At 41.2% G+C, this 224,504-nt stretch overlaps 2 protein-coding genes across 3 annotated transcripts; one reads left to right on the top strand and one right to left on the bottom strand.

Annotated features, from left to right (window-relative positions):
* Positions 1–20,251: 20,251 nt before the first annotated feature.
* GREM2 (gremlin 2, DAN family BMP antagonist) lies at positions 20,252–58,791 on the top strand. Its single transcript, XM_033144345.1, has 3 exons — positions 20,252–20,542; positions 54,258–54,333; positions 56,294–58,791. The coding sequence occupies exons 2-3, from the start codon at positions 54,299–54,301 to the stop codon at positions 56,805–56,807; spliced, it is 549 nt and encodes a 182-aa protein (XP_033000236.1). The 5' UTR covers positions 20,252–20,542; positions 54,258–54,298; the 3' UTR covers positions 56,808–58,791.
* A 7,878-nt stretch (positions 58,792–66,669) lies between these two features.
* FMN2 (formin 2) lies at positions 66,670–221,421 on the bottom strand. 2 transcript variants are annotated; one of them, XM_033144343.1, is made up of 20 exons: positions 221,267–221,421; positions 216,817–218,780; positions 192,944–193,110; positions 183,172–183,319; positions 181,035–181,046; positions 178,154–178,215; positions 160,691–162,201; positions 158,205–158,349; positions 138,049–138,136; positions 121,463–121,524; positions 112,689–112,780; positions 112,436–112,565; positions 111,239–111,385; positions 108,476–108,535; positions 107,298–107,418; positions 98,263–98,355; positions 91,966–92,017; positions 80,615–80,764; positions 67,987–68,068; positions 66,670–66,765 (listed from the first exon to the last, which is right to left on the bottom strand). In XM_033144343.1, the coding sequence occupies exons 2-20, from the start codon at positions 218,738–218,740 to the stop codon at positions 66,739–66,741; spliced, it is 5,073 nt and encodes a 1,690-aa protein (XP_033000234.1). In that variant the 5' UTR covers positions 218,741–218,780; positions 221,267–221,421; the 3' UTR covers positions 66,670–66,738. The 2 variants fall into 2 exon arrangements, with proteins under 2 accessions (XP_033000234.1, XP_033000235.1); XM_033144344.1 differs by lacking the exon at positions 181,035–181,046.
* Between the last annotated feature and the right edge of the window lie 3,083 nt (positions 221,422–224,504).

Below are 224,504 nucleotides of genomic sequence, written 5' to 3'. Positions count from 1 at the left end.
AACATTTCAAGATTTGGGCATCTGCCACTGGTCCTTAAACTCTAAGTTATGATTTGCAGCTTGGAAGTTTAGACAGCCAATCATGTTGGGAGTGGGAGTGGCCCAGGCCTTCAGAAATGTATATAAGCAGTTGCTTTGCCCCTGTTGTCTAGTTCTGCTAATTCGATAAAGGTTCTTGCTGTTATCACTATGTCTAGCCTCGTGGGAACCCACCTACACTTCAGGAGCCTTGGTTTGCAGTTGCACACCACCTTGTTGTCGTTCAGTCGTTCAGTTGTGTCCGACTCTTCGTGACCCCAGAGCACGCCAGGCACGCCTATCTTTCACTGCCTCCCGCAGTTTGGCCAAACTCATGTTAGTAGCTTCGAGAACACTGTCCAACCATCTCTGCATACCACCTACTTGAATTCAATAACTTCCAGTAGTGACTGGCATTTGGGGATCAGCCATTACACATATTAATTCCAGAGAGAGAGAGAGAGAGAACATGCATATTGCTTGCCACTTTCTGAGGCACACCCTCTTCAATGGCATCAGCTGACACATTCGGCTGAGAGGCGCATGCCGTGCAAACTAATGTAAGAGCTCTCTTCTCTGTTAGTCTCTTTCCTTCTAAGTGGAATAGGCTAAGCTCTCTCAAAGGCTTAGTAAGATAAACCCTGTATCTTAATAAGACAATTGCCCATGGTCACTTTTGTTCTTCTTTGCATAAAAAGTCATCCCCCTGAAACAAGAAGCTTTTCTAAGGTATGGCACCAGTTCTCAGTCCTCTTAAAGGCATTTTTTGTAGTGTGTGACTAGTTGCCGTCTGGCTGCTTTGCAAGTACATTTTCATTAATATTGCTGTATATTACTACTGCTGCTATTATTTCGATTTGTTAGTTTTTAAAACGTTTTAAACCATTAATACATTATATCAGTGATTCTCAAAGGGTGTGGCACACCAAAGAGGCGTGATAGGACAGGATGGCAAGTTAAATGGTTATTATACATTTTTATTTTTATTTTTGTATCTACAACCAGAAACAGTATCCACACCTTTCTTCAGGAGGCTATTCTTCTACAGTTCTCCACGACATATTGTTGCGAACAGGGGTTATCACCTCTGACAAATATGAAAGATCAGAAAAGAGGAAGGCTTCTTTGTGTTGGATGAGGAGATGAGAGTTTGTTTGTCTCAAATTAGACCTAATATACATGAGATCCCTTAGCAAAAGCAAGCTCACGCCTCTCATTGAGTTTGTATGCATACTTAAGGTACATATGTAAGAAGCTTGTTTATAATTATATTTTGGAAAAGATTCATGTTCTTATTGTAGCTACATTGATTTATACTTTCTGGATGTTGCACGATCATATTATAAAGTAGCTGTGTTCTATGTTATAATTCAAGCACCGCTAGGGGTTGTTTCTTTTTGTTTTCCAGTGTATTTCTTATCAATAAAAAATTTGGTGTGGCGTGAGCAAATTTTTATTCTTAAAGTGTGGCCCAGGGAAAAAAAGTTTTAAGAACCACTGCATTATACCATAAAACGAAAACAATCCCCATAACAGCTACAGGGAAACTTTGTTGTTGTTGTTCAGTCATTCAGTCGTGTCCGACTCTTTGTGACCCCATGGACCAGAGCACGCCAGGCACACCTATCCTTCACTGCCTCTCGTAGTTTGGCCAAATTCATGTTAGTAGCTTCGAGAACCCTATCCAACCATCTCATCCTCTGTCGTCCCCTTCTCCTTGTGCCCTCCATCTTTCCCAACATCAGGGTCTTTTCTAGGGAGTCTTCTCTTCTCATGAGGTGGCCAAAGTACTGGCGCCTCAACTTCAGGATCTGTCCTTCTAGTGAGCACTCAGGGCTGATTTCTTTGAGAATGGATAGGTTTGATCTTCTTGCAGTCCATGGGACTCTCAAGAGTCTCCTCCAGCACCATAATTCAAAAAGGGAAACTTTAGCAGCACACTAATAACACATCTGGAGAAAAAGGTAAGCCTTTAGCTGGTGCCAAAAAGATGTCCATTGAGGCACCAGGTGGACCCTGCTTGGAAGAGCATTTCACAAATGTGGAGCCACAACTCAAAAGGCCCTTCTCCTGTCAGCACCTTCTGAGCTGCCCACAGAGGGTGGGGGGCCTGGGGAAGATCTAAGGATCCAGCAGCTTCACACTGGAAGAGGCATTCCAGAAGATATTGGGTTCCTGAGCTGTAGACAGCTTAATTAGTCAAAACCAGAACTTTGCATTGGGCTCAGACACATATAGGCAGCCACTATAGTTGTAACAAAATTGGTTTCATCTGATCTGTTTGCCTGGAATCTGTCAAAAGGCAGGCACATTCTGCACTAATTGAAGCTTCTGAACCATTTTCAAAGGCAGCTCCATGGAAAGCACATTGCAACTGTCCAACCTTGAAGTTACCAGAGCATAGATTACTGTAGTCAAGTTATCCCTGTCCAGATAGGGTTGTAGTTGGGCCACTGAAATTTAGGCTGCCCTGCATATTATGTTCCCTGGGTGGAATCAGGTCTGTTCTGTCACTTCCTGCCAGCTTCTATCTCTGCCACCTCCCTTTTGTGTATTTGTTTCTCTTCACTGGCACCTAGCCGGCTTCCAGGGGAGAGGCAGGTCACTCTCGCCAGATGTTTTAACTGTTCAATTGTGGAGGGCTTTTGAAATCAGGCTTGGAGCTGTATGTGGGGCATGCAAGTTGACCACCCTTGTCCTTCAGGATATTTCCCCTGGTATGGGCCAGTTAAGTTTCTGATTCGCAGAAGAATGATTTCTGACCAACACAGCAGCACTACACAAAACAGAAAGTCCTTTCGGAGGTAGATAGCCGGCACTAGTTTCTACTGATGCAAAAATTAGCAAATGATACTATGTTTTCATTGGTTTTAAATCAGAGATGTCTTGCGGAAATGAAATTCTTCCTTTATACAATCCTTTATACAATCAATCTTCTAATGACGTCACATTTGAAGATTGCAGCCAACACTCTGCATTTCTCATATTTCAGGTCAAAGAACTGTGTAAACATTTTCACAATCAAAGTGAATTGAAGAAGGAAAAATTGGCTTGTTCTTAAACCAGTCTGCTTTTAATTTTACCTTAAATATTTACAGATTTCACAACCCTGAACCTGTTTTTTCCCCCCAGAATATCCATAGCGCTGAAATCTGAACATCAATTCAAAGATATAAATAGAAACAAGTAATATTCCAAAAGGGAGGTAGACCTTTGTGTTGGAGGTCAAGGAATTCTATAGACGGGGAATGTCATGTGTCGTGTCATGTCAGAAATAAACATGGTCTCAACACAAAGTGGAGATTTGCCTGGTACGGAACAAACTGTGGTTCAGAGTTAGCTTACTATACAAAGTTTCTGCAACACACAAACATATTTATTTGTAAAGATTATAGCATAAGGCCCGGATTCAACTAACTCAGTGAACTAGCAGAAGCCAATGCTCCCACTAGTCCAATGGGGCTTGCCCCCCCCCCAATCCATTGTGTTGGATCACCAAACCCCCAGAACAGTGTGCAGGGGGAGAAGAGGGGGGGATTGTTCTGTTTGGTGAGCAGAAATGCTTGCACTGATGGAACGATCAGAAGAACATGACACTGAATTCCTCCCAATGAGTAGAAAATATCCTATCATAATTTGTCTAGTAGAGCATTTAATACATACAGATTTCCCCAGCTGATACAGCGTGCTTGTGGTTATATAGGAACAGTATTCTGCTGTCTGAAGGAATGCTAGTGTCTGGGGTTTACCAGCCAGTAATGATCCTTGACCTCCTATAAAGCAATATTTTTAGTGGACCACAGTTTTCGATTCTGACAGCCTGACAGCCATTTGCCTGGCTTCTGCAGCCCCAGTTTAGAAATTACTGACCACCGACACTCTTAAGGGTGTTGAGAGGTATTAGGAGACCCCAGTCCCCCAATTCCCAGACTTGAGTTCCCTGGGGAAAGGATTTGATTGTTCATCCACTATGGGAATTGTAGTCATGAGGCAAAAAGACAGGCTTGAGTTGATTGGCAAGCGGTTTATGTGCTGGGAGTCTTGTGGGTGTTTAAAATTGAATTATTCCATCGTTGTTTCACAATTATATATGTAGCCCTGATGCAGCCCTTTAGAGGCCATAGGTAAGAACAAAGCAAGAGCCAATGGCCCGTCTAGTCCTGCATCTTGTCCTTGCTGTGGCCAACCAGATGCCTGTGGGGAACCCATAGGCAGGATTCAAGCACAAAAGCCGTCTTCCCTCCTGTAGTTTCCAGCAACTGATATTCAGAAGCATTGCTGCCTCCAGCTGTGTAGGCAGAGCGCAGCCATCATGACTAGTAGCCGTCAGTCATTAGCTGATGCCCATGGCAAACACAACTGCTCTCTCTGACTCATCATAGGATTTCCCCCCCCCCCCCATTTTTTGTCCATTTATTAATTTCCTGTAGAACACATTTTGTTTCAAAAAGGACAAAAACGGATAATATACAAACAATTTTTGAAAAACCAAAGCTATTTGAATATATTCAAAACTTCCATAGCCTCACCTTTAAGCTATTAGAATCATAGAATCATCGAGTTGGAAGAGACCACAAGGGCCATCCAGTCCAACCCCCTGCCAAGCAGGAAACAATTATTATTATTATTATTATTATTATTATTATTATTATTATTAACTATTATTATTATTATTATTAGGAGGAGGAGGAGGAGGAGGAGGAGGAGGTGGCGGCTGTAAAGTGGCCTATATGTCCATTTAATAAAGTAAACAAATACCCAGGGAAATAAAACAGTCTCAACTTTCTGAGAGTTAAAACAGAATGATGAGTAGAGCAACAACTTTTTAAAGAACGCAGTTGCGACCATTAATTTGTATGCTCTCGTTTTTTATTTTTGTTTTAATTTTGGATGAATGTTCTGAACAGGGATTGTTATGGTTATTGCAAACATGTCAAGTGTGTAAATACAACCAAACGGGCAACAGTTTTTCAGCATCATACAGTGAAACATTTGACCACTTACACTGGAGACAAATTCTGTGCATTACAGAAAACATCATAGTGATTGGATCGGTCGCTGATTGGCAAGTGGTTACATCATTTGCTATCATATGCTAGAACTCAGCTATGTCAGACCAGCTAGCTATCCACAGAAATAAACATGGTCCCTATACTGTACCTATACTGTATTCCTTGAGAGAAAACTATTTATACCTTAGTTATTCTAACACAGCCATCACCAACCTGGTGCTCTCAAGCAAGCTGTACTGGCTGAAGCTGCTGAGGAGCTGCTGTCCAGGGGTGTAGCATAGGGGGTGCTGGGATGGGCACACAATTTTTGAGGGGGCATAAACCAGGCTCCCCCCCACAGGTGACCCCAGTGAGGCCCGCCTCAATTCTTCTCTCCACCCGCCAAGGACAATGTCAACTGACCCAGCTGCTCCCTGAATGGGTGGGCAGGTGGTTCAGCATGGCTTTGCTTTTCTCTGGCGGGGGTGGGGTCAATGGCACCCCCCTGGCATGCATGCACCCCTCCTCTTTTATGAGTAGCAGGAGAGTCCAACCCACATGAACATTTCCTATCAGAAGAAGATAGTACTCCAATGGGACACAGTACACCCACCCACCACAGTTCCCTTAATCCCAATTTTATTTTATCATGTGGTAGATTTACACACACCAATAAATTTTTTTAGGAGGAGGCAATATTAGATGCAGATGCACAAAGCATTATTTTTAAACAGGACTTCTTGTGCTCTGCTCTGCTCCTCCTTTCTTGCCACCCAGGGTGGCCCTGCCTTCTGCCTGCCCCTCAGTGCCAGAGCATCACACAGAGCTGGGCCTCTGTGGTAACAGCCAATCTTCCTCCTCCCGGCCTGCTCTCCAGTGGCTGCTATGAGCTGCCCAAGGCAGGAGGCTGGCAGCAGCATGGGATGCTACCTCATAGCTGCAGCTGCCGTTTGGGTTTGGGACAAGCTTGGTGGTGGTGGTGGGGAAATAGGGATGTTCTGGGATCAAATCAGAAGCCAGGGTGGCTTTCATAATTCCGGGGCTATCCTCGGAAATCGGGACACTTGGAAGGTATGGAGCCCTTGTGCAGGGTTTCCTTCTGCCCAAGCCCCCAGAACCCACTTGTATCCAAGCACAACAAAATGTTCAGATATTACCAGGGAGGTTATTTTGACTGATACGTTCTTTCTATTTAAAGTTTATTCTGTTGTACTATCATTGTGTCTTTTTTTAATGAGACTTCATGCGATGCTTCATGATTTGGGGTGGTGGTCTAATGAGGACCAGCTCTGTGGTGAGACGCATCAAAGACAATTTGCTGGCTTCTTTTCACTTCACTAACTCTGAACATCCCCTCTCCCCCCTGCTAAATATATCAGAGACCAATATTGGTGGATGAGAGCCCTCTGTCTCGTGTGTGTGTGTGTGTGTGTGTGTGTGTTGAAGAAACCATTTAGTGTAACCACTAGATGGCAATAAGCAGGAACAGATCTCATAGTATGACAGTGGTCTATTTTTATCCGCAACCTGTATATATTTTCTGGCACAGTCGGTGTGGATCTTCCTCTGCTTCTTCCTTCAGAGACATGGTTGTTTAAGTCAATCTACTGGTTGCTGATTAAGTCTGAAACACTGGAGAGCTTCTGCCAGGCAATGTAGACAATACTGAGCAAGATGAGCCAGTGGCCTGACTCAGTATAAGGCATGCTGGCTACTAACTCACTAAACTCTAATCTTCATAAGGCCAGCAAAACAAAAACATTAAAAAGACTTGAACTGAGGAGGCTCCAGTGTCATTGGTATGAAATGGTGTTTACATATAGCCCAACGCCCTGCAAGGCAGGAATAGGCAGGGATCAAACCTGAAACCTTGGAGTTATCAGCACCATACTCTATCTAACCAGCTGAGCTATCCATGAATCTTCAGGTGATCAATGCCAAATTTGTTTTCCTGATAAAAAAAAAATCATTTTAAAATTTACAATGAAGGTATTTAGATGCTCCATTGGGTGCATATTCTGCCAGCAGCAGGTGACTTTTAGATGATTTAATTCAATTTTACTTTTCAGTTTGAATATAAGTTGTGTCAAATGGTAGTGAATTCACAGCGCAATTGGAGCACTGCAACTATACAGTACAAATTAACCAATGGTTTAAATGTAAATTTATTTTTAACAAAATCATTTTATCCCACAACTGGTTCTATGGCTCCCCCCCCCCCCCGAGTTCATCTCTTCACTTCTATCAATTCAGAAAGAAAACATATGGACCTCAGGGTTTCTAATTAAATTCTGAATGCACACAGACATAACAATATAATGTGATAAACATGTGCTTTGGTTCCAAGAGACTGTAAAGACTGTGCTCTAATGGAACTCTGGAAAAAAAATTAATGCTCACGTTTCATATGGTTTTATCACAATTCCAAAGCCTTGGAATAATAAGTATGAACTGTATGCATACTGTATGTCAGCCATCCACCCCCAACCTGGTGCCTTCCTGATGTTTTGGACTACAGCTCCCATCAACCTCAGCCACCCCTTTCCTTTTTTTAAAATAATAATTTTTATTGAGTAATTTTGTTTAACAAAAAAGAACATCTTAATCCAGCTGTTATTGTATAATGTTACAAAATGAAATTAAAATTTACATACAGAATTATCTTGTCTGTGTTTTGTTTTTACTATCTTGAATGGTCCCATATAAAAAAAATCCACATATATATGTAAAAGCTTAATTTATATTTCCACAAAAATAATTCCACAAATCCGACTTCCTGTCAAATCCCCTTGCATCTACCTTTCTTAATACAGAATGTGGTCCAAACAATAAACCTTCATACCATATATATTTTCCAGTACATTCTTAAAACATTATACATCTGTAAATTTCCAACTCATTATCGTTCATTTGGCACTCAAATGCTGGCATGGAAGCAAAGCTGTTATTATATTTTTGCACATATCTCATGTATATATCCCATTTCCGCACAAATTTCTGCTTGGAATTTCCTCTAAGATTATTAGTTAATAGGGCCTTCTCAGCGAATTCTCAGCCACCCCTTTCCTGTGAAGGTGGAATTTGCATTTGGATGATATTCCACACTGCAACAATGGATTATCTATCTCCTAAATATTAGCTTTGTATGAAGGAATTTCCTCAGGACTGCAGCAGGGTAGGAAAGGGTTAAATCCCCCTGCTGACCGGCTGCAATTTCAATCAATAGCGGCACCTAAGCTGCTACTAATTGCATTTTTAAAAACCCGAACATTTAATGAAAAGGTGCATTTAACATCACATATTATGTCATGTTAGTGGGTATTTTGACATGACCTATTAGTAAACTGCGAGAGGCAGTGAAGGATAGGCGTGCCTGGCGTGCTCTGGTCCATGGGATCACGAAGAGTCGGACATGACTGAATGACTGAACAACAACAATTAGTAAGCTACATGCCTGGTTTAATGTTTACATATGTTGAATGGACAAGTAATTGTTGATTATTAATTTTTTAGTGTTAAGTTTAGTTATATTATATGTATTCTTATGTACGGTCATTGTATCACCTCACTGAGAATTTGATTTTTCAGTGAACTGCTTCGAGCCCAGATTTACTATGGAAAATATGGTACATAAATAAAATGCCAACAACAATGCCAACATGTTCATGGTTTTAAATTAGTATTTCTGAGTGGGGTTCTAATGGCTAGTAGCTAAGACCCAAAGAGCTGCACCAACTACTGCTGCATGGTCAAGAGGACTTTGGTTTTCTGCTTTTCCAAGAGCAGATTATCTCCATGCCATATGGCTCTTGGACAGCAGGGGCTTTTGAAAGCGATCTGTGATATAGTAGAAGGCTCTGCTATGGAAAAAAGGAAAGTTCAAAACCATGCCAAGTCCTGTCTTTGAAATAAGAGCAGTTCACATGTGGCATGAATGCTGATCATTGTATGAGCGCCCAGTACTTATTATTCACCAAGCACTTGATTGTTTTAGGTGTGAACCTAAAACACCAAACTAAATATAGCTGGTCAGGAATCTGGTTAGCATAGTGTAAGTAACCATAAGAATGTAAGAACCTGCTGGATCAAGCCAGTGGTCATCTAGTATCACCACTAGCCATGACGGCTATTCTCTGCCTCAATGGTCAGAGGCACTAATAATTCTGAATGGAAATTTTGTTGAAAATCACAGGAGAAAACGGTGCTCTTGTGCTCTAGTCCTGGTTGCAGGTTTCCCACAGGCACTTGGTTGGCCATTATGAGAGCAGGGTGTTGCACTAGACAGGTCATTGGCCTGATCCAAAAAGTTTTCTCAGTGGGCTGTGGGAAGCCCACAAACAGGATGTGAGTACACTCTCCTTACCTGTAGTTTCCAGCAGCTGGTATTCAGAAGCATACAGCCTCCAACCATGTAGGCAGAGTATACAAGATTCCTGACAGCTTCCCAGCAGGGTCACCCAAGGCGGTAAGGTCAAGGGGGAGAAGCTAGACAAAGAATGATCCAAGAAGTCCTCAATGGCCGAACAGGCGGAAGATAACAAACGGTATGTTACAATGGCTGTGAACGTGGATGAAGGCTGCAGCAGATAAGAATCTACCTGTCATGATGGCACTCATGCCATCAGAATAGAGCCTTACTATGAGGACTGTGTGTTGGTCAGTGTGCACTGATCTACACCCATAAAACAAATTCATGCACAGGCGTCTTCCAAAAACCCATCCCAAACCCAAACTTTTCTAGGAGGGGCTAGAAAAGGTGCCCTAAACATAGTCTGCCTCCCTTTCCCCCTGACTGGATTACCGTGCCAAGTGGGGTCACCAGCCAGCGGTCGTAAAAGACAATTGAACTTTGGAAAATGGAATATATGGACTTTGTCAGATAACACAGATAATGAGCATCCCGAACACAGGACTCCCATCATTGCAAGAGAGTTGCAACATTTTAACATTGATATTGCAGCGCATCAAGAAATTCTAATAGCAGGAGAGGGACTACTGTAGGAAGAAAGAGGAGGTTGCACATTCTTCTGGAAAGGTCTGCAAGAACATCAAATACATGGAGTAGGCTTTGCTATCAAATATGATCTTGTGAAGCTCTTGTCAGAAGTCCTACCAGCATTAATGAGCAACTTTCAACTCTTCGAATAAAACTCACCAAAACCCAAAAGGTTACTATTTTAAGGACTTATGCACCAACAATGAGCAGTGTTTACCAAAGGTGTCATGGACTTTGAAGATGCTCAAACTCAGGAAGAAAGGGAGAAACGTGCTAAGAGGAAGGCACGTTTGGCAAACCCTCACCGTGATCAACTCCTGCCCAGAAAATTATGTCCCCACTGTGAAAGGACCCTACTGTGAATTGACCTCCACAGTCACTTGTGGGTGTGAATCCCATAATTTAACTTTGCCCCATGTGATGAAGAAGTTTCTTTCGTCTGTCCTGAATCTTCCAACATTCAGATTAACTGGCTGTTCCCAAGTACTAGAGCTATGAGGGAGAAACTTTCCTCTATTTTACACATCTCTATCATGCTACTCACCTTTTTGCTTAACTAAAAAGCCCCCCAAAGGTGTAACCTTTCCCCAAAGGGGGTTTACTCCATCCCCTTGACCATTTTGATCATACAGGATGATTAGCATTTGTGCCAGTCAGAAATGCTGCCAGGCATCGCAAGTAGATGTATTGCAGCAGCTTTCAAATGCACCTTCCTAAGGGCAGGATATAAGACAACAACTACCCAGCAATTACTATATCTTCTTAATTCATCAAAAATTATGCAAGGCTTATTAAAGGAGCCACTGCCCCCATTTTCTCCAGTCCTGTTTGGATTTCAACAAAACAAAATCAATCAATAGTCATCTGCCTTTGTGTTTTCTACTTTGAATCCTTTCCCCACTCCTTTTTTGCCTTTTGCAACTTACCTGTGGGTCACGTTCCAGGGATTGAGCCTAAAGCCCAAACCGCATATAATCAAAACGAATTGGGCTCAATGGCAGGTGGGATCGCCAAAGTAATTTTTCCTGGAAACCTTCCCCCTTCCTTCCTTCCTTCCTTCCTTCCTTCCTTCCTTCCTTCCTTCCTTCCTTCCTTCCTTCCTCTCTTCCTCTCTTTCTCTCTTTCTTTTCCTTTTTTCCTTTTTTTTTGCCACACACATAAAGCTGAATGTGCACAAGTTAAATGTGAATAAGTTACGGGCTTACTGTACAAACAATGACTGAACTACAGACAACTCCCAATTTACACGGGGGTATATTTGAAACACCATTGAAAAAGCCTGCCCCCCAGTTCCGCCCTGCCCCTTTTTGTGATGCTTTTTTTGTGGGTCAGTTCCAGGTTCGGCACGATACGCACGTGTGCAGTCGCACACATATTGGACACGCTTAAAACAGTATTTTATATGCCATGGAAGGAATAAGGAAGAGGTGGTGAGAAGCAATCACAAAATAAAAAGAAAAGAATATCCTAGCAAATCACATCTTCCCTATCAAGGATAGAGACAAAGGTGACTTTGAAATACAGTAGTTGATCTTGTTATTCTGACATCACTCTTGTGTTTTTTCTGCGCTCAACTTGCTTCACAGATAGCGAAATCCGTACAGGTGTGGAATAGAGTCAGTGGGCTGTACTGTTATTCCTTCAGGCTGTTCCCCATCCAGAGAATGTGTGGCAGAGCTGAGCTCTGCAACGACACAGTAAATTTCTAACCCACTTTATAAGCTCTTAGCCATTGTCCCGCAGCTCCCAGACCACATAGGCTGGCACCCAACAATATGGACATCATTTAAAAAGTCAAGGGATCTGCACTGATTTTGGCATTTCATATGCTCCAATTTCATTTTCTTTATTTCATTTTATAGCCTGCCTTTCTTCCATGAAGCTGGAGGCAGTGTTGATGGGGATCCAATTGCAGCAGATGATTCAGGTTAGACCCATGCCTGCTTACCTTCTACTGTGAGGTTGTTATATTTATGCTCTGGGGCCATAAATGAGGGTGATGTCCTATTTGCTCCATGTAAAACCTGTTCCCTGCTGGAAGAGCATTGTTGAGTTTTGCCTTAGAAAACTACTTCAGACAGACTAAATAAAACAGATTACATTGAACTTAAAGCTCCTCAGTACAGAATTATTCTAAGGGAAAGGTGAGGTGGTTCAGGGTGCAGACAGAAAGCACTGACACTAATAGGTGCAAGCAGGCAAACAAGATTATTTTTTTAAAAAAAACAGCACAAGGAATCAGTGAAAAAGAACTGTAGGATGTGATAGGAAATTGTGGGTAGAGGAAGGGACTAGGTTGGACTTAAGGAAACAAAACACCTCCCTTCAATTGCTCTTCTAGAAATCTTTCAATAATGTCCCCGCTCCTTAGAGACAGAACTCACAGAAGAGCAAGAAGGATGTGAGATCAAGACTGTTTGTTTTCTGTAACACATCCCTCCTCTATAGCAGCTGAGATTGGAGAGCTCAGGTAAGATCAGTCTGATTCCTCTGATTCGCTTACAAGCTAGACCTGCCAATCACTATGGAACTCTACTGGGTTTGGAGAAGAGGCTGTCAGAAACACAGGACCATTGGTTCATCTGACTTAGTACTGACTCCATTGACTGGCAGTGGCTCTCCAGCATTTCAAGCAGGGAGTCTTATCCCAGCCCTACTTGGAGATGCTGGGGATTGAAACTGGGACCTTTGGCAGGCAGAGCGGACACTCTACCACTCAGCTACTTTCCTTCCCCAGTTGTGGTTGAACACAGTCACTTTCAAGTGATTGGTCTTCGTGACCTATTCTCAATTCACAACCCAGCCCAAAGTGGATCCTTGCTGCAGCAATCTCATTGCCTAAGTGTTGGGTGATTCTGCCACCATGACAGCAAGAACACAAAATCAAGTAGGGAGCCCAAATGTCTTGCAACTGGATGGATCCCTCTCCTGGGTATGTACTGCTGGTAGCTCTATTTTTAGCCTACCATACAATTTCCATACGCAGATGTGGTCCTTGAACCAAAAACATTGCTCTCTCATGCACATCCCAGTGAGTTAAAGAATACTCAGATCCCATTGCTCAGGATTTCAGCCTCCGTCTCCTTGTTCTATTGTTGACATGAGAAAATCGAACTCCCTTTTTGCTGTAAGAGTCAGTCGAGGTGCTACTTGCATATAATGCATCATCTCTTCCTCCCAACATGGCAAATGGGGTGTTTTCCTTTTCTCCTATTGAAAACAACAACAAGAGGTCAAGATCTGAAGAATTTCCATTTCCAAGGAAGCCAGGGAACAAGAGGGATTCTTTAAATATTTTCCTTGTTAGGAAGCAGACCACACAAGGAGAAGGGAGCTTTAGCATGGTGGCTTGCTGCCTTTCAGCCTCGCGTCATGCTGTTTCACCATGTGCTATTGACAGCAGGATACTCATGTTTGCAGGCACTTGGCTCATTGCATTCACACTTGACATTACAAATGTGTTAACTGTACACCTGAAAGTGTAGCTGATGACACAGGCACTGCACCTAAAATCTAGAGTGTGAATTCAAGAGCACCTTTCTGCAAACTGGGGAAGGGTTGTGATTCTATTGCAGAGCATCTGCTTTGCATATAAAAAGTCCCAGGTGAATCCCCAGGCAGGACTGGGAACATCCATCTGAAACCCTGGAGATCTGCTGCCAGTCAGTGTAGACAATACCAAAGTAGATGAACCAATGGTCCCAAATTTGTTTATATGTATAGTGCAAGTGTAGCTAACATGGTGCCCTGCAGGTGTTGTTGGACTCAAACTCCCACAATCCCTTAATCATTTGCCATTTTGGATGGTCTGATGGGAGTTGCAATTGAAGCAACATACGGCAAGTACCATGTTGCTTGCCCCTGGTGTAATGGCTTGGGTGCTCTAGCTGCCATGTGGAAATCAGTTTTGCTTGATTGCTATTTCTAAAAATGTCTTCTTAAGAAAGCTTGAAAAAGAAATCTCATGAGCAAATTGCTCACTGTGCTTAAGCAACACAATTGTACACTCAGAAAGCACATATACAAATATTTGCTCTGGAAATGAAAAAGAAACCATGCAATCGTGTTTTTGTTCCTGGCATGGGTTTGGGGGTAAGGTTGAAATTTGAAAGCACGCACAAATTCACACTTCATTTCTCAGATATGTGTGGACCTGAAGTGAACATGGAAGCTCAGTCTTACAGTGGCTCCATGCTCAGTTCAGAGCTTATGAGTAGTACATGTGAAAAGGATCTATGGGTCTTAGTAGATCACAAGTCAACAGTGTGGTGCAGATGCAGATGCAAAAGCTAATGCTATTCTAGGCTGCATCAACAGAAGTATAGTGTCCAAATCAAGGGAAGTAATTTGTTGTTCAGTCGTTCAGTCGTGTCCAACTCTTCGTGACCCCATGGACCAGAGCACGCCAGGCACACCTATCCTTCACTGCCTCCCGCAGTTTGGCCAAACTCATGTTAGTAGCTTCGAGAACACTGTCCAACCATCTCATCCTCTGCCGTCCCCTTCTCCTTGTGCCCTCCGTCTTTCCCAACATCAGGGTCTTTTCCAGGGAATGGTACTATTACTTCCCTGGAAAAGGGAAGTAATAGTACCACTCTATTCTGCCTTCGTCAAATCACATCTGGAGTACTGTGTCCAATTCTGGGCACCAAAATTTAAGAAGGATGTTGACAAGCTGGAATGTGTGCAGAGGAAGGCAACCAAGATGATCAAGGGTCTGGAAACCAAGCATCATGTGGAGTGGTTGAGGGCGTTGGGTATGTTTAGCCTGGAAAAGAGGAGACTGAGAGGAAATGTGATAGCCATCTTCCAATATCTCAAGGAGTATCACATAAAAGATGGTACAAGCCTGTTTTCTCCTGCTCCAGATGATAGGACCTAGTGGATTCAATTTACAAGAAAGGAGATTCCAACTAAACATCAGGAAGAACTTTCTGAGAGCTGTTCAACAGTGGAGCAGGCTCCCTTGGAAGGTGGGGGACTCTCCTTCCTTGGAAGTTTTAAAATAGATGTTGGATGGGCATCTGCCATGGATGCTTTAGTTGAAATTCCTGCATTGCTGGGGGTTAGACTAGATGACCCTCAGTGTCTTTTCCAACTCTACAATTCTATGATTCTATGCCATTTCCACAAATAGATCACAATGGAGAAGGGCAGATCAGTTTGCCCAGTGCTGAGAATTACAATGGCTAGGATAAGGTTTAGTTTGAAATGCTGGCATTGAAAGCAAGTTCATGGATTTTAACGTAAGTGCTGTTGATTCCACAGTTTACTTGTTCAACTCACCCCATAATCATTAATCGATGAAAGGTGGGATAAATGGAAATAATGAGTAAATGGCAACTGCTTCAACCTAAATCACAGTGAGCTGTAGTAAATGAATCCAAGAGAGAATCAAATGAATCTTGATCGAATCAAAGGTAAAATAAGAGGCCTCATGCTTTAACGCCCTATGCTATTTCAACTAGATTTGCATATTTACATACTTTTTCCATTGCCTACCATTGATCTAAAGGACTGACCTATGGGAAGGAAGACTCAATCAGTCCATTGGATTACTATGATATCAGTTCTAGTACATTTTAACTTGACCAGAAAAAGCAGCCTTGCTATTTTCACCTTCTGCTTCCCATAGGTCACCCCCATAATTTTATTGGAAAGTGCTAAAATTTGTGGCTATTATGCTCATGTCAATCCAGTGTTCTGCAACACCAGAGAGCTCTTTCAATCCATTGCTGAGCAGACAGATTTTGCATGTGGGACACTGCAATGGGGGAGCAGAGGGAGGTGAATCCCCTTGTGCAAGTAGAAGTCCATTTTTCTCATGCACAGAAGGTGCTGGATACAACCCCAAATGACCCCAGAAATGGAACTGGAATGATACATGTATGCTCAGAAGACCCATTGAGCTCAATGGTCAAAAAGATCTTTTCTACAGATGCAGTTTGCTTTCTCTCTTGCTAAGTAAAACAGATGGAGACAGCTGAGCCTAAAGGGCATACTAAGCAGGGGTGGAGGAAGGGGGTGCTGTGGGTGTGGTCCACCCCAGTTGTCACCACTGAGGGGGGTGACAAAATGCCAGGCAGCACTTACCGCCGGGCCTGCACTGCACCCGAACCAAGCATCTCTCCTGGGAGTGATGCAGTGGCTTGGATGCACGCAGGCTCCATGCTGCCCAAACGGTGCACCTGCTGCCTCCCACCCCCCCTGCCCCATGGGAAGCTCGTCCCGCCCTCGCCCTGCCCCTATTGGTGGCTCGCCCCGCCCCAGGGCACGTCGCCCCAGGCTCCTGAGCAGCTTCCTCCACCGCTGATACTAAGAATTTGCTTCTTGCAAAGGGTTTTCCTCTTTTAACTATTTACAGTGTATGGTGTACAACTCATCTTATTTAAGTCAACCACAGTTCAACACTGTAAGCACCTTCTTGGATTTAATATTTTGCTTAGACCCAGGGCTTGGGGAATTTAATTTGGATTTGAAGCTACTTGTGCCCACTTTGGTTTGGTCACCACTCATACAATATCCCCCTTTAATCAAGTGGCAGTCCACACTTCCCCAATATAAAATCACAAGTTATCCAGCTGTGGACACACTGTAAGATTCCCCTGATAATATTCAACAAGAATTTCCATCCTAGCTCCTCCACACACACATATAGGCCTATTTTAGATTGGCAAAATAGCACATGAACGTAAAAAGTGCTTTAACCAACACCAGTGATCTGATCAAGAGGGTCCCTCTCTGTGGCTGCTTAACAGTAAACATCAAGACATGCAGCCATTGAAAGTAAATGTTTGGCACACCAGGTTAGACTGAATTGCTTCATATATTATTACTTCTAATAATATATAATATGAGTATTTTTTACCCCCTTTCCTCGTTGTTTTGCACCCTCAGAAACCTCATTTAACATCTTCATAATGAGTCCAAATGAAAGAGTAACCATGAATACTTTATTTACTAAGAAGGAGGAAAGCTCCCTAAACCCGGTTCTCCACTCTGCCCCCCAAATAAGCCAGATGGAGCAAATAAAATTATTTGCAAAGTCAAGTGACTTTAAAATACCCATGTTCCTAATAGGATTACAATAACCTGTGGAAGGTCATTATAATTATAAAGGGAAAGATTAAATAGGCAGTAAAGCAGACATAAATTAAACAGACATTTTGAAAGCTATTAAAATGGACAGGCAGGGAAAGCAAAGCAAAGGTGGGGGAGAAAAAGGAAACCAGGCAGAATGAGGAAGCCGTTGACTGTAGATCAGTCACAACCGTGTGAGGAGGAGGGATGGATGGATGGGGAATAAATCAAGCTGCATACGATAGAATTATTCTAGCTAGCATACTTCAAAAGTAGTCAAATAATTGTAATCCAAAGCGTTTCAGTTTTACATGGTTGCAGACTGAGTGCTTAGACTGCTTTAACTAATCCAAGAGTGAAATACTAGACTTAGTTGGCTTTCCTTTTAATATAAAAAAACCTCCCACCAATTCTTCTCCCATGTTTCATGCTCTTGTGTATATAGGAAAAGCAGAGGGCCTTCTCGGTAGTGGCGCCCGCCCTGTGGGACGCCCTCCCGTCAGATGTCAAGGAAATAAACAACTATCTGACTTTTAGAAGACATCCGAAGGCCTCCCTGTTTAGGGAAGTTTTTAATGTTTGATGTTTCAGTGTGTTTTTAATATTCTGTTGGGAGCTGCCCAGAACGGCTGGGGAAACCCAGCCAGATGGGCGGGGTATAAATAATAAATTATTATTATTATTAAATTATTATTATCCTAGGTCGGAAACCGATGATGGTTTTTAAGAGACTTGAAGGAGGTATGACAGAATCATCACATTTTCCACAGTGTAACCACACTCATTGCTTTCCCCCACTATTGTCTCTGGAAAAACAGATTTTGCTCATTTTTTAAAGTGCAGCATAAACCCAGGAACCCTGTTTTCCAGAGATGTCTGTGCACACAATGATTAACAATGTCTGTATCATGCCGCCTTTCAACACTCAGATACAGGGGCTGAATGGATCTGAGCACACAAAGCCCATCTCACTGATAACTTGAGGGCTGTTCAGATTTTTTTTAAAGCCCTCACATGCTCACCGAGAGGGCAGGGGATCTGTGCCATGCTCTGCTAACCCTCCACAGAAGCTATGCAGACACTATTAATGAGAAAGGGCCCAGTGCATGTGCAGATGTACACACAGAGAGAGCTCTTCCTCATTGTCAGGATCCTGAGCCAACCAGGCTTCCTAATTATAAGGAAGAGCTGCCAAGAACATAAGACACATTCTTAATAATGCTGCATGCCGAGTGTGGCTGGAGGTGCACTTGCCTATGCGGGGTGTGTGAATGGGTACAACCAGTAGCCATGGTCCCGCTTCCCCCACATGCATTGGGGATTTGCATTCAGAGAACATCTGAATAACCCCCCTGGAGCCTCCACTGGGCAAAAGGCAGGATATCATAGAATTGTAGAGTTGGAAGGGACCACAAGGGTAATCTAGTCCAACCCCCTGCAATGCAGGAATCTTTCGCCCAATGCAGGGCTTAAACCCATGACCCTGAGATTAAGAGTATTAATCAATCCATCCATCCAACCCTTCAATCCTACTTGTGCTGGTTGCTCTGTGGTTATCCTTGAAACATGACACTGCTTTTACTGTATTGCTTCCCTTGGAATGCCTCTGATGTTTTGCCGAGTGGAAACCTTCAAATTTGTCTTAGAAGCTCATGCAAGGCAACTCTGTGGCTAAGGAATATTTATTCAAGTAGGAAGACCTACTTCACTGAAATATGAGTGAGATGCAGGGATGGCCCTACCATTAGGCGAAAGGAGTGAACTACCTTCGGAGGAAGATGCCGGTTGTTGTTCTTCAGCTCCCCGCAACCCTGCGGTATTTCCCTCTTTTGAAGGACAACTTTCTATGCCACATGGCCTGCCTTGGACCCTTCAGAGTAGACTAGCCTGGTTCTTTCAGGGTGTATCTTGTGGATACAAAATTGCATGATTCCTTTTATTTCTTATGTTCAGGAGTGGATATCCTTAGCCAGCCAAAACAGCACCACACAGAGAGAGAGAGAGGTATCAGCAGGCTTGCAGAAGCACACAAAATATTTACAAAAATATTTGGGGTGGGGCACAGCCCACTGAGACCCAAAGATGCTTAGTGGACTGTTCTGTTGTGGTGCGGATAGAAGAGACTTATCCAAAGTTCAGACCCTTGGTGCATCCTGGCTGACAGTCCCCAGGATTGCAGGCCAGGTCTCTCCCAGCTGGGAGATGCTGGGGCCTGAACCTGCGAGAGGGTGTGGAGGCCGCTCAAAGAACAAGACATGGGTGTAGCCAGGATTTATGTTGTGGGGGCAGGACTTTTGTTGGGGGGTGGGCAAACCAAGCTGTCCGTGACTGGATTGGTCAGTTGTTTAAGTATTTTTATTTATTTGTTGTCGTTCAGTCGTGTCCGACTCTTCGTGACCCCATGGACCAGAGCACGCCAGGCACGCCTATCCTTCACTGCCTCTCGCAGTTTGGCCAAACTCATGTTAGTAGCTTCGAGAACACTGTCCAACCATCTCATCCTCTGTCGTCCCCTTCTCCTTGTGCCCTCCATCTTTCCCAACATCAGGGTCTTTTCCAGGGAGTCTTCTCTTCTCATGAGGTGGCCAAAGTACTGGAGCCTCAACTTCAGGATCTGTCCTTCTAGTGAGCACTCAGAGCTGATTTCTTTAAGAATGGATAGGTTTGATCTTCTTGCAGTCCATGGGACTATCAAGATAAATAATATGCCCGTGGCTGAAATAATATGCCCATGGGCCATGGCTGAAATAAGACCAACTGCACAAATTAGGCTCATGAAGAAGATGCCCTGCAAATTCCATTTCTAGTTTCCCATATTAAATATCCCGATTCTTTTGTGTAGCTACCACTTTGGACCCTTAAAGTTCCCTTGCCCCCACACCCCTTCCTTCGAAGGAAAGCGATTAAGCGATTCTTTGAAACCACCCCTTGCCCAAGGGTTTGCAGCCAAGTTTAGAAAGCCTGTTTGTGACCGTTCATCTTGGACCTGCTGCATGCAAGGTTGCAAATGCGCGGAAATAAGCTCCTGACACCCCCCCCCCCGTTTGCTGCGTTTGAAACGCCCGGGGAAGGAGAGAGAGTGAGTAGCCAGCCTTGAGCCTAAGGGGGCGGCGGCGGCGGCGGCGGCAGAGGGAGGGGGGAGCGGTTTGAAGCGGGAGGCGAGTGTGATTTGTTTGGTGATCGGAGCCAATAGCAAGCTTAGACTTTGATAATATCCCCATGCGGTGACTGAGAGGAGTCAGTGCAAAGCCTCTCTCCTCCAGTGGGTCTCTCCAGGCAAGGCAGCTCCAGCTCCTGGCAAAGCGAGGCGCACGAAGCTCTTCCGCAGCAGACTTCCCTATGGGCATCGGAGCAGCGACCTTGGCAGAGCCCACTTGCTAAAGCCACTGCCCTGGAATATATACCTCTAAAACCCCGGACAGAGAGAGCAGGCGACAGCTGTTCCAGCAACAGACAGGTACTCCATCCTAGCTGGGGTTCAAATATTTATTGTATGTGTGCCTGTGTTTTGGCCCACTACCTTCAGATGCATTGAAATAGGGCGTGGGGTGTCTTGGATAAGCGAGGTTATATGTAAGAATGTGCGTGTGGGTTTATTATTATAACCTTTGGAATTTTCCACTTCTATTCTTTTCTCTTTTTTCAATGGGGAAATTCCTCTCCAGCTATTTTTTACCTGGGTGAGCGATCTGTACATGGAACCAATCCTCCTTTATTTGTGATAAAACGTATTATGAAAATACAACACCTCTCTTTAAGGCATCACCTACGATGTGAACCTCAGTCTTTGGGAAAATCCAGTCTCCCAGCATCCTGCTGGTTTTAGACAAAAAAACCAAGCCAGTTTTCATGGGTCCTCCTGCTCTCAGCAGCCTAGTTCGTGCCGAGTCCTGTAGCTCTAAGGGACCACGATTTTTACACCTGAGGTTTGTCTTGAGGGATGTTTTAGGGCGCTGCTCTCCCTGCCGGGGAAAAGCAAATTCTCGTGGTGGATTTGACTCCTGGGCGGGGGTGAAGGCAGCACCAGGATGGGGGGTGAGATAGAAGTTGATTATAGAACCTCACACCCAAATTAGCTCAAAGAACACATGGCACCATTTTTAACCATGTACTTTGAAAATATACAGTATAATTTTAGATATTTTGAAGAGGTGCATCATCATAATAGAAGTGCTTCTCTATCCCAGGTTCCCCCCCCCCCACTTTAAAACCTGAATCAACAATTTTTGCATTCGTGTAATACCTGAATAAACCTTGGTGCCGCCTATCTTTTCAAAATTGCAGTCGCTTTTATTTTTAGTGCAGGGTTGTGCAAGTGGTTATATAACTTTCTTTAGGGGATTTTCGAGGACAAAATTAATAGCTTATAACAGGCGAGACTTTTCTTTATTTTCGAGAGGGCAAAGTTCTTAAAGAGGGGCGAAAAGGACTGCAGAGTTGAAAAGCACTCACTTTAAAAGCCTCTTGAATGCTGTAAGTTGAACCTGAGTCCCAGCCAGCCCCAATCACTATAGAAAATGGTTTTTGATGTAAATCTGCAGGAATCCAAACAATGCCTTCTGAATAAAATAGCAACAGGTGCAAGATCCACTTGCTGTGCCTTAATTAGCACTTAGCATATCAGACCACATCAGTGCTACTGCATGCTAATTCACTATGAAATCTAACATCAGTTCAGGTTCTTGACTTCCCACCAACACAAATACAATGCAGGCACTGTGCTGCCTTGCTGGATTAATTTTCTTTACTGTAGAATAAGGTTAGGAAATAAATATTGTCTAAATCATTGTTCTGGTATGCAGTGTGCGGACTGAAAAAGCAAGCAAGGCTTATTTTCTTTTAACGTCTGTGTATATATTTGTCTGTCTGTGCTCTTTTGCTGCCCAATCATTAGGTAGAATAAAAAGATTATCACACCTTGTTGAAAATTGATCAGAAAATGTCCAGACCTATCCCAAGACCAGTTATAGCTTGTGCACTCAAAACCTTAAATGTTTTTGATCCTAAGGACGCTCATGCGTTTTGCACAAGAAGTACTTCCCCGTGAGGTTGCAATCTTGCACATATACACTTGGTGTTGCCCTCTTACATTCATTGAGAATTACTGTGAATAAGTAAGTGATTATGGCATGTAACATGCCAACCCTGATCATAGACCCAGATAGTTGGAATAAAATGTTAATGATTTCAATGGACAATAAATTTGTTTTACAAGCAATTGGCCCCAGTCCAGATAAAGGTAGTTACATCCAATACCTGCTGAAATCAATGGGACAAACTGGGGACAACGAACATATTGGAACTTAATGGTGTCTTGATAGAACAAGAAGTTACACCTGGCTCCGAGAGTGGCAATATCAATTAGATGCCAGAGCGGCATTTGTCACCAGATTTAAACAAATGAAACCAATATGTTTCTGACATAACATTCTGTGCTCATAATCATGTGAAAGGCTCATGTCTGAAACCCTAGAGAGCTGCTGCCAGTCAGAGTAGACAACATTGAACCGGATGGACAAATGGTCTGACTCTGTGTAAGGCAGCTTCCTGTGTTTATTACAGCATAAGCTTATTTTTATGCCATAATAAATATGCTAGTTTTTAAGGTGCCACAAGACTCTTAGTCTATTGCTGCAGGGGAGAAAACACTGCCGAAGTTGGGAAATGTTACTTAGGGTTGTGGAATCTGATGAACAAATTTGTTTAGGTCACATAGTTGAACAGTGTGAAATAAGATAATAAAATGTTGCATGGTCCTTGTTCCTGTGTCAGGTTCCTTACAAATCTGGAATGAATGGGTTCAGAAGAGCAACCTCAGCCATTCTGTAAGCATGCAGAAGCGATGAGAAAACCTTTGACTCTGCTTGGAAAAGGTGGATTTGGTTTTAGCTGCTGAGATAGGATATTTATCTATTAATAATCTGCATGGCACTTAACTGGTTTTTACAAATGCACCGCACTAAAAAAAATAAGGGTGTGTGTAAATTGCAATTTATTTACTTACAGCCTTCTTATACCACAGATTAACACTAAATTAATCACCATGGCAGGGGAAGTGAATATGACTTACAAAGACAGCCCAGTTATCATATTATTGTAAACTGATGTCTGACCTTAATTTCCACATATCTACGCAGTGAAGATTAGGAGCAAGCCTCTGGCTCAATATCATGTAGAGAACACAAAGTCTACACAAATCAGTCCTGCTTACCTCTATAGTCCCTCCTTATCAAACCCATCACTCGTCTTTTCCCAGTGGGTACAGAATGGCTCCCCCACACACAAACATGTCTGGATCAATTCAGAGCTGGCCCTACCATTAGGCAAAGGGAGGTGATCACGTCAGGAGGTGGGTGCTGGGGTCCACGCCACCCCCCTTGCTTTTATCCTCCTGAACTGAAGCTGCCAATGCTTGCTTGTTGCTGGGCTGGGCTGGGTTGTCTGTCGCTGTTTCATCTAAGAATGCAAGAAGATCCTGCAGGATCAGGCCAATAATCCCATTAGTCCAGCATCCTAATGTTCCCACAGTGGCCTGTAAGCTCAGGGAAGCCTGAGCCCAAGAGCATTTTCCCCTACTGCAGTTTAGCAACTGGTATTCAGAAATATTACTGCCTCCAGCTGTGGAGGCAGAGCATAGCCTTATTCTCCATGAATTGTCTCATCGACTTTTCACACCATCCAAGTTGGTGGCAATCACTGCCTCCTGCAGGGGCGAGTTCCATAGATTTGGAAGCACCTTCTTGCATCTTCTCTGAAACGTCCACAAGTTGTAGTGTGACGGCAGAGGGGAGAAGAGCTTTTGTGTCTCTCCACTTTCCCCAGGCCATGCATCATTTTATAGTCTCCTTTTCCCGATGTGTGGCAGGCAGTGCCACTGGGAAATGGCACTGAATGAGTGAACAGGCAGAGAGGCAGCCAGCACTTGACACAGTCCATCAGACATCAATTGCAGACATGTGCTGCCGTCCTCAAATGCTGCCTCTCATGCCACTGCACATTTCTTTGAGCGGGGAGCAAGCCAAGCCGTGGGTGAGCCAGGTGTTGCAGCCCAGAGCTGTGTGTGCTATGAGGTTCTGCCATATGTTTCATTCTTATATTGTGGGCTTTTGTCATTCGGGAGTTGTGATAAGACAGATGTGTGCTGTCTAGTTTCTCTCCCCCCCCCCCTCAAAAAAACACATTGTATCAAACAGAGAAGACTGGAGAGAACAATATCCTGGGAATGTCAGCTGTGCATCTGATGAACAGTGGTTGGCAGCAGCTGAAGATGTGAGGCTTCTCAGGGAGAACGAACCCCTGGTTTCCCCCCTCTCCTGTCTTGTGGCTTACGAAAAAACACACAGCAGCAATAAAAATACTTAAACACTCTAGGGAGATTCTCAGTGACTCCTCTTTGCTTTGGTTAGCAGATCTGCAGGAAACTCAAGACAAATCCTGTGAATCTGTCTGCCTTCTTCTGGGGAGTTCAATCATTCGGGATGCTGCCGTGCACTTTGCCTGCCATTTGCATCAACACAGACTCCCATACTGGAGTTGGGAGACGCCGGTGTTTACGTTAGCAACGGCAGACCCTGGAATCTGCTGGTCCATAACCCGTTGGATAGCGGGGTTAAGCCTAGAACTGGGAGAGCAGATCTCTAATCCCAGCATGGCCATGGGCTCAGTGGTTGTGACCTTATGCAAATTACTCTCGGCCTCAGTTTCCCTTTTGTAAAATCAGAATAGGAGGGACCTCTGTCTCATTCTGAAAAAAAAAAATCCATTGCTGTTTGAAACTTGAGTATATAAGCTAACTGCCAAATGGCACCTTAAACCTAGGTTACAGTCACCACAATGGTGCATTATTTTTTTTAGCCATGAGATTTATTATTATTCATTTCATTTTTATACTACTTTATATTTTAAATAAAAAAATCTCAGAGCAGTTTACCACACATTAAAACATCCGGTAAAACAACCCGGAATAAAACAAATTCAAGCTTCAAGGAAAATATTTCAGATCCTTCTCTAAGTGACATTTTGCTTTCCCCATATTTATTTACCCACTTCATTTATATAGCTGCCCCAGAGCAGAAGTACTCTAGGAAGCCAATGTGGTGTAGTGGTTAGCATGTCAGACTAGGACCTGGGAGATCAGGGTTCAAATCCCCATTCAGTCTTTGTTGTGGGGATTAACGGGCGGGGGGGGGAGCAAACCATGTACTCATTGGAGAAAAAGGTCAGATATAAATGCAATAAATAAGTTCTTCTTACCTACCTAAGAAAGCTGGAGGGGCCAAACAGATGGAGATGCCAGTTGCCAACCTGGCATCCAGAGATTCCACACGGTCACAACTGGACCCACCACACCAGTTGCAAAACATGTCTGGCACCTGGGGGATTTCTAACCCTGGCTGATAGGGGTAGCCTTGGTGGTGTGGGGCAGGGAGTGGTAAGTGAAAGAGAGAGGGAGCTAGAGAACCTGTGTGTGTGCACTCGAGGTTATGCATCTAATAACCTAAGACCCCTGCTGGACCACACCAAAGAGCTGTCTCTTGCAGTGGCAAACCAGATACCTCCACAAGTCCTCATTACTGAAAGCCATATGACTGATGCTTCACTGAAACTGGTATTTGGAGGTACACTGCTTATTACTATGGAGGTTCCATTTAGCTGTGAAGCCTAATCACCATCGATAGACCTGTCATCAGCCTATCTATTTGCCTAATTCTCTTTCAAAGCCATCTATGCTTGCTATGGGCTATTTCTGCATCCTTTTGCTGGGAACAGTATGAAGTTCTTTCTGTTTTCTGTCCTTTATTTTAATTTTAAACTGGAAGCTGTTAATTCATATCTTTACTGGGTATTATTACAAAGTTCCCCCAAAAAAGAATAGGATTCAACATTGTCTTGTGTTTTGCTGCTTAGTACATAAAGAAGAGATGCTCTTTTAAAATCAAGCTGACTTTGTTCCCTTGCCCAAACTACAGTTGTCATTTGGACCACTTCCCATACCTTAAATACTCCCTAAATATTGATACTGACCCACCATTACAACTAATTGCCATAAAAGCAGCAGGTAAAGTGGCAACATTTCTCTGTCCTCTAGTAAAACCAGAACTTTAACGTGTCCAAATGAGATAACTAGTGGTTCCGAATGGTAATGCCTATTCTGCAATAATCTGACTTTGCCCTTTATTTGTTACCTTTTATTTCACTGCATCTCCCTCAGTTTTAGTGTTATTGAGAAAAAGCTTCTCTCTGTCCACTTTCTCCACACTGTGCATAATTTTGTATTTTATTTTATATATTTTTTAAAAAAATCTAAACTAAAAAGTTCCATGTGCTTTGCCTTTCCTCTTAGGGAAATCTTTAACTAGTTTTCATTAGTGTTTAAAACTTTAATAAACACACCAAACTGTTTTCCATGACTTGCTCTGAGCATAAGGGTGGTAACAGTAACAGTCAAACCAACACACTCACACACACACACACACACACACACTGTGGTTCTGGTGATTCCTTTTGTTCAAAGTTCTCATTTTAAATCGTATCCTCTGGAAAATTTGCATAATCACAGAAACCATTGTGGGCGTCAGAAAAAGAAAAGACAGAAAGAGAAAAGAGAACATGTACACACCACAGCGATGATGCCTCTACATTATTGCTTCCTTTGTCTCGGAAAGCTCTAATCAATACGTAATCTTGCAGTCCAATCCTATGCATGTGTATTAAAAAAGGTAAAGGTAAAGGGACCCCTGGCAGTTAAGTCCAGTCGCAGATGACTCAGGGGTTGTGGCGCTCATCTCGCTTTACAAGCGCTTTACTCTAGAATTACCGGTAAATGGAAATTATCTCTACTATAAGCAGGTAAGCATATGTTGGGTGGCAGGCAATATTGTTATATGTGCTGAACAGCTCAGTTGGTAGAGCATGAGACTCTTAATCTCAGGGTTGTGGGTTTGAGTCCCATGTTGGGAGAAAGATTCCTGAATTGTAGGGGGTTGGACTAAATGACCCTCGTGGTCTCTGCCGACTCGATGATTCTATGAAAACTAGTCACTCAGAGCCCTTAACCACATCTTTAGCAAACTGCTAGCTGGAAGACAGCAGTACAGTTAATTGGGTTGCCTTCCCGAACCTTAACAGAGCTGATCGATATTTAAGAGTTTCGCAGAAAAGAAAATGTACCATGTGCAGCTTTACTCTAGCTTTGTCATGGGAGACGCAATGAATGATGATGAAATTGTTCCTTCTACGAGACTCTAAAAGGTGCAGCAGACTCCCCAGGGTCTGAACCTGGTAATGTTAAGTGGCTGGCAGCATCTCTTCCTAGAGTGGGCACTACCTGGTGGGTATGATCTAACCACTTCCTTAAGGCCCCCCACGACCCAATGTGAGTCTCTCTCTCTCTCTCTCTCTCTCTCTCTCTCTCAATAAGAGACAGCTGAAGTACCAAAACAGTTTAGCAAACAACGTACTGTACTGTACTATACTATATGGGATCACGTACTGCCTGTTGGCAGCTAGGCTGGAGATCACTAAGCCCTGGAAAAAATATGGAATTATTATTTCTCAATGGCATAAAGCTTTATGGTGGCTCATACTCATGGAAGCACTATACAGCAAGGAGATGTACTTTATAGCGCGGCACAAAACGACTGCTTTATTGATCATTCATATCACACGCTAACAGAAATCGAGACGCGTAACTTCCCCCTCGGCCTCGTACCACATTCTGGAAGGATGTGAGCTCTTTACAATATCACAGCACATCGTCTAATGCAGCCTTCCCCCCCACAGCTGGTGATCTCCAGATGTTTTGCACAGCTGCTCGCATCTGCCCCAGCCAGCAGCTTGGGGGAGGCTGATCTAATGCATGACTCTCTTTTTATACTAATTTTCTTGCAATGTGTATGTCATTCAGTTCTGCTTCAGGGTTGACCTCCCCCTCCCCCACTTTGCAATTCTGAAATGCTTAATAAAAATCAGGATGATAGCCAGTGTTAGCTGCATTCAGAACAGACCCATTCAAATCAATCTTTTCAGGATATGACTAATATTGGCTGTCACCCATAGCTAATACATATGTTATCACACCTACAAATCAGCAGATTTGTTATCTGTCAAAATCAGTGCTTGGAAAGAACTAGTTCAGTTTAACAAAGTTCACTGAATTAGTTCAAAAATATCTGAACTAGGTCTGAGAGTAGTTCCCATAACTGCCAGTAGAGCTTTGAATGATTTCTATTGCATCTTCAAGTTTATTCTCCTATTAGAAGAGAATGATGTAGTTTTTGGGGTTTGTTTTTTTACTCTTTAGACACTTTGGAGCTTTTAGCTTAAAGTTTTTTATGCTGTGAACCACCCAGAGAACTGTGGATGAAGGGCAGTATAAATAATAATAATAATAATAATAATAATGTCCATAATTTTTGGGGGGGGGGGGAACAGTGCAGATTCCACTGTGTGTTTCAATGTTTTATTAGTCTTTTTAAGTATAAATACTTCAACACTGAATTCTGAATTTTATTTTTTACTTTTTCCAAGGACAATCTGAATTAACTTGAACTATGAACTGAACTAGTTCATTTTGTAAAGGGATCAGCATGAACTGGAATTCGTTCCTTTTTAAATTGATCTTTCCAGGCTCTGGTCACGGTGCATACAATCCATGCACCTTCTAATAGCTTAGTCATGTTTCTCTCATAATAAGTTTATGAGTTTAAAGCTGCACACCTACGGACTTCCGGCGGCGACGCCATTGCGGAGCGGTCGTGGGTTGCCTCGGCTGCGAGGCGACCCAGTCCGTCCCGGGGGTTGGAGCCCCGCTACCGCAAAGCGGGGCTCCGATGGGGTGCGGGAAGAGCGTCCCGCACCCTGGGCTCCCCGGCTATGCCCACTGTGGCTCCGGACCCTTCCCTCGCTCCCCCTGTAAAGGGGGAGTGGGGGTGAAGGGAAAACGGAGCCGGGCTTCAGGGGACATGCCCCAACCGGGACGTGGAGCGGCGGTTGCCCCCGCGATGAGCGTTAATGTTCTACCTGTCAAAGTTCGAGTTTAAGAATCCCGGTGTCGTGAGTATTGGATTGGATTTGTTTTGTGCTTTGAGGACGACCTGGGAGACACTTGGAAAGGGAGCCTGCCTCTTTCCCTTCGGAGGATAGAAAATAACCAGCTTAAGAGACTGCTGTTACAGCGATGGCTACAAAGTATTTAAAATTTGATAAGTGAGACTTTTGGATTTCCCTTTGGGGAATAAACTGGTGGACAGTATCTCTTTTTAAAATTTTTGGTTCTTGCGCCCTGGATTCAGGGAAAATGGCCGTGAGGGACTTTGACTGAATGGAAAGTTACTGGTATTAAGATGGAGAAGTCTGAGAACCGAAACTGCAATTTGACACCTATGCCCGCTTCTGCCATGCTCGGCTTTGTTTTTGACTTGGTTACGAACTGCGAAATGACCCATGAAGAAAGGAGTATTTTATTGAGACTGGAACTGCTCAACCGAAAATTGGAAATATTGAACTGTCATATGTCAAAAAAGTTATATCCCACAGAGGAGACTGTACAGGAAATGGCTGCATTGGAGGAGATCCTCGGCACGGAACTGAAGGGGCTGATTGAACAACAGGATGAAAAGATATGGCGACTCCGGAGTTATGGATCGTCCCTTGGGGGTGGCAGACCCAGGACGGAGAAAACTGTTATATCTAACTCCCGAGGTGAGAGCTTGGGAGTGAAGGTGAGAACTTTATGTTTATGTCTACAAATAGAAGAAGAATGTGATGATGAACCGGAGAGGCTGGGAGAAAAGGTGCGCACCCTGATGTTCTATGCAAGGACTATTGTGGACTTAGTCTGGATCTGTGGACATGTAAAGAGAAAGGATACCTCGAGGAGCAGCTCTGGAGCAAGACGACCAAAGAAAATGGACAGAAGGGGGATAGGGTGAACAGTATTAAGGTATAAAGGAAAAAGGATGTATTATGGTAACCTGAAACTGGCGTGTCAAGACTTTAAGTTTTAGAGAAAGAAAAGAGGTATTCTAAATTTCTGTCATTAACAGCAGTTATAGTCAATGAAGATACTTGTTACGATCTATATTGAAAATAAGGGGATAAGAACTAGAATCTTGTGTGGAATTAATATTAAGCTATAACATGATTTGATTTATGTTAAGTTAAGAATGGGAAAATATTGTTTATTAGGAAACAAGATTTGTTAAAAAGAAGCTTTAGATTTTAACTTTTAGATTTTGTTTTTTTAAGATTATGATGGTATAAGATGTTATTAAAGTAATATTTGGGATTGGAACCGAAGGTGAAAAGGCAGGGGAAGTCTGTACCAAGATTCGACCAAGAATTTTTTTTTTTTACAGCATAAGAAGAAGAATTATTGGTGTTTGTGTATTTGCGTACTTTTAGTTGGGTGTTGGGTTAATGTGGGTGTTGTATTTGTTTGTTGTTTGTTGTAAAACCAATAAATTCTCATAAAAAAAAAAATAAAGCTGCACACCTACAAGAGAGTAGGAGGAAAAATGCAAAGATGGGACTGAATGATGCATTCATAAAACCCAAAGACTGACCTTGAGCAGAAACTAATGGCATTCTCCTCCTCTCTTCTCCACTAATGAGAATTCCATGGGGAGTGGAGTTGCGATGCGAACAAGACTGTTTGTGTGACATCATATTTCATAGTACCGATTTAAGGTATTTGCACAGTGGCAGGTGGGACAGTTGGAAAAGGTTTCTATTTGGTCATTAAGGGAAATGGAAACGTCTGATTAAAGAATGGCGAATGCCTGAAGAGTTACTAGCACTGCACCACTGGAAAACTCTGGGTTGCATTTAAGTTAGTCGTGCTCAGAGCAGAATCATTAAAATGAATGACCAGGACTAATTAATTTCAGTGAAGCTACTTTGTAGCAAAATAGCTTAGTACAGTCTGAAATTCAGGCTTTGTGTGTATAACGTCCCAGGTTCCTTTTTGAAATTTTATTAAAGCTTGAAGGGACATAGAAAAACAGTGTGCTGAAATAAACATCAAATATCAAGCATTTTTAAACATAAAAATTAAAAGAAAATAGATAAGAGGGGAAAAAATAAGGACAAAAATCCCAGTTCTCCATTTATCACCTTCAAAAATTTGTGTAAAATTATTGCTTCATAATAACAGTCAACTCTTTTACTTTCCGTAAACCAGCCAAGTTCATTTTCCTTATTGCGCAGAAAGTCAACCCTTCTCCTCTCATGCCTCACTTTGTCCTCCTTCCTTGCTCCATAGAAAACATTTACTGTTAGAAGAAAAATTCACTCAGGGAACACAGCACAGAGACAGGGTTAACAAAAATTTCATAATTTTAGCACAATGTGCCACCAGCATATCCCCATCCAGACTGGACTCTGAACCTGGCACCATCTGCTAATCACTTACTTTAGAGTAACACCACCGAAGCCAGTTCATCTGAGGTTTGACAACTGCAGCCAGAGATTTTATCAAAAGTAATCAAAACCCACCCTTTATAAAAACAAGCTTGTTTCTTTGGTTTATAATAATATAGCATTTTAGGCTTTGAAGTTTCATTGGGAAATGTTGTGTTGTGCCTTTCCAAAACATGACAAAGTCAGTCCTGGACATAGCCACCATTTTATTTTATTTTAACAAGCAAAATCTATTTTTCCAAGGGGAGTGTTTGCCAGAATTCTGCAGTATGTTTACTATGATAGGGTTAAAGGAAATTTGAAAGTCAAACTCAGCTCAGTAGGAAACTGATAAACACGCATTGTGCCTGTAGGGACACTGCCCAGCAGCACTGGGGAATTTACCATTTAATTTTATTTTAACAGTTCAGGTTTATCCTATAAACAGATATCTCTGCCCACTATAACTGTGCCAGATCTTCCAAAGGTTGGAAAACAGGACTGTAATTTGCAATCATCTCATTCTGTGGGATTCCCAAAAGACAGAATGCCCTATCTATGGATCTCATTCCTTTCCAAAAGACATGATTTAATTCCTGGCACTGTTGACCAGGGTCAAGGTTTAAAGAGACAAAGTTGTAAACAGTGATTCTCAGACACTAAGAAAGGATAGGGTGTAACCCCTTAGAAAAGTTGATCTGGAAGAGGCGTGGAGAGCAATATATTTTGGATTCATTTCTGGAATTGGCAGGCTCTTCCAAATGAGAGAGTATTCTGGGAACTTGAGCTTATTCCTTATTGTTTAGTTGTGCAATGATCACTGTCTCCGTATGAGAGTGTTTTTATAAGAACACAGAATAGAGGTCATGCTGATACTTCTCAGATTTTAAATACATAGTACAAGATGGAACGATGTTTGCATCCCAAGGTGAGCATGAATAGTGACATGTAAAAAACGTAAAGAGAAGCAATTCACCTACAGAGCGCCTAATTTTGTGGACTGGGCAAATTCAGAAGGCAGTATACCTTGACTGTCGTGTGGCTTCTGGCAAATCTCCATTTGAAATATGTGAGTTAAGAAAGACATGTGGCTTAAGATGTGAATACATCTCAGAAAACAATACATTATAAATTGCTTATACCAAACCAGAATAAGGAAACCAGTGGTGTTTCAGCAGGGTCTGGTTGGGAATTTTCAATTACTTGTATAAATGCAAGAGAGAGGAGGCTCAGATTTACTGATGTCCCAAAATGTGGAAAGTCTGCTTGTCTTTATAACAAATTGGGTTAATTTTCTGTCGATTTGATCAACTGATAGAATCAGTTGAAATAACAGGAGGTGAGAACAGTAAAATAAAACACACAGGCTAAGGGAGCAATCCAAACCCAAGTTCCACTGGGATGAGCAGAGCTTGGAAGAGGTGGATCTTCAACTCAGCTGAGGCCAGAGAAAGTCTTGGAGAATGTATGTTCTGGTGGTGTGGCAGGGCTGGGATTCGGGAGATTGACCCTGATTCCAAACTCCATTCAGTTCAGCCATGTGACCTTCAACCTAGTGGAGTTACACTGTAAAAAGAGTGATGCAAGTCTAAACTGTTTTAAAGGCTTCTTTTCCTTCTGCTAGGCTTGGGCTGGCTCAAGTCAACAGGCACCCCATTCCTGGAATAGGAGTAAATTACACTGGTGTAATTTACTCCAGGATAAATCACACTGGCTTTGTATAGCTTAGTTTGTTCTTCTGGCACACAAATACAATATAGGAGAGCCTGACTCTGTGGCCACAAGGGCACTTCCAAACTGTCAGTATTTTGTGGGAGGGTTTTGAGTACACAGCAGGAAATACAGGTTTGCTCAATAAAAGTGGATTAAATTAATCTGTGGCTCTAGCACAACAAATCTACTTTCAAACGAAATGCCCTTTTTGCAGTTAGAAAAGTGACAGGCAGATGCATTGAAAAGTGTGGCATGAACAAATCAGCAATGGGAAGACATCTAAACACCCATCAAGCAAATCAGGACAAATGCAAGATGAATGCTCACTGTCGTATAACTTGATCACAAAAAAATAAGAGTGAATGCCCCATATAAACTTTGTGCAAACAAACTGGGGTGAGTGCTCAGTGAATAGTCCAGGCATAGGCAAACTCAGCGCTCCAGATGTTTTGGGAGTACAACTCCTATCATCCCTAGCTAACAGGACCAGTGGACAGGGATGATGGGAGTTATAGTCCCAAAACATCTGGAGGGCTGGAGTTTGCCTATGCCTGGAATAGTTCATCTGGAGGAGCCCTGAATTCTTTCAAAGAGTGTCTGACTCTTAGGCTGAAACCCTCAACTAGGGTAGTGTGGAGGGGACAGAAAATCAGTTGATCATCTGCATCCAATTCCCCTCTGGATTTTCATCAGCAGGACAGAAATGAAAGTGGAAAAGCACTCTGGTATTCCACCATTCATTTCTACTTTTGAAATTTGATTTTCCTCCCACTGGAAGGGAAATAAACTACTGTATACCAGTTCCTGGGCTGACATACCCCTACCCCACCCTAGTTTGGGAGCATGTTGAGAGAGTGGAAGAGCATTGGATCCATGCCTTCCCCTGACTAATGCCTGGCAGTTCCCAAATCACTTCTGGCACGCCCCCTTTTCAGCCCTACAAATTTCAGCAGGGCAAGGCAAAGTTTCCTTGGGAGTGGGGAAGGAAATCCAAGAATGGGCCATTCTCTCTGCCTGTGGAGAGAGACATGATGCTATGGTCCCTGGGATGCCCTCTCAATCTTATTTCTTAACTCACAATCCTAGTTTTCACATACTATGTTTGAAAACTGGGGCTTTAAATATTGACAAAGCAATCAACCATTCTATATTTCCAGGGCCCCCCCGATCCATTTCACAGAGTTACTGGCAACATAGAAGCTAAGAGCACAAGCAGTTAGCCCCCCCCCCCAAGTCAAATCCCAGAGCAGCTATAAATTTGCTAGGGAACCTTGAGCAAAGCAGCATCTCTGCACCAGTTTCCCAGTGGCAATCTGGAGAGAATAATAGTTACCCCCTTTACTGAATAGGAACGACTGAGCCCAGTTCACCTGTGTGAACCTTCTTCTTTGTGGTTGGCTCCCATGTTGCATTGGTAACCTGTGAAAACATCATTCAATGGCTGCTCCCTACAACAACCTGATGGACGGTACAAGGATGGGATGTGAACTCACCAGATGATCCAGGCACCTCATATGACTGGCAGTTTTGTATATTGCCAATGGGAGGGGCTGAGTACACAGGAGTGTGTTAGCTGAGAGACTATATAAGTGATGAAGCATGAAGGACAGATGAAAGCCACTCCTCTGGAAGCAAATTGTTAGTGTTTGGCACTTGGATGCCAAACACATGGGACTTTGCAAAGTCGACCCTCTTTCCCAACTTTCTACAGTCATGTCATGGTATTAAGCCTTTTGTCTTGGTTGTGAGATGCAACACAATAGGATTTTCTTCAAAGTACTGGTGCTCTGGCAGAATATTTGCCTTTCACATTAGGTTAACAGTGGATGTGGCCCTTCTTTTCTAAGGTACAGGATATTTGAAATGGCAGAAATACCTGCATCAAAACCGTTGGTTTATCTCTCTATATATATTTACACAAGCGTACTGTTTCCTGCTATTATGCTCTGTTCCCACCACGATCCATGTTGCTTCCTTTCTGGAACAGAGGGAGCAAAACAGTCCCTGCTTGTCTTAGAATGTCCCCCAGACATTCCCTGGTGTTCCTTTGCAGTGTATACACATGCAAAGGAATTGCTCGTGAGCTGCCACATAGTAGGCAGTTTAAAATTTCAAACATGGCTGGGCAGGCTGGATGGAGTGTGTCTTGCCAGTCAATCCACTTGCATTTGTTGTTTTGGAGTCTGTGAGAGAACATTTTGTGGAATCCACTACTTCTTCAGTTGGGAGGCTAAACTCCCTACAGTGAGCTCTGCAGTACAGCCCCAGATCAGTCAGAAGTGTTGCCCATTTGGAGGTGTGGAATGAAACAACTGCTCTTGTGACTGTGGTGTAAGCATCATCAGAAGGACAATGACCCTGTTCACACATAACAGTAAGTGTCAATCACCTCAGCTTAATAAGCCATCAGGCTCTGTCTGCAGCCCAATTGCTCCCATCTTGCTCCTCTATTTGCATGAGTAAGCAGATAGCTTAGCATTACATCTGAGCCTGGAATCGTGGTTTGTTTCTCCCTAACAAGCTAGGATTTATAAGCCATCAACAAACCATGTTTAAAGGCATATTATAGGCTTATTGGAGAGAACCAGACCATGATCCTAGGTCCAGATGCTTTGCTTACCCACTCACACTAAGGGAGAAGTGATGGGGGAGTGACCAGGCTGTGTACACCTGCTTGCTAAGCTTACACAGCATGGTTTGCTAAGCCAAGGTTGTTGTTATTGTCGCATGAGAACGTGGCCTTTTCCCATTCAGATCAGATGGGATTGGAAAGCAAATGTCTTTTGCTTTTCTTTGGTGAGAACAGCATTGCTTCTTGTGGTGGTGGTGGTGGGAGCAGCAGAAGAGATGAGCTCATGGGTGGCATGTAGCATGTTTAGCCAAGAATGGAGTCCTCCTTCACTGAACAAACATTTTAAGGTTTCCTAAAATCCCCTGGTCCATGGTCCATGGCGTGCTCTGGTCCATGGGGTCATGAAGAGTCAGACACGACTGAATGACTGAACAACAACAACAAAATCCCCTGTGGTTTAGATTTGCCCTTAATTTGGAGCTGGGGCATATGTTAGACCTGTTACTGTTTTTTTAAAAAAGAAATTACTTAGAAGCCTGTTCTGTTAGGTAATCTGCACAATGGTTGTTGCGTGAATATGCTTTTAGTTATTCTTGTAAAACTTTCCTTCTAAATGAGAAAGAGTTTTAAAATAAGTTTTTTTCCAACTGAATATATTTGTGATGGATTGTGAGTTTAATGAGTAAAATACCTTGAGTCCTACTGCCAAAACCTTTCTTCCCAGTCTAGGTCACCTTTCCCTATCAGCTTATTTGATTTACTTTAAAAGATGCCTGTTAGCTGAACCCAGGCTTCACATGTATTTACCTAGCTTAATAAAACTCCTTACACAGATAACTTAATCAAAGAAATGTGAATGTTTTAATGAGGCACATATAGGACATTCCTGATGGATTCAAACAGGCTTGCTCTCTTACGAGGGAATATGTTAAAAAGTCACTAAGAACTACAGAAATGGCACACAAGTTCACATTTTTAGATGGCTGTTGGGAGCTCTACTGGCCTGGGTGGAGGCATACATGTCTTAGGTGGGACAACACTTCCCTGAAGGAGCAAGTGCAGAGTTTTAGGGTGCTCCTGGATCTGGCATGGGTGCTCAGCTGATGACGATGACAACAACAACAACAACAACAACAACAAGAACAACAACAACAATTTATTTGTACCCCGCCCTCCCCGGCCGGAGCTGGGCTCAGGGCAGCTAACATCATGAAACTAAGACAGTACAGTGGTACCTCAGGTTAAGAACTTAATTCGTTATGGAGGTCTGTTCTTAACCTGAAACTGTTCTTAACCTGAGATACCACTTTAGCTAATGGGGCCTCCCACTGCCACCACGCTGCCACCGCGTGATTTCTGTTCTTATCCTGAAGCAAAGATCTTAACCTGAAGCATTATTTCTGGGTTAGCGGAGTCTGCAACCTGAGGCGTCTGCAACCTGAAGCATCTGTAACCCGAGGTACCACTGTATACAAAAAAAATAAGAACATAAAAACAGGCAATCAATTAGTTAAAATACATCTTAAAATTGGTACAGAGCAAATTAAAATCTGGACAGATGGCAGTCCATGGGTAAAATTGAGAGTGGTTAATATTCTCCAGGGCCAACTGTTACCACTGGTCTTATAAAGGACCTGTGAGCGGGCTAGGAGGCCTCTTTAATGTTTGTTCTTATACAGAAAGAAAAGAATCAGACTGAACCTCAACCAAAGCCCTGGCAGAGCAATTCTCTCTATATGGAGCTCCCTATAACGTTTGGGAAAACACAATTGCTACAAAATGTGACTGAAAGGATTCTGGTAGGAGCAAGGCAGTCAGAATGTACTGCACCAATTCTGCACCAATTACATTGATTCCCAATTTGTTTCTGGGTTCAGTTTACAGTGCTGGTATATAAGTGTCCTGGACCTATCTTACCTTAAAGGCCACACAATCTTTAGTGGTACAATCCATTCTGTTACCTCATTCCTCTCCCCTTCTGTTGCTTATAAAAACCAGGGATTACTCTGTGGTTGCCCCATGGAGCTTCAAAGCAGGGTTGGGTGAGCATTTTCTTCTCCCATCTGTTGGATCTCCAGGCATGGTCCAGTAGGTCTGGGTGGGTTTTCCTTCTCCTTACTAGTCTTGGTGTTCCAGTGAGAGTTGATGTTTTCAACCCGTGCCAGTTCATTAGGTAGAGAAGTCTAGTGCTCCTCCTACTCCATGCATGGGCTAAATTCTTGCACACCAAGGCCCTAGTTCAGACTGGCTCCCCTCCCCCGGCCCACACTGGCTATTTCTCTCTCTCTCTCTCTCTCTCTCTCTCTCTCTCTCTCTCTCTCTCTCTCACAAACACACAAACAGCACTCAAGGACAAACTAATGTCACATACAGTTTGGCTCTGCATGTGAGCAATCTATTCCAAATGTGTGTCTTGATGATAAAGGTGTTTTATCTCAGAACAGGAACTGTCCTGGTTTAGGTGCCCTCATAATCTGTATGTGCCTCTGTACTATCATTGCAAAGCTGGAGCAACTAAATTGCAAGAACTCTGAAAGCACTTTAAGATGACGTGGCTTTTCACCATTCAGAATCATGTGGGTGCCCATCAATAACATATTCCTTAATTTGCTGGATCATAGGAACATAGTAAGCTGCCTTCTACCATTGGTCCACCTAGCTCAGTATTGTGGGAAATGGATGGTGTGCACCTAGTCATGTACATGAACTTCAGTGGGTTTACTATGAGTAGGACTAGCACTGGGTATCTCCCAATGACTGACAGGGATGATCCATGGTTTTAGACAGGTGACATCTCAAGCCCTACATGGAGATGCTGGGGATTGAACCAGGGACCTTCTGCATGCAAGGCCGTTGCTCTACCAATGAGCTGCAGATCATCTCTGTGTGTTCATCTCATGTTCCACATTCTCTTTCTCCTCCTCTGGTTGCCTTATCTGAGAGCTGGTTGCAGTTTGTCGCTCTTTCATAGGTTAGAAGCATATCTGAAAGGGGTCAAACCATCGCAAGAGGTGTTGAAATTTTGGGAGGTTGTGTAGTTACAATGGAATGGTCTTGGTAGTGGGGTGCACATTTTTATTCTTATTTATGTATGATTATTTGTCAAAATATAATAATAATAATAATAATAATAATAATAATAATAATAATAATAATAATAATAATAGAAGCATATCTGAAAAAAGCAAGAACAGCAACCAAGATCTTCATTTAACACCTCTGTTACTAATTAAATTGGCACCAAGTATATTTGTTCCCAGCTTTGTCAGAGCAGCAATGGCATGGAGCAGGTGGAAGAGCTTTCTGATAAAAATGGAACATCAGGGTCGCTTGCATAGCAGTGCTGAAAAACTCATCTGCTCGGTTGTGTGTGTTTTGGGAGATCCTGGTGCAAGCTTACCCTGAATCCCAAGGCTTCCTGCAGGCTTGTTCCCTGGATTGACCTCTGCTTTAGCTGTCCTTCCAAGATTCATGATAAGGGCCGTGCAAGCCAAGTTATATGAGGCCATTAAAAACTCATCATTTACCAGCCAGCAGCTAATGCAGTACCATTAAATCCATTAAAGGGGCAATATCATCAAAGGGCCTACTTTATTTTTTAAGCTGAAATAAATAGGTGTATGAAAAAGTGTCACGTGGTCGCCTTAAATCCGGTCCCTCATATCATATCACTAGAACGTGTTCTGTTCAACCTGCTTTGATATCCCGAAAGCTCCGCTTTGATCAGAGACTTCACAGGATCCAGATCGCTTGCTGGGTCCCTTGATGTTGGCGGCTGTTGCTTTTGTGAGGCATTAGACGCGGTAGTAACAAAGGGCCCAAAGAAGTCAATCTGTTCTGCGCTGATTCTGGGCACTGCAGTTTTGTGATTTAACCCTCTGGCCCTTGCCTCCACCTAGCATGTATTGTGCTCTCTGTGTGCATTGTGGCAAAGTAGAGGAGCCACTTTCCTTTTCCTATATTGGGCCATTAGTCATATCAAGTCCCAGGCAACTGGAGCAAGTCCTGTCCTCCTCGTAGATCACAGAACAGTGGGGTTAGGTGGGACATTTTGTATGAGTGTGAGTTCCTTGCCTGGGAGTTGAAAAATGAGCTTGCCCTGGATGGGCTCATGCTTCTTTGGAAGGAGAAATTGCATAGCATGGAGGTACTTTTGGATCCACCATTGTCACAGGAGGCCTAGGAGCACCCCAAGCACCCCACAGTCGCCCATGCTCTCATGTTCCTCACTATAACATACTGCCCATCTCATTGCCCAACATTCTCCCCCTGTCTGAGTCGTTATACACCTACACTCCAGGATCTGCATATGCTTCTGAGAACAACTTAAGTTGGCAATGTGAATTTTATTTTATTTTATTGTTTTAACTGCTTTGAGGGTTGTTTTACAATCAAGCAGTGTATACATTTAAATAAAGTAAAGTAAAGTAAAGTAAAGTAAAGTAAAGTAAAGTAAAGTAAAGTAAATAAAGGACCAAAATGTCTTGCAGACTAAGCACCCAAAGGAGCTCCCTGCCTGACCACTGAGATCAGCGGGGGCTGCTCTTCATTTGGTCTCACCAATAGGTGTTGCACTCTGCCTTTCAAGGTGTGTCAGGTGTTCAGCTTTCATTGTGAGGTTAAAATGTGTTCATTCACACTTGGCTTTTGAGGCTTTTAAATGCTGGGTGCTAGGCCATTGGTTTTCTATTGGTATTGTGAATGTGTACTGTACAATGTGGCGTGTCTGGCGTGCTCTGGTCCATGGGGTCACGAAGAGTCGGACACGACTGAACGACTGAACAACAACACTGTACAATGGTGTTAATGTATGTGTTGATAGCCTAATGATGTGATGGGATTTTGTAGGTTTTATTTGTACTGTGTAAACTGCTCTGTGGTTTTTTTTTTTTTTTTGGTTTTTTTAAATGAAGAACAGTCTTTATTAAATTCAGTTGCCTTATCAGATCTGGCCGAACTATTTATTCTGACTGGTTTGCATTTCTCCAGAGATTCTGGGACTGGTCTTTTGCAGCTGGAAATTCAAAGCCAGAGAGACATAAGGAACTGAACATGAAACCTTCTAGATGCAAAGCAATTAACAACAACAACAACAACAACAAGCCCTCAGGACTCACCCTAAGCCAGGCACTTGAACCTTGATAATGTTTCTTACTTGGAGAACAGGGAGATATAAATGTGTGTAGAAACCACTGACCTTTATGTGGATGTACAAATTTAGGGGCCACATTTGCTACTCCTTTTGCATCCCCAATGGCTTGTGGCCTCCAGAAGATTATCCATGAAGGAATGCGGCCCTCAGGCTTCCCACCCCTGCTGTAGTAGTTAGTGTCAGACTGAGGCGAGGGTAACAAACTCTGATCAGCCAGGAACTCTGATTGATTAGGAAAGACTATGGCTCCACTGTGCAGCACATGCGTCTCACACCAGAGGTCTCCAGTTCAAGCTCTAGGTAGGGTTGGGAAAGTTGTGTGAAATCCTAGCGAGCCACTGTCACTGTGTTGACACTATTGATGGATGAATGGTCTGGCTTGGCATAAAGCAACTCTCTTATGTTTCCATCCAGAACTGCATCAGCAGTATGAGAAATCTGCATTGCTCAATTGGTGGTAGATAAGTATGCATCACTGGTCAATTTCAGCTTACATGCTGAAGAAAAGGAGACAAAATTTCTAGGGCTGTTTGAAGTATCTGGAGTCAAAGAAAACTCAATGGCTATCCCTCTTTGTCAAATCTGTGTGATAGCAGAAATCAAACCAGCTCAGCCCTATTTCAGAGCTGCTGATACGGTTTCCCAGGAGTTGTTCAAAAATTAAATCCATCACTATATGTAGGATTTATTTTTTTGCAACACAGGCTTTCCATGTAACCAAGACGTACTCCTGATAGATAAGCTGTAATTACTGCTCTATGGTACAGTCACTGAATTCTTCATTTGTTCCGGGGTTTACATTGCACCAAAGGAAGATTAGGGTCAGCTCTGTGTTGCTTAAATAATTTGCCTGGTACGGCAGTTTGCTGGGATTGAGAGGAGCAGAATCACATTGCAACTCAAGGGCAAAGCAGTGGTCTGTGTGCATTCACTTTTGTTTCTTCAAATCAGGTTGAACAACTTCACATGGAAGCTGTGCTGATTATACTTAGGAACTATTCTGACAAGCCTTCATTTTCTTGGATGACAAAAATTCACCCTTCCGAAAGATGTGTATATATTGAACTAGTCTGCCCAGACAACTTTCCCTTCATGGCACAAGGATAAGTAAGGAAGACCAACTAACCATAATCTCCTGTCAGTGCGGAACTGGGAACCTGTGATTACCAGGTTTGGAGCAAGCCAGAATCTAAACTCAAACCATGGCTTAAGATCCTGGTTTGTTCTGAACCTAGTAACCACAGTTCCCTGGTTTGACATGACAGGAGATTATGGTTAGTCGAAGACTTTAATGTTTAATAGTGGTTCGCCAAGAAGGAAAGGGGGGAAGGGGCTAAAAGTTACAAGTGCAGGACTAATTCATATTTTACTTGTTTTACTTATAAGTATACTATAAAGGGGACACTATTGAAGATAATATTGGATTAAATGGAGAAATAAACAAACCATGTCTTATAGATGCTTCTGAATAGAAGGTATAGTCAGGAAAACACTTTTGCTTGCTGTTAAGAGACTGCAGTGAGCTGTAGGGGAGGTCATGATGTTTAAAGTGATCCTAGTATGCTGTATTTAATTATATATAGAAGGGAGTGATGCAAAAAGAAGAACACCCACCTTTAATCCTGCCAACAGCTTTACCACCAATAAGCATCTCTTGAAGAACCTGATTCTCTGCGACGGATGCATTTCCTTCCACTCTAACTTGTTCTGGTGCAGGAACATACTATACTAGAAAATAAATATTCTCCAACACACACACACACACACAGAGAGAGAGAGAGAGAGAGAGAGAGAGAGAGAGAGAGAGAGAGAGAGAGAAGAAGAAGAAGAAGAAGAAGAAGAAGAAGAAGAAGAAGAAGAAGAAGAAGAAGAAGAAGAAGAAAGCTGTGTTCATCCTTAAGAAAAAATTCCAGAATCCTTGGTTAGGAGGAGAGAGAGTAAAAATTGGCTTGATTTTTAAGCCATAAAGTCTACATTTAGTCATAGTCTTAGGATGGAGCTGAGTAACTGCTGGATTTTATATTTTTAAAAATGTGGGATTAGCTCTTGTATGTTTCATTCCCCCAGCAACCCTAGCATGGCACCTAGTTGATCCTAATTCAATAAAGTCTGCTGTCTCACCCTACACTCTATCTTGCTACTGTGACTAAATGCAGACTTTGTGGCTTCAACATCAAGCTTCCCCCTCAGCTTCTCCCCCTCCCCCAATTTGCTCAACACCCAGTTTTAAGACTTTTGGAGAGTTCAAAAGCTTCCTCACTATATTGTTCATTTGTTTCACAGATTTATAAACTTCTTCACTGCCAGAAGCTACCTAAGCAGTGAACACCACAATATACAATGAAAGAAAATGCAAAAGGTTACTCCTAAAAACAAATTAAAAATTTCTACAACTATTTGATTGCAATTCCACAAAATGGTTGGCTCCCCCTTGGACCTTCTGAAATTTAAAATGGTGACATTTTTGTCACATTTTGGCTGTCTTTAGAAAAAAAAAACCTGTTGCCTAACCTTTGAAGAAAATATGTGGATCACATTCTAAGCCATACTTTCAGCTACTGCAGTATATTAAATAAGAGAAAAATAGTATACAAAAGAAGTAGCAGAAAGCTGTTTGCAGCCTATTGAGTGAACATTTGCCTTCCAATCAGAGTTACAGATAAACTAATGCAGTGCTGAACAATACTAGAAAAACTGTGGCCAAGATTTGACATTTGGGCCTGCAATAACCTGTTGAACCTTAGCCGGGCCAGGGCCAGACTTGAGGACACCTGCATACGATACCTTGTGCAATTCAGGTGCCACAAGTAAGAATTGCACATAGCTCAGCAGGTTCATGTAAGATGCAATATGCATGATGCTAGGACTGCATATACTCCTCAGCTGGTCATGTCAGGTGATAACCAAATTTCTGAACTTCACACCATGGAAGTGGTGTGTGAGCTGTATTAGTTGGGTAAGCACTTGCATTAATATACACATGGCTGGTCAAGGGTGGTTGGGCATTGTGCCCTACTTTGCAGAGGCTGGACCTCTCTTTGAGGGAGTGCTCTGTTTGAAGGGCTGTCCTGCCTAAGTCCTGTTTAAAGATAAAGAGCCAACAAAAGGAGAATGGGGACCTTGAAGTCACCCATCAGCAGTTAATATCTAGATAGCAGACTGAGTAGACACACTGGTTCCCTGGCCACAATCTACTATGGTGATACATATGAAATTTCTATATAGGAATTATTTATAATTTTGCCTCTATAGATATAAATTAGCCTATGCAAAAACACATGCCCTCTTTTTTAGATCATTTCCTGATATTTTGGTGATGTGCAAGAGATTCTCCTATTCTGAGGGAGCCATCGTTCCATCCAAAATTGTTGGAAGGATCACACTTGTCTGGTGGATTTTCCAAGCATTTATTTCATGAATGAACAACAATGTACCAAAGTTCACTCAAAGAGTTCTGTTCGCTATCTCTAAACATCCTAAAAAAGCCAAGCATTTTAGCATTTCTAAAAAACATCCTAAAAAAGCCAAGAATTTTAGCATTTCTAGGCAGGCTATTTCACAATCTGGGTGCCACAACAGAAAAAGCCCTTTCCCTTATGGACACCCATTGCACTTTGGGAGAGGGGAGGGGAGGAGAGGGGAAGACACTGAGAAAGGTCTTTGTAGTCAAACATAGACATGTTCATATGGGAAGAGACAGTTCTTGAAGCACTCATGTCCCTGGCAATGTAGGGCTTTTTGCTTGTTTCTTTAACCTCTCTTGCAAAACTGAGCTCACCCTGAGCTTTCACCCATCTGACCTTCTTTCTGCAACTGTTGGCTACTTGCATATACTCTTCCTTTGTGATTTCTCCTTTCTTCCATTTCTTACATGTTCCCTACTTACATCTCAGTCCATCTGTAAGCTCCTTATGCAGCCACACCTTTAGGTGCCTCTTACTTTACTTTCTTGTTGGAATTGTCTGCCTGTACACTCTGTAGTTCCTTCAGCTTTCTGAAATCAGCCTTCTTAAAGTCCAGAGTGCACACCCAACTAGTTAGCTTTCCGTTGCTTGTGTATCATGAAACCCAAGAGGAGGTGATCACTTCCTCCCAAGCTTTCCTGTACTTTCACAACCTCCCTGTTGGGGAGGACCAGGTCCAAGAGAGATGACCCTTTTGTTGCTTCTTCCATTTTCTGAGAAATGAAATTTTCTGTGAGGCAACCATGCCCCTTCATACTCATGCACATCCAGGGCCGTCTTAACCATAAGCACCAGGGGCATCCGGGTGCACCCAGGTGCCGGGTTCTCAGGGGTGCCAGGCCGAGAGTCCAGGGCCCAAGAGTTGTCGTCCAGGGAAGAGCCTGCCCATCAGTCGGAGCGCCGTGACGGGCTCTGCGCCGCGAGTTCGGGGGTGAGCAAGCCAGCGAGGCGCTGAGGCAGCTGGCTAGCTCTGCCCTCCTGAGAGCCAGTGTGGTGTAGTGGTTAAGAGCGGTAGACTCGTAATCTGGGGAACCAGGTTCGTGTCTCCACTCCTCCACATGCAGCTGCTGGGTGACCTTGGGCTAGTCACACTTCTTTGAAGTCTCTCAGCCCCACTCACCTCACAGAGTGTTTGTTGTGGGGGAGGAAGGGAAAGGAGAATGTTAGCCGCTTTGAGACTCCTTCGGGTAGTGATAAAAGTGGGATATCAAATCCAAACTCTTCTTCTTCTTCTTCTGCACACCTGGGATTGGCGTAGGGCTGTGAAGAGGCTTGCCCAGTGCACGCTGCTTACACCACGAGGTGCCTGGCTTTGCTCAGCTGCTGATGCCAACGCCTTGGGCTGGTTTGTTGCCCTGGGCTCCATATGTTTCCTGTTTCCTTGAGCAGAGATAAGTGTAGTGTCAGCTCCCTAAAAAAGGTTGAAAACTCTGGGGAATGTTTCCTTAAAAAGGCCAACAACAACCACCTGGGGGGGGGTGCTGGGCAGATTTTTCCACACCGGCGCCACATATGCTTAAGACGGCTATGTGCACATCCATATGAGTCACCTTGTAGACTCCTGCATATACAATGAGTACCTGTTCTCTTCATCTTCACGTTCCTCCTCTCATTACAATCTGTCTCCCTCTATCTGCCAAACTGATGTCTTCTTTTCCCAGTAGCTCTCAAATCACACTCATATTAGCTGCAGGGGTTAGGATAGACTGCTGACCATAGCTCATGTACATGATACGAGTTAATTCCGGGCACTTTAGAGGGAATCTGTTATCTTCCCACCCCAACACTACGGGGTTCGCCTAAAATTTCTCCTTGCCCAAGAGTCTTCTTTCCACAGAACTTTTTTTTTTTTTAATATTCATTACTCTTGGTGTGGATAAACCTGAGTTTTTGTTCCTTCTGACTGGGTATAGGAGTGGGCTGTACATGTTGGCAGGCAGATTTTGCTTGCTGGAAAGGTGGTACAGCAGACATTTGCTTAGAAATGTTTGAGAATAGAAGAGCAGGTTTGCTTAGGGTCATATTTCCTGACTATACAGAACAATATTTGTGACAGTATTTTCTAAAGCCATAGAATCTAATGTGATAAACAAGTGTGGTCAGTAATAGTCGGACTTTCCTTCCTTAGATTGTTGTTTTTCTTTTTTCTTTTTCCTCTGCTCCAAAACTGGAGAAAAGTGCTCATTATGGTATAAAATTTTATTGCTGTTTGCTTGGCCAGTCTTTCTAAATAAGTGCCAATAAAAACTTTATAGCACCCTGTATCACTACATATTCTTTATCTTGTTTATTTTTGTTTGTGTCCTTGGTTTGCATCTCTTTCCCCTCTAGAAGGCATGGTTTCCATGGAAACTAACGAAGGCCCTATGCCATGGCTGTATTTATGGCAAATGGAGACCTGGTACTAAGAAGCATAATGATACAGGAAGAATGTGGCACACAACTATTTGACATCCCGCCCCTAAATCAAAGTCAGCCAGGGGTTTCATCTCCCAAAGTCTTCCATTTAAATGGCAACATCTGCTGGCCCTGCTGTAGCTAAGATCAGAGATATCACACAGAAGCTGTGGTACAGCTACCAAAAGGTTTTCACCTGCTACCTCCTCCTTGCCTTCCCTCCCCTCGCTATTTTATCTTATTTTGAAAACTGTAGTGCGTGCGTGCACACAAAAACAAAACAGAGAGCTTAAGATTAATGGCTGGGGGATATAAGAGGATTCCAAGATATGGTCAGCACAGGCCTCTCAATCACTAATAAAATATTTAAATTCATATGCTTTACGGGCAGGAAGTCAATGTAGAGCAAAAGCTCAACAGTAATGTGATCTCTGGACCAGGCTCTGATGGCATAATGAGTAGCTGGATGCATTTTATCCATACCTGAATGGGATGGGACAAAGTCATAAACTTCACTCACTTGGAGGTACAAAAAACTCATTGTGTGGGCAGACTCTCATGATGCTTCTCCATCTCTGGGTGATGCTGTGGTATCTTTATGCAGGAAGCTCATACCTTTCAGCAAGAGTGCCATAAATATTTCTTTATAAACGTAATACTTGCTTTACTCACAGAGACTTAACACAATAGAAATGCTAAAACCAATTATAATGAATATAATCAACTACTGTATTAATAATAATAATAATAATAATAATAATAATAATACAACCAACTAAAACAAAACAAAATACCTGTAGCAATAAAAGACTGATCTAGTAGATCTTGCCTCACCAAAAGAAGCCACAAGTAGAATAATAGAACTGTAGAGTTGGAAGGTACCTCAAGGATCATCTAGTCCAACCCCCTGCAATGCAGGAATCTGAGCTAAAGCATCCATGACAGATGACCATCCAACCTCTGCTTTAAAACCCCCCAAGGAAGGAGAGCCCACCACTTCCCAAGGGAGACCAGTCCACTGTCAAACAGCTCTTACTGTCAGAAAGTTTTTTCCTAATATTTAGTCAGAATCTCCGTACTTGTAACTTGAAGCCATTGGTTTGAGTCCTACGCTCCAGAGCAAAGTAAACCTTTCAAATGAAGAGCCAAAAACTCAGGTAAAAAGGAAGGTTTATGGTATTATTTGCCATAGGTGCCAAAATAACCTGTCCAGCCTTAGGTACTGTATACCATGATTTGTGTGAGGGCAGAAGTGTCATCTGTTGTTCTGCCTTAGTCAGAAAAATAATAATCTTGAGCCAGCTCAGTAGTCACAGGCACCTACTGAAATAAGTGCTTTTTACCTCACAGCTCCCACCATTTTGAAACCACTTTTGCCTCACAGTTTTCTTTTAATGTTTTTTTCTGAATGTGAGGCATCCATCTAACCTTGTAAGGTTTAGAAAAACATTCCCTTGTCTGTGATTAATAGCCGCAAGACCTCCGCCCCCACCCCCCGGTCCACAAACAAAAAAACACAAATAATCCAGACATTTTTTTTCACCCTTGGTAAGCTTATGCCCCCTACATGGTGGGTGTGGAGGAAGGGTGCATTGCAGGGATGGCGAACCTGCAACCCTCCAAATATTGTTGAACTGCAACTGCCATAATATCTGACAATTGTCCATGCTGACTGGAACTGATGGGAGCTGGAGGGCCACAATTTATGGGGTATTGGGGTGCAAGAAAAGTACTTCTTTAGTGTTGAGAAGAAACCCCTTTTGCTGTTGCCACAGCCACAACCACAGACCCTGGCTTCCCAAAGCACCCCTTTATTTATTAGGGCGGGAAGTTACAGTTGGTGTTCCCATGATTTGTGGAAGATAAAAGAGCGGGTGAATTTGCTCCAGAGTTCTGCTAGGTCAAAAGATACTCAACAGAACATAGGTCTGGCAATCTTTTGCATATTACCCAATACTTGAGAGACAGACATTGTAAACGACAAGGCAACATTCTTCAGCAGCCTTTTAATTCCTGGGAGGATCCCAGTCCCATTGCAACCAGTGGATGATTCTATTTTATTTTTTTAAAAGGAAAGGACATAACAAGACTATGGTGTTCCATGGAGCCAGAGAGCTCTTTCGTAAAACAGAGGGCCCCTGTTTAATCTTCAAATCACGATCTTTAAAATGTTATTGTGTTGGCTGAACATTGTGTGTGAAGTGACTGTTTCAAGGCCCTTCACTTCAGAGCAAGCAAGACTGGAAGAGCTGGCCTGTAGTCTACGGCTGCCAAAGCTCAGTGCTGATGGAAAGCCCAAGGCTGCATTGAAGTGTAATTCTGCACACTTAGTAGCTGTGTAGCAAGGAGAGGTTGCCAGTCATGGCATAGATAGATAGATAGATAGATAGATAGATAGATACTTTATTGTCATTGTACAATGCCATCCCACATTTACAGCCACATATATGCATTTACCGTATACATTTACAGCCACACATATACATACATACCATCCATCACGACTCCCCAAGATCCTATCATTTGGTTACAGCATTTAAAATACAGTGGTGCCCCGCTAGACGAAAGTAATTCGTTCTGCGAATATTTTCGTCTAGCGGTTTTTTCGTCTAGCGAAGCGGCAATGCAAACCGCGGTTTTTGCTAGACGAAAAAAATCGTTTTGCGAGGCAGCCCCATAGACAAATTCGTCTTGCGGGGCAGCCTTCCGCTAGACGAATGCATTCGTCTAGCGAGTTTTTCGTCTAGCGGGGCACCACTGTAGTTAAATCTCTTGGATAAAAACTGCTTTTTAGACTATTCGTTCTTGATTTAATTGTTCTATACCTCTTGCCTGAAGGCAACCATGCAAACAGACTACCGTATATCCAGGATGAGATGAATCCTGTAAAATGTTGTTTGCTTTTTTGAGACAATGGGAGCTATATGGTTCGTTCAAAGATGGGAGAGGATGACCGATAATCTTTCGGGCTGTGGTTCTGACCTTCTGGAGCATTTTCCTATCGGTGACTGTGCAACTGGCAAACCAAGCACAGATACAGTATGTAAGAATGCTCTCTATGCTGCCTCGATAGAAGGACACCAGCAGTCTCTCACTCAGATTGTTCTTCTTTAAAAGGAAATAAAGTCTCTGCTGGGCTTTCTTTAGCAGAGCAATGGTATTAGCACTCCAGGTCACACCCTGCTCGATAGTAACACCCAGAAACTTGAATACAGCCACCCTCCCACCAATATACAAGGGCTAAATGTCCACCTTTTTTCCTGTAGTCCACTACCAGTTCCCTGGTCTTAGCGATATTAAGGATCAGATTATTTTCTCTGCACCAACCACAGAGCCACTCCACCTCATCTCGATAGGCATACTCATCCCCCTCGGAAATGAGCCCCACCACAGTGGTGTCATCAGCAAACTTGACGATTTTGTTGCTAAGATGGGTAGCTGTACAATCATACGTATAGAGGGTATAGAGCAGGGGACTCAACACACAACCCTGTGGGGAGCCGATGTTAAGGCTAAGGGCTTTGGACATATATGACCCTACTCTAACCCTCTGAGAGCGGTCTGACAGAAAGTTCAAAACCCAGAGACAAATGGAGTTAGAAAGTCCAAGCGCCTCTAGTTTGGACATCAATCTATGAGGGAGGATAGTGTTAAAAGCAGAGCTGAAATCCACAAAAAGCATCCTCACATAGCTTTTCAAGTAACTAATGCTGAAGTCACCCAAACTGCAACTGCTGCTTGCCAGGCCTTACCCTGTTCTGCAGATATTAACAGAGCTTGGAGAACCTCTATGTGCCAGGCCTGGGTTATTCTTCCTGTGATGAAGAAACACAGCCTTCTCTAGTGGTTAGACCTCAAGAATTGGACAAGGATGAGAGTATCATTTGAATATTTAGTGGGCATGGTGAGGCACACAGCACATCAATATTTTCAATTTCAGGCCTCCTTCTGTATTATGGGCTATGTATTTATTCATGCACCAAGCACATTACACTGAGTGTGTCAGACAGGAGTTCAAGCTGGGTGCTGTCCCTGACTGAGCTCAGGCTGAAGGAGGCAAGTGCAAGAGCCTTGTGAATCCTAACAGGCCAGGATAACTCATGAGACAAATCCCAGTTCTCTACAATTTCTAAACAGGCCTGCTATCTGGTCTGAAAAAGTTACTTTGCCAGCCTCTGTTCCCTGTCACAGACTTGCCTCAATATTGCGTCTTCCAGTGCCTTGAGTATCCTTTGCTAGAACCCTGCTCCTTATTTGATAGGTCAGGAGTAGAGCACATACAAAGTTTAATCCTTATAATCTCTCTCTCTCTCTCTCTCTCTCTCTCTCTCTCTCTCTCTCTCTCTGTGTGTGTGTGTGTGTGTGTAAGATAACAGGTGATGGGAAATGCCTTGGTTAAAGTTGCTGCCAGTCAGAGTAGACAGTGCTAGACTGGATGGACTAATTGTCTGACTCAGAATAAGGTAGCAATTTATGTTTTGTTCTGTCTTTTCCTCCATAGTGTTGTGTGGTGGTTAAGAGTGGTAGACTTGTAATCTGGGGAACCAGGTTCGCGTCTCTGCTCCTCCGCATGCAGCTGCTGGGTGACCTTGGGCTAGTCACACTTTTTTGAAGTCTCTCAGCCTCACTCACCTCACAGAGTGTTTGTTGTGGAGGAGGAAGGGAAAGGAGAATGTTAGCCGCTTTGAGACTCCTTTGGGTAGTGATAAAGTGGGATATCAAATCCAAACTCTTCTTCTGCATCTGGGTCTGACAGATCGTGACCTGCCTTTCAGGGATGTGATGAGGCCATACACAGTAGAAGCTGTAAACTATCCTGCAAACTCTCTGAAACAGAAAGAGCCATTGTGGTGGTGTAGTGGTTAAGACAGTCGGATTAGGACTGAGGAGGGTCCAATGGCCACTCAGCCATGAAACCAGTGGGGTGACCCTGGGCCAACCCATATCTCCCCATCTAGCCCACCTCACAGAATTGTTGCAAGGATAAAATGGTGTGTGGGAGGTGGGGGCCCACAGAGCTTATTGGTGGAAGAGCCAGATGAAAATGTAATAAATGGATAAATTACCTGTTGTCAGAGGTGAAGGAGCCTCTAACTATGCTTTTAAAACCAGTGAGACAAATGTCCACTGTCTTGCCTGTGAAAGGTGTGCCTGATAATGATCATTACTTGCAGATCCTTGTCATCAGAAGAAAGGCGTTAATCTGAAGTTTAAATAAACCTCCAGTTCAGCACTCCTCTCTCTATACTTTGGTGCCAGAAGGAAATCCCCTTTCAGTGCTGGTTACCAAATGTGCAGATTAGTAAGGTCTTACGTGAGCTAAACAGTTTTTAAAAATTGACATCCCTTGCTGTGGCAGGAGCATATCATTAAGGGCTATTTAGACAAAGAACATAATAAAGGGATCAAAGCCCTCCTATCCTAAGGGAGAGAAGCAGCGATCTCATTCCCACTATAAACATTTTGTGCCTTTGGTTTTGAGGATTGTAAAAGCTTGCTTTCTCCATCACCACTTCTGTGCTTCTAGAGGAATGGAGCTCACCTGACTGTGGTTTCATAATTAAGGCTTTAAATTGTAGCAGCTTACAGAAATAGCTTCCACCTAGAATGTAAGCGCTATTAAATGAAACAAAAAGCACAAGCTTGGTTCCCAAATCCATTTTTTTAAAATAACCAATACAGAATTGCTGCTGCTCAAAGCCATTTCCGTAGCACTACCAGAAATTGCAAGCTCTACCATTAGGCTGAGTGAGGTTGAGTACTTCTGGTGGCAGATTTTGGGGGGAGCCTTTAAGCATAGCTGTCAAGTTTCGGATTTGAAAATAAGGGATCAGCAGTCTCACCTATCCCGGGGACAGTCACATGTCAGTGGTGGGCGGAGCCAGAAGCAAAAGTGGGCGGAGCAGCAATGTAAACTCCAAGCGGGCTCGGGGTCGGAGCGGAGCAAAGAGGAGGGCAGCCAGCAAAGAGGAGGGCAGCCATGTGCTCTGCGCGATGGAGCCCCATCGCCTTCTTGTCTGATCCCATCAAAACAGGACAGGAAGCAGCAGCTGGTCAAAGGCAGCCAGGCTCCACCCGCCAGCTAACCCTATTGGCCGGCTGAGGGGCTCGGTGGCAACGGATAGGGGCTGATGCAGGGGGAGGAATACACCCCCCTGTAAGCACGGGAAACGGCTCCCAGTTGCTTTGAGGGCTGAGGCTTTTCTCTCCAAGTAGGCGAGGTCTTCCCACCCAGTCCCTGGCCAGCAGGGGAGGAGCTGCTTCCATTAAAAATGGGAAATTTAAGGGAAATAAAAAATAAGGGAGAGCAGTGTGAAACTGCTTGAAATAAGGGAGAGTCCCGGGGAAAACGGGATACTTGACAGCACTGCCTTTAAGGGATAGTAAACTGACAATTCTTACACCATTGTAGAACTACTCAGATTTTCTGCTTCAGAGGCCAAATGTATTGGGCTGTCTTTACAGGATGCTGTGGTCTGAGCAGACTTCTGCCTACACCAATGCTGAGAAAAGCCAATGGGACCTCTTGCAGCAACAGTGCAGTGAAACAATAATTTAAGAAGGTTCAGGAACTAAATATTATTACTAAGGGTGGAACTGTGGGAGGGAGCAGAGACACATTTCTATGTCAGTCTGCAGAGAAAGAATGGTTCACAATATAAGATGTAGCTGTAGTAGGGTCACTGTGTAGAGAAATGTCTCCCTTTCCCAAATAATTCATGAAAAGGGTGCACGTTGTTTGCTAGGCCCTTCCTCTTTCAGGTTTTCCAGAATTCTTGTGAAAGCCCTTTTTTCTGAGGGGCAGAAAGGAAATACTTATTTCTGAATTGTTTGACAGCCAGAATGTTCACAGAGGGCTTTGGATTCACATGACAAACCCAGAAACGACAACGTGCAAATGCTAGCCAGTAACTATTTTACTTTCTAGCTGTTACATATCCCTAACAGCATGCACAAAAAGCCTAGAACTCAAAGTAATGGGGCACGTTCATTTTCCAATAGCGTGATTTTGGAATAATCAAATGAGCTCTGACTCATTGTTTGTATGTTTCTGGGGCTGGCAACAAAGGAAGGAAAGGAATAATACGAGATTCAGTTGCATCTCCAGAGAAAGCTGTAATTAGCTGATTGAAAAGGAATTTGGCCTGAACATCCAGTTAACATCCCATGGTTTTGGCCATGATAACCTAGTATTCGGTCAAGTAGAGAGAGCTGTAACTTCCCTGAAGACTGGCTGGAGTCTTTTGATTAACGTAATAGTTTCCCATTCTGGCCATGATCCCAAGCACACTAAATTTGTAAGTGAGTATCATAGATTTCCATGTGATTCTGAAATCTGTGATAGTTAGCAAGAAACATCTTTAGGAAGAAGGGGCACTCAGTGTAGCTCAGTAGAATATGTCATGCACAAATATAAACAAACCTTTAGTCACCCGTTTCACCAGCATAAAATAATTGCTGCTTTCTTTTTCAGGCAGTAAGACCACATTCCTTACTTGTGGAAGGTCAGACTGAATGGCTCAAGACTTTGACATCAATTCTCTGCTTAGGTAAGTGCCCCCCCATGCCAATTTTCCATGCCAATTTCAACTCCCACTCTCCCTTATGCACCAACCTGTACATTCATGCACAGAATCAGCATAAAATATGCACATCTTCCCATATCTTTAAAGGCTGGGCCATGCCTGTTCAATTGCGCCACCATGATCATGCAAATCACATTAACTGCACATCTTCAATAAAGATATCATTTCTCACAAACAATACCTTCCCATAAACCTAGCCCAACAGCCACCCTGCATGCTCTCAAGATGGCTCTATAGCACCCCCTCAGTGGTGAACTAGCCATAAGACTGCCAAGGAAGGAAAAAGGGGGCTTGATTCTGTTTCTCTAGAATCACAATACAAAACGTAAGGCAAATTTAGAGCAAATTACCTCAGAGGCAATTTGGAAATAAATATTCGCATGGCCAGATTGGCTAGTGAATGGTTCCGCATTGCCTTTCCCTGAAACAGTTGAACTTGGCTGACTTGTTTCGATCACCCAGACAAAATTGCTATGTAAGCACCTTTCTGCCATGTACCTCCTCGGAGCTTGAGATTTACTGTTCAGAGCCGAGTATGTTGCTATGCAGAGGACTGATAAATTGTGGCCCTGCTTTTCTTCATGCCATTATTGGGCTAGGTAGTTAGTGTGTTGCCTATAGCTAATCAGTTTTACTCTAGGTGGTTTTTATGGCAATGCAGGAAATATCCAAACACCTCCCTCTCTTCCTCCTTTTTCCTGCTGCTGCTGCTGCTACTAATTGCTCTTCTTCCTCTGTCCCAGGCACCTGCCTGCACCTGGTGATAGAAGTAGAGGCAGAGCCATACTTTTAAATGTCTTACAGCACAACTTTACTTCTATAATACCTTGCAATATTTAAACTGGCATGGGAAATCTGTGCCCCTCCAGATATCACCATCAAACTACAACTCCCATCAGTCCCACCAAGCATAGCCAATGACCAGGGATACTGGGAGCTGTAGTTCAGCAACAGCTGGAGGGCCAGAGGTTCCCCTACACCTGATTTAAAAGGTAACATTGTTGCTGATTATATGTTTCATATGAATTACTTTGAGGGGTTTTATAACTCCCAATGTTTTATAATACTTCACAGATTTCCCCCATGGATAAGAGCTGTCCTCAGAGCATCCAAGGGTTATTGTTTAAATAACCTCTCTAGGGCTGATCTGTGTGAGCCTGCGCAGCTACTGGAATTGTGCTTCCAACATCCAGATACAAAGGCATGCATCTCGATGGGCAGCTGGGCAGAGGACCAGACCTGTCTGCTTCCCTGCTTCAAGAAGGCTGGAGCTTAGAAGGGAGGTGTTGCTTTAAAAATGAAGCACCAGGACTACAAGGTTATAGGACCTGGCAGCTCTATCCTTTCCTGACCTGGGAAGGTGCTTCCTTGTACTTGTCCCCCTCCTCCTGAATATCCTCATGTGCAACTAGCCTAGAGCATATTAAGAGGGGAGAAACGCATGATCACCAAGTGTCCTGTTTTAAGTGGGACATCCCAGATCACAGAAGCCAATCCCGGCTTCTCTTTGGATCAAAGAATGTCCCGTTTTTGGGTCTGGTGGTCTGGCACACCAGAGTCTGGTCCACCAGAGCGCTGGACCAGAAGGTGCTGTGGCATGATCCTGCTGCCAGTTGCCAGAGTGCCAGACCAGAATGTGTGCCCTTCCTGACTTCCTGATTTTGGGGATGGAAACATTGGAGGGTATGCAAACAGTGGGGAACATTGTGTTTCTTCTATGGCTGCACGTGTTTGTTCTTTTATCTATTAGGGCCACTTAGAATAAGTGCTCTGGTGGTTTATATCCAAATCTTGGCATGTCTTCTCTTTTCCTTTTTTAACTTTATGGCTGACAATCTTATACCTATGCATTTAAAAAGACACTGGCTATTTATTAATTTTTTGGACTTGTATCTTCTATCCTGATTGTCTTGTTTTATTGCAGGATGATTTGGAAACTAGCATTCTCCTTGTTTCTTGTGTCTACTCTGGTTCAAGTGTCGGAAACCAGGAAGAATCGCCCTGCAGGAGCCATCCCCTCCCCGTACAAAGATAGCAGAAGCAACAACTCGGAGAGGCGGCAGCATCTGCACAAAGAGGTGCTGGCCTCCAGCCAGGAGGCCCTGGTTGTCACAGAGAGGAAGTACCTGAAAAGTGACTGGTGCAAAACGCAGGCCCTGAGGCAGACAGTCAGCGAGGAGGGCTGCCTCAGCCGCACCATCATCAACCGCTTCTGCTACGGGCAGTGCAACTCCTTTTATATCCCTCGCCACGTGAAAAAAGAGGAGGAGTCATTTCAGTCCTGTGCTTTCTGCAAGCCCCAGAAGGTGACCTCCTTCACAGTGGAGCTAGAATGCCCTGAACTAGACCCACCTTTCCGACTTAAGAAAATCCAGAAAGTCAAGCAATGTCGGTGCATGTCTGTGAACCTGAGCAGCGCAGGCAAGCAGCGAAAGTGAGGGCTGGCAGCTGCCCCTGCCAGAGTCGCCATGGCCTCTCTTCCTTCACTGACAAACGAGATGGTTGTTTTTCCTCATCCTGGTCAAGTCATTTCTGGAGCAGCGCCATTGGCCACCTGGAAGTAAAGGCTGCTTTGGCTGGTCTACTCAGAGGGTTCATCATCTATTTACCAAAGCAGCTGTCTTGCCACTGGGTGTGTGTCACTCACGGTGAAGCCCAGCATCAAATGTGGAAATGAACATTTGGGTGGCCAGGGGTTTAAATCCAAAATTAACACTTCCACTGTGTGGGAAACCTTTTGGCCTTCACTCCATCCATCCTTTTGGATGAAGAGAGAGGTCCAGTGAATTCTTCATAGCTTCTTCCTCTCATTTTGGGGACTTTTCACTTCGTTTTTGACTGCCTAATGCTGTTTTACTTAGGCTGTAATGCTGACATGGATACATATAGTAAAGAACAGTTATGGACAACTATGTTCTGTCTGTCTGGTCTGAGACTGATAAGGCACATGGACCTTATCTTCCATGGAGATAATCAACCTGCCACTTTCTGACAGAGAAAGAGACCGAAAATGGATTTATGCATATTTTCAGCTAGAATGCCTCACGTTTCCACAGCAATGTTTCACTTGTAATGCAGCTATAGCAAATTGTTGTTAAACTTGTTAATATAGACATAACCACATATATTTTGGGAGATGACAAAGTATTTGAAGGGCTAAAACAAAACACCTTAACTGTTGGACAAGATTATTCCCTGAAAATTACAGAGTTTTGCTAGTGTTCTCAGTAGATTTTGCATTAATTTAATTTTTCCTTCCATCAATTCCCTTAACCTAACCTGTGTTGAATCACTACTTTTGGGGAAGAAAGCAACATTGAGTTTAACCTATTGAAACACAGTAGCAGAAAAGCAAAATACCGCATTTCTTTGTTACTGAGATGAACACAAAGAATAATTTAAACCAATTGCTATTTCCAAGGAACAGAACTGTATCTATGTAGGAAAAATGTAATGTGTGAAGTGACCCAGTCATCCTGATTTCATTCAATGTCTCATGCTAGGTTTTAGTATGTTCCAAATATGGCTGTTTAGATTTCTAAATTGGTTGGGCAACACCGAAAGCCGTGACCTATTGTGTATCTTGGAACTTTGCATTCACAGCAGTTGCAGCTGAAGGAATCCAATGTTCTGAGGACTATTTTACTATGCTTCCTCGGATATGACCACTAAAGGGGTTAACAAAATTGTTTGCTTCGAGCTGTGGGTTTGGTGCCAACTCAAGGGTTCAGTGGCACAGTTCTCTACTATGTGAGACCGGCTGTTTTAAGAGGCTTTGAGGGACTGATCTCCGTTAGTGCTCACCAATCGGTTTATGGGGATTGGCACGGGTAGGAGGGATTGGGCAGGTATGCTGGCCCTATATAATTTTTCCCCCCTCCAATGGCAGATCTGCAGTTGAGAGTGCACAGCAGAGAAGGCTGAGGCTTGCTTTTGAGATTGCCATTGTTGAACATTATTCCACTACTTACTCTAAGGTTTACCAAAGCACATTTTGGACAAAGTGGATGGGAGAGGAAGATTAGAGTGCCTGTAGCATAATGCACACATTTTTATGGGTTAGGATGGCTGCCTCTTGAAGAAATGAAACATAATGTTGGGTTCCTCGGGCTGGAAACCAGTAACTGTTCAGTAACCACCTGAGGAAAAATGTGAAAAGAAAGCATCCTGTAGGGGGGTGGGCTCCTTACCAATTTGTGATAAACAAGAGATATATGCTGCAGGAGGGGGCATGTGCCCTTTGGTTAGTTTATGCTTAAATGAAAGAGTTGAGTTGACCTTGTAATGGTTCATACTATTTAAATTTTTGTTTTATAAATGAAAACAAAATGGAAGAAATGTTATAACTATAATGTAATTATTTTATAGGTGTATTATTGTTAAATTATAGAACAAATAAAGATACTCTAGGAATATATGGAATTCATACAATCCTTGCATCATTTAATATCCTACAGGGTTCAAGTGCTACCTTAGTTGGGGAGTTTCCCCTCGTCTACATAATTTAAATATTGTTGTACACCACCCCAGTTTTCAAGCGGGGCAAGATTCCAGGGGTTCCAGGCATTTGCCCAGCACAGTGGAGACGTTGATGATATATGGTTTATTTACACATATATGCAACCTGACCTGTGATGGATTTGCAGCCTCAGCAGCCGAAAAGGGTCCTGTTTCTTCCATAGCCACAGCTTTGGATTCAAGCAGAAATCAGCCACATTTCTCTCTCTGCCTTTTCAGCCTGCTGCCTTTTTGCATCTAGTTTCTAGCATACATAACTCCTTCCCTTCCTCTCTTTACTCTAAACCTTGTCTTTATCTGTTGATTGAGAGAGCACCCTTTTGTTTCTTTCTCACAAAGCCCCTTCAATCCTTTGTTATTTTAATGGTCCATCACCCATGCAATCACCTCAACACAGGAAGTTAGGTAGAGGTAAAGGTACCCCTGACCATTAGGTCCAATTGCAAATGACTCTGGGGTTGTGGCGCTCATCTCACTCTATAGGCCAAGGGAGCCGGCGTTTGTCCACAGACAACTTCTGGGTCATGTGGCCAGCATGACTAAGCCGCTTCTGGCGAACCAGAGCAGTGCATGGAAACACTGTTTACCTTCCCGCCAGAGCGATACCTATTTATCTACTTGCACTGTGTGCTTTCAAACTGCTAGGTTGGCAAGAGCTTGGACCGAGTAAAGGGAGTTCACCCCGTTGCAGGGATTCGAACCGCTGACCTTCTGATCAGCAAGCCCTAGGCTCAGTGGTTTAGACCACAGCGTCTGGCTTAATTAGCTTAGATTAAATTTTAACACTTGCTGAATCCAGGAATTAGGGGTGTGTGGCAAACTCATAACACTATTTATCATGTTAAAATAAGCCAGAACTGCAGTGAAATTCATTGGGCGAGGACCTGGGAGAATGAGAAAATAACCACTTGGTCATAAAACACAGTGTGTGTCCTTGGGCCAATCACTGTCTCTCAGTCTAACTTTCCCCTCAGAGTTGTTGTGAGGATGTTCATTGAATGACCAGAGAGAGGCATGGCTAAATGTGCATGTGTGTGACATTCATATTTTTAAATATTGGGAAGATGGCACAATTTTCTCTGAATTAATTATTTTCAAACCAAACAGCCTAATACCGCACTTAGTTGGCATGGATTAAAAATAGCCGGGTTACTTCTCGACACACATTGACAGTAGTGTGGAGAGAGCACTCTAGGATTCACTGCAAGCTTCTGCCATATTTGAGCATGGAACACAGGGTTAAGGAGAGCATGTGAGTGGGAAGTGGGGCCACATGATCTGGAACTCAGTAATATTGGTACCAGGTAGCTTTGAGGCTTGTCTGTGTGAAGGCTGTCTTCCTTTAGACATTTGTGTGTGTGTGGCTGCCAGGGGGAGGCGCTAAGCAAAGATGCTTCCCACTTACATTTCCTTCTTTACCATGTAGCACAGTGGTAGAGCACCGTTTTGCATACAAAGGTCCAGTTTCTCCAACTCTTTTTCTCTTTTTCTAAAACCCTGGAGCTCGGGATTTACAATATCAAGCTGGAGGAACCTGTGGTCTGGCTTTGTCTAAGACTCACCTTCTGTGTTCCTACAGAATGTCCAAATAGGATTTTTTGTGAATAATAAAAGGTGTTCATATATTAATGGTAACATATAAAGAACAGTTCACATTCATATGAACCCTGTTCACCTAGGAAGGAGGAATCATAAGCATACGCTGCTTTCCTCTCTTCTCGCCATCCACCCAACTATATACAGTCATAACTTGGATCCTGAACACCTTGGTACTCGGACGTTTTGGCTTCCGAACGCCGCAAACCCAGAAGTGAGTGTTCTGGTTTGTGAACGTTCAATGGAACTCAAACATCCAATGGGGCTTCCACAGCATCTAATTGGCTGCAGGGGCTTCCTGCAGCCAATCAGAAGCTGCACTTTGGTTTCTGAACATTTTGGAAGTCGAACGGACTATCGGGATGGATTCCCTTTGACTTCCAAGATATGACTGTAGTCTTCTTACTGCAAATTTTATTTCTTTTCTCCCCCCCCCCCCACTCCTGGCATAAGCAGCTTCAAGTTCAAAACAGCATCTGTGTATGAACAAGAGACAAAGCCAATTGATGTTAAACCCCTGTAGAATGAAGCATCTGTGATGCCCACTCCTAGAATATTTAGGTTGTGCACCTCTACCTGGGAATAAATCCTATTGACCTCAGAAGAACTTACTTCCAATCAAACATGCATAGGACTGGGCTGATATTTTCTAAACTGGAACTTGGTGAGGTTTAACGAAAATCTGTAATGGAAGAACTCCACTATACTGGAAAAAGAAGAATTCTGCTTGGCGGAATGAGTAAAAGCACAGAACTGCAATCAAATCCCAGTTATATCTGGAACTGAGCAGCATCTTTCATAAACCACACTTGAACATTCACACAGAGGCAGTCTTGCACAAATATAATTAAGGAAAGTTCATGGATCTAGGGAGAGAAATTAGTTATGGGAGCTCATGGCTTGAGGTCTACTGCACATGATCTTGTGAACTCTGCAATAACACTTTATTTTCCTCTCGATACAATATGCTGCAGACAGATAGTGGTACCCCGCTAGACGAATGCCTCGCAAGACGAAAAACTCGCTAGACGAAGGCATTCGTCTAGCGGAAGGCTGCCCCGCAAGACGAAAAAGTCTATGGGGCTGCCTCGCAAGACGAAAAATTTTCGTCTTTTTTTTTTTCGTTTTGCGGAGCGCGGCTGTCATTGCCGCTCCGCAAGACGAAAAACCCGCTAGATGAAAATTTTCGCAGAACGAATTATTTTCGTCTAGCGGGGCACCACTATTGAATTGCTGCTCCTTAGTATAGTACCTCCTGCCCTAATGTCCACATATTGTGGAAGGGATAACAATGGCTAATACACACCCCTTGCTTTGTGATACCACCATCTTAATCCTGTTTTCATGTAAGATGCCTTGACTGGTAAGCTGCTATGGTAAAAAGGTAGGGGTATAAAATAAAAACAAACACGAGAGATTCCTCTGAATGACAGATGCTGGGAGAATTTCTTATTTTTTATTTTTTTGGGTGGGGAAACCATTTTGGTATCCTGCTTATGACTGTCCAGGCTCAGCATCTGGCTAACTGGTATTGGAAACAGAATGGCAGAATACATCAACATTAGTCTTAAAAGTGCCTAGAGATCTTTATATTTTAGTGGTATACAAATTAGGTTAAATGAAAATAAATAGTTAATCCACCTTTCCCTCCATATGTTCTCAATGGCAACTCCAATCAGCTCAGACAGCATGTGTTGTTCTAATTCAACAAGGCAATTTATGTTCTTAAAAAAAAGTCACATGCCTAGGTATTCCAGTTAAGAGAGAGAAACTTTCAACTCTTGTGTAGTAGAACCTAGAGGTGTACATTGGTTTGGATGAATCCTGAGCTGAAATGGGCCACTTCAACAGGTTTGGGACTCATCTGCACCAAAGAAGTTGCTCTCTAAAGTTTCCTGAACTTGAAGTGAGGACCTCAGAAGTGGTTCAGCAAGGTTTGAGGATTCAAACCAAGCACTGCAGACGAAAGTACAGAAAGTGAAACATTACTCCCCAAACTTGAGTATAAGTCTGTGGAAAATGTGGTATATAAACAAACTATGAGCATATAAGGAAAATATTAAGGTAGGGAGAGTGTGAGAGATAATTATTTTGTAACTGACATATCTTGCTTCTAATCAGACACATAGGGTGGCATACATGGTCTTTCTCATCTTCTCCTTACACCAACCCTGGATTCATCAGTGGAGCTTTCAACAAGGGGTCTCACCAGTCCTACTCTAACACGATGACACACCTGCACCATGCTTTCTCTTTTGAAACTGATCCGTGTCAAAAATGTTTTGCAAAGAAGGGATGTCAAAGTAATACACCCAGAAGAAGTCTTTACAAGCTGCTCAAATTCAGACTCTTCTTTTTGATCAGGTAACCTGTGGACATCCAAATGTTGGCGGACCAGCACTCCAATAACCCCTGATCATTGGCCATGCTGGCTGGGGCTGATGGGAGATGGGAATCCAGCACCACCTGGAGGGCCACATGCGACTTTGGTTCCCCCATCCTTTCAATTTATACTCAAAACACTTGCAGCAGAAATTTTTAATAGAAAGAACTACTGAATCAAGGATCAGAAATGCTTTTCGGTAGTTGACATAAACCAGACTGGGAGTCTGCGAGGGATTGAATGCTTAATTCATAAAGCATTCAATGTCTTGTGCTTTTCAGACTTTAGCCTGCCATCTGGTGGTAAATATACTAATCAGTCAAATACAGGTTGTCATATTGTTCATAAATATGTCCAACACATAAAAACATTTCATGAGAACAAGTTCCCCTTTGAGTAAAGTTCCCCCTTTCCCACCAGTATTTTCTTGTCACCCATCACATGGGAAGTTCCTTCCAATACATTTGATTTTGAGTTTCCAGTTCAACCTAATGGATTTGCAATGTTAATTCTGCTCCTGAATTCTGCTTGCAACTTGCACTGGCTGCTCAATTAGAATTGCAAATCAGTTATGGAGCTAGCAACAATAAGACCTCCTCTAATTATTCCACTCTTTGCTAAGGACTTCTCTGCCTGTCTCCACAAAATTGCTGTGTCTGGGTGGGGGAAAAAACAAGGCATGGAGAATAGAAGAGTTTTCTTTAAAAGAGCCCATTACAACCAATAAATGGTCAGCATTCTTTCAAAGGGAGGGCAGATGAGAGTGATATCGGATAACACTTTTTTTCTTTTTTAGAGTGAATGGGAAATTACTAAATGAGCCAACAGTGTCACACAAATCAGTTAGAGCTGCTAAAGAAAAGAAGAAGAAAAAAGCTGCTGACTTCAATGTTCTGCACTGCGGTGTTATGTTTAGCTCTATACAAATTGGGTACAGTATGATATAAGCTGGCCCAGGAGGGAGGAGACTGTAGGTATTTGCATGCAAGCCTTGTGGAAAACAAAAGCAGCCCTAACTTGTTCAGGGTTCTCTATTCGTCTTAGCTGCCCTGAACTATTGCAGTCAAGCACCCAGGATGTGCCCATCAACTGGGGTTGGAATATTGTTTCTGAAACAATATTTCGTTTTTTAAAAGGCCAGAATTGTACATCAGATACATAACCTTTTTCTGTGAGTACCCAAATCTTAATTAAATGTAACATCCAATGTCGTGTCAGTGAACTAGATCCATTCCTTCCCTCCCCCTGCAGCCTCACCCCCCACATGCTCTGGAAGGTCCCCTGAACACTTGTAACAGATCTGGAGGGGTGCAGAGTGGTGGCAGACATTTGTGCCAGCAGAAGTCAGTTGTGCAAGTGGGGTACTACATTTGGATATCAATCTTATGATTTATTTTTTTATGCTAACCATTTGTGATGCTGCATAGTAAAGCGGATAGCAAATGCAGTAACACAAAATGTTTTATGCTGGGCACAAATAGGAATATAGTCGGGAAAGGACGTGATGTGTTTCATATACATGCCACCCTAAAGGATTTTGCAACAGTTTCTATCCATGTGTACCAAAGTCATAACTTGTTTTAAACTGTTTTCAATACTGTTGGTTCATGTTGCCACTCTCTATGGGACTTTGGGGTGAAGGGTGGGTAATTAATAACACCAGTTTGAAACATGGATAGGAGCTGCACACGCGCGCACGCACACACTTGTTGCTTTCTTCTTCATTAGTCTTGGCCCTTGGGAGATGAACGCCGTACATCATAGACAAATTCAACTGGACTTAACCATCCAGGGGTCCTTTACCTTTACGTTTTAGTCTATATTTTGGACTGCAAGTTTTTTCAGAGCAGTGGCTTTTAAATATTTCTATCCACTAACAGTTCAGAATTCTTGCAGGTACCAACAGCAATTCATGATTTCAGTCCAATAAGAGTATACACAAAACAACTTCAATTTCATTATTTGTTTTATTTTTCATATAAATAAACATTCTAAAAAAAATTGGAATAGAAACACTAAATACAGTATTGCACATAGCGATCTTTGTTAAGTGTAGTATTATTTAATTTAGTATGGCAATAAACATATTGGAGATACTGAAGGGAAGAGGATGGCTACAAAACTGAAACATGCTACAATGATTTTAAATGCACTTAAATGAAAGAAAACACAGAAGTTAAAACAGCAAGAGACTATAGCTTACATAAATACAAACATGGGTTTTTCATCAGTGCTATTAAAATATCTGTAACTTCTTTATTTGCTCTTCATAGGTCTCTTGTAACAACAATCTTCTCTTTTCTATTTCCCAAGAAATAACTTTATTCCTGACACTGGGGAAACAAATAAAGGAACTACCAGGAACTAACCTGAAAGAAGACGAAATTTCAGGCTGATCAGTAATCACATAACAGGAAATAATTTCCCCAATGAATGAAAAATATATTTTTAGTGCTTGGCATTTTAAAAAGTCAATTCCTGAGGTCATAATTTATGTAGCCTTTTCAATGCCTGGAACCACAGACCAACATCTGGACAACCAGGTATCATGTACTGGGCTACATGGAAAGAGAGAGAAAGTAATTTCAGCAGGTTAGAACTTAAAACCACCCCAGCACCTTCCATGCTAAATGGCTTTGGGATCTTTGCACCTTATTATACCCCCCACCTTAAATTTGGCTGTTTTCAATAACTTTTGAATGTAGATCTATGCTACATTGTGCAGAGGAGACAGTCTAATCTAGATATGACTAATCATTTGGTTGTCTTTATTGGCTGAGATTGAGGTGGCACAAAACAACTGCAACTATTTATGTAGTTTACGGTATGGGCACTCAATAAAATGTAAAGCTGAATTAATCAGTCCTTGCTTTGTCACCAGAAAACTGAGGTTCACAATATCACCCTTGATTATCTGGAAGGATAATAAAAGGGAAGTATTTAGTTCTTTACACTGCAAGATTCAATAGACTGATAGGAAGTCTACTACAAGTTTCTTGTTACTCTGTAAACTTTTTTTTTATGTATGTAGCAAACCAAAGGCTGTTTAGTATCCTTCAAATGATTCCTATGCTATGCTTCATTCTTGAGTAGCCTTCCTTTGTTTCCATCTTTTGTACAGGGGTGGAGAAATTATGAACCTCCAGATACTGCTAGACTACAGTCCCCATCTTCCCTGAATACTGGCCATGATGGCTGGGGCTTATGGGAGTTGTTGTCTATCAGCATTTGAAAAATCACAAATTCCCCACCCCTGCTTTATTATGTGGCAGAAAATGCAGAGATAATGTCCCGCATTGTCAACTATAAAGATTTGCTGTGCTGAACATACCTTGTTTTGGAAATGGATTATAGTGTAAAAGGAGCAGTTTACCAATTCAAAACACAGATTACAAATGTCAATATGAAACAGACACGAACAATTCTCAAGAAGTAGCCCTAATCTAAATGTAGCACTGCAGTGTATTTGCTCTGGAAAGATCTTGCCAACAGGAATGGAAATGTAGTGTTTGTATGATAGATGTTTATAGTTTCAGTATGTTTAGGGCAGACTGAATGACTGCCTCTTATACCAGGTGCTTTAGTTATTGTTAGTATTCCTCCAAATACATTGCAAAAGCATATTTGGATGAAAAAGACAGTATGGAGTGCATGGATGAGGCATGCCTTAAATTAATAACTTTTATGATTTTGGACACTCCATACAGCAAATCTGTTTATCAATGAATGCCCAGCAGATTCTAGTCAGTGGAAACAGAAAACAAATGGAAACAGGTCAAGAAAACAAATGGGTCAAGTGATGCAGTCTCCTTCCCCCAACAGACGTATTGAGTTTATTGAACAGGTGGACAATGATGCGTGCCATTTGACCTTCATATTTTCATACTTATCTTCGCTTTCTGAAAATGAAAGGTGAAGAAAATATCAGTTTCAAAATTTCAGAGCACGTGAACTAATAATGAACCATGCAGTGAGAACCCCAAAGATACAAAAAATGGGTAATCTACCATCTTCCTCTCTTGCAAATAAGACTAAGATTGGAATCCATTTAAATCAGAATATTTGGATGCCAAGCTGAGTTTTCAAATACACTATCTTCAAATGCAAGAAAGAAGGAAAACCATGTAAGTTTCATTAAAAACAGCACCTCCATTTCATGTTATCAGTGTCACATGTCTGAAAACACAGCAAGCACTTTCAGCTTCTGCATATAACAGATCACTGAACCAAGTCCAGCATCCTAAGCCACAAAAGCATTTTATTCCAAACAGTAAGAGAACCTTGGGAATATGTTGTGCCCCATGTGACTTTCTAAGTTTTGGGTTCCAAAAATCTCTCAATTTGGGCCTTATCTGCTAACTCCTAGTGGGTTTTGTTTCATTGGAAAATCAGTTTAAGTTTTGCTGCCAATTACAATATGAAGCTCCCATCTGGGAGTACCCAAAGAACAGGAGGATTTACAGGTCCCAGCCCCAGGGAGCTTGCAATCTAAAGTAGACACAGGGAAACAACAGAGGAAGGGAGCAGAGATGCAAGGATTTCAATATAGTTAGTTACACTAAGGTATAGGCCAGGGGTCAGCAAACTTTTTCAGCAGGGGGCCAGTCCACTGTCCCTCAGACCTTGTGGGGGGCCAGACTATATTTTTTTGTGTGTGTGTGTGGGGGGGAGAAATGAACGAATTCCTATGCCCCACAAATAACCCAGAGATGCATTATAAATAAAAGGACACATTCTACTCATGTAAAAACACGCTGATTCCCAGACCGTCCACAGGTCGGATTTAGAAGGCGATTGGGCTGCATCTGGTGCTGGGACCTTAGTTTGCCTACCCATGGTATAGGGACTCTGGAGTATTCCAAAGCCTTATTGGAAAGGGGGTGATTTGAGGAAATTAAAGGAAATAAGAGAAGTGGCCATACAGAGATGGTTCTAAAAGGCAGCTCCAGGTATAAAGGGCATCAACGGAAAATGGGTAGAGTCATTAAGCGAGTTTCAACATTTTTTCATTTTACTGATACTAAGAGGAAATGATGAGGATTCCTGCTCAGAAACCTTAACAGGAGGAGAGCACTTATACATAGCAGGCACACAAAAAACCGTAAGTGAACTATACTCACAATTCCAGAATCGTGCTTTTGTTTTATATTGTAAAGAGATTTCCCCTTTTTCTGTCTACATACTTCTTCAGCTTCTTTTAGCCTGCAACACATTTAATTGATTCACCAAATCAAAACCACTTGTGAAGGCTGAATAACACATGAAGGACAGCTCAAGGACAATATTTTTCAACATACAATAATTCTGAGGGCTTGCAGAATATAAATGATAAGCGATATTGCCAATAAAAGCCCATCTGCTGCAAGGAGACATGCAAACTGTAACAGTTGCTGTATGCATATATGATATTCCTGAATGTACTGTTCTGTTGTACCTAATGCTCCATAGTTGAGAATGAGAATGATAACACTACATATACGAAGTTCCATTACATCTCTCACAGTCTTTACATTTTAAAGATCAGACCCAATTCCCTTGAGTTTATTTATTGCTTTATATATTGTAGTTATTTGACAAGTGGTTTCTGCATTAATTCCTTTGCCTAATGATTAAATTTATTCCAAGAAACTCCAAATAAATCACAATGCATTTTGGGAGGTTGAATCTGAACCTGTTTTACTGTAGAACATAATTCCACTTATGACAGGAATTCTCCTTTAAACAACCCAATTGGGTCACTAGAGCCCCATAACTTTATTGTTAAAAACCCAGCACCAGCAGTCCATAAAGAAAATGATGATTCTAACCTAAGAAAACAACAACAGCGACAATATAAAAAGAAAATGAGAAATCACTGCTATATTTATTTAACTTATTTCATAAAATTTATACACCGCTTGATTTTTTATAAACCTCAAAGCTGTTTACGAAAAGATAAAACTGAGAAAAATTCACAACCATACTTTAAAACATATAGAAGTTAAGATAACCAAAACAGTTTAAAATTACCTCAACTTTCAAAGCTTGTCTAAACAAGAATGTTTATTGCTCTCCAGTTTTAGGTTAATAGTATAGGAGGCCATTACTATTACAAGGATATCAGATTCCCAGAAGATCACTTTTGAATGATATTTTGAACATTCTCATTATCAAAAACATCTTTGAATTTGAACATTTTATTGAGCCTTGGGGAAAAAACTCAGCATCTAAACCAGATGTGGACTACAATTCCCAACAGCCCTAGCCAGCATGACCAATGGTCAGGGATTATGGGTGCTGTAGTCCACACTACCTGCAGGGCACCACACTGGCAATCCCTGATCTAAACAGAAAAACAAGAACAGTTGAAATATGTACTTAAAAGTGAGCTACTTGATAGTTCTCACATTGTTTCTATATCCTTAGCTTGTTGTCATCACATTGTCCAACTTGCCTTTTCTATAACCATGAGGACTATACCGGTAATTAAAAAGAAGAAGAAGTCAGAATTCACATGAATAAAAAAGGAGCCTATATGGCATGCTTTATGCTATGTATGGGAGGCAGACTGTCTTCGCCTGAGTAACGATATATCATGCTAATCTCTCTACAGCATCCTTACCATCTTTTCTGCTTCAGGTTTATTGCTCTCATGAGAAGAAGGACTCCTTTGCTTTGGCTGCCATACCACACTTTCCAGACAATTGTTTTTCTTACTTACAAGCTCGTTTATTCAGATATGTAAGCAAGTGGTTAACAGTTGTAGGGAAAGAACAGAGCATTTCAGGAGACAGCATGGCTGGGTACTAGCACTCCTGGAAGCTGTCTGAGACTAGTTTAGATGGAAAAATCTGCAGACTGGTCCAACACATACACAAAGAAAATATAAAAAAAACTGCAGCAGAGAAGTTATTGTTCTGATTCCCTCCAGACAGCAGTGTGGTAAAGTGGACCAATTGAATACAAGCTATCGGTGTTAGATGGGCTCTCACCACAGACTGAAATATTAAAAGGGCCCAAAGCCACAAAAACAAGTGACCTTGTCAACAAAAAGCTGTATTGTATATGCGCACCTCAGTAAGAGGAAATGGCAATTTCCTCAGTGCCAAACAAGGTATGGCCTAAACAAAAGGAATTCAAATATTCTCATGTTGCTGTTTTGCTTGTGGTTGTTTCACATTTTATAGCTGCTGCCATTATTATTATTATTATTATTATTATTATTATTATTATTATTATTATGGAGCTGGTTTTCATATTGTTTTGTGAACCACCTAGGGAGCTCTGATAGGGTAAAAAGACAGTTTATAAGTAGTAGTAAATCAATAGTCCCAGTGTTCGGAAAGGTATGTGAAACTTCACAACATCATCACCCCCCCACTGCCCCCTATTGTAATGACTAGGGCTCTAGGGCAGGACCAGAAAAGGAATGGGCAGGAGGAGCCACAGGTGCCCACATGGCAAGATATGTGAGTTCCACATACAAGTGACACTTGCACATCTTGACTGGGTAATGATATGGAAGTATCTGCTTGGTGACCCATGTGCAAGTCCTACAAATGGAATCACAAGTCATCGTTTCCCAGAATGTGTGACGTGGCTCTAACATTCAATCCAGTAGTGATATAGAAGACCATTCCATAATATAAAATCACCCCACCAAGTACAACATGCACCAAACAAATCATCGTGGAGAATAAAACCCAAGTTTCTTTCCAAAATCCCAATGGACCTAGAAGAAATGGTCTAGCTTCCTCATTATATTGAACTATCATGTTTCAAGTATTCTTGTACACACAGGCCAGCAGAATACCCACCACCACTCATTGGCTGTTGTCTACCAGGGGGTAGATTGGAAATTTCTCACAGTTCTCACTTTTTACTTCCTGGATTGTAAAAATGTGCCTGTGGCTCCTGTCTGCAAGCACACCTTTCCTACATGTGGGACATGTAGCCATTTATCAACACTGCCTCTAAGTGTACCCAAGCACACATGACCACAAGTCACTGGAAGATCCCCACCACCACATGCTGCTGCCACCTCATCAGTTTCTCCCCTGATTCTACAGGTTCAAAAATTGGGATTATTCCCTATGGATATTTGCCATTTCCTGAACATCATGGGTTGTTCCTCGCAAGGACATTTGAATTTAATGTTTAAGATTGTCTAGGGCAGGATATGAAGAGTAAACTGTTTTGGTTCATTTTACATTATCTGGTTTATTCTTCATACCTTTCATTTCCAATAATAATCAAGTTTTAAAAATATTTTAACCCAGGTGTTACTGCATGCTTCTTACAATCTAAGAGTCTTTACCCTGTGTGCCAGACTGCACTTTGATGCTTCATATTTAGCCCAACAAGAAGTTAAGATTGAAACTAGCTGAACATGCTTACTTGGGAGTTAGCTGCTAATTGTCCCCTCCCTGGTTAAAAATTAACATGCAGCTCTTGACACTCAGTGTGTGTGTGTGTGTGTGTGTGTGTGTGTGTGTGTGTGTGTGATATTATATATATTTTTTTAAAAAATAGTTGGTTATCAGGCATGTTGTTCAAAAGATTTTCCAATTCTGTCCTTGAATAAAGTGTGGATAGATAGCAGAGGGTTAACCTAAACAAAGGGACTGTTCCTTGTTTCCATCATAATTAAGTTGTTTTCCCCCCAGCACTTTTACCTCTCTATCCTTCTTATTTATTGTCAGGCAAATGTATACAAAATGTTCACTATGATTAAGTCTGAAAACAGTTTGCAAGATGAATAAGATAGATACAGGGAAAAGAAACCAGACATTCCTGCAGAATCATTTTATCTATCTTCTACACCAAACACTAGACTGATCATGGGCTTATCATGAGAGAATTTCTCCCATCATTCAACCCAGTGAGAAAGAAAGCCACTTCCCTGCCACTAAGCATTAATAATTTTGTCTAAAGAAGTATCTCTGGTAGACAGATTCATTTCCTACTGGCTCCAAGTTGGCTTGGTGCAGATACCTTTACACTTTGCCAGAGTCTAGTAGTACATGACTAATTTAAACAGACTGACAAGGCTGGAATGTTCATGCATTTGGTAGTTGAAGTGGTCACGACAAGCCTTCCAACAATAAGCTAAGGAGTAGCTAACATTACTCTTTAAAAAAACATACTTCCAGGATCCTAGCACCAAATTTATCAACTTATTAATTCAGTACTTTCTGGAATAATAATAGTAATAATAATAATAATAATAGAATCCAACCGCTGCAATTTCAAAACACAGCATGGTTTCTATTTCCTTTTTTAAAATGATGGCTTAAAACATTCTGCATTGATTTCTCAGGATTTATGATGGCAGTTTACTCTTCACATTTGTAGATGGGTATTGAAGATTTGCTTTTAAATTTAGATCCACAAGCCACAGTACTTACACTCACTTTCATATCCTTAGAATAGAACTATTATTCACTAACATTAGCCACACTAGTAACATCAAGGGTTGCTTCCATAGCATGATTCTTCACCTTTTTTGCTGTTTACTAATCAATGGCAATTGTCCATCATGGAGAATATTTCCTTCACTGATGCTATAAAATTACTTGGCACTGTAGCTTGACCTCCAAAACACTTGTATTAATATAAGAATGCTGGTATCTCAGCATATCAGCAACATTATTTCATCCCAACTAAAATCCTCAACATCTTCTATGGGGGTAAGATTAATCTACTTGCAACGGCCCATTCACATGATCCCTGAGTTATTTGGTGACAATAGTTGCCCTTGTCCTTCCATGTTGCCTCTCATACCAGAAGACAAAGATCAGATGTTCCAAGATTTCTATTTTCACTTTAAAGCAGCATCACTGAAAGGGAGAATCTAGCTTGGGAAAATGGTGAGGTGGGCAAGGATTAACACCCCCAGTGCCCCTGCTCCAATATATTTCAGGCAACTCAGCAGCTTTTAAGCGGATATCAAAACATTGGAAGATCCAACTTTACATTTCCCAAGTAACATGTAGTCTGTTTCCTGGATTTAAGAGGAACGGGAGGTGGTGGCAGCACACTGTCTGTGGGACCTGAAGTTATTGGGAGGAAGGGGGCTTTCCCCCCAGGCATCATGTCCCAGATTAAAGAAAGGACAGAAAGAACAGAAAAGCAAATGAGTCAGGAAAGAGGCATGAAAAGGAGTCATGAGAGAAGGAAAAGAAATGGTGAGGCAGAAATGACCACCAGCACCAGTGGCAGTGGCTATGAAAGGTTTAACTCCTGAGCCATATGAAGTTTCTCCTTAAGCAGTTCTGAGGGTTAGGAATTTTGCCACTACCACTGATCTTGTTGCTAAAACTCAAAGTGCATGGGCCCACCTTCCTAACCTTCCAGCCTCAAACAAACAAACAATTGCAATCCCCTTGTCTCTAGGTGTCTGATAAAGTCCAATTTGCTCACTTCTATTCTGAAGGCTAACAAAAGATCCGTTAGCTTACTTGGAGAGGACATGCCTCCTGCTACAAGATTAAATGCCCTTCTTTGGAAGAAGCAGTGACAGCTTACCGGCAAGCTACTTCCTATGCAATACATAGCTACACAATGCCAGACTTTAAATCGTTCAACAGCAAGCTTTAAATCATCCTGCCGAGTAATCTGTAGGGAGACATACCAGTCTTTCTTCAGAGGGAGATCAATGAGCTGTGGAGACATATTGGCCAGGAATCTCTCCTTTCATCTAGATGTACAACATGACACACCAGGTGCCAGCTTAAGTGCTATTCTTGCAGGAATGGGCAACTTTTATAGCCAAGGAAGTCCAAGATGCATCTTAGGGTTTGAAAGTGTGGAAGTGGCTGCTAGGCTGAAACAACTGAATAGCATTTGAGAAACATTGCATCAAGAATTCAGTTAACTTTACCTCAGTTTCTGTTTATGATAAAATTTATAAAGTTTAGGCTTATAGTTTGCAATTTATTGGTATTTTCCGCCAACTAAAACAATTTGGGGTGAGTGGGGGTGGGTCACAAACCTCCTTTATTTTAGCAAGCAGTAAAGGTGTGTCTGTTGTTTTCATTTTTCAGCTATGTAGAAACTCTTGCAAACATAAAGTTATGCATAACTGGGGCTCCTTATATAAGGTAAGGGCAGGATCTGCCTGCACCCAGTGAAGGGGAAAGCCCTGCATCAAGGTCAATGAATGAGGTGAGGGGGTTCAATGTTACAGCAAGCATCACAAAACATTCTGGGTCTGCCCTTACGCCATATGGTGAAAAACTGACTCCACTTAAGTTACCAGAGCAGACCTGATGAGAACTGCCCATTGTGGAAACTGCCCATTTATTCCTACTTTCTGATTACTTTAACTGGTTACTGATCAATATGAAGGCCTGTCCTCTTACCCAAGTATCACATACCAATATTGTGAATGCTCACTGCACTTATAACTCTAACTGAAGCACTAACGAAATTGTCACAAATTGTACTTTTTGCATTTTTTAGTTTTCAGCTCCATCCTAATACACTGGTGTGAGTGGATAACTAAGGAAAACAATTCTAGCATCTGACGAAGTGGACAATAGTCTATGAAAGCTTATGCCATTATATATTTATTAGTCTTTAAGGTGGTGCAGGAAAATCTGTTGTTTCCATGGAGTGTTTAAAAAACAAACAAAAACAAGTATTTCCATATATATATATATATATATATGATCTCAGTAAAATCTACTGGCATACAAATGCAGGGTTTTCCTTTACTTCCTAGCAGCATTTCTTTCATATTCATACTTTTAAAATTAGTTGCTGGGACCAACAGGATTGTATTTTAAAAGTCATGTACAGAGAAATGGAAGAGGCAGCTATAGGGTGATGATACACAGCTTTATTTTTGACTCTCCTTCCTTGGAGGTTTGTTAACAGAGGTTGGATTGCCATAGTGGCCCCTCATTCACTGTAGAGGAGCATGAAGTGAGACAGGTTTTGAGGATGGTGAATCCGAGGAAAGCTGCTGGACCTGATGGCATCACTGGAAGGGTGTTAAGGGGCTGTGCGGATCAGCTGGTGAGGGTCTTTACTAAGATCTTCAACAAGTCTTTACACCAGTCTATTGTCCCACCCTGTCTGAAGTCAGCAACTATTGTTCCTCTGCCTAAAAAATCCACAATTAGTAGTTTGAATGACTACAGACCAGTTGCACTGACTCCGCTTATCATGAAGTGTTTTGAGAAACTGGTACGCTGTCACATTATTTCCTGTCTTCCATCGACTTTTGACCACTACCAGTTTGCATACAGGGCAAATAGATCCACAGGAGATGCTATCACTACCACTCTCCATGCTCCTGTCCCATCTGGAGCAGCCAGGGGAGTTATGCTAGGCTGCTGTTCATAGATTTTAGCTTTGCTTTTAACACTATCCTCCCCTATAGACTGGTGTCCAAGCTAGAGGCGATTGGACTTTCTAACTCCATTTGTCTCTGGGTTTTGAACTTTTTGTCAGATCGTTCTCAGAGGGTTAGAGTAGGGTCATATATGTCCACAGCCCTTAGCCTTAACACTAGCTCACCACAGGGTTGTGTGTTGAGTCCCCTGCTCTATACCCTCCATACGTATGACTGCACAGCCATCTATTCCAGCAACAAAATCAAGTTTGCTGATGACACTACTGTGGTGGGGCTCATTTCAGGAGGGGATGAGTCCGCCTAGCAGGACGAGGTGGAGCGGCTCTGTGTTTGGTGTAGAGAAACAATCTGGCTCTTAATTCTGCCAAGACCAAGGAACTGGTGGTGAATTACAGGGGGGGGGGAAGGTGGATATTCAGCCCCCGTATATCGTCGAGGACCGGATGGAGAGGGTGGCAGTATTTAAGTTTTTGGGAGTGAGTATTGAGCAGGGTATGATTTGGAGCACAAATACTACTGCTCTGGCAAAGAAGGCCCAGCAGAGAATTTATTTCCTCAGACTTTTAAAGAAGAACAATCTGAGTGAGAGACTGCTGGTGTCCTTCTACCGAGGCTCCATAGAGAGCATTCTTGCATACTGTATTTGTGCTTGGTTTTCCAGCTGCACAGTCAGGGAGAGGCAGGTACTACAGAAGGTCATAACCACAGACCGAAAAATTATTGGTCATCCTCTCCCATCTTTGGAAGAACTATACAAGTTCCCGTTGCCTTAAAAAAGTAAACAATATTTTACAGGATCCATCTCATCTGGGATATAGTCTTTTTGCACCACTGCCTTCAGGCAAGAGATATAGAACAATTAAAGCAAGAACAAATAGATTAAAAAATAGTTTCTACCCCAGAGCTATAACCATCTTAAATGCTGTAACTAGATAATATGACCTTGGAGAGTTGTGATGGGTGTGTACGTATGTGCATGTGTTGCTGACAATGTGTGTGTTTTTTTTGTTTTTGTGCTTTTTTTTGTTTTGTTTTTATAGGATGGCATCCAATTTCGTTGCACTTATACAACGTTGTACTTGTACTTGTACAATGACAATAAAGATATCTTATCTTATCTGTCATGGATGCTTTAGCTGAGATTCCTGCATTGTAGGGGGTTCAACAAGATGACCCTTGGGGTCCCTTCCAACTCTAAGATTCTATGATTCTATGAGTTAAGTGAAACTGCAGAGGTTCTGAACTGGTGCCTAAATTTTATAATAGGATGGATGAGGGCCAATAAACTGAAACTGAATCCTGATCCAGTGGAGGCACTGAAGGACCTAGGAACTGATGCATAACCAGCTCTGGATTGGGATTGCATTCCCATCAGAGAGAGAAAGTTTGCAGCTTGACAGTATTTTAGATACAGCATTATCAAGTGGCCCTGAAGAAGACTCAGAAACTTCAACTAGTACAGAACACAGCTGCCAGAATCTTTACTGGTTTGCATACTCTAAATAAACAAACATATATAGAATACAATAAGCATCAGGCAGACCTGGCAATTGAGCAGTGCCAAATCCTGAGAAGTCCTGCCTCTTAGTTTCTCTCTCTCTCTCTCTCTCTCTCTCTCTCTCTCTCTCTCTCTGTGTGTGTGTGTATACACACACTGCTTAACCATGTAATTTACACCTAGAAGTCTCAACCAAAAGTCTTAAGAAGGCAGCTCTGAACTGTAGTTATAGCAACAGATAGAGAAGTAAATTAGCGGGACACGGTTGGCACTGTGGTCTAAACCATGGAGCCTAGGGCTTGCCGATCAAAAAGGTCGGTGGTTTGAATCCCCGCGACGGGGTGAGCTCCCGTTGCTCGGTCCCTGCTCCTGCCAACCTAGCAGTTCGAAAGCACATCAAAGTGTAAGTAGATAAATAGGAACCGCTCCAGCGGGAAGGTAAACGGCATTTCCGTGCACTGCTCTGGTTTGCCAGAAGCGGCTTAGTCATGCTGGCCACATGACCCAGAAGCTGTCTGTGGACAAATGCTGGCTCCCTCGGCCAGCAAAGCAAGATGAGTGCCACAACCCTAGAGTCGTCCACGGCTGGACCTAACGGTCAGGGGTACCTTTACCTTTACCTTTAGAGAAGCAAATCCCTGAAAGGTGATGCTTAATTTCTTGAGCAATGACCTGCATTACTGCCTAATTTCTCCCCCAAGGTTCTTTATGCCCCTTTGGCATTTTAGCCAAGGCTTGAGCATCCCCACCCCCTCCTGCGGATTCAACTAGAGGTGGCAGTTGTAGCACTGCGAAAAATAATCTGTGCTTCTCCCAATGAAACGAAAGACATTGCTTCTTTGGCAATGCCACCCTTCATGGGAATTTAAGATAGGCTGCTCAGGAAGAAAACCTTCCAACCCTTTCATTTCACATCCCACCTAAAACAAAAGTGGAATGGTAGCTGATGAAGGGGTTACAAAACCTTGGAATGAGCAATTAAGATTCCTGCCATAAGGTTGGAAGAACAAGTTGCTCTCTCATAGCCAGAAATCTCCCCAGTGAAGAATAGCAATACCTAGTAAACGAGCAGAGTGCAGTCACACTCAATAGCCGTCAATGCTAAGTAAATCCTTGGATACCCTCATGTATTATGAATGGCTGGAATGCAACCCATTGTTCACAAAAGCAATATCTGGTTACTCAAAGATTCAGCACATACCACACTGGATTTTTTTAAAAAGAAGTTTGTATTCAAAATAAATTTATGGAATACAGAGAAGGGTCAAAGGTTTCAGAGCAAAGTTAAAATATAGGCAGCAGGTGTAACATTTGGACATGCTGATGTCAATGGGAAGGCACCCAAGCCCTGCTAAAAATTGGTCGGAGATTCTCCTTGAACATGGAAAGATGTCACAACATTGATGCAATGAAGCAAAGCCTCAAGATTCAGCTCTGGTAAAAACTAATGCCATTCATTCTTTGCATTGCATTACTGGAGTGAAACTGGAAGACCTCACAGATTTAAAGCAAACAAGAACTGAGTCCTTAAAAATACAATCATAAGGAAATAGCTACAGACAAGTTTATTAGAAGTGCATTTTTGGAAGGAGTCTGAAAATAATAAATAATAAAACCAAGTAAAATCAGTGCCATGGCTGATTCTCTGCACTTTAGTCATCTCTGGCAGTTGCTAACTCAGTCTCCTGGAGAGAAGATTTTGAAAACTCATTGGCTAACTTTTCTTCTTTTATGCTAACTAATTTCTGGTGTTTCTTGATTTCCAATTAAAATGGGTTTAGCTCCTCTCTTTCCTTTAACAGTTTTAGTACAAAACTTTATCATTGTGGCTAATGTCAGAAAACTAAATTTATATTCTGTTTTAAATTATCTACTTTCTGTGGGACCAATATGCCTCCCTAGCCAATGACAGTCTATGAAGGATACATTTTTTTGTCATACTAAATAATCCAGAAGATGACTTGAATTGTGTGTCATCAAAACTCTCCAATTTTTTTGAAAAATTCCCTTATTCTAGACAGATACTACACCATATCCACCAAACTCAATATAGCATCATCACAATATATTACAGCCATATTTTGCTAGAGGATTATTGATGTGATGATATCTTAAGAGAATATGCCAATAAGATAAGTGTTTCTTTATAAAACTAAGGCTGACCTCAATAAGGCCAGAAGTTAAGAGTTCTTGATCAATCCTCATCTTTAATGTATGTTGTGAATGACATGAACTAAGAATCTTCCTGAAAGCAGTAGCTTCACATAATTTAAGAGTGCTGTCCGTGGTTGGTTGGTGCTGATGCAGTCGGGCAGCAGTGCTGGAACTTAGTTCCATGCCTGATAAATTCCCAAAGTTTCCAAAAATATAAATAGGGGCTGTTGCTTTTGCAAGTGACATATAGAAGCATAACCAAATAGTAGTACAAGGTGCAAAAGAGTAACCATTCCCTTAAGGCTAGATTGGAAAAGTAAGTCTTGCACACATAAATGACATTGAGTATTGAGTATTCAAGCAGCATTTCAGATTATATAACATGAATCAGTTACTATTATGGGTGGGCACTGTCTGGCTATTCAGGCTTAATGATGAGTGTGCGGAAAATAAGACAGCAATAATCTTTGGAAGTTTAGCATAACACTTGCATTGTTTTTCCTCTTGGTGGCCAATCAACCTACCCAGCCAGCACATGGGTCTGTGGATACTGTGTTTTAAAGACTTTGCTGTGGCTATAACTGGTCACCATATTTGGGGCTGGGAAGAAAATTGCCTGCAAACAAATTGAGTCCATTTGGGATTTTCTTCTTCTTCATAGCAATCATCGCAACTATTGGTGGATAAGGCATTGGGCTGAATCCTGTAGTGGCAGTTCTGGGTGGCAGTCCTGTCCTGAAGCCTACAGGGAAGCAGACAGGCCATAGGACTTCCATGTGACAGCCTGGGAGGCACCAACCCTCCCACGTTGTATTGGGGGAGTTGGATAGCATGAATCTTGCCTTCTCCAATTAAGACTAAGGTAGTTTATGACAGTAAAATATAATAAAACACACAATCATAAATAACAACAATACAATCTCACCCATAATATCATTGTATTCCAGCCTAAAAAACCTCCAATGACTTGCAGAAAAGGCAATGTCTAAAACATTCATAGCAAATATGAACCTTTATGTTATTGAATTGTGGATTGAATACTAAAGCATCAGAGCTAGTGCAGAAAATGTTCCATCTCAGCTACACTGCTCTTAATGATGAGTACCTGGGTAGGGTTTCTTCTACCAATGTTGGCAAGTGCATCTGTAGAGAGAGAGTCAATTTTCCCATGCAGTTCCCAGGCCATTCAGCAGGGATAGGGAAGCTGTGGCTCTCTAGAATTTCTGGAATTCAATGTCCATTGGTCTCAGTCAGCATGGCCCAGTGGTCAAGGATGGAAGTTGTAATCCAACAACATCTGGAGGGCCACGGGTTTCCCATGTCTACCATTAAGGTTTGGGGTCATAAATTTCAATTAGGCCAACTGGCAGGCTGTGCAACTGTTGTAAGATTGGCTAAATGTTTTTTTATATATATATTCTCATCAAATGAGGATACTTGTCTGCAGCATTTTGCAACATATATAGTTACCCATATAATTAAAAAAAATGACAGATGTGGAACTACAAAACCTAAAAATGTGCAACAGCAGATTGTCTAGTATAGTACGAGAAGAGACACTACATTCCTGAGTAGCAAACAGGAGAACATGTGATGACTTTGTAGCGATAACTTAAATATTGGAAGTTAAGAATTTATCATCCATTATTATCATGACAGTTGAACAGTAAACTGATATGTACAATTTTATACACTTTCCTTTTGTATATACAATAATGTTAATAATTTTAAAGTAATCAAAAATCAAGATACCTACCTTTCTTGCAAAATGAGCTTATTTTCCTTCTTCCAGAACTCTTTAAAATCAGAACTGAATTCATGCCAAATGCTGAAGAAGGCATTTAGTGATACCTCCTTCTCACTCATTTTTGCTTTCATGCAGAAATATGCTGCAGTCTCCAAAAAGCTGTCAAAGTAAACAAAGAGGGCAACTATTTCAGTAGCGACAATGAGAAACAGTCTCTATCTATCATACATGACTGATAATACTGGTAAATAAACTGATACCTGTCACAAACATAGTCCTAACTCTTCTATTTTCATATTCTGTATTGAATTTGTTTAGAAAACCTGGGGTCTGGTGTTTCTCGTGTATGTTTCATTATGTGGTCAAAGCTTCTTTCATTTTTTCAACCAAAAATCAATTCTTCAAAGCCAAGAAAACCAGACTATTGTAACTGTTGATGTATCACTTTTTCATTGCGTTTCAATCATTTTCCAAAACATGTCATTGCAGAACTGACTATTGCAGTTCCTGAGCAAATTTAAAGAAATTACTATGAAATAAAGATAAATGTCTTAAACTGATGAAGCCCAATGATAGGCAGAAAATCTTTGAATTAATAACAGTGACACAGGCATAGCTTTAGAACATTGTAAATCTCTTTTGTTGAACTACGTACACACAGAGATTTGTCAGTACGGAAGACAACCTAATTGGTGAAACAAACAGATGGAATTTTTGATTGTGGGAATGCCAAAGCAATCTTGCCCCATGGAAAGGGGAAGTTTGCAGCAACAGCTGGGAACAATCTGAAAATGAATCCAGAACTTATTCCTTTCTTGGACTGGAAGAGGGGGGCGGGGTTGCATGGGCAGCTGAGCAAAATCATTTGCTTGCAGAATTCTGCATGCTACGTATGTGTGCAAGCATGGTTGTCATAAGGCAAGAAACGTCATAACCTGGGTATCACCTCTGAGAAGGTCTTATCCTATGTACCACTAAATGTTGTCATCAGAAATGACCCTGAAATTTTTCTTTTTCTCTGAATAAGAAATGGCAAATATCAGTTTGGATGATACCAAAAGAAGCTGGCCAGTGAAGAGAAAGCCTGTGACAAGTTGCTGAGCTTCACAAACCCACCAGCAGACATAGCCCAAACTTGCTTAGTAATTGTGTAAAAGGGAACTGACATTGATGCCCAAACATGTACACAAACGAATGTTTAAAGCTGCATCTATTATTTCCAGACTTCACAAGTTGTGCACATTATACATGCAGCAATCACGTTTGCCATATAAAGTCTGGTGCTGTCCTAGGAATGGGATGATAGCATCACAGAACAACACCAAGTTTACTCAAGGATGCACAAGATTAAAAGCATCACATTCAAAGCAGCCCTTCCAGGCACTATGTCTAAATGTAAGATAACAATAAGCCATAATTCTCTATCTGAAGCCTTTTCAGCAATTAGGAAGCCAGACTAGATTGAAACTCCCACAAATAAATGCTCAATGAGTTTGATAAATAGTAGTAACATTTACTGGAGACGTGAAGGCTTTGGTTAAGAATACTACGGGATCAAAGGAGGCAAGACAGGCTTTTACCCTGATCACGGTTAATCTTGCTGGGAAAGGACGGAAAGCTGATTCAGTAACACAGAGACATTTAACTCCTAGCAGAATCCCTTTATCTAAACAGCTACAAGTAATACTCAAGTACTCAGCTAGTTCACTTCTACGACAATGGATATACCGGTATTTGTAAAATGCAAAAATGTCAGAAACTGGCACATAGTCAAAAATAATATACAACTATTACTTATATACAAATATGGAGAATATGAGCTGCAATACAAGTAGGCTTAAAAACCAGGACTCCTAAGGAATTAAGTTGTTTATCAAGCACAGGAAAGTTGCATTCAAAATAATCATTTGTTCTGAGAAAGTTTCCCATATATGGTAGTTGAAACATCCCTACAGCACTTATTTATTTTTAAAAAAGAAAATAGATGGGTGAATACAAAGTTTGGCATGTTATCTCCCATGCCCTTTTGTAACAAGATGATTCTAAAATACATTGAGGGCAAAGATCATAGCCTTGTACTTGGAGAGAGAGAGAGAGAGAGAGAGAGAGAGAGAGAGAGAGAGAGAGAGAGAGAGAATGATCCATTGTTTTCTTTCCCTAAGGTTTGTAGCATTTTAAATTACAGCTTTTAAAGCTGAAAGACTACATATTTACAGCAACAAAACTACAACTCATGTTCTTTGTATTCTGTGTGATCTTAGCACTCTCTCTCTCTCACTCATATATAATACATACAGTAGGTGAAAGAATAACCATAAGGTGTTTGTTACTAATTTTTGATACTTTCCATATTTTTATGGAGCCCTGCATTTTCAGGGATAGAGGATCATTAGTTATTTGGTTTTTATTTATACAGTATATTTGTTTGACTGAAGCATACTGTAAACTGCTTTAGGAACCTTTCTGAGGGGCCCTTTTCTTGATATAGGTAAGTAGGTAGATTCAAAACAGATAAATGTTTAGCCTACATATACCACCTCTCTCTCTCTCTCTCTCTCTCTCTCTCTCTCTCTCTCTCTCTCTCTCTCTCTGTGTGTGTGTGTGTGTGTGTGTGAGAGAGAGAGAGAGAGAGAGAGAGAGAGATTTTCAGACGTCTTAAATAGAAACTTCTTCCTAATGTCCAGAACTTGAAGTTTTACTGAATGTGAAAATACAAATGGGGATTCTTAAAATAATAATAGATGTATAAATGAAACTGTCTTTCGTTACCCAAATTTATTCTTGTGACAACATGATCTCTTCAAAGTCCCACTCATATCAACAAAATTTGAACATTTTAAAAAGGCAAACTTGGGGATGAAAGAGAAGTAGTGATTTGCCAGATACAGGGACCATAAAAATAGGACCCACTGGAGCATAAGCTGTGACTCTGTGCTCAGTGGAAATGCTGCAATTAGAGAACAAATCTGACAGTCAAACTCCACAGTCCTAGTCATGGGTTTCTTAATTACAACGTCACTTTGGTGAGGTCACAATGCTTCAGCACTTCGACTTCCTTATCAGCAAATTGGGAACACTTACTAATGAAGAGCAGTTTTTGTAAGGGTAGTGTATTGTTTGTAAAGCTCTTAGAGATGCTTATCTCAAGGGTGCCTGAGCAAAGAGTGCTGTTGTACCTATGCTTCCACCACTGGCGCAGAAGTTTTAGGGGTGGGGGTGGGGGAGGTCGCTGTCAGGGATTAACAGAGGCAGCAAAGGTCAGCAGCTTTGCTCCAGCTAGCATGACTTTTCAATCCTACTTAAAAAACAAGTCATTGGTTGTTCACACTGCTGCTTTGTTTATGGAGGGCAGAGGCTAAATGTCTGCTACATGGATTTCAAAGCAGTTCAGATCCCCCACCAATTAAGGATTTAAATACCCTTAAATAAATAAAGATAGTAACTTATCCTTGATTAGGGATTTATATGGCTTCAGTTTTACACAACACAATCCTCATCAGAATAATATGATTGAGCGCACCAGTAATTTACTACGTACATATATATCCTGTCTTCCAACAATTCAGGAGGTTAACCCTAGATTTTAATACTAATATTTAACAATAAAATATGACGAAGAAAACGTAACTAAAATAAGGAAATGCAAAACAAAACCCCATCACCCCAAGTGAAACAATTTGTAAGAAACCAATGCCACAGATAAACCTACAGCTAAGTTAGTTTGTTAAGATTGCATGAAAACAGTCCTAAACTATATCCCACAAACAGCAGGTCATGCAAACGCAATGTGCGGTATCTGATGCTGTCCCTTTCACTGAATGAAGGCATCCATCAGTGGAACAGAGGAGGCAATTTTCTGTGATCCACCTGTCCCTCCCTAAATCTGCTCCAGAGAGTCGGCAGACTGTTCTACTGATGGATTTCTTCTGTCCATGGAGGGGACAGAACTGGATACCACCCAACAGAATAAACGTGGTACTGAAAAGGAAAAGGAGAGTGGGTCAAATGAGTTTAAGTGCTTTTCACAAGCTGGGTACCTTCACACAAAAAACACCCATCTTCTATCACCACTGTCAAAATCTGAAGACTGGAGACATCTGAAGTAGGGCCTTCAGTTACTCTTTAGCTTATATTTCTTGTACATCGCCTTGGGCTTGTTTTGTGAAAAGGCAATCCAATATATTGGAAACACATAATATTAAAAGCAAGATTAGGTCTACACATGCAGCAAAGAATATTGTGCAGCTCCTCTCACTAGACTGTCCATTTCACACTATACATGGGAGAGTGCATCTTCCAGTGCTTTCCAAAAGAAACAAATATTTCTAGCTAGGCTGTCAGAGAGGAAGTTTCTAAGTATGTCTGACATACACATTTTCTATATACAGAAAGATTTCTTAATGTGGGAACATCCAAATAAGGATTTGTTTTCCTTTTTCAGACTAATGCAGACGTCCAGCGAGAGCCGCCCTACAAGATTGAGCTGCATGTGTAGATTGTCCACCTCTTAAAATTCTGAAGAAGTGGCTTTCAATGTCAATACTGACTTAATGAACAAAACTTTCATATCATGGCCATTCATTTATGGATTAAAAATGAAATTCTCTAAATACGCTTCTGAACTCCAAAATTTGCAATTTCAAATATGTTATCTTGCATGATGTACACCTGGACACAACACTCAGAATATTCAGATAACTTTTTTTGTTTTGTTTTGTTGCTGTTTTGGTAACCAGAGACTTATTTTGTTGCTTGAAATCTAGGACTGCTATATATTCTCGATACAGAGTTCATTTGAAGAGATCTCTGCAGGCCCTATGTGCAGTTTTCACATTAGCCATATTTGTGATCTAGCAAAACCAGAAGAAAACTAGACAAAGGTAAAAGTTTAAGGACCATGAAAAGAATCCCAAACACCACTAAAAGGCAGGGGGAAATAGGATAGGCTGTGCCTGGCACCAACAGCATAACAAAGGTACATACTGCAAGTCTAGGGAAAAGGTACAATAAGGGCTTATCCACATTTACATTTTGCCCTGCTCTTTCCAGACACAGGTTCATGCTTAAAAGCTCAGCGTCTCCCCACTACCAGCGCTTTCCCCAATGAAACTCACTATTTATCACTCAATTGGAGCAAACGTCAATTCGGGTTTTCTGCTAATTGCCATTTGCACTGATTATGATTTAAAGAACGTGTTTTCGCAGGGAAAGTTCCAGAGCCAAAAAAAGGACACTGAGACACAGAGCTATAAAGCATGGATAGGCAAACTAAGGCCCGGGGGCCGGATCCAGCCCAATCACCTTCTCAATGCAGCCCACGGATGGTCCTGGAATCAGCATGTTTTTACATGAGTAGAATGTGTCCTTTTATTCAAAATGCATCTCTGGGTTATTTGTGGGCCATAAGAATTCATTCTTTTTGGGGGGGATTATAGTCCGCCCCCCCCACAAGGTCTGAGGGACAGTGGACTGGCCCCCTGCTGAAAAAGTTTGCTGACCCCTGCTATAAAGCATCACCAGTGCCTAAAAAGAGTGAAGAAAAGGAAAGTTATAGATGACTCTGGGGTTGAGGCGCTCATCTCACTTTACTGGCCGAGGGAGCCGGCGTACAGCTTCCGGGTCATGTGGCCAGCATGACTAAGCCGCTTCTGGCGAACCAGAGCAGCGCACGGAAACGCCGCGTACCTTCCCACCAGAGCAGTACCTATTTACAGTATCTACTTGCACTTTTGACATGCTTTCGAACTGCTAGGTTGGCAGGAGCCCTAATTTGGGAAAATCTACAGAAAATGCTGCCTTTCCAATAGCCACCTGCATAATTGCAGAAGGAAGGCGCAGTTGGAGGAGAAGGTTTTAATTCATGTGCAGGTTTATGTGAAGCAGATAGTCCTTTAAATATCCCATATTGAACTATAATTCAAGATACAGTACAGGCTTTTCTTTTGCATTACATTTTACTGAAAACCTACCAGACTTGACTTTTATTTTGATCTCCATACCTTGAAAGAGTAAACCCCAAACTTCACCTTTATTTTTTTTAATAGGCCTACTCTCAAAATCATATTGATGACTTGTTGATATGGAAAATACCTTATTTGACTCCAAGGTGTTTCCAACATTTGGTGAGCCCTGTCTTGTGTGCACAAGCACTCTCTCCATGTTATGAGCTTGGCTGTTCACACATTACTACAAACTGCCATATTTCTAGGATGACAAGCACACCAGAAGCTGAATTCAGGAGGTGGCAACAGTGTGGGAAATGGATTGGCAGCCTTTGCTCCATGCCCATCTCACACTGAAATAGTGACCAATAATGGACATTTTTAAAAACAATTTGACGAAGATTTAAAATGTATTGAAATGCAGAATTTAATTTATGTAAGTCATTATTCTTTTTAAGATCATAATAATCATCAAATTATGTGAGAACTCACATTCCTTAAAATAAAGCGGAATATAAAATTGGAGAAGTCTCAAAAAGCAACTTGAAACATTGTTGCTTTTACATATGGAGAGTGGGGCAGAGCCACCTGGTTCCATCTTGCTTTCTAGGAAGTCCCTTTCCATAGTAATGTAGCCATACTAGAGCGCAGTGCTGTCCAAAAGGAGCGCCAGTGTTGTAGCAACAAAACAACAATAGCAAGTGACATTATGCAACTGTACATGTTTCAGTAATCCTCTTTGGAAAAGAGTGGTATCCCAAGGAAGGAAATCTTCTTTTCCTTCACTGAAGTTTCCAGATCCTAAATTATGTCTCTCTTCTCCACCCCATTCCTTGAACACATTTCAAAATGAGTGTAAAATGGTGCCAACAAGGGAGGCAGGGTAGAGAATCAGATTAAAATTGAAACTAATTAAATTGACAAATCAATTCCAAAGTTGCTTCTTATGCCAGCTATTACTTAACCCACAGACGTGGCTTAGAAATGTGTTCTAGGTTAGTGTAATATGTCAGTCTATCGCTGATTCAAAGAACTTTGGCTACTGCAAATTCTCAGACAGTAACTGATGCAATATCAAAAGCAGTGGAGAAGTATAAATTTCCCATTGTTTTAACTGATAGTTAATTTAGTGAATGAATCAAGTGTGCAGAAATCAAACGGTAGCATTTAGGCACTTACAGGAAACAATAGCAGAGTGTGTTTACATATCATCTGGCACTCAAAGAAGGAATATACTTGAATGTATTGGAAAGAACTGTGTGTGCAGCTCCAATAGTGAGGTGCATGGAATCAATAAAAGGCATGACACAGCTACAGAAATTATTGCCATTCACACACACATACACACCACAAACAACATAAAACAGCACAGATGCAACTAAATGTGATTACTGGAAATAATATGGAATAAAATTTATGTGATCTGATCGAGAGTTCACTATTTAATTCTTTCTTTCCCCTAAGACAGGTATGAGGAATCATAACTTTTTTTGGATTTGAAATGAAAGATCTCGTGATAAATGTGCATATCCGTGTCATCATTTACCTTTTCTCTCTTGACTCCTGTTCTCCTCCAGTAAGATAGGGGTGAAATCAACAGATATCAACCTCTTTACAATTTCACTTAAGACTGGAGAGTGATTAAGAAGTGGAGATGAACAGAATACAAGTGACTGGCTGGAGTTTAAGACTAGGTAAAATAGAGTATGAGAAGAGAAGACTCCCTAGAAAAGACCCTGATGTTGGGAAAGATGGAGGGCACAAGGAGAAGGGGACGACAGAGGATGAGATGGTTGGACAGTGTTCTCGAAGCTACTAACATGAGTTTGGCCAAACTGCGAGAGGCAGTGAAGGATAGGCGTGCTTGGCGTGCTCTGGTCCATGGGGTCACGAAGAGTCGGACACGACTGAACGACTGAACAACAACAAAAATAGAGTATAAATGGTAATGTTTTGTTATGATTTTATATATGCTGGAAGCCTCCCAGAGTAGCTGGGCAACAAAGTCAGATAGACAGGGTATTATTATTATTATTATTATTTTCAAAGTTGCTTTATTTCCTTAGTTATGAGATTGTTAACTTAGCATAAATCACAATGAAAATTTGTAAGGTGACTGAGCTGCCTGCTGAGTTATTTTGACACAAGCCAGGGCCAGCCCTAGCATTAGGCAGTGAGATAATTGCCTCAGGAGATATATGCTGGGGGAGGGCAGCAGTGGCAGCCTTCAGGGTGTTCACCTGAACCTCCTAGCCATTGCTCTCTGTTGGAGACCATGCACCTCTAAACTAGCCTGTTGATCTAATGTGCAATGAGGAATGCTATCCCACTGACAGTCAATTTCTGAATGTGTGTAGGGAGTGCGCTTACCCTTGTTTCAGGCAGGGAAATGAATTGGCCTGGCTACCCACAAATGCAACCTGATTGAATTTCAGACTTAAGCTTCTGAAGAATGTGATGAATATGCACATGAAGTTGCAGGTGTACTATTGAACCATGGCCCCAACAACACATTGTTTGCACAAAAATGTTCCTGGTTTCATTCCCTGTCATCTTCAGCTTGGATTTTTTATTTTATTTTAAAAAGTCTTTTGGGTATAAGGACATAATAAACTGCCTTATACTATGAGTCCAACTAGCTCAATATGAGTCCAACTAGCTCAATATTGTCTACATTGGCTGACAGCAGATCTCCAAAGTTTTAGGCAGCTTTTCCCAGCCTTACCCTGAGATGTCCAGGACTGACCTTGAGATTCTTTTTATGTACAGCATGTGCTCTGTCACAGAACTATGGCCCTTCCTCATGTTGTAATGCCTGACAGCTTTTTGTGACCCCTTTGAAACAACTTCCCCCCCCTGCTTTACCTTGTCAAGTATTTCACAGGTTCTCAAGTAGTTAGCTGTGAGAGTTGAAACTAGAAAGTGCCAGGTCTTTTTCTATTGCACTTTATCAATATTGTTCAGGGGGGTGATGTAATTGTTTGGGGTTTGGTGAAGACATTCCGTATCACTTCAGCTTTAATACCAGTCTGGAGCCTTCCTTGTCTGCCTGCGTAAGCTAGATAAACACAGACCTGTGTGCTTTCTTCTAATCTCAGGATACTTACTCAGAGATCTTAGAATATGCTCTTATTTGTGAGCTAAACATTTCACTTTTCTTTTTGCCCGTTTGCCAGAAATCCATTTCTTGAATAAACACTTCACACATTGACACTCTTAAAGCTGCTAAATATGATAAATAAATAAAAAAGTATACAACCTTTCAGAAACGGTTAAACATCTCACTTCTGACAAATGAACAGCCAGACACTTTATGGAATCTCTGGGTCAGACATACCATTTTCTTTGTCTTCATGATGTGTGAAAGATTAACTTTCCATTTCAGCTCATCTACTAAACAACTGAACTTTTCTAAAATACACTTGGAGCATTGTTCTCAAAACGTAAGTAATTTTAGGAATCCTTACTGTTTCATAACTTATTTTTACTTGGCGTTTTACAATGTCACAGAGAGACATATTTTTTTTTACCATTTTCCTGCCATATCAAATAATGAACCAGTATTTCTGTGCAACTCCATTACATGTAATCATGAGATAGACACTGTGTTGCACATAGTCACTTCAAAAATAAAATAAAAATCCAACCACATTAATCACGCTCCATCTAATCCATCACTGCAACTAGCACATCTATTCATCCAATGCACCCATGATTATTTTACCCATGATTAGCAGAATGCTAATCACCCTCTATACAAAAAAGTGTGTGTGAAGCATTTTGTTTGGTGAATTCTAAAGAAACATCTCATATACTAATGCATGATTTGCAGAAGGAAGAACCAATTTTACCGTTGCAATACAGGCAAATGTTTTACCACTCTGTTTACATACAGTATGTCAAGTGATGGAGTATAAAGGAGAGAGAAAGGCACAGCACAGAGTTTTCCTCTTGCCTAGTGTCCCCTTATCTCTAATATTAAACATGAAATATTTGAGAATGCTTATCTGTACAAGGCAGGCTCATCATCCTTAGGTAAGTAGTAAGCACATGTCATAATGTAAACACATTTTGCTCCATAACCCCTCATAGAGTCTTGGCTGTAAATACTTATGTCCTTTAGGCTGCCAAGGCATTCTGTGGCAGTTTTTTAAATATCTGGAACAGTCATCAGTGGTATAGTTTTGTGAAATAAAATGCAAAGAAGAGGTCCGGTGATCAAATCGGAAACAGCTGAGCAGAGTCCATGGTACATCTACTGTGGTTTTGAGGGTTATGTAACTATTTCTTTTATCATGTTTGTCCATCATTTATTGTGTTTATCTATAAGATGCTTTAAGTTACAACTAGGTACCTATGCAGAACTTCATCCCTCCTCTTCATGAGTACCTGTAACTGATTTATTTAAAACAGTTCTAGTTTTCTGTTACTACAATCTTCCTTTCCCTTCTCAACAGCAATGTAACAATAGTTAGTGAAGGAAAAAGAAGCCCCCCTTATGTTTTTGAACAGTGAATGTCTTCCAACAGACCACAGATCACGCAGAAATGAAGTACACATCAGGTGTTACACTGGCAATGAACATCATGAACTGCTTTCTGGAATCTGACAACTATTGCTAGAATCAGTTTAAAGCATTGGACTTAATGTGGCATTCTTAATTATCATGCAGATTTCTAAAAAGGAATACTAGCATTCTCGATTATTCTTTAAAACATGTCCCATTGTATTTCCTAGTATAATACAAGCAACTCTTCAAAAGTGTAATTTAAAAAAATCTGGCAGATCCATGAGTAATTTCCATAAGATTTGGAAACGTGAATTTTTAGAAAAAAATATTTTCCATTGCTATTAAAGAAACTCTTAAAGCCACAATGTTGAGAAAATTGCAAAAAGGAGGGAGAAAAAAGAAACCAGATTTTGTGCAAGAAGACTGAAGAGTCTTCAAAGACACAAACCCCATTAATGCTAACATCAATAATGAATTACGCAGTGTATCTGCTTTAATGTGCCTAATTGACTTTGCAATGAAGCCACATTTAATTATCCACATTATTAATACTTTTATAGGAACTTCCCGCCCCCCTACTTTCCTTTGTATATAGTGGGTAGCTCAAAAGTACAGAATAAAAGTATTGTGCATCTGTTATTAGTCTGAGGAAGACGACCCACTTTTTTATGCAAAGCCCTGATTGGATTATTGTTTTAATCCTCTTGGAAGTGTTGTGTTAATTTTAGGAAGAGTCTGAACTTTCTAGCTTTACTAGCATATTATATGAGAGCATTGTATACCAAGCAATAGCCTATAAATTCTACTGGCAGAATCACAATTTGTCCTTTAAGACTTCGTTCCTTTTACTATCTAAAAAAGAGAAACTTATTAGAATGTTAGTGGAATATGAAGCTTGGTCTGCTCACCTTTTATGCGTCTCTTCCAGGGATTTCTCTTCTATTTCATGGTCAATTTTAGCTGAACAACAGATAGAGAACAAGATTATATATAAAGTGTAATGCTTTTATTTAAGCATTAATTTTCTTAAGCAGCAAAATTCTCCTTTTACACACTTCTGAAAGGAAAAGCTCTACATCACTGTGTGAGCACTAAACTTGTGCACTTGGCCTTGGTGTTAAAGAAGATACACCAACATCATTTCCAGAAGCAGTTTTTGATACATGAAAAGTTCTCAGTACCAAAAACAGTAGGTGAACACCTTGACTGAAGAATCAGGTTATGCAAATCACCAAAGTAGATGTGAAGCACATTCACAAGTTAATGACCCAGCAATATATTTACATACTCACTTTGTTTCTCATTCCACCATCACCCCATATATATACTGTATATAGTGGGTATATGGCAAGTTCACACCAGTATGCCACTTCAAAAAGAAAATGCCTGTATAAACCGATAGTGCTAAGACTAAACGGCCCATATCCAAATGTCATGTATACATCATTGCCATTAACACTACAGTATTAGTATCTACAGTCACCAGAAATCCCTCACAAGTGGAATTTGGTCAAATATTGGCATTTGAAAATTTCCTAACAATTTTAGCTGTATTGTGAAACGAGGATACTTAGTATTGTTATCATGCTTTGTGATAATTAAGGAACACTCTGTTTTCTTGTGGTTGTTTATTCTCCCCAAACTGGATCCTTCCACATCAAATAATTTATAATACCATCCATGATCAGTCCAAAATCTCTGAGTAATATGAACTTTAGCAAATCTGCATGCAGAAGAACAATTTACTGGGTGACATCCAATGATGGCCATCTACCAACAGATTGGACTTCCACCGGCACAACGTAATTTTCCTTTACTCTTTTATTCCCTGCAATTCCCAGAGCAGACTTGGGAGAGCAAGGGGGTGAAGAAAAAGTGAAAGTCTTAGGCAGTCCCAGTTCCTCCAGCAAAACTGTAAAAAAAACCCATGTGTCGAGCAAAATGTTGTAAATAAATATCTCGACACATGGATTCATCCAATCCTGATGGGAGCCGCCAAATTCCTGAGGAAAACTTGGTTGCAGATAGGGCAAACTTTAAGCAAATTGTTCCAAGGAATTGAAGCAACACAAAAACTAAGCATATCACACTCCTTGACAGAATATGTATATCCTGATACAAGCCACAGTTATGAGGCAGTGCAACCATGCCTTCTGTAACTTGAATGTTTTCATTGCATGTTTAACCACAACCTTTTAAAAACATGGTTTTTCTAGACATGGTTTGGACTATAAAAAACCCTATGTTTCAGTTTCTGAATTTCACCATTAGATAAAGCTCTTGGAAAAAATCTTAAAAAGAAATTAACAGCTGACCCTAACTACTTTAAAAATCTGCAATGGGTGTTGCCAGATAAAAAGAGACCAGACCACCTATTGTGCTAAGACCTATTGACCAAAGAAAGAAAGAAAGGGTGGTGAGGAAGGAACTAAAGGGGACACACCAGCTTCAGCAAACCACTGAAATGAGGGCCAAATCTAAGACCAACCTAGATATTTCATTCTAAGCCTGCAACTTTAAATTAAAACTAACTGTGATTGGAGTTAAGTAGATTTCAGTTAGGAAAATCATTGCATAACTCTATATGAAGCATAGCCACAGTTTTAACATTTTATTTTAAGTATTCCTCAAATGCAAATGCTAAAGCTTACCACAAAAATGCAGTGCCTGTCTCCAAGAAACTTGCACTGCTAAAAGTCTAGTGCTGCTTAGTGATTAACTAGTGTAGAATGGTGGGTTAGAAAATGTATCTGCACTGTAAACAAAGTCATATGGGAGCATCGCTAGTTCATTTCCAAGATCACTCTGTTCTGACCAGATTATTTGAACTGGCGACAAGGTTTTACCACCATGGCTATTTAGGTGGTTTATACAATCTTACACATCCAGTTTGTAACCATAAAAAAGGAGACAGATGTTGCCCAATTTATTTTCAGAAAGTACTAAAGGATTACACCATTAAAATGTGATCCAGCAAAGCAGAACAAGCTTATCAACTGCATTTCCCTAGTAGAAAAGGAGTTTCATCACAATGCATTTCGTTAGAGGAAGATGGATAATTTTAAATTTTTGCAAAAGTAGGCTTCCTTGAAGAGGGTAAGACACAATTGGACTTCCAGCTGACGCTTCTCCAGTACCATAAACAGGATGGAAACATGTATGTGAGGCATGCAGTGCAGATAAAAATGGGAAGTAGAGAACATAGGGAGACTTTTGTTTATGTGTGTGTGTGTGTGTGTATCAATTATTTAAAAGAAAATAACAAAAGATAATATAATAATTATGAGAATAATAATAATAGTACCCCGCCCATCTGCATAAAACTACTCGCTTGTGGTGAACAAGGGAGTCATTACACACCAGAAGCTGCAATTTTGCCTGTCCCACATTGTCTTCTGTTCTCTTCCATTAAGCAACTGATGGCTGAAGGAAAGCTTCAAGTTAGGGATAAACAGAGCTATTTTGTACCGCATAAAGTAAATGGGATTATTGTTACAGACAAGGAAGAACTAAAGCCAGCATAGCTAGCTAAAACACTGAAGGTCAGACAAGGAGCTAGATGCCAAGGTCTGGAAGCTGGCAGGCAAGAGCTAATGCTGAGACTGCCAGAAGACAAAGCAAGTTTATAAGCATTTGAGGCTTAAGGTGAGAGAGCACCAGAGTTGCTGCCCCAAAGTGGTTTGATACACCAATGCTTACAGTGCTAGCAAGCTGCTGAGGGGGGGGGGGGTACTTGGCTCTATTCCTGCCCTTGTGCTGCAGAGACAACTTAAAAGATCAGGATCAAGCATTAATCTGAATACTCCAGCATCCCCGTGACACCTCTGGTGGATCTTCCTTGTGCTTTGTATCTATTCATTCTGATGAGAGAGTTTATATGTCCTTAATTTCAAAAGATTTCAGTTTTCTGAGGAAAGTTATACATTTGGGATCTGTGAAGCTCTTGAGACATTTGCTTTCTCTGTGACATCAGATGGGTCCTGGCTACCAAATGACTCATTTTTCATGAAGAGGGAGCTATCAAGAGTAAAAAGAAAGAATGGCTGCCCTAAACAACGCACCCTTTTAGAGTTGCAGGGCTTTGCTTGGTTGTTTATTTATTTATCACTCTACAAATAATTCTGCTGCAGCAATTAAACCGGGACTCAAAAGCCATCTGAAACATTGTGCCTCAATGCCACTTTTTTGCCATTGTCCTCAGCTGCAATCTTGACCCAATGATTACTGAGTGCTATTACTGTTTCAAGCCACTGTCTAGCCTGAAGCTTTCTCAGTAACTTAAGCTATTTCTGCTGAATCAGATCCAAAAGACTCCTAAGGGAATATCACAATTTCTCAGTGTAATTGAATATAAAATTGCATTTGAATAATAATCTCTTATTTTTAACTGCCGGTCTAAACTCCGAATCATTTTGTATGTGTTCATTGGTACCCTCCTCCCCACCTTTTCTCATTTAGAATGTTAAAGAAGCAATTGCCTAATTTGCTATGACTTTCCTTATGATTCACCTCCACATGTTGCCAGTTTTCTCTATCTGTCCAAATTAGTGCCTTTACCATGAGTCATTGCAACCACAACACAATAGATTTGAGAACTTAAATATGCTGTTGAACTGAAAGCCAAAGAATGTAGGCAGTATATAAATATGCTATAGGAAATTCCTATGCTGTTTGGAAATGGTTGGAAATTCCATTTTCCTTTTCCCAGAAAACACTCTACATAAACAGAGTGTTTATATTACCCTCATTTTTCCTAAATGGTCTTTGTGTGTGCAATCTACCTGAAACAACTCATCGATTATGCCTACGTAAACAACAAAAGCCCTTAGAAAAAATATTGAGATCAAAAGCCTGTCAAATACTATGCAGGAAAGCAAAATCCTGTATGAACTCTTTCAAGCCTGATTTCAGCCCAGCCAGATAAAAAACAAAGAATTTCACATTACTGTACAAGCTTTATAACATTACTTTATTTTTGGAACTTAATCAAAAGGTTTTCTTCTCCATCTCTGTATTAAACTTTGTTCAAAAGGAAAACAAGAGTGCTCAACCTCATGCTTGTAAGGTAAATGCAGAGGGAAGGGCAGTTGAAGGCAAAAATCAGTAGGTAGGAAGGGGACATATAACCCTTCCTGGTAGTCAGTTCACCTCTCACGTGTCACTTAGTGGTTTTTGTTTTGTTTTGGCAAAAGCATAGTTCTGCCACAACCAGGCTATCAAGTAATCCCTGCTGGGAAAAACAACTAAGAAGGCATTTGCCTGGGAGAATCAGAGAGCACAAGTTGTATTAAGCATCTTGAGGATGTGGACAAACTGCTTGGAGGGATGATTCCTGCCATTGATACTTGTCCCTCGTTGAGGGATGGAGTCATGCCTGCTGCACTTAAAGAGGCAGTAGTGAGACAACACCAGATAATGTTGAATGATTATGATTATTTGAATCCTTTCCAGTCTGGAGTCAGGTTCAGTTTGGGGAAAGAAAGAGCCTTGGACACCTTGAAGGATGACTTCTGCTGGGGAATGGATGCCAGGGGTGGGGGAGTGTAACCGTGTTGTTCTCAGCAGCTTTCAATATCACTGTTCTTGGTACCCTTCTGAGCACTCGTCTGGGTTGAGACTGGGAGGCACAGTGCTAAGATTATTCTAGTCCTTATAGAAAACCATTATCAATTTCAGTTTCAGTGGATCTCTTCTCTACTCCTTGGCCATTGGTGCCTCAGGGTCCTATTCTGCCCGCCACCCTATTCTTTACATGAACCCACTGGGAGAAGTCATGGGGCAGTTTGGCTCTTCCTCATTTTTCCATCTGCTCATCTCAGATGACTGCTGAATTGGTGACAGGAGGGGTTACCAGGTTGGATGAAGGTGAACAACAGAAACTTCATCTGGATAAGACAGATGTGCTGTCAGCTGGGAAATTGTCCACTCTCAAGGGAGGTGTTCAACCAAGACTCAAATCCTCGGAAGAGCCAGCTTCACAGTCTGTGTGTAATCTTGAACTTGGCAGTAATTGGGGCAGCTCAGGTTGGCTCAGGAATGGCTTTTAACAGCTTTGTATGATGCCCTACCTGTGACTGGGCTACCCTACTGCCAAATGGTTTTTAACTTTATTCCTTATTCTTTATTTCTTTTTTGTGATCAGAGAGCTCTTCAAAGCTGCCATCAGATTAATTTGGAAATTATCTGACTCCTTATGGAAAGAACTCAGTTTTTTTCTCCAGAGCTTGGAAGAAGTCTCTCAAGTAGTGGGAGAAGCAGCTAGGAACCTTCTCCAACTCACATTTTAATGTGAGCCAGAAAAGAATTCATGAGCTTTAAAAGCCTGCCACTCATTTGAAGCAGGCTGTTACAAGCCCCCAGAGTCATCTTTGGCAATAACTCGTAGCCGTGTAAGATTGTCTTCCATGAACAGTCTTAAGAGTGAGCCTGTAAGTGACTGTGGAGGCTTCAGAGACAGTGCTGATAGCTCTGGTTTCTTAGCTGATGGTACACTACCACTGAAGAAGCCCAACAGCATTTCTTTCAAAGTATTTCACATCAATCCCAAAGTACAAGGTTCTAATCTTTAAAAAATAATAATTAGAAAGCTCCAAATGGAAAGGAAAATCACAATAACTATCATATTCAGTCCTATAGGAAATATCAGTCTGAGTTCTCCAGCAATTGGTTTGGAAACCTGAAAAAGCTAGAATGGAGGTAAGAAATAAGCCATGGATTATGAAGTCCACTTTTGTGGCATTTTCTGTGAACGTGACCCAAACATTTTACAGAATTCCTTACATTTTGTTTTCAAAACATGTGGCCTTTCAAATACAATTTGCAAGTGAAATAAACCAGAAGACTGAACACATCATATTTTTAATACTTTCAAAAGTATCACCATGTCTTTGGAGACAAATCAAAGCACAGCTTCAGCTTCCAGTTTTATGAAATTGTCAAGAAACAAATGTTAGGAAATTGTTTCCTACACAGAATATGAACTCATCAGAAATGTATATTTAAAAGTCAAAAACTGCCTCTATTATCATTTAGAAATGGAACACAGAACAGGTAGAGGTGTTCTGAAATGCAATGCCAATTGATTGAGCTAATCTACACATACCTGTGGTTTCAAAATAGACTCTTTATTCACCATGTCGAAACATTGTTTCCATAACCTTCTTTTGATAAATCTTGGAAAGGTTCAATGGCACCTCATTATTTACCTTGACTAATGAATTTCTCCATGCTGTCTTTAAAAGGCTGGATGTGTTCTTCTAATGAAAACTGGCAAACTTTGCCCGCTTCTGTCTCACATCCTGAAAATTGAAGTAACACACTGCATTAGAATGAGATTCATTACAAACAAACTTAAGCCCCAGTATTGGCACTTACATCTGATCCCATGAACTGTTGGCTCCAGCAAGCTTTTATGACTGTTTTGCAATCACATGCAAATGCAACTGAAATAGAATCAGACCCATTTTGGATTGGCACAGTCAATGCCACTTTACTATGAATAGGAACTCTCAGGAACACACTGATTCACCTACATGTCAATATAAGCCATCATAATTTTCACCAATCCTCCTGCCTCCATTCTATGTTCCATACTGTTTCAGCACTGAAACAGAATAGAATGTAGTATGGAGGCCTAAAGCATGATTGGTGAAAATTAGATGCCTTTACTTGTGTGTGTGTGTGTGTGTGTGTGTGTGAAAGTGTTTACTAGTTTAACACTAGTTTATACCACTACCACTGGATGCAACCCAATGAACATAGTCTATTCAGATTCCTGGGGCCTAGGTTTGGTATCTGCGGACAAGACTGTAAGAAATGTGAATAGTTCTATTTTTTTCAAAAAAAAGTTTAACCAACATTTACTGCCTGGTAGGAAACTTAAAAACAAAACTTACATCAGCCTCAGAGAGGTAGGCTCATAATATATATACACATATGCAAAGTAAACCATATTTCTAAACTTTGTGGAATTGACTACTCAGCTACAGTAATTTACCAAGGCTCAGATCGCACACACTTGTAAACATGCTTAACTATACTACCATGTGAATTCTACTGACCTCAATGAAACCATTCATGCTTACAAAGTTAAAAATATACTTAAGTGTTCATAGGCTCAGTGCCTAAACAAATGCAATGCTAGGTCAATTTCACAGCAAGTGCAAGAGCTGCAGTGCAATATAAACTTCATTTGATAGACTATGTGGTCTCTGACTTTTGTTGTGTCTTCAGGCAAAACCAAAATGCTTTATGTGCTTATTTTTTGTGGCAGCTATGGCATATTCATGGTAAAGGATACTCTATATCTTCTCCAAACAACTGAGCTGGAACAACTCCTCTTTAAGGAAAGCTTACAACATTTGGGGATTTTTAATTTAGAAGAAAAAGGTGAGTGGGTGATGTGATAGAAGTGTATAAGATTTGACAAATGAATGATTAGTAAGGTTATAAATAGCTGCTAGTGATGATAGCCCATGTACTATCAGAACAGTATGCTTCTGAATAGCAGTTGCCTGTAGTCATGAGCAGGGAAAGCTTACTGTAGTTCATATCCTCCTCATGGGCTTCCTACAGCTGTCAATTGTGGGAACAGAATGCTGGTCTAGAGGGCCATTGGTCTTACCCAGAGGGCTATTCTTACATTCCTAATGAAGATTAGCTTTCATCCTCTTCAAAATGCTCAGGAAGGCCTTGCAGATGCCAGAAAAGAATCTTGCAAATATATCCCAAATGTTTCAAGAAGCTAACATGTATGTTTTGGTTATTCTCAGCTGGTGGCTCCTAGCAAATAATCACATTTCATGACTGCTTTGAAGTTTAGGTCATCTGCAGCTTATCCTTACAGCAAACCTGTATCCTCCCCTACAGCAAACCATTGTGAATAGCTGCCACCAGCAGGGAAAACAAAACCCAGGCAGCCTTCTATCCACTACCACCCCAGAAACATTTCTTTATGTGTAAGAAGTAATAAGCACATATTTATCATAAGGTTAAGTGGGTTACTAGCTTGCTTAGAGAGTGACCAGACTTTTAATTTAAACCACAATCTCTGGTTCATATATAACATTAAGCTATGAACTTAAAGGTAAATGCTACCAAATGCTTCTCCCAGCCACGTGGGATGAGAAAAGACGGGGAACTACAAGTCAGAGGTTTGCTCAGGCTCAATTCCGCTAAACCACGGTTTAGCATTGCCTGTGAACTGAGCCTACAGGTTTGTGTCACTATCAGGTTTCAGAAAACAATGCTCTACTACAATTTATGGAAGAAGGCAATCAGATGCACAGTTACATTCATTTTATATTAATTAACAAAATTATAGACCACATTAAAAAAATAAGTTATTTGCACAAGACTGAAATATTTATAAGAAAACGCCAATAAGATCAACAGACTTTAAAAACATTTAACCATAATAAAATGATCAGAATATAGATATAATCTGTATTGTTTCCAGCCAATGCGCACAGCACTAAATGATGGTTAAGCAACATTCCATGATACCTGGAGCACTGTCAGCACAGGAAGAATACCGGCTAATTTGCCAAGATGTTGGTATTTAAAATATTGGATTCTGTGAAAATCCACATTCATCCAATGAGAAAAAACTGTGCAAGGTAGTAATTTGCCTACAATCTTAAACCCACTTACTAGGGAGTAAGATCCACTGAATTTATGGAGGCTTACTTCAAACGAAATATGCATATACAATTGTATTATTTGTGAATCAGTCAAAAGACAAGAGCTGAACAAACAAATGATCAAAGGTAAATTTCTGATTTGATATTCATGGCATACAGTCTTATTTCAGCTTAATTTTGTAGGCTGAGGGGTTCATGCCATAATTCATAATCTGTCAGACGTCATGCACCTGGCTATAAGTCTACAAAAATACATCCAAATTTGCTCACATTTTAAGAATCTGCCCTTTTGGTTAGACAGTGAGAAAAATGGTGAGCACTTCTTATTTGGGTACTCTGAAAAGTTTCCCCAAATTTATTTTCAGAAATATATTAGGGATCTAGATCTTACATATTCCTGGAAAGAGAAACGCCATCTGATCTGAGTACCACAGAGTCATATAGAAATGCTTGAAGTCGGTAACTTTAAAGAGAGTTCAGATTTAATGCAGGGAAATGAAGCCAGGTTTATCTGAATCGCACACTTTTCCATGAGAAGAGAAAGACCTCTCAATTTTCTTTTATTTATTTTTTTGGTATTGTTAGGACTTATGCTAAGGACTGTTGAAGCTTCAAAAGCCTCTACAGACAGCTCCTTGTTTGGAGTTTTAAGGACAGTAAAACATGACTCACAGATTGACTGAAATCCTGGCTTTATTTTACATATGGTTTAGGTTTAGGAGTCTGCATGCAGCGATGTTTCAGTCAATTAACCCTTTCAGCAATATTTGTACAGGCTACTGAAGTATGTGGGTGCAGCACTAATGATTAGCTTGCCACAGCAATGTTTTACGTGGAAATCCTAAGAGGTTTTTAAGCAGCGGTCATGAAAACCACTGTTGAGTTGAGTAGTTCCATTACCTTGAAATGAATTGTGTCAACATTAGCAGTGTATGTGGGTTGTAGTTCATTAGCCTTCAGGACCATAGCCTTAAAGTACTCTTACATGCCTGCAGCCCATGTCAAAGTGACATGGACTCAGCACGATGAGAAAAGCAGCAGCAGGAGGGCTCCTGACAAGAATTCTGCATCAACTTCTATAGGAACTGCTGACCTGGGTCCACTCTGGGTGAGCCGGAATGCAACTGGTCAGATCTGGTAAGCTTGTTTTGTATGTCTGAAGTCTGAAGTTTATCTGACACACCACCTCTCAGCTATAAAAATGACTTTCCCTCCTTAAAACACACACACACACACACACACACACACACACACACACACACATCAGTTATTACAGGACTGCAGTCATTTCTAGAAGAAGAATGAAAAACACTTAGAAAAACAGTGAAAAGTACATAGCACAATGCAAAAGTGATATGTCTATGGAGGTTATACCAAAATTGTAAACCACTACAAAATGGGTACAGTTGAGAGAACCAAGCATGTTTAAGTGACTGACTGTGTCAGAATACCTTTACTGTCTTTTAATTGATTCTAGTGCACAGATTTCTGCATGAACTTGAAGTGGGCAGATGGAGACATAGAGAATGAAAGCCATCCTTTATAGAAGAGTCTTTGCTTACATTTCAATCCAGCATCTTCAATGCCCTACTGGTGAACTTAATTTTTCATTGTACAACGCATCTACTGAGTGTATACTGGACAATTCACACAATCAGTGTGATGTGTTGTTGCAGTAATGTCACCCAGTCTTCATTTTACTAAGCAAGATCCACATCCCCACGAACTTGTTAAAACAACAAATCCATGTTTTCTGGAAAGAGGATGATATCCTCCTGTGGCTATCCCACCTCCATGCACACTCAAGAAACCTGAACACCCAGTAGCTGAAAATGTTATGCCCCCTGTTGCAGGTGTGGTTTCAATTGTTGAACTGTGGCAGTACTGAGCTGCAACTATGTCATACATTAATATATCCAATGACTAGTCATAATTTAGTCCAGGGATCAGCAACATTTTTGGGTCTGCGTGGACACAAAAGCAAACTAGAGAACCTATTGTGAGCAACACACACCCCACAACCTATTGGCTATAATAAATGCTCTTTCAAGCCTACTTTGAGCGGGGTGGGACAGGAGAACCTGTGAGCACCAAGGAAGCACCTGTCGGTGTAAATGAGCCCCCAGACACCACACTGAAAATCCCTGATTTAGTTTTATCTATGCTCATTGATTATGCTCCTAATCAATTTGGAGCCTATTTTAAAAGAAGTATTTGCAATGGAACATCTTCCAATGTGCCTAAATATACTTTTTCCAAAGACAGAACCAAACTTCAGGTGTGAATGAAAGTAGTGGAACTGGATCCAAAAGTACTGGGACTTGAAAATATACTCCTTTCAGCATATTTTCAACAAACGCTAAGATGCAAGGGGTGGGGAACCCTGCAGGAGTTGACACAAAGTCCTAACTTAAAATTCTCCTGTATCGTTTCAATGCAGTAGCAGCCTTTCTCTTAACAAAGCAAGTTGATTTAGGTATTGTAGCAAGTGCTAAAATTTCAAGTGTGGAATGACAGAGTTACTGAAAGTTATTACTCGACACGACTGCATCTAGGAGGTCTGCTGACAGCCCGGAGAGATCAAAAGCAGATCAGGTTGCTTAACAAACTATATGTCACTGAACTGAGAAAGGCTAAACTGAGAATCCTGGAGAGCTGTGAAATCGGGGGCAATTGATGGAGCCGAACCAGTAGATATATTAATAAAATCCAAGCTGTCTCGAGTCCTTTGTTTATTAGAGTGTCTGGTACATAACAGATTAATGTCCTGCCACATAATGCTTTAAAACAAGGGCAGCAGAAATTGGTGGCAGCTGAACAGAATGATTAGTGAAATGTTACTTAGTTATAAAAACTGGACATGAATTCGTGCTCTAAAATAGAAGAAATGCCCCAATATGCTCTTTTGAAAGTCTAAAATTGCATCTTCTTTACGTAATACCTCTGAAGTTCCCCCTCACGCCAGTATTAGCAGACTCTAGTGCACAGTACTGCTCATAAAACAAACAGGGAAAATAAAAAGAAGGAACCTGTGCAATCATCCTGAAAACATATATAAAAACAATCTTTCCCCACAATTTTTCCCTTTTAAGCACATGTGCACCCAAGCTTATCATCCTGATTACACACCATAAAGAAAACATTTTACATTATTATAAAATAGTTTTAAGTTAGCATGATTTCCCACAGATTGCTAATACGCTGAGACAGTCAGTATGTAGCCACTCAGGCTAGCTGTTGCTCCATTTTATGTAGCACAACTTTCAAAATATAGGTAGAAATTTCAGAGGAAATAGCAATCACAGTGCATGATTAGATTTGGAAGGGCAGAAACAAATGGACTTTACACCCAGCAATCAACGGGAATAAGCAGTGCAGGTATACCGCTTTGGGAATTATTTTGTGCACCAACTTTGCTCATTAATAAGTCATTCTTACTTTTTCAGTTGTGGTAACTGTGGAGAGAGAAGTACAAATCAACAGTTTATACTTAAGGCTCTCAATGAAAAGTCTGATTTAGAATCTGAGCAGATAGATGACTCTCAGACTAGTTCAGTGCTAGCTCTTCCATGGGTCCTATGAACTTGTCCCTATCTTATTTTGGTCTTGTCATTATCCTCCCTCTGCAAGCCTTACCAAACAACTTAAGCTTTCTACTACTAAACATGGGATACAAGACACAGAAGTGGTACGGTCCTCCTTGCTCATGACACAGTTGAAGAAATTTGCTGTAGGTAGGTAGTAGCATGGATTTGCCTACAGATCAGGAACTAAAGGTGCTGGATAAGTGTTTAGAGCTAGGATAAAGCTTATGGCTTACATCTTAACCCAACTTCCACTGTCAGGATCATCAGGCGGGCAGGGTTTCCATTCACAGGATGTACAAATGAACATAAGAGGAGCTCTTCTGGATCAAGCCAAAGGCTCATCTAGTCCAGCATTTAATTAGCTAAAGGCCTGGGGGAAGAGGAATGCTTTGCCTGGCACCTAAAGATGCGTAATGTAGATGCTAGGTGAGCCTCCCTGGTGAAAGCTGGTTGTCAAGATGTTCTCACGATGGCCAGCCAGATGCCCATAGGAAGCCTGCAAGCAGGACTGGGAGTGCCACAGTACTCTCCTCAATTGTCATTCCCAGCAACTAGTATTCAGATGCATAGTGCCTCTGACTACAAGCAGAAGGAAGCAGAGGTTTCACTGATCTCTCCTTCCCCTCCGCCCCTTGAAAATCTGTTCCAGAAGGTTGGATGAATCTCGGGAGCAGCATAAGAGGCATGCAGGTAGCTGCAGGGAAAGGGGAGATGGGCAAAAAATGATGCTTCACCCATGAACTTGAGCAGGAGCCCCTGCTCAATCCCAGTTCCCTTCATGAATGGAAGGATTCTTCCATTTGTGTAGGGCTAGGTAGGATCCAGGCCTCTGAATGTAAGTTTTACTAGCTCAAGGGAGACAATGTGTGACACTGCCTTCTCAATGGCAGTACCCCATCTATGGAACACCTTCCCCAAGATGATGCCTCTGTCCCTCATATGGATGATGTCTAGACACAAACTGAAGACATCTTTGTTTAGTAAGACTTTTCATACATGAAGCTCAAGCAAAATTTCAGCAGCTGGCATTGTTTTTGTATATTTTTGTTTCTTTGTTTTAGGGATGTATTTTTAGATGTTTTTAATTATTGCTTGATTATTCTTCTGTGTTGTTCACTGTCCTATGCTGTCACAGGAGGAAGGGCCATAAGAAAGAAAGCTGATGATAAATGACTGGCAAGAAATATATATGACAATATGCTAGAGGAAAATAAGAGTATGCTTGAGCCTCTATGTATATGTAAGGAATCTGTGTTTTTGCAAGTAAGAAAGAGATATATGGTGGGGAATGGGGAGTAAGAGTACATATCTGTTTAGTTTAGAAGTTATTGGACCCCTCCCTCCCCCCAAAAAGAGTATTCAGCTATTACGATGAGCATCCAATGGTTTATAAAACTTGCAAAAGCCATCAATAAATTCAGCTAAGCCATTAAAAGGATTCTTTTCGTCAAGTCAAATTGCACTAGCTTTAATGCCATGCTAAATTGCTGCTTTGAAAACCTCAGAAAATTGTTTCTCATGTGAGAAGAAACTCATGTCATGTTTTTCCAACTGCTTGTGACTCTTAAGAGCTTTATCTTGCAACCTTAATCACCAGTCTCCATTTAGAATGACATTGTGTGACTGTCATGGCATACATGTGGAGGTCCAAAATTATATTAAGCCAGAAGCAACTGAGAGATACTACATGGCTTCAGATTGGCTTGTGTAACCGAGAAGCAGGGGAAATCTCCATTAATAATGGCAATCTCAGAACTTGATTATTGCAATGTGCTCTATGTGAGGTGACTCTTGGGCCTCATCCCAAGGCTCTAGCTGATGTGAAATGCTGCGGCGAGACTTGTTGGGGACAGACACTACTGTGCTCCAAAGCTTGCACTGGCTGCCCACATGCTACAGGGGCAGGTTCAAGACTCTTGTATTAATTTACAAGGTCCTTAATACAAGGTCCATGATATCTGATGCCTTATAGCCCTGCTCAATCACTGTGTACTTCAGGGGAGTCTCTGTTAGTGGTCCCCCATGGCTCAGATACTTGGCTTGTATCCACAAGGAGGTGTGCCTTCAGCACTGTGGGCCCAATTTTCTGGAACTCCCTTCCAATTGAGGTCAGACAGGCCCCCATCCCTACTGAATTTCAGTGCTTACTGAACACTTAAAATAAAAATCCACCAGGATCTTTAATTGTGGGACTCTGAAGAACATTTCCCAAAGGATCCAACACCAGCTTCTGGAATTGGAAAAGCAGAACCATTTCAAAGCATCATCTCTAACAGCCCATCTCAGGACAGATACCGTGGTCATAGGTATCAAAAGCCAATAAGAATTCCAAGAGAACAATAAAGGCGGTTTCAGTTCCAAACTGGATCTGAAACCCGTCTGAAATATATCTAGAAAATCAGATTCATCTTGTAATGACATGTTCAATCACCAAGACAAGAATATTAGCAACTGTCTATGGTTAAATAAACACCTGTCTTGTTGAATATATGTTGTGGTTTAAGACCATCCTGCTGATTTGGAGAGCTAGATTAACAGAACAATCCTAAATCATAAATTAGCTCCACTGTGTTCAGAAGAACTTATTTCCAGGACTGCAGCCTAAATAGCCCATCAAGAATACTCTGGCACTTTTAACAATTTATATATTAAACTGTGGTCTTAAATATTGTGCCATGCTTTCCATGTAAGTTATTTCAGATTTTCTAAGTGATATGTCAGAAAATGAAGACTTCCCTCACAGCCCATTCACCTTCTCAAGACAAACCACATAAGTTATTTTTGAAAAGCTCTAAATATGAGAAGTGCAATTCTAAAGGCTTATGTAGAATAACTGTTTTCTCTACTGTAGAAGCTTAGTTTTGCAATCAGTTGCTGATAACATTCACTTGAAGGCTTTTATTCATATCTGTGACATACATTTGGCTTTATGGGCATCATATCTTTCAAACTTTAGATACGCAGAGAAAAATCTTCTGAATGTTTCTCAAAAGGGACTGCAAACTTATGTACCTCGCAAGTCTTTTTTAAGTTTGCGGAGATCCTTCTGAAACTCTTCAAATTTTAACTGAGTAGCTTGAAAAAGGTCCTGTGGCTCTGGAAGAGGGAAGATGCATTGTTCTTTTCCAGCATCCTGACAAAGCATAAAATAAATAACATTAAAATATTAAAATATTAGCAACTGAGATATGAGCTCTACTTTTAACACCTACTTATTAAAGCAAATATAGTATCTAAGTAGTCAAGGTATAGGCTTGTTAATAGCAGACAAATGGAATCCAACAAGCAAATGGGCAATATCACTTGGTAGCTCATTGTGTGCTGGTGGAAAAGATGAACTAGTCTCCAACTATATTCAAAATGGTAGAGTAGAGTAGAGTGGCCAGAGCCTCAAGATGAGTGGGATAGCTGTATTTTTCCAGCTGTAAAGCAGATGGAGACCAGGGCATAGTTACACAAGAACAGGGACTGGAAATCTGTAGCCATCCAGATGTTGTTGGACTACAACTGCCATCACCCCTGACCACTGAGCTAACAACCTCTGTACAGGGGAAAGAGACAGCTTTCTCATCCCTGCGTTGAAGCTCCCTGTGCCCATTAAGCCCAGTAGTAATATGACCTGAAATTTATTTCCAGATTCATTTATGCAAAAATGATGTACACATTTTCTCAGGGAAGGAGGCCTGAGCTAGTACCATTGCCTTCTCAAAAATACGGATATGCCAGGGTAACATGAGAATGCAATTTCCAATTCTAATTTCAGTGTATGCAATTTTTATGCATGAAGTATTAGTTTTTGTTGTAGATGGCATGTACAATCTTGAATGGATTGTTTTGGCTGATGTCTCTGACGCCACTGAGGGGTAAGCTTCAATCTACCCTTCTGGTAGTTTTTCTTTAAATAAACAACACCATGTTATTTTGCTTATTGTATTTTATACTGTTGTAACCCACTGTGGGACCTTAGGGTGAAGAGCAGGTTAGAAATCTAATTTAATAACCATAACAACAACAGCAACAACATTTCACCTCAAAAATATATCCACGTTCCTAGCAGATAATGGTCAATCAAAGCTATATGCAGAGCATATTGTCACACTTAAACCACTAGAAGACAAGGAATTAAGCTTCAGTGACAGAAGCAAGAAAATCAAAACAAAATAAGTTAAAATGGAGAAATTTATACCTACCTCATCAAAATTACGCAAATAATATGAGACAATATATGACAGGAGACTTCTGCTGTTGTCCTGTACAGGGGCAAAATTAAATAATGAAACTATTGTGCATAAAATGTATCGAATTTTTGCTCATCATTTCTATTTTTTATACAATTGGTGAACCATTAAACTAGAAGATGAAGGAAACTTAGGAAGAGGACAAGAGCATTATAACTCGGAGCTGCTATGTTAGCAGAGAAGCAAGAGCTGACATATTAAATCAGGATTAAAGGAAATAGAGTCCAATCTTGCATGCATATGAACAGAGAATTAAAGGGAGTGTTGAATGCCCAAAATATGAGGGCATGTGTACAGTCTTTTCTTTTATCCTTTGTTTCATATATATCTAGCTGTTATTTTCAGATAGTAAAGGGCAATGACAGAGAAATTAATGGTGATAGGGATACCAATGGACAGAATGTAAAACTCTATTAATGATTCCTTAAACTGAAAGTTTCTGAACTTTGTCTGCTTCAACTTAAACCACTGGATACTGTTTATAACTGAACAGTAATGCAATTAATAGGAAACAAATGCTGGAGCTTGAGGGCAGGTTATCCAATGAACTGTTGACAATATGTTTAAAGAGGACAAAACAAAGTACTTCTTCATGCAAATCACACACATAGTTTATGAAACTCATTGCCACAGGATGTTATGGTGGTCACTATGCATAGATATTAGACAACTACTTTAAGGAAAACTCAGTCAAAGCCTATTGGCCAAGACAGTTAAAACATTGGCCAATTTAGAGGCTGTATACCTCCTGTTACTAGTGACAAACATTGGATAAAATTCTCCATTATGCCCTGCTTGTAAATTTCCCTGAGAATTTCTGGGAGGCAACTGTTGGAAACAGATTTCTGGGCAAGATGGAACTATGGTCTGACTAAGAATAACCTTTCTTATTTTCTTAAAAAGGAAAGAAAAAGCATAACAATTTAATTTAGAATCACTAATAAAGGAACCTGCATGAAATTCAAAGTGCAATACAGCTTCATTTTGGAAAATATGCAGATGTAATGATAAAACACAACAATTTCAGTACAATTTTCACTATGTAGAAAAGGAGGGTTGTCATTTTCATAGGTGATCCCTAAAGCATGTTCTGAAATTTCAAGAAGTGTGCTGAGGACACAGCAAGTATAAATGAAGCTACTTAAGCCTTCACACCAAACAATGCTCCAATCCACAATGATCCAATATTAAGTTCCTGCAGTAAAGTCTATACTGGCTCTCCCCATTGTTGGGTCTGCCAACATAAGTGTGCTGGACATCACATTTGAACAGGAAGAAAATTGCCATAGACACTGATGAAAACAATGGATTTTTGTATGAAAGCTCACAATCTGAGAGTTACTGCAGAATAAGGAAAAACTATTATCTAAAATGTATAAGCTATTATTCGATGGGAAATAAAAGACAAGCTGGTTGAAGCCTCAATTACCCACTGGGCAATTGATATAGGGTATACTATAGAACGGGACATGGGTGGTGCTGTGGGTTAAACCACAGAGCCTAGGGCTTGCTGATCAGAAGGTCGGCGGTTTGAATCCCCATGATGGGGTGAGCTCCCGTTGCTCGGTCCCTACTCCTGTCAAACTAGCAGTTCGAAAGCATGTCAAAGTGGAAATAGATAGATAGGTACCCCTCCGGCGGGAAGGTAAACGGTGTTTCCGTGCGCTGCTCTGGTTTGCCAGAAGCGGCTTAGTCATGCTGGCCACATGACCTGGAAGCTGTACGCTGGCTACCTTGGCCAGTAAAGCGAGATGAGCGCCGCAACCCCAGAGTCATCCGCGACTGGACCTAATGGTCAGGGGTTCCTTTACCTTTACCTTTATACTATAGAACTAAACCTCTGGGAGAAAGTCTGGAAGAAAGAAATTTACTGCATGCTACATGTTGAAAGAGAACTACATGAAAGTGATTCATAGATGGTATTGAACTCCAAGTAGACTAGCTAAAAACTATAAAGTGGAATCAAATTTGTGCAGGAAATGTAAAGAAATGGAAGGGGCTTTTTCATATGTGGTGGGCATGCAAAAAAGTTAAAGAATATTGGGAGATGATATATAATGAGATGGGGGAAAATGTTTAAAACAACATTCCCCCCCCAAAAAACCCCCAGAGGCATTTCTGTTAGGAATGGTTCAGACATTTATGTATGCAACAACAGTGGTTCGGATCCTGTTAGCTCAAAAATGGAAGGTGAGGGAGGTCCCTAGCAAGGAGGACTGGTAACTTATGATGATAGAAATATGCAGAGTTAGCAGGTCTAACAAGCGGAACAAGAGAGCAAGAATCACAGGTATTTAAAGAGGAGCTGAAAATTTTCATTGAGTATGTAGTAAATAATTGTGTACAGATGAAAATGCTGGAAGTATTAAGGAAAATTCAAAAGTATAACATATTTAAAAGGGATGTAAGATGGGAGAACTGAATTAGGGGGATATATAAAAATATGCAGGAATGGTGGGTAAATTAAAAGAACCTTGGAAGGGGAGGGAGGGAAGAAGTTGAATGGATGGCTATAATGGAAGAGGTTTATTTTGAAATATAAAAATTGAAAAAGTAATAAAAATTATTTTTTTAAAAAAAAAGAGTATGGAAACAAGACTTTAACATAACAGATGTGATCAACCATTTATTTAATGACTGAGGTAACTACAGGGAATCTATGAGCTAAAGAATACAATATTAAGTTTTACAACAACTGAAAAGAACCAAACTTACGCTACTCTTGACATCTTTTAGTTTGGGAAGTATGTCTAACCCAAAGCCATCTGCTTGTCCTCTTGTCCTGTTTCCACCATTCATGTAATTCCCAAAAGCAAGGACCAAACTTAAGACCTGCATAACTCCTGAGCCATTCTTCAGTGTCTGAGAAAACAAAATACAGAGCAAATTCTTCATCAGAAATATTTGGTTTCATTTAAGAAATAATAGACAATGGCAATGGCGAAAATGATTGTTTGTTATAAGAAATATATATGCTGTAACTTACTTTTGCATATCATATTCATGCTATGATTATCTCAATAAAACCTCAATGGTAACTATTTTGTAGGACTTAACTGTTATTCACGGGTTACAAATAAAATAAAACCAAAATGTTCAAATGCTGAAACTTTTAACACCACCCCCTGCCCTTCCCTGACACAGGAATATCAGTACTTATTAATCATTTGGTATCATTAAGGTCACTCATCTTCAAGATATACACATATATAATAGGGAAACCCAGCCAGATGGGCAGGGTATAAGTAAATTATTACTACTATCATCACCATCACCATCATCAGGGTTTCCCGGTTTCCATTAAGGGACAGAACTTGTTAAATTTGTAGAAGAATGTTTAGGAAATGTAGCACAATTTCATATGTGTCTACTTAACAGTAACTCCCACTGAGTTCAATGGGAATTATTCCCAGATTAAAAGGATATAGGATAGCAGCCATAGATTCTTATTGTAGTTAAGTTTCAAGATGTTTAGCTAATGTCAATGTCACCAAATTACTCCAATCTGATTATTAGAAATTATAACAGAAAGGATGTTTACAAAAAATAACACACACATTAAGAGAAAAGGCCAAATAGTGTTTGTTTAGAAAATGCTAAAGGGAAGGCAGCATCAGTTACAGACAGAAGAGATTTTGCTTTGGCACAGGAAGAAGGTACATTATTCTCTAGAGGTTGGTGTGCATTGGCTACAGACTTGTGATGTTATATTTTAGCACTGAAAGCCAAATCTTAAGATTTGCTTTGATCTTGAAGCACAATCATAAAATGTTCCATTCAGCAGGACTGCTATCCTTCACATTTAATGAGCAGCTAAAGTAAATAAAACTTTTGAAATATGAGTATGCTGAACAAGAAGATTAAATATCAGCAAATCTAGCCCTCACATCAGATGGTCCAAAGTTAACCTACCTCACACAGTTTCTGCAACAATTCAAGTTTGCTGTGGATGGAGGAAATGCTTTCAGAAAACGTTGACTGGAACAGGATACAAAAGACTCGTTCTGAGAAGTTGGGAATGAGGGACAGCTCATAAAGAAACCTGCCAAAGTTAATGAAAAGTATTGTTTATATTTATTATATGAACTTCACAGGTAAATTATTCTCCCACAAAGCAGAAGGTAGCATTGCAGCCCAACAGAATACCCAACCATAGGGTCCTTACTGTTCAGGTTTGTCCAAAGACTTGGCATTCTCCTTTTCTTTACTTGACTTGCCATGTTTTTCTATCTTTTCAAGTTCATCTGATTGTGCTCTCTTTAAAAAAAGACAGACAAAGAGAGGGGGGTGGAGGGAACATAATGGTTTAAAAGCAGGATACAAATACAAATAAAAGAAATTATATAATGCTCATAACAAGTTAATCAATTAAAATCAGTTACGACTCCTCATATTAAGAAATTCAGCTGTTTATATAGATGGTTTCAATGTTTTCAGTGACTTAGTTTATTAAAGAATGTTACATGCAAGAATGTTTGATGCCGAACAAAACTTCTCTAAATGAAATGTTATGACTGTTAATAGTTTGCAAGAGATCTATTCATTCAAGCATACATAAAGACAACTCATGGTCTTCTCTCTCTCTCTCTCTCCCTCTCTCTCTCTCTCTCTCTCTCACACACACACACACACACTACACCACACCTTTTGAGCTTTTCATATATTTTCCTGGATCTAGTGTCATTCTTAAGCACATTTTTTTTCACTAGATAGTTGCTTGTACCTTAGGGCAATCTGGTCTCCAAAAACACATTTACACATTTAACAAAGTAAGGCATGATGACCTGAATCAAAGTTTTCAACACTATTGATATACGAGTCAATATTTGTTTTTGGAGGGTGGGGGGGGGAATTCTTTAAGTGAGTTATTTATCAATTGGTTCCAAAACCATGGGAGATGAACGTTAGTAAAATGCTAAACAAATCCCCTTTTACATAAAGATTTGCTCCACTTAAGATGAAACAAACACAGTCAAAAATCTCATTTCCCTCTAATATTGATGTGACTTTCTATTAGCAGGTTCCACTTTTCAACAGTATTCTGTTCAAAGGAAAGAGCAACAGTTATTTTAGAGGTCAAAGTGTTGTAACAGCAGACGGGTTTTTCCTTAAGTAGCATTACGTTTGTAGTATTTTAACATGAGTATAATACCCATCAAACACTGAAGCTGAATAAACCCATGTGCCTGCTGTAATACACACACACACACACACACACACACACACACACTCCCTTTCTATAACAGAGAACATCTGACAAAACAAAATAATAAATAAATAAAAATCCTTCCAGTAGCACCTTAGAGACCAACTAAGTTTGTTCTTGGTATGAGCTCATACCAAGAACAAACTTAGTTGATCTCTAAGGGGCTACTGGAAGGATTTTTATTTATTTATTATTTTGTTTTGACTATGGCAGACCAACACGGCTACCTACCTGTAACAGTGAACATCTGAGTTTTGAGCACTGAGTGCTTGAATACATTCTGAATTGAAGAAGTATATGCAAAAGCAATGTTTGGTATAGACTTTGGGGTTGTATTAATAATTAAATTACATAGCCTCCATGAGATAACAATTGAACATACTACAGAGCTGGGCACAGGAAAGTACAACCGGGATCATGATATCTCATATTATAGTTTAAAAGCAGTGTCTGTTGTGTTAGTCCTGATGGCTCAATCTTTCAGAGAGCATGAGACCACAGAAATGTGACAGTAAAAAAACAAAAACAAAAACAAAATCAATTACTGTATAAATTTTCCACACAGGATTCACAACCCCTAAAGCTTCCACTCTTCCTATGTCGATGCCGGTGCCGGTCGCCACCAAAGAGCAGGGCCCAACCACTGGTCAGGGAGGAGAGGGGAGAAAATTAGACATCTTGCCCAGGCCCAGATGCCTGTCTGGCTTTAGGTCTGGTCATGGCATTGAAGCTGACATCAGGAATCACAAGACAGAGAAACCAATAGGAGAACATTTCAATCTCCCAGGACATTATATACAAGATCTCAAAGTAGCTGTCTTATTACAAAAGAATTTCAGAAATAGACTGGAATGAGAAGTTGCTGAATTGCAACTTATTACCAAACTTAAAAACATGGAGAGACCTGGTCTGAATAGAGACATTGGATTCTTATCTCATTATACATGATAAAGCTATTTTTAGCCATCTCACCTCACCCCTTGCTATTTCCTGTAAGACCAATTGCAGTCGTTAACAGTCGTCAACAGGTTTACCACACCTATCAGTCAATCACCCATTCCCACCACCCTTCTGAGTAATACCCCTCCCCACCCTCTGATATAAGGGTCTGGTGACTTCTGTTTCAGTGTATCTGAAGAAGCACACAGAAGCTCATACCAATAACAAACTTAGTTGGTCTCTAAGGTGCTACTGGAAGGATTTTTTTATTTTTTTATTTTGTGCTTTAGTGGGTCTGCTCATATCTCCAGAGCCATTTCCAGAAAGCAGTCATTCGGCTGCTGCTCAGCATTACGGGAGCTGTCCTGTGGTGTCCCACAGGATTCTATCTTTCCCCCTATGCTATTTAACATCTACAGGTGAAACTTGAAAAATTAGATTATCGTAGAAAAGTCCATTTATGTAACCAATTGTTTTCATTAGCTACTGGAGTTTAATATATGAGATAGACTAATGACATGCAAAGCGAGATATGTCAAGCCTTTATTTGTTATAATTGTGATGATAATGGCGTACAGCTGCTGAAAACCCCAAAGTTGAAATTGTTAATTTGGGGTTCTCATCAGCTGTACCCCATAATCATCACAATTATAACAAATAAAGGCTTGACATATCTAGCTTTGCATGTCATGAGTCTATCTCATATATTAGTTTCACCTTTTAAGTTGAAATACTGAAAGAAATGAACCTTTCCATGATATTCTAATTTTTCGAGTTTCACCTGTATATGAAGCCCCCTGAGAGCTGTCATTAGGAAATTTGGAGTTAAGTGTCATCAATATGTGGATGACACCCAGCTCCATCTCTGTTTTCAACTGAATCAGAAGAGGCAGTTGAAGTGTTAGACCAGTGCTTGGAGGCAGTAATGGGTTGGGTGTGGCCTAATAAACTGAAGCTGAATACTGAAAAATCAGAGATGTTTTGTCTGGGAGATGGGAAGATGTCCTGCTCTGGGTGGTATTGTTCTCTCCTGGAAGAAGCAGCTCCACAGTTTTGGTGTGCTCCTGGATTCAGTGCTGTTGGAAAACAGCAAAATATCTCTGGGTGTGAGTCCTAAGGCTTCCATCCAACTTCTAAATTGACCCTTGGGGAGAACACTAACTACACTCCATGATGTGTTAACTTTCCACATGCAGGAAGGGTTCTAGGTGGGGGAAGACCGAAGAAGCAACTCCCTATATGTTACTTGATAAAGTGCATTTACATAGAGAGTCATTGCTGACCGTTTCAAAAGATTTTAAGTCTTTGGTCTGGTGTATAGTTGCCAACTCTAAGGAGCCCAGACCCCCTCCCCCATTTTGGGGGGCATCTCCCCAATTGACCATGCCAAGCCACAACAGCCTCCTTCTCCGCTGAAAGAGAGTGCAGGTAAGGTGCCTGGTTGCCCACCCACTTTTCAGTCTCCTGGGCCCCCTCCCTCCTCTCCAGAGGCCTCAGCTTGGACCTGGCACCCCACAAGCCCCCCGCCATGGAGGTAACTTGGCTGCCACCTGTTGGCATCTGGGCAGGGAGAAAAGGGAGTGGTGTGTGATTGGGCCTGCTGTCGTCCCCCAGCAAGCCCCCTGACTCAGCCTCTCAGTGTCGGCTCCAGCCTGAGCAGGGCTGCCTCCCATGCTCAGAGCCCAGCCGCCCAAGCCTTGGAAGCGCCAGGTGAGGGGAGGGAGGTGGCATAGTCTTCCCTGGGGCCAAGAGGCTTCACCCTGGTCTGTGCCTGCTCGGTTTCAGCCTCCCTACATCCTTCTGTCCTTCTGATGGGGTGGGGGTGGGTCAGCACGCCCCCAATATTCTATTCAAATTTGTGCCACTGGTCTGGTGAAATGACCTGGGTTTCAGATCCCTTGAGACCCAATCTTTGTTAGCCTACAGGCAACCTGAGAGAAACAGGAATTACAGGAAAGAGGGAAGTATGCTTTCAGTACAACTTCAAAGCCTCATTAATAAACACAGGAAAATCTGCAGTGAGAGATTAGGATTATGGGACATAGGTGCCACTTCAAGTGTGCTGCCCTACCTTCAAAGGCAGCACAAGTGACTAGGTGGGGAAATAGGATTCTGCTGCCCTATGTTGCACTGAGCCAACACGTTCCATAGTATCATAGAATTGTGGAGTTGGAAGGGACCCCCATGAGTCAGCAGTGTGATGCAGCATCAAAAATAACTAATGCTATTCTAGGCTGCATCAACAGAAGTATTGTGTCCAGGTCAAGGGAAGTAATAGTCCCACTCTATTCTGCCTTCATCAGACCACACCTGGAATATTCAGTCCATTTCTGGGCACCACAGTTGAAGAAGGATATTGATAAGATGGAACATGTGGAGAGGCGGGTGACCAAAATGACCAAGGGTCTGGAAACCAAGCCTTATGAAGAATGATTTAGGGAATTAGGTATGTTTAGCCTGGAAAAGAGGAGACTGAGAAGAGATATGATAGCCATCTTCAAACATGTAAAGGGCTGTCACATGGAGAATGAAGCAAGCTTTTTTTCCTGCTCCAGTGGCTAGGACACAAACCAATGGATTCAAGTTACAAGAAAGCAGATTTAAAGTAAACATCAGGAAAAACTTTCTGACGGTAAGAGCTATTCACCAGTGGAACAGACCCCCATGAGAAGTGGTGGACTCTCCTTCCTTGGAGGTTTTTTAAGCAGAGGTTGTATGGCGATCTGCCATGCATGATCTAGTTGAGATTCAGTAAAATGTTTCTCCTGCATCTTGCAATATGAGCTAAGTTTTCTGGTACACTATTTGTGGGCTGCGTCAAGTGTCAAGTCTCCAAAGCTAATTTTGGTTATATTTGTCTCTCTCTGTGTGCATGTATATAAAATTGAAGCCAAATTCAGGAAATAAAAAGGACATTCCTATTCCCCTCAAGAGCATTTTGTCAAAGAGAACATTCAACATATTGTTCACATAAAATTTCATTAGCTCCTGATTACACTTGAAACATCTTTGAAACAATACATTGAAATAAATTAAATAGAAAACTGATGGCACAAGCTAATTGTAATATAGTACAGCAAACAAGACACAAGATAATATTCCTGCACAGTTCCCCATCAAATATACTTTAAGTAGGAAAGTAAAACCAATTGGGTGGGAGTCTCCTGCAAGACACTTTTCAGAACTCTCATCTCATAAATCCTTGACTGCTCATAAATATATTGTTCTTCACATATACATATGTATTATGTATTATTAATCACAGCACATCTTTTATTGGTGGCTGATAGCAGACTGTGATGTAAGGGGAGGGGGGAATAAGATAAACCAGAAAGTGTGTAAGAGCCACTCCTTCCCCAATTGCTACATTAAATACACTTTCCATCATTTTATACCCAATAGCTGTATTCAGAGATAACAACAATCTATGATAATGAGTCTTTGTCTAGGAGAGGAGGAGGTTCCTCATAATCCTGGGGGTGGGGAGTAACAAGTGGGGTGATGCAAGATTCTGTCCTGAGCCTGGTATTGTCCAACATTTTTATAAAGGAATTAGATGAAAGAATGGAGGCGATGCTCACAAAATTTGCAGGCACCAAATTGGGATGGGTAGCTAATACTGCATAAAATAGAATTAGGATTTGAGAGGACCTGGAGAACAGTTTGGAGAGCCAAAACTAACAAAATAATTTTCAATAGGGACAAATGAACAGTTCTACACTTAGGCAGGTATAACTGGCGGCACAAACATAAGATGAGGCACACCTCGCTTGACAGAAGTACATGTGAAAAGGAACAAGCTCGGCATGAGTCAACAGTGTGATCCAGCAGCAGCTCATGGGTCCTTCAGGTATCCACAATCATGTAGCTTCTTAATCTCCTCTTCTCTACGTTAAACACTAGAGCCTCTTTAATTCCATGTTACTGTAACAGCTTCTTCAGTAACCATTCAGCAAATACACAGAGACTGGAGGAGGAGGAGGACAAGAGGAAGAGGAAGAATACCCATGGTACTATGATGTCCATAACTATCCCCAATAACACAGAACAATAAGCCTAAATCTGGGTTTCTCACTGGAAAATAGAAAATGTCTAAGATGTATTCAGTAACTATGCAGTTTAACAAGTCTTTAATTCCTTAGTAAACAGGAATTAAGCCCTCAGGATTGTGGCTTTTGAAATTAGGGTGTGTTTAGACTTGGAGGCTGCCCAACTTCTTCACATCTCGAAGGAAAAGCGCCATGCCAAACATATGTAATCAGAAAAAAGTGATTACATTTTGAAGAAAGATCATAAAACAAATGCTCCCATATGTTTCAGAGATCAAATAGAACGTCTGAGAACTAGTACCGCAGTGTTTTAACTGTGTAGTAAAAAGAATGTTCAGATGTGACAATTAATGAATGCAGTGTATGAAAAGTAACAGGAAAGGTTGTGCAATTAATAAAAGATTTTGAAATATGGAGCAGGAAAACCTGGGCAATTCTTTTCGGGCTTCAGCAGAAAAAGAATCCTCCTTGTTCTGGAGGGAAAGCTGGGGGTGAAAGAGAAAACTCCCTCCTTGAAGAGGAGTTAAACTAAAGGAAGAATTATTTGAGACACTATATTTTTAGCAGAAAATGTAGGTGAGATGGCGCCAGCTGCAGATCAGAGTTCCAGTTAGGCCCACTTTTCCAGCAGTGATATCCACAGCAGTAGCTTCCTTGGCAAGCTCCTCTTGTCTTCTCCTCCATACAGCAAGAGCAGTAGCAACTCATAAATCCAGGGAAGATGTCAACATTTCCCCAGGCTCTCAAGGCAGTGGACCCCAAAGACAAGAGCAAAGCAGTGATGTTTCCTCCCCCCTGCTACAGTTCTGAAAAAGTTTAAGATTAAGAGACTCGCCAAGAAGATTATTTTCACTCCAGCTTGTTGTTCTTTCTTTTATGTTTAATAGACAAAGCAGCGCAAGCCTCTATGAATATTTTTGCCATAGTAGCCTGAACAGGTCCTTTCAACAGCTTCATTGCTACTTCCCTGATTAACAGCTAGTGTCACCATCACAACAAGGCTAAAAAGCAGGTATTTATATTATGTTTCTACCCTACATGCATCTCTTTCTTGCTGTTAGGGACAATTAAGGGTGCTAGTGATGAGCTATTAAGCCATTTTACAGTGGGTACCTATCACCCCTCCCATTATTTACCCTATCATCCTTTGATATTATCAGAAGAGCTATCTTAAACCCCCACTATGCCACAAGAAACAACAACAACAACCTGCCATTCACCCTATGGCCCCCAGGGTGGGTTACAGCTATTAAAACTCAATGTTAAAAACAATCACAAAAATAAAGTTGAACTAAAATATACATCATGGATGTAAAACCAAAACAAACAAAAAAACAGGGTAAAGTAGTATGCCTTCAGCATTGGCCCTAAGGTGTATAATGAAGATGTCAGATGGACCTCTATGGGGAGTTCCACAGCTTAGGGGGCTGCCACAGAGAATGTCCTCTCCTGGGGCAGCACTCCCACCTAGCTCTGAGCTTCTGAGAGTGGTGGAACAACAAAGAGGGCTCCCTTTACCCATCTCAACATCCAGGGTGCACAAGCACATAAAAAACCTTTTCGGTAATGGCCCCAACAGGAAACCTATTGGAACCTATAAACTTCTTGAAAGCATTAGAATATATCCTTTTTTACACATGCTTTCATTCACATTTAGTAACTAATAGACAGCCATGCTCAGCAACTAATTTTTAACAGGGACTGTACTTTTAAAGACAATATGTATTGTTGTAAGCTTGAAGAGGGATGGAATCAGGGCTGCTGGAATTCCATTAGTGGCCCTGGAAAGAATTTATTTTGTTAGGAACAATGACTAGGAAAGAGAGATCCTACAGGAAGGTTGAAAACGCTTTTGGCAAAAGAGCATGCTCTTCTCTTCTCCATCTCCTCCAGAAAGCAAGTTTGGACTATAAACTGACATCATTTTGGGGCTGAAGTCTGAGCTATGGACTTAGTTTAGGCATTGGGGTAGGAAATCCATTAAAAATATGTTTAAGTTACTCTTCCAAACCACTTGAGGTGGGGGGAAGCATATATTGGTGTACTGTACTTCAGCTTTCCATTTCAGCTTGGACGCTCCTTGGATTTTCTTTAAATTTAGGTAGAATTAGTATCACTTATGAACAGACAGTTTTGTGGCTTTAAAGTGAAAGCAGATCAGTAGCTACATGGAGGGAAAATAATGTAGACTATAGCAATTAAATAAAGAGATAAAAGTGAATACAGGAAGAAAATGGATTTTAAAATAATTATTTTAAATATACTCATGTTAGACGAAAGATAAGATTTAGTGCCAACCAATCCCTGACCTTACAGTATATTAATGTGTGTTAATACTGGCTTTTGTTACATGCTAAGAATGATTAAAATGTAAAACAGCTATTCCACAATAAAACCAGCAGCTGACTATTAAAAATGCACCAAATAGATCTGGCACATGTCCTCTGACTAACTTTTTGATGTGTAGGAACATAATTTTTCCACTGTGCTTTCCTATTATGCTAGACTACATGTCTTAGTCTACTAATTTGTAATGTCCTGTCTTTGAGGGGTTACACAATTTCCCAGACCTTTTAATTTCTGCATGGTGTTTTCCATTTGATTTGAACCAGGAAACAGTTCTATTATAGCAACACTCCCATAGCCACAACATAATGGCTATGCCCTGGTTTTCAGGCAATCAGAAAGTGCTAATAATAATACAATGAGTATATATTCATGATATATATTTGTCTTGTTACTCACATTCTCATAAAGGGCTTGAAGAGTCTCTAAATCAACCACAGAGTTATCCAAGTTCACAACAGCTGTGAAAAAGAGAGACAAAAGTGGAAAAGGATTACATGTCAATATGATAATCCATCAGGGAAGAAAAGACTAAGCACAATAGTTTTTTATGACCCACTGGTCATACAGCTTAACGGCTTAAAGTTTATTAATGCTTTGGAAAAGTGCTGTGTCAAAGATTGTGGACAAGGAACCTGGTGGAGCCAGGTGTCAAATGTTAAGAAATCCATGCCCCCATTCCCCTACAAGACACACATAGGATCCCATGAGTACGGCGAAAGTCAAAGATCAGAGATAAGCTTTACATCAGAGTTTCATGGTCCGACTAAAAGCATTATAGAAAATCACAAGTCTATTACAGCCAAACACACACACACACACACAGGAGACCTGTCACTGGTTGGGTTTCACTCTTAAACTGATTAATCCATAGATCAACCAGTGACCTCCAAGACACCTGACAAGGGTTAAATCTTCTATGCACTGAAGCCAAAGATTTCATACAGATACAAAACTATGCTTTTCTGGTCCCGAAGTAATCTATGTTTTGCCACAGATATCCATTACTGTTCTTTTCGTGTGAAAACAAATGTAGTTAGCCATTACACTAACAGCAATTTCAGTCAACCCAACTTCAAAAGGAGAAAATGATGATTATGATTAACAAAGACACCAAGGAGGAAAGTTAAGATAATTCAACAATAGCAAAGATATGAAAATTCATATTTATGCTAGCAGGATGGAATACTATATAGAATGATTTAAAAGCTTGTCATGGTGCTTACTTCAAAAAACATTTCAATAGAAGGCAAATTTTGTTTGTAATACACTGGGTTCGCAAATGAGAAAAGCGGCTCAGACTTCCAGCAGACAGGATGATTTGTGGCTGAGAGGTGGGCAATATAAAGTAGACTCTTGACCCTCATCCATCTAGGCTGGTTACATTAAGCCAGAACTGGCTGCCCATGTTTGTGTGATAACTGTGGAGGTTGTGGTGTTTTAACTTTGTGAAAGAAAGGCTCACTTGCTTTGGATTATCAGGTGGAAAACTACAGTGGTACCTCTGGTTAATTCGTTCCGGAGGTCCATTCTTAACCTGAAGCACCACTTTGGCTAATGGGACCTCCCGCTGCCACTGCGCCGCCAGAGCACAATTTCTGTTCTTAACCTGAAGCGTTATTTCTGGGTTAGCACAGTATGTAACTTGAAGCGTATGTAACCTGAAGTGCATGTAACCCAAGGTACCACTGTAATGCTCTCTTTCAAATTCTTCCCATTTGGTTACAGTTGCTCAGGTTCATATTTGCAACTCAACCTCAGGCTTTGTAAGATAAAGCAGACTTTCCGCATCCTTTCGTTGAATTTCAGGGTGTGCTTGTGGTGTGTAACTGCTTGGGTAGCCCTGCATTATTCCCTCATTTACGAGATAAAAAAGTGGACCTTGTTGATTCTCTTACTCAATATGAAGCATGCCCCCCAAAGGAAAAGCATCAACAAAAAAGGGAGCGCAGATAAAATTGGGGATATGACCACCCAACTCCCAATCCTATCTCAGAATTATTTCAGGTGTGTGTTCTGCTCCTTTGGATTAACATTGTGCAGGTGTGCCTGGCGTGCTCTGGTCCATGGGGTCACGAAGAGTCGCACCCAACTAAATGACTAAACAACAACAACAACAAAGGGATATGACTAGGGCCCTTTCTTTCACCAGTACTCTTATTTTATTTTTATTAAAATCTGATCAAGGAAATAGCAGGTTTGAGCTTTCTGACAGATGGAAAGGCAGGGATTTTATGGAAAACTACAATGGTGCCTAATTTTCTCCTTTCATCCATTTAGTTTTCCTTGTGCTTTCTATTTTGTGTGTGTGTGTGTGTGTTTGTATGTGTGTGTGTATGTTTATGTGTGTATATGAAAGAAAGGAGAAATAATGAAGGAAGAGTACACATGAGTAGCCAACAGTTGTGGGAGTCAGGCAGGTGAAAGATCAGAATGAGCTCAGGCATGCAAGAGAGGTTAAAAAAATGTAAAAGATTCCTTTGCTATGTACAAAGCAAGAAGAAGAACAAGCAAGTGTGGCAGAGAAATGCTATTGGGTGACAGAGAGAAGGCAGAATTGCTCAATACCTACTTTGCCTCCATCTTCACACAAAAGTGTACAACCCGGTGATAACAGAATAAACAATGCAAGGAGGGAGCTGAAGCCCAAGATAGGAAACGAGGTAGCAAGGGAACACCTAGCTACTTTAAATGATTTCAAATCTCCAGGGTCTGATGAGCTGCACCCAAGGGTACTAAAGGAGCTTGTGGATGTCATATCAGAGCCTCTGTCTTTGAGAATTCTTGGAGAACAGGTGAGGTCCCTGCAGACTGGAAGCAGGCAAATGTTGTCCCCAACTTCAAAGGGGGGGGGGGAGAAGACCCAGGTCACTACTGACTAGTGAGCTTGACATCAATAGCAGGAAAGGTTCTAGTACAGATAATTAAACAGTCTGTGAGCACTGAGAAAAGGATGCTATGATTACTATCTCTGAATGCATCTCTTGTTCTCTTACAATGGCAATGGCACCCACCTGAGAGGTGCTGGAACTCAGTTCTGGTGAGTTCTGGTTGAAAAATAGTCCCAGTTACAAGCTTGGTGGATCTGGGGAATGCTGTGGACATAGTTTATCGTGATTTCAGCAATGCTTTTGAGAATTCCCTCTAATATTCTTGTGGAGCAGCTGTTAAAATGTGGATGGGTGAGGTAACTGCTAGGTGCATTTGTAGCTGGTTGACTGACCGAACCCAAAGACTGCTCACTAATGATTCCTCATGAACTTGGGAAAGTGACAAGTTGGGTGCCACAGGGTTTTGTCCTGGGCCCATTGTTGTTCAACATCTTTATAAATGATTTGGATGAAGGTATTGAGGGGGTGTTCATCAAATTTTGCAGATGATACCAAACTGGGAGGAGTAGCCAATGCTGCTGAAGACAGAATCGGGATTCAAAGTGACACTAATAGATTGGAGAACTGGGCTCAAACTTAACAAAATGAACTTCAATGGGGACAAATGTAAGCTTTTAAATTTTGGCAGGAAGAATTAGTTGCACAAATATAAGATGAGGGACATCTGTATTGCCAGTACTACATGTAAAAAGAATCTAGGGGTCTTTGTAGACCACAAACTTAACATGAGTTAACAGTGTGATGCAGCAGCAAAAAAAGACTAATGCTATTCTAGGTTGCAGTAACAGAAGTATAGTGTCCAGATCAAGGCAAAACATAGTCCCACTTTGTTCTACCTCTGTCAGACCACACCTGGAGTACTGTGTCCAAGTTCAGAGCACCACAAGTTAAGAAGGATATTGACAAACTGCAATGTGTGCAGAGGAGGATGACCAAGATGATCAAGGGTCTGGAAACTGAGCCTTATGAGGAACAGTTGAGGGAATTGGGTATGTTTAACCTGGTAAAGAGGAGACTGAGAGGAGATGTGATATCCATCTCCAAATATTTAAAGGACTGCCACATATAGGATGGAGCAAGCTTGCTTTGTGCTGATGTGGATGCTAGGACCAAACCAACAGCTTCAAATTAAAAGAAAGTAGATTCCGACTAAACATCAGGAAGAACTTGCTGACAGTAAGAGCTGCTCGACAGTGGAACAGACTCCCACTAGAGGTGCTGGATTCTCCTTCCTTGGGAGTTTTAAAGCAGAGGTTAGATGGCCATCACTTGTGTATGAGCTAGCTGAAATTTATGCATAGAAGTGGGTTGGACTAGATGACCCTCTGGTTCCCTTCCAACTCTACTATACTGTGAATCTGTATAGTTTTTAGGTAAAATGTGACCAGGAAAACACCCTAGCGAGCATTTCCACTGGCTATTCCTGACAGAATACTGACAGCAGATTACATTATCCTGCATAAATCAGTACCCTTCACTGTTGCTAAATGATTCTGTGTATACACCTCAAGATTAGAGACAATATAATTCATGCTCATTTGTTTCTCATTGCTGTAAAGCATTCAGTGATAAAATGCAGTGTCTGGGACTCATCACATTTCCCCCCTACAGGTCTGAAACATAATTTTAGTTACAGTATAATAAAAGAATATATAAATAAGGAAACGTTGATGTTGATTGCACTGAGCAGGGTCCAGTGTGTATGTATAGATTGGAGGAAAGAATTTTAGCAGATGAAAAGAACACTCACTCATTTTGGAATGTACTAACTTCCTAAGACAATCAAGTTTCTCTTTTAGCTTTCTTTCAAACCTTTTTTGTTTTGTTTTACTCCTTCCCTTTTCTAATTTTTGACTGCATGGAGTATTTTAAAAGTTACCTGGTTGTAACTTTTTTCTTTCTTTCCATTCCCTTTCTTTGTGAAGGGCATGCTGGTTCAATAAATAAATAAATCCAAAACCAAACACATAAATGTTAAATTATTTAGATAGGAGTAAATTTAAAGTCTCACAAAACCACCACAAAAAGCCTTTCAGCATTTCTCACTTTAATATTAACTTACTTCTTGCCACTAGAAACCAACCTCTAAAAAATGGTACCAAACACTGAGGGACATTTTCAGCCCACATATTATACGGATGAGAGTTGGAATCCGCAACATCTGGAGGGTCACAGGTTGCTCATGCCTGGCAAAAGCAGACCAAAGTAGTTAATCAATCCAGAACTTTCAGTGACGGTCTCAACTCACTGAGATTACAGGTATTAAGTGAAATAGGCTAAACACAAGAGAGGAGAGGAATATAACTGGTACCAGTCAACATAAAAACTGGGATGGAAGAGGAAGAGGAGAGAGGAACTAGGCATCATATGATACACTCATTTTCTATCTTGAAGAAGAGATTATCTGTACGATTAATCACAACCCATCCTTCTAAACGAAAAAAGACTTTTTGCTCATTTCAGTGATATTAACAAGATCCATCCCATAGCATAGACACTGACCATAATAATGAATCCTGTGAAAGTCAAAGGGATTTAAGCATCTCCAGCATTCAAGGGTTGCTCGCTGAAAACTACCAGTTGCTTGGTAAGAGTCCCCAGTCACAGGTTCATTTCATTTTTTTATTTGTATGCCACTTTTCCACAGTTAAAGAAACAATGCTCAAGGCGGCATTGCTCAATGCTCAAGGTTTTTTTTTTAAAAAAACAATTGTATTCAGAATAAGAAATCTAAAGTTATTGGAAAAAATATGCTTTCCCAAATATTCAAAAGGCAGACAAATGCTTATGCTCTAAATATAGGATGTGCATTTGTATAAAAATATTCTGTTTTTAAAGTGCTTCTGCATTCTTTTAGCTGTTTGTCTTGGGTTTCCACCTTTCAAAAATGTTAATTTTTGTGTTTCAAGATACATGACAGCTTCTCTTCTAATTTTTCAAGTTATCAAGATTACCTAAGAATTACTTAGAGAGCAACATAACACTTTTGATTGAATGCTTTTATGAGATAAGAAAATGTATGGCAAACACAGTGGTGCCAGGCCTGTGTACTTTCAACTGCACAGGTATGCAGGAGAGTGTATATATTTCAGAGAGCTGCTTATAAGTTAGGTTATAAGGACACCATGAACACGGTTCTCTGCTTTTATGAAAAATCTTAATCTAGAAATAGCATTAAAAAATGTCTTTAAAAAAAAGTATACAGACATTCAATTCTGTGGAGGGCAAGAACCTGAATTTTTCAAAAATTCACTGCCAAGGTTTGCGGGACTTGACAAAGGTAAATGATGGCTGACAAATTTCTAACCCAAAAAACAAAACTAAAATAAAATGACTAATTCTTATTTATTTCTACACTTTAAATTATGTACTATGGTGGGTCTTTTTTTCTTTCTTTAAAGAGAAATTACATGAAAACAAACACCACCCTTCTCTGCAGATTTGAGACATCTAATTTGATCTGCAACACAGGTTATGGGCTTGCACTCCCTGTAAAGAAAGAGGTTCTTGGTCCGGGGGCACTACTTGATCCAAGTTGGTCAATGGAGGCTCAAGTGTCCCTGGTGTCACAGAGTGCTTTTGGCCAGGTATGGCCATTCCTGAACAGAGACCGATTGGCCACAGTAATCCATTACCTGATAACCTCCTGACTGGATTGCTGTAGTACACTGTACATAGGACTGCCGTTTAAGATTAACTTGTAAGCTGCAGCTAGTGCAAAATGCAGTCAATACATTTCCATTCAGAATTCAAGGTACTAGAACTCCATCACTTCTGAAATTTGACTGGTGCCTAATCTTTTAGTGCTTAGACACTAGCTTAAACATGGCAAATCATTAAGGCTTTGGGAGATTGTTAATGCTCAGTTAGAATCTGTTTTGCAGTTTTATGGCAATCCGTAATGTGAATTTTATCTGATCTTTTTTGTTGCAGGTTGTTATTTTACATTATTTTATTGTTCCCCATCCTGAGATATTTGAATAAAGGGTGGGTTATACTTTTTTAAAGTGTACTTTTTGATACAAGTAGGCTCCTCTTCTATAAATAATAAATGATACTGCTTCATTTTGCAGAATTATGATGAACACTGGCAATATCCATACAAGGGAGATGCTAACAGATGCAATTACAACCATTCTATTGTAAAGGCAGAACGAAAGACCAATGACCATTATGTTTAGAGATTGGTGAAGGTCATGTAAGAACAACTTCTTCTTCTTCTTCTTCTTCTTCTTCTTCTTCTTCTTCTTCTTCTTCTTCTTCTTCTTCTTCTTCTTCTTCCTCTTCTTTTTAATTTTACCCTGCTTTTATACCACTGGGTCCCCAAGGCTGCTAAAATACTTTTTAAGATGCAGTAGAAAAAGATCAAAGCAATTTAAAAAATGCACTTAAATATGAGTAATCACAGTACAGAGTTACTAGTAGCATTGATATCTAGTCTCTGCATGCATGAAGAAGAGGAAGGAAGAGTTTCATGGGGTACTATGTCATGCCCACTAGTCCATAGCAATAATGTTACAATGATATAGATTTTAATTCAAATGCTATAAAATAGGAGGTATTTTTAGTATAAACATTTCCAATGCAGGCATCTTGAGTAAACAAGCTTATATAAATCCAAAGACATAAGTTACTGATTAAATCAGCCAAAACTTCATACACCTATACAGTTTGTTTATAAAATTTGTGCAAGTTAAATTTTTAGAGAACAAATACATTTTGTTTGAGTCAGTGTGTCGCCTTCTTGTCTGGGGAAAGGGAGGAAAAAAATGAGTCCAGTGTTGTAATCCTTTCAGAATAAAATGTTTAAATGCAAACATGATTACCATTGTAGACTGTTTAATCTAGAGAGATTATATTGCAGTTCTATTTTTGAGAGTTTTGTTGATATGACCATACAGAGCCCTTTAGTGCTTATCTTAATTATTTAGATAAGTTTTATTTCAGTTTGGCAAGTGATAAAAACATGGGTGAAGAAAACAGGTCACTCTCAGACTGGCATGTACCTTTCTGAAACAAAAGTGTCCAGATGAGCACAGTTCTACCAAATCTGCCTGTTAATGGGTTTCTAAGTAAAATAAGATTTAATGCCTTTTCAAAGCATCTCAGTTCATTTTAAAACAAATTTGATTCAATACTTTTTGGTGGCAAGGAAGATCTGCCATAAAGACCACCTGCCATTTTTGACAGCATTGACGGTTGCGGCTTGGCAGGAGAGTTGGGGAAAGTTTCCTGTCCACATGGCCATCTGGTGCTTTCATTGACCAGTCGCGGGGGCTGATGGGATTTTCCTCCGGAAAATTATGATTTCCCTCCAGATCTTATGATGTATATGGTTGTGACTTTTTGATGTTTAGCTTATTATGACTACTTTTTTTGTAGTTACTAATTTTTTATATGTTGTAAGCTACCTTCAGCACAGTTTTAACTTTGCAAAGACAGCATACAAATACAATAATTGATTGATCCCCTCAAAGTTGGGAGGCCTCTGGGGCAGCACCCATGAAGCTCAAAGGACTGCCACTGCAGACATACAAGCTGTTTGAAAAGATAACACATGAAACATCATTAAAATATTTTCTAAGATACTAGTAGTAAAAAGAAGAAGAAGAGTTTGGATTTGATATCCTGCTTTATCACTACCCGAAGGAGTCTCAAAGCAGCTAAGATTCTCCTTTCCCTTCCTCCCCCACAACAAACATTCTGTGAGGTGAGTGGGGCTGAGAGACTTCAGAGAAGTGTGACTAGCCCAAGGTCACCCAGCAGCTGCATGTGGAGGAGCGGAGACGCGAACCCGGTTCCCCAGATTACGAGTCTACCACTCTTAACCACTACACCACACTGGCTTAAGGTGAAGCCTATTCTGATTCTCAGTTATTTGCAAAAGTTATTCCCCAGATACATGAACTAGTGATGTGAAAAGTGGATCTAGGTGTAAAAAAGAGGGGGGGGGGGGTCCTTCAACTGCTATTTAACATTGGGGACAAAATATATATTCCACTGCAAACATTCTTAAGGGCATCGACAACCCAGCAGTAGAAAATGACTATGGCAAAAGGGGTAGCAATTGCACAAAGAAAAGAGGATGGAGGAGTTGAAAATGATCCTCACAAATATATAAAACATGGAAGGAGTTGTAAGCATGATATTCATGCTACCATTACGGAACAATTGCCTAATGACACAACTGGCAAGCACTGCATTGTAGTACCATTTATGAGGCCATGATGAATGCCTACACAGTTCCTGTCCTCTGGAGTTTAGGCACGATGCATGACTGAGTCAGCTAATTGAGCTATTTCAATTCTGCTATTACATAGGAATGCTGCTAGCCTACTCTCTGCTACTTTGCACTTTCACTTCCAATTAAGTCTTTTAACATGATTATGTGAACAACCAAGTGGTAACAAGACTAACATATCAAACACCATTCCTTCATAAGTTCAACATGAGCAGAACAATCCAAAAGGGAAGAAGGCAGGAAGAAATGAATGTAGATGAACAGCCATGCTGGGTGTATGGCAGCAGGGCGGAAGGGAGGAGGAAGCCATGTTTTAACTTCCTTCCTTCCCACCCACTTTCTGGTATCCTCCTCTTTTTTACTTTGAATGACTTCCCCTCCGATTTGTTTTCAAAGGGAGGGAAAATACACTCTGTGACTGGCACAAACAGGTCCTGTGCTATCATTATGCCAACTAGGCAGCTGATTAGGGTGCAGACCTTTGAGGTGCAGAGTTTTATACCAATTAGTTTTTGTGATATTATAAATTTCTGATGTTTTTATTTATTTTTATTTTGTAGTTTGCATAATTTTACAAGACATCTGTTTTTGAACATGAAGATGGCACGTAGCTTGCCTAGGTTGCAAAATAACCTGGCCCTGGCCTTGGGCATATATTTCCCCCCATTTCAGGGATGTGTTCAGGGAATGGAAAGTTTCTGGATCTTTTGGAGCCTTCAGCCAATGTGTCCTGGCATGTCCTCTTCTCTTTTGACATCAACTGATGTCAGAGCCCTGAGATGAGTAAGGCAAGGATCACAGAGCCAGGATGGGCTGTATGAGGTTGAATACACTCCCCTTTGAGTTTGGAAATCTCCTTCCGCCCTTGGAGGAGGAGGAGGAGATCCAAAACATAATACAGCCCCTGGGGCACCCTCCCAGGGAGCATAGGACTGCCGCTTAAGAGCATTACAATACAATATTTCAGCCCAAAACTAAACAATGAAATTGCCATCAAATGTAGGCTGATCTTATACAGAAGTGTTGCTAGAAAATTAACCCCATTTTACAACCAGCACATAAATCCAGTTTTCTAGTGTGTTGATTTATTACAATATGAAGAACTACAACGTTTTCCCTTATTATTCCAGAATATTAATTGAGAACAGGCTTAGAACTCCTACATTTTAATTAGTTCAAATTGTACCACATGATGCCTGAGCAAATTAGAAAAGCAGACTCCTTTCCTAATGAAATAATGCATTGGAGATACTTGTAAACACTAATCATGCCATGTGGGAAATGTCTTGAAACAAATGGTTTGGCTGCATGGGCTTGTCTGTATTTTACTGTTTAATCTGGTCATTCTACATGGAAGCAGACTGTGTTCTGGGACCTTGTGATCTTCCCTTTTCATATATGCCAGATTCACTCATCACTCTCATGGGAGCATTTGAATAATAAAACAGCTTTGGGATTAGAGAAACATTATTCCATTTCTACAAGGGTTTTGTCAGGATACTGCTTCTTGAGCATGGTGGAGCAGAGACAGGCCATATTTTGAAGAGCAAAAAGGAGGACACATTTGCCAACTACTTTTAACTATGGATTGCTATGACGACTCTAGCCATGAAAAAGAGGATGTGTCCTGGAAAAAGAGGACACATGGGAACCCTATAACCTGAACCACGATTCCATTATTACTTATTACTAATGTCAGACAACAGTTTTTCATGGACTAGGAAGTGGTATGATTGACAGAGGCAACAGTAATTCATGTGTAAACCATGGCTAGACAGGTTTTTGAAGCAGTTCCATGAAGTGAATTTACCACAAGCGACAACAGCTCTATCGTACCACTTTCACTTCTCTGAAAAACATTAATTCATCTCCAGACAAAGTAATTTCAATCTTTCCTATTCTGTAATGGATCCCTGTCAAAAATGTTACCAATTCTGATCAAAGCACCAGAAAGCCCACTGACATCAACCAATCTAAAGTGTGGGTTTATACTAAATAATAGAAAATGTATACCTAGAGGAGCTTTACCAATCATTACCAGGTGCATTGTGCTTCATATCATTGGCTGTTGAAGGTGGAAGCGAAAAGCATGACTAGGCCATATTTTACACCATGTTAGAATTATCAGGAAGAAGAGAGAGGGAAATATGGGTTTAAACATAGTTAAGTTCTTTAAAAAGAAAATGATACTTTGTTTTTATTCTAAAGCCCTGCACTAGGTAATTAGAGATCTTACCAGTTTGCAATTATCTGGTTCAGAAAATAAATTTGTCCAACTTTTAATACTCAGATGAATTACAAATTCTGGGTATATTTCCCCCAATTATTCTTAGGTTCAGAATATGAAACCAGATTCTTCATGTGCTCAGTGTTCACGTTGACCAAGCTGCTTTAGATGTGCAAAAAAGTTATTGAATGTAAACTCCTTAGTTTAGATCAACGGTTGTCAACGTGGTCCCTACCACCCACTAGTGGGTGTTTCAGGATTCTAGGTGGGCGGTAGGGGGTTCTATGGCACAAGCTGAATCCTCCTTCCATTGAGCACTGGTGGACGGTAAGTAAATTTTACCATCAAGAAATATGCATTAATGGGTGTTAGGTGTAAAAAGGTTGACCACCCCTGGTCTAGATGGACTGCAATTTAAAGAGTATTGCAATACAATATTTCAGCCCAAACTTTCAAGTGCTATGAAACTGCATGAATGACCAAGTCAGGTCACACAGAAATGCAACTCTCACAGACTGTTGCGAACCACACGACCAGATCACCTGACCAAGAAATCTTGCTCTTTGGCGAGTATCTTCTCTGTATTTGAGTGAATTCTCTTAACTGTCTCTTCTCTCTCTGTGTGTGTGTGCTTCCAGGTATGTTTGTTTTGGCCTGAAGCAGTTGGATTCACAAGTGGTCTTCCACCATGTTAGCTTCCCAAAGGGCAACACGATAAGGCACGTGCACACAGCACCATAAATATGCATTTAACATTGTGAGCCACAAAGGAACTCTCAGAAACAGTCAAGTGTTCCCTGAGATGTTCATTAAGGAAATTTGCAAATGCAATTCTCAATCTAGGCAAGGAGAATTTCCACACTCCTGTTACTAACTTAGGGTGTGTGTGTGTGTGTGTGTGTGTGTGGAAATAAGATTTATTGTAGTGCGTACCATGGTGGATTGTGAATAGTAGCTCAGCTTAATTTATTGCTGAGATATGGAATGTCTTACTATACTTTTGGATTTTATGTTGGATTTTAGAAGTCAATGTATATATATTGCAGTTTTTTATATTATGATTAGGTAGAAAGAAATAGAGAAGCAATCTCCAATGCAAGGCTAAAACTTCTTTCAATCATAAATTATGTCACAAGTTTAACCAAAAGAACCCTGCCTGCACTTTTTATTACTACAAAACAATGGGTGTCAAACCAAAAGGAGCAGTAGAGACGCCATAATGATATTGTCCAGATGGAACAGTAATGATAATAGTAACAGTTCACTCAGGAAATATTACTTCTCAAAATATGCATGGTTGGAAAATGCAATAACCTTGATCCTGTCACAGCATGAATAGCTGAAACAATGACAGAAGCTAACACAGCATTTAATAATACTTTTCCATGCATCTATTATTATTCAAGAGACAATTCTGCTCTGACATCCGCTTCCACATGGAAGAGAGACACCGAGCAAAATTTTGTTGTGGAAAGAAGTGTGACATTCATCATTATTTTATTTGGCAGGGGAGGGGGAGGATTTCAATTATGTGTGGTTCATTAAAAATAATAATAATAACATTACCATGTTATTCAGTGCTGAAATAATTAATTCATTATGATCAGTACTCCCATGAGCCCCGGGGAGACGTATTGGCAGGGCTGGCCATGAGCATGGAGAAATGGGGCAATAGTCCAGAACTAGATCATGGGGAGGGGTCCAGTGGCCTAGGAGGTGCTGATCTAGATGATGAAGAGGAAGCAAGCAGGCTGCCAGGAGTGAGCCCCTTCCTGATGGCGGGATGCCATATCTATGTCGCAGTAAGAATTGCACGTGAGAGCAGAAACCGTAAGCAAAGGAAAGTGCCGGTGCTGGAACACAATAGGACGACAACAGGGAAGGAGAAAAAATATTCCATGCGGAATGACATTGGATTAATCCCCTTGCAAAATTAATGGTTGGAATATACAAATGCGATAGTAAGTCATAAAAGCCAGTGGCTGTGAACATGAAGGATCACGATCCGAATTATTGTCTAAGGATTAATTAAGAACTACTGCAGGACTTAGACCATTATTCCTTGAACCCCAGAACAAGGGAAGTCACCAAATTATGTATAATTCAGCATTGGTTTTTTAAAATTTTATTGTAATTTGGAATTGTTAACGTTTTATTGGACTGTTAAAATAGAAAATTAATAAAAAATATATATTAAAAGAAAAGAAGTGAGCCCCTCCCTTAGTGACAGCTGATACCCTGGTCATTGTGGCAGAGAACACCAACTTGTCTCTGCTGCTGCTTCCCGTCCACAAAGTTTTCTCTTAGTAGTGATCATCGCAAGAAATTCCAGCCACCTCATATTTGCTTATTTCTGTCCTCCCAATATTGTAGCAATACTTGAAGTGCTGCCCTGGGGTTTCCAAATGAAACTATTCTCCCCACCACCATATAAACAAACAGATTCTTTACTAACAAAGTCACATAATTAATTCCATTCATGTCATTCCTTTGAATTGGAGTAGGAAGATACGAGTGTTCCCCCTCCCTCTGAATCTTCAGATAGACTTGGTTCTTCTAATTTTGGTCAGAGGAACTCAGGCAATTTCAGAGTTAATCCAAGGCGATCTTTTGAGTGTTCACTCCACCAAGCAAACTGGTGAATGATGTTAATTAGATCTGGATCAGGATCTTTTCTCAATCTTTATTTCGTTTAATTATTATAACATGGAATATATGCTCTAAGGCAGTGTTTTTCAACCACTGTTCCGCGGCACACTAGTGTGCCGCGAGATGTTGCCTGGTGTGCCGTGGGAAAAATTGAAAAATTACTTTATATATAGTCAATATAGGCACAGAGTTAATTTTTTTAACATTTTCTAATGGTGGTGTGCCTCGTGATTTTTTTCATTAAACAAGTGTGCCTTTGCCCAAAAAAGGTTGAAAAACACTGCTCTAAGGTATACAAAATATACAGTGTAAATTATTACATTAATAAAATTCCCGTTTTTCATTCTGTATCTATCTCATTCTATTATTGTGACTTCCCTCCACCACAGCACAACATCCATTGATATATCTTGAACTTGTCATTGTGTTGTATATATTAGTTGCTTTGGCCCCCAGAACAATCTTTTGGCCCTCAGAACAATATTTTTTCCACTCCTTTACGAACTTAGTCCATGCATTTCAATAAATTTATTTTGGAACAATGTCTTGTCATATATTCTTCTAAGCAGTTTCATTCCTTCTTAAGTTTTTGATTCGACTGAAATCTAATGGCTGCTGTCATTTTAGCCAACTCTTTGAATTCAAAGCTATGGTTTTCCCAGTACAGTCGTACCTCGTGTTGCATTTGCTGCGGGTTGCGAACGACGTGGGTTACGAACACAGCAAACCTGGCAGTGTTTACTTCCGTGTTTCGCCGCTTGTGATATTGCGCTTCCACGCATGCGTGATATCGCCATCAGGTTACAGACTCTTCGGGGTGTGAACGGCACCCCGGAACAGAACAGGTACGTAACCCCGAGGTACCACTGTAGCGATGTACGGAAGTGAGAGCTGGACCATCAAGAAGGCTGATTGCCGAAGAATTGATGATTCTGAATTATGGTGCTGGAGGAGACTCTTGAGAGTCCCATGGACTGCAAGAAGATCAAACCTATCCATCCTTAAAGAAATCAGCCCTGAGTGCTCACTAGAAGGACAGATCCTGAAGTTGAGGCTCCAATACTTTGGCCACCTCATGAAAAGAGAAGACTCCCTGGAAAAGACCCTGATGTTGGGAAAGATTGAGGGCACAAGGAGAAGGGGACGACAGAAGACGAGATGGTTGGACAGTGTTCTCGAAGCTACCAACATGAGTCTGACCAAACTGTGGGAGGCGGTGGAAGACAGGAGTGCCTGGCGTGCTCTGGTCCATGGGGTCACGAAGAGTCAGACACGACTAAACGACTAAACAACAACAAATGAATTCACATAATTTGTTTAACCAATCCTCTATTGAGGGGACATTGTCTTTTCTCTCGCATCCCAGGAAAGGAAAGGAGGAGAGAATCTGCCAGTTTTAGCACTAAAATGGTTTATAGGGATTTTTTTCTTGATTAAGTAGTTTGGAGCAAATGAAAATTAGAAGCTGATTTATACTGTGCAAAGATACGTAGAAAGGTAGGCATGTCTTCTGGACGTTCAGTTTTCAGCCTACTATCTGCACACCTTTCAATATTCATCACAAACTCTGCTCACTCTTAGTGTATTATGACTCATTGAACTCCTTGTATCACCACAGAATTATGTCTAACAGTTTCGAAAAATGTTAGCTCCTCATAAATACACATACTTCAAGAAAACGAACTGAGTACGGAGCACAAATGAGGGGAAATATAAAAATACTGCAAGAGACTTTGTAGGATAGAACAATTACATGCACTTAATCCTAATAGGATAAAAGGTTAAGCACAGTATTGCTTGACCCCTTCAGCGACTGACATTCATGCCATATTATTGTTAGCGTTGCATGTTAAGCAAGCAAATTTTCAATCAACTTGTGTTGGCTTTACCACAGACCCAGATGTTAGGCGGACTCCTTTGTTCATAAGGTTCTCATTATTAACTCAAACCAAGCTGAATATTTGACTGAAGGAAAGGACCATATCATTGTTTTCAGATTTCATTCTATGACTTAACTGAACTACATCTGCCAGCTTTAGAAATACCAAGTACTTCTTGGCGCCAGCACTGGCGCCTCAATCTGTGACTACCAGCCTAAATGCTTCAGCTTGAGGAAGTTTAGTAACCATGAAAATAACTTAGCAAAAGCTTAAGTTGTGATTAAAAGTTACTCAGAAATTGATGGTGCACACCAGCATTTGTCCTGTGCGCAATTGATTCCACAAAATAGAGCAAATGGAATTCACAATTAAAACAGGTAGGCTAGAAAAGTCAGAAAGATGTTTTCATGATTTATGAAGTCTGCAATATACTTGAAACCATATTTATTTAATAGGTAAGCTGGCACTATAAAGCTCCATTCCATCTGCTTTAAATCTATTATAAGGACTTAGGAGGCATGAAGAACACTGCAAGTATAAATATAGCTCCACTTTTCACCTTTTTGCAAAGCCATCCTTTAATGTAAATAGGGAAGGAGGAATTACAGCCACCCAAAAGATGTCTGCTGATATAAAACTTTCAAGGTTGTGCTACCAGTAAGTCTTCAGAAAGTATTATTGCAAAACACAATGTACTTTATAAGGAAAATGAGAATTTGAGTTTAAAAAAAGTGCTCATAGTTAAAGGCACCAAGTGTTTAAACTGCAGTGATACTTATTGTAAATTGGAATCAACAATGTTTTTTTCCCTAAACAGGCAGGAAAGAAGAGTATTCAGCATTCTCGAAACCTCTGCATAACAGAATGAAGTGCCTAAGCTCTCATTCAGTTCACTGAGGTCCACATAGGAAACATATGAGACCTTAGATTTCAATTTCAGGCTGTAGGCTGATACAGTATTCAGTCAGTTCTCCATATTTTTACTGACAGACAGCAGAGGTATCATTCACAAAGAACGCTGGCCATTATTTTCAATAGGAAAAGATAAAGCCATTTCATGGAATAAAATCTATATAATAAAAGTTTGTTTCATTTACCGTGCTGTATATCTTTCATGTCTAAATGAAGACTGGACATTAATATCCCAACTGCTTGCGATCTTTTGTTGCTTAATAACTTGACAACCTGCCAAAGAAAAGAAAATGTTGTTACTTCCCAGCAAGTTGTTTTTTTCATGCCATAAATCATAAACCCAGTACCCACAAACTATATTTTACTTGTTAAAAAGCCCCAAACTGTTTGATAAAATTATTGTAAATGATTAAATTCAAAGTACAGTGGACCTTCCGGATACGAATTAAATTCGTTCCGGGGATCCATCCACAACCCGAAAAGTCCATAGGCAGAGGTGCCGCTTCTGTACATGCATGCATGACGAAACCCGGAAGTATACACTTCTGGGTTTGCCACGTTCGTAACCCGGAAGTTACGTATCAACAACTAGAAGGTCCACTGTATGCCTCACACCTTTTCAGCCTTTGCAAGGAGGAATCTTGCCCCACCCCACCCCCAACCCAGAAGCATGTGCACTTTTAGCTTCATATTTTCATCCATGTTAGAGCCTTTGTAAAATAGGCTGTCAAATATATTTGATTTTGCTTCCAAAACCACACAACTATTTCCAGATTAGATGTAAGATAAAACTGTGGGAATATTTCTATAGTTGCTTTATTCGGCAGTATATAAAAAAGCAAAATAACCATGCACATATTGGGATGCTCTATGATCAAATCAAGGAAAAACAAAGAAACAGATACGGCATTTTAAAAAAGTAAGAATAATCTGCGGAAGAAAGTTTCTTTGATCTTGGCAGGATAAGAATTAGGAACATATATTCCAGTTCAACACTTCCTTTTCCCATTTTTTAGAATAAAAAGTGTATTTTTTTAAAAAAAGAAAGGTAGCTTTATTTAAGTCACATTTAATTAAAAAATACACTCCAGAATCCAATGTCGTAAACCTTAATCTATCTAGTAGGTATCAGAAAGACTCTTTGGACACATTTCAGCCATCAAAATTAAGAAGTGTTAGATCCAACAAGTCTTCTTTGGGAAGATTTAAGCATGCGGTTGAAATCAACGTGACAGAACTCTGCATTATCAGGCATAAGAGGTAGGCGTATACAGTATAAAACTATTCTGTGTAACCTGAAGTACAGAGTCTAAAAAGAATATATGCACATTAATAATATGCTGGCTAAGAGAAAAAAGAAAGAGAAAAAACTGACACAAGGAAATGTGAAGTCAGGCCTAAAGGCTGAATTGGCAGTGGAAGATTCATGATTGGATTTCCTGGGTCTTTTTTTTTTAAGGTACATGCAGCCATGGGAATGGATGTGGGGATGCAGATCAATATTGTACACATAAAGAATTTAATTTTTTTCTTTTCCTAGTAACTTTGAGCAGGCGGAGAAGCTATTTCAACTATAGGACTCAGCTATACAGCTGCAAATAAAACATTTTAAGTGTGTTTTAAGTGCAATATATAATGTGACACTAGATGGTGATGGTGAGCCTTATGGAAAATTCAATGTATTTTAAAAAACGCTTTAAAAAAACATTTTCAAAATAGTTTTTATATGTGTGTTGATTCCACCCAGGAATCCACACTGAGGTTTCTGTGGCTATGTCTGCCTTTTAAAAATATGCAGATGATCCAGTCACAAACACTCACAGTTTTACCGTAAGAGCCAAACTAGTATGAATGCAATTAATACACAGAATTTGATTTTTTAAAAACTTTTTTTTTAAAGCAGCTCAAGTGGATCCATCTCAGGTGCTGGATTGCTAAGAGTGTAGAGGGAGAGTTTAAATTGTTCTACCCCCTGCTGTCAACCTGAGAGAAATCAACCCCCCCCCCCCTTATATTAGGAAGGAAATCTTCACTGGTGTCAATGAACACATCTTACTTAATGAAAATGGCAGCTGTAGCGGCAGCCTGTACCATGTCACCACCTGAGGCAAAACGGGAATGTGCCACTCCCTGCTTCCCACCCACTGTGCCTCCCCCAAACTTCTGCTGCCACCAGAATTTCCCTCTCTCACAGAAATTGGCAAGAACCAGGATGTTATTCAAGGCACTGCCACTCATCTTCTCTGCCTCAGAGTGGGGGAGATGAGTGGCAATGCTACATGAAGGATTGCCTTTCTCTCACTGAACTTGGCAAGAGCTTGGGTGTTCTGCATGTCAGGGAAGATGAGCAGCAGAACTACAAAATGCTTCCCTCTTGCCAGAGAGAGGGGAGCGTTCCGGCAGTGGTGGAAGCAGCAGGATGCTGCCTCTTGCACTTCTGTCACTTGAGGCGAGTGCTTCACTCCACCTCATTGATGGGCCAGCTCTGTTCACCAGGATTGTGGCAGAGGGCAGGAGTTAGAGAGTTTGGATTTGATATCCCGCTTTATCACTACCTGAAGGAGTCTCAAAGCGGCTAACATTCTCCTTTCCCTTCCTCCCCCACAACAAACACTCTGTGAGGTGAGTGGGGCTGAGAGACTTCAAAGAAGTGTGACTAGCCCAAGGTCACCCAGCAGCTGCATGTGGAGGAGCGGAGACACGAACCCAGTTCACCAGATTATGAGTCTACCGCTCTTGACCTCTACACCATACTAGACTTTCCCTCACCACTCCCTGAATATCTGACACTGCTCAAGCTCCCCAAGGCTGGTATTTATACTTAAAAAGAAAAGAAAAAGCACATGTTAATTACATTCATGACTTGAGTCCCACTGAAAGTTACTGTTTAGCAGTACTTGAAATTCACAGCTTCCAAGGGCACAATTACTACACACTGGTCATGTTCAGACAAAATGCTGACCATAAACCAAAGTTAGATAAATTAATCTGCGAATGAAGTGCATATTGTTGCACACAGCTGAAGCAATTCCAGCTTTGCTCCTCTACCCTTGAGGGGGAAACAAACCAGAGTGGCTGATTTAGCATTATTTTCAAGCCAGTGCTTGTGGTTTATTTCTCCCACACTAGGAGTGGGGAACCTCCAGCCCACAGGTCTAATTTAGCCTGCCAGGCATCAAGATTTGGCCTGCAGACTTAGATGATCCAGTTTCCCAGCCCTGTCCTAAACAAACCACAACTGGGAAGCCAAGGTTTGTTCCTCAGCAAAAATGCTGGAGAATCACACTTTTGCAAATATTAACATTCAATTTTGCCTCTAGATTTCACCTCAAAACATTTTCTTTCAAGTACTTAGAAAAACAACAGGATTGTTTGTTGGGATTTAAAAATCTTTAGTAATGTATCTATTTGTTGAAAGTGACATACTTCTCAATTCAATGCTACAGTTACATGGGACAATTCACAATGTATAAAATGCTTTCTGGAAGAAGAAAAAAGAGAGAGCAGGCAACTGTTGAGACATACTGAGATCAGGTAGTTGGAAAGCCCCTTAATGCCAACATCATCCATTAGAGAAATGCTAAATTATAATCTTATTTGTTGGGTAAGTGCTTTTTGTGAATTGCCTTTAGATAATGACTTGTGAATATGTTGCACAAAATCTTTGTCTAGGAGGTGGAAGGTGCTGACCAACACAGGAGATCACCCACTTACAGGAAATGAATTCACAGACAAGACATTTCTAACATTTAAATGGTGCAGCCAACCATGACTAAACAAGTACCAAAAGGAGTTGTAAGCAGCAGTGTAACAATGACTTTTTCCATTAAGAGTTCAAAAGCTGTGTTAAGTGAGTGAATGTTATGCTGTGTCTGGTGTCCATTATAATGCTTATGATATCCACAGAAGACTTAATTGTGTGGGTGTGGATGCATGTGTCATCCTAGAATTGCTACCATCAAAAATTCCTGCATGCTGGGGTGGTACATTCTATGCAGGAACCTGCAGGCAATGAGAAACAATCACACCAGCATTTGAGAGCCAAGTCACTGATTGGCAGCTTGACTGAGTTTAGTATTTTGCATCTATGGCATACTGTAATGCATGTATGCAGGAGCACAAGCTGTGAAGTGAAGCTAACAACCGTGATATGCTGGTACATGTGATGAAGGGGTCTGAGAGTTTCCTGCGGAGCTTGAAAACTGGGATGCCTTGTGGTACTTGAAGAAACAGACATAGATAAAGAGAATATATTAAAACAGATATGTCAGAAACAAGCAAGTGGAAGTGGGAAAAGTCCTTGGCAGATCTAGCTGGGCCCATTCATTCTACAAAAACAAGATAAAAGCACACACATGTACTAACCAAATGCATACTATTTTTACATTTCAGGTGAAAGTTCTAAACATTTATTAGCTAATAGGCAGAAAACATGTATTAGCTAAGAGTCATAGCTTAGTAGGGAAGCACACACTTTGCAAGGTTCAATCCCTGGCATCTCCTTCAAAGCAGGAAGGACCTCTGCCTAAGATGCAAGGGATCTGTTATTGTCAGAAGAAAGAAAACTGGGAAAGAATGACCAAAAATCTGATCTACAACAAGGCTTCCACTTAGAATAGCAATATAATGATTACTTGACAAGCAAAGACAAGACACTCTGCTGTTGCATCATTATAAACCATAGTTAAGCTTAACTATGGTTTAAAGGTGAATACACAGTGTGCATTGGCTGAAAATCACAGGCACTTTGTCCCCTCCCTGCTCTTGCCATGTGCCACATCCAAATCTGGGCTCATGGCTGGTATCTCTTCAACAAAGCCAAAACCATATCTCTTCAACAAAACAAAACCATAGAGTTGTGTCTGGCAGTACAGTGGCAACAGGAGTAGGAAGAGAAATGAACCAGCGATAGGAAGCCTCAGGTTTGGTGGCAAAATGTGGTGCTCCAGACCTCTTTATCTAATCTGCAGGACTTTCTCTAGACTGTGACGCTTCCCCATGTCAGCCCCCTCTTCCTAGGCCACATCTCTCACCATCCCTGCTTCACACCCTCCCTGAGTGCTTTTTTCTGACTGGAGGATGGAGAGTGAGAGGTGTGTGTGTGTGTGTGCAGAAACCTCCGGTTTTGGGTTTACAAAAGTAAGCATCAACATCCATTGTTCCACCCACTTTTTGCCTCTGACCCTGCCCACCACTGGCATGCTGCCCTTGAAAGGTTCCCCACGACGAAGTGTTGGCTTCAGGCTGAAAGAGATTCCCACTCCCTGGTTTGGAATGAAGTGCAAGCCAGGCGAGTCTCTTCCTTTTATGTATCTGTCACAGCTGCATCTGTCCAACACCTAAGCAGGAAAAGCAAATAGTATCCCAGACCCCCAAGTTAAAGTGCATAGTACTCAAGACCAAGTTATTTTGGTACCTGAGACAAAAAGATCCCACAAATGCCTCCTGCCTTTACGACAATATACAATAACAATACATTAAATGGCTAACATCTTGTGCCCTTTCATGATACATGGTAGGGCCAGCCCTGGTTTTCTTCCAGATGGGGACAGTGTAAGGATAGATGGGGATCAATTAAAAAAACACTGTGCACATCAAACTATATGTTTATTTCTAGTCTGGTGCCCACCAAGGTCCATAAATCAAATGAATAGGGAACTTGTGGCAATTGTCTTTATTTGGTCACCAGCACATATAAAGTTAAATGTTCACCAAAATAAAAATAAATGCTGAATGAATTCAATAGTATCATATTCCCTCCAGCACGGTGGCTGCAACAATACATGGCTAATTCACAAAATATGAATATTAGCATAAAGGCCTAAAGCAGTTCCCACAATTAGAAATAAAATAAACCCATTAACTGCAGCCATGTAAGCCTACAGGCTACAGACTAGTGACGCCATTAAGCAGAGAAACTACAAAAGTTTGCTAATCAAATCTCTAAGAGATCAAACAATTTCAGACACAATAGAAATCTCCCCTTTTTTAGTTTAGAATTTGGAACTGCACTTTAAAAACAACTTTTAAAAATATAAAGGAAGCTAACGATACTATCAGCATGCTAACGTCTATGACCAAGTTCCTAACTGTTGAGTGGCCTGTATTGTTGATCAGTAAACAGTGACATGCCAAATTTGTTCCTGTATAGATAACACAAGCAAAAATAGTCAGATATTTAATGAAAGGCAATGCAATACAGATGTCAGATAATTAAATACTTGGAGCAAAAGAAAAAGAAAAAAGAAAAAAGAACCCCCCCCCCCTTCCCCCAAAATAGTATCTACCTCATGCAGAATTTGTTTTTGCAAAAGTTCTACTTTCTGGAACAAATTTAATTGCTGATATTAACAATGTCTCAAAGTTGTTACTCATTACAACTGGCCAAATTACTAGTTGACACTAGTAAAATGAGCCAGAGGTTTTCAACTCAACAGTACAATAGTAATTACTAAATTACAAATGTAATGTCTCTTTTTAAGACTGTAAAACTAGGCCAAGTAGGTATTACTTAGCTACGGCAGCTCTTCTCCCAGATGTTAATCCCATAGTTTAGCAACAATGTTTTATTCAAAACTGGTAACAGAAGAAAATGCAATAGAAATGCCATGTGACTTCCCGTACAGATTAGAAATGGTGCCAAGAATGAATGTTACTGCTACTATGGTACTAAAGGCATTTTTCTTTCAGTGATTATGCAGGGTGTCATGGGCTGGTTTATTCTGATTTTGGACCTGGTGCTTTTACCTCTATAAATTATAACTTTTTTCTAGGAGAAAAGAGTGTAATTTGCAAATAACAGAATTTTAGTATTCCTCCAAATACAACTAAAATATAGGCCTAAAAATAACAGAGAGCACATACGTGGAGATGAAGCTTTCACAAGCTTTGAAGAGACACTACCTAAACAGCAGGAAAAACTTTCAGACAGAAAGAGGTTGTAGACTCTCCTTCCTTGGAGTTTTTAAAGCAGAGGTTGCGTGGCCATCTGTCATGGATGCTTTAGCTGAGATTCCTGCATTGCAGGAGGTTGGACAAGATGACTCTTGGGGTCCCTTCCAACTCTACAATTCTATGATATCTACTAAAATAAATATGTTGACAGTAAGTCTCTCTCCTTCTCTTCTTTCACACTACTAGGGAGTGGGTGGCTGTATGAACACTGTCCCCTCCTATCTGCAGTTCTAAAGATCAGGTGCTGTCTGTGAAACATGTGTTCCCTCTTCCACCCTTTTCAAAACAAAATTCCTCCTAAAGTTTAAGAAAAGCTTTGGCCCAACTTGAAGACTGAAAACTCTGATCAGGGTTTAAACTATTTGAAAAAGGGGAAGCTTGTTGCTGGAAATTCCTCTTCTCTTGTCTCACAGAGCACTCCAAGGCTCTGAATGTTAGCCCCTCAGAACTCTTTCTCACTATTACTATTTATTTATAATGGCTGAGCACTGGGCCCACCAGAGCTCAGGCAGGGACAGTCTGAGATGGCTGAAGGGCCTTCAGTGTCATGATTCAGCCTTGGCTGCTGGCCAGAGGAAGGGGTTAACCCAGATGTCTTGGAATGCCCTCTGGGAGTCATTAGAAAAGAAACTTAAATGTTGATTTCTGATCCTCCTCATCTTCCTTATTTATTAAATTTCTATAAACAGGAACCCTGATTAAACAGGAACCCTGTTACAATCGCTTCCAATGTTTGGGGAGAGGGGGAGTAGAAACCATGCAGTAAGATGGCAGCCTCCTGGTCGCTTCATGAAGCTTAAGAGACTGCCATACTTTCCCTCTTCCTACTTTTTAAAGGCCTACTTTTCACAAAGCTAGTGCTCTGATTGTATGGAGTCCCAACATGTGAATCGCTGCTCACGTGGACAGGTATAGTGAAGACAGGTATAGTGGACAGGTATAGTGAAGACAGGTATAGTGTCAGCAGCATAGCCCAACTTCTGTACAACGCCCCCCTCCTTTATGGGTAATGTCTGGAATGGGATGAATTCTAACAAACGTTGTGAATTTCCAAAACAATTTATATAATTCCTCAATTTTCACAGTCTAGTACTTTCACCCGGTATGGGGGGAAAGAAGCCATGCAACCCCAGAGCTTGTCTGAGTAAGCTCTGAGAGACTTTATCCCATCCAACATATAAGCAGGAGCTTCTGCTCACACAAATGAATGTTCACTGACACATTTAGGTGACTGTCAACATTCATAACCTGAATTTCTGTAGTCTGAGAGACCTAAAACCCTACAGTAATGAAATTAGAAATGCAGTCATCTGTGTCATATGCCTCCAATCAGCGAGGGCAGTTCTGGTATTCTGGTCCCTGCCCCAGGTATTATACTATACTATCCCTATTTTTGATTGTGTTTTTTTGGGATGCCTAAATTTTGCAAGCGTAAGTTGCCGGTTTGAAATTCTTCAGGGTTCAGTCTCCTTCCCCATGTATACGATTAAATCTCTACATGGGTGGGGGAAGGGAAAAAGATGGCTGTAGACTCTCAAACACATATATGTAAATTCATACTAACATTTAAGGCTTCATAGAGTGCATCGCAGAGCCTGGTGAAGCTCATTTTGAATGACTGGTATGAGATTGTGTGACATTTTGTTTTCCTATCATATCTTTAACAAAAGAACAAACACCTACATGGTTTTTAAAGCAGCACAGGACAAGCTGTTGTAGAGTAAATAAATACTGCAAAAAGCATACATAGTGGTGCTTTCTGCCATTTGTAATGGGGGAGCTTAAGAAGTGTTCCTTGCTTGCTATGGGAATGAGGGTGTTATAAGCACGTTCCTATTTTCATTTGCAACATGTTGGAGGGTCTGGAATATATGACCACAGGCTTTAGAAATTCTTTATTTAAAAATAGCATTCCTGCCAGTTGCACCAGGTTTCCAAGCTAGGGAAAGCACATTCTCATACTCATTTCAATTTTCTTTATTGTCACCTATTATCCTCTTCTGATGTACTTTCAGTTGCAAAGAGTGTCTAGCTGCACTTTGCAACAGAACCTTCCCATCTTATGTCATGACAATCATCTTTTCATTCATTATTCAATATTAAATATAACTTCCACATAACCAACTAATGCTGCCTATATGTGTCAGAACCAGAGTCATGTTAAGAAAAATGAAAACACCCCTAGCATAAGTTTCTATTTCTCTCGCTACTCATTCCCCCAATCAATCCTAATTATTCTATTTTGTAAATCAAAGTCTTTAAACTGTAAGCAACCTTTCATTTTGTTTTTATCATTAGAAGATTCAACTGGCTGGGTGGAACAAATACAATTACATGTGTTGCTTTATAGAACTAATCCCTGTTTAATATATTTGCTATAGCTTAATACCCCTTTGTATGACATTGGATGAAAAATTTATCGGATTGTTTAGATTCACATACACAGTGACATGTAAAAACAATAAGTAACACATTCTCCAACTGGAGACAGAACAATAGATTAAACATTTCTCTCATCAGAAAGAATCACAGAATCCTCAGTTTTAAAAAGTGCTGAAGACAAGCGAAGGGATGTTTAAACTGACCAAAAAACAAACAAACATATTTTTCTTTCTTTCCTGAAATACCACTTTTTGACTACATTTAGCTTATTATTTCACAGAACTAACTGCCTTTTTTGACAGAATAGGCTCATAAAGAAAGGTAGATCCTTAGAGCTGAGTTTTTAAAAGCCTGATGCAGCACAGAAAAGCAGCGAGGCCTATAGCCAGAGCTCTGTGGGGCTTGGATGCACACATGGATGTTTTAGACATTACTGCCCCCACCTGAGCACTGCTGAAAAGTTTTAGTGGTGCTTCCACTAATAAGCAGCAACATTCAAACGCTTTCTATTCCAGGTATGACTGAGCTACGATCCTTAACTAATTCTCATAGAACCATCCAATGTGCATGGAAGCTCATGAATGCTGGCACAGCCACTGCTGGGATATGTCAGCTCTAGCATGCACAAGCTCCCACATAGTTGCAGAGAGCAGGGAGCTGCTAAATGCTTACAGTTTCACATAAAGCACCTGGAGAGGGAAGAGCTTTTCAGAAGTGCTTTCACTGGGACAGAGAGTGGGTCTGAACAGAAACTCAAACTGTTGAACTTTAGGAGATATCCATGATGCAAATGCAGCACCCGTGGGCATCAGCTTATGCACATGCTGCAACAATGGCAAATCGACAAAAAGGCAGAACCTTCCTAACAGTGTTTGAATCTCCCATTGTTCTAGGCACATTTTGCGACAGGAAATTTCATTAGCGCGAACAGTTTCTGAGCTCCGGGTGCAGCACTGCACCTAAGATTTCAGATTCAAACTGCAGAGTGGTAGTGTAAGACCATTCTAGAAAGGAGGCCCTTTTTCTGCCTCCCCACCTCTAGCTACTCTCTGAAGACTGGAGAAGAGACCCTCTTAAGAATATTAGGTGGGTGGGCATGGGAAGGACTAGACCATGTGAAAAATGAGCGTAAGATTTTAGCTGCAGTTTTTCCCCCAGCTTTGTATTCTTGTTATAAAAAAGCACGCCTAGACATTCCATTGTTACAGCCATAACCTAGGTTTAAGGTACCATTTAGCTCCTAGCTTTCATATCTCAGTTTGCATGACCAGGCACGACAGCCCCAGCCCCCAGGAAACGTGGGAAAGGAAATAAAAGACTCTGACAACATTATGGAATTAAAATTAGGCCACAACTTTATTAAACTTCCGAAAGTAGGAAGAGCTTGGCTTAGGTCTTGGCCGTGTATCCCTCTCAGCCAGGGAACTAGGGCACATCAGGGTAAATGGGATATGGGGGTGCTCTGCACGACCTAAGTGTAGGCAGGCAGCCGAGCCCATATCCCTACACGCAGGGTAGTTCACTGACAACCTTTCAGTGTATGGCCAGTGACACCCATTTATGTAACCCCTTTAAGAAGGGACCCTGGAATCGCCGCCGCAGGGGGGTCAGTCATCACTTCACACACACACACACACACACACACACACACACACAGAGTCCTTCAACAGCAACCAGTCAAAGACCACAGCTGCGCCCACTAAACAGGAAGAAAAAGTTAACCTGTAAACAAGAAACATTAACAAAGGGAGGGTAAGGAGGGTGAATCTCCAGAGCCGTCTGCCTGGTTAATACTGGCTCCTCCCCCTATTTATAATGGGTCTGGCCCCACGTCCCAGGAAATGAAACTTAAAGCTGAGGCTGGGTGTGAACCTCTGAATAATACATTGAGAAGCAGGCCAGCCCCCTTCTACTAGCAAGTTCCCTGGGAACTGTAGCACCACATGCGATCCCGCAAAAGGCACCCACAATATAGTGTGAGTGCTCATTCTAACACTACTTCCTAATCAACGTCTAAAGTTGGTGATGGGCAGGATAAGGGTGAACAAACAGACTTTAATCTGCTTTACCATGGTCCCCAATCACACGAAAGGTTTTAATTGCATTCAGGTAACTTTCTGCTGACTTTTCCTGTTCAACATAGGAAGATCAGGGACTAAGTGAAGAGATTTGTGGAATGGGGCTTGTGTGCATGTCTGAAAGTTAACATGTTAAGGATTGCTCCATGGAGTCATTGTCCAGTGAGTGGACCATGTGTTGCAATGAGTGGACATGGGGAATACAGTAGAGTTTTTTCAGCCACAGAATGCTATTCAGTTAGCTATCCAGCTGGCTCTATCACTGCTTGCATTGCAGTGGTAGTTTGCTTATTTCAGAAGTTTCTCAGTGAAAATACCGGCTTCTTTATTTTTATGTTTGTAAATGAATGGCATTTCCATACCCAAGTAGCATGAGAAGAGTGTTTTGCTCCTTTTGCCTTGCACAGAATGCAACAGGGGGATCTACTACCTGGTCACAGCTTAAACCCATCCCCAGAAGTAGCTCTTACCTTATGGGTAGTATGTGTTTTGTATGTATGTATGTGTCTTTCTATTTCTAAGTTGGGCATTACTGCTATACTAATAGAGAAGAGGTGGGCAAAAGTAAGACTTGGTTTCTCCCAACGTCCAGCATCTCTGCAGAGAACTGGCTTCCCATGCACATAGAATAGTCTTTAAAGAAGAGTGCATGTGGCGTATTTTAACTTTCTGTGAACTACCTACACAGAACTGTATGATTTGGATGCAAAATTTCTATTCAGGCATTTTCAGGGTGAGGTTTCCAAATGGATGAAAACCAAGCAGTTCCTTGCCGACACAGTTTCTGGCTATGGGTACATCCTTGCAAATAGTTGTTGTTGTTTTTTAAGTTAGATAATATTCTCCAAAGAATTGAAATCACTTAGATCTGCAAGAGCCAATTGTTCAACAACAGTTGTGTTCCTAAGGAAGCAGTCCTCAAGTTACTTATGAGGGACGAAACAAATGACTATGAACATTAATTAGGCTTCCATCTATATACAAAAAGTTCAGTTTGTCAAACTGTGGCCAATTTATAAATCCCTTTCTTGCAATGTTATCCAGGACTGGGGTGGATGAAGAATGTAAGGTCATTGTGATAAGCCATCTTATAAACAGCACTCACAGAAGATTTAATGTTGCCAAGCTATTAAAATGAAGATGATGTTTTAAAAAGCTATGTGGACACAACATCCTTGTTGAATTAATCTGCTGTTTCAGTTAGGGCTCCTTAGATTCCAAATGATTATGAGATTTAGAATAATTATGCCAGCATTAAATCTTACTGATTTCAATGGAACTTAACTACAAGTGTCTATATACAGAATCATAGCCTTAACTTTCACTACAGTTCTCCTCTCATAAACATTTATTTAGCTTGAGGAGAAAGTCCCACTTTATACTTAGAAGACAAAATCATAACTAGGAAATGGTCCAGAAAACTATGCCTAGGTAAAGAAAAACAAAAGTTCACCAATATAAGGATGTGGGTAAGAGAGGAAGCACAAGCGCTTTTGATTTTACAGTAGGTGCAGCTCACTAAGCTGAGTCAACAATGTGATGTAACATTACGGAAGGCCACAGACTTTTAAGTTACATTAAGAGTAGCATTTGTTCAGCACTGTTTGTGATCACTAAAGTTGTTGTTGTTGTTGTTGTTGTTATTATTATTATTATTATTATTTCAGACATTTCTACACCAATTCATTATTTGCACTTTTAAAGGGTCTACTAAAAACAACCCCTCCCCCAACGGGACTATAAAACAATTTAAAAAATTCATAACACTAAACATTGCCTTAAAATGCCTGCTGGAACAAGAAAGTCATAGTCATCTGCCTGTAGTTCAGCAGCTTGAACCTGGCTTGGTAACATATGAGCAGGCAGTGCAAGCTTTTAAGCACCAGAGCCATGAGTTGGAGACAGTCTGTCCCCATCAACAGACTAGCTGTATCATTTTGCACCAGCTGGAGGTTCTGGATCAGGCTCAGGGGTAGCCCCACATAGGATGCATTGTAATAATTAAGTTTAGAGGTTGCTAATGTATGAATCACCATAGTCAAGACATCCATATAACATTATGGCTGTAGTTGGCACACAAGCTATAGCTGCTAATGGGTACTCTAGTTTGTCATCGTTAGCACTATTAATTGATAAATGCTGAGCATCAATTGCCCTGTTACAGTAATGATCGGGCCTGGGTGTGCATAAGGTACTACAAGCGTATTTTTTATGTGTCTGGACATGTGGGTCTCAAAGGGAGTCCTAGTTTGGGGGGGGGGGTCAAAGGTGGTAACGGTGATAAACACCAGAAGCATATGTAGGCAAAGGCAGACTCCTGCTACAGGAATGTGATATCTGCATTTTGGCCAGTGTGCACATCATCAGTTTCAAGATTATTATAAGTGGCTGCATTTGCATGCAACACTAAGCCAATCTTAATAAGCGATGATATGCATGGGCCACCATGACAATAGGATACTGGACTAGGTGACCTTTCGGACTGTTCAAGCAGGGCTATGCAATATATGTATGGCTATTCTGAATTTTGAATTTGTGTGCACCTACTGCAGCTTTTCTTTTGGCACAGCAAACTGTTTATATATGAATTGCATATTTTGTATTTTTTTAAAGGTATACAACACTTTGAAATATGTTTTAAGCAGTATAGAAATGGTTTAGGATAATAATAAATATTTGCATAAAGACAAATCTTGTTGACCTCCACTACCTTTGAGAATACTGCTTAATGGAACAGGTAATACTGCTTAAATGGAACAGGAAATTGGGTGGTATTCTACTAACTGTCCCATCAGGAGAAAAATTACCTCTAGCACAGAACAGGATTTCCACCTCTCTCTTCAACCCCTTGTGTGCCCCAAACTCTCCCTAGATCTGCTCAGGAGGGTTGGGAAGACCCCTAGAACAGACTTATGGTATGCAGTGGTGGGAGGTGGAAAAGTCCTATTGTGCTAGCAGTAATCTTTGTCCTGACAGGACCGTGACTTAATGCTATGTTGAATACAACCAATATACAGTACTTTACTCATGCAATCATTTTAATACCTTGAATTCAGCTATCTCTGCTAGATTTGTTAGCTAGTTTATTAAAAGCATACATATCCCATCTTTCTGTCTCAGTATGAGGCACTCAAGGATGGTCACAAGTATCCTGGTCCTAAACTATTTAGGACTTTAAAGCAAGGCAGCACAAAATCCTCTCCCCTACCCTTGCCAGATCTTTTAACCAAAACGAGGAAGGAATTCATGGCCATTCTGAGATTGTGACAAATGTTGTCTTTATTTCGGGTGTTGTATTGCTAACAAATTCCACTGTGAGGTGGGTCTGAGGCCTGGCTTTTCTTTAAAAATTCTGTCTTCAAGGCTACAGTTTACAAGCAAAGTGTGCCAAGCCACAAGTTGTTCTTTATAAGAAAAGAAGCCAGCCCTTTGTCCACCTTAGAAAGGAAATAGTATGTACTAAACACCCCAACCTAAACAACCACTTTCCCCCTTGAACTTTGGGAAGTTTAACACATACCCTGGTCACATAGCTGTCAACCTTTCCCTTTTTTGGCGGGAAATCCCCTTATTATAGCATTGGGAAACAGCAGCGAGGGTTGGCAGCTATGAAAATTTGAATATATGTTTAAATGGTTGCCTATTATCATTTTGCCCAGCCCTCCTGTAAAGGTGTGACTACAACTTCAAGCTGAACCCAGAAACAAGCAAGCAAGCAAACAAAACCATTCCACAGAAGATTGTACAATAATAGAGTGACCTATTCTGAATAAATTATTCTAGTCAAAAAGCTTAATGGCTGAATTAAGCATCAGCTGAAGTTCTTTAAAGGCAGGCCTAAGTTAATATATTTTACACAATTTAAACAGGTACAGTCAACACAATGGAAAAAGTATGATTGGTGCTCATCTAAAATGATCTGCAATGGCATAATGGAGTAACTTGCTCTACCCTGGTCATGAGGCAGGAGAAGAAACTTTTTGGGAAAGTGTCTGGCTCCAGAAGGGGGCTATCAGTATGACATAACCTTGTTCTTACCAGATTTTTCGGAAAACCCTTGGGAGAACTGCAATTGGAGGGAATGCATAATGCAGACCTGATGCCCAAGGAGACATTGGGGCATCTCACCCTTCTGTGTATGGGTTGTAGAAACAGGAGAGGTCTACCAAAAAATGGACTAGACTGACTGTGAAGTTGATTGAACACCTGCCGGTGCAGTGTCCATTTGCCTGGATCCAGTGTGATGCAGCTCTGCCAGTCTACTTGGGTATTGGATTTCTCTGAGATGTATTCCATGGAGAGGCTCAGGAGGTGGCATTCTACCCAGTTCATGAGTGGGCTGACTCTTGCTGGAGGTAAAGGGATCTGGTGCCAATTGATATACGATTTCACACTGATGCTGTCAGACCACAGAAGGATGTGGAGAGACTAGTGTTGTAGAAGGAAGTGTTGTATGTCCAACTGGGACACCCAGAGTTCCAGCCAGTTGATGCTGTTTTGGTGCTTCTGATGGGAACTACTTTGCCTGGATCAAGAGATTGGCACCTGTCATAATTATTGTCATGTGTAGATCCTGGAAGGGAGTGTCTTTCCTGCAGTTGGTATCTCTGCTCCACTATTTCATGGCTGCTTTGATTCTTATAGACACCTTGATATGCCAATGTCTGTTATGAGTGATCACCCACTGGTATGGTGTTGTTGTTGTTCAGTCGTTCAGTCCTGTCTGACTCTTCGTGACCCCATGGACCAGAGCACGCCAGGCATGACTATCCTTCACTGCCTCCCGCAGTTTGGCCAAACTCATGTTAGTAGCTTCGAGAACACTGTCCAACCATCTCATCCTCTGTCGTCCCCTTCTCCTTGTGCCCTCCATCTTTCCCAACATCAGGGTCTTTTCCAGGGAGTCTTCTCTTCTCATGAGGTGGCCAAAGTACTGGAGCCTCAACTTCAGAATCTGTCCTTCTAGTGAGCACTCAGGGCCGATTTCCTTGAGAATGGATAGGTTTGATCTTCTTGCATTCCATGGGACTCTCAAGAGTCTCCTCCAGCACCATAATTCAAAAGCATCAATTCTTCGGCGATCAGCCTTCTGGTATGGTAGGAGAGTCTAATGAAGGGTCCTGGCATGATGTTTGGCCCATGGAGTGATCTGCACAACCTGAGAATTTGAGCCATCATCTTGATAGCCATCTTCTTTGAGGCAATGAGGAGCTCCTGTGGAGGGGAAAGATTTGAGTGGATGCTGCCTCTTGAAACCCCAAGAAATCATCCCCCTCTGAGGATGATGGAGAGTGAAAAGTATGTGCATGATCAGGCTGATTAATATCAGATTCAGCCCCATTAGGGGAGATCAGGAGAACCTTATTCTCTGTTACAGAATGCATGGGCTGGTTGCTTAAAGAAGTGTGAGGCTCTGGTCTGATCATGTCTCCTAATAGGTGCGCTCTCATTATAACTTTATCTCTTTGCTGTTTCTGGTTTTTGACTGCAGGCAGTGCCAGAGAGCTATCCAAATGTGTTTCTTTCTTTTAAGCCTTGCAAGCTACCAGGATGCCTCATGAGCACGGTGGAACGATAGCCCAATCCTGTGACTCCCATGATGCCAAGAAGAGATCTTGCAAGCACATGTATTTCTGCATAGAGCTCAAGATTATACAATCAACATTTTATGTTTGATAAAAAGATCCAAAGACCAATCTCAAGCATTTCAAGATTTTTTTAAATTTAAATAATAATGCTATTGTTGTTCCTTTAGTCCTGTTATATCTGAAAATCAGTAACATGGTATTATTTTAAGTGTTGTTTTTTTAAGGTGGCATGGCTGGGAAAAGTCTTTTCTGAAAAACCTTAGTCAACTGCTGCCATCAGAGTTTACAGTACTGGATTTGGGGGACAGATGACCTGTAAGGTAGCTACATATATTCATATTCTTTAATTGAATTCTGTTGGATTCTAGATGTGTTTTGGAGAAAACATGTCCTTTTGCAGACCTTTAAGGGTATCCAGTTCAAATATATATATTAAAAACATACTATTATCTTATTGTTAACTATAATAAAGTGCTTTCCATTGCAAAGAAAACAAACATTGCCCGACATTAAAAACCACAACCACTAATATTTCACCACAACTACTGCCTGCCTATTTAACCACCTTTTGCCAAACCCAACCCAGTAGCCATTATTTTATTGTTTGCAGAGGTTTGTTTTGCTAAATCTCATGATATGTTTCCCGCCCCCCTTCAAAAAAAGGTCAAAGGTAGCAGCTTACCCACCCATCTACTTGAATACACAGCTATCCCATCATATATGGTTTGGCAAGATCTTCAGTGGAAGACAACAGGGGTTAGAACAGTTTTTCCTCAAACCATAAAGCTACTCAAAATAATATATTTAAGAAATCTGGGAAACAATACGGACTTCTGTATAACTAATACTCAGTATAAGTTATGCAGATCAACAAAGCAATGTCAAATGTTTGGTTGATGAAGATATGAAATGGATGCTCATAACAGATTGAATTTCATCATAAAAAACAGCCTTGTTTTGAAATACTATATTCTGATACCTACTGTTGGCTCTTCTGCTACTGGGAAAAAAAAGTTTGTTCAATGGAACATGCTGAAATGAAAATAAAAATCCTTATAACTTGGGTTTGTAATTCTAACTCTTACTGGAAAAAGCACCAGTACTATAATCCAAGAAGATGTCAAAATAATTACCATATTTACTTGAATCTAATGTGCACCTTTTTTTGCCAAATGACGTTGCAAAAATTAGGGTGTGCATTAGATTTGATGCCACATTTACATTTGCCAGCATGTTTCAAGGTGGTAATCTTCAGTGGGAGTTCATAGTATGCATTAGTTGACTATAGTGCCCTGTCAGTTGCAGTTTACCTAGACCAGGGGTCTGCAACCTTTAAGACCAAAAGAGCCACTTGGACCCATTTCCGAAGGGAAAAAAAAACCTGGGAGCCGCAAAACCATTGCGACATTTAAAGCAAATATAACACTGCATTTTATTTTTAAAAATCCGATTTAAATTTAAAAAAATCCTATTTAAATAAAAAAAATCTGATTTAAATAAAAAAAAATCCATTTTTTTTTAATAAAAAAAATCATTCATTTTTATCCACCCTGGGGACCACTACCAGGTCACAACCTGATCCAAGGTGGGTTGCAACAGCATACAAATATTTGATTTGTTTTTTTTTTTTTAAATGAGTCCTCAACTGCACACTTGTGTTAAATGTTTGTCCCATGTCTAATTGAAGACTGCTGGCTTTTACAATAATCTTAGTGTCTTTTACTCCTAATATTTCAGACCAGAGGCTATGTTCACCTCTTCCAACCTCCTCTCTTGCTAAATAAAGCACAGAATTGCACCAGAGAAGCCTGTGATGTTTGTGCTGACTTGCATACAGGTGGCTGTAGTAGTTCGTAGTGTTCAAACCTTTTTAGGGGAGTTCCCTGCCCCCTTAATGACAATGGCAATAGATTTTGCACATGAACACAGATCCAAGTTAGGACTCCTCTCTTCCACGCCAACAGGTGCTTTGTCAAGGCTCCCCTAACACACACTCAGGACAGAGGAAAAACTGCAAAACGTCCCGGCCTTGCTCCGGGGCGGAGAGAGACGCGTGCCCGCGAGAGCGCGGTCTGATGCTGCGAGCGGAACCAGGAGCGAAGGAGGCAGCAGCAGGGAAACAGGCGTCGCTTCCTCGACCATTTTTAAAAAGAGGGCTTCCCCCCTCGCCCTCGCCTGCCACCCGCCGCCCCTGGCCCAGCCCACAGCTGCCTACCTCGTCGTCGCCTCAACGCAGCAGCCAGTAGCCTTCTGAGAGGAACCGTGGCCAGCCCGCCCCCGCGGTCCCACGACCCAGTCGAGGAGTCCTGGCCTCCAGTGCCCGTGCGGGCACGCGTCTGAAGGCCCCCTTCCTGCCCCCATCCTGTCCCGCCTCCCAGGTGCCTCTGGATGCCGCGGGGTCCCACATAGCTGCCAACCCCGGAGCTCCCCTGTCCGCCACAAGGCCGCATCCCACGCTAGGAAGACTCCCGGAGCTGGGCAGGGTTGGTCCCGCCAGGCAGGCTTGGGGGGGCGGCCTCTCCTATGGACGCCTGCTTCGGAGGCGGAGGCGGGGTCTTCAAAGTTCCCCCTCCCACTCGCCCAGCTCCATCTCTTCCCGAAGGAGCTCACGCGCATCAGGTGCGCTCCCCGCCAGAGCCCTCAGCTGAGCTGCGCCACCTCTACTGCGTCCCCACCGCCTCCGAGCCCCGCTGCCCCGCTGTTCAAGGCCAGGTGATCCTGGGTACGCCCCTGAGCAGCGCCCTCAGCCTCCGGAGGGCGGGCCACCGGCCAGCTGGAGGGCGGTCGCTTCCGCTGGCCAGCTGGAGAAGTGGGCGGGCGTATCTGCCCCAGAGCCCCAGAGCCGCAGCAGCCGTGTAAAAGAGCCGCATGCGGCTCCGGAGCCGCAGGTTGCTGACCCCCGACCTAGACCATCACATGTTTTGCAAAGAACAGTAACAACAGGATTTTGCTTCAGATATGATTATTACAAAGTCAAATTGTAAGGTCCAGTTTCAGTGCTAACCCAACACTATAGACAAGCCATATAGTCTTTCTAGGATTTAGATGGTCTGTACAGAAATGCATGCAGACCAGTCCAGGATCAACCCTCCAAGGATCCAGAATGATAAGGTGACCGACACTTCATACAGTGTACATCTTCTCCATGCAGTATATTTAAAGATGACTGAAGGAAAGGGACTGGACAAATGTAGCACAGGAAAGTGTCATGCAGATATACCAACATGAGCTACCTACAGACAAATCAACTGAACATGCATCCTCCCTCCTGGCAGGGGTGGCCAATGTTTTCCTAGAAAAGGATTGTTCACGAAAGAAAGATTGCAAGAGGGTACTCACTTGTTTGTTCTTTGTCTTTGTGATGGTGTCTGAAATGGGTTTCTTCCTCTCTTTAACAGCTGTTTTAGAAAACAGTTCTTCAAATTCGTGATAATCTATGGAAGGCTCTTCAATTTTCTCCCACACAAGTGAAGCACTAGAATCTCTAAAGTTAAGCAAAAGACCTATGTAGGACAATGTCAGACTAAAGAATCACAAAATGGTAGAATGACAATAGATGATAAATAATTTAAGCTGCTGAAAGTAGCATTCTTTTTTTCTAGTTAAAACTGGACTTTTCAAGATGAAATACTGAACATCCCTATTTTCCATATTAAAGTAAGTTGCAAATTTTCTGTAAAACATACTTTTTAGTAGGGAACTGGTTTCATAGAGAAACAAAAATAGAGATATGCAGGCCATAATTTAAGGAATATTAGATTTATATCTGAAAGTTTCTGATCAAAGTCACTATTGTCAATAGTCAAGAAAGGTGAGAGGATCTGGAAAATAAGTATTTGCAGATTAACATTAAGTTTAATTAAGCTGAAAGGCAAGCAAGGAGAAGAATGAAAAGAAAACACTTTCACAAAACCTAGCATAATGTTTACACAGGGCAATTTTTGGTCAACTGGAACTATTGCGAAGACTTCAGAATTTTGGCACAGACTTCATAAATCAGTGCACAGCTTATGCTGTCTTTGGTTCATATTTGAAATGGATTTGGACTGTGAGGACAGATTGTATTGTTTCTTCTCTCTTAATAACAGAGAATCTGAATCAACTATCTCTTCTCTCCCTGCTTGACTACAGGGGAGTCTATTAGAAGGTAAGAGAAGTAGGGAAAGGGTATGATGCACACAGTAGTGGACACAAGCAGAAAACCACACAAAGAACCTCAGTTTAGTTTCCTGTTGCTCAGAGGAAAAATACATGGAAATAATTCCATGAAACATTCTGAACTCCATCCCCACAGCCGCTCCAGAGATGACAATGCACTGCAACAACAGCCTTTTTGATCCACATTACAGACTAGAAAACCTCTTCCACAGCCACTCTCCAATATCCCCAAATACGTCTCTTTGTGCCTGTATTTTCCTGATAGAAATCAGTCCTGGAACATGTTTTCAATGCAGGCGGAACCATAATAAAGTGTGTGCCTCCAAGTACGTGCATTATACTCTGCTTTGCAGAGGTGGGGAACTTTTAACCCACCTGAAATTGGGGGACTCGAACTCCCATCAGTACCAACAAACATGGTCCATGGTCAGGAATGATGGGAGTTATAGTACTCCATCATCTGGAGGGCCATAAGTTCCTCATTCCTGCCATAATACAAGAACTGCAGGGCTAGTTTATACATGTGACTGCAATTTTGTATTCCCACCATTTGTCCAGGTTGCTCATGCAACTGAATTACTCTCATACCTGTACTGGACCACTTCCTGCCAACATGATATATTTTTAAAGTCAGCCATAATCACAGGATAGTGATGGGAGTCTGAGTCACTTTGAATAGCTTAGCTATGTTTAATATCCTAGTTCTGATTTGCTGGTGAGTACATGAATCTTTATTAAGCCCTTTTATTGTATATTTGAATTCATATTTCTAGTAAGTTGATGGTTTGTACTGTTGTTATCAAAGATAAAGTCCAGACCTTGACGAAACTGCTGGTGAAACGGGAAGAATTGAAGCTGGCCACCCGTCGGGGACATACTCACATGTTTGAATGACTTTGTATAATCTTCTCCAATATTGGGAAGTTAGACCCATACTTCTTATAGACTTTTGCATAACCATCTTTAACATTATATTGCACTTTGTATATTGCACTTTGAATCAGCACTTTGATGTTTGAAAGCATATATAGGCGTTGCCTCTGAGGAAATATCTATGTATACTTTTTGTATGATGATATTGTTAGTTTAGTTCTATAATTAATACATTTCTATCCAGAGATATACACGGTTTTGTATTTTATCTGAGATAATCACAGGATTGGCTGCAATCCTGTGTGGCCATGTACATATGAAGTGATTTTCTCCATGAGGTTGTAGATACAGGTACATGTGCCAAATGATAGCACCAAGGGCATTCAGTGGCATTTGCCACATGTGTCTGAATTGGCCACCCAAGATAACATATTTGAAAGCTCCATGAGAAAGTGCAATTTGCATTAAACATATATGTTATAGTTACATTTGATTCAGAATCGAAGATAATACACATTGCTGTCCTGGGAATTATTAGTGTTCGACCAAGCCAAATACGGTCTATGCCACCTGGTAACTTTTACTATTAAAATACACAGCAAAACACTTCTTCCTAACGTTCTCTCAAAGCACATAAAAACAAGTACAAAAAAATTAAGCATTATAAAACATGGTTTCTCAGTATATAATGCTGGGGGTGGACATTGACTTTGGGATGCTGATATTTTTCAGTTCTTAGTATAACATGATCTGATTGGAAAAACTACCAACCGAATAATTCTGTTGTTTGTTACCTTTTATTATGAAGCTGAATTCTTGTCCAATAAAGAGGCTTCATTGGTCGAGAAGGTTCTATTGCATGTTTCCTGCTACCCTTTTCCTGGTGCATCCCCATTACAAATAAACCAGTTGGCAAGGGAGGGGGAAGAAACCCAGGAAGCTGTGGAAGGCCAGCAGGTGGAGGAGGTGGCACACCCATACCAGGCAATGGTGGTGGTGGAGGAGGGGGAGCTCCTGCACCAGGCAAAGGTGGGGGAGGGGGTGGTACACTCATGCCTGGCAAAGGTGGGGGAGGTGGAGGTGGTGGCGCCACCATGCCTGGCAAAGGTGGAGGTGGTGGCACTCCCATTCCTGGTAGAGGAGGGGGAGGTGGTGGTGCCACCATGCCTGGCAAAGGTGGAGGTGGTGGCACTCCCATTCCTGGTAGAGGAGGGGGAGGGGGAGGTGCCATCATGCCTGGCAAAGGTGGAGGTGGTGGCACTCCCATTCCTGGTAGAGCTGCCACAGCTGGCACAAGATGGGGGGAGAGAATAGCTGCTCCTGGCAAAGGTGGAGGTGGTGGCACTCCAATGTCTGGCAAAGGTGGGGGAGCAGGTAACATTTCCCTTCCAGGAAGAGGTGGTGGAGGTGGGATGCCTGTAGGCATTCCAGCTCCAGGCAAAGGAGGCGGAGGAGGGATGCTTGCAAAAGACAAAGGAGGAGCAGGTGGAGGCATGTCCATTCCAGGCAGAGGTGGTGGAGGAGGAATCCCTTCAACAGGCAATGGTGGGGCAGGAGGTGGCATTGCGCCAGGCAAAGTCAGGGAATACCCTGAGGCAGGTAGGGACGACGAAGACAGTACACATGAACTAGATGTGGATGAAGTTAAAAATAAGTCTCCTGCTCCAGGCAGGGAAGCTGACAGTCCATGGGGCAAGCCAGAAGTGGGATGAGAGGATAAGGAAGGGGAATGTTCACTGCAAGAAATACTTTCAGTGCTTAGAGCTGGGTGGGAAGTTGATGATACCAATTCCTCTTGACACAAAGGTGATGACAAATGAGCATCAGGTCCTGAAAGTTGTGACGTAGTTAGTTTCTCCTGGGCACCATCCAACTGTACCGAAATCCGTTTTGGAGACAGAACTAAAGATATTTCAGAGCAAAAGGTGGGTTGTGGCTCAAGTGTTGGCAATGGCTGAGTTGGCCCTTGATGTTGATCCCCTTTGAGGTGCAGAGGTGCTTGTGGCAGTGTGTTGGCTGAAGGCATTGTGTGTGTTAAACAATCATCTGTTGGTGAAGTCTGCACAGATTTTGTAATTATAGTTTTGGGAAGGGCACCTAATGTATGTTCTTGAAGAGTTGCATTAGAGAATCCTTCAGGCGTTGGCTGCGTGCTCTCATTCCACCGACTACTACTAGAAATCAGCACCTCTGCTGCTGGAAACTGTTTCTCTAACTCTGCAATTTTTGTTTTCAGGTCCTGTATGGTCTGCTCAAGTCGCTGAATTTCGTTTGCCCGCTCTTCCGATTTCATTGCAACATCTTCCTACGGAGGAAAAAGAAAAAGATAAGAAAAGTCAACATAAAAAAAGAAAATGTGGTATTTTCCAGCAGAGAGAGAGAATGTTCACAGAGACTTAAGATGGAACTATAAAAATTAATTACAACTCTGTGAATACGTCAGAACATTGGAAAGATATAACCATTTAGGGCTACTTCACACATTCATTCTAAAAAGTTGCTCATCTGCTCTGTATGATGCAGATACCTGCTTTTAGGTGCATTACAAAAGAAACTGTGGTTTTGCATGTTTTGAGGTCTACATTCCAAATATTCTCTCTCTTTCTCATAACTTTGACACAAACATCACATGGACCTTTTAAGCTTTGCAACAAGAGGTAGAAACTAGATGATTTTTTTTAAAGGCTTGTATAATTAAATCTGCGGATTCACTAGATTCCTGAATGGAAGCCAAGGAGAGTCACTCATAATGTGGCCCCAATTCGGGTAATTGGAATTTGTTTCTGGTCTTTCATGGAGACTGGATTTCACCAAGCTGATCAGATAAAAGCATTACAGACATACAGCATCTATATCCCAAATGGTATTGAAGACTAGTCATGTGTTCCTTCTGCCATAAAAGTAAAGCTTATGTTGATTGATTAACATCCATGCATTAGTTGCTTGAGATCACTCACCCTGGAGCAAATGAAGGGCTATAGGAATGCCAAAGTAAGCCTGTGTTTACCACTGGAGCCACTTTGAATTGTGATGTTTGAAAATAGCCAAAGAACAACTATCCAAGGCTCCAAACAGTACGATGGAAAGAGACTAAAGGATAACTTAGTTTATTTCTCCAATTACAGCTTTTTGTGCCAGTTTCTCATTCATTAAGTTTCCAATTAAAATCATGGGGTGGGGGTGTTTTTGTTTCAGGGGGAAAACAGACATTTGTATTCACTTTGTTAGAAAGACATAAAAAAAGAAAACAAGACGGAATGTCAGCCAGCACTAATGCTGATCGATGTATAATATATCATAAAAGCTTCAGAAAAGACACATCTAATCCTTGACATCTACAGCCAGAAACATGAGAGGCACATTAGAGATCAGGCAGTTTATTGTGGATGAATTTCCATCCGCAACAGCCAACTTCATTGAGAACTGGGGCATTTTCTACCAAAAACCTGTGGGAAAATAACCAGTAATGCCTGATCCACATGCTACTTCCAACTGCATATAGGTTGCTTAGGATATCCTTCTTGCTGTACTTGCTCAATTCTTCTACCCAACAGAGAATGTTCCCATGCAGAGGGCCTTGAACCTGGGTCCTCCTGTGTTATGTCTGCAAGGATTCCTGATTGTGTGTACCTACCTGTTTGTGTTCGAAGGAGTGAACTACAGGGGGACCAGCCAGATTAGCAATTCAAGCCTCTTCTCTCCTGGCCCTTATAAAGGCTTCCAGGTGTGGGCTGCTTGCTGGCCTGAGCAACTGGGAGACTCTGACCTTGCTGGACTTGTTTCCCTTCCTTCATCTCTGCCTCCGCTTCACTCCCATCTTGACGGGAGTTGGGCCCAATACTACAAGTGTGTCTTGTTGCTTGTGGACTAATGTGATTACTCCTTTGGAATTCATAAGCAGAAAATGATTATAAAACCACAAACTTGTAGGAATTTGTTTCACAAACAAGGCTGTTTCCAAAGACTGCAATGTTTATAGGCTGACACTTCAAATTAATGTAAAAAAAGAGGTAAACAATCAACATTAATGAAGGGGCTTTCCAAATTAAATGCAAAAGCTCAAACTCATCTTTCATCTGAAAGTTTAGCTTTATACCATTGTTTATGAAGGGAAAGGTATGAGAATATTTAACCCAGCAACTATTTCCTAGCCTTCATGTAAAGCAGAGAGAGAATGAGAGAGTGAGAGAGAGAGAGTTGTTGTTTTAATAAAAAATAAAAGAACAGGATTATAGAGGTGACACACAAGCATATGCCAGGAGTTCAAAAGGTTATTTATCTCATTGCTTATATACCAGTACTAAAACACTGCTGTTTGGAACAGATGAGCTGGTTTGAGGGATTTAAGCTGCATTGCTTTTGTGACTATATATTTCAAACTATGTTTTTAAATAAAAGTATATAAATAAAAAAATACAATAGATAAAATAAAAAATAAACTATTTCCAAGATAAACCTGCCACAAATGGATGGGCAATCCATTGCTATGAAAACTCACGGACGATGTGAAAATGGTAATATTGCTACTGTGGCCCCAAAAGAACAAAGCTTTGTTGCCTTTTATGCTCCTTCAGTTCCTCCAGTCCCAAACTCAAACAAATCTAGGATGAGCCCATGCTGGGTCCATGTCAGTTGACAGGTAAAACACAGCTGAAACCAGAACCGTAGAAGTCCTATTGCCTACATAGCAAAAAGGCACAGTGTAAAACATGAAGGTTTCATTTTCAGGATTTCTATGAAGCTGAGACTCCAGTACTTTGGCCACCTCATGAGAAGAGAAGACTCCCTAGAAAAGACCCTGATGTTGGGAAAGATGGAGGGCACAAGGAGAAGGGGACGACAGAGGATGAGATGGTTGGACAGTGTTCTCGAAGCTACTAACATGAGTTTGGCCAAACTGCGGGAGGCAGTGGAGGATGGGTGTGCCTGGCGTACTCTGGTCCATGGGGTCACGAAGAGTCGGACACGACTGAACGACTGAACAACAACAAAGACCACAAATTGGGTATCAAATCAAATCATGACCAAGTAATGTTATGCTCTAACTTTATTCAACATGCAAATAAAAGTGGGTGCCTCCTTATATAACCATTAGAGTGGACTAATACAACCATCTGCATTGGTATCCAACTCTCAAAACAGTTAGAAGTAGTCTATTAACTTATCCATTAAATGGGTATTAATATTAAAGTAATATTTAAAGGGCTGGGGCTGAAAAAATGCCAGAGCAATCTAAACACCTGAGCTAAATAGTTTTCTAAAAAAATGTGGGAAAGGGCTTTAGTAGAATTTGTTTCACAAACTAATTATTTGCTTGGTTACTGGTTCTAAGAGTTTTGTTTTAGGCCCCCCCCCCAATCTTTTCCAATATTTTATTTTCACAGAGAGGACATCTTGACTCTTTTAATTTTTCTTAGAACCTATCTATCCACCAAGGAGATGAAAGGACTGCTTCAAGAAAAGAAAAGAAAAACAAGACAATGACCTTCTACATACAAATTGGCTTGCTTTTGAGATAACTTCTAGAATGTCCTTTACAAAGATTAATTCAGTTTACACTATCTAAAAATCTCATTTGTGGAAAGACAGATTCCCCCCCTCTGAGTTCAGCCAAAGAGGCAAATACTGGATTGGCCACATTCTTTAATTTTATAATACCCATACTAACCAATTCCAACATAAAAGAAATTATTATTAAATAATAAGGCACATAAAAGATGGCATTTCTAATTGAAGACAGTTTCTTTTGTCTGGTTAAAATTAGACGTTGATCTCTCAGGTCTCCTTTGTAGATATCAAAGTCTCTAGGAGCCTTAAAGTACTTCTAAAGTTTAACAGCAATAATATTCAATATCCACTTATGTAATCAAACAGTTAAACTAAGTTACTTCTGTTTTGAAAAGCTGGTCGTTTTGATTTTGGGGATGGAGCAGGCCTTTCAGCTTGTCACTTAAGACAGTGCAAATCTATCACCCATGTGAAAAAGTTGAGGTTCTCTGCTATGTGCACACACTCCTTGATTTTATAAAGCCAGACACACATAAGAATAAAGATGCTGGCATTTACAGCAAGGTTTAAACCAGATAATGCTGGAGGAAATGCCTTCAAATAAATCTCTGTTTTCCAGGATGAGTGAAGCCTCAGTATAAATAAGAGATTCCTAAACAGAGCTCAAGCTAAATCTCTGCCATGAAGATATACTGGAGTGACTGGCAGAATGGTGGTGCAGGAGGAAGCAACTATTTTGATGTAGTTGAATTACTATTTGGATTGGATCTAAAGATGAGCAAGCAAAAGACTTTGCTCCTCACTGGCCATCCTGGCTGTTTGCCCACCACTACAACCCTCTTGGCTCCCTTAAAGCCTGGAATGGCAACGGGAAAGGGGGAACAAAGTGGGACAGGGAAATCAGGAGAATTTGGCAGGACAATCTTGCTAAAGTGGAAATTGCTTTCTGCTCGCACAGCACATCTCTGGATCCAATCCATTCTGTATATCACATTGACTATACTTAACATTATGTATAATTATGTCTGTCTACTCTGGTACAATACAAACACCACATTTTTCGTTTCCCTAGAGATAGAGCCCGCAACGACAGGTTATGTTTAGTGATATACCAAAGGTGGGCAAAATACGAAAGCACTGATAGAAAAGACTGGCTCTGGGAAAATTAAATAAAACCCACCTCGTTACTCTGCATTGCGAAATGCAGAGAAGCTAAGAGCTGCTTCCAGGAGCAATAAAGAAGGCTTGCCTGGATATAACAAATGCTGTGTACAGACAGAAAAGTCCAATTTTGCAGAATCACTAGTTTCAAATTTGCCTTGGCAGGCAGTTGTCAACCACTGTGGGTTCCTGCATACCAAGTTGGCTGGGAAATCAGCCTGAAAAATCAATCATCTATTAAATCTCTCCATTAGGGGGAAGCACTGATTTCATTTCTTGATTGTTTGTCTGTAATGCAGAACACAAGTTGCTTTATGTCTTGATGCATGGTATCCTAGATGATCTGTGCTGTTAGAGTCAAAGCATCTTTCCACGTGCATTGAGCTTGCCCAGGTAATTTGCCCAGCTACCTTGTTGTTCTCTAGAAAAACACTGGGGAGGACACCTGTGATACAAATCCACATGCATCATGGCATACGTACCTAATATCATGCCTAGGAGTTTAGGCATGTGGAATGCATATGCAAATCCACCCTTATTAGCCAGTTAGAAATTTATGTTTATCCTGCACAGGAAACAGACAAGTACCATATGTCTGGCACTGAAACAAAAGATCTCCACCCAACAGCTATATCATTTCCTCGGAACGTTTTAAGTACTCTCCTTTTCGAAATATAAATAAAAATAGTTTTTCATTACTTCACTAAATAAAATAAATACAGTAAACAGAGATGGCAATCCTCCAAATTCAATTCATAATTAAATTATTATCCATTCTGGCTTTGAGATTCTATCAAGAATGCAAAGAGCCTAGAAGCCTCCCTGCATACTGCCTTCCTCCAGGTATGAATTAAGCCCTTCATATGGGTATAGCTCTTATGATGCTCTACCCAGATGCATGTCAGTGCCCCATCCTGCAGCTTTCTGGGAATCAGACCCTCTACTCTTCGGCCATTGCATACCTTTGTGCTGTAATCAAATGCGCAACAGATGCTAGAAACATTTGGAAAGGTTAGAATAGTTTTGGCTATCACCACCTTCATTTTAGTTGTCCAAGTATTTCATACACTACTCTGGAAATTAGTCCACACAAACACAAACTACAATTTTCAGGTGCCCTCAGTTTTCATATTGGCATAAACTCTCAGATGTATCCATCTGTTTCTCAGCTCTTTGTTCCTGAAAACCCTCTTCCTATTCATAACCTCAGTATGAAGGTATTATTTAGCTAAGAAGTTAAAGATGTTGATTAACTTATAGAGAACTGCAAAGAACAGTATAAAATACTTATATTCCCACATTGGCAGCACAACCAAGTTTTGTAGCTGGTACTTGTGTCTATATAACAAATATGTTTCTGCAACTTTCAATGTCCCGAATTTTATTCTGTTAAGAATCTCAAATATTGGCCAGTTCTATATGCGTTTCTCTCACAAAGAAAACCACAATCTTTCCCTCTTTCTGTTGATTTCATCTCTTCATCTTGGTTATCAAATCCTCCAGTTCTCATACTCAAATACCCAGCAATACTAATTTCAGTATGTGGATAATTTATCCTAAGTGATTTAAATACAATACTCAGATCTTCCCATGTAGATAATTAATAAGCACTGATTGCCACAGGTTGAAACATTAGTAAAATAGGCAGTTTTCTTTGAACTTAATTATAATTAACCAGTAGTCAACATTTTTTTTTATTTCTATGAGGAGATAACTGTAGTTGCTTCTTTCCTTTGGCAAAGAAATATACTATCAGTAAAATATATCAGCAGTCCTATACTTAATCCTAGGAGTATGCAAAAGAGGACTATGCATGGAGCTGTGTGAAAAGCAATGGGGGCAAATTAGAGCAGACTTCATGTATAGCAACCTTATATTTGCTTATGTTTAATAGATTATTGTATTTTAACATTCTGTTGGAAGCCACCCAGAGTGGTTGGGGAAACCCAGCCAGATGGGCGGGGTATAAATTATTATTATTATTATTATTATTATTATTATTATTATTATTATTATTATTATTATTATTCTGATGCCCATGAAAATTATGTTTTAAGAAATGGGCGATTTAAAAGTTTGGGAACAGTAAAGAGAAAAGAAAGCAACATACTTGGTAAAAGCAAGATTCAACCACTACAAGTACATTCATTTTCAGACAATTCTGAACATAGCAACCTATGTCATATCACTGGTCCATCTAGCTCAATACTGTCAACACTAGCTGGCAGTTGCTTTCCAAGATATTCAACAGAGGTCTTTCTCAGCCTTTCCTGGCAGTGCTGTGTTTTGAACTTTTGCATGCTCCATCGCTGAGCTAAGTCCTTCCTTAGATGACAATGGCTATCTATTATCTGATTTTAACCAGTATTGTTATATTTTAAGTACTATATGAGTAACCATGAAAGAATGGCAAGAAAACATCGCCTTAGCGATCCCTGGTAAGATTCACCATTTCTTCAAACAGCCCAGTCATTTCTCTGTTATAATCACCCTAAGCCATCTTAGAGTAATTAAAAGTTAAACAGCAACAAGTAACTGATATTGAAATTTGCAGCAGCAGCAGCAGCAGCAGCATATAAATGCTTAACATGCATGAGTTAAACAGCTGGCAAATGACAGCATGACTTCACATGCCCACAGTAATCCAGAGTGTTGCATGTAAAACACAACAGGTGGCTTGTGTTTCTTTTGCATCAATGCAGACATCTTTCTACTTTACAAAAATGGTCTGGAACAAAGACATATGACATTTTCCAGTATGAAGCTTCCAGCCCGCTTAAATGATTAGGTAAAGGTAAAGGTAAAGGACCCCTGGATGGTTAAATTCAGTCAAAGGCAACATTGGGGTGTGGCGCTCATCTCGAGGGAGCTGGCGTTTGTCCACAGACAGCTTTCTGGGTCATGTGACCAACATGAATAAACCACTTCTGGAGCAACAGAACACTGTGATGGAAGCCAGAGCACACGGATACGCTTGTTTACCTTCCAACCACAGTGGTGCCTATTTATCTACTTGCACTGGTGTGCTTTCGAACTGCTAGGCTGGCAGAAGCTGGGACAGAGCAACGGGAGCTCACAACGTTGCATGGATTTGAAGTGCTGACCTTTCAGTCAGGACGCCCAAGAGGCTCAGTGGTTTAGACTGCAGTGCTACCCTTATCCCTTGCAACTTAAATGATTACACCATCCTATGTGTCTCATACACCTAGCTGGGACCAAGGAAAGAGCCTTTGCAATGGCTACAGTCTGGCTTTGTCTCCTGACGGAGCACTGTGCCATACCCTCTGTAATGACCTTCTGCATGCTGTTTAAAAAACAGCCTTTTTAGGAAGGCTTTTGGACCATAAATTATGCTGAAATTATTTTTGATAGTTGTATTTTTTTATCCTTTTCCTCCATTTTAGTGTTTTATGGCTGCTTTATTTCGTTATTGTCAACCTGTTTTTAAAATTGTTATTGCTGAGGAAAGGCAGGGTATAAACATTTTAAATAAATTTAAATAAACAAATTTGTGTGTAGTTGTGCACACTGGACAGGTACTCTAGACAACTTGGCCATTCCTTCCCCATATTACGGGAATAGTGTTTCAAGACAAGTTACCAATCATGATGACTGAACAGAGACAGAACTGCACTAATTCAGGCAGCCACCAATGTCTGACTCAGATAAATACGTATTCCCATTGAGAAATATCAAATTTTACAGAGGAAAAACAATGTAGATCGGATTTGAGGAACTCTTTTCTAAATCTGTAGCTGCCATCTAGTGTTTGAACAAAGACTCTACAGATCGGTTTCTTTTAAGGCATTCTCTTAAGTTTATGGCGTTTTTTGATTCAGCTTTAGTTCAGTTCAGTTAGCCTATCTGATTCAACTGCAATAAAAAATTGTGCTAGGAATCAATATGGGATTCTCACAGATACATTTGTTAATTATAAATTATATAACACTTAAATATCTAGAGTGATTATGGTTAATTATAAATGATACAGCACTGGAGACATTAAGGTTGTACATTGGAACCTTAAATCATCTTGAAAAATAGGGTGGATCATTTGGCCACTCGAAATATCTGTTAAATCATACTTCCTGCATGATGTTGCCATGTGAAATGCCCCAATAAACAGCAATCTCTCACAGACCAATGCTTCTACAGTGATACCTCTGGTTACGTACTTAACTCGTTCTGGAGGTCCGTTCTTAACCTGAAATCATTCTTAAACTGAAGCACCACTTTAGCTAATGAGGCCTCCCGCTGCTGCCGCGCCGCCACTGCCCGATTTCTGTTCTCATCCTGAAGCAAAGTTCTTAACCCGAGGTACTATTTCTGGGTTAGCGGAGTCTGTAACCTGAAGCGTCTGTAACATGAGGTACCACTGTACTTTTTTGTCAATCCCAGAGTCCTTCTCCTTCTCTGCTTCCTTTCCCCCATATGCAGTCTATAATAAAATAATAATAATAATAGCAATACAGTAATTTATTATTTATACCCCGCCCATCTGGCTAGGTTTCCCCAGCCACTCTGGGCGGCTTCCAATAAAAGATTAAAAATACATTAAAACATCAGTCATTAAAAACTTCCCTAAACAGGGCTGCCTTCAGATATCTTCTAAACATCAGATAGTTGTTTATTTCTTTGACATCTGATGGGAGGGTGTTCCACAGGGCGGGCGCCACTACCAAGAAGGCCCTCTGCCTGGTTCCCTGTAACTTCACTTCTCACAGTGAGGGAACCACCAGAAGGCACATGGCGCTGGACCTCAGTGTCCAGGCTGAGCGATGGGGGTGGAGATGCTCCTTCAAGTATACTGAGCCAAGGCCGTTTAGGGCTTTAAAGGTCAGCACCAACATTTTGAATTGTGCCCGGAAATGTACTGGGAGCCAATGTAGGTCTCTGTTAGTCACATTTACGGTAAGACCCACTGATTAACTTACATTCCAGTTATTTATTTCAATGTGAATTAGCACAATTTAAGGCCAATCTAGATATGGCATTAATCCAAGCTTTCAAAATAGCATGCTTAAAATGGCCACTTTTATTTTGAAGAAAAAGCCACCAAAGAGTCTCATTGCGGTCATGAGTTTCCTCCTGAAAACTACCCCACCAGTGCTACTATTTGCCTCTGGAGATGCTGCTTAGTACAAATTTTAATTATATTAGAAAGAACGAATAGTCTGTTAAGATTATTATTATTAAATGTAAGATGGTTTTTTCCTCATACTGCAGCATTACAGAGATAATTTATATTTTCATGGTAAACAGTAAAATAATATTTTTAGAAGTGCTCTTAAAATCAAGTTTAAAAGCTTGAGCCCTGCACAATGATACTTCAACATATATTCTATCAAACACAATGGGAACTCAACTGTGCACAATAATGCAGCCAAAATATAAATCTTTGCATTGTGTCTTCAATTCTTAGGTGCTGTACAAAAATAAAAAAATAAGAGAGGCCCTGCTTAAAGGCTTCTGACGGAGCAGAAAGCTTTTAACATTATGTTCCAAAAAGCCTTGCTCACTAGAGATTTCTAAAGTCAACATTTTATTTTCATATTCCTGGAAAATACATAAATAAATCATACAGGATAAATCTGTCTTCAGTGTCTAAAAACTGGCAAATCCAAAGAAGGTACCATGGGTTCCAACAGGGCCTATAATCTGAGAAGAACAATATGCATTTGGAAGCTTTATGGCACATTCATAACTTCTTTTTTTCATGACAGGTATTTGGCTTGTGAAGGAATTTCATATCTGTAACCAAAAAGGTATTTATAAACTCGGTCACTATGGGACAGTTTCTGGAACTGGAATACAGCAAGAACTTGATATATAAAGATTACCTTGGTTGGGATGGGGCAATCATTTTAAAAAGCAAGCCGAAAACTAGATAATAATGCAAAATGAAGCCAGACAGCTATAATGGAAACACAATATGATTTGTATACTGCAGGATCACTGTATTTTTGTGAATTGACCTGCAAATGCCAGAAGAACTAAGGACTCATATCGGCTTCAGACATTCAAAATTAACATGGTAGGGTAAGAACAGGTGAGCTGCAGTTCTTCTGCTGCCATTTTCTTCAACTATCCAAGGTGAGCTCATGCATTGTTCCCTGTAAGGAGAAAGATGCACTGTCTCAGCTTCAGAGAAGAGCATAAAATTTGGGAAGCACAGTGAGCCAAAAGGCCCACAGCAAGACTCATCATTTCATTACTAGACTTCTGGAGGGTTCAGTTCAACATAGGGTGGCCTCAGCTAGGCCAACAGAAAGCAAGGCTGTAAGGATTGAACTTGGTAGGCCAACAGCCTTCGTAACAATAAATATAAACTGAACCTTGTACCATTTACCGTATTTTTCACTCCATCTTTTCCTTCCTAAAAAGTAAGGGAAAATGTTGGTGTATCTTATGGAGCAAAGGCTCACTGTTAAGCAAGCAGCGAGAGGCGGTGGTGGGCAGCGGAGGAGATGCTGCTCGTTCCTCCCCGCCACCTCTGTTCGCAAAAACAGGCTTGCTTTTGTGAATGGAGGTTGCGGGAAGGATCCAGCAGCATCTGCTATGCTGCCTGCTGCCTCCCCCCCCCCCGCCGCGTTCGGGGGGGCAGCAGCGGAGATGGGGAGGATCCAGTAGCATCTCTGCTGCTGCCCCCGCCAAACGCGGCGGAGGGGTTCAGCAGCGGGGAGCGGAGCAGATGCTGCTGGATCCTCCCCACAACGGAGGCTGTGGGGAGGATCCAGAAGCATCTGCTATGCTGGTCGCCTCCGCCCGCATCTCGCTGAATGCAGCAAAAGGCGGGGAGGCGGGACCTAGCGGCCTGGAAGGGGAGAGCCGCTTTGATGCTGTGTACAGCACTAGCGGTTCTGCCCCCCTCCTTGCTTTAAAGCCAGCTGGGGAGAAGGGACGGACCATAGCGTCCTCCCCTTCTCCCCAGCTGGCTTTAAAGCCAACGGCAAAGGGGCAGGGGAGGAACATTCCCCCCGCCCCTTTGCTGGTGGCGTTGGCATTGGCGGCTGCAGAGGAACGTGCAGCTCAAAAGCTGCTTTCTCCTCCTCCGCAGCCACTGTCACCAGGTTTGAGGCAGAATATTTATTTTCTTGTTTTCCCCCTTTAAAAAATAGGTGTGTCTTATGGTCCGGTGCGTCTTATGGACTGAAAAATACGGTATATACTGTACACATTGTAGAGGGACAATAGACATTTTGTCACTGTCACAGAAAACAAATCCTAGTCACCTAGTTTATTTGGGAGTCTCACTCTCTAACTATTGGTTATCCCCAAATAAGATCGATTGTCCCATTGTACTCCCTCTCAATTACTGGCAGGGAACATCCATTTTTATTTCTTCCTCATTTTCTCTTCCTCCCTGTCTCTCATTCTTTCGCTGTTGTTTCCCCTGCCTTCTTGCCTCTCTCATTCATTCTCACTTATCCTCCCATTTCAAAAAAGAAGTGTAGCCTCCTGGATCAGGCCAAATGCCCATCTAGCACAGCACCCTGTTCTCACAGTGGCCCACCAGAGGCCTTTGAGAAACCTACAAGCAGGACCTAAGCAGAATAGCATTCTCCTCTTCTGTGGTTTCCAGAAACTCATACTTGGAAGCATACTGCCTAAAGGAAACTTGGTCCCAGTTTCTTTCTGTTAGAAAAAGTTTGCAGGGTGGTGGTGGGGCAGCTGCGAACTTTGGGCAGTGTGGATAGGGTTGCCACCTGTCTTGTATAATACAGGATCGTCCTGTATTTCAGTGTAAAAGGCTACACCCTGTATTGATACAGTTTTGTTCTGTATTTCAGGTTTTCCCCTCTCTCTGCCAAGTTAGGGATCCTCTCCAAATGTATGTATTAGAAAGGGTGTGTGAAAGGTCATGTATTTAAGTTCTAGGTAGCCAAGCACAGACAGATTTACAAATTCATGTGTGTGCGCGCGTGTGCGTGCGTGCGTGCATGCATGCATGCATGCATGTGTGACAGCTTCCAGAGGGGCCATCCTGTTAGGCTGCAATAGATTGTAATGAGTGGCTTTGAAGTCACTTCAGCACCAGATGGGAAAAAATGTGCCCCCTAATGGCCCTGCCCTGTATTTTGCCAGAACAAGTGTGGGAAAAGATGCTTAATATACCTGCCCACTCTTCGCCCTTCATCTTAGGCCAGGTAGAAGGGAGCAGGATAGGGACTTAAAGGTTAGTGGAAGTAACCTAAACCAGCCTCTTCTGCATGCTCAACTTGGAGGTGTGGATATGAATAGTTATAGTGGTGGTTTTCAAACTGTGTTCATGTATGACGCATGTACTTATTGTGTAGAAATTTTCTGAGTGAAATATCTAACCTAATCTTCAGGAGTACACTCCCACCTTTCGGAATTTTGGCCCAGAACTACCCTGGAAAGTTGAAAAGTGTACACCCTTGGTTCTAAACATCCAAAACAAGCAAAAGAAAAGATACAACTCACTTGCACTTCCTCTACCCCAGCTTATTTCAGTGTCCAAAGTTGCTGTCAGCACATTCATCAGCCAAGCCACAGTCTCAGTCTCTATTCCACATTTGTAACCTAACAGGGTTACAGTGAGACTAACCAAGATCAGAAAATAGCATGCTTTCCCTTATGGATAAAGCAAATCTACACCAATAAGTGAATACAGTGAGTTCTGCTCATGGGATTCAGATAAACTTCCAGAGAAAATTGGTCCTCCCCCCTCCCCCCCCCCCCAAAACAACCCAAATTATGAAGTTTCAAATGATTCAAATGGAATAGAATGTAACAGAAATTACGGAGGTTATGAGCTGGTTTAAAGCCAAACAAAAATACGATGCTAAATGTGTCACTTGAACTTGTTATTTGCTTCTTTTACCATTAAGAACTGCTGCAGGGGAGGGTCAGATTTTCATCAGGATCAAGTTACACAGGGAGGGGTCTGAACCCCTCCCCCCACTGCAGTAATTATGAACTACCACACCCAACTATTAGCACTGTGTTATGAGTCTGTGGGTGCCAGACGGTATTAAGCGTTTTGGACACCACCACCCTGTTATGAGTTTCTGGGTGCCAGACACTGAACCCCTTGATTCAGCAAATGTTAAAATATAAGCCAGGCCAGTTTCCTGATAAGCAAATTGCCTGGGGTGAGGGGCCATTAGGAGAACTGACAGAAGACGATGAGCTATTAGGAAAGCCAAAGAGAAGGGGCTTTGTAACTCAACTCAGAGTTAGTCAGAAGACAAAGGCAGAGTATGAAACATTTCTAGTTAGCTGGGGGGGGGGCATAGAAAAAAAGGTTGCAGGCTGTTAAAGGCAGAAAAGCTGGAGGAGACTACAGCTATGGAAGAAACAAGACCCTCTTGGGGTGTCAATGCTGTGAACCCCTCCATCATAGGCTCATAGCGATATAACCCATATATCATAAAGACACCACAGTCCCTGCTGTGCCTCCTTCCAAAGGGAAACACAAACCCTTGTTAATGTGCCTGGAACACCTGGAATCTCACACCACTCAGAGATTGGGGTGGCATGCAACACCTGTGAAGAAAGCTTTCTTTGCTGCTTATGGGAGCTCTCCCCTACTTCCACCTTAAAGCTTAAGGGAAATTTTCATTGGGCCTGTGTCAGGAGAGAAAATGGTTTAAAAGCCTTCCTCACGTGCTGCAGTCCTAAATAAATCCCCCTCCCTTCTAATTTGAACTCCATGTGCCCCATTTAGCATCACATCTAGTTAGGGAATTCTAAATGCACAATGGAGAAGCAGGCATGCCATCTCCTGAATAAGTTACTGTACCATGTGGGTACTACAATAGGACAGCAGTAGGAACAAGATACTTTTTGATGTTATTATGTTTTTATATATGCTGAAAGCTGCCCAGAGTGGCTGGGGGAACTCAGTCAGATGGGTGGGGTACAAATAAATAAATAAATAAATAAAAGCAAACCCCTCCTATAACTTACAGCAGATTGAGCTGAAAAGGACAGAACAGAATGTCTCTCTGACCATACACAGAAAATACCTCAGTGCATGTACAGGGAGCACACACAAACAGTGGATCGCAGCAGCAAGCCACATTTAACAGTTTGAATGCATACTATTTGTACTTTCAAGACACAAATACAGATATATTTGTTTTCACAAGCTTTTTCAGATGGCTGTTAAGTGTTAGAGTTACAACAGTATGTGAGCCAGGCCTATGCAGAGCTTATCTGAGACCCGTGGCAGGAGTCTTGTCCATGAGACATGCCACCGCGACACCACCGCCTAGTCTGATCTGATGCTACACATTAGTACTCATTAGTCCCAATTTTACTATTGAAGGCATGCAGTGCATAAGGACAGGCACAGGTATTTTGCCCATTAAGTCAGCTGGGAGGCACTGTCTTGGCATGACAGGCCCCTGGTAGGCCTCCTCGACCAGCTTTGTCCTCTGAGGCCTGGAGCAAATGTGCCCTGCTTCCCACTCTCTGTGTGGGCCTGATTTGAGCTGTGCATTTTGAGATTGTATGCATGTCTGTATAAGGCTGCAGGCTAGTGACCTGTCTGTATACTACATGGGTTAGGAGTTGCTCCATGGAGCTAGACAGGCAAGGGGATGCTCCAGTGAGACTATTCTGGCTCTGTACCTATCCCACACATAGATGACCTCCTACTGAAATCTCTTAAGCAAAAACAGTTCCTGAAGGAAGAGCAGTAAGAAGGAAGAGGAAGAGTCAGGTGCCTCTTTTTAGAGTTTGCAGCTAAGTGTATGGCACAAAGAACGCTTTCTCACTTTCATTCTTGAGAAAGATGCTCACGTCTAGTGAGATAAAAAATGTACCCTGCTTGGGGTTGGGATGGATGATGTCATGCAATACCACTAGCAAATGATTCAGGTTGCCAGTAGGTACCATCAGAGGCTATTGTTGCAGTGACTGAAAATTGTGGAGTTGCTGGGCCAGGGGGTAATTTCAAAGCCTGCAATAAGATGATCACATATATATCCATTTAAGAATGACCAGATTAGGATGGGCATTGTGGTTTTGTTTTTGCTTTTTTGTGCCAAAGAGTCCTAGAGTGGATTGGCAGATATATGTTATATATTTTCCTCAGCACTGCTGGCAATACAGAATATGCACCACTTTCTGAGCACCACTGAGACTCCTTGAAAAGAAAAGGCAGCGTCATTAGAATGCACAGAGGAGTAATGGACTACTTATGTCTTACATTCTTCTTCTTGGGGTGTCAGATCAGCACCATTTTCATATCACTTCACATCTCCTCAAATACAGTATTTGTTCACACATACAGCTTAGAGTCATCGAGAGCTCAATAACCTAAAGCTTTCATCTATGAAGGGTGCACATATGTGAATTGGACAATAGTTAAGATTAATTCACAGCATGATCTTATTTTCAAAATTCTGCATAATTTTAATGGCATGAGTTTCAGGAATCCCACAAGACAGCAACTCAATATCACCAGACAAGCAAGTAGGTATTCTTCCAGTATAATAAATGTAAGAAACTTACTTTTCCTTAGCCACTTGTAAAATTAATATTATTTTCCTTCAGAAATAAAATATAAGTTGTCATTGGATTCAAACCACAGGTTTATTCTCCTACCAAGAACTTACCTGTACCTGTTGAACATCTTCTGTATGTTCTGTCTCTCTTGCCACAGTGGCAGCTTCACATCCTAGATGGGAAAGTAAATATTCAGAGTTACTTTCACTGTTAGAAGCAACTATGCTCTAACTTGTGAAGTGCTCTATCCAGGGAGGCTTGCCTGGTGCCTTCATTATTTATCATGAGGCAACCAGTCAAAACTATTTCTCTTCAACCAGGCATTCAGGTGATTAACATTCTATAGTTTTTAAATGTCTTTGTGTAAGGGCATAATTGGTTTGTTAATAATAATAATAATAATAAAAACAACGTTTATTTATATCCCACGCTCCCCGGCTGAAGTTGGGCTCAGGGAAGTTAACATCAGATATATAACATTAGTATAAAATCAAACAGTAATTAAATTACATCCGAAAAACAGGTCGAAATCAAATCATTTTTTTATTATGTCTTTTGCATTCTCATTTTGTATTTTTCTGGGTTTTTTTTAAAAAAACCATAATTTTATTAATCTAGATCTTCAAGATACCCTACAAAAGAGAACCACAAAACAAATATAAAACAGATCAAAAACATCAAAAAAGCAACTTTCGTAGCAACAGTAAAAATACAAAAAGCAGTAGATATAAAATCAGTTAAAATCCCAGGCAATCTTTTTTTTGGAAAAATGACTAAAATGTGGCTCTCTGTTGTGAACTGCCCTGGGATCTTCAGATGAAGGGTGGTAAACAAATTGTGTTGTTGTTGTTGTTGTTGTTGTTGTTGTTGTTGTTGTTGTTGTTGTTACTATTACTGTTTCTACTCTCAGTAATATGCATCTTGAGCAACAACAAACAAACTTGAAAACTATCTGAAAATACAGATTTTATCCCACTGCAGTTTAAAGTAGAAATTGTGTATCAGAACCATACAATGTTATTGTTTGAGGAGTGTATTCCTACATTTGTGTCTGTTTCTGGGTGGAAGGACACAGCGATGTAAGAAGTGATGGTTTGTTAAAAACCTTTGTGTGACCAGCTTTATACTTTTTATATTGGTGAGTCAAGTAGTACCAGACTACCCTTCTGTCCTGACTGGAACTGCAGGTATTTGACAACGTGACTGGAGACTACAGGTGACTATCTCTCCATGCGGCCAAAGGTGCTATGTAGAACATTTTATAACAGCTATAGGCCACAACTGAAGGGGGCTATGCCCCAGTGGTAGAGTACATGCTTTCAGCAAGAAGATCTTGGGTGTGATCCAACTTTTTTTTTAAAAAAAAAAATCAAGTAGCAGAACTGAGAAACACCTCTGCCTGTTGCCCTGAAGAGCTGGTGCCCACACAGGGCTAGATAAACCAGTGGTTTGACTCAGAATAAGGCAGTTTCATATGTGACATTTTCACCACGGAAGAACTAGAGTTGATCATCATCATCATCAGACTTTAATCACACTACTAAATAAAGACAATACAAAAACACAATCCACATCTACATCAAAATTCATTATTGCATCTAAAACAATGCATTGCAGCAAACTGTGACAATGTCAGTAATCCAGAGGAGACTCACCCCTCAAATGCTTGGGTAAAAATACCCCACCTGCTTCCATTTTTCCAAAGCAACTGCCATTGACGGGCTTGTAGCCCAGGACTTCTGGACTCAAGTATAGTGTCCCCACACCAAACACTTGGGCTATGTGAATTTTGGCAATAAGTAGGAGTACATTTGTTTCTCAATGATTTATTGTTGATTCTTAGGTCAGCAGTCTCTCCCAAGTCTTTGTAAAATATTGCTATCCTATTTCCATCTGTTTTTCCTCACCTAAGCAAATGTGTTCACATTGGATTATTAAATAATATTTTGCATGCCTTATACTTTCTTTTTTATTTTTCACATGGGTCAGGCCAGTTTACTTTTTCAAAAGCTGTTTAAAGTGCTATTGCTTTGGTTGAAAGGGTGAATACTAATTGGTTTCCCAGGATACAGAATGCAATTGGCATTTGTGATACAGCAGCCAACAGGCAAGGCGCACAGCTATATTAAAGATGCTTGAAATCTCTCCTGCTTAGTATAATTTTATACCATGATTAGATTGCATTACTTGGAAATATTTCCCATAGGACCTCTTTTTACTAAAATCATCTGTCATTTGTGACATCAGAAGAGCTCTGACAATGGCTGGAGGTGGGTGAAGTGAAAGCTCAAAAAGCTGACAGAAGTTTCTGTTGCAAGTATGTGCATCATCTAAACTTGAGCACCAGCTTCTCTCCTTTAATGCACTTGCACATACATGCTTGCAATTACAGTGTTTTTATTGGTGCAAAATCAAATTGCTACTGTTGAAATGGAAACCTTATAAGCTTAAGATATAATTCCAGTGGCAAAATGTACATGCAAATGTACCCTTATATACACTTTAGAAACATGCCTTGAAAAATAAGTAGTGGAACAGCAAAGCAGGAAACAGTAGAACAAGGAAGTTAGAAACCTCCATATTGTAATATTTTGCATTAAGATGCTTAATTTTCCATTAGCATTTCTGGGTGGAATCCAGCTGGTTTTGCTCTGATGATGGAAAGCATCCATTAGCAGAAAACGAAGGGAGGCATTTTCTACTGCAACCTTCCATCTCTCCCAAAATAAGTTTTGAGTGGTTGGGAGTCTTTTCAAAGCAGATCTGAAGGGGGCTGTTTGGGAGAGAAATTGCCTCCTTCCTTTTTTTAATGAGAAATGCCCTCTGCTAGCAGAGCAGTACCAGCTGGATTCCACCCCCGGGACTGATATTTTTGAATAGGTTACAATGATTATCTGACTAGTTAACATATATCATGTATTCTCATTTACATACAGTTTAACTTTCCTGTTAAATTCGTTATATAAATTCATCATATAGCCCATTACTTACCCTGTTCATCTTCTATTAGCATGCATATAAAAAAAGTTCACAAAATTACTTTCACTTAGGAGCAATTTCATTAACTCACATCAGTTTGGACAATAAAAGCCAATACCAAATTGTTTCATCTATATTTTAAATGTGCAGTACAATCAAGAGCCAAACTATTTGGGTGACCTGCTAAAAAACAAAACAAAAAACATGACATCACACAGGCTGCTGATTCAATATAATTTCTGCTTATAGCCTTGTGGGGAAAGTGTACATAAGTATATTCAACAGATATGGCATCATTGGATAGCTTTTAGGGTTTGGATCCAGCTAGAAAATCCCATTCAGTGCGGTAATTGAAATTATTAAAATAAAAATAAAAATGGAAAGAACATTCCATTCAGTGCTAATTGTGGAGTGGCCTGATCAACAAACAATAGGAGTACCCTTAATTCAGATACAACCTTTCTCCAAGAACTGTTTGAAAACAGCTTGACTTTTTCCATATTATATTTGGAACTCATACTTTGATGCATTCACAGTGGTGCACTGCCACTTGGGAAATGTTGGGATGGGAAGGTAAGCACTTTGCCTAGACAGCCATTAGACAGCCCTGCCTGCCCATGCACATCATGTGCTGCGACACCTTCCTTAGCTACTGGTTCTGCTCCATTTTGGCATGGAGACAAAAATAAAGGAGGAGGCAGCAGCTGCAGTGGTAGCATCTATGACAATCTCATTTACTAGATGGTTGGTAGCTGCTACCCGAGAAGAAGCCCTGTCATTTGTTGTCATTGGTACTTCACAATGCTAAAGTAGATGACAGAATGATTGTGCAGCTCCTGCCTGGTGTTCAGAAAGCAGAATAAATCCCATGGGCACTGAGAAATCATCTATTCTTTTGGAGCTTCAAATGTAACAATTGGAAATATTTTTTGATGTTATTTGTAAGAAGATATACTGGATTCCCCCCCTTTTGTGGCTTTCAATGTTTGTTAGCCACCTTGAGAATTTGGATTAGAAATATATTGAATAAAATGTGGGTTAGAAATATCTGAAATAAAATCTCTAATGAAAAATTGTTAACTGATACCAAGAGAAGCTGCTGAATCATAGTTAGAAGGGACTCTGGGGATCATCTAGTCCAGGGGCCAGCAACCTAAGGCCCATGGGCCACAAGCGGCCCATGGGGGTTGTTTAACCGGCCCCCGAACCGAGCTGCCCACACGGCGAGTCCCCACACACTGTGCTAAACCGGCGCGGCATGGGGACTCGCTTCCACGGCACTGGAAATCGCATCCGGCCCACGGAGGGATCTCCACTGGAGTGAACTGGCCCAGGCAAAGTAAACCTTGCCGACCCCTGAACTAGTCTAACTGCCTGCAAGTAGGAATCTTAACTAGATCATACATGACTTCTGCTTTAAAACCTCCAAGGAAGGAGAGCCCACCACTTCTCATGGGAGTCTGTTCCACTGTTGAACAGCTCTTACTGTCAGAAAGTTCTTCTTAATGTTTAGTTGGAATCTCTTTTTTTGTAAATTGAATATTGAACCTTTTTCTTCCCATCTTCTTCCCCAGATACAGGTCTACTCATTGAGTGAAAATTTGGGTTTTTAGGAGTGTTAAGACAAAACTCATGCTGAGACTTTGAGAAGGAAGAAACCACTAGAGAGTCACAGTGGCTCATGTCATGTCATGTTACAGACCTGTAGTTCGATAAAACCAAATGCCATTTTTCATCATTTCATCAAAATCTTTTCTGAATGTACACTCCTGCCACAGAATAAAACTCAGCTTTAAAATAAAATAAAATCTTTTTTTATTTATTAGATTGGATATGAAGGTGCAAGTCTTCCATGAATGGAAGTCCTCTTCTGTGCACAGAATGGCTTTTTCTGACTTGGGGCAAAATCCTTGCATGAAAAATTAAACAAAACTGAAATTCACATGAGTGCAGAAAATCTTGAGTGGTCTCTTGAACTATTACTAGAAACGTGTGCTACCGTAAGGCGTTGCACATCACACTTTTGTTAGCTCTTGCACAGATTTATGGGAAAGAACCACTATTAAATTTTTACAGCTGCCATGTTTATGGATCTAAACCCATGATTCCAAGCTAAGTAATACGTTCCATTTGCACTTTCAGGCCTTACCTGTTTCTGCATGTTTCACTCTCTGTCCTTCATCTGGAGGCTTTGGAGGGGGCCACACTGATGGAATTCTCCTTGGAAATCTTCCTTCAATGTAATCTGATGAGTGTGTGGGTTGGTTGACTGCAGCCCAAGTATAAAGCTGATCTTGCTGTAATTATTTACAAAATAAAAATAAATATTACATCTCTTCAAGTTCCAAAGCTATTGCCTCCAGTGCCTATTTAATTACCCAGTGCTACATCAGTACTTTCTTTGATCTTATGAAATTTCTAGTTATTGGAGTTTTTTTTTTAAAGTTTACTTGAAATTCTTGGTTCAGAGTTAGCAGCAATAGAAAACCCATAGTTATATTTGTCCATTGAACTATACCATAGAGCTAGCACAAATATTTCAGGGCAATACTTCTGAACTAGGTGTCTCTAGATAATCCTAAAATGCATTCCAAAAGTCGGGTCCTCCATCATGGAGGGCACGTATTGCAGTGAGATCACCAGAAACTGCCTCCCTGTTGTGGGGCAGGACCGTTTGGATGGCCACAACACCTCATTGGTTGCCCCTCTGTTGCTGGGGCAGACATTTGGTAAGTTGGGTTGGCTATTGGCTGCTGAGGGGCTAATTAAGCTGCTGCACGTTGCTGGAGAGTTTCACTTTCTTGTGACGTATCACCCGCCCTCCTCTCCCTATATTTAGGGTTGTTCTTATGGCCTTACTATGCCTGTCTAGGGGTTGTCTGTTTTGGAGCAGGGGCCCGGTAGGAATTTTGCCATTTGGCTGATTGGTTGGTGCCACTTGGTTTTTGCCTACCATGTAGCAAATCGTCACAACTTTGTAAGGTTGGCGGTTAGGCATTTGGTTCAATGTTTTGGGGAAGGGACGTGGTTGGCTATGCCTGCCCCTCCATTGCTGCTGCTAGGGAATTCCGTTAAAGGAATCCAGAGGCTCACCTTGCTTTTGTCCAAACCCTATCAAGGGGTTAGGGCCATGCCAGAGCCCCTGGGAGCGTCTGGGTTGAGCTGTGAGATCGAATGAGTTTTCGCTCCCCCAGGATGCTTTCCCTTACTGACATATGGTGGTGGCCAGTGTCAGTCCTGTTCCTGCCACCGTGCAGGTTCAGGTGGTTTGGAACCAATGCCTAAGCAACCACTCACATAATAATAATAATAATAATAATATTTATTATTTGTACCCCGCCCATCTGGCTGGATTTCCCCAGCCACTCTGGGCGGCTTCCAACAGAAACCAAATACAACAATATCAAACATTAAAAACTTCCCTAAAAAGGGCTGCCTTCAGGTTTTTTCTGAATGTCAGGTAGTTGTTTATTTCCCTGACCTGTGATGGGAGGGCTGTAAGCAATAAAGTTGTGGCCAAAATTAAATGTCAAAAACCTTAAACTAAAATCTGTGTCTATTGTGTCTTCATTTAGGGGTGGTTTTGGGGGTCTTCACACACAACAGACCCCTTAAAGGAATGAAAACCTTTTGTGAGCCTGTGGTACAAGGATGTTCTGTGTAATAAAGAGGTTATTTATTGATGTTTAAAACAAAAGGATAGAGGCAGTGCACCTTGAAATCTCAGCAATAATTCAGCAATAATTTAACCTTTGACCCAATAAGACCCAATAAGAGATTTTTTTTGGGGGGGGGAGAGATCCCAAATCCCAAATAAAACAATTACCATCTATGCAACACTATTAACAAAACAACTAAATAATAAGATAAACACCACAGTTACACCAAAAATCATATTATAAATGTTTCTGCATGCTATTATGATTGATGAACAGATGACAGGGTGAAATACACGTTTTGAAATGAAAAACCATATGAATCAAGGAAACTCCATTAAACTAAGGCTGTATCTAGACCCATCAAAAAAGCAATTCAGTTAAACAGGTTGCAAACTTCATAAAGGGAAATCCCATTGGCGAAAGATGGGACTCCACAGCGCCATCTGCTATTACAGCGTTATAATGCATATAAAGCTTTTTTTCTTTACCAATGTAGCCGAGTCCTTAAGTCAGACCAATGACCTGTCTATCACACTACTACATACTCTGACTGACATTGGTTCTCCAAAGTTTCAGAGAGAGTACTGGAGATGCTGGAGATTGAACCTGAGACTTTCAGCATGCAAAGCAGATACTCTACCATTGAGCTATGGCCCTTCCTCATGAGTAAGACAGACAACACAAGCTTTACTTAATGCCCCATATCAAAGGGGCATTGCCAAGACCAGTAACTACCATAATTTATTTTTAACGGTGGTCAAGCAAGTTGTGGGGGGGGGACCCTTTGTGTGTGAAAATTAAAAAGGCAGGGGCAGACAGCTTGACTTATAACCTGCTAGAATTTTACTTGCAAGAAACTGGAAGGGTGAAGAGCTCCCGACAGTGGAAGAATGGCAGATGAAGCTTATGGACTTTATGGAACTTGCTGAACTGACCGCGAGAATCCGAGACCAGAGGGAGGAGAAGGTGCAACAGGACTGGAAGAAATTTAAGGACTATTTAAAAAATCGTGAGAAGTTGGATATCTGAAGCAGAATCAGTTTGTTAAAATGGCTTTAGCTAGTTGATGTAATTGAAAATAGTACACAAGAAATAATGTTATGAATGATTTTGAATATATAGAAACACTTAAGAAATGTGGTTTATGTAAAGAAACATTAGGTCTAATTAGTGTTTTCAAGGATATTAAGAATAGTTGTTAATGTTAAGAAATAGTTACAAAGTTACCAAAGTATATTGATTATGAACGCAGCAGAGGGTACGGGGGAAGCCCCCCATTTTGAAAGAAGAGATGATACTAGAATTGAACAATAGTATGTTATGTTTCTGTCTTAGGTATGTATAAGTTTTTCTTTGTTATGCTTTTGTTGTTTTTATTGTGTGTTGTTGTTTTTTATTCTTGATTGTATTTGTTTATATGTTTGTTATGTTGTTGTTCATTGTTGAAAATAAATTTTTTTATAAAAAAAGCTTGACTTATAACCAACTGAAAATTAGAAACTTTTTTTAACAAAGATTTTATTGGTTTTCCACAAAAACAAATACAAATACAGTAAAACAAACACAACAACAAATACAACAATCAAAACAAAAATAACAGAAATACAAACCTACACTGGAACACCAACATTCCTTTCACTTATTAAAAAATCTTGTTTCAAATCTTCTTAGGGGACTTCCCCCGTTTTCTCTCCTGTGCTTCCAATTCTAATTTACTTTAATAACTTCTCGTCTCTAAAATTTAAATCCATTAATCCAAATATAACTTCTTAATATATAGTTTAACTTCATAACACAAAATATTTCTTCTTAAATCAAATCTTACTATCTTATTTTACTTAAACTACTGCTAATAATCAATCCATGTATCTCTTCACTAATTCAAATCAGAAATATCTTAACACACTGACTTCAGGGTACCATGATGAGCCGTCCTAATTACATTTTAAATTTTTTTTCACCCTATCCCTCTTCTATCCATTTTACTTCGCCATCTCGTGATCACCCACCAGGCTTCTCTCCACCTCCTTCCATCATTGTCCAGAATGTCCTCTTTTTCTTTATAGCCAAAAGCCAGAACACAGTCCACAAACATCCTTGCAGAGAACTCCAGGGGACACAAAACGTCATCTTCCAGCATCTCCATTTCAGACTTCCAATCATCTTCTAATTGTAATTTCCAAAACTGTTTTCCCTTCATTTCTGGGCTCTCACCCCAGAAATCGGATATAGTATGTCTTTCAACCCTGGGCCTCTCACACCAACAGGATTTTCCCTCTTCTTGGAGTTGCGTAGTCACTTTATATTGTTGCTCAAATATTTCCTCAAGTTCCCTGGCAAGGTTTCCTTCCAGTTTGGTAAAGTTCTCAGACGTCTTTCCCGTTGCAAAACACTTTTCATCAGCATTCTGCTTCAACGATTCTAATTTCTGGTTTAACAGTTCTAACTTCAGAAGAATTATCTTTTGTCCATGGGTCATACCCGGATCTAAAGCCAGTTTAAAAACGAAACCAAGCATGGTAGAAGTAGGCAGGGGATATCAAGTTTCAGTACTTTTCCATCTTTAACCACAAGTTTCAGCCACCATTTCCCCCCAAATCAGGGTGAAAAGATTATAATCCAACATCTTAAAAGAAGAAATACTTCCAACTTCTTAGTTCCCCTAACGGGGATTCAGCCGATCAAACTTGTCAAAGAGCTCCGTAGAGACAATGTATCCACTAATGCAGCAGCAGTTAGAAACTTTGTTATTTTCTTCCATTCAGCAGGGAGAGGAATGGGCTTCCTTTTTACATTCCTCCCGGAAAGCCAATTGATAAATTTTGAGTCAATTTAACCTCCGTACTTATGGCTTACGGGGTTCTTCTTCTTTTTCTTCAAATTCGGAAAGAACAACATGCTCATTGCAGGCGGCAGCCGCCACTTCGCCAACCCGGCTGGGGCATAGCCTCCACAGCCCCGCGCCGTTGTCCCTTCACTCCCACCCCCCTTTTACAAGGGGAACGGGAGAAGGGTTCAGCGCGATTTTGGGCCAGCTGGAGAGCCCGTGCCACGGGGCGCTCGACCCGCGGTTTAACGGAGCCCGCTGTGCGGTAGCGGAGCTCCTACCCCCGGGAAGGCCAGGGTCGTCTCGCTGCCGAAACGACCCTTGACCGTCAGCAATGGCGTCCTCGCCGGAAGTCCCGAAAATTAGAAACATTTAATGGCTATATATCTGAATTAAATGTCAACTTAGGCAACCAGGTTAGCCCTGTGCCTTTCACTATCTCAGATTCAGTTTCTCCATGGATAAAATAAGAGTAATGTTGATTTGCCTCATAGGGTTATGAAAAGGAAAATGTTTAACTCTAGTGTTATAAGCACCATCAACAGGGAAAGGGGTGGAATGCTGCTTTAGACAATTTTGTCTCTAGTGTTCTAATGTGCAGTGGGATTTAATGCAGATGGCTGCATTTAGCAATGTTGAGTTATATTGTTAGCCAAATGATACAGGGATAAGTGAAGCAAACTATTGTGGATTTTCGACACCAACAGTATTCTCAGTCACAAAATAATAGCATTCAATTTTCAGAGAAAACCCTACGTCAAGGCACGGAATTATATGTTCAATTGTAAATGAAGAGTGAATGAAATTCAAGCAAGGTCTAGCTAAATTTAAATTGGGGGATTTTGTAAACCTGGTTTTAGAGGTAGGTTCAATGAGTCTACCATCTCTAATTTCCTTGTGCTCTAAAATGAAGAGGAGCATTTGCACATATATAATAACAATAACAATAACAATAACAATAACAATAACAATAATAATAATAATAATTTATTTGTACCCTGCCCAAATACATTAAAATATCACAGATTAAAAACTTCCCTAAACAGGGCTGCCTTCAGGTATTTTCTAAATGTCAGGTAGTCTACAGACTACAGGTTTACGTCTTTTTACACCACATACTAAACTTTCTAAAACAAAACTGAGTATGCATGGCCGTGGAAGATCGAGAATAAATAAAGATACCAAATCTTAGCATAACAGTACTGACTGCAATATTAAAAATAAGAATTCTTATGGCAAACCAGATTGTTTGAAAAGTGCACAAGGCAGTAAGGTTTTCTATATTGTCGGCCCCACTGTGCTTTCATCTCATTTGCTAAATACAAATTTGCATTTATTTATTTTTTACTCTGCATACAACTTTTTCAGTCCAGGATGACAAGCCCTTATCTTACCATAGTCAAATTATTGGATATGTAAGAAGTGTCCAGTTTTCCCCAGTTAATAATCTGCCCACTAATGAAACAAACCAGATGATTTTTTTTAAAGGCATGGTAACTTTTAAAAACCTATCTGCCTGGTATATATATAGCTATCAACAAAATAAGGATGCATGCGTACATATACTATTACACAGCAATTCTGACTGGTTCTTTAAAACTGCAGAGCTATCCTACATGGGTGAGGCAAGCTACTTGCCTGCATAAGCTGAAAGCACCCTTCCAGTTCTGAATCAGTAATGGTACCATATCTCTTTTCATTACATTTAATCAAACAACCTCAGTTATCCATCAAATGCATTTCCATGCCAGCTTACAAAATAGTGGCTTCCCACCTAGCCATCGATAATAATTCAGTTGCTGCATTGTTAACAGTTAAGCTCACATGGTACTTACTGCCAGGAACAAGTGTACATGACCTCCAAGCTGAATTCAGGGAGTGTCATTATCTTGTCTGTATCTTTACTGACGTAGACAGACTCATCTCATGAATAAATAAGTAGCTATCGAAGTCTTACAGCACATATAATCAGCAAAGTCATTGCAACTCAATGCAATGCCGGTGCCTCTTCACAATGCTACGCACAGGTTTGGGAAGAAAGACCCAAAGGTAAAAGCAGTCTGCCCTGAAAGGGTTAACATGCGATAGAAATAGCACTGAGATCAATTCACACAGACCTGCCCAAACTGGTTATAAGGATGTTAGAAGGAGCCTTAGTCAGCAGTACTGAATTAGCTGGGGGAAACGGAAAACTACACAGAGGCTACGCTAAACAGAAATTACAGGATATAAGGGGGAGATATTGCTATTATTGCTTCTTCTAATCAACTAAAAATTATGCCAAAAATTGCTCTGTACATTAGCTCTATTTTGATTATTCTCCAGCTGCACTACTTCAACACATATTTCATAGAATCTTAGAGTTGGAAGGGACCTCAAGGGTCAACTACTCCAACCCCCTGCAATGTCAGAATCTCAGCTAATGCATCCATGACAGATGGCCATCCAACCTCCGTTTAAAAACCTCCAAGGAAGGAGAGTCCAGCACCTCTTGTGGGAGTCTGTTACACTCCTGAACAGTTCCTGAACAAGCACGCTCCCTCTTCCATGTGACAGACCTTAAGATATCTGAAGATGGCTATCCTATCTCCTCTCAGTCTCCTCTTTTCCAAGCTAAACATACCCAGCTCCTTCAACCATTCCTCATAAGGCTTAGTTTCCACACCCCTGATCATCTTGGTTGCCTTCCCCTGCACATATTCCAGCTTGTCAACATTCATCTTATTGTGGTGCCCAGAACTGGACACAGTATTCCAAGTGTGGTCTGAATAAGGCAGAATATTTTGGTAGTATTACTTCCCTTGATCTGGACACTATAATATTAAAGCATTTTAGAAAACACTGGATTCAGAAGGAAAAGCGATACATCAGGACCAGTCCTATGATTACTCAGAGTAAGGCAACCATATCAGGTAGCAGACACTGCTTCAGCTACTACTTCAATTTATATTCCACCCTTCCTCCTGAGGAGCCCAGGGTAGCAATGATAAAACATTTTTTTAAGTGTAAAAACAGTTAAAACCGTTATCTTAAGCAGTGATCTCAGGGTGGCCAAGAACAGTGCCTTTCAGCAAAAGCCCAGATAAACAGGCATGCTTTTAGATTACTTATGACAGACACACCTCACTCACCAGGGGCACCATCTCCTAGGAGCTGAGCCCTTTGGCATGCTACACCCCCCAAAAAAAATATTTTTGCAGATTGCAATATTAAGTTTGCTTCCCTCCCCGAGACACATGAATTCCTAGTCCTGCCATGATGGATCAGTGCAAGTTGGTTCCACCTAATCCAGAATCCTTTTTCCAGCTGAAATGCTTCTTCTGTGGAAGCCCAACAAACAGGGCATGCCCACATTCCCCTGCTATTTCCCCCACAGCACCTGACATTAAGAGGTAGACTGCCTCTGAACTCGAGGTTTTGCCTCTGCATCATGACTCAATTATTTACACGCTTCTTTCCCCCCATAAGTGTACCTATTCCTGTGGCCTATGACCGCCACCGCAATCCTGTAGCAGCGAATGCATCCCATGATAATTGTACATTGCATGACAAAATGTTTCCAAATATTGTTGAACACTATGTGCATTCACCCCACAAGCAGCTCCCCTTCCCCCACTCACAACTTGGTTCTGGTCTGTGACAAACTTGCTCTCCAGGTAAAACATGTCCTCAAAGGCCTGCAGCAGTTCTAGGGTCAGTTAGGATCACCAACTCTCAAACTGCCCCTTAGAGGCATGTAGCGGAGCTTGGGGGGGGGGGAACTGCCACTGCTGCCATGGCAACCTGAGGCCTCCTTCGAGCACACACGCTATGGCAGCCACACGGGGACATCCTGTGTGGGCGTCTCAGTGCCAACAGCGCCCCCCTTGGCACATGTGTTACAGAGGCCGCGTCAGGCCAATTGTGGCTGAGGCCCCTCCATTTCACATGCATGTTCAGGCCCCTCTCCTGGAACTGGAACTGTATTTTGGACTGGCTCTGCTTTTGTGTTTGCACTGCACTGATCTTGTTGAAACCTTCTTGCCTCTTCCCAGCCCTCCCAATAAGCATACAGTCTTTTACCCTTAAGGTATGGTGAAAGCTTTGTTGTGCAGGATAGGATCATATAGAGCAACTGAAGATGGCTAGGCTGGTATGTTCCTCCTCCTATGTATTAGATGGAACTTTCAAAGACAGTGATAACACAGCTAATGTGTAAGGCCCCCTTTTCATACAGGAGCCCTTAATTTCCTTAGTCAAGAAGACAGGGCTCATTACCTAAACTAATTAGCATCAATTACAAGTTCATGAGGCTCCAGTACTTTGGCCACCTCATGAGAAGAGAAGACTCCCTAGAAAAGACCCTGATGTTGGGAAAGATGGAGGGTACAAGGAGAAGGGGACGACAGAGGATGAGATGGTTGGACAGTGTTCTCAAAGCTACTAACATGAGTTTGGCCAAACTACGAGAGGCAGTGAAGGATAGGCGTGCCTGGCGTGCTCTGGTCCATGGGGTCACGAAGAGTCGGACACGACTGAACGACTGAACAACAACAACAAGTTCATAAGTTTACTGTTCTAGCCAACAGCCACAGCAAACCTGTATTAGGCAATATTATTAATAAAATAATACAGAACATGCATCCTTAATATAAAAATCCATAATATAAAAAAGATTTTGCCAAGTTCTTGATCATTAAAACAGTTTCCCTTATGCATCTTGGCCAGCGCCAATTCTAATATTATTTTACCTTTTTAAAATCCAATTTGGCAACATCCATGATGTGAGAGAGGGAAGTTACCAGAGACACCAAGAAACTCAAATCCAGCTTGATTTGAGATTAAACTTCTGAAATCACAATTTATAGATTTTACCTAACTCCTTTTTCCTGATCCCCCACCCCTGCTAGTGAATAGAGGGCCACTCTCTGTGTTACACGACTATTAGTGCCACTCAAAAGAAGCCAAACCATTTCTGCTGGGGCATGTCTGCTTGCTTATGTAAAAAAGGGCTTCAGAAAGCGATCTCCTAGATATCTGTATAAGGGGGAGGCTAAGAGATAATGGGGACGTGGGTGGCGCTGTGGTCTAAACCACTGAGCCTAGGGCTTGCCGATTGGAAGGCCGGCAGTTCAAATCCCTGCAACGGGGTGAGCTCCTGTTGTTCGGTCCCAGCTCCTGCCCACCTAACGGTTCGAAAGCAGGTCAAGTGCAAGTAGATAAATAGGTACCACTTAGTTTCCTCCATTATTTATTTTAAGCATTTATATACTACTTTTCTTCTTGTGCCAAAAGGACAAGCTTCCTTGGAGTGAGAGTTCCAGAGGCAAGGTGCCACAAGGGGAAATGGGTCACACCCAATCCTGCCACAGAGGGTCAAGCCATTATGAATATTAATGTGTGAACTATCTTTAGTGATAGTTGATAAATATTCCCAAGAATTCACTGTGACTTACATCAAAAGTTGGTGCACTTTGCTGTGTGTTCTGACTACATGGCTCTCTGAAGCAATCGCTGAAGGGGAGCAGAAGACCCATTGCAATGATCCAAGAACAAAGCTTCTCTGCTTCTTCTTGAGGTGCATTGTCCTGCTGGCTGGATAGCTTTTCCAGCAGAGTTCGACCTGCAAAAATTAATGTTAAATGTTAAAGAAATAGTAACAATCCAACAACCCATTTGAACAGAACAACAATTTTAGTGGTTGAAAGCCACAATCAAAGTGAAGGCGAAAAGATGCTTCCTTGCAAAAACATTACTCCAACCAGTGTACACCATTCAGCTTGGCAGGGCAGTTTCTATAAACTGGTTCTCAGGTGCCTCTTGGAAATATAGCAGGTTCAGGGAACCACCCAGAAGGCCCATTGGATGCTCTGTGGAAGGACCTTGGCTTGGTCACAATGGCCATGGTGGCACGACAGCATGGAGGAAGAAGGGAAGCTTCTGTTTGGCTGCTTAGAAAAGGCACTCAATCATTTGCTCTCCTCTTTCTCCTTACCAGAGGAAAAGGGTTATTATGACACAACACGTTAATAAATCTTGCTATTGTATATTAGCTGTTATCGTTTCATGGTGTACTAAATTTTTATTAGCCATTCTGGAATCTCAAAGGTGAACACTGCTTTACCTCTAGTACAGTAAGACATTAAAATACATCAGGGTTTCTGATTCACAGATTTTCCACCAAATTTTGCTTTCAAGAGAATGGAGGGCCCATGGCTTGGAAGGAAATATTAAGGGAGAATACTCCTTAAACTGTATGTGCCGATTTGCAAGATTATCTTTATGTCCTGCATGGTTTACCAAGCGCAAACTGATCCAGGGAAGCAAAGAAAACCATACCATCACGACAATTTCACACCCACCATTTTGGATAAGTGTTCTAAACATGCAGGAACACTCTGGGGGCAAGGTGGATATACTTATGAAAATACTGGGAAGGTTTCACACAGTACTAGTTTCAACCTTTGTAGGGCTTTATGTCAATAAAGGCAGCCCTGAGATTGCTGGATGAAATAATGTTTTCAACTGAAACTATTTTTTGAATGTTTTCACTGTTTCAGAACACTAAAAAAATATGTATGTGTTTACCACAGGAGTGAGGTAAATTGCAGCCTTACCTCTGAAGGGTTAGCTCTTTTGAACATTAGGTTTAAGAGTTGGATGCTTGATGGTATTATTTACCATGATAGTTCTTGATATTCTGAATGCCTGGTACAGTTAATCAGCTTGGAATGAATCACCACAATTTATTGTTGCTTATGCTCGAGGAAATTCTCCCTAATGAGAGGCAAACTGCAAGATGATACAAATAATAATCTGAAACAAGTCATGAAATGAGCAGCTTGACAATGTTATTCCTCTTAGTCCAAAATGCTACATCTCTTTTTGGAGTCGTGTGAACTGGTTTCATATTGGTCCTGACAAATTAAAGCAATCACTTTCAACTGAGCCAAAGTACAGTACGATCACATCTTATAATTTGGGCAATTTCAACCATACACAGTTGAAGGCAGGCAGGTTGGAATTGTGAAAGTTAAATCCAAGCAAGGCAGAGAGCATAAAAGCTCCCTTTGTGCCAGGGCTGCTTGGGGTTACCTGACACAGAAAGAGCTTTGAAGTCCACTGCCTTACTTTGGAGGATGGGGGCAAGGGCAGCTCAGTGTGCCAGCTCTGGGATACCCTTGCAAAATCTTGCAGGGTGATCCAAGTTCCTGTGACCATCCCTAGCCTTTCAACTCAACATTACTGAATGATGTGTGTTGTCATGTATGGCTTTGTGGTGTTCCTATTTTAAAAGACTAAACAACCCTCCCACAAACTTCCAGAAGGGGGCATAACAGACCATAGGACATAGAGACCCATACTGTATAGGCAAAAAAAAAATGTTGCAAAAGTTGAAAGCTGTTGTCATATAGACAAGAGCTGCTTTAGAACCAATAGTCCATTTGGATATAGACATAAGAGAGCATCTCTCTAGGTACTCCTTCTAACCATTCCTTAACTGGAGATCCTAGGGACTGAAGTTCAGGCTGCATGCATAAAAAGCACACACTCTACCATGGATCAAAAGCCTTTTTCTGAGGCACAAGATTCTGGTAAGAAGGGGATGCCAAGGTTTGATGATGAAAGGAAAGGAAGAATGAGGCAGTAAGTAGACACAAGGTGGTATTCAACTAAGTCCTAACCAGAGTAGACCCATAAGAATTAATAAATCTTAGGTAGTCATTTATATTAATTCCGATGAGTCTACTCTGAGTTGACGACCACTCACAATGTCAATATGGTTTAGGAGATGGACATTTTGTGGGACAACCAACATGCTTATGTCTAATTAATGCACGGAGGGGGTAAGACCATAGATTAAGCTGTCCTGCCAGCTCACATTGGGAGGAACTAGGTCATCAAGCCTTTGTTCTCTTCCAGTCTACATGTGAACTTCAATGTGAGAGGCTGCTTCTTCCAGCCACATGGCTCTTACCAGTCTCTCTTGAATTCCTATACCAACCATTAAGGAACTTTCACTACGCTGGAACTAAGTTTTACTGCCTGTGCAACTTTTCTGAAGCACATGAATCTGACCTTTGGAGAGTTTGTAAGTAAACCATTTTTAACTTACAAAATGTGTCGTATTTTCTCATGCTGGGGAAAGAGGGGAACTTTGGAATGAACTCAGAAAGGCATATTTGAAAAGGTTAACAGCCCATATTTCCACACTTTATTTTGCTGAATATTTTATGATTTTAAATCTCTATTTGGGCTCTCTCACCAAGGAGTATTTGTCCCGAACCTGGATCTTGGCATCCAGGGAATTCTCCTTTAATACCTATGTTTTTCCCCTTGAACCAACATATTTTATATTGTTTAATAAATGGTCATTGCCCAACGTGCCCCATAGCACAATATGAAGGCAGATAGAAGGGATCATGGTTTGTAGATGTAAACAGCAAAGAAGGATTGGGGGTGCAAAAGATCAGGAACCAGAGGGCCAACATTTTTATAGGAGGAAATGAAAAAATAAGGGCTCATCCACGCAGTGGCGTAGGGAACCGCTTTGCCACCTGGAGCAGCAAATGCGGGGGGCACCCCCCAGGGGGCGGGGTACCGCTCCCTAGCACGCGCACCCTGACGTCACAACGCATACGCAGCATCCAGGGTGGAGTGCATGAGTTGCCGCCGCTGCGCCCGCACAGAAGGAGGGCCGGCCGCTCGTGCCCAGCATCACGGGTGGAGTGTGTATGTCTGCACATGCGCACTCCACCCAAGATGCCGGGCGCGAGTGGCCAGCACCCCTTCTGTGCGGCAGTGGCAACTTTTAAGGCTGCTTGCATGCTGCAGCCTTAAAAGTTGCCACTGCCGCACGGAAGGGGTGCCAGGCAGCAGCATGGGAGTGGGAGGGTGCTGAGTGTCACTCTTTCCCCAGGCTGGCACCTGGGGCGCCCTGCCCCCATCGCTCCCCCTCGGCACGCCACTGCATCCACGCATACCTTTTGTACCACACTTTCTAGGAACAGGTCTGCACTTTCCTGGTCCGTGTCTAAGCACTTTTTTTTTTTTTTTTGCCCTGCCGCTTTCCCAGGAAAACCTGCTCTTTAATGCTGAATCAGAACAAATGGCAATTCAGGCTTTCCGTGGAGTGTCAAAAGCATGAAAAAGCAGTGGGGCAGGGAGTGCTTGGACACAGACTGGAAAAGTGTGGACCTGCAACTAGAAAGTGCAAAAGAAAATTAGTGTGGATGAGCCTTAATAATAATAATTTTATTATTTATACCCCAGCCACTTTGGGAAACTTACAACACATAAAAATTGTAAAACGTCAGTCATTAAAAGCTTCCCTAAACAGCGCTGCCTTCAGATGTCTTCTAAAAGTCAGTTGTTTATTTCCTTGACATCTTGGGGTGGGCACCACCACCAAGAAGGCCCTCTGCCTCGTTCCCTGTAACCTTACTTCTCGCAGTGAGGGAACCGCCAGAAGGCCCTCGGCGCTGGACCTCAGTGTCCGGGCTGAACGATGGGGGTAGAGACACTCCTTCAGGTATACTGGGCCAAGGCCGTTTAGGACTTTAAAGGTCAGCATCAACACTTTGAATTTTGCTCGGAAATGCACCAAGAGCCAATGTAAGTCTTTCAGGACCCGTGTTATATGGTACTGGTGGACACACCCAGTCACCAGTCTAGCTGCCGCATTCTAGATTAGTTGTAGCTTCCAAGTCACCTTCAAAGGTAGCCCCACGCAGGATGCACGTAGAGGCTTAAGTTACCTTTTTTTAATGATTCTATACTGCCACATATCCCTGCATATTTTAAAGATGGCATGAAAGCAGGCTTATGATGCACTGCAGATGGACTTCTTGTATCACACAGAGTTGTCATAGATTTGAGAACTAATTTCTCTGCTACAAGGGGCGTCCTATAATCCTCCTTTGCTTTGCCTTTCATTGGTCTAGTTTCACTTCACTCTCCAAATTTTGGGGTTGTTGTTTCTTTTTTTAAAAAAAGAGAGATGGAGAGTGTGGAGAACTAGCCCAATGCCAGGTAGGGGTTAACTTTTCTGACAGTTAGAACCCTTAGGGGCGGGCTCAGCCTGGGTATAAAACACCCCTCCCAGTGGGCAGTAAGGCAGTTGAAGTGTGGGCAGGAGGAAGTTAGAGTTAAGTGCGGGGAGTTGAAGTGTGAGTCAAGAGATAGAGCTGGGAGTTTAGAGTCTTAGGTGGATGTTAGCAGAGAGGATAAAGAGATTGTGAAACGCATTGTTATTGATATTTAGTTTACTATTAGAGGTATTAGGCCGGTAATATTTAGAGGTATTAGGCCGGTATAGGACAACTGTTATAAGCTTATTGAACAACCTTTTATTTATCAGCAACCACAAGCTTTGTACGCAATAAACATCTTTTTCGTTCACAATATCCTCGTCTGTGGTGAATGGAGTAAGCAGGATCCAGCTAGTAGTCTGAAGGGCGGCAGCTGGGGACTGTTTGTCGTTGGTGCAGCACTCATAGACCGTAAAACGTCCGGGGGTGGGCTGTACAGGGCGAAGGGCCCGCGACATTAAAGTGGTGGCAGCGTCGGGACGAAAGATTGTCATAAAGTGGTGGTCACATTGAGATCAAAGATCTAAAGTGTTGGCAAGAAGTGCCAAGGTACAAGAAGGACTTAAGGGTGACGCATTGTGTGAAGTGTGAGGCTTAAAGAGGATTTAAGCAAACTTCTGTGAGACTCTACAATCTAGTCAGGAAGGGGATCGCATACACCTGGAAAGGGAGAAGGGGAATTCAGAGAGGAATTACCTGGCCCTAGGGTGTGGTGTGATAGCGCCTAAGACTGTGAGATTGTGAGAGAGTTACAAAGATACTTTGCGTTTGAAACTATTTCAGGCAGGAAAGTTTATAGTGAGAGGTCGGAAAAGTACGCTGGACAAAGTGCACTGAGGTAACTTTAGGCGTGACTTTGGACCTAAACTGTGGAAACTAAGCCTGGAGAAATAGTTTAACTGAAACATCCTTGATTTAAGTACAGAAATAATACCACCAAATAAATAGAAAATGCCACCTAGAAAGACTAAAACAGCTCTTAGGGACTCACAAGTAGAAAGCTCTGAAGAAGAAAATGGGGTTTCCCAGATTGAGGAAACCAGTACTGAAACAGTTAACAAAAATCCTACTGAGGGGACGAGTTTTAAAGCCTCAGAGGAATTTGAAAAATGGAAACTTGAGAAGGAATATAATTTAAAATTCGAGCTAGCGAAATTACAAGCTGAAAGTGAGAGAGAAAGAGAAAGGGAGGCAATGGCACTGAAAGAGAAAGAATTAAAGTTCCAAGCTGAGGCAAAAGAGAGAGAACTGAAAGAGAAAGAAATGACCTTAAAGTTACAAGCTGAAGCAAAAGAGAGAGAACTGAAAGAGAAAGAAATGACCTTAGCTATTGAGAGAGAAAGAGAACGGGAAGAAAGAGAATATTTACTAGAAATGAAAAGACTTGAATTATCAGCTGTAGAAAATAGAAACAACAACAATAGTTCCACACAAAATCCTAGCAGGGTGGATTTAAAAAGATTCCCTGACTTCAAAGATAAAGACGATCCTGAAGCGTTTATCATTTCTTTTGAGAGGGCTTGCGAAGATTTTGAAGTAAAAGATGAGGAGAAAATGCAAATACTGAGAGCGCGTATTAGTGGAACATTAACAGAGATTTATTCTCAAATGCCATCTGATCAATCTAAAGATTTTGAAGCATTTAAACAGTTGGTTTATGTTAGATTCGGAATTACTGCAGAACAACTGAGACAAAAATTTAGAACAATAACAAAAGTGCGTGAGGAAACATTTGCTCAACTAGGAGCTAAAACTACAAATTATTTAAACAAGTGGCTAGAACAGGAGGGTGCTGATTCTGTGGCGAAAATAAAAGAGGTGTTCGCATTAGAACAATTTTATGACACGATTAATACTCATCTGAAGTATTTAATTAAAGAAAGACGACCTAAAACCATCCGGGAAGCTGCTAATCTGGCAGATGAAATAAATGAAATCCGAGAACACGCTTATGATGCCCCAAAATATAAGGACAAACAGTGGGAAACAAATAAGTTTAAGAGAATGCAACCGCCCACAAAGTTTACCACAGAAACTGCCAAGAAAATTTTTCCCGCCAATGCAAATGTTCCCCATAACACGACTATGACAACGGGGGAGACTGAGGGAAAAGTAAATAAATATAGTGAGGGTAAAAGGCCTGAATTAATCTGTTGGCAATGTGGGAAAAAAGGCCATAGACAACTGGACTGTAGAACTGAAATCAGAACTAGGAGTGCAAATACTATCCCTCAGAAGCAGACATATTGTGTCCAAACTGTGGAGACAGAGCCAACTGCCAACATGGTTGCCACGACAACCGAGGCTCAGTCAGAGGCTGATGAGTTACCAGTGGCCCAAGTTGTGAGGTGCTATATAATTCAACAAGATGACATGCTATTACACAAAACAGGAGAAGAAATTTGGGTGAACGGTAAACCATATAAAGGCTTAAAAGACACAGGGTCTCAGATTAGTATTGTACATCCTGATTTGTTAAAGCCAGAAGACTTTATTAAAGGCAAAACAATCAGTTTAAAAGGAATATCAAAACAGCCAGAAATCTTGCCAGTCGCATTAGTTAATCTGACATATAAACAATGGTCTGGAAAATGGCAAGTAGCAGTTTCACCAGAAATCCCAGCTCCAATGTTAATCGGGTGGGATCTACTTGACCATGTACAGAGTGCATTTGTAATAACTAGGGCACAAAAACTGCGACAGTTACCTCAGGAGGAAAGGCCTGATACAATTGTTGAACTGACACAAGATACAAGTATAATGCCAGTTACAAATAGTCAAGCAGCTAGTTTTGCAGCCAAGCAGAAACTAGATACAGATTTACAGAAATATTTTCAAGCCACAGCCTTGAATACAGTATTAACCCCTGAAAGCCCGGAGCGGTTTATAGTCAACAATGGGTTGCTATACAGAGAGATTCTTTTAAAGCCTAATAGAGGGGGTAATGAAATCCACAGACAACTGATAGTACCTACTGAATTCAGAACCAAGATAATACAACATGCACATGGCAGTATCTTTGGAGGTCACTTGGGAATCACCAGAACCAAACAAAGGGTGTCCCAAAATTTCTTTTGGCCTGGGATGGGCAAGCAAATAAAGTTATTTTGTCGAACGTGCCATAGTTGTCAATTACAAGGACATGGGCAAGATAAAACGAAAGCACATGAGAGATCTTTTGAGCCAGGACAAGATATTTTATTAATCAGACCAGTAAACAGTGACAAGTTACAACTGACATGGGAAGGTCCTTGTAAGATCATTTCAAAAATGAATGATATAAACAATATAATTCAGCATGGTGAAGGGAGGCGGGTCATGCATAAGAATATGATAAACCCAACCCAGTCACTAAACCATGAACCCAATCTAGACTACAGTAGTCACGTTGTTGAAAAAGCCTGTGATATTGGTAAAGGAGTGTCTACCTGCAATATGACCAGTGACCTATCTGTGAGATCAGTTAGAACAACTAGTCATAGTTATGATAAACCATTCATCAGTTGGAAAGATAGAAAGAAAGACGTACTGGAAGATATAGCTGGTATGGGGGCCTATCGACTTTCTATGAAAGTGAAAGTGTTTCCTACACTAGAGATTGTGTGGTGGGAAGTTGGGTACCCTGCTGCTCATGCAACACAAATAAATGTCCAAAATGAATGTGGTTACACAGCATTAACAGGACTACCACGTCAAAGGCATACAAGAGTAGTCTTAAAATTGCTCGAAGTGGGAACTGATAAATCAATACAGACCAAAGATGAACTGACAACAAGGGAGATTGCTATGAGCAATAAGCAATCAGAGCTTTTTAGCCTATTTTCATTAAGTGATCACGCTTGTCTAGAAAGCTTCAGCAAGCTGACTAAAACAGAAGATATCCACAAACTTCTGCAAATAGTTCCCAGTGCATTTAAAAGCCAGACAACCAGTGGTTATGCAGCTTATGATGACCTGGAGATGTGTGTACAAGTCTGCGAGCTTAAACATTTAACAGAGATCCTGAAGGAGGGAGAGGTTGAACTAAGAGCGCTTTTGGCCCTGAGAGACAAGGACTCTACCCAGCTTGGGATCCACAATCGTTACAGACGCCTCGAGTGCAGGGATCGGCATGGGATTGTGTCATCTGGCCAGGGAAGACAGCTTACATCCCATCACGTTTGGCAGAGAAAAGACTGGTGCCCCGAGAAAGATACTTCTTGCGACGGTTAAGGACGATAAGGAGCGTGAAAGGATCCTAAACATCATCGCAGACGCCTTATAATGAAGACCCAAAGACAAAGGTTAATGGACAGTTACGGCTTTTCTTGCAATAAAGACCTAATGCTGCATGAACTATTGTATATAATGTAAGAAACCCAAATATTATGCCAGTATGATATGTGGAGTTAAGGTTAGGAAGCATAGTAAATGTTTGTTTATAGCGATGTTTAAAATGTTGTTTGTATCAGAGGGATACTTTGGCTAGTAACTCCTCTGATACAAACCTAAAAAGGAGGGAGGTATGTGGAGAACTAGCCCAATGCCAGGTAGGGGTTAACTTTTCTGACAGTTAGAACCCTTAGGGGCGGGCTCAGCCTGGGTATAAAACACCCCTCCCAGTGGGCAGTAAGGCAGTTGAAGTGTGGGCAGGAGGAAGTTAGAGTTAAGTGCGGGGAGTTGAAGTGTGAGTCAAGAGATAGAGCTGGGAGTTTAGAGTCTTAGGTGGATGTTAGCAGAGAGGATAAAGAGATTGTGAAACGCATTGTTATTGATATTTAGTTTACTATTAGAGGTATTAGGCCGGTAATATTTAGAGGTATTAGGCCGGTATAGGACAACTGTTATAAGCTTATTGAACAACCTTTTATTTATCAGCAACCACAAGCTTTGTACGCAATAAACATCTTTTTCGTTCACAATATCCTCGTCTGTGGTGAATGGAGTAAGCAGGATCCAGCTAGTAGTCTGAAGGGCGGCAGCTGGGGACTGTTTGTCGTTGGTGCAGCACTCATAGACCGTAAAACGTCCGGGGGTGGGCTGTACAGGGCGAAGGGCCCGCGACTAATTTCTCTGCTACAAGGGGCGTCCTATAATCCTCCTTTGCTTTGCCTTTCATTGGTCTAGTTTCACTTCACTCTCCAAATTTTGGGGTTGTTGTTTCTTTTTTAAAAAAAAAGAGAGATGGAGAGTTTGAACTCTGTCTGAGGGCAGATGTTTCCTTAGGGCTGCTCCCAATAGTGGCTGTTTTGTGCATGGCCAGGTTATGTAACAATTGGAAATCAAAATCCTCCTATGGCACCAGCTCTATAAACTGGGAATATCACAATGGATCTGAACTTGTAGAAATCCCAAAGGCTGTGTAAATTAAGGAGAGGTGCTAAGAGGTTCAACACATTTCTGCTATTTACTTAAGATCTGTTTCTCAGAAGGACAAACATAAGATATTTCCCAAATAACAATATGGTTGCCTTCTCGCCCCCACCCCACCCCACCAGTTCCCTGCACAGAAGCGTCAGCTGAATCTTACACCAACACTGGTGACAGTGTCCCTACTTCACTTGAAGGCAGTAGGCCAGTTCATAGGGCCACAAGGAACGTGCAGCTCTTTTCCTTCTAACACCTTACTTCTGCTCCCCAACACCTGTCAGCTGAGCTAGTCACCTCACTTTATAGATGCTCAGTTATAAAGCATTCCATCTTTTTGGAACTGGCTGTTGTGATAGAAAATTCAGTACTTAGGGGAAAGCGCCTTGCAGAAACCTCAAAGCTAGCTTTTCTTCCTTGCTGCTTTGCAACCATCTATCACAATATGTTTATTCAAGCAGGAATACCGAATTTGAATGAAGTTAAAAGAGAAGCTGGATGTGTTGAACAACAGCAAGCTCAGGATACAATTCTGATAGCGGTGGCAGGGAGAAAAGAAGAGAAATATACATTCCCACCCAAAATTCACTCACATATTTTGGCTGCAGTTCAGAGACACACAACTTTATTCTCATAGTAAACAAACTGGAATTCCTCCGTGCAATTCTGTTCACAGAGTTAGTATGCAATTTTGGTAGCTTGGCTGAGATGGAACATTTTTGACTTTTTGCCAATCCCATAAGAATGGCAGCATTTATGTAAAAGTTTCCAAAGAATGTCAGCTTGATACCACTCAAACCAATTAATTACTTTATCCGTTTCTGGTTTAAATGTGAACTAGAGAGAAAGTTAAACGCAACCCTTTCCTTGTGCCTTTTTACTTGCAGGAACAATTTGCCTGCTAGTCCCTCCACAGGTGACTCAGTAACATGTGTGTCTTACTTTGATATCTCCTTCCACCCTTCACATGGTAGGTACAAACAGCAGCCACATTCTGAAGCTAGTTGCTCTGCACCCACTTAAAGGTCAAATGTATCATGTGTTTGATGGCTGGTCCGGCCCTATGGAACCATCTGGTTTTTTTGTAGGGAAAAGCTGGCAAGCTCTACTACACTTTCGTAGGTATTTTAAGTTGATATATCTCAGGGCTGCTTCTTTAAAAAAAATTATATTGGTACATATTTCTCAGTGCAGAACGCATGAGCATCACATATGTTGTTAAAGCATGACTTTCACTTTAAAATACACATGGTGGTGATGAAGCAATATTTTTATGGGTACCACTTCTGTGAATTTTAAAGGGTAAAGCTGCATGATGGCAATCGGTGCAATGCCTGTGACTATTACGCTTATGTCTGCGCTCAGCTGAAAAATGTCTTGCATAAAGCAGCCCTCCTATGCATCTCTTTCCTTTTACGGGCAAGACGAAAAGCAATTACAATATTTCAACCTTAACAAAATTGCTATCTACCGGTACTAAATAATTTCCTTTCAGCTGCACTTCTCTAGTTCTACAGTGGGATTCTTTACTTTAACAGACATAAGATTATTCAAGCCCAAATAATCACTGTATAGAGCTTTCACAACACATGGGCCCATGATAGTTGAAGTCAAAGCAGCATCTTAAACTGAGTAAGCAAGTTAGCAACAAAGGCGTTGCTAGGGGCAGGGGAACCAAGCAGAAGGAGTTGCCAGTGGAAGCTTGGGAAACAAATGCTCAACATCAGATTTTACAGTCTGATTACTAAGGGATAAAAATAGCAGCAATTGACTTGCCAACTTTGTCTTTTTACGTATTTGCGGTTAGTGACACCACTTTGCCCCAGAACAGAGGGCATTCATCACAAGAGACAAACTGAATACAAACATTGATCCTTGGCTACATCAATAGCTCTAAATATAAAGGCAACCGAGAGGTAATTCAAGCAATATTTACAAAAAAAACACAACCTGTTCTGATTAAGCAGGCTATCGCTTTTGATAGGTTTCATACATGATGCAAGCTATAAGAAACTGAAATGTCCTATCTACAGCAGCTCACCTAAAACTATAGTACAAGTGGCATCTTCTAATAATAACTGAAAAAAGGAAGAATTTGATCTCCCTAAACTACAATTGTCTGCAGGGCTGTAACAGGAGAGAGGGAAGACAAAAAATAGAGGTGCCTGGCTGCTTCAGAGATCTTGAATTTCCACCTTTCAACTAAAAAGCATAAGTTTTCAGCCCCCGCCCCTTTTAACATAGCTCCAGTTCACATGTTAACAGAAACAACAGTCCTCAGATGGTGAAGGAGTAGGAACTCCTCCCATCCACCATACACCTTAAGTAGGGTTGCCATATTTCAGAAAGTGAAAATCCAGACAGAAAAGTTGTTGAGCTGCTTTTTGGCCAAAGCTGTTGAGCTGCTGACAAGGGTTGCCATATGTCTAGATTTCCCTGGACATTTCAGTGATTTCTGCCCAGACACTGTTTACACCGGCCAATTCCCGGCAATGTCAACCCTACTTTAAGGAACATGTAAGTTGAGGCTTTACACTTGCCTAAGGAGCATGGAACACCTCCAGCCTCATTCAATTCCCTGTATCTGGATTTGAAAATCTTTCTTTGGGTTTTTAAGATTTTTTTTTAGTGATGTATTGTTGTAAGATAACTGATTGATGTAAAGGCTTTAGAAAGAGGAGGATTATGGTCAATATTCACTATTAGCCAGTCTGCTTGCCAGGGCACAGCTTCCACTGTGGAGATCACAAGTAAGCTGCCCAGGCATGGTAGAAAATAATCAGAGATGTTTCTTGAGGGATTTGAATGTGAGAAGCCACTAGAATGTAAAAGCCGTCAAGTAGAGGGAGGTGACTTATTCTGATATAATGCACCCAACACACTTATGTCAAATAGTGTGTCTTCATAGGCCGTCATTCAGCATTTAAGCACCCAGGCCAAGAGGCAAGACAATCTAATATTCAACAAAAAAATATGAGCCATTCCAGAGACCACTGTAGTGTGTGTGTGTTGGGGGGAGGAGAGGGTTATATATTATTTAAGATAAAGTATTGAAATATAAATAATGAAAAGTTATTTTTTAAAATTTGTATACTTTTGCTAACCTTACACAAGTTAAATAATGAGACCTCAAAATAAAACTAGTTGGACTGAGCCCCTGCTTTTAAGACAGACACACTCTCACATGCTCTCAAACTTAGTTCTGCCACTGGGTGCATGGGAGTAGATTTGTAGAAGAAGAAGAAGAAGAAGAAGAAGAAGAAGAAGAAGAAGAAGAAGAAGAAGAAGAAGAAGAAATTTGCTTATTTGTAAATTAATCAAAACATTACATAAATGTCACATCTTGAGTGATCTCTCCCCCAAATGAAACTAAACGAGGAACTTATTGCAATTTAGGGATGTTGCTGTTAGATTGCTTTACTATAAATTGTTTGAGGGGTTTTTCATTCATTTTAATGTTTGATATTGTACTATATATTACCTCATGCTGATAATTGATAAATATAATCAATAAATAAGGGTAAGGAATGTGCAATAGTATAATAATGTTCAATACTTGCTCAACTGAGAATGGGACTTCCTTTTAAGCAATATTTTATGCCTAATAAGCACATTATATAAAGAAATTGCATGATTAGGTGCTGGAATGCAGACGCCTGGCTGACACATTCTTTGAAACATGGAGGTGGAACCAAAGGTTATTTGTCTCCTTAATCACCAGTCAATAGCTACTAGTAACATATGAATCAGGGCAGAAACACAAAAGGGGGGGGAGCCATTCTCTGTTGCTCCTGTTCCACAGCCCTGTTTTGAAGAACTATATAAACAAGGTAAATTGTGGAGTTCCTTCCCAGCCTGCTACTCCTGTTGTGTTAAAAAAGTTATGTGGAAACAGCTCTTATGCAGCTTCAATGACATACAATGTAGACACAATTCAAATTAATGTTTGAATTCTCTTCCACAGAACGGTGAAATTTCTTAACTTGGTATATGCTCTTTGGCTTTAGTGTTGATATTATGGTTTGATTATTTTAGATCATGTGAAACCAAAAACTGAAACAACCAATTTCCAGCAGTGCTAAGCCTATTTCCCCCTGGGTTGAGAAACAGCAAAGGTAAAAGGGATGGTTCTGGGTTTTCACACCCACCCACCCTTGTCATAACTGCACAAGGATTTAGTCGTTTAGACACTTACTTAAGCTCACCTCCCACACACCCACACAGAGTGTTTAGCAGCCCTTTATGGGCAGATTTTATTGTAATTCATATGATTCTTGTTCAGTGTTTTTATTACGATTGTTGATGTTGGTGACTTTTATTAAATGATTGTTTTTAATGCTCGATTTGCAAGGCACTTGTGGACCTTATAGTTAAATGATGGGGTAAGGATATCATATATAAATGTAATGGTCTGGATAACTGCAGTATGACCTAACAGGGCGTATGCAAATGTTTATACACAGAGAGACATGCAAACTTGCAGTTGATGTAGTAGATTCAGCATTTTATACAGTGGGTTAGGCTACGTTAATGCAAGTTATGTAATAAAGGAAAAGTTTAGTACAGTTAGGATGTTTATCAAGGAAATAAGTTTTTTAAATTGTTTTAGAAACTAAACAATGCCTAAAGTGGCGGAGTCATAAATATGGGAAACAAAACACCAAACCCATTTTAAAGCTACTTAAAGGGACGTGGGTGGCGCTGTGGGTTAAACCGCAGAGCCTAGGGCTTGCCAATTCGAATCCCCGCAACGGGGTGAGCTCTCGTTGCTCTGTCCCTGCTCCTGCCAACCTAGCAGTCCAAAAGCACGTCAAAGTGCAAGTAGATAAATAGGTACCACTCTGGCGAGAAGGTAAATGGCATTTCCTTGCGCTGCTCTGGTTCGCCAGAAGCCGCTTAGTCATGCTGGCCACATGACCCAGAAGTTGCACGCCGACTCCCTCGGCCACTAAAACGAGGTGAGTGCCGCAACCCCAGAGTCATCTGTGACTGGCCCTAATGGTCAGGGCATAGCTGTCAACTTTCGGATTTGAAAATAAGGGATGAGGGAGGGGGAGGAGAGCAGATGACGGGTAAAGCAGTGGCTCGCTTCTGCCTGCGCGCCCGCATCCTCCTCTCTCCCCCCTTCCTCAGAGAAGGCTCCTTTCTTCTCTCCCTCGCCCCGTCAGGTGCAGATTGCAACCGTCCCTTGCCCCAAGGCCGCTCCACCACCAGGCGCGAATACGGGGGGGGGGAGGTAGGGGCGCATTTGCACAAGTACCCCTCAGTTGTTGTGAGGAGGGAGAGCCCCTTACCACAGATGGAAAAGCTCTCTTTGTTGCTCCTGACACACTTGGTGTGGCGAGATGGACCTAAAGTGTTGCGTGTTGGGTTGGGGAGAAGCCTTAGCCTTGATCCTTCCCCCTTATGCAGAGCAGGAGAGGTCCTTTTATCCTGCCCCCTCCCCCCTCTGTCTGTCTCCGGCAGGGCAGATATGCACACTGAGGCTGCGCCTGCTTCCAACTCATTCCCAGTCTCTCCTCCTCCTCCTCCTCCCCCCTCCTCTGGCTGCTGCCTCTCTGCAGCTAGTCTGGCTCTTAGTGACAGCAGGCAAAGAACGGGGGAGACGGGGAAAGAAGGGAGTCCTTTGACAGCTCGGGAATATACGGGTTTTTGAGTAATCCGGGGCAGCAGCGGGAAATGTGTTTAAAAACGGGGGAATCCCGGCCAATACGTGATACTTGACAGCTATGGGTCAGGGGTCCCTTTAACTTCTTGTCTGTGTCCAAACAATCCCTACCTCATTCCAACCTAGGTTCCCACAATTCAACCCTTCCCCGTTTCTTCCTCCCCTTCTGTCAGATCCTGCCAACCCAAGCTTGATCCTGGCAGCACTGTGGAGATCCTATCAGGAGTGTTCCCTAGTACTGTAATTCTGTCAGCGACACATTAGGAGATGACTAGGTGAAACAGCCCACCAACACAAGCCAGGAAAAAACAAGCATTGTTTGCATTGGCCGAGGATGGAAATGGCCAGGGGAGCTGCCATTGCTCCTTAATTTCATTGCACAAAGTGGCTGCCTCTACCTACAGCATGTAAAAGTACAACCAGTCCTTGCAAGACCCCGTTTTATAAGTAAAATCAAATAAGATATTTGTTCTATTAAAAAAAATGTAAGTTCTTCAGACAAAAAAGGGGGGGGATTTTGGGAGCAAATGCATTACCAAATGAAGAAATACCTGGTTTGCATAGCAGGTTATTTGAGAACAAAATTGAACAGCACGTGCCAGCAGTGCTGTTCTATGCATATTTATCCAGAATGTTCAGTAGTGCTTACTCCCAAGTAAGTGTGTAATATTGCATCTTGGTTTGAACATATAAGGAGCGCCAGCCTCCCACCTGGACCTCCATTGTTAGATCTCCCATCCAAACTTCCTGTAGTTGGGCTACTCATTGCTGGAGTTAGTGTGTGTTTGGACCTTGCTATGGATTACAATCAGCCACCATATTCATGGCCAGGGAGGAATTGATGCTTCAGGTCTATTGGCTGACCTGGGATTTTTGCCTGGGGGCAGGTAAGGCATTGGGTAAAGCCTTAGTCATGGTTGGAGGAGAGGTTATAAGCCTTTGCCTGTCCCTCCAAGGGAATGAGGTATCCTATTAAAGGGGAAGTGCTCCTCTGCACACAAACATCTGTCTTTCGATATCTTTTTATAAGCAATCCCAGCTTGGGGGTGGGGGGTGGGAATGCCTCACAAATTATACACTGCCCAAATTTTCAACTCCACTCACCTTATTTTATTCCACATCATTTGAACAAAAGGAAGTAATCTTCCCAACTCAGATACCTTTTCTCACTCACCCCATTCCCATAACTCCGTATCATCAACTTTCCTGAGAAGGTGATGGCTATTCTTGTCCCTCACATCCCATAGTGGATGCTCATACCTCATCTTCCATGAGATGAGAAAATCAATATTTTATCTATCAATTCATTGCATTTATAAGTCCACCTTTTTCTCCAAGGAGCTCAAGGTGGTGGAACATGGTTTTGCTTCTTCATTTAATCCTCACAGCAAACCTGCGAGACAAGTTAGGTTAAGAGCAGGGGTAGGCAACCTAAGGCCCATGGGCCGGATGCGGCCCAATTGCCTTCTCAATCCGGCCCGCGGGCGGTCTGGGAATCAGTGTGTTTTTACATGAGTAGAATGTGTCCTTTTATTTAAAGTGCATCTCTGGGTTATTTGTGGGACCTGCCTGGTGTTTTTACATGAGTAGAATGTGTGCTTTTATTTAAAATGCATCTCTGGGTTATTTGTGGGGCATAGGAATTCATTTATTATTATTATTAATTATTATTATTATTATTATTATTATTATTATTATTATTCAAAATATAGTCCGCCCCACCACAAGGTCTGGGGGACGGTGGACCGGCCCACGGCTGAAAAAGGTTGCTGACCCCTGGTTAAGAGGCAGCGGCTGGTCATGTAGATGCTACCAATTCAGAGCTGTCAGCCCCCTAAAGATATGTACTGTTGGTGTGTTTTCTGACACAATCCTTCCAGCCCATCTGATTTCCCATTCTCCCATTTAGATCTTACCACTGCGACATAGTATCTAGTCACAAAGAAGCAAGAGCCATCCCACATTTGACTAACACTCACATTTCCCTCTTAATTTCGGTTGAGAGGGTAACTCCACACAAGCCAACGGATTCATGGGGCTCTGCTTCAAAGCCAAAACAGAAGATATTATTTTAGCACAGCAGCATTGCGTGTTTCCTTCCTAAAATAGCCAAGATCTTTTTATAATACCTTGGTGCTGCTTACAGATCATAATCCTTATATCTCATCTGAACATTTCTTATGAAGTTTACTGCAGTGGGTTATATAGGAAAACTTTGCGATTGCAGTTGCTCATTACCATTTACGTCATGTATCAGAAAATCCTCAACCAGAAAGGAACACGTGGACTACTGAAAAAAAAAATGACATGGCAAAAAGCCCAACTATACAGCACTGTAAACTAGGCCAGCTATTTGTTCACTGCCTGCTGTTACTAAGATCAGAGCTAAAAGCCCCAGGGAACAGCTAAACTGAAAAGAAATGCTTCAGATTACATACTGACTGTAACAACCACAACAGTGGAGATGTGCACTATGGGCATGCAAATAATAATAATTATTATTTATATCCCACCTTTCAGGATACAAATCCTTCCAAGGCAGCTTACAAGAAAATTTAACCTTCTAAAATAAACACAGCAAACAATGAGGAGCAATACTCATCTGCGGTAAATGGGGAGCTCTGGATCATGCTCTACAGCTTTAGCCCACTCAAGCAGGAATACTTTCCACTTAGTCCCTCTGATAAAAGCATCCTTAGCACACGACTTGCCATTCTGCAGGCCACAAAGACAGCAAAGTAGAGGGTTCCCATTGTTAACTAAGAGAGAAAGCTCAAAAACCCCGCCTTAGATGTTTTGTGGCCCTTATAGCTGAGAGAAGGGACCACAGCTCAGAGGCAGAGCACATAGTTTGCATGTGATAGGTCCCCAGGTTGAATCCAGTTACAATAACCAGGTAGCAGGTAATGTGAAAGAGCTCTGATATTGTGGAAAAGGCTACCAAGCAGAAAAGGAAATTCTAAAGGGCTAAACAGACAGCTGTGTTCCTGCCCTTAATAGAGATGAGCATGCCCCACCTTGGAAGACACACGGGAAAAGACTTGAGTTGGTCTCTCCTAGGGGCGGGGATGTTTGGGTCACCTGGGTGGGCATAGGTGCCGGCTCCCTGGGTGCCCAAGCACCCACAAAAATTCCCCATCAAGGGGCTGGGCACTCACAAATTTCGGCACCAGGGCCATGCACGCTGCATGGCACCCACGGCCCTGGGCACTCACAGTCGTGGGACCAAGCTGGCACTCCTGTGGGAGGGAATGCCCAATAGGGAGGGGCTGGGTTTGGCTAATATTTAGGGCTGTTCTGCTAAACTGGCTTTTATTCCACATATCTTATTGTTGATAACCTTTCCACTAGTTTGCTGTCTTCCAAGCCTTCTTCCTAGGTCTGGCGGCAAATAGTACCGTATTATCTAGTATAATGCAGCTTCTTATGTTTGCAGTAGTCTGAAGTCCTCTTTCTTCGGCATAAACTTACTGGTAGCCTTAAAAAAGCAAACAGTCTAGGATTATGAAAGACTGCTAAAAGTATGAAGTGATGATGATGATGATGATGATAATGAGAATTCTCTTAAATGTACCAAGTGGCATCCTACCACACTGGGAACAGTTTCCTTCTGCTTTAATAATATTTATGACTAGGCAGTGAAGGATAGGCGTGCCTGGCGTGCTCTGGTCCATGGGGTCACGAAGAGTCGGACACGACTGAACGACTGAACAACAACAACAAATGACTAGTTTTCCCCAAACAGGAATTGAATGTTGAGGTCTTTCTTTTTTGTGCTCTATTGTTCACTTTTCTAAACTCTCACAGGCAAACACCAGCTCTGTAATGTGAAGAGTGCTGCATAAACTGAAAGATTTAATCAGTCTCTGGATTTCAAAGACAGCTGGCATATGTGGGCAGAAAGAAAGAAAGAAAGAAAGAAAGAAAGAAAGAAAGAAAGAAAGAAAGAAAGAAGGTGACAACTATTTACCACAGGGTACATGGCATCCAGTACTGCAAAGGAAAACCTGCTTCTTTCACAATTACAATAAGATAATAACAGGAAAACAATGCATTAAGGAAAACAAAAAGTGTGTTAAGATGCTGAAAGAGGGGCATTCATGGAATAGAAGCCTGAGTTCATAGGTTTTATCACAATAAAAGCTAACAAGGTAGTATAATTTTTTTAAAGCAAAAACAAAAATACAATACATAATTGTTAGAGGCAGTATTGAGAAGACCAAAGTCTTTTTATGTGAGAAAGAGGGTTAATTTTGTACAGAGGCAATAGTCCCCCCTATAAATCTTATACAGAAGCGACAGTCCTCCCTGCGCGTGCACACACACACACACACCTCTGCCAAGATGACATCTGAGCAAGCCCAATGATCATTTTAATTGAGTTTACTTTGTATAGCATGTGGAAGGATGAATAAATATTTGGAGCACCTTTTTCCAAGTTAAAACTAGAAGCAGACTTAACCGTTGCACCTGAGAACCAGCTGCCCTGTTTCCCCTCATTACTGCACGAGTCTCTCTTGTGCATGTGGTTCAGGGCTGGAATAAGGCAAGCCCATGAAAGCTACCAGCGTACAGATCATACAGACAGTCTCATCCAAGGGCAAGTTTGCCTCCTGTGTTGGGAGTGACTGAATCATTCAACCACAGAAAATGCAGACAAACAAATAAAACAGTATTACTTGATTGGGAAGCAACAATATTTCGCTGGAGCAAATGAATCACCCAGAGGGTCAGTGGACAGCTTTCACTCTGGAAGTCACAGGTTCAATTCCCGCCATTACCAGGTAGGGCTAGGAATGTCTCCTGCTTAAATCCCAGAGAGCTTCGGCTAGTCAGTACAGACCATACTGAGCTAGTTGGACCAATGGCCTAAGGTAGCTTCCTAACTTTCCTCATCTCTTGCAGCAAAAATAAAGTGCCCTGTTGCACACTTAAGAACTCATGCGATTACTTGTACTCGGTGCTTTTTTTCTAAAAAAAAAAAAATGTTTAGGGGGTACTCTCATTTTCCCACTCATATTGAAATACTGCCTCTCAATGAGGCCAAACTTAAGATTCACAAAATGTTTAGGGGTATGCGTACTCCTGCATCCCCCCAGAAAAAAGCACTGCTTGTACTCACTCGTATGATGGGGTGTTAGGGGAACAGTAGAACCTCGGGAGGGGGTGTCATCCTCTTTCTGGAGTAGTCTTGTCCTCCTTTGGTCCCCACCCTGCACTCGGCTCTCATCTGTGACTCCTAGAAGCTGTCAGCATGCAACAAGGGCCACTTCCTGAAAAATGTCTGATTGGTCAGCTAAACCAGGTGAGGGTAGCCAATGGGTCTCGAACCCTCAGTGAGTTAAAGACTTCCCCTGCATGCAAAGACGGGCTTCGGAGGATTGAGCAGACAAGACCATTAGTGTGTCCAGCCATCAAGAAGGCAGTTTCTGCATGTGCTGTAGAGGAAGTGAGGGGCAGATGGAGCTCATCAACCTGGGAAGGTAGCCCACCTCAGAGAAGGAAAACTCTGATGCTAAACCTCCACTGCCTTGCGGGATAACTTTGGGAGAAGAAAAGGCTACAGAGTGAACCCTACACAAATCCAGAGTCGAGTCCCTAAGACAGTTGGATGTCGCCTTGCATACTTCCTTCTGGCAACTCCTGCAGCCAAGCTGGTGCCAAATGTATGAACCACACAAGCAAGGCCAAGGGGGTGGTCTTGTCATCTCAGTAGCCCGGGACCTCCATCCATACTGCCTAGGCTAGGGTAGGTCACTTTGGTGCTGCTAGCGCAGCAATTTGACTTCATCCCTGGAGGCGCACTCCATTGTCTCTCGAGACAGATGGATGCCAACAGGATTACCCAGATCCATGATCTGCATTATGCAATTGAATGAACCTATATAGTAGACAGTACAAACTTATTTTCAATAGACCCCCCACAGATTCTAGAGCAGTATTCTTATTATTTATGTGACTATTTTACAGTAAGCAAATCTTCAGTTAGAACTTTCAAGCAGTTGCATCGTTCACCATTATACAAAAGTCAGGTATTGAATCAATGGTACTTAAACAACCTGAAGTGGGCTTCTGAGCATAGTTCAGAGTGCAAACTGGTTTAATCACATTTCTATTTCATACTTTCTCTATGGAGTTCATACATAGGATTATCCTACCTTATCTTTTCCATAGCATATAAGGTTCATCTGGAGTGAGAAGTCACAACTTCACCCAATGAACTTTAATACTGAATGAAGATTTGAACCAGTCTAATACTTTCTCAACTGTACAACACCATTAAATCCATGGGAATGATATCACGGTCTTAAATGAATTCTGGATTGCAGTGTGAATTAGCAACTTTAGTTAAAAGACTACAATCAACAAAGTTATTTCCTTTGGGCAATTAATAATACATACAATTATATTAATAGCATAATAATACTTTGGAACCAGTGAGTCTGCTTAACACTTCAGAATCAAAGAAAACACTCAAATCATTTTTAAGTGCAGTACTCTGAACTGTTCCACTTTAATTAACTTTCACAACTGCTCCACAAAACATGCACTTGATTCAAATTATTTGTTTCTGCAGAAATAATATAGTTTGTTAAGGGTGTTGGGAATTGTAGCTCTATAAGGAGTAAACCAAACATTCTTCAGGGAAGGTTTGTACTTTAAAAGTGTGGCGTGTATGTGAACTTAGTGAAATCGCATTACTTCAATGGGAATGAATTTCAACTAACATTGCAAATTTATGGCCTGTGACATCCCAGAGACCAGATTTCAAAATAATTTTTCCCTCCAAGGAAGGAGAGAGACCTCACAATTTCTCTCTATCCAAACCTGGAGAGCGGGAAATGGTGGCATGTGAGGGTCACACCAGCAGAGGCTGTTGATTCACAGGACTGAAACCCTCCTAACCTTCCAACATGCTTCCTGAATAGTGGAGGCGGGGAGGGGGGGAGGGTGACGACTACCCTGGCCAAGAAATGGATTTAGTTCATTTTCTTCCCATTGTAATTTAAGAACAAAGCTCCTGGAACAGGTTTTCTTTTTTAAAGGAGCAATGCTAAATTCTAACAGGATTTGAATACAGCAATTACTCCAGACTCAGCTCTCCCTTCCCAGATCTTCTCTGTACACTGAATCCAACCCATGATGATGATATTAGAAGTTTTAAGAAAAATTGAGGTCATCCATGAAGCTAAACCAAACTTTGAAGATACCTTTCAAAGTTTACCTCCGGTGCCTTATGTATTATTCTTCAACGTGTCTTCATGGCGCCTAACAGTCACTGTGATTGAATGAAGAAGTACAGAACATCTGGCCCAAGAGTAAAAATGCACCCAACATCCCCCCCCACACACACAGTGGAATAACCTGCTCAAAAGCAGATGGTTTTCAAGCATTAGCGGTAATGGGCCATTCAGGCCAAGGGACAAACTCTAGGAAACCAGATGCATCCTTTGGGCCAAGTGCTGCAGACTTCTGTACCACTGAACTAGGGAGATATCAGCTCTTTAAATCCCAAGACAGCCAGGTTGTCAATGGCTAGCCTTGTGCAAATACCTGTCCATGGTATGCCTTATTTACATGAACATAATTTATGCAGATTATCAACCAAGGGCCAGCATGGCCTAGTGACAAAGAGTGTTGAGCTTCAATCAGGCAAACCTGGATTCAGTTGCCATGACTCAATGGTGACCATGTGGAAGTTATATTTAATCAAGAGTTCGTATTCATAAAATTTGACTTGCAATTCTAATGTATGACTTACAATTACTGTGAGAGTTGTGAAAGTGAAATAAATCCCCGCCAGGACTGTAAAGCACTTTACACATCGAGCAGCTCTGATATATTTTTGTGATACAGCAGTATATAAATATTTTTATAAATAAAATAAATACTAACAAATAATGATGAGCAACAGATGCAGTAGGCATGCACAATTCTCCCCAAAATACAATGTCTGCTAGGCTGTATACACAGAGCTCACTATTTATTTATAAGACACTTTATCAGTTGTCTGATGGGTACGCTGAATAAAGTACTTCAAACAAGTGCTGCAAACATATCACCGAGACCACAGAACTTGCATGCATAAGTTGTAGAGTTTGCAAACTCACTTTAAATATATAAATTGAAATCAGGCCAAGATAGAAAGGGCATGTTAATTACCGTACACTTTTCAGACCCGAGGTCACAGCAAGGGTTACTGTAGTTTACCAATGTCACTCACCTCTAAACACATTGGGGAAGGCATCAGTAGAAGCTGTTGTCCCTGACGACTTTCTCGAGTGATTAAAATGCACCCTTTCGCCTTGAAAACCATCTCTACTCCGCCGGTATTCCAAGAAATCTGCCGAGCCTGACTTTTGAGCTATTTCACCTCTGTGATCTGAAATCTCATCTGTCCAGTCTGCTGATCGACTAAATGAACCTGCCAAACTGGCCGACCTCTGCTTCTTGGTTGGCGCACTCTCTTTCCGCTGAGAGGACTCACGTCTCCTTTTAAAGAGTGGGCTCTGGGATGGGGATAGACAAGGTGAGTGATTTGGGGAACTCAGCTGCCTAGTGGTGGTTTTGATGTAGCAGGGGTTGATGAGAGGATAGGGCTTAAAACATTTGGAACTACGCACAGGACTACTGGAGAGATCCTCAGAGGAAAAAGTACCATTTTTCAATTCAGAAGAAAGCCCATCATCCAGCGCCTCCCTGCTGGCTGACAAACTCTGCTTCCTTTCTTTGGCTCCACCAGCCTGATCATGGCCTGTATTTACTATATCATCCTCTTTTTTTGAACCTGAAAATTCAACGGATATTCCTTTAGCCTCTGAATCGCCAGGTGGGGATGGAAAATTAAACACGGAACTGCCTAGCACAGCCCCATTCTCTGTCACTGCAGCATCTAAAGGGGGTAGATCTTTCAGCTCCTGAGCACGTTGGTCCTGCTCCTCTGTCAACTGCCCGTGCTCTTCCTGCATACTGAATACACTGCTGCAGGAATGCCCCATTCCGTTTGTCGCTTCTTTCACTTCACTTTCGGTATCGCAGGTGGCAATATATTCTGTAATTTCCGATTTCGCTGAGACAGGCTGTTCGGTATCTGGACTGCTGTCTTTGTCGCTGCTTAGTGAAAGAAACCTTTCAAAACCTAAGGGGGTTGCTTGAGAATTAGCCATGTGTAGGTCCATTGTTTTGGTGCCATGCTGCTCCGTTCCAATGTTAATTGCCCCCTGCTGCTGCTGCTGCAGTTGCAGTCTAATAGCCTGCTGGATATCAGAAAGCAAATCCTCTTGTTCGGTGGCTGAATGGAAACTGTATATGTCCGTATCGGAGCCGGAGCTGGTCCTTTGTCCATCCTGCGGGTCGGCAGCAGCTGGACGATTTTCATTTGTATTTTCAAAATGATCCACATCTGTGTCCGAGAGACCCCCTTCATCTGCAGAAATGCTTATATCAGGAGTTTTGGTGAGAATCGAATGAGCGCTGTCTAGCTCCCCTGTTTGTGAGGCCTGGCTTTCTAAAACATCCTCTCTCGAGCTGCTGTTTCCATCTTTAGCCTTGGACAGATTTTTTCTGATCCTTAGGTTGGAAAACACAGATGCCCGAGACTCTGACTTCCCCTTTTTTTTGCCGGATTCATTCCCTTTGCCGTACCTCCCCAGTCCCTTTTTGCTCCCTGCTCCCTTCTTTGTGCCTTCTGCATCCCTGGGCCCAGAAGCATCCTCGCCTCCTTCATGCACATCACCTGCATTCCTTTTCTGCTTCCCATCTTGGTTCCCCATGTTGTTTAGCAATCGTGCAGCATCAGGAATCAAGCCATGCCGCTCGTCTTCATTCAGCTGGCCTGGCAGCGAGGACCTCTCGAGTAATCCAGGTTTGTTTTCAAGAGGCGGTGATGCAAGCGGAGCAAAGCCTTGCTCTGCCTCTCTCCCAGCTGCTGGAGCTGCCTTTTTGCATAATGTGCTGCTAGCACAGGGCTCCTCAGGGACATGCTCAGTAGAGCACCGAGAGATGCAGACAGCTCCTTCCAATGGTAGCTTGTGGCACCGTTGCCTTTTCAGACTGAGTCTGCTACAGTCCTGGCTCTCTTTGGTAGACGTGAATAGTAATTCCTCAGCAACAGGAACTTTCTTCTCCACTGTCAGAGTCCTCTGCATTTCAAAATGCTTTAATTCCAGCCTTTCAAAGGATTAATTCCTGGAATTGGGCAGGGGGTAGGAGAGGGGGGAGAGAGAGAGGGAGAGAGAGAAGTAGATGGAATTAAACCTCAAATTCCATAATAACTTTTCACAAAAGACACTAGCAGCTTTTAATCTTCGAAAAGAAAAATGTTCTGCTTTTTAACAGTGCAAATATTGCCACAGCATATATTATTTCTATTGTGCAAATACTATATTATTTTATACAGTCCTTAAAAAAAACTCACACACAATTCAGCAACACAGTTCTCTATATATTTTTATATAAAATCTGCAACATATAGACACACAAATTCTTTGCAGAAATTGTTAAAGGTTATTGATGCTACAGATTATTCAGTATACTGGTCTCAATGACCATTCAGAAATAAGCCATTTGTATTCCAAGGGGGTACAAATAATGGTAATCCTCAAAGGGATTAAGTTCATCAATATTCAGCACACACTCATTGTTTCCTCTTTAAACACAGAGCATTTGGTAACACCAAGCTACATCAGGAAGATGCAAGTTTCAAGTAAGTTATGCCTCACTTCATGTTTGATTTTTTAAAATTAACTTTTAAAATACTGTATGATTTGCTAACTTGAATTGTTTCTACTTTTGGTAGAGGTTTGTGCATATTAATCCTTTGGTGCTTTATGTTCATGGGATTACGATGTTTTAAATTAATTTATGTAAAACAGGAGGACATGAGACCTGTCATTATAAATCAAACCCAAACTCCATCTGTTCCATCATGCAGGCTCCTGACAGTAGCCTATACCAATGTTAGGAAGCCCCCAGACAATTAGAGACCTACAGGAAGGAGGAAATTTATAATAGATTGTTTACTGTGCAGTATGTCCCACTGTGTTCAATGCAGCTTAGCATCCACAATGGCTTGGGGGTAACTCTCATTGAACTTAGTTGGGATACTGCTGAGTAAACATGCATAAAAGGACTGTACTAAGAACTATATACAGCCCACAGAAAGTGCTGTATACAAATATCCTACATTTTTATTTAACCTTTTGTGTGTGTGTGTGTGTAATATACTCATAAATTATTCCCCTTACTGATCATGAAATAAGGGAAAGAAATTTCTGCTGATATGTCCAGATCAGAGCTATCTTTAAGCCCCTCTAAATATTATCATGTTTAGCCCACTGAATTAGAATGACACTCTTAAAATAACATAGCTTTATAGCCTAGAAAATTTCCCTAGAGCATGTCTGCATAGAACAGAGAAGAGCACCATTCCTCCCACCCTGGCAAGTACTTTGAGCAATTTAAATTCAAGTATTTAAAGTTGTATATGTTGGTTTAAACTCTGATCTTTTTGCCAATTTGTAACTATTATTTTATATTTTTGTGCTGTATCCCTCTAGGATCATTATTCAATGAAGGTGGATTAGAAAATTTAAATGTAAATATAACTAGGAAATGCGGTTTCCCTCTTTTCACAACACATACGGTATATGACCTAAATGTTTATCTTTGTGACACAGTCCAGTCCTAAGACTTGTTGCATTGGTGCCTAAGTGATCTTCAGATGTGCCAGATTTCATGTGTTTTAGTGTTATGGAACAGATGAAGTAAGAACATGTAGCGTTCCCACGTGTAAATTCGTAACCTAAATAATATGCAACAAATTTCCTCAAGCTAATTTTTGTCCCTATAGTAAGTCTTTTTTTTTACATGAGCTACTATTCAATATCAATCCAGAAAATGGGATTATTATTATTATTATTATTATTATTATTATTATTATTATTAATACCCCACCCATCAACAGAATATTAAAAATATAATAAAACATCAGACATAAAAAACTTCCCTAAACAGGGCTGCCTTCAGATGTCTTCTAAAAGTTAGATAGTTGTTTATTTCCTTGACGTCTGATGGGAGGGCATATATGAATGGGTATATGAATGTCTTCCACTGTTCTGGGAGATAATATTTCTCCTCCAAGGAGTATCACAATTTGCAAATAGAGTTCCAGAGTGATTATTAACTTTACAAAGATAATGAATTCTGCCACATATATTGTAAGCTCCAAGATGCAACTGACATTTTCATGTCATCATACATGATTTCAACACCACAGACCACGCCACTATAAATAGAAACGAATGATTTTGGCTGCAGCCTCAAGGCTACTTACTTGGAGAAAGTCCTAGTGAAATTGGAGTTATTTCCAAGTAAACATAGTCAGGAGATACATGCTTTTGGGTTGAAAGTTTAAAGAGCAATGCTATAGGCAACTGCTCTCAAATGTTGGGTTTTTGTTGTTAATTTTAGTTAAGAACCAAATACTAATTCATTATTAGCAATAAGACAAAAAAAATATTCCTGAATGCTGAATATACATTTGGTGCAGAAACAAGATCACTCCCTGCAGTAGTTGTAATCCTCTAATTTCATTCTTCCTTACAAAATTACAATAAACCAGCCTAAGTGCAGCCAGCCCCCTGCTAAAAAACAACAACAACACAGAAACTTACATTTTCCTGCACCTTATAGTTCCACAGCTACATATTATATCTACTCCTAACCACACAGGTGGAAAGTTGAGTGTAAGTCTCCACATATTTCTCCTCACCATCATTACTTTGGGTTGCATTGACGTCTTCACAGCACTTGCAGGAACAGGAAAAGACGTAGGAATTTTGTTCCCTGCACCTGTAGCAGGTGATTAGCATTTCCTGGAAGAAAGCCAAGGTAAGCAGAACAACGTTTTCTCCAGGGCATGGGAAATCATTAGGGAGAGTAAGCAAAACAACATCAACATGGCTTTAGGTATTAGAATGTCTGAACTGCCCTGAAACCCAAAGAGGGTCATGCATTAAAAATATATATATATATAAAGGGGTGATAGAAATGGAGGGTGTCCTTGAAAGGAACCTGTAAACAGGAAAGTTTGAAGAGAACTCAGTTTCCTTTTTCTTTCCTTTATACAAGCCTCAGGATAATTACTGATTGGGGAAACAAAAACATGAAGGAAATTCAACCCATTCCTTTTTTTCTTTTTAAGCATTTTTAAAAAAATTAAAGGGGATAAGACTGAGGTTTTAGCCATCAAAGCAATATCTGGATCAAGCCTAGTCTCTTGCTTCAAAGAGGCACTACAAAGCACTGTTTTGCATTCATTATTAGTGGTAGTTCATTGTTTTTTTAAGAAACGGTTACCTTTTTCTTCTTTTGGTACATTGTTTTATGTTGTATACCACTCATAAGTACTTTTAGAACTGAGTAGAATATGAGTAGAATATGAGTTGTTATATTTATTATTACAAGAAATATTACTGGAGAATTGTTAGCTAGAGCTGAACTTGCAATGAGTACCAGTGACCTGTACACTGTATGAAGAGCTTACTGAAGAGAACTGCAGAACTGCACTCTTTTAAATGCTATATGGGAAGCAAGCAGTACCCAGCTTGTTCCCTGCTAAGTACTTGCAGAATCAAGTTGTTTGTGTTTATCAAATTCCCAAATGGCAATTTCACAAGGCTTTCCAATTGCCTTCAGTAATAAAATTCCCTTCTGCAAAAAAATGTATAGATACAAAATAACTATAACTGGATGCCCTGGCACTGACTTTGGCAAGATTAAATGTGAGAGATCTATACCTGTATTGTGTATTGAACCCTTACTATAGGCCAGGGTTTATATAGGATCTCTGGTCAGAAAATATAAACTGTTCTAAAAGAAATAAAGTGTTATCGTGGATAGGTTTTTTGACTCCTACCTTTGTCCAATAAAAAAACATTCCAGTCAGATTTAAAGCCAGTTTCTACGTGCGCGCGCACTTCCAAGCAAGCAAGAGACATTATTCTCGTTTAAGGGTAAACGGCAGCTAAGAAAAGCACTTGAAAGAAGGCACAAAGCATGGCCTAGAAAGAGTCCCTAGGGCCAGATAGAGAGGCATGGAGAGCCACATCCACCCCTTGGGCCAGATGTTCCCTGCTCCTGAAATAATGTAATTGTTTATCACATTCTCAAAAGCTAAAAGTGGAGACGCAATAATGTGCTAATTGGAAACTAAATGTGGAGCCTTAAAGCAGATAGAAAACAGGAACTGTAATACCACACTACGGGGCAAGAAAAAGCACCGCTGCCTGCAATCCCCTGCCCAGATGCAAATTGTGTGGAAATTTACACCTGCTAAATTTCTGTGTGTCAAACTGCTGCAAAAGGCTCAGGAGTCAGGGTGTATCTCTCTCTCTCTCTTTCTCTTTCTCTCTTTCTCTCTCTCTCTCTCTGTGTGTGTGAGTGTGGTGTGGTGTGGGGATCTGGCAAGTTTACCTCAGTCAGCAGGTGAAGTGTGATTACAGATCACTCACAAAATGTAGTTTCAGGAGCAGATGTCAGTTATTCGCTAGGATATTCACACTGCAAGTCAGAGAGAGAAGGGGAGGGGTGTCTAGAAGAAAAGAGGGGGAAGTTCTGGAGAGATGTTTTAGACAAAGGCTGGAAAGGAGATGTGTGACTGGCTCACATGTCAACATAACAACTCTTAGGCTAGAGGGCATATGGTTACTCCACTTGGGGGAAAGCACCTTCTGTAGGGCATTTCAGAACCAAGGCCCTAGTCAAACACCAACAACCCACGTCTCTGTGACACGTAGTCTGCTTTTTTTTTTTACTTGAAAAAATGTTTAGGTGTAATCTCATTTTGACTCAAGAAAATCACCATTTTATAGTTCAAATTGGGAAAAATAAATACAGTAAATGGACAAAAGTACAAAGATTCACAAAATGTTTAGGGGTATGTGTACCCCTGCATCCCCCCATAAAAAAGCACTGCCATGGATTTGTTTAATTTAGTAGGTGGGTCCAGCCCTGAGAGGGCTCTGGCGTTTGTAAGAGATGCATAAAGAATTGCCCCAGGTGTGGCATTTCTCATCATAGTGTTACAGTGCTGGGAAAAGCTGCACCTGCTGGAATTTCCCTCAAAAGAAACCACCACTTAAAGGAAGAGGACTTGCCACGTTTGTACCATTGGTCTTCTGACTACCAAAATTCCCTTGCTTGTAGGGTTGCCACCTTTCTTCTGGCCCCACTGCTCTGCCTTTTTATCAACAGAAAAAGACATGGAGAAATTTTTAAAAGGGGATGTTCTATTCCTTGCTGTGCTCCTCCTTTGTGAAAACCACTTACATTTTCATTTTGACAATTTGGGCCCACAGAACAAGTGAAGGGATAAATCTGCGCCCAGATTTATCAGCTTTGGGATCAGCAGCCTCAAATGCATCTCAGCGCTGAATGTGAATAGAACTGTTGTGAGGAATAGACTAGCATCTTTGTTACTCTGTGCTGCACTTCACCATCCACAAAGCATATGAGGCCATCAAGATGCTAAGTGTGTGGCAGAGGATGTCTTTATCTCCTCATACGGAAGAAGGACATGGCCATCGGTTTTAAACTGGGGTTTTAACCATTATCAGCCATTGCTGGAGCAGTGAACTCGCAACTCAGAAATGGCAATTAGCTTCCTGGGCCTACATACATTAACTCCCTCTCAGTACAGTGGGCATAAATTAAGACTTGTTGCTTTTTCCAGCAGTGTCCTGTCTTCTCTATGTGGTTCTCTTCAGCTAAAAGTCTTTGCACTCTTAGGTCTATATGAAAATGCACTTCAGTTTGAGGGCCTTATTCCCTGTTGGCCAACCATCACAGGACTTCATGCCAGACTGGGTGGGCATAGTTAAAGAAGAAGTGAGTGTGGCCCAAGTTGGGATG

This window comes from Lacerta agilis, chromosome 3 (genome assembly GCF_009819535.1).
Source record: "Lacerta agilis isolate rLacAgi1 chromosome 3, rLacAgi1.pri, whole genome shotgun sequence".
NCBI classification, from domain to species: Eukaryota; Metazoa; Chordata; class Lepidosauria; order Squamata; family Lacertidae; genus Lacerta; species Lacerta agilis.
This window is presented reverse-complemented; position numbering and strand designations above follow the sequence as displayed.

Coding starts and splice junctions, on each gene's coding strand:
- FMN2 (XM_033144343.1), bottom strand. CDS start 218,740: ATGCAGAGGACTCTGACAGTGGAGAAGAAAGTTCCTGTTGCTGAGGAA. Junction 158,350..160,690: donor ATTCAGCTTCATAATAAAAG/GTAACAAACAAC, acceptor GCTTAACTTTAG/AGATTCTAGTGCTTCACTTG. Junction 112,566..112,688: donor TCTTTGGACAAACCTGAACA/GTAAGGACCCTA, acceptor TAACTTTGGCAG/GTTTCTTTATGAGCTGTCCC.
- GREM2 (XM_033144345.1), top strand. CDS start 54,299: ATGGCTCAAGACTTTGACATCAATTCTCTGCTTAG. Junction 54,334..56,293: donor GACATCAATTCTCTGCTTAG/GTAAGTGCCCCC, acceptor GTTTTATTGCAG/GATGATTTGGAAACTAGCAT.